Here is a 288358-nt window from a genome sequence, read left to right as displayed (position 1 = left end):
TCCACTAAATTGGTCAATTTTCATACAAAGCAAACCGGAAAAAATTCCGATAGCAATAAATCACACGCAGCCCCAGAAGTTTTCATTTGAAATCCGGCAATTGTTAACACGCACTAAACTACGAGCGTGCGATGAATAAGAAAAAGGCCATATTTCTCTGAGGATTATATTGCTGTGGAAATTATTTTTTCCACTTCGAGTAGTTTTGTCACTTTGCACACGGGTGATTTCCTCTGGGTCGACCGACAAGCCCAAGTGCAACATCAAAAAAAAAAAAAAATAAGACAAAATAAATAAATTTTCTTCCGCAAACGTACGATCCGGTTCATTCTAATTTCCGTTCGGTTTATTTGAACAGCGTCTAAACGTATGACGATGTCTTTGACATATTTTTTTCCATCTCATTACGATCTTGATGAGTGATACGATGAGGTGGTGTAGATTGACATGTCTGTTGGATATACATTCTTAGGTAGGTACATACATACATATGTATGTATGTATGCTAGTTGCCGTAACATCCCAGTCTCATTATAACTGCTTCGCTTGTTGACTTTCAAGATGTTTGCCGGATAATGACAGTTTCGATCTATTTTCGACGTGGTTAATTTTCCAATCTGCAAACATTTCCGACTCAAGGCCACAACGATTGAATTATTGCGAATTTCATAATTGTGTCAAACTTTTCAATGCTTACATTTTAGCACACTATTGAAAAAAATAGTTTCGGCTAGAAATATTGACCTAATATAATAATAAAATTGTGTCGACTAGCATGAGAATAGTATTTTAAATATTTCAAAAAAATATTTACCGACCCAAGTACATATAAAAATTCTATTAAATCGTATTACTTTTTTTTGTTTTGTAGGTACTATATATAATATAGTATGTATGTATATGGCTTTTTGATTTTTAAATGCTTTTTATTACTAAATTATGTTCACAATACATCTTATATATATATTTTAATAGCTACTGGTCTACTGATCATTTTCTATTTTACAATTTTAATTTAATTTTGTTAGTAATTGTAGTATTATATTCTTATAATGTGAATGTACAGCATACTACGAAAAAGAGCTCAAAAACCTATTTACAATTCTTAATCGTATTACTAGATGCAGTTGACGGGGGCTTTCATTATATTTTTTTTTAATAAAATAAATCGTAATTAAATAAAGTACTATGTATTGTAATAAAATAGGTCAATAACAATGTAAATATTTTCGTGTTAATTATTTTTGATAAGATCCGTCGTTTCCTTTTTCTCTTTGTCGGGGGAGGTTTATCCCCACTATTTTATTAAGGCTTACACTTACATATATTAAAACGACATCGATCCGTCCGTCCGTAATAAACATTATTTCTTGTATGTATTTATCTATTCAGTTCCTTTGAGAGTATTTTTTTAAGTAAAACAAACATCCCTGCTGGCAGCTAAATAATGTCCTGCTTAGTGAAAAAGTATTTAGTTAACAGTAATTCCATACAAAAATAGTTTTATTGAATGGGCAAACCAGGTCTTAAAATTCTACAAGTATTCATTGCAGTTATTCTTTTCAAAATATGTTTAGAATCATATCAGTTTTTTGGCTGGAATTCGTCCTTCATTAGTCGAAAAAAAAAGGTTCACGCCCAAAATATAAACTACACCAGAAAACAGCTCACTTGGCGAACACTAATGTATGTACGTAGTTAATTTATATATTTGGTTTATAACCATATACATATGTATATAGTTATTTTATAACCATAGCAGAATTTCTCGATGGAAATCCCTGGAGTATTTTAGATTGTGGCTTGGCATTTAGATTGTTAGAATTACATTTTAACAACAATGAAGAAGATGGAACTAATTAATATACTTCTTATTTTTATTTTATATTGTTGGAAAATATATTAGAGAGTCTAAACACTAGGGTTTTTATACCTTTTATTTTATATCTAGGGTTTTTATACCTGCTTTCTATTGGATTTCTAAATAATGTAGTTGGAAATGTTGGCGAAATTTTCAGCGTGGCGGGCTTTCTACAGAAACGACGTCAGCACTCAAAGGGTTAAGGGTTGACGGACATATGGCCGAATTGATCACTTCGCCGACGGAAGATAGGCCGACGGACTTTTAGCCGAATGGACATTTGGCGGAATCAAATTTTTATTACTTAAATTTATTTTTAATATGAAACAAAGGCTAAATATCCGTTCGACCAAACGTTCGTCGGCTTAATGTCCGTCAGTCAAGTGTCCAATCAGCCAAATGTCCGCGCACGTAGTTAAACTACATACATACTTTTTTTTTTTTGATTTTTAAATGCGTTTTTTTATTACTAAATTATGTACACAATACATCTTATATCTATTTTAATACATACATAGCTACTGATCTACTGATCATTTTCTATTTCAAAATTTTAATTTAATTTTGTTAGTTATCCTTATCATAGTATTATATTATTCTAATGTTAATGTACAGCATAATAGGAAAAACAGCTCAAAAACCTATTTACAATTCTCATAATACATCTAACTTGTTATCGTACGATGTTACTAATATAATTCCACTTGAAGCCATGCCTACCTTCTATTCGCCATTTGCGAAGTTCCCGTTGAAATATACATACATACATACATTTCGTATTTTTATTGGCTTTGCAACCGCCAGTAAACGGGTCGAGAAGTCTTTTGACAAAAAGCCGAAATATTTTATTTGTTAAGTTAAATTTGCTATATGTAATTTGCGCCCGCCGAGTCCATTGTCGAAAATCACATTAAGGATGCCCGAACTACTATTTTTCTGGTCGAAACGACCGTGTGTGTATTGTAGTTTCCATTGTCCACGTTTGATGGTGCATCGCGTTAAGGGGGGTTTCTACATGGCGTTCCCTTCTTATTTCCATGGGGTGACACACAATGGATTAGTAGTTTGCTTCTCTCGTTTCGACCCCCTCCCCTCACACTACGATTTTAGGGGTTGCTGGAACGTCAAATGCGGGACGCGAGGGTGTTGCACCTACCCTTCGGATGGATGGTGGAAGAATGACACTGACTTATATGCGTTATGTATTCTGTATCGATTCGGATTTTCTATTCACCGATGCGTTGTGCAAACACACGGCTTCCGGGGGAAATATCTTGATTTCAGTAAGTTTCGATTTATGCACTAGTCGGTGTCTAATGGGAAATGCTGATGCATATTGAAGACCTCTTGTAGATCGTGTGTGTGTGTCATCAGTAGTCACCGGAGCCTGAGGGGGCCGTGTATTGTTCAAAGGTTGTAAATGCATTGTTAAAGGTTTGCCGAACAATGAATAGCACTGTGACTATCCTACCTCTAGTCATCATCGTATTGAGAGTTGTACACATTGTGTATGATGTATATGTATGAGCCGTTATATTTGAAATCGGCGAAAGTCCACTTTCCTTCATTTCGAGAAATATCGCGAAAACATTGAATATAATTTTTTGCGTTTAATAATATTTAAAAATACCGATGACATGTAATACTTTTATGCTGCTTTTCCGAGATTCTGGAATTAAAAGAAGTGATAAAAATTTGTGAATTGAGTCAAGCTAAAATGGTCGTTTTGGAACTGAGATTGAACTTACGGATTAAAATTGCCACTTTCAGATATAACGGCTCATATGTGTAAATATGTATGTATGCTTTTCTATTGCAGTTTAGGAATTGATTTACTTACAATAGTTGTCTTTTATTATACAGATCTTACGATTTAATTTACCTTGTTTTTTATTCGATTCAAGCTCAAGGTATATCAATTTATAATATACATATGTACCTTATATCATATTTATTCTGGTGGCTATAGGACCGCCCAATCCCCCGAGTGAGAACATTTTTGTATTTCATACTTCAACAAATTTGAGTAAGAACTAAATATGAAGTGTGCAATTTTATAGCTTTTTGAAACAAATCTGATAATTTTGATTTGGTACTAATCTAAATTCAAAATCTAGTATTTAACGAGCAGCGTGGATTAGTGGTTTGCATATTATGCTTTCAAGCGGACTGGTCACGGTCGATTCCCACTAGTAGCTGTTGACCAGGCATTTGTTTGTGACTCCTGGTCGGTCGTTTCCTTGCAGAGTTTGCCAATTTTTCTGATTTTCATTGAAACACTTCCTGTAAATTGGAATTTTCTATCCTTGCAATTGCAATCTTGCAATTCTCAAGTTATTCAGCGTCTTGAGGTTCGCCAATTTCTATAATAAAATGCTGCAAATAGATGTCACTGTGAATGAAGTTCGTATGGATTCGCATTGTATAAAAATGCTTGTATTAATTGTATTATTCTATTGTATCTTTATTAGTACTATCGTCGCTTTTGATCGATATGTAAAGGCGAGTGTATTGAAATAAAATAAAAATAAAACACTGCACTCAAAGCGAGCATTGAAATCAATAGTCACATTTTTTCCCTATTGATTACGATTTTTAAACCAAATTTGTATTATTGTAAATTGGAAAACGTGCATAGATACTAAATCATATTTAAAAAAATTTCGATTTTATACAATCATTAATATAAAATGTGTATGGAGTGGACTTTTTCCATTTTTTGAACATATGTACATACAAATTTTTAATCATGAATTGAATGGGGAAACATCTAAAATATCGAATCTCACTATTGTATAGAATTTCAATAATAAAAAACTTGTAAAAAGAACAAAATCTAAAGAATCCAGCGTTAATTTGGGAATATGAACGTAATAAGAGGTAGATCAAAATGCAAAGTTATTAATTTTAGTATTTCTGTATTTCATCATTCTAAATACTGAGTATTTTGATACGCGCCCAATTGAGTAATTACCATTGAACTGCGCTTTGACTCATATACACACACACACAACGATGTACTTTGTATATACATTTTGATTCGGAAAAAAAACCATATATTATGTATCTGTATGTACATATGTAAAAAATATGTGCATTCATCACGAACTTGAACTCCTTTCCTATAATTAAATTCTTCAAATGGCTCAACCTTCCTAAACAATTTGTCGTATATCCTTTATGCGTCTACAGCACACATCTAATCCTTTTGTTTGTTAACCCTTCGCGTCCTTGCAAGCGTTTATTACTTGTCACACCCAGATTTTCGCATGCTCGTATTCAGTTCAGTTGCAATATTATTATTCAAACATGTCGTGCGCTATGACAACATACTTTGGAAATAACCCGAGTGCATTGTGAAGATTTGCCATTACGCGACCCACCCGAGTATGAACGGATGAGTTACTATCATCGCGGGTGCCTCGTTAAATATCATATTATACATACATGTTTGTGTATGGAATATATTTGTAAATGCTACAGTGGTCAGAAATTTGCGGTCTCGGTGCCACATGCATGTCAATGTTTATTTATTTTATTACAACTTTCTCCAGAGCGCTATTTTTTATTTATATTATTTAAATTGGCACACATACAGAATAAAATATAAAAAAAGAAAGCAGTACAGTGAGACAAAAAATATACAAATATAAATGAAAATATTATATTCCATGTACAGTGAGCACCACATGGTAATATAAAGCAAACAAAAAAGAAAAATTATAAAAACATATTAAAATTAATAAACAATGAATGACAATGTAGGTGAAGAAGCAAATCAACCCCAGATTTGCTTCTTCACCTTAGCCCTAAAAGTACTGAAAGAGTCGGCAAAAAGTCGGGACAATCATCCATACCATCGTAAAGATATATACATGTATGTATATTACCATGTGGTGCTCACTGTACATGGAATATAATATTTTCCTTTATATTTGTATATTTTTGTCTCATACGTGCGATTGTACTATTAAATGAAGTGTTGTTATGACAAATTGGTGGATAGAACAGATTTCTACATCTGGTGAATCGGGCATTAACGTTAAAATTAATTTCGTTCAAAACAGATGTGTCAAGGATACCATTAGCAATCTTGTATAAAAGTAACAAATCAGAAACCCAAATCAGAGACAAACTAGCGATCTTGAAAAAAGAGAGTCTGTCATTATAAGATGGCAGCAATCTTATAAGACCAGTCTTATGGGATAAATGGCGCAGAAAACGCTTCTGAATTGTCTATATGATCTTTATGAGTTTGGTAATAAGGAGACCATATGACTGAAGCATACTCCATATTACTACGAACCAAACTGCTATAGAGCAATATCAGAGTATGCGGATTCTTAAAGGGCTTCGCAACTCGGCAGATAAATGCCAATAGCTTATATGAATTAGTGACTATTTGGCTAAAATCACAGTTTGCGATCTATTGGAATACCCAAGTCTCTGGCACAGTTTTTCGTTATAAGGTCTTCGTTATTAATATTGTAAATGTATTATCAGAGTTCGACGCTTCAGTGCGTTAAATGGTTCACTGTTGTACATTTCTATTGTTTCTATTATTGTTTTTTTAACCTTTTTTTGCTCTCTTGCTCTCTAGAGTACTATGGCCCCCTTGCCCTTTGGCAGGTTTAACATACAGACGTATAATAAACGCCGTTTGTTATGAGTAAAGGGCGGATAGAGAGCGTGCTTTTTCCAGGAATCACGGCATTTTGGGTCTATTCACAAAGCCAGAGTGCAATAAAAAAAGGTTCGGCGAACCTTTAACAAAGGTTCATCATAAAAATGAACAATGCACAACGAACAATAAACAAAGAACGGCACGCTTCCGGTCCGACCTCTAGTTATGAGTGTTATGACTAGAGTTAGGACCGGAAGCGCACCGTCTATTGTTCCATTATTGTAAATGCTTTGTAAAAAAGGTTCGGCAAACCTTTAACAATGCATTTACAACATGTGAACAATGAACAGCGTGCTCTGGGTCCGCTCTTTAGTTATGACTAGTCACCGGACCCAGAAGATGCCGCGGATTGTTAAAAGGTTGTAAATGCATTGTTAAAGGTTTGACGAACCTTTTTTACAAAGGATTTACAACAATGAAACAATGGATAGCACTGTGACTATCCGGTGTCTAGTTATGACCTGCGTGCATCAATTAGAATCCCTTGCATCCTGATCCTACGTATACATACATTTCAATTTTATTTATTTAGTAGAAAAAATCATGGGTTTAAGTTGACTTTACCGTAGTATGCAATTTACCGAGCGTCTAAAGGCGCAGAAACACAGAATACGGCACGGCATGTTCAGGTAGACTTCAGCAGTAAATGGGCGTGTCTTATTGTCATTGTTAATTCATGCAATCATATTATGTCGACAAGTTTGTCCTACATTTCTACAAATATGGAAACAGTGCCAAACCTTTGTCAATACAACGATAAAATATCACCGAAAACACTCAGGGGGTGAGTTTTGACTTGGATCGCCATAGCATAGATCAGGTATGCGAGCGTTTTCTAAAAAAAAAACACGTGCCGCGTAGCAATCTGCACCTTTATCGCTCAATAAATGATCTCGTCTGTATTTTCCTATTATGTATATTTGAGATCTTTTATATTTTATGCGCCAAAATCAATTCAAATTATTGTACGGCAGATAAATTTTTAAAACGAATTGTGTTCCTAAAACTTCAATTTCGCGAATATTTCCCTGTTTGAAAAATATTCCCGACCAATGACACAATCTATCCTTGAACGTTGCAATAGCCGGGATGCAGGTTGCAGGTTGCATACTCCACGTGCATGATTTACGATTTCGCATGCATGTAGCATGAATGCGCCCGTAATAAATACACTGGTCGATGTCAACGGGAACATTTCGTAGCTAAATAAACCATAGTCTGGATAGCCTGGATAAATCTCTCGAATTTTTTCCATTCCATTGGCCTATTCCATCCGGCTTGAGGATATACATAAACGACGGATTGTTCTCTTCGTGTTAGTACGATCTGTGGCTTTGTATTACGGTACGAACCTGGTGCATTGAGCTTTCTCTTATGTACATACACACATCCATATATATGCATAACCTCTATTGTAGCCGTTCTAAAAGCAATGTACAAATTTAAGTGCGCTCTCGAGTATGAAATGGAATGGTAATATCTTGGCTTTATATCGTCCTGGGTTAGTCTGGTGCCTTTTTGGGATGCGCGCTACAACTTGAAGCGATTCAGACTGTTAGCAAATTTAATGGTTTATTTTCAGAATCTTCTTCAATATTTTTTTGATGTAGATTTTAATTTGCTGTAGAAAGTAGACTTTTAGAAGCCGTGTCGAAAAAGTTGATCAAACAAAAATAAAAGTGGAGGGAATCAAATAAAAACTCGAGAACATGAAATATTTAATCAATTCCAAAACTCTCATTGTAAGCTATTTTAAAAGTAGAATATCATATTTCATGTTATTGAATGGTTAATTGGGTTTTTGCTTATATACCTATATATACGTACTTGTTAATTGTTTTTTCATATAAAAATTCATTTTTCATTTTTAAATAATTTAATCGTATCATATTTAAAATAAGTGAAAGGTTTATTCTCATTAATAATGTTAAAAATGAGATTTTTGCAAGATGGGTTGCAGACTGCAGTTTGACTGTCATTTTGTTTATTGCCACTATAGTCGAACGGTCTCGGAAGAGTTCTCTAGAATCGCGGGTTGTAGGTTCAATCCCGCGATCTTAAATTAATTTCATTTTTCAAATATCATTAAAATATAAATTAATTTAAATTAAAAATATATATTTAATTGTTTAATATGAAAACAAAAAAAAAATGGTTCAAAACCTCGCTAAATAAAATTATTATAATTACGTATTTTTATACGGCGAGAACGAAAAATGATTAAAAAAAAAGACCATATTAAGAATTGATTTTTGGCTTCGTGGTTGAGACCGTTGAACTCAGGTATACCTATAAGAGGATATTTTGAGGTCACTGGTTCGATACCGCGGCAAAATCTCGACGAATGAATTTATAGAAAGTTTAGGCTTTTTATCGATTCATTCATTATGGTCGGCTTGCGTTAGGATACACACACACACACACATTAGCGTCTTTATATATATAAAATATTATATATATAAAGTATAGACGACTCTATCACCAGGGTTATCTATACCTGTGTATGCTTGATAAATGGTGACTTTTCGCACGTTGGAAATACCGGATATCCGGATAGCACCTGTCGTCGCCGCAGACCCATCCTTATTGGCCCACGCTCCTTTACGGCCTCTCCCGTTATCCGGTTTATCAATCATCCGGACTCCCCTTGTATCGTCGACGGATAAACCGGCCCATACACGTGTCCGTATTCATTACTCGACCATTAGATAATTGCTTGTCGGACCAACGACGCTACGTCGCCGTGACACGCATTCATATCGACCAATAAACCCACATTATATATGTATTCAACGGGTGGTTTCGGTACCTTGTAAAAAGGCAGTGGGAAATAAAAAGGGGTAATATTTATATTTCCTCACTTTTTTATATATTATGTATATATGTATGTATGTATATATTTCATTTATTGAAGTGACTCTCAACCTATTTTTTACGCGCGTACTCAAAAGCCACTCATATTAGAAAAATGTTTGTAATTTATTCAACTACTGATATTCTAAAACGGCGCCACAACAAATGATACAAATCGTTTGAACGTGGGTTTGAATAATTACTTAAATAATTGTATGGTGACAGCTTTATGCTTTTTTACAAGCTTTTTATTTAATCGCATTCATAATGCAACATTTCTGAAATCGGTGATTAATTTGTCACGCATTAAGTTGCGTTCTAATTACGACACTAGATGTGCACGGACATACAAGAACCGCAGAGAACACGGATTTTCAAAAAAAAAAATAATAAATAAAAAAAATGTGTATTCGGTCATATATTTGATTTTTTTTAAATATATTTAATTTAATATTTATATTTAATTGTTTAATATGAAAAAATAAGTAAAAACTCCCTACCTACATATAAACAGTATAAAACACCGATAGAAAAATGAATTAATTAATAAATATATATATATATATATATATATATATATATATATATATATATATATATATATATTTTTTATTATTTTTTTGTTTTTTTTTCAGTAGATGGCGCTAAATTCTCTGCCAAGCGGAAACATTATTTGCGATCAGTATATATATATATATATATATATATATATAGACGTTTTTTCATCTGTTATTGTATTCGCATATACGTTTTGTTGGAAATGTTTTAGCTGTGACGTACATATGTATGTCGAATCGAAATGACTATTATAGTACGGCGAGCGTTATCTCAGACAGACACACAGACAGATATACAGAATAGCGATATTATTTATATATGATGATCACTGGAATGGGATGGAATCACTGATTTAAAATGTTCGCACTTATTCATTGCGAGACGTTAAAAGTTATTAAATAAATTCTCAACTCGTTTGAATTTGTCGGTTTTGCCGATTTTGCAAATAGAGGGTTTTCGCTTAACTCAGGGGCGCCAAATAAAGAAGAAAATCGAAACACAAATAACGCGTGACGCAAGAATAGAAACCCTCGTTTTATTTATGAATGTGGCCGTGTGACTGAAAAAAAGGAATACAATTCATTTCGATCCGAGAATGAACAAATCCCTTCAATCCCACTACAAAAAGATCGAACCGGATTTTCCGCAATTGACGGCACAAAGTACCCGAATAAATGTGTTTTTTCCGAATTTCTTTTGTACGCATGGAAAATACGATTATGAGAGTTTCGGCTCATGCTGTTTTGACTTTTTCGACTGACACGCTTTATTTAATCGAGTGCAATTTTTTTTGTAACCGATATCTTATAATTAAAATGAGTGAAAATGTTTCGCTTGCGTGTTTATCACGTAAAAAACCGTACTATAGATATCAAAATCCTTCGAAACGTACGAAGAAAACACGCAATGGTGTTTTTCAACATGCCTATTAAAACTGGCAGCGGTGTGTAATTTTTTTTTGTTTTGCACCAAATTGCAATAAATTTACTCAAATTGTGCAGTTGATTTCCAAAATTTGCGTGTAAATTGTAAGTACAATTGTCATTATACATACATTAGCGAATGCCAATTTACAAAATTACCGGTTATTTGCCGAAAAATTCAATTTTCAAGCATGTTGGATGCGGTTTATTTTTATATACGAATACTATGTATGTATGTATATGTTTGTAAGTAGTATTTTTTACATATTTAAATATTTTATATCATATAACATATATTTGTATGTTCTCAACTGCAGTTAAACGTACCAACATAATGATTTCGTCACCTGTGGCTACAAGCATTTATCAAGTTTACACATATGTAGAATAAAAATAACCAAAAGGCAAAAGTAGAAAAATACGATAAAAAACAAAAGAAAAATAGTTTATAAATATGAACATAACGAAAATAAGAATTAAATAAAATTTATGATGTAATATATGACAAAACATCCCGTCGAGGCTCAAATGGAAGAGAGAAGATCAAAATTCCACTCATACATCACATTCAATTATAAAAATAATGATGAGAGCAGGATACCAGACAAATAGGTTAAAATAATTTAACCTATTTGTCTGACTAATAATAATTTGACAAAATAATTCGTCAAAAGATTTTCAGAAACTAAGTCTAGCAATTTAGTAAGCAACTTATAGCTTGATAAATGTTACTCACGAGGCTTCATGACTGATTTCTATTCCTCGGAAATTTTTACATCACCTACATAACTACGTTCTAACTACATATTTATTTATTTAAGTTTAAGTTTGAACCATTGTGGCATTACAAGAGTCCCTAATGCGCCACAATGGTCGAAAAAATACAGAGATGAGAATAATTAAAAATATATATAAAAATAAATTTATACATAATCATAAAAAATAGCATTATAATGATAGCTGATAAACTAAAAATATCAATTAATAAAATACAAAGTAGGGAATGTCTTGCACCTACAGCCAGCACCAATACATACATATGTAAGAACCAGTAGCAAATACAAAACATCCCTGCGAGGCTCAAATGGAAGAGAGAAGATCAAAATTCCACTCATACATCACGTTCAATTATGAAAATAATGATGAGCTCAGGCTACCAGACAAATATGGTTAAAATAATCTCCTATAACCTACGCTCACTGAGGTGGAAAATATCACATTCAGGCTCAGCAGCAACGATTTCATTGAGGAGTCGGATAACTATTTGAATATGAGCTATGTATTCGGTAAAGAACTGTGCGAGCAGGAGGTACAACTATCAAATGATGATGTCTACCACGCACATAATTATTAGGGACATAAAGTCCCAACTGTTCCAGTAACGACGGGCATGACGTATACCACATAGAAGCTGGAGAACAAAACGAATTAATGAGAAGATTCTCCGAAGTTCAAGGGAATTATACCCAAGCATGTCCAAAAGGAAAGGAGTATGGTAGATATATGGGTAATACCCATACTCTTTCCTATATAGGAAACGAAGGAATGCTTTTTGCACTTTCTCAATCATTATTGAGTAATTCGCTTCATGCGAATTCCACACAATCGCATTATATTCTATCTTGCTTCTCACAAGTGAGTTGTAAAAAATAAAAAAGGCCATATTTAGAAATAGGTCCTTATGTCTGTGTAAAAACTGTCTTAAACGTGTAAATATATTACTTCACACTACATATATTTTCCATATATGTATGTACATATATATATACGTTCGGGCATCAATCTTCATACAAATGAATAACTCCATATTAATACGTAATACTTGATGATTACTTTTCAGATTAAGATCCTACGAGCGATCAAATTATACAAGTTCAACCTTTATTCTGCATTGCGTACGTACGTATATAGAGTTTTATTTCCGTTCGGTTCGATAAGAACTTTTATGAGAGGCGAAGATTCCACTTTTATTATACCGATAAGCTTTTACGTTATTGTATTGTTCCCGTAACTGAGAACTTTAATCAATCTCAATTTCATCAGCGGAAATCGAATGCGCATTTGACTACCATTACCAGTTTTTATGACACATCTTTAATACTGAGGAATCACCTTCCACGGCTCAATTACGCGCGGATTGATGCGGCCCGAAATGCTCTTCGAGCTATTTATGAGCCATAATGATGGTGAAACTGAGATTTATTGTCCACATTTAATCGGCGAATGTAAGCGAAGACGCCATAAAAACGACCACGCATACGTGCGGTCGCTTAAATACTCGCCCAATTAATATGGACCCCACCCTCGGTGTTTTGTAAATGGATGGGATTAACGTCGCTCTTAACGGACCATTGACGTTTATTATGCAATGCTATTTCATGTATAATGCGTAATATATGTATGTTCATTTGATCTATCGCTTTTTTATTGTGATTCGCAGAACTGTGGTCGATTGTCGAACAAACAGTCGTCAGATCCTCTTTGTTGTGTGTGCGTGGAATTCAGACGTTAGTTTGTATACGTCTGTCTGTCTGGCCTTCGCTTGTGGAATCTGAAGAATCTCTGTGTCTCGATTCGATTTGTTTCATTCCAGCCATGCGGTTGTTTGTATGTATGTACATACATATGTACGTGCGTATATTGCGTGTATTTATTTGACAAGGAGTGTGGTTTTATTTAGTCTCCGGTTCATTTTGCCGCATGTGAATTGCTTTGCTCAATTTGCTTGCTAATTTGTGTTTTCAAAGAGTGAAACTCTAGCCATTAGTAAGTACGTACTATGGTTTTATGGAGTAAAGTGAAATTTTTATAAAATATAGAGTGAAAAAAGAAAAAGTTATAGACGTTTAAAAAATTTAAATCTGACATAGCGAGATCTGGTGGTGAAAAGAGAAAAAAACGATCGTAATAGTGTGGATAAATCCAGCAATGTGGACAATAGACGTCACCGAGAAAGATAATGGAGTGTTTTCAAACATGTCTATTACGATTATTTTTCACTATCGTAATAGCGGACTTGATTTCCACATATATTGATGACCAAACCGAGCAAAATGGTAAAGTTTGAAACGATCGGATAAGAACACAAATTTCGTCGGACGAAATCAGACGTAAAAATCGAAAGCGAAGTAAGAAGAGGCTAGTAAAATAATGATGCTAAAAAATTATTGATTTCGCAGACTTGAGTGAATATTGGTAGGTTTTTTACTTTATCTATGTACATACGTACGAAGTTTTGTGATCATGCGAAAATTTGAACTCGAGATTTTGACTGATTCGATCTCAGAATCGATTACTGATCTCGTTTTCATGATCTAGAAAAAAATGTGTGTATACATATGTGTGTATTTTGGGGATTTTTTGAACACCGTTAGTCCTATCGAACTGAAACTTATTATCGGTTACTGAAATTCTTATCGACAAGATTATCGTAAATTTTTTTCAAAATTTTTAAGTTGACTGGAAATGGTACCTAGGTGTCCTCTTTTTTTTTAGTTTTTGAATTCAAATATCTCCCAAACCGCTAACTGAATCGGACTGAATTTTTTTTACATGTAATAGAAATAATAATCTTTATAACCTCATGTTTGTTAAATATTTTTATCTGAACCGGAAGTAGTACTTTTACTCTAGAGAATCGAGGTTTTTTATGTTTTTCTCAGAAACCTTTTGGTTTACTTTAGTTTGCGTACACAAAATGAAATAGAAAGGACTCCAAACAAAACATTGGGTCTTTTGTCATAGTTTGGTAAACAATACATTAATATCTACATACGTATTATTGCATGTATAATCTTTAATGCTGCTGGTCAGACTTGAATATTTGTGACGATCGTTTCTTATCAGAGTTTGCCAATTTATTTGATTTCATTGCTGAATCGGTTCCTCCGTCAAATTGGCAAAACCGCTCTTCCCACACTATGTCACCACTATTTGAATATGATTTCAAAAAATTACTATCTATAACATAATGAAGACATTAATCTATGTTCAACTATGAATTGTAGAATTTATAGAGTGACGTTTCTTCTTTCGAATATGATTGGTTAAGATATTTAATTTCGTGAAGCAAATACATCCCTGATCGAAGCGAAGTTCGAAACCGTAAAAAACCGACCCTGACTGCACATTTTCCCACGATACGACTCTGATTTAAAAAAAATAATTCTTTCCAATTTATTTCCATTGGGCTAATAACTTTGTTTTAAATATGCTTTGATCAATAGTAAGCGCCCTAATATTCAACGATGATTAAAAATTCAATCCTCAGTAATGACGAATATCATACTAAAACCAGTCAATTAAGTTATCAAACATGCTTAGTTATTTGTCGTGTCTTAAATTAAAAATTTACAATTTTTATTATAAAGAAATGCGTAAAAAGTTTTCTTTCCATTGCCAGTAAGAATATATTATATAATATATATATAAGAAAGTACATGTTGTACTAATGTAGACACGTGTCTATAATTCTTTTTAAACAGTGTCCAGCAATATGAAATATGAGCATTTTTCTTTACTGTCTGTCACTTGAAGGTCACTGTACCCGTATCATTTATTGTCTAAGGTTCAATTTCTTCACTTCTACATATTCTCGCATTTTACACAACGTACGTACATATGCACGTATGTTACAATATACGCAGTGTAATTTGTGAATATTTTAAATGGAATTGAACATCTCAATGATGTATTTCAGTTTCATCCAAACGAGGGTGCGCTGAATGGACGCGTATATAAACCAATGAACTATTAATCATCGAATTCTCTGTATTTGTCGCTCCGAGTAGTACGTAGGTAGAATAGGTGAGCAAATTTCAACAGATGTAGGGAACATTTGGTGCATCGGTAATTCGCTAACGGGCACATTCCCTATTGAGTCTAATACAATACGTACATACATACATACAATAGGTACACGGGGAGCGAGAGAAAGCCGAAATTAACAGGATTATCTGCTCTCTCGAAATATCCTGCCGAATTGGCTACTAAATCAATTAATCCCACGAGTGTCTATGGCACGATAACCACAATATGGGTCAGCATGCTTTGTGAAATCAATTCTTGCGACCATTAACGTGCCGCTTCGATTCCTGTTATTTCTCTTTTGTAGTTTTTTTTTCCCAGTGAATAGCACCTGTAAGTTTATTAGCGTGTGCCATTGCAGCGAATCGTACGTGCGTTTAATGGGAAAAATCGGGTTTTCACGGTTAAATAAAATACCATTGGTATTTTACAAGCTCGGTTGTTCGAACAAGTTCATTTGCCGTAAAATGTACGTTCAGTTTATGTTGAAAATTCTGGAATTGTACAGCGGGGAAATACACGTGCCTGGCGTTGCTCGGTATTTTTCAATCTCAGGCCACAAACCTTCCAAAAATTATAAGATGGTGTACTAAATTTGCTGATTCTAAAATGAAAATTATATGTAGATGTATATTTGCATAACGGACGAACGAAGCAAATATTCATCTTTATACAGGCGTTGCTCGGCAAAATCAGTCATAACCAGCAGCGTGGACTAGTGGTTAGCATAATATGCTTTCGAGCTGAGTGGTCATGGTTTGATTCTTACTAGTAGCTGCTTGGTTTGTGACTCTATGTAGGTCGATTGTTTCCTATCAGAGTTTGTCTTTTTTTTTTTGATTTTCATTGAAATTATCCCTGTAAATTGGCATCCCCTTTCGAATCTCTCTTGCAAATCTCAAATTATTTAGTGTTTTAGTTTCGCCAATTTCTATAATAAAATGCTGCTAAAATGTCTCCATATATGTCACTGTGGATGATGTTTGTATTAATTCGCGTTGTTTGAAATGCTTGTATTAATTGTATTATTGTTATGAATTTTCTATTTTATTTCAATCTAACATGTAATCTCGCCTTTACAGATTGCTCCAAAGCGACGAGTGCACTTACATACATACATATATATATATATATATATATATATATATATATATATATATATATATATATATATATATATATAATACAATCAATCAATGCATTCAATATACATTAGCATTTTCTACCATGCGAATTGATACAAACATCCACAGTGACATATGTAGGTACATACATACATGGAGAAATTTTTGCAGCACTTTATTATCAAATCGGTAAACCTCAAGACGCTGAATAACTTGAGATTATTAAGAGAGATAGGAAAGGAGATGCCAATTTTTACATGAACCGTTTCAATGCAAATCAGAAAAATTGGCAAACTGATAAGAAACGATCGACCTGGAGTCACAAACCAAGGTTTGGCCAGCAGCGGGACTCCAGTTAGACTCGAACCCCCGACCACTCTGCTCGAAATCATAATATTCTAACCACTAGTCCACGCTGCTGGTTAATATATTCAAACAGTGAAATTACATAACCTGACAAACTTCGGACGTTTTTGTAAGGGAGCCCTTTCGAAACTCGCCTATGTTCCAAGATGGGATAGTTTGAGAGTATATATTTGGCGATCCTTATTTGATTTTATTTGCTTTTATTATATATGTATATGTTACACCGAATCCATGAAATTGTCTATTACATGCATTCGGCAAGAGAATTGCCGAATGCGTGAAAAATGCAAGCACGTTGCCCAGTTCACGGATTCCGTAAATTCTTTGCCGAATGCGTGAACTGGAGAGCGTGTTATATTATAAACAAGTGTCAAAGTGACAGCTGAATAAGGATGTTTAATTTAGTTTAATTTACATATTATTATGTATAATATGACTACATACATATGTTTCACTGTTAAAATATTGATCAAAATGTATAAAAATGGCTTTAATTTATGTATAAGTCATATGAAATGATCGAAACATATGTACGTAGTCATATTATACATAATAATATGTAAATTAAACTAAATTAAACATCCTCATTCAGCTGTCACTTTGACACTTGTCTACGCTGTCCAGTTCTAAAAAACAACATCGGAGCGCTGCTGTCTATTTGCCGACTCCATGCTTTGAGCAGACAAATTCTTGCCGAATACACGCATTCGCCAAAAAATTTGCCAAATCCGTGAACTGGGCAACATGCTTGCATTTTTCACGCATTCGGCAATTCTCTTGCCGAATGCGTGTAATAGACAATTTCACGGATTCGGTGTAACATATATACAAACATAGATTTAACGATATGTATGTAATTGAAGCGTGTAAAATGTGGGCATGATACAAAAACATCGATGCTTTTTGTTTGTCGAAATGTTTTCGTCAATTCTCTTCCTACTTCAAAAGAAATAAAACGTGCATTTAAAGATCGTTTTCCTCTCTTTAATTTGTTGGGTCTTTTGTATTGGATATGTTTTGTCCGGAATATCCCAGAAAACTACTGTAAATGTCGATCTCTTCGTAATCTGTGAGGTTTTTAGGTTCTTCGCTCTCTCTCTCTCTCGGTTGAATTTTCGTGGGATTTTACAACAGGTTAAAGACCGGGTTGGTGTACTCACTAATTTTGATCGTAATATCGTATGAAATTTCCTCCAAATGTATTTCCCAAGGCGCCGGGCACGTACAGTCGATGAAGTGAAAATCGCACGTGCTGCGACCTCGCCGGTGGAGTTTTCCCCCATTTTCCGGTTTTTCTTTGGAGGCGTCTCATTGTTCGGCGTCGCGGAACAACACGCGCTCATTCAATGGAAACAACTCGAATCCAGTGAGCTTAAAACGAGAAACTTTGTGTTGTGACTGAATGTTGTGCTTTGTTCGGCATTAAGTTTTTGTCATTATTGTTAGTATTATTTTATCTTATACATACACGTTTTGTGCTTTTGATTTTATCACCTTCTGTTTGATGAATAGTTTTTTTATGTTCTTACCTATGTAAACTTCCGTAACTTTTGTACACATTCCGCACGTTTCCATTAATTCATCTGCCCAACGCCAATTCGACCTTTCTTCCTTTCTACATCCTTTCGAGCACTTTATTTTTCCATTTCCCATTCATTCATCTAACCGCATGTCCCTCTGGCGTCCATCTTCATTGAGACTTATTATGCGGAAAATACATTCTAAACCACTATATAACTTCAGACTAACATTTCCATTAACTTACCTCGAAGACTCGATTTCAATTTAGATAATTAAGCATCAAAGAAATTGTAAGAATAAACTACAGTCAGATTTAAATGATAACAAAAGTTAAAAATAATGTAAAGTTTATTTCGTTTTAAGCTTTCGTTAGATTAAGACTAAAGGAAAAAGTTCGACTGCTTATTATTCAATGATTATTATTAATTTTTATATTTTTCTAAGAAATCAAGTCGCAAACACAATCTCAAAATCGGCGATTCTTTGTCAAAATGTTAATTCTGCCCTTAAGCTTTTCAGTTAAAATAAATTGGCCATTAATATGCTAGATACAATAGATACGTCAAATTTATGCTTTTTGAGAACTTTTTATAAGGATGACTCTTGTTTTACTATAAATATGTATATAAATTAATGGCGTCGAGCCATACTGCTGGCTTGGTGGTTGGCTTTTATATATATTATAATAGTGGTTTTACCCGGCTTCGCTCGGTATTTGTAATATAAACCGCTTAAACATGACTAATCTATTAGTAAACATTTTATTAAATTTATCTCAATAGTTTTATTTTATTATTGAATGTTTTATTTTTGTTGGTTTTTTTTTTATTATTATTATTTTGTATATATTTTATAGGAATGTCTTTTATGTATTTTCTGGCCAGTGTCATATTGGGGTGACCTGTGAAGACACTGTGGTATACTTGTCTATTAAAAATTAACAAATATAAATTTATTTGAATACTCATTTGTTTTTTTTATTAAATTGACTGTCACGAACAAACAAACATATATACTAAGTCTCTTTCAAAATTATATGTATTCCAGAATCCGGTGGCCCCCCCGCCCCCTTCGCCCCCGGGGCTTTCGAATCCTTTGAATCGAAAAAAATCGAATCGGTGCCTATGAATCGAAAATAAAATAAATCGAATGTGTTGTTTACGAACCAACCAACCAATGTTACATACATATATGCATATATACAAAGTCTTTTTCGAACTTATATATATATATTTTTTTTTGATTTTTAAGTGCTTTTTATTATTACGAAATTATGTTCACAATACATCTTATATCTATTTTAATAGCTACTGATCTACTGATCATTTTCTATTTTACAATTTAATTTAATTTGGTTAGTAATCATAGTATTATATTATTCTAATGTTAATCTACAGCATAATAGGAAAAAGAGCTCAAAAACCTACCAATCCTTATAAATGTTCATAATACATCTAATATGTACATAATATTAATTAAAGTCGATGACCTAAAGCAGACTGTGTTTAGGTAATCTGTCTTTATTCCTGAAGGGTATAGACATTTTGTTGTAATCACCGAGACTCTTCACAAGTGTGTTAGTATGGTTATTAGTGATTCTGTCATAGAATCTACTGGTTAGTTTGTTAGTAATGTCTATAACAAACGCAATATTATATATGGCATGCAGTTTTTTCAGGTTAGTATATATGGGTGTATTATAAATTATTTTTAGGGATTTATTTTGTATTACTTATATATTAGATTTCATATACTACACGTACATACATAGATAAATAAAAAAATGAATAAATGCCACTATTCGTGAAAGTATCACATGTTATTAAGTTTTACGTTTAAGTATTTTAGCAAAGCTTATCTTACGACGTTTTTAAGGTCGATTTATGATTTTTGCAGATACAGCGCCAGTATGTGACCTCGAGCTGGGAATTAATGACATCCGACGTCATACAATAGGGGCGACCCAGAGAGCTCCGTTATCTGTACGGTGGGGTCGTCTACTGCCACCCACCCACTTGAAACCGCCAACGGAGACTGTCCGCCAGGTAAATATTGGTCTACATCACACTTTCAGCGATAGTGAAAGACGACTTCTCTCTATTCCTCTCGAGGGCTTTTCCTCGAAGCCACCATCCTCACAATAGCGCATCAATCTACGGAACTTTTCACAAAAGATCAAGCTTCGACAACGACAACGACGAGTGGTCATCATAACGATGTATTGTATAATAAAATATGACGTAACATATACATACATAGGTACAATTTGAACTGTTGATAAATAATTGAAATATTCTTATTTGAAATTTTTGAGTCTTAAATATTTACATACATATGTAATATGAACTATTTGCCATGTTGTGAAGACATTATATTCGCAGTGTTTTCCTGTTGTCTTCCGGAATGGAAAAATCGGATTTTTGTGGTGTCAATTTTGTATGGAACTGTTACAACATTTACATATATAAAAAAATCCAACTAACAGGAGAGAAATGATCTGGTTTTTATAATCATCTAAATTTTGCTATACTATAAGTTATAAGTATACAAAATAATTACCTGAGTGGATACTAAATCGTTACTAAGTTTGACCACCTGAATTCCAATATGACAATGATTTTGAATGGTTTTCTCTCGTTCATTAAATATGAGCGTTTAAATAAATGTGAATTTTTACAGATAGCAATACTAGATTTTGAGTTAATTGAGTTTTTTTTGAAACGCTCATATCGCATAAACGAAAATATACCAACAAAAATCATATTGGAATTCGAATGAATTCAGTCGGTCAAACTTAGTAATGATTGATTAATCCCGGCTTTGGTAAGTAAAAAACCTGATTTTTTTTGTGTTTTAAACCTGTGTTTTTTAAGAGTACGAAATAATTTTTTCGGTTTTGAATCCTCAATTGGTAGTCAATTGGCATGGATTTTTTTATTTATTGTCTCAGTCTGTCTTTGAACAGTTTCAGATATATTCTAATATTTACGTTATTTTAATGTTAGTGTATACAGCATAATAGGAAAAAAGCTTAAAAACCGACATATGATTGGCATGGATGAATTTTTGTAGTTGAAACTATTTGGATGACATTTGATTCATGATTTTCCGTTAAGACTTTGCTCCGAACTCAAGTTAAAAAAATTGAACTGGTGTGTGAAAAGAACGTGTGCTTGTTTTATTCGCCATCTCTTGTGTTGAAGATTCCACAAAAGTTCAGCCTGTAAAATATTCATCAAATTTGAAATATTAACCAGGGTCGTTTTCTCCCAAATATACACATGTATGTATATATGAAGGTGCAAAATGTGAAGCTGTCAGTAATTTAGATTACTCATTTTGGCCACCCAAGGACCCATTTAAAACCTATATTGCGAACCTCTCATTGTTCAAAAGTAAAACGCCTCCGTTGAAATGATTTGAAATTTGTTTGTATGCTGTTGTCGTTTCCTTCCGCTCGTTGCTCATCGTTTATCACAACTTATCCAATTTTCATAATCTGGGCTTTAACTTGGAGTCGTTCAGCGAACGACTCTATTGCCCCGAACATAATAATATCCATTTCGTCGCGTGAACTTTGTTAAATATTGTTATTTCTTCCTGCTACGATTTCCTTTCGTCTGATGAAATGAGTAGGCGAATTGATATAAAAGTTAGTTTTACCATACGTCCTCTTTTCCGTTAATATGGCCTTAAATTTCATGGAGTTTTGAAGTATTTAGCAGTATCGGGGCTTTTATTCATTTTAATTTTGCTCCTTAGCACCTTTAATACGGGCATTTGTTGTATTGTTTTCATACACATAAAAAATTGTGTAAAAACAATAATTTTCATAAAATGTTAATACCTTTTTTTCAAACTTTTGTTTTGAACTTCTGACCCACATGTATGTACTAGTGAATAGCCCGATGAAACATCATCGCATGGGTATAAAATTATTATATACTCGTATAAAACTAAAAAAAAAAAACCGGAACCGGAACCGTTATTTTCGTAGACTCTCATAGATAGTTTTCAATTCTTTATTTGTAATAATTTTCAATTCTTAAAAATACGCAGACTCCCATAGAGAGTTTTCAATTATTTATTTAAAGACCTATTTTTTTCTATTATTATTAGCTATCGCCCCGAGCGATACTGCAAATCGAAATCGATTCACTCGATCCATGACACCCGACCACTCCCGACCTCTCCCGACTACTTCCGACAACTACCGAAGATATGACTCCGTTTTGATTGGTTGTCCATACGTTCTGTACGATTATTGAATATTAACGTTATTTAGAGCAGCCTTTATATCCGTATCATGGTGTACTGGTCAGTGTATATTGATCTGGGCGCGATGGGGGTAGGTTCGAGTCGGCGTCCTGGAATTGATTTTATTTTTTCAAATATCGCTAAAATATAAATTAATTTCAATTTCAATAATTTCAATTAAAAATATATATTTAATTGTTTTATATGAAAAGAAAAAAAAATGGTTCAAAACTTCGATAAATGAAATTATTAAAATTACGTATTTTTATATGGCGAGAAGGAATATTTCAATTAATGTTTAAAAAAAAAAGGCGAAATGAAAAATTGGATTTGGCACGATGTCCGAGACCATTAGCTCATTTAGACCCATATTCAGGCTATTTGGGGTGATCGGTTCGAGTCGCGACAAAGTCGTCTCGTCGAAAAATGAATTAATCGATTTTTATCGATTCGTTCATTATGTTCGGCGAGAGTTAGGACACACACACACACCCACACACCCACACACACACCCACACACACACCCACACACACACACAGATTACCGTCGTTATATATATGATGATATATGATGTGTATGAAAATTTCGTAAACAATTTATGGGAACATAAATGACCCTGAATGTGCACAAAAGTCACATTAAAATAAATGGGTACGGGTTCAATTGTCCGTTGAAATTTTTCTTGGGCAATAGAAAAACTAAAATTTAATCGATAAAAGCAACGGGTTCCTAAAATCAACGAAAAAATTTGAAGTAAAACTTCCATACGCATGATAAATTTAATTGGATTCGATTATTTAGCTGAACGTGGTACGAAACGTTGCACGTTGAAGTCCCAGACACAGAATCGTACGGCACGGTATGTGTAGATAGACTCCATCTGTGAATGGGCATGTCTTATATAATAATATATCATCGTTAATTCGTACGATTTTATTATTTCGAAAAGTTTCTCCTACATTTTTTCAAATATAGGTATCACCTTTGTCGAACACTGTCAAACCGAAGAAAATATATAACCGAAAAAACTCCAAGGGTGAATTTTAGCCCCGAGTGGTACGAGACGTCACGTCATTGGCTTCCCGCTGTAACCGTAAACAGTGGGTGTTCCCCAAACCGAATTCGGGTGTAGTTGCACGTGCAGAATTCATATGTTTGGGAGTATGTATGCTTATCTATATGCAACCGACAAGTTTCTCCCACAATTGTTAAAATATGGGATTAACCGTTATCGATCACTGTCAAGCAAGGATAAAATATCACCGAAAACACTCCAGGGGTTGATTTTTGGGACTGTGTACCATATATATGGGCTAAGAGTGCTGCATTTTTTTCGCATGTTTAAAAGTATCAAAAAAAAACACGTACCACGTACCACTCAGTGTATTTTCGCCCTTAGCCGCGCTAGCATTTTTTTTACCACTCCCTGTGTTTGAACCCTTATTCTTCTACACTTTTGAACTATTTCAGAACAGGTGTGAAATAAAACAGTGAGTCACAATGGTGACGCATATTTATTTTGGAAAAAAAAGTTAAATTCCGCTTGGTCTCTAACGTTTCGAGGTTATCCACTCGTAGCGGAGAGGGAATATCTCGAGTTAAAAACTAACCGTTCAGTTTCAACGGGCAAAACCATTGATGTATAATACACTAGATCAGCCCTCACGCTTTTTACTGGTCTCCCTTTTGGCGCATGCAAAATACATGGCGCATGCACAGTTTCTCTCAGTAGGTAGGTAGGTAACGCAACCTTTTTTTCCCCAACTTTCCCCGTTAGTTAAACCCCCCCGCACCCCTCAATTAGTGAAGACAAGATCTCCAACCAAAATCACACGTCAGGGACCATCTATGTGTATTATATTTCTATGGGCAAAACACTAATTTAAAATGGAAAATATTGAATTCAACCTTTGTTTTCATTTACAACTTAAAAATCAACACTTCTACATACTGTCGTACAAGACCTTCTATGTACATACTCGTTCTTTTCAAATAATCAGAATTCGGTAGCCCTAAAAAAGTTACATTTGAACTTAATTCCGATTTTGCGACTAAGCTGCAGTGCGATTTCCGAAAATTCGGTTGACCGCAGATTATGCGGTCCCTAATTTCGATTGATTTACTAAGGGCCAGTAATTAATCGCCGCCCTTAATGTGATCATCGTTCTTACATGCCCTGCCGCTGATCACTATCGATGAAATATTGTTTTTGGCGAACCGCTCACGAAACTCGTCGAAAATTCGCGATGAGTCACACGCGATTATATACATATATCTATATGTGGATTTGCGAGTCGACCATATAATCCCGTATTCCCGCTTCGTCGGCCCAGATGTCATCATCTTTTATTAGGGAAGAGGGATCAGTCGGGGCGAGTCCCTATGTCGGGGGCCGAGTGCAGTTGCACTTAATCGGAGGATCGTCTATCGAACTCGGCAAATTATTTATTGAATCCCTCGAGTGTTCCCTGTGCCGATGATTTTATGCGAATCCATCGGTTTTTGTGCACGATAACGACTCGAGGGGATTATTGGATTTCTGCAATCACGATTGAGAGGGGGGTATCGTTCGATTAAATACAACAGAAATTCTAAATTGCGCCATGTTGATTAATGCCTGTACATATCGCTTCCATTCATCGTTTTTCTTTTTAAAAATAAATAATAGGCAATATCGTAATATTCATATGATCGTCATGGGTAATTTCATTACCCTGTGTTTATCTGGTCTTCTTCAAAGTTAATGTTTGTTTTCATTCTTATACAAATCCACAGTTTTTTACACAAACATATCTGACTCGATCTAATTCTAGACGGGTATTATAAGGGTTCGCAGTGCCGGATCGAAGGGCTCTCATACAAAAACACCTAAGCGAATGTGTTTCTTTGCTATGCAATTCGATTATTTCCAATCTAAAACAGACTATTTTGAGTGTTAGAAGTGGTTGTTGGAGTTTCTAGGATTCAGATTTTTTACTTTGTTAACCCTTTGAATGCCGACCAACGGCGTTTTGCTGCTGATTATTTTAGATTGTGGCTTGGCATTTAGATTGTGAGCATTACATTTTAACAACAATAAAGAAGATGGAACTAGTTTTGGAAAAATACATTCATTAATAGACTACTTTTGTTTATTTTATATTGTTGCAAGATATATTATATTATATTAGAGTCTAAACACACCTTTACAAAACTCGATATACTCGATATGGTTTGTCTGGATTAGATACAATTTTTACATCTGCTTTGTATTGGATTTCTAAATATTGGATTTCTAGTTGGAAATGTTTTCAGCGTGACGGGCTTTCAACAGAAAAGACGCCAGCACTCAAAGGGTTTTTTCGAATTTAATTCGCCTAAAAAGCGCCGGTCAGAATAGACTAATGGTTAGCATATAATGCTTTGAACAAAGTTGTCACGGGTTCGAATTTATGGTAAAATTTGTAAATTTGCAGCGTTTTTTTTTAAACAATTCAGTAAATACTATCAATTAACTTCCGCAGAGATATTTATGGTCAAATTTGTAAATTTTACACAATTCAGTGAAATTTGAAATTGCTGAAAACCCAAGATGTACGAGAAAATGGTAAGGTTGCCAATTTGTTAGAAACCTCTGATATGAAACGATCTACCTGGAGTCACAACTCCAAGGTTAAAGATTAAAGATTATACTCAGAATAAATTATTTTCAATCACGGTCACCTCGGGGGATCGAACCCAGCAACCTCTCGGTGCTTAGTATCAACGCAACTACCGAGCCATGTTGCTGGTTGCGTTAAATATGTATAGTAGCTTAAGAGGCTTAGCGAAATCTGTCGAACTTTCCAAAACAAACGATCACTAGGCTAAAGCGTTTCACATCCGGTCTATACTTCCTTCTGTCACTAAAAATAGTTAAAACATGGGCCAGTTGAATTAGGCCGAGCTATCAATTTTTTGGATCGAATAAACTGTGTCAAAAACAATCGAGAGTTAAATTGACGCGGCTCTCTCTGTATCTGTGTATATAGTGTCGTTGAAACCGCGTTATACGAATCGCTGATTTCGATTTGAATTTGCATGACAATGAATCAATCATTCCGTAGTCTGCGCCCGTATAAAATATGTATCGTTGTAGAAAAACGAATGCGCAATAAATTATGCCCCGTCGAATTTGACCTATTCTGTTGTAATCGAATAATTAAATCGCATTCAAAATTAAAACGGGAGAGCATCGAACTCGTTCGAACGAATCTCGTCGAAAGGTCCCAATAGTGTGTTATATGTATGTAGTACTAGTTGTTCGCGTGAAAGCTTTTCGCTTTCCAAAGCTTTTCACAGGCTTTCGTGCAGCGTTCAAAATGAGTCTATTCAATTTGCCGCTCGATTCTATTTCGATTATGTGTACATTTTGAATTATTATTATTATTGTAGGTGTTTCGTGATAATTTCACCACTATAATTCTCAAATACGTATGTAGTTAAATTATATGTTCAATACATATCGCATATTTACACCACGATTTAGCTAAATTGAGTAATTGAATAAAGTTTTAATCCCGTTTTCATTTTCTTTCGGAGCATACTGGTTGTAACTTTTCAAAATAATCTAACGTCGTTTCTTAATATTTACAAAATCTTCAACTTTTTTCCAAAAACCTCCCTTTGAAATGTCAACGGGTAAAATATTAATCTATTATTTAATCCATTAGAACCAGCAGAATAGACTATTGGTTAGCATATAATGCTTTGAACAAAGTGGTCACAGGTTTAAATCCCACTGGTTTCTCCTGGCCAGACCTTGGATTTGTGACTCCAGGTCCATCTTTTCGTAATAAAACATCTTCTTCTTCATCTGCCATGTCCTCCCAGAACGTCGGCAACTAGATGTCCCATTCGTACTCTATCAATGGCTAATGGCTAATAAAACATCGAAGTCGAAAATAAAAAAAATATAAAACATCGAAGTCGATATTGAAGTCGAAATCGGAATCGGAAGAATTACATGAAAAATTCGTTATTTTACATCGCGATTTTTAATTTACAAAAACCAATACCCACAATTATGTATAAACAAACCCCGGTCATTAACCTCGCAACCTTGAATATTATAAATTACGTCAAATAAAATTTATTGCTTATTTAAGAATTGATTTAATTAAGCTTCAATCAGGTGACCTTGTACTTCTTATTAGATTACGTGGCTTGACCATTTTATTAAGACCACAATTTTCGTTGTATGAAAATCATCGCCTACAATGAATTCAATGGGTGCTTCATATTATTGATATGTACCAATAGCGTTGCCTTGAAAATTATGACCTTGAGGCCGTCGTTCGTACATACAAGCCCAATTGCATGGTACAGTAGTTTCAATTATCCGATGTTTGAATCCGAATCGGAGTGCAAGTGAACCGGAACGAAATCGTCGATGATGAAGTGGATGACGATGACGAGGGTGATCAAATTAAGAAGATGAGTCATGGTGAGTGAGCAGAGGCTCTCTACGCGACACTGATTTACTGCCATAGATGTCATCCGAGATTCGTTTCGTCCTTTCGTATATTTTTGTATTATCCGACACCCTATCGGCCCCCGTTTATTTCGGATAATAATCGATTTAGATTTACTATATGATTGCCGAGCTTTTTATGACCGAACCGGCCTGACGCTACTGCATATTGTGCAGACGTGCATATTGACTCGGCATTGCGCGACGAGACACGACACGAAACAATGCGAGCGATTGAAATCACTGATAATTCACATTTTCATAATCCACTTTATGTTCTTTAGGCTTTTGTTTTTTACTTCTTACTTAATTAACAATTAATTATTCAATTTTGTGATATGTTTTATTGTGCTTAAGAGGGCTGGACCCCAGCGCCTTGTCCATACAAACGTATTAGACTTCTCCCTTCCTCAATTATGGCACTAGAGAAATTATTTTTAAATATGCTATTTATATCCACCGTAGGCATGTTTTTTTTTTGATTAATTGATTTTTGATTTTTTGATTAAAATTTTTGGATATAAATAGCATATTAAAAAATTTAAATTAAATAATTTCTCTAGTGCCATAATTGAGGAAGAGATAAGTTTAATACGTTTGTATGGACAAGGCGCTGGGGTCCAGCCCTCATAATTCCAGACATAATTTTCTTAGTTTGAGACCATGTACTTAATTTTTACTTAATCTATGCTTTTCTTTGCATATGTATGTACAGTAGCATTTATTTATGCAGGAGAATCATACTAGTATGAGCGATGCGCTTGAGGCACAACCCTATTGGCTGTTAGGTTAATGATAAGTAGAGGTAGGATAGTCACAGTGCTATCCATTGTTCGGCAAACCTTTAACAATGCATTTACAACCTTTGAACAATACACGGCCCCCTCGGGCTCCGGTGACTAATGATAAGACTATTGGTCAGTGCAGTTGTAGACAGTATTCATACTACTACCACTTATACTATAGTTATTTATTTTTTACATGTTCATATACACTATCATTTACAGTCGCTCCAAAGCGACGAGTGTACTTATACAGATACAATATAATAAATATATGTACATAAGCATTTATACAAAAGCGAATTCATACAAACATCCACAGTGCCATATATTTTCTGACATTTTGTATGGAGAATTTTTCAATAGGAGCGCCAAGCAAAACGCACCAGACGAAAGAGATCGTTGTCGCACCAGGCTCGACGCAGACAATTGTATGTAATATTGTCCAATCATATTTTTATTTTATTTCATAGAACATGAACACTTGCCTTTACAGATCGCTCCAAAGCGACGAGTGTACAGATACAATACAATAATTATATGTACATAAGAATTTATACGAATGCGAATTCATACAAACATCCACAGTGTCATATGGAGAAATTTTTGCAACATTTTTATAATCAAATTGGCGAACCTCAAGATGCTGAATCACTTGAGATTAGCAAGAGAGATGGGAAAGGGGATGCCAATTTTACAGGAACTGGTTCAATGAAAATGAGAAAAATTGGCAAACTCTGATAAGAAACGATCGACCTGAAGTCACAAACCAAGGTCTGGCCAGCAGCGGGACTAGTGAGACTCGAACCTTTGACCAATCTTCTCGAAAGCATAATATGCTAATCATTAGTAAATGACAGGAATTACTCCAAGGCGACACATATAGTTAGATTAATGTTTGTACATAAGTACTTACAATGTTTCAAACAACAGGAAAGAGAAAACAAATCCAGACAACTATGGACAATTAACAAAATTTTGATACTCAGGAAATTTGCGAGAAAATACATTATGTAGGTAGCTTTCTATAAAATTCAACAAATTCGAGATGCATGAAACTGAGGGGGAGGATACCGATTGTTGGGTCCGTCACAAGAATTAAGCTAGAAAAATCGGAAAATTCTAACCGTTGATCTGGGTTTTTTTTAATTGCCACAAGACTTCGCCAGCAGCGTATTTGGCCAATATCTCTATATAAAGCTGCGTTCAGATTAGGCGTTCACAGACGAACACCAACACGTGCAGACGAACGCAGACACACAAGGCGTACTATCTAGTTCCACAGGTGATGTTCTTTTATAGTGTTTCGTCCAAATAAGAACACAACACGCTTTGAAAAACACAAGACGTTCACAGACGAACACGGTAACTCAAGGCACGCTCAAATGAGCATGAAAACGCGAGAAAGATACAGGTGCGTCAGTTTAGGCTAGGTTAATAAATCTTTAGGAAATCTGCTTGTGAGTTATCTTTTTTGCATATTCGTGTTCCTCTGTGAGTGCTTTGCGTGACTGTGTTCGTTTTTGAGTGCCTTTTTCATTAGCGAGTGTCTAACGTTTTCGTGTTCGTCCGTAAGGGCCCTGAATAAGCGTGTTATTCTATGAAAGCTTTGTGTCTTCGTGTTCGTCCGTGAGCACCTTGAGTGTCCGTGTTCGTGGATGAGCGTTGAGTCCAAATTCGGAGGAGCCATAATATACATCGTTTGAATTTTTATAGCAGGCTCCCCCTTATTTATTAAAATAATATGTATGAATGTATGTATATACCTACTGTTAATTCTTGAGTTTCTGTTTTCTGCAATATAATACACATAAAGCCGGGAATCGCGAGAGCAAACATCTACACATTGCTCTTAGAAGCGTCGGTTGTACAAATACGCGTGACCGCAATGCAAATACGTTGCGCACCACTGACACAGGTCGTAAAATGCGAAATAAGCTCACAGCTTATTAATTATACAAGGGAATGAGGGCCAGGGGGTGCTTGGGTCGCAAGGGCGCCAGGGGTGTACGTTCTTGTTAGCATCGAGGTTTCCTCTCTCCAGTAACATTTTTCGAGCGAAACGAGAGAGAGCAAATGAGTTGTGTATACAAAGAATCGTTCCTAGGGTGTTTGAGTTGTGCGCCGCACCACCAAAGAAGTGGTAAACAAAAGTAATTAGAAATCGTTTACACAATTTACCAAATAAGCCCTTCGGGGCGGTCTTGGGCGCGGAAACCTTCTACTTCCAGGGCAAATACGAGTGAAAATTAAGACGCGGTTACAAATTGAATCGTGAGTTGCTATTTGAATTGTTTCAATACGCTCTTCTTATTGTGTTGTACATGTAGGCTTTGCAGGGCTTGTCGCTTCTCTGTTGCGCACCCTGGGTGAGTTATTTGGATTAGGTTGGCCACTTCGATTAATTTGTCCCGGCGCCCCGTTGATAAGGCCACTCTCCCCCCCCCTACCCTCTTCTCTATTTTGTCCTAATGTTTCGCAATAAATATTCCTCGTCCCTTGGAAGGACGTCGGTGGCAGTCTACAGGACAGGGGCTTCCTTTTGGCCCCCCTTAAATTGAACCTAATGAACCGACCCCTCCCCTTCGCACTATGTATAGACGGTGGAACTTTCACATTGTAGTCGGATGAGCCGTTTTAGATGGAATTAGTCATCGCTGAATTCTCCCCTCAGTAAATATTTTAAACGCCTATTTGTATACATTCTTTAGTCTGAACGAATATAACTTTTTAGGTATATTTAAATTTAATATAAATAAAATTTCACTTTAAAAATAAACCGAAAATGTTATCTTGTGAAACTATTTTTCAATTGATATGTAATGAAAAAAATTCATTGTTAATAATTTAAAAATTTCTATATACATATATAAAATTGAATGTCTCTTTGTTTGTCTGTCTGTCTCGTATAGGCTCCTAGACCACTCAACCGATTACGATGGAACTTTTAGGATTTGTTGTATGTATGTATGTCCGGGAAGCTTACTGTCGAAAAAAAATGGGAAAAATCCTCTTAATAATAATATTTGTAATTACGATTTTACCGACGCGAAAGTTTGAAGCGCCATTGTGTAGTCAAGTAAATACATATGTTCGTCATATGCAATATGTTTTATTTTATTTAAATTATACCAGGTAAACATAACAGAAAAACGCAATGCTTCTTCCTGGTCAATTTACAAAAATATACTATAGTAAAAAGTTTTAAAATATATGTACATATGCATACATTACGTGCTATATATGTATAATATAGTATGCATATAATTTTTTATTTTTAAATGCTTTTTATTATTACGAAATTATGTTCACAATACATGTTATATCTATTTTAATAGCTACTGATCTACTGATCATTTTCAATTTTACAATTTTAATTTAATTTTGTTAGTAATCATAGTATTATATTATTCTAATGTTAATGTACAGCATAATAGAAAAAAGAGCTCAAAAACCTATTAACAATTCTTATAAATGCTCATAATAATGTATATAAAAGTATTTGGATAATATGGTTGTCCACTATGCGTAGCCCCAGTTTTGAATTTCGGTAAATCGAAATTTAGTATACTTCAAAGTATCCCGACTTAGATTCCAGATTGCTTTCGGAAGGGTTCGGAGCCCTACATTGAAGGACTCTCATACAAATGTGAGTATATCCGATTTGCAATATTCGTTGTATGTATGTATGTACATACAATAGTAAAATTATTTTGTGATAAATAATATGTTAAAGAAGAAGGGACGATAGATGGTCGAAAGAAGTGCTCGAATTGTACTCGATAGAATGTAAAAAGGTGCAAGGAGGGACGCAGGGGAGATGGCTGGATAAAATCAGAAAAATGTGTGGGATGAGATGGATGATAGTTGCCCGAAACAGAGACGAATTGCAAATGGTTGACGATGATGATGCGTCACGGTGGATTTTTATTTATCTATTTTAATATTTATTTATTTTAGATATTTATTAGGTACTTTTTAAAATTTTTAATATCAATTTCCCTTGAAAACCTTGTGACTACATCATGCATAAGTTCGCCATGCCTAAGCGCCCCAGGGTGCTGCAACACTCAATTTGAGAACATCTGGGTTAAGTTTTCAGTAAAGTAGTAAACCGTTCCAGACTACGTGTAGATTAACGCAAAGCGACAAGGGTACCTCAATAATGTCAAGCAACGAACTGTCATCGAAGTAGTATCATTAACGGACGACAATTCCTTGCTTCCTGTCATGACACTTCTATAGTATAGCGTCTTTGTAGAAATAACTTTACTCAATTAAAGTTAGCCGTATCGTATCATGTCGCGTCACTATGCACGCTCCGAAGTTGACGCAACCAACCGGAAGATATTGCACATTACAACTTACATAGTATCATGAATTGAAAATTAAACGTTTTTAAAATTCGCAATACTGTTTATGAATCCTATTGAATTCGTTTCGAAAATTGAGTTAATTACAACTGTACGGTTCAAACAACGTGATTGTTTATATAACGTTTGTATCTAACATTTGCTTAAGGAATGTATTGTCACTGTAATTACACTACGTTGTTCACTTTAACGTATTTTGATATCTTAATTGAGTTACGCCTGTGAAGTCAGTCATTGGTGCTACTTATATAATTAAGTTTGCGCATATAGGCGTAATGAAATTAATAACTTTTCATATTAATATTAGTGATTAGGAAGAAGATGATTTATTTTTAACATTGTATGTACACACGTAATTTACTTTTATTTAATTTTATTTTATTTATGTTATTTTAAAATTATTTTTTGCCACAGTGTCTTAACATTTGCCCAAAACGACACTGTGGCCAAACATTTAAACAACAAAAATTCACTTGAAAAAAAGCACGATAAAAAACAAGAAAGAACATAATAAACATTTTAGAATTGTAATGCAAAACTTGTTATGTTTGATCTTATAGCCAGTAAAAGAGTAGTAAAAAATTATCTTAATTAACTGACTCCTATTAATTATTTTCTTTATTTAATAGTATTACGGTATGTGTCAACTATAGTCTCCAATTTTATTGAAGTTAATCCAATAATAATTTGAAATTTAACTACATATTTATATATAAAAATCATGAATTTAAATTACATCTAATATTTTATTTTACATATTTTACATATATATACCAGGAAGGCCTTACAGGTAAATCCCAATGCGCCTTCCTGGCCATTTACAAATATAAATGCAGCATTTTTTTATTATAAGTCGTTGAATTGCGAGACACTGAAAAAACTCGCAAATTAACGAGACATCTATGAATTGTACATAAATTTTTATTGTACATCCATCAAATTTCAAATAGTGGTGACATAGTAGGTAGGAAGGATTTTTAGCCAATTTTTTTTTCCGGGAACCGTTTCAACAATGAAATCAGAGAAAATTGGCAAACTCTGATAGGAAACGATCAACCTGGAGTCACAAATCCAGGTCTGACCAACAGCATACTCTGAAAAATTCATTTTCATTCAGGGATAGAACCCGGCACCTTCTTGACGGTAAGCAGAAGCTTAACATCCGAGCTATGCTGCTGGCTAAATATGTATAATTTCGAAAAAGACTTATGTATTTTGTTTGTTTGGTTCGTAAAATCCGTGACGTTCGATTTAATAAAAAAACAAATGAATATTCAAATAAATTTAATTAAAATGATACTATTCAAATAAATTTAAATAAAATAATACTATTCAAATAAATTTAATCAAATGTTTACTATTAGATAAGCTATGTTGAAGCGGTTTATATCACAAATACCGAGCGAAGCCGGATAAAACCACAAGCTATAAATAAACTCATTGAATTGCACTTACTTTGATGTTTTCTGGCCAAAACGAATGTTTCCTCCATCTCGTAAAATTTTTTTATTACATTGATTTGTTTGTGTATGAATATTATATACATATGTTCACATTATTAATGTAGTAAATTTTTATTTCTGCCTATTTTATTACCAATAATCCAATAAATCAGTTTTTAGTGATTTTTTTCAATTCCTTTAATTTTTTATGTTTTGAAATTCGCTATTGTTTTTATTACTAACAATTTTATACGTTGGCAAGAAAAGTCTATCTCACTAAAATCATTCAATTTCGGAGTCGGAGTCCGAATTGAATCAGAAGATAAAGTCGGAATCGTAGTCGTTAAATTTTGCACCGACTCCACAGCCCTGCTTATACATAGTTGAATTTTGTTGCCTTTAAACTTTGACCTGAATCATGGCTTACGATATATTGATATATAGACAAGATTATCTCGTTTAATAGTCAAGGATATGTATATTGATTAATATTGTCCCGTGACCGAGATAACTCAAATATTTAACCTACACTTTAACATCAATTATCAATTCCAAATCCACCCGTCGATATATCAACATATCAAGGCATAACATAACACTAGTGATAAATAGTATCAGATTGTCATCGCGGAGAATTCAAATATCGTATATTATAAATGTATATTGTGCCGTGGTAGCGCGTTGCGCAAACGTAAACATCCCTCGGGATCAAGGCGAGAATAATAGCCAGGGGTAACTTATGGTCTTGCCCCTTGCACTTGAGTTAGTGGGTCCATCCGGTGAAGCGAGGATAAATTCAAAGCCTTATTTTATTTAAGACGTTCTTAAATTTTTGCAACATCGCCTGTGCTCTCAAGTGCCAGTGAAATCCAAAATGCGAAGGGTGCTTCGAGCCGAAAGATAGCATATGGGGGAATATTAATTATGTAGCGGATCGGTCCGCGAATTCTAATGGGGTTCGCCGAAGAGGGAAGGTTCGCTTAAATAGATGAAGATGATAGAACATTTTTTAAAAGTACCATTACTCCCGTGGCCTTATATATTGTATAATATATGTATAAAATATTGTATATGTGCATAAGGTTTTCTTACCCTCTTTTATGTCTGTACATCGAATAATCTCGAAGGGTGTGTATGTTTGTATGTGCACTCCCTTGTGTCGTCCAGTCTCATCAGAATGTTTTCCCCACATGAGGGGAGGATATGAATGGTTTGAAGTTGTTTAGATATAAAATATTTTCGGCCGATATATGTATGTAAATATTTAATACATAATTTTATTTTATTCAATCAATCCAATCTATGTACACTCGTCAGTACAGATCAAGAAACACCAATTTATATTAATACTAATTATTAAATAATTCAAAATTATACATGACATCTATTGTCAAACATAGCAACGTGCATTGCAAACATCGTATACAATACGATCAACAAACATTTTATACAACAATACGAATTTTTACAACAATCATCCACAGAGACATCTATAGAGAGAAACCCGGCGAACCTTGAGATATAACATAATAACTCAAGATTTTGCGAGAGAAATGGGAAGGGAAAGCCAATTTTGCAGGAATCGTTTCAATGAAAATCAGAAAAATTGGCAAACTCTGATAGGAAACGACCGATCTGGTCACAAACCAAGGTCTGGCTAGCAGCAACCAGTGTGACTCGAAATCATGACCACACTGACCATAGCAAGTAATGCTAACCACTAGTTTATGCTGCTGGTTGCAATAAAAATAATAAAAACAATTTTCCAACCTCTGCATTATATAGTGACATATTTTCAAATAATATCATTATAACTTATAATGATATTATTTGAAAATATGTCACGATATAATGCAGTGGTTTAAATAATATAAATATAATATTGTTTGAACGGTAATGTCATGCACGTGTATCGTTTCTGTTTTTGACAGCTTTTTTGTATGCGAATTATTTTCTCATTCATATATTGTATAACGTTGTTTATTATCACGTTTCAATCCCGATAAGGTACTCTATTATGAAACTCAATATGTTTACGTGTCTACTATTTAATGAAGTTTGTGATGTCATTCGTGAGTGCCCAGCACCCTTGTGATTAATAAATATGTTTATAAAATATAAATCGAAGTCGGTTCACGCTTGTCAAGCGCCAATTCACTTTGACACCCACTTTGCAAAAAAATTTCAAAGCACTGACGGGCAAGCTAGTTATTTACTAACAATGACGCTTTGACGTTTGTAAGTGATCGGCTTTTTTCAGTGCCACATAATTATTTGTGGCTATGCTGGTTACGTACGTTCACAACGCAGACTCTTACACAAATGAGTACGTATTTAAGATGACAAGTATGACAAGGGTAGTTGATATAATGGAGAATAAAGACATTGAAATGGCAATGGGCGGGTCTCGTAGCTAAAAGTACGGGTGAAAGAAGCGCTCGGATGTTACCCCAGAGAGTGTAAAAAGATGCAAGGGGGACCATAGGGGAGATGGGTGGATGAAATAAGTAAAATGTATGGGATAAGATGGATGAGAGTTGCCCAAAACAAAGACGAATGCAAGCGTGCTAGAGAGGCCTTTTACTGCATACGTAAGTACTCGACTGTTTATGGTGAAATTGGTCGACGAATTTGCTACCGCTGGGCAGACGGGAATTTGCAGGTTTCGCTTACATCGAGCCCTTAAAAGTAGTAGAATTTGAACCGCCCCCCCTTCCCCTCTAGAGTTTTACTCAATATAACTAAACCCAAGATGATATTACAGTGAAGGAAAGCATTCTTCAGTATGTATTGGTATATTATGACCACATTCTATACATTTTATAAAAACGAATTTTGTATTACCTATTTGCCCATTTTTTTGTTCGCTGTGTAAATCTACAGTTTTAAATTTAGAATCACCAAATATGGTATTGGTATTCTCACTCGCAGTAGTCCACATAGGATTACCGCACCTCTCCCTTGTAAATTACATCACAAACCTCACCCGTTTCTTACTTTCTGTTTTATTTCTTTAGTATTAAACACAGTCGATTTTTTTCTAACTTTTATTTATCGGAGTAACGACGGCCAAGTCTGCTATCTATTATACAGTGATTTTATAGCATTGAAAGTATACTTTCACTGGCGTTTTAGAGAATTCATATTCCGAATACTTTACTTGTGATATATATTAATGTGTCTTCTTCTTCTGCCATCAAAAAACGTTATTAAATTGATTCAGTGTATAAATTGAGAAGTCAAATTTCACGACGTTAGACGAACTTTGCAGTTTTTTTAGTACAAGGTTTTTTACAAGGTTTTTATTAGATTCAGTTCGGCCGTTAGTCTGACAAACTTCCTACACTCATCCGATTACTTTGAAACTTTGCTATTTTGCGAGGTTTGGCCACCGGTCGAGATTTCAAGTCGAAATATAATCGTAATAAACGCGTTTAACAATCAAAAAAATTTTAGAGACGGTGACAAGCTAACCCATTGCCAATAGCCAGTAGCCCTGTTTGTTTGACTTTCCGCCCCCCACTCGTTTTGTCAGATTTTAATTATTTAAACGCCTAATCATTTTTACACTAGATATCTTATATACATATATAAAAATCAATGTTTGTCTGTCACGTATGCGCTCTTATAACATTCAACCGATTGCGATGAAACCTACATGAATTATTGTGTGTATGCCCGCGATGGTTTCTGTAAAAAAGTTGCCCAAAAACGGGAACGGAAACGGGAAAAACGGGAATGAGTGGCATTGCAACGCAATAATTTCAAATGTGTTCGCTGCCTGCGTTTTCCGCTATTAAACGGATTAGTCAAAATTACCACGACTTTAACTCGGGAACGGGAATTGTATGCGTTATTGTGTCATTGTAACGCATGCCGGGAACGGCTCGTATCTTATAAAATTTGCATTACAGGCTCTCATTATCTCTCATATGTATTTTTACTTCACTGATAGAATATAAAATGAATGATAAATATAGTTTTCATAAAATTGCGGTGTTCGTTCTTTGGCCAAGGCGTTCTCGCCGCTTTTTTGACGTCTCTCTTTTCGATCTCATCTCTCTGATTTCGACTTTTTGGATTGATTTTGGACTGTAGTGTCTCTTCCGAACTGTTATATTTTACAAACCTTTTATCATTTCAAATATAGCTTCATATGGGGGACTGTTTGATTCCTGAATGAAATGCCCTGTTTTTTCATAAATTGGAACGTCCTCAATTCTTTCTTCCAGTTGGTGCTGTTATGATCTAGCATCCAAGTTGACAACATGTCTTCAATATCCTGACATGCGTGATATGCCTTCACCGACTGAGATGGAGAAAGTATACTTTTAACAGTGAAAATGTAAAATATATGCTTGTTTATATGCGAACGGACATCCAATGCGCATGCGCTGACGTACATATAATATTTTTATTTTATTTTGTTCTTTTGTTTTTGTAATTTTCTTCAACGCCGCCATATTGGGCAGTTCGTTGTACGAGTTCGCTTTAGCGTTTACGTCTCTTCAGAAATTAAATAATGAGAGACAGCAGCAATGATTGAGTTCGAGAATTAGCTCGGGGTGAGTGATATTTTCACTTGATGGATTTCAAAATTTACATTTCTACAGCAAGAACTTTCCTTTTGAAATACATATATACATATGTATATGTATGTATGTCGGAGAAATGTTATAATAATAGAAACGCCATTACGAATAAATAATTTGTTTCAATATTATGAATTATGATGTACGTCTCCATAACTACGCTAAAACGCACATAATAAAATCAGGGTCATCACATATTCACTACAGAAATTAAAATTTTATTTTGGAAAAGATTTATTTAAAATTTGAGTATATGGTGGTGTTGGGCGTCGGTGGCCAATCCGTTTTTTTCTCAGTTGGCGGATTATTTTTATCCACTTTTTTGTATTTGTCTGTCCTTGGGAACTCTTAAATTAACGTGCAATGTATAGTTTCAACAAAAATAAAATATGTATAATATAAAATTAACGATTTTTATATTAATTAATTAGTTATTAATATAATTGAGTATTCGGCGCCACCAAGAGAAATGTTTTTACATTTATTTAAAAATAATTTTTACATACCTCTGGTGCCGCCCCTGAAATGTTATTCAGAATACCGGCGATCACCATGACACTTTTTAAAACTGACAAACTACGATGTTAATTGAATAATATGTTACTTAAATGATCAATTTACTTATAAAAATGTATCCCATGTTGTTTATTGTGTGTTTTTGAATGCATTGTGCAATTTTTAACGATGCACTTGCCCATTGCCCTTGCCCAGAGAAGTTTTTATCAAATACATACGACTGATGCTAAAATTATTTAGGATTGTCTGTGGACAATCGTCACTTGACAACAATATAACGCCTAAATCCACTTATATTATTATAAAATTTCTCTGATGTATGTATTTACTTTTCATTGGCTGATGAAATATCAACGTTCGTCATCATATTTTCATAAAAATTAGATCAAACGTTCGCCCTTTTATATATGTAAACATATTATACATGGAATAGATTCCAAAAGCCCATGTATTACAGATAATATTTCGTGGGTGTAATGAAATATCTAGGCCTCCTTTCAAAACGTCAGTGTATATATGTACATACATATGTATGTATAGCTTGCATGTGACACGTAAGCGCTTTTTTTTTCATTCTCTCCTTTGGCCCATCCTTCGAGCTTATGTGCAAATTGATGACTTCGTTAAACCGTTTACGGTCTCGGTTCGATTGAAATAATTATCCGAGTAGAAAAGCGACCCCGTACATACACACACTCACCCTTTCTGCGTGTTTGCAAACCGACGATGGGGGGGTTAATTCGTTTAAATATTTCAAATTCCGCGTGCGATCTCGCCGAAGAAGAAGCAACGCACGACATTTTTCCAGAACGGCTAAGGGTCGATTTAGGGAAATTCATTCGCCGTAGGAGGCCCTGCGGGTTTCGCACAAAGTGGACCCCTTTCGCACGACCCTGACGAAGGGCCCCTAACCGTTTAGCCCTCGTAAGCGATTCTGCTGTTGAACTTTCAATACTTTCGCGCTGTACCTTGTTCGTTCCACTTCTTTTTAACATTGAAGTTTTTATTGTTAGGTGGCGCTTTGAGCTATTTTTATATTTCCATACGTCGATTGGTATTCAATACTACATTACACAATGGCTTTTTGCATATTATTTATGCATACAGCTACTATTGTGTATTTCGCCAGTTTTAAATGACAAAAGGTTAAAACATATTTTTAGAGAACTATAATAATATTCCAAATTTACATTCGTGTTGATTTAAAAATAAAATATTAAATATTAACTATTCCTATATCGTTTGACCAAAATTTCATTTTTTTTGTATGGGCATTCGACTTGTACTGAAGTTGTCTTGGGAATCATTTTTATCTTGAGTGGTTTTAGGTTTGCTTTCTGGAGCAGAAATAATTATTTTGATGGGTATGTATGTTAGATTATTGGTGTTGTTAATTTTGACAACAATAACACTCAAATTTTTCTCAGTTCTGAGAATAGTGAGCTCCGACTCCTTCCAAAAACCATCTACAATCTAAATTAAAGTACCGTTAGATAACACAAGTCCAATGAGATAGTATACCGAATTCAGTGGTTCAAAATCTGTAGATTTGCATAGCAGACATACATAAATATGTATGCACATACATTTTCTTACAATGTTTTTATTAGTTTCACTTCGCCAATTGGTCTGAAAAACTTCCTACATTCTTCCGGTCGCTTTGAAACTTTGTCATTTTGCGAGGTTTGGCCGCCGATAGAGATTTCAATTGGGAAATATAATTGTATTTAAGACGTTTATTGTATTTAATCCAAAAATTTTGAAGAAGGTGACAGCTCACCCACTACCAATAGCCTTGTTTTTTTAACTTTCCGACTCCACTCGTTTAATTGTTTAAAAGGCTTTATCTTTTTCACACTATATCTTATAAAATTTGCATTATAGGCTCTCAGTATCTTTCATATATATTTTTACTTCACTAATATTATAGGTTATTTAATGCATATTAAAATGTTTCTATTATTATAATAATGATTATTCGATAAGCGTGCTATGACCAAAACGCTTACGGTAACTTTTTCACGTATCTATGCTCGAACCAGTCGATATTTGTTTTCAACTGTCTGGATTTGGCTTTATGGCTTGACTTTGGAGTGAGAGCGTCTATTTGGAATTGCGATATATTATGAACTTTATACATATTATACTGTTTTTTATAAGCTATTTTTTAGTTACCGGAGCGGAGACTAATCAATCTTTACTAAGTTTCACCCACTGAATTTGAATATGACAATGATTTTTGACTTTTAATCTTTAACTTAAAATCTATCAATGCTGTGCCAAAAATTAATCAATAGTCAGATATTTTTTTTTATTATTGTGGTTTTTTATTCCTTTAAAATACTTGTAATGAATTATTTAGCGAATTTTAAAGGTCAAAAATACACTTTTATAATGCAGAGTTTATAATTTTTTTGTTGCTTAGTGTAATCATTGTAAGATAAAACCGATAAACTTGACAGAAAACAGTATACTATTTAATAATATAATACATTTTTTCGCTATAAAATGGAATTTTTCCACTCGTAACAATTCAACGATAATATTAAATACGGCTTCCAAGAATATGCAATGGTTAAAAGTACATTATTTTTATTTTAATATGCATATATGTATATATACCGCGTTTCTTTAAGTACTTCTATTCTTCGTGAACATTTTCTGCACTGAGCAAAACCAACCTTTTCTGAAACCGTTTCACACTTATTTTATTATGCTAATACTATTTTACATACTTTTACGCTTCAGCTCGCCATTATAACATTTTTCCGTGAGGTTTTTTTCATATTTAATGTTCTATTACATTATGCTTTATCCTATCGAGCACATTGCGTGGTATATTACAATACTTCAATCGTTATTATACGTATATTGTATACATTCATACATACATATGTAAATTCATCCGATAATTATTGCTTCATATTCTACATATCTGCGGATATTTGTGGTTAAGTTGGACACGTGTATACTAGTGAACCAAACGGAGGTTTAACACCGTAGCTATTACACTATTGTAGCCTTTCAAATTGATCAATGTGGGTAGAGAGTTCAGGTTGTGCACTCAACTAACCCATGTACATATGTATGTAGAATTTAGACGATACAGTAGTGTCATTGAATCCGTATATGATGTTGATCAAACCCCTGATAATTTGTTCGGTAAGGTGTATATAATTGGACCCACAAACGAAGCGATTTGTCTAACTTAGAGATCGCTGTATACGATATTTGTATTGTACAAATGTAGCTAGTGATTTCATTACGTCAAAAAGGTGTTGTTTTTTTTGTTTAATTCGTTTTGGGGAAATTAATTCATACTTAAAATTATTTTATGAAATTTAAAAACTACTGAAATTCTAGTTGGTAGGAAAATATAAAAAAAAAACTGTAGTAAAAAAAGTTTTTTAAAAACGGCTTTTATTTGTTTTGTAAATAAAAAATATTAAGACTATATAAAAAAAGTATATATAAAAGGACCAAGAAGTTGACGGTTGTGGCACGACCCATCAAACTGCATACATTGGTCTGGTCGCCTTCAACCAAGTCGCTTGAAAAACAATCATCGGTATGAGAAAGATATTTTTTATGTTTGTGTCTTCGTATTTCTTACTTACCTCCTTTACGTTTCACATGGCTTTCGTGTTAGTGGTCATTTTTATCTCTTATTTAAAAATCAACCGTTTAATTAGCACGCTGGACTCTTTTCGTGGGTGTAATAACGAGGCGATTTTATAGATGTTTGGTGGCTCCTAGTTCCTATAAAAATAACTAATCAAAAAAATAAAAAGATAAATGCTACTGTACATACATATGCAAAGAAAAAAATTAAGTGCATGGTCTCAAACTAAGAAAATTATTTCACGTTCTTAAGAGGGATGTACCCCAGCGCCTTGTCCATACAAACGTATTAGACTTCTCTCTTCCTCAATTATGGGACTAGAGAAATTATTTTTTTAATATGCTATTTATATCCACCATAGGCATGTTTCAATTTTTTTTATTTTTTTTATTAATCAAAAAATCAAAAATCAATTCATCAAAAAAAAGCATTCCTATGGTGGATATCCATAGCATATTAAAAAATATGTAGTTTCTCTAGTGCCATAATTGAGGAAGGGAGAAGTGTTATACTTTTGTATGGACAAGGCGCTGGTGTCCAGCCCTCTTAAGGCCTTCCTGATATAAAATGTAATAAAAAAAAATTATAAAACTGGAAATATTCCGTAGAAGTACACACTCATGGTTTTTATACAAACCTCCTAATGTTTCACTTAAGATTACAATTCAGAAAAAAATTTGCCTCTTATCCGATCGTTTTCATACAAGAATATTGCTCATTTTGGTCTCAATATAAGTAAATGGATCCTCAGCCGTTACGATGGTGCAAAAATATCGCGTTATACGCGTTTGAAACTTCTCCCACGAAAAGTGCCTGACGCTAATCGCCCAAAATGTTCAGTGGCATTGTTCGCCCACTGCGCTCGCCTCGGCGTTTTCTTGGTGAATATTCGTTTTCGCCGTCATCTAGCTTTAATTGCTTGAACGCCTATAACTATTTTTGTTTCCACTCTATATTTTATAAAATTTGCTCTGTAGGTTCTCATTATCTCTCTTATATATTTAGGTCACTCATATTGTTGTAAACGTTGATCGTGATATATGTACCACTAAGCCAGCAGTTTGGCTTAGTGGTAGCGTATATATTTAGCACCACTGAGGTCAAAGGTTCGAGTCCTCGCCATCTGCTGGTTAGATTTGGGGGTTTTGTGACTCCAAATCGATCGTTTCTCTATCAGAGTTTGTCAATTTTATCTGATCATTGCTGAAACGGTTCTTGAAAATTGGTATTAGATCTATTCCTGTTGTCGCAAAATCTGACTGTGTATAATTTGTAATAATTATACACAGTAATCTGAAATCTATAGGTATCTCTATAATTTCGTATTTATTATATGTATAAAAATTTTACACAAAAAAAAATCTAAAAATAATCCATAGATGTATCTATGATTATTATTTCTGATTAATTGTTATATGCTATATATTCTGATTGTATATGTATTACTGTATTTCTGATTGTTTATGTATTCTGTATTTCGTTAACGTACACCCGTCGCATTGGAGCAAATCTGTAATGACGAGTGTATATTGATTTGTAAAAAATAAAATAAAAATAATGTAAGGGAACGTAAGAAGATGTTGGTAGTTCTTTAGATTCTTAGGATCTACATATACGGCTTGGCCTAAAGGTCAATTTAGTTTGACGTTTCCATGCGGACTGTTGTGTTTGTGATTTTCGCCTTTAAATCTGAATCCGACCGTTCCGCAAGGACTTACTATTTTTAAACCGCTTTGCGATATTTTCCTAGAGTTGAAGCGTTCGAAACCGTGTATTTACATATTATGTATGTATGTACTATAGTAAAGTCCCAACAGTGTAATTTGGGTATTTTTGATTCACTTTCGCGAATTTTCAGTAGTGTAACGACATGATCTCGTTAAGGTTAACGGGCGTAATCGATTTTAAGCGCTTTCAGGACATCAATCGGACCCCTGGTAATTGTGGAGGCGAGCGTCAGGGGAAATGTAAAAAATGATAGTCTCTGATATAGCTGGCAGAAATTGTTCGTTCAGCCGCATAGGTACATAACCCAATTTGGCGTTTAATACGGTTAGTTTCCTCGCGGCGGGTTCTGAGAGCACTCTTAGCGTGTATTATACATATATACATATACACACATATACACGTTGCGCGTTGAAAATTCTTTTATTATTATGTGCTTACCTTTAAAACAATTCCCTTCGGCTATCTGCACACTCTTGACGTAATTCCGTTACTTTTGTCCTAGCATCCTCTTCTACACTTTCTTTCCCCACACTCTCTCTCTCCCACCCCCCCCCCCCTCCCCAGTGTTTTAGTCACGCTTCACTTCTTTGTGAATAAAAATTACGAACCTTATTTCCATGTTTCCTCGGTTGAACGGTTTTCATCTTACACATGTCTTGCTGGGACCTATCTATCCCTGCGAAGTGATTCGCTTCGTTCGTTTTTGTAATATTTCTATAATGTATTCGTTTTATTCGGCACTTGCTCGTTATTCTAACGCAGCTGTATTATTTCTACACTTTCGTGTCGGCTGTTTTTTTTTTTTGACACTTTATTTCTGAAGAAATTAATGGCGTTTCAGAAATTGTGGCGTTTTTGTATAAATCATGATTAAAATAGCTCACATTCCACTTGTGTGATTTATGCAGCATAATTTCACTTTCACTTTTTAATTTTGTAGGTTATTAACTGAGTGCGTGGAAATTCCGAAGTAAATAAAAATGATAACGGGGGGTGATTTTTTTTTTAATATTTTGAATAAATGTCTAGGCTAAATTTTATCTTTTAATATTTCATTGAAATACCTTTGGAAATAATAGGTTTTCAGTTTTTCTTTCTGTTTAATTGATAGTTTTTAATACTATGAAACGCTTAACGGTTCAAATTTTTTTCATTATCTTTTAAAAGGTAGTGAGAAACCAATGATTGAAAACACAATAAAACTTTACTTACTACATATAACAGAACTACAAAAGTAACAATAGCACATCAAAATATGTATTTATTTAAGCATTAAAAAATGTCTCAGGAATGTTTCAACATATCAAATAAGGTTTTCTATAGACATGAAAAATTCAACATTCTTGAGAATTTAAATTTTTTAGCGTACGTTTATGTCACACTTAAAGAAATTTGTCTGTCGTAGACAATTTTTTTAATCGTAACTTTTTGAACAATAAAAAGAAAATATTTTGTCAAAAATATGTATACAGGATCAAAAATAAAATAATACTATACTTAGTTTGTAGATTGAAACGACTTACACTTGATCTTCATAAATCGTCTAGTCCACTTGTTTAGTAACATTTCAAGTGTCATTACAATAAATTTCCCAACTTATTTCCCGATAAGTCGCTGGTTTTATGGACATAATAATTAAGTCTTCGAAATACTAAAAACTGTATTGTCAAATGCAATACCAAATTTGAATGTGAATTTGAACATCCTAAAGCAATGTGAACACGAATTTAACAATTAATTAATTAATCCATTGAGATATCTTTGTACATAAATATCTACAAATTGTACATACAATAAATACAAAAGATTTGTTACAGGTAGGACGATTTTTTTTGCCAATTTTGAGGAATTGTTTCAACAGTGATCAGATAAAATTGGAAAACTCTGATAAAAAACGTTGGACTTGGAGTCACAAATATCCAAGTCTAACCAGCAGTATTAAAGATTAGCCCGGGATCGAACCCAATAATCTCTTGGTGCTAAACATAAACGCAACCACCGAGCCATACACTATCATTTCTCTAATATGTACAAAGGCTAAATACATTTTATTTTATTGTTTTCATTTCATTTATTTATTCACTTCGGGTATCTTCATTGTTTAAAACTCCTATTTTTCTATTCCTATATTAAGATTGTTTTTTTATTACTGTTCGATTGTATTATGGTTTAATGGTCCTTGCGGCCGTATATATATAAATAAATAAATAAATACTGCTGACTGCATGTATGTTTGTATTTTAGTTTATTTTAAAAATATTGATGTATTTGGAAAATTCATTGCGCATATTCGTTGGAGACTCGTTATAACGAAATGTGATGACACCACCGTTCGTACTTAAATACATATAACCGATTTGAGATTTTAGGAATGATATTTTCAACACGTTGACATTACTCGTCTTTCGCAAAGAACACATTATAATGATTTATGTACGCGCTTTTCCGTATGACTATACGATGAGTAACCAATGACGAGTATGGCTATTCGCATTAGCGGATTTCCCGTGAGCCGCGCGCTCTACGGGTTTATTTTAAGCATGTTTATTTGACTGCGTCGATCAAAAGCTGGCACCGTAGACCATTAATCTGTTATATCCGTGCGAGCAGCGGATTAGTTCTATGCAAATAAGGGACCGGCCTTCCCTTCCGGTCTGATTGCACGCTTCCGGGAATTTTATTGGAGGCTGTAGTGCCGACCCCGCTCTTAGGTCCTTTGGCCCCTGGGCGCCGAAACCCGAGCGAGATTAATTAATTTTCGCCAAAATAAACCGCGAAATGTCAACCTCCGGCGCGTCTCACGCGTAATCGAAATTTATTATGTGCGACTTTTTGCCACTCGAAACACAACCTCGTTCCGCCGTAATGAATTCGCACTGTTCCGCGAAAATATGTATGTAAGCTCGTACAAGAAAAGCACATTTGCTCCGGTTAAATCTTTGCACCTACCGCCACTACGGTATGTATGTATGTTGTGCTTTTATGAAAGTTCTTGTAAATTATGTAGTCCAATCTGAAGACATTCCCATGCGCGTGATGTGTATTAATAATATATGTATATCTTTATGATGCAAAGTTGTTATTTACATTTATTTTGTATGAAAGGGTTTCTTTAGACTTGTTAATTATTATTAGCATACATACATACTCGTTCTTATTTAATGATTATACAGGATGGAGTGAAAACAATTACACGATCCGTAGTAAAAAACTAAACATTAAGATTGAAAAGTAAGTATGTATGTATTTATAAGTTAAAGCAGAATTGTGTCGATTCGCATTTTCGAGATTCAATTTTATTACATTTCAATTCGAAAAAATAAGTTGTTTGATGCTCAAAATGGATTATTTAAGCACATCATCTTTCTAATCGTTTTATGGTAACTAAATTTATGAATTAATCTGAAGATGACTTAGGATACGGCCTGTCTAAAATATAATAGCATTTAACTTGTAAATTTTTCAAAACTTATTCCAAGCCAAGATTCACATTAATAAGCTTTGGTGTTGTTATCAAATTAATGGATTTCTGTATTATCGTTATTTTACTAAGTCGCGAAATTAAGTTAATTGTCATTATTCCAGTTGGGAAGGCAAATTAGGCACACTTTATTTACCGACTCAATAAAAGCGAATTGTATACTCTCGGGTCGCCTTTTTGAAGTTGGGCTGTTTATTTAATGCAAATTCACAAAAAAAAAAAAACGATAATGCGTAAAATTAGGATGTGTTTCCCGCGTTTTATCGCGATGTTGTTATGTGTCCGTAGGAAGGTGGAAGGTAAGCCCAACCGGCCTTGTTTTGTTTAAACTCGGGTCGCGGCCAGTACAATACGGCCAAACCAGGCGAGATTTGGTAGTCCTGAGCGACATCATCTTTTCTTTCCAAACTTGAATGATCAGCACATTGAAAAGCATCCTTACTTTTTCTTAAAAATTATGGAACGCATCCCTACTTTTTCTACGCAGGCCTTCTTTTTTATGCGTTGTCCCATGGAACTAGGGCTCCCTTCCGGTATTCCGGGATTGTCCCGGTTTCACGTCTCTGATCCGGCGTCCCGAAAGGACCTTTCGGGACAGCCAAATGTCCCAGTTTTCGATAGCTGCATTGACCTTTCATTGTTAAGAAATACTGACCCTCGCAGTTATGAAACTGCAAAAAACTGCATGAATATCAATCTTACCGTAGATCCAGATCCAAGGTTAAAAAAGCAAGAAAAGCGAGATCGGGAAAATCAATTTATTTTTCAATCTTCTTTGGAAATATGTTATAAATTTCATTTAATATTAAAATAACTAAATAAACTATAAAAAAAGAAAGGAAATACTTGTTTATAAAAGTAAGGATCTGAAATGTAATTTGTTAAGTTTAGGCTTTTTACAATGTTTTTTTATCATTGTAATATCTATGCTTCGGGGGAGGGTAATACTATTAAAATGTCTCGGTTTGGATATCAATAAATCTGGCAGCCCTACATGCATCTATCACATAAAAAGAGACAACTCAATCTTCGAAGATGTTAAATACATACATATGTAGTTTGCTTTTATTTAGTGCTAATTTTCAAAACCATTCAGTAATGTTTTGAATCTTTTTTTTTGATTTCGGTTTTAAAAATAAAATTCGTAGTTATACAGCGAATCGCTTAAAGTTTGTCAGTTTCGACCTATGAGTAGCAAATACATTAATTGAATCCAAACATTAATAGAAAAGGCGATTTTAGACTCGCGTCCGCACACTAACTCGGGTTGCCAGTAACCAAATTAGCCAACTCTAGTTGAAACCGTCGAGAAAATCAAATAAATCTCTTACCTTAACGCGGTCGAACCTGAACCTTTTCAGTATGTAGCCTAGTGCTCCAACACTGTGGCTTGTGTGCACTTACATATGTAGTAGAAAAGCAACTGGGTTATTTGCATACAAACATACACACTTACTTATTTGCGGCTTTTGTTCCTCGCACTTTGAAATATTGTGTACTTAAAGTTTTTTAAAAGTTGTAGAAACTCATTGCAAGTACCGTTTCTCATAACGGATATTGTTATACTACATATATGCATTTATATGTGGAATGATTGTAACGATGTCGCATTGTGGAATATACTTATTTAAACTTCATCATTGTCATCGCGAAACATTGAGCGGGTCACATCACTCCGGAACTTTGATGAACTGTATCCGAGTGTTAATTAAATTTGTCCACTAGCCTATTATCCTTCGTCTCCCGATGACTTGTGGGTCTCCCTCGTCGACGGGTCCCGTCCTTATACTTAAGACTTGCGATGTCTAACCGTTGTGACATTCTCGCTGAAGTTTCCGCAATTTTATTGCAATCGCTCTATTGATTTAATCAGAGTGGACGGTGAGCACTGGAGGCTGTCGCTTAATTAGTGGAAGTCGAACTATGTATGTTGTTTCAAAACTACATTGTCTGTGGGATCATTGTTTATGCACTTAGCTCCCTCGAGGCAAATCGCATTTCCTACTATTTACTTCACTTATATGTACATAGCATATAGAGTATTTGTTACTTGCCAACCTCTCGGCTCCAACTTCACCTCAATTCATTATTAACTAGCATCGCCGGTTGTAGTTAAACATAAGAACGGAAATGAACCCATTTCATTGAAATCTTGCACGTTACTGTATATGTACGTATATTAAATTATTAAAGATATTATTAAACGTTAAAGACTGTTATTAAATCGTACGTCATTTTCGAACTTTCAATTATTATTTAAGTTGAAGATTTCATGTCATATCGAGTAGAATATCAACAACACTATCTATGCTGTATAAAGGTATAACTAATCTCCACAATGGTCGAAAAAATACAGAGAGATGAGAAAAATGAAAGTAGATACATATATATACATGTATTCGCAGACAAAAAATAAATTTATACATAATCATAATAAACAATAGCATTATAGTAATAGCAGATAAAGTAAAAATATCTAATAATAAAATAAAATGTAGGGAATGTCTTGCACCTACATATGTATGTATAAATAGGAACCAGCCGCACATTCAGAACATCCTTGCTTTTTTTGGCTGATATGCACTACTTGCTATACTTATGCGAGGCCCAAATGGAATTGAGAAGATCAAAATTCCACTCATACATCACGTTCAATTATGAAAATAATGATGAGCGCAGGCTACCAGACAAATATGGTTAAAATAATATCCGATAACCTACGCTCACTGAGGTGGAAAATATCACATTCAGACTCAGCAGCAACGATTTCATTTAGGAGTCGGATAGCTCTTGGAATATGAGCTATCCGATAAAGAACTATGCCAGCAGGAGGTACAGCCATCAAATGATGATGTCTACCACGCACATAACTATTAGGGACCTAAAGTTCCAACTGTTCCAGCAACGACGGACATGATGTATTACCATATAGAAGCTGGAGAACAAAACGAATTATATTAAAACGTATTCTTATTATCCAGCATTGAAAGTGAAATACTACTTGTATTCATACTATACAGCAGAGCACGAGAGATAAATTTTGGCCGAGTGCAAGGCAAAATCGGCTTACATATACATTACAGAACGTGACGTATCATCGAGTCAATATTGTCACAATATGTATGACACTTCCGAAAACATTCACATTCGCATGCGCACTGTTGTTAGTACGCGTGCACTCGCTACTATAACGTCACGTCGTGCGTGAATATTTCCACAGTGGCCAAACAAAACAAAAATAATTCACACGCTACGGTAATATGTATTACATAGATTTTGTCGGCTACTGATGTTATGTCATGCTACTATTCATGTCATGCTCTATTCATACTGTGCTCTTCCAGTATGAATAGAGCTTAAAGAGGAGAATTAAGAGAGGATGATTTTGTGACTTAAAAAGGACACCTGATCACGTTCAGAGAGGTTTGGACATGTCCGGACTTGTCTCTGCTTGTCCGGACGATACAATATGTTAATATTATATGTACATGAGTCTTGGTCATAACGTGGGTGTGACAAACATCCTGCATCCTCCTTGTACACATGCAAGTAAGACACATGTAGCTTGCACATCGTCTTATTTGCGTATGTTTGAGAAAGTTGCACAATGCAGAATCAGAATTACACAGGTCATGTCACCCTTAAATGCGATTTTCCAAGGTTGAGACGAATCTCATTAGAAATTTTAGATCATATACAGTGGAAATGTATAGCTTACGCAAAACTGCTACATATGTATATAAATATGTACATACAAGATTAGTATAAGTTGCTGATTTCAGAGAAATATTATAACATTTTTTTGGCTGATATGCACTACTTGCTATACTTATACAGTGCTCATTTTAATGATGATCAAACTATTATCGTTTGTGCTTATTCTGCTTCAGTGAATTGTTCGCATCCGTATACTTGCACTTCGCTTATTGCTAATTGGATGATTTAGTATAAACTTTGAACCTGATATGTGGCTTATAAACTTTGAAATAGCATCATGCTGGGAAACTATCGTGCCGTGTTTTTCATCAATATTGTACATATATACAGTCTGGCTCCAGTATTCAACTTCCGGCCAGATGTACACGTGACCAAGATAACAACACGATTACGAGTATTGAAGTTTACTTTCTGATATGTATGCATTTGTGGGGAAAATCTCCCATTTTATTGATGGGTATCATGGTACATACGTATATACATACATACAACTCTTGAATGCTCAATTCAAATCATGTAAACGCAAATAAAGACTATCCTTTCCGAGTGATTTAAATGGTGTAATCTCATTTAGTAGATTGAATCGTTGTCTAGAATTCACGTGCAAATTTAAATAATAGTTTTTATACAATAAATAATGTAGGTTTACAACTAGATAATTATTATTAATATAAGTTACACGAGTAAATTAGGCTAAGCACACTCTATTGTCTTCTTGTAAAGTAAACGGAGAATAAGTATACAATTTTTAAAATGTTGTAACGCATACGAATGCGAACAAATTAAAAAGTTGGGATTTTATGTACACAATAAGTTTGCCTGGTAGACATCATTTGATGATTGTACCTCCGACCCCCACAGTGCTTTATTGGATGGCTCCTATTCCAAGAGCTATTCAACTACTTGATGAAATCCTTCCTGCCGTTCCTGAATGTGATATTTTCCATCTCAGTGATCTTAGGCTATTTTATATTATTTTAACCTATTTGTCTGGTAGCCTGCGCTCATCATTATTTTCATAATTGGATGTGATGTATGAGAGGATTTTTGATCCTCTCTTCCATTTGGGCCTCGCGGGGATGTTTTGTAATTACGGCTGGTTTTTGTATATTGATGCTGGCTCTGGATGCAAGAAATTACCTACTACGTATTCTGCTATTTTTTATTGTGTATTTAATTTTTTCTTATATTCATTTTTATGTATTGTAGTGTTGTGTCCGTTGATATCAATGAGTGGTTTCGGAAAAGAATTGATACACGAATTTAAATAAAGTTATATGTTATATATATAGATATAATGTAAGGTAATTTATAGGCGCTCGCGCACGTATTAATGGGAAAAGTTAAGTGCGCGCATTACACGCTCACGCTCACGCGCATTACACGTTCACCTGTTCGAAATGATTAATGAACGCTCGTGTGTTTCTTCGTGTATATGTGTATGTGTGTACGCTCCCAGGCAGCGCATCTGTCTCTGACGTCACCCGTCGCTCGATCATGTCAAACGCCCCACACCCCCCACTTCCCTGCTTCCCTGCGTCTCAACACGACTGGTTCACGCGTCTTCCACATCCCCTTATACATACATACATCGTGCCCGTTTTTATATATAACTAGTGTTGTGCCCGTTGATTTCAACGGGTGACTTTGGAAAGGAATTAAAATAAATTTATATGTTATATATAAATATGGTGTAAGGTAATTTATAGGCGCGCGCGCGTATTAATGCGCCGTTCACCCGTTCGAAAATATGATTGAATGTGTATTCGTGGATGCATGTATGTGTCACTTGTCGCTCGGCCTGACGTGACATGATGCTCCACCCCCCTCCCACTTTCTTGCGTCTCCTCAACCACTTAACTCTGATTGGCTGTGTGTCCACGGTCCGGCATATTCCCACATACATACACACATCAAGTCTGCTTTTATATATGTATATTACATTTTACATCTTATCATATATTTCTGCTTTTTATTTTTTCCTTTTATTTTTATGTATTCTTTCTTGTTTTCTTGTGTAGACCATTTTGGCGCATTAGTTTATTTTATACTATAAATAATAAAAAAACTATTAAAATATAAATAATAAATAATAATATGTAAATAAACAAAGGAATTTCGTTCATACATACTTAACCTGGCATACTCGATGAGAAGTCTATTGTATACGCCTAAGCTCAGTGATTTAAAATAAGCTCAGTGATTTAAACATTTATCATTAATCCAAGTTGGACAAAAAAGGGCTTTACGAAGTAGTAATTCATAATTAATCTGATGGCCTATTACAGAACAGACAAAACATTAAGCCTAGAAATGTATAAATTAGTGTATATTTTGAAAATAAATTAATTGTTTTGTGCTTTAAAGAATGATCCTCGGTCTTATTGCTGAAGAATATTAGTACGTTTACGCTGCAAGGTTTTTAGGATTGAGAATTCCGACGACAGTTTTCCCTCGCAAAATTAACGCAATTGTGTCCATTTTTGTTTTGTTAAATTGTTTACTCAAATCGTTGTCCTGGCTTCTGTTAAAATGTTTGGGTCGGTTTTAAATTTAACACTTAACCCGCCGAGGCTGTCTTCGATACTTAACTTTTGCCGTGCGCGTGAAGGCTCCCTTCCATTCCCTGATTACATTCCGCCTGGCTGTAATGTCTTTGGCCCTTCCTCCCCCTCCCCCCCCAGGACTTCGCCTCTCACTAAGCATAGTCCCAAATTAAATTCGTTTACGTAAACGGCAATTTGGACCTTTTTAAACTTTCTAATTGAAGACAATAACCGAACGCCGCGGACGCGTAATGGCGTTTTAATGAAATTTAATAACATTTTTTATTTATGTTACGGTGAAGGGTGTCTGAGTGGTGGGATGGGGGGGGGGGCGAGTAGGGGTAGGCTTGGGAAATTTTGCAATGGAAAATTGCGTCGGAAAGAGGGCAAGTCGTCTCTCAGACGACCCCGATAAAGGATTTGGGATTTGCCTCGATTTTCCGATAGCACAATTAACGCAAATTGCGCGTGGAAAGTTCTCGTATAGACGACTTATATAATTTAATTTTTCAAACAATTATATTCCGTTAATAAATCACACAGTTAGTATAATCATACATTACTAATTTATGCACGCATTTATTTTATGTATTTCGAACTAGACATTTGCCATTTATCATCGCCTGAAGCATTTGAAATTTTACTCAATATATAATATGTATATTCGCTGTTATCTTCAGCCATGGCCTCAAGCTTCTATGTACATATGTAGTTTGTTTAATTGTATACAACTTTGAGTCGATAGATAATCGTTTATTGGAAACAGTTGGGAATAGTCTTCGGTGAAATCTATCCAGTAAGTTTAAACGCAATATAGCCGGCAGCAGTGTGAAGACGTCTTTTCGACCTATTCGAATAAACATGATTTCGTAAAGGCGCATTTACGGTATTGGTTCTTCTCTCAAGAGAAAGAAAACGTTCGACCCAGTCACGATCCATTGACAAAAATATCCGTTGACTGTTTTTGTGTCTTTTATTGTATTTAGAAGAGACTCTTTAGATGTTATTATTTGTGAGTTCTATTATTATACATAGATAGTGCAATCATCTCAAGTTGAAATGTGCGAGAAAAATATGTATATTTGGGTCAAAATATCATCATTGAAGTATTTCCATACAACTTGGGAAAATTTTCAGTCATCTCTTGACATATGTACTTCACGGGTCTACCTCACGGGCCGGAATGTGAAATTACCGAAAACGCAAATATCGGAAGGCAAAGATCGAAAATCGAAAGATCTTAAGTCGAAAGATCAAAAAAAAAAAGGCTGCATGGTAAACGGTACATACTCACTTAATTTTCGCGAGCAGGATATAACAGGAAAAAGAGGAACAGGCTTTTCCTCCCGTATTCTGCGCGCGCACATTAATCACATTTCTTCCACTATTAATAACGACCCCTTAACCATGTGTGTCCTTCACGATAAAATTCAAATATAATCCTTGTATCAATGTGATGAAGAAAAAAAAACTTGTGTATGTTTCCCTACATTTGTGCTCAATTTGTATCGAAAATGCTCTCATAGCCGGAATGTGTGAAAGTGTATGTATGTTTAATCATCGAATATTGTTTTTTATACTTCTTTTATTCGTAAAATACATAGATAAAGTCATAGATTGGTCACATTCGAATTATTTTTACACGTGGTCCTTATTAGAGTTTGATTGACTTTTACAGTCTTTCTATCTATTTACAACATGTTCTTGGGCATATAAAAGTCGCCATATTCGGTCTTGATTTATCTCCTTCTTTTAATGTCTAGCATGTTTTTTTGGACTTTCTCTTTATATTCGAGTCATTAAGTTGAGTGATATAAAAAACGCATTGACCCCACCCACGTATTCCGCAAATACATGTATAATAAAAAAATAAACTATTCGATACTTCGCCTAGTAAAAAATGCATTTAACAACTTCGATAAAAATTCGAACGCAGTTTTTATTAAGTTTCTACTTAATCTGTTTGATTTCGGTCTGCGGCACGTTCTAACAATAAATTTATTTATTGGACACGCATTCAAAATATGTGTATTATTATATCAGTCGTAAACGCAGAGCTTTTTAGCATTTACGACTCGAACGGTTTATGCATATATGTATGTATTGAATGAATTTGTAGTTCATATTTGAAATATGCTTAATTGCCTGCACGCTCAATTATGCTACCTCCCGTTCTATGTATGTAGACTCGAGGCCAAAATCGTAATTAAATTATTTCTGTGTCGGTAATCCAAGCGTGCGTTAGTAGGGGAGGAGGGGTAGTATTATAAGTTGGTCCATGAAAAAGTTCGGATGAGTTTCAACCACTCTGCCGGACTCTTAATCACTCGGCTAGGTGTCAATCCGCCGGTTTGAGAGAGGGTGTCTGGATCACAGGCGATTCAAGTTTTGCCAATCTATGTTGTATCACGTGCACGTGCACGCGTGATTGTGCATACTGATGTTATAATTTCGCGTTTGTCAACGGTTCTGTTAATTTTTGCAACGGTTGGTGTGTCGCTATAGCGTTTTGGGGTTTTCAGTCATGTGTCGTTTTGTATTGTCTGTTATATTATTTTTTTATTAAGATATAGTTGAAATCATGATAAAATTCATATTAATTTAATCTTTTTGAGATGTGTTGAGATACCTACACATGTATAGGCAGTGGTGTAATCGGGACAGGTCGCCGCCCTTGTACTTCTTTTTGAGCCAGTTCGCCGTTCTGGCACTTTAATTGACATGAAAATTGTTTTATGAGTAAAATTAAAAATATTTTGGCTAATATTAATAGCTAAAGCCTGGACCCTGAGGAGGCTATATATTGTTAAAATGTTGTAAATGCATTGATAAAGGTTTGCCGAACCTTTATTACAAAGGATTTACAACAATTGAACAATAAACGGCACGCTTCCGGTCTACCTCTATTAATAACACTTGAGACGAGAAGAATAAGAGGCGACTAAAGTCTTTAAAATAATAAATAATCATCATAATTGTATTATGTCCAAACTTATTACGTTCAATGAAAAAAAATCATCTTAGAGGTATCCAGAGGACTCCAAAAGAAAAATCGAATAAATTGATCAGAGATTCCTTCTTTTCAAACAGAGTGGTTAGAGTTTGGAATAATATTCCCAGCAATATTGTAAATTCTGAAAACCATAATATTTTTTAAAACAAGATAGTCTTTCTTAAGCTTTAAGATTTTCTTTTCCAACATCTTTTCTATATTTTTGTTTTATTTTCGTTATTATGTTACTTATTATTATGAAGTTTTTAGAATATCTAAAAAACATCATAATATCAACAAGAATATTTGTTAATTAGCATTTGATTTTTTTTATAAATATTCGAACTACCAATATTAGGATACATATTTTTTTAGTGATGAAAAAAGAGGGGGGGGGGTCATAAACATTAAAAACCGCCCTGGTTCTTTTTTATTTAGCACTACACCACTGTGTATAGGTATATATGTGATTGCGACGATTGTATGCATCGTAGATTACTATATAATTGGCCATTATATGACAGATTGAATCAAATTTACTATACGATTGCCATTTGGCAAAATGTCTGAATTTAGCAGTAGTAGATTTTTTGATTATAAATATTTACATTAAAGGTAATAACAAAATTAAGTTATAATTAATCAATAGTTAATAATATTTTCATTATAATTCAAAGAGAATCGATTTAACACCATCTCATTCTTTTGTATATGTATGTATGTATGTACCTATGATATATTGTGATCTGTGGAAACGCCTTTTTCTAGTTGTTCCAAACATCTACCATAAATCAGAAAATTGAACTTAAAATCACCGAAGAGGCATTGGATTCCATTGGAGGACTTCTTATGTTGTTAACACGACATTTTTCTCAATCGATAAATTATTTCACCAATAAATCGCCAGTCTAATTTCGAGCCATATAAATATAATCAAATAAATAACTTAAAAATTACCAATTTTATCGTCACTCCGGACGAAATTCAATGTTAACTCATCTTCCATTCAAAATTGCGTAAGCTTCGCCGTTTATATTTGCAGCGTCGAAATTAAAAGTGGGATTAAATAACCGAACCCTCCGCGTTAACCCTTCAGCATAATGGATTGCGTGTTTTATTGGTTCGGATTCGACGGGAGTATCGGTTAGTGTTTCTTGATGAGTTTTCATGACGTGCCAACCATAAAGTAATACGTTATCGATCTCGGGTTGAAAGCTTTCACTATTTCGCGATTTACTACGGTTCCGTTGATCCACTAAAATAAGCGAAACAATGTATTATTTATGAGATTCGACCAGCGGTGCTCAACACTAATCTGCTTCCGTTTGAAATTGCTCCGTTACGTTTTTCCGTTTTATCACATTTTGATCCGCTCGACGCGAAAATAATGAAAGGCGTAATTCTCGAATAACAAACACCCAGAGGCATATTTAGCATTTCTCGTCTTACCAAAAACTCCGTCGAAGAATTAAAGTTGCATTTGTATATTTACATAAATAAGTCGAATCAATCCCGAGGGTTAAATTATCATTATATCATATTCAATATACATATATGTACACCAACGAAAGTATATGTTTTCGTTTCAAATGTAATTTTGTCACTTCGTCGCCGTATTGCTTTGACGTTTCTATTCGGATACATTTTTACAAATGTAGTTTTAATGTTCGATTCTCGTGATCTGTTTCCAATTCGATTCTGGATCGTCAAATTGCTTTACGATTCTGACACTACTTCGTCCGATGTATAACACTATATTTCGGGGAAGCTTTCAATTTTTACGACGGCAAAAAAACAACCGTAAAAATACATAGGTCGTAAAATTGTACCCGCGAAAATCGACCGATTTTACAGGTGCGTTTTGATCCGGGAAAATGAAATGTAAGTTGGTTTCCACGTCATATTCAACAATTTGATTTTTAGCTGATATTTGTTTCGATGATATATGTACATACATACAGCAGCAGTCACATAAAACGGAACGCTTAAGCGAAACATGTTTTTGCGTGAAATTTCGGTAATCTTATATAAAACCAAAACTGAAAGTCATTTAAATGATAGGTTGTATCATAGTGCATTTGTGTAACACCAAACGTGAATATAAAAGGTGATAAAGATGAGTTGGGGAGAAATTTAATGGAGGGCAGATTTTACGACCGTGCGTTGACTTCACGGTTAAATGAAATTTGAAATGAAAATAGCACTATACATATACATTTTTAATTTTATTACAGTCACATATTATTATTTACAACTTATAAAAAAGAAATTAATATTTTGTAGCGGCTCCTTTCGATTTTATAACTTCTTTTATTCGGTTTGGCATAGAATCTACTAAAGTTTTTAAATTTTCGATTGGGAGGTCTTCGTACCATATCTTTTCTATTATTTCTTTCAACGATTTAAGAGTAGAAACATTGTTCTTCCTTATCCTGTACTTGATACACATCCATAAATTTTCGATTGGATTTAAATCGGGACTATTGCCAGGTCATGGTAGTGTCTTTACACCCATTTCTTGTAAATAGTCCCGAACTTAAAAAAAAGTAAAAAAAAAAATTCAGTTTTTTGATTGAAATTTTATAATTTATATTCAATGCTATCAAATAAAATGAATACTCACCAATTTAGCTCGATGACAAGGGGCAGAGTCATCTTGAAAAATTATATCATCGGAATATGAAAGGTGGTTTTCCATCGATGGGACAAAGCTTTCTTCTAAAATTTTTTTATATTTTTTTCCATCGATGGCACCTTGTAGAAACTCCAATTGTCCAATGTTATGGTACGAAAAGCATCCCCAGACCATTTGACTTGGAAGATCCTTAACAGTTTTAAGGGTACAATTTTCATTATACCTTTCGCCAACTTTCCTTCGGACATACGGAAAACCATCAGGACTATAGAGGTTAAACTTTGATTCGTCGGAAAGTATCACTCGTTGCCAATCTGATGGACTCCAATTTTCATGTGCTTTCGCCCATTCCAATCGATTGTTTTTCATTCTCTTGGTTAGTAATGGGTTTTTTGCAGCTTTCCGACCGCACAGTCCAGCTTCTCTGAAGTCGCCTTCTTACTGTTGAGTCGCTGATTTCCATGGAAAATTGTGAAGATGCATCTGTTCTTACTTCTACAGCAGTTTTGAATCGCTGCTGTAAAGATAATCTGGTTATTACACGGTCTTGCCTCTCCGATGTGCATCTTTTCAGTCCGGTCCCCTTCTTACGATCAAAACTTCCAGATTCTCTTTTTTTTCCCAGTAATCTCGAAACAGTCGATATAGAACATCCCATTTTCTTGGAAATTGACCGAAAGGAAAATCCTGAACTCGCCAATGTCGCGATTTTTACACTCTTCTGCAATGATAACTGAGCTCGTTTTTTCATGTTGACGTGTTAAAATTCGAATTTGATGCTTTCTCCTCGAAAACCCACACTAAACTGAACTCAAATCTTAGAAAACAATCATATTTAGAATATTTGGTCGTTAAAAACCCTACACATAAAGGGATAATCCTTTAATGGCCTCGAAGTCGTAAAATTCACAAGCGTTCCGTTTTATGTGACTGCCGGTGTATATACATATATTGTATATTAAAACTTACGTAATAATAAAGTGGGATGAAAACTATTTGACACTAGTGTTGTTCTCGTTGAATCAACGGGTGGTATCGGAAAAGAATTAATACACGAATTAAATAAAGTTATATGTTACTAGTGGTTTTACCCAGCGTCGCTCGGTATTTGCAATACAAACCGCTTAAACATGAGTAATCTAATAGTTAACATTTTATTAAAATTTATTTGAATAGTTTTATTTTATTTAAATTTATTTGAATATTCATTTGTTTTTATTAAATTTAACGTCACCGATTCTACGAATCAAACCTTACATACATACATACAAAGTCTCTTTCGAAATTATACATTAGATGTGACTAATGTTAAAAAGCATTTTTAAGTTATAAAATAATTCTTTATTTGTCCTTTGTTTTCTCCAAAGAAATATGGTAACTGTACATTGTATGTTTATACATGTCGAGTGGAGAGATACAAAAAAATGGCAAATTCCAGGTCACTTTGCTTAGAAGAAAGGACGAAAGAAGTGCTCGAATGGGGTTTGGTGCAAACGATCGAAAAGCGCCAGATTGAACCACAGATTAACTGGATGGCTGCTTTAAACGCAATTCTCGACTTCACGAATGAAAAATTGCACATCAGATGACGAGTAACCTTTCGATGTGCACAGATGCAATTATTAAAATGGTAATTATTAAAACTGAGTTGGATCTTTCTGGCGAGTTTTTAATAATTTTATAAGGAAAAATTCGGAACTAAAGTATCAGAAGCACAGAACGTATACAGGGTAGGTATATCGCGACTTCGGGTAGATTTCGCTTAGTGTAAGTGCGAGCAGTGCGCACGCATAAGGTACACGTGTTGTTAATCTGTGGTTCAGTCTGTCTGGCGCTTTTCGATCGTTTGCACCGCATCGGCTCGGGGTAATGGTATTCGAGAGAATCCGATTGCACGAAAGGAAGTCTGATGATTTACTTCTAAATTGAATGTGTACTTTAATAACTTCCACTCTGTATAATCCAAACGTTTAAAATGCATCATACGCAGTTATTATCGATTGATTGTTATACCCCCGTATCGTGTGCTGTAATGAAAGCCATTTATCAAACTTACTACATACAATATTTCGCGTTGTTTTCTCACAATAAATTCCCGTATTAGTGCTTATACGTTCGCATATATCAAAACCGCTCGACGCACACAATCTTTACACCACATTTAACATATTCGTTCGCCGGTGCCAGTTCCACTCGTTCCCGGAACGAACACACTTATATATTATTATATAAAGCAATATGTCAGAGACGCGTTTCGCAGGGATGATGTTGTGTGTGTTATTGTTCGAAATCGTCGATTGTTGCAGTATCGGGTTGCTAAACTTTCTGGGCGTTGACTGATAGTAGACGTTGAATGCTAAAACCCCATTGTATGGGGCGTGAATATCGCGCCTTGCCTTTCCACGCCATGGGGAATATTATAGACTTGGATGCTGTATGAACTGACGAAAACCGCAAATGATTTTCCTGGGGAAAGCTCTTTTCGTAAACCGAAATATCCATCGAAATATTTGTCATATTTGTGAAGTTTGGAAATGCCGGACGTCGCTTGAATAACACGAGGTTAGCTAGTTGCCATTATTGGCTGTTTTCTCTACAATAAAATGTTCGACCCTTACTGCCATACCTTATTCGAATATTTGGCAAACTTCTTTAGTGAGTGTTTTGTATGAAGAAATCAATAATCATATTGTGAGCAGAATATTATTTGATAAAGTTATATAATTTCATATCGGAAACGGTTTCATTTCTATTCAAAATATAAAAGACTCGATTTAAAATTAAATATTTTTGGTAATAAACCATCCCTCATTTTACGCGTCAATAAATTCGTTCCATAAGTTATTGTAGTTTATTTTTAATTTTTTGTGCGGCAAAAATTGTACATATTATCAGCCGAGTTCTATTCATCATACATATTTTTGCGTAGGGGTGGGTTCAGCATCCAAATATAATAAAAGGCCAAAGTCGCTTCACAGCATTTATTCAACAATTCGAGAGGTCCACACGGAACCACCGCTTATTCCAGAATAATTTGATCTACCGTGTGTACCTTCTTAGAAAGGACAAGTTGCACAGCACAGCGTTCCCGATCCATGAATATGTTTTGTCTAGGCACGTAAAGGTCAATTCCAGCGTATCCTTCGTTCAGGCACTTACTGAGTCCCGTTAGCCTAATCCGGGTTTCTATTGTTCTCCCACGAATGTACTTAGACAGTGAAAACGTAAACGGATTTTAAAAAATTGCCCATTTTGTAAAAACGCCTAAATCGAAGAATTTATGTATGCAATGCACTTAAATGTATGTATATTACAATAATTTCTATGAATAAAGAGATAAATTTAGTTCTAAAACTTTTCAACTTCATGTTTATATTATTTCATATTTTTGTTTTGATTATATTTTTGCATTCGTAAAAGGAAGATATTATGTATTAAACATTTTAAGATATATTTTAGTTCTTTAATTTTTTAAGTTTTTTTATTAGACCAATATTAAACAATAATACAACTCTTTAATTTACACAATCTGCTTTATTAATTTTTGTTTTACAAAACATATTTTATTGGGAAAGTCAATTATACAATAAACCCATTATAATTTTATTATATAATGAAAATTAAAAAGTAAAAAGGTAAACATATCACAGCGCGTACCCATTTGAATAGCTCGTAATTGAATTCTTCGAATGGATATACTATATAATGCTTATTGTATTAAACGAATTTCGTCAAGATAGTGCTTTTCCAAAAATAAAATTGGAATTAAACAATGCTTGAAGTTAAATTCTATATAATACTTTATAGTACGAATTAATTGTATTTACAACCATTTACCATGAACTTATAGATCCTAATAGTTGTACATATATAAAATCTTAATGCTGTTGAATCATAATCGCCTTGATGTATGCATTTAATATCACTCGAATCGGTACTTGCCAGCCAGCGATCGTAAACTTTATAATTAATCTCTTCAACGGCTTTAGTTCCAGTTGATAGAAATCATGGTTAACGAATTGCATCATTGGAATTTGAATTGTGAATCTTCACTTTACGACTATATTACGCCACCTCGACGTCAACGAAACTCTCTCGTTTAATGTAAGTTGTTTGGCCAAGGTGTTAAATAGGTGTTTGTTTTAAGGTGACACTTTTCAAATTTAAATTTTAAGTCGTCCGCCAACCGCTAAGTGGAATTTTGCATTTTAGCACATGTGACTCGTAATTTGAAAACTTTTTAATATGAGTTCAGCTATCGTTGTTTAAGAACGTTGAAATTTTATGATGCGTTCATAATGATGGCTTTATCCCTTCCATGATATATTACATACATACATATATTTAATTTTATCCTTACATCGTTATATACATAATACATTAGTTAGATAAAAATGGCAAATTTTAAAAGGGTCATTTAATAGTCACTCAGATCTTGCCAGCAGCCGTACTCATAACCATCGAGAAGATCGAATATATTTTTTGATTTCGACTGGGATTTGAACCCACGACTTCTACTTTGAACAATGTACATCTACATATCAATCTTATAATGAATAATTAAATATTATTATTTTTAACCATACATAAATACGGTCGCTTTTCAATTCAAAACGAAGCTCCCTCGAAGGACATGCCTTCAGAAATAAATGATGGATTGTTCTCCTAAAGAGAAATTGTCCCTTTCCTTGCTTGTCTACGAGAACGTTTGATACGATTGCAACCGAGCTTAATTATTTACGTCTTTGGCAGAGATGGATTTCTAAATCCGTCTTATGCTTTCAAAAAGAAAAAAGATTGAGTAACGTGCCAGAAGAATCAACCGATTTTTTTTTGTCTAATCGATTACATTTTCGCCCATCGATCATACTTATGATATTGAATGAAAAAATAAATTACAAAATACGTTTTCGTTTGATAGTCAAACATTTGCTTGTATCGAGTGAATCGAAGAGGAATACACACAATGACAAAGCTGACATGGCAATATCAATTTAAATGTGTCGGTGTCATCACATGTTCTCGTGTATTGTCGTATTCTTCATCTTGTTCTGTTACAAGCCACCCACCCCTTCCCTCTGATTCCACGAAAAATAATGGAAAAAATAAAATTCTTTCAACTGTCATATATGTATGTATGTATATGTAGATCGTTGTGATAACTATTTTTTCTGGAGATCGAATTAATTCGCAATGTATAAGCAGTGAATATTATATATTATTAGTATCTTAGAAATATAATGCTGTGTTGGCATTTTCTTCAGTTAATTAAATACTATCAAATTGTTCACATTCAAACATTCATAGTCAAAATTCGATTTTGTTGATCTCTGAAGTCTTGCCTTAAATTGTCTAGTCCGAACAAGATTTTTATTGGAAGTTTTTTCATTTACTATGGCTTACTCCAACTCTTTGGAAAAGGGGTGCAAAGGCAACGGTCAGTATGCAATCCTTGCTTGCGCATCTTTTACTTGCATTATAATATATTAGGGGTAGGCCTTCGTAAATGAATAGATCTCCAAACTACCACAATGTCAACATTAATACACAGGTGCTTATCAAGTTCATAGCATTGGTTTTTGATGATCCGCCGAGAGGTATCCTGGGCCTTGGGAAAAAAAATTCGTACCCTATGACAATCGAGAGAATAAAGAGATTGAAATGTCATTGAGTGGTTGTCATAGAAATACGCACGGACAATATATGTGCTCGAATGTTACCCGAGGGAATGCAAAATGGTGTAAAGAAGGCCACGGGGGAAATGGGCGGATGAAATTATAAAAATGTGTGTGATGAGATGTATGAGAGTTGCCCAAAACAGGAACGAATGGAAGCGTGTTAGAGAGACCTTCATACAACAGTGAATGGCGAATAGCTGTTATTCATATTAATGTAAAAATGGCTTATAAATAAAAATAGTATGATATAAAGTTCGTAAAATATCGCAGTTTCGAATAGACGGTCTCAGTCTAAAATCAAGCCAAAAAGTCAAACTCAGAAAGTTGAAAAGGTCGTCTGGCTCGAGCAGAGAGACGTCAAAAAGTTACCGTTAGCGTTTTGGCCATAGCACGCATATCAAATTATCAACATTATAATATAAACATTTTAACATTCATTATATAACCTATTAGTGAAGTAAAAATATATATGAGTGATAATGAAAGCCTATAATTCAAATTTTATAAGATACTAGCTTGGTGACAATACCAGAATAAGGCATACAATTCCCGTTCCCGTTGCGTTACCGTTCCCGTTTCAAGTGATGGTTGGAGCTCTACTAACGTCTCTTCAAAGCCGAAAGTCTCTTCAAACCAACTGGTATCCTGGTTACCAACAAACACCTTTCCTTGACTACACAATGGCGTTTCAAACTTTCGCGTCGGTAAAATCGTGATTACGAATATTATTATTAAGAAGTTTTTTCCCGTTTTTTTTTCACAGTAATCTTCCCGGACATGTGTACAACAAATCCTGAAAGTTCCATCGTAATCGTTTGAGTGGTTTAGGAGCATATACGAGACGTCTGACAAACAGACATTCAATTCTATTTATATAGATAGTGTGAAAATGATAAAGTTATAGGCGTTTAAACAATGATAATCTTACAAAATGGGGGGGGGGGGGGGGGGGGGGGGGGGGCGGAAAGTCAAACAAACAGTTTGACAGTGGGTGAGTTTTCGTCTTCTCCACAATTTTTGGATTCTTAACCCTTTGACTGCTACATATGTACAACAACGATAAATCGTTGTTTTGAAATCGGCGAAGATTGCTACGACGATCGTTGTTGTCGTCATTAATTGTCGTATTTCGATACTTTCTTTGAGCCGCCAGCGCATCAGTGGCACGAAACATTTTTTTTATATACGTATTTATATTTATTTTTCAATCAAGCTTTATAAATATTTATCATTTTTTTTAAATAAAAGCTCTTCCATTTCGGGTTCATCATCAAAGTAAATTTCGGGTTTGTTGTCAAAGTCATATAAGGAGTTATTACTTGGGAATTGATTATTGTCGATAAATTCATTTTCAGAATCAGTAGAGCTGCTGATTTGTCGAGTTCCTCGGCGAGGAGCTATTATTTCGCTTTCGTCACTTTCACTGTCCGATATCATTTTGCAGAGTTAAAATAAATGGCAAAAAACAATAGAAATCCGCTTTCAATTATATAGGTCACGAGACGTCACGAATTCGTGCAATCAATCAAATGCAACTGAAATGCATACAAAATGTTTATTTTATTTATTTTATTTTATTTTTATTTTACATATATACCAGGAAGGCCTTACAGGTAAATCCCAACGCGCCTTCCTGGCCAATTACAAATACAAATACAGCATTTTTATTATAAGTCGTTGAATTGCGAGACACTGAAAAAACTCGCAAATTAACGAGACATCTATGAATTGTACATAAATTTTTATTGTACATCAATCAAATTTTTCAAATAATGGTGACATAGTAGGTAGGAAGGATTTTTAGCCAATTTTTTTTCCGGGAACCGTTTCAACAATGAAATCAGAGAAAATTGGCAAACTCTGATAGGAAACGATCAACCTGGAGTCACAAATCCAGGTCTGACCAACAGCATACTCTGAAATGATACATGTTGAAACATTATTTGATTATTTGAAACTTCGCATCCTTGTGTGTCTCGCTCACACGCACACAATTGAAACCAAGAGAGAAAGACCGCTACCTATTTCGAATATATCGCATGTTGTAAGGATACATCGATGTCTAAAAATAGATTATTTAAAAAAATAAAGCGTCGGAAAACAATCGTCAAAACTTATTTAGTGTATATATGTAGGTATCTCTTTCAAGCAAGACAGAAAGAGAGAGCACGAGTCCACAACTGCTTCTTAAAAATGTATATAAAGTATTATAAAAATTACGCGCGTTCGGCGAAGTAAGTATGTAAAAAAAAAAATTATATATATATTTTTTTCAAAATAATTACAAATGTTAGCATTTTTCGCTTGGACATTGAAAAACCTCGTAGCAGCCAAAGGGTTAAACGTGTTTATTACGATTATATAATACTTCACCATCGACTTGGCGGACCCAATAGAAGTCTCTATCAGCGGCCAAACCTCGCAAAATGGCAAAGTTTCGCAGCGATCAGAAGACTGTATGAAGTTTGACGAACAATTTACGAATTGAAACTAAGTAAAACCTTGTAAAAATGTATGTGCATACATATTTATATACGTCTGCTATGCAAATCTACAGATTCGGTATACTATCTCATATGACTTGTGTTATCTGACGGTACTTTAATTTAGATTGTAGACGGTTTTCGGAAGGAGTCGGAAGCCGCTATTGTCAAAACTGAGAAAAGTTTACATCTAAGAATGCATTTACGTCAAGAAAATGTGCAACCAAATAACATCCTTATTCGTTCACTGTCAAGTCGCACCTTTTCCCACGATAGGAATAGCTTCGAATGAAAAATCCCAACAGCATTTTCGCTCCAGTGTTATTGTATACGATAAAGCCAACATCAGGTGCACCTACGCGTACACGATGCATCATATTTGACGGATGCTGCATCTGATGCATCCGACCGCACAATTTACCCGGCTGTCTGTCGACTGTCGTTGACAAAGTGCTTGTGGGCGACCGTAACATCCGCGGACAACGTGTTGACCATCATCATCGTCGTGACCGTGCAAATGATCGACTACTGTTTTGTACCTCGTCATTACCAGCCCACTTCAATGTTCGAGCAATCCAATAGTTACAAATATTTATATATGTATGTAAAATATATCGTGCTCGGCTTCCGTCATGAATTTGCTGTGACGTCATTTCGTGTGCCAAATAAGGCGATCAATTATCTATTATGAACACACATGCTCCACATCCCTTTCAAACTTTTACACAATGAAGTGTAACAGGACTTGAAAGCTTTTAAAACGTCTCAGTTTGGTGTGGTGGGCGTATATTGTGACTTCGATCTTCTCGTGTAAATATGGTTTGCATTTTGAGTGTGTTGATATAAAATATGATAACGTGAATTTATTAGTTTTATTGTTTTTTCGTGTGTTATTGCCGGATATTAAATATGTATATGGGTACGTTTTTACTAAATGTAAACATTTATTCGGGCAAATCCTCGACTTTGATTTAGGGGTATAAAAATATTTTTTCTGTTTTTTTTTTCACTGGGTTTATTTTTGGGGGAAAAGGTCTGGTTTGTCGTATATATTTTTCGCAGGCTAAGGTGAAAAACAAAGTGAAAAATGACCGTGTCAACAAACCGCAGTAAATTTGCCATTTCCCATTTCCACGGCTTTCCACGCGTGGCACGATTACGACGTTAGTCCATTTTTGTTCCGGTTATAATAATTTGCGCGGCACGATTGGTTACGTTTAATTTTTATAATAATCTTATGTATGTACATATGTATACATTCTCGATCAAAATTTTTAGTACACTTATTACCCAAGTAAAATTTTTTTGTAAACAAATTATACTTTGATATTGTTTTATCATTCGTCACCTATCGATTATTACTTTATCTTTGTACGTAGTAACAATGGATGAAGTTTTGTGATCGTGCGAAAATTCGAACTCGAGATTTTGAATGATTCGAACTCAGAATCGATTACTGATCACGTTTTAATGATCTAGAAAAAAATGTGTGTGTGTCTGTGTATTTTGGGGATTTTTTAAACACCGTTAATCCTATCCAACTGAAACTTAGTATCGGTTACTGAAATTCTTATCGATAAGACGTAAATTTTTAACTTAACCGGAAACTGTACCTCCACTTATATAATAGCTGTCCTCTTTTTTTAAGTTTTTTTAATTAAATTGTCTCCCAAACCGCTAACCGAATTAAACAAAAATTTGTTGACATGTTTACAATCGCTTAACCAGTGAGCTTCATGTGTGTCCGTGTCTCTGTGCGCACCTTGTATTCAAAAATGTTTTTAGACAATTGTTAGCTAATGTTGCGATATATACAGACAATACGTATACATATCAGCCAGCAGCATAGCTCGGTCATTAAGCTTCTGCCTAACAGCGAGAGGCGCCGGGTTCGATCCCATGAGCTGATCTCGATTGAATAGAAAACGGTATATCTGTAGTGCTGCTGGTCGGACCTGGATATTTGTGACTCCATGTCGATCGTTTCCTATACGACTTTGCCAATTTCTCTGATTTCCTTGTTTATTTATTTATTTATTTAATTTACACCAAGAAGGCCTAACAGGTAAACCCAATGCACCTTCCTGGCCAAAGACAATTATATAAACATATATATACACCATCCATATATACACAAATTCTTACACGTATACACAAATACACATACATACATTCATAAATATAAAAATACACATATACATATACATACATACACACCTACACACATATATATATATATATATATATATATATATATATATATATATATATATATATATATATTCACTTATACATACATACACATATACATATACACATACACATACATTACATACATCCATAAACATACAAACATTATACATGTATATACACATAAACACATAAATACACATAAATAAAGATAAATTACTCATATATATATATATATATATATATATATATATATATATATATATATATATATATATATATATATATATATAAATAAAAAATAGCATACATATATAAATAAAGATAAAACCAACATACATACACATTATGCAAAATAATAAAATTACAAAATGAAAACAACATGTGTAAATATGTATGTAGCTAGAAGTCATTTAAAATATGCTGCCTGACAGAACTGTATGATGAAGTAAAAACATCAAGGCTCCCAGAAAGCAGGTTAGATAGTCGAATGGCTCTTGAAAGAGTTCTTGTTGAAACGGTTCCCGATTAAATTGGCTAATAACCTTCCTTAGTGTGTCACCACTATTTGAGTATGAGTACAAGTTAACATTCATGTTCAATGCAGCATTAAAAAATGCTGCATTGTTTATATGTACAGCAGCATGGTTCGGTGGTTAGGCTTCTGCCTAACACCGAGAAGCGCCGGGTTCGATCCCATGAGCGCTGACCTAGATTGAAAATAATTTATTCTGAATATATTATCTGTAATGCTGCTGGTCAGACTTGGATATTTGTGACTCCAGGTCGATCGTTTCCTATCAGAGTTTGCCAATTTTTCTGATTTCATTGTTGAAACGGTTCCTCGATTAAATTGGCCAAATACCTTCCTACCTACTATGCAACCGTTATTTGGGTATGATTATAAAATTCATAGATGTCTCGTTAATTTGCGAGTTTTCAATATTCAGTGACTTGTGTAATAAAATGCTGCATTGTTTGTGATTGGCCAGGAAGGCGCATTGGGGTTCACCTGTAAGGCCTTTCTGGTATAAAATGTAATAAATATCCAATTTCTAAACTTTTTCACCCGTAAGATCCGACCCCTGAGTGTTCCTAAAATTTGCAATCAATCTTAGGCAAACTTCCTAGTTTCCAAGAAATACTGTTAGTGTATCTTGTCCAGTATACAGCTTACAGTCCGTATATCTATCTGCACGCTTATAATTTGGATTGTTGGGGGTGATGTTTGTACGGGGAGGGTCGGTCCAGAAGCCGCTGGTTGGCCGCAACTGTCTTATATAAACGGTCCGTTTCAGTCGAACGCGCGAGTAAATCTTGCGAATGTGGCATAAAACACAGTGCTAATCCGATTTCAGATACGCCATAAATTGTTGTACACATAATCCCGCGACTGAGAAGATCGCCTGAAATATCGTCGTCGAGAACGAACGACCCCCTCCCCCCCTTCCCCCGACCGAACTCTCCCTTGATGGGTTTTAGAACGCCAGGATTTAAGGTTGTTAAATATGTGCGGTTAAGCTAGGGTAGCCCTGAAATTTTCCACTAATTCGTTTAACCAAAACCACACCACGGTAATTTGCACGGTTGATTATGTGTTCGAATGCGTTATATGTAATATGCATGCAAATGCAGCTCCGTTCGATATTTCTCAACTCCGGACGATGCTGTCGCAATTAGCGAATTTTCCGTTTCACAGATATTGCTTTCACGTGTGTGGTTTCGCATATTAATTTCGAAACTGAGGCAAAGCTTCGCTCGGACGCTTTGATTGGAAATAGGTTTTCATTTGTTGATAATATTTTCATATATGATAATATTATTCATTGGATATTTACGGCGATTGCAACTATTTGTTATTTTTAATTACAAACAATTTAATTACTTCAGTGTAAATGATATTCCAGTGTATTAAAATGAATTTATCATTGTGCACTTTTACTTGTGAGATTTCCTCGTTTGATCGTATTTCACTTCTGAAGTGCATATTATAAAATACAAGTGGTTTTACCCGGCTTTGCTTGGTATTTGTAATATAAACCGCTTAAACATGGCCAATCTAACAATAAACATTTTATTGAATTTATTTGAATAGTTTTATTTTGTTTTGTTTTTCTACTAAATTTAACGTCATGGATTCTACCACCTAAACCTTACATGCATAAATACAAAGTCTCTTTCGAAATTATATATTAGATGTATCATACTCCATCGACTTCCTTTATATAAGTCGTTATATTTGAATGTACCATAAGTCCACTTATATTCATTTCGAGAAATATTTCACAAAAAATTAAATGTAATGTTTCCCGTTTAACAATATTTAAAAATAATGGTGGGCCTGTAATACGTTTATTCTGCTTTTGCAACATTCTGGACACATTGAATCAAAAGAAGTGATAACAATTTTTTGAATTAAGTCGAAAATAAAGTTTTTTTTTTTTTTTAAACGGATAATTGGGCTTTGAAATTTCAAACATCAAATATAACGCCACTTTCAACCATTCAATTGTAAAGACATCCTCTTCTATTAAGGATCTTGGTGTAATTATTAATAATAAATTCGATTACTTTGAAAATATTTCCTTTATTATTAATAAAGCATATACATACATACATCTCTTGGATTCCTACTCCGCTCAACTAAACCCTTTAATGATCCTCATGTACTTAAATCACTTTATTTTTCTCCTGTAAGGTGTCACCTTGAATTTGCCGCAATTATCTGGCTACCTGTTTATATATCCCATTTTAATTGTGTTGAAAAAGTCCAACTAAAATTTATCATATCCTTACGCTACCGTTTTCCTATATACGCCCATACTGTTCCCGATAATTTAAAACTCCTATACTTTAACAATCTTTCTGTCAGGTGACGACTTACTGATGATACATACATATACATTTCTTTTTAAGCTCCTAAATGGTGTCGTTGATTGTCCCGATTTACTGAGTAAGGTTGGTTTCAGGATCCCAGTTAGGTAATCTAGACACGTTTCTATTTTCACTTAATCATTTCAAAACCGATTCCATAAAATATTCCTATCTACAACATGTTTATCGTATGTTTAACGGGGAGCTAAATGACGTGGATCTATTCGGTATTTACATAAATTCAGGACTGCCATCAGGAAAGTTTTGATTGATTGATCCATTTTCTATTTCTATTATATAATAATCTTTATCCAATATCCAATATTATATCACTTCATGTTTAGTTATGTACTGTTCCATTTAGTCATGTTTTAGTTTTTATTCTTTTCTTTCTCATTTGTTTGTCTCTATGTACCATTTTATGTAATTTGTAAAAAATTATAATTGGGCTCAGATGTTATTTTATTTTGTTACATGTATTCTTTATTTTTATGCATTTCTACATCTGTTGTCTGTTGATTTTTCTATAAATAAATTACGGCTCATATACATATACATGCATATGTATGTATATATAAATAAAAAATTCATTCATTCGGATATCGGATATCTGACGATTATGAGTAGTATTGCTTATCGATACAAATTTCAAATTGCCTAAAAAATTCATGGTTGCTGGCGCCACGATTCTTATCTGTTTCCTTTTCTTATGGTTTCGACAATTCCGCGAATTATATGACGTTTTTAATCTAATCTATAATATTCGTTGATATGATTGCCAGTGTTCAATCAGCTCTGTCTGTAGACGCTTGTCTGTGTATCACAGTCAGTGTGGCTCATTCATAATTGTTGTTTTTTTTTATCATATGTTGCACATTCTTGTTTGTACACGAGTCTGCATACGATTTGTTGTTTTGTTTGAATCAGACAGTGGAGGCAAACTGTTTGGTTTAAGGTTGTCTTCGCTCGTATTACTATGTTTTGGTGACTCATTGTGTATGAATGTGTCGTGCCTTGTACTTATTTTTCTTTTTTCTTTGTTTCAGATCCTATGAGTTGAGAAGGCGGGAAAGCCTGGGAATGTTTCCGGGCGTCTTGTTATCATGTCTCCTGTTGCTATTCACGGGGGCCTTTGGCCAAAACCATGGGAGCCTTCGATTCGCCCACTCCGTATACAATGCCACCATCCCAGAGAACAGTGTGGGCAAAAGCTATGCGGCCCAACCACCTGGGGAGGACACCATGGGCCTCCGTTTGCCTCCAGATAGTGATCTTGAAATTCGCTACAAGATCACCAGCGGCGATCGTGACAAGTTCTTCAAAGCCGAAGAACGACTAGTGGGCGACTTCTGTTTCCTATTCATAAGAACGAGAACCGGCAACTCTGGGGTATTAAACCGCGAGCGAAAGGATAAGTACGTGCTAGAAGTGCACGCCACGGCATCCAAACGCGACGGAAAGAACGAAATAAAAGTGGAAACGTACACCACGGTGATTGTTAAAATCTCGGATACAAACGATCTGAGTCCTCTTTTCTACCCCACCGACTACTACGTCGAAGTGCCGGAGGACACACCCTTACATAAAAGCATCATCAAAGTGACCGCTGAAGATGCCGACTTGGGCTTGAACGGTGAAATATACTATAGTTTTTTAAAAGAAACAGACCAGTTCGCTGTGAATCCCAGCAGTGGCGTTGTGACAATAACGAGACCTTTAATATTTAGTGAACGTTCTCGACACGAAATTATAGTGTTAGGTGAAGATCGCGGAGCGCTCGTTCGTTCTTCCGGTTCCGCGTCCGCTTCCAAGGCTAAACTGATCGTCAAAGTTAAACAAGTCAACTTATTCGCCCCAGAAATTAACGTCCAACATCTTCCGGACATAGTCGAAAACTCTAACGCCGAGATATACGCCATCGTTAGGGTGATCGACAAGGATGAAGGCATCCACGGACAGATCAGATCTTTGGAAATCGTCGACGGTGATCCGGACGGGCACTTCAGAATCCAATCGAGTGAACAATACGGCGAATTCAATATCGTCGTTCATGCCCTTCTGGATCGCGAAAAAACACCTCAAGGCTACAATCTCACTTTGAAAGCTACCGATTACGGTATACCGCCGCGACAGAGCTATAAATCCATACCGGTGCACTTGGCCGATGCTAACGACAATGCGCCTATATTTCACCGGGAAATATATGAAGTGAACGTTCCGGAAACGGCTCCGATCAATACTCCCGTGATCAGATTGAAAGTCATAGACAAAGATATCGGCAAAAATGCCGAAGTGTTTCTGGAGATCGTCGGCGGTAATGAGGGTGGAGAGTTTTACGTCAATCCCGACACGGGAATGTTATATACGGCAGTCGCCCTAGATGCCGAGTCGAAAGCTTTCTACACGCTCACCGTATCGGCCATCGACCAAGGCAATACGGGGACGAGAAAGCAATCATCGGCAAAAGTTAAAATTAACGTCATGGACACCAACGATAACGATCCGCTATTCGACAAATCCGAAATGTTCGTCAGCTTGTTCGAAAATCAACCGGCTGGCACGACAGTTACGAAAGTATCCGCTCGCGACAGGGACTCGGGCGAAAACGCTTACATCTCGTACAGCATCGCCAATTTGAATCCGGTGCCGTTCGAAATCGATCACTTCTCGGGCGTCATAAAGACGACTCAAGTGATCGATTACGAAAGTATGAAAAGGCATTACGTATTAAGGATAAGGGCGAGCGATTGGGGTCTCCCTTACAGACGTCAGACCGAAATGCAATTGACCATAAACGTAACTGATATAAACGACAATAGGCCCCAATTCGAGAAGATCGACTGCACGGGTCATGTGCCTCGATACGTTCCCATCGGGTCTGAAATCATCACGTTATCCGCCATTGATTTCGATGCGGGCAATCCAATCAGCTACAGGATCGTTTCCGGTAACGAAGACAAGTGCTTCAACTTGGAAGCCACCTCTGGAACTTTGAGCGTCAGCTGTGATCTGCAGGATATTCGCGTAGACGAGAGAGAAATCAACGTGACTGCCATGGACGAGAAACACTATTCGGATATAGTGAAAGTGCACTTTTATCTAGTCAATGCGAAGAAAACCTTGTCATCCACGGGTAGGTTGCTCAGTAATGAAATTGGAACCTTTGAATGCAAAGACACCGGCGTTGCCAGGAGACTAACTGAAGTGCTCGCGGCGGCTGAGCGTAATAATATGCCAGGACGTGACGCCAGCCAAGAGGAGTTTGCCATGATGCCTAGCAGGTACGGCGAAAATGTGCACACTCCAGAATTTCTCGATTTTCCTTTAGAAGTTAAAGTGAACGAATCCGTCGCCCTCGGCACGACATTGACAAGGATCAAAGCTCGAGATCGAGACTTGGGCTACAACGGCAAATTAATTTTCGGCATATCAGGCGGCGATCCAGACTCAGTATTCAGGATAGACCCAGAGACGGGCGATTTAAAAATCATAGGCTATCTAGATCGGGAGCGGGAGAGTGAATATAATCTGAACGTGAGCGTATACGATTTGGGTAGGCCTCAAAAGAGTATATCTAAATTTTTGCCTATAACTGTTTTGGATGTGAACGACAACGCTCCCAAGTTTGAGAAAACGCTGGCAAGCTTCAGAGTGACAGAGAATGCGATTAACGGCACTGCCATATTCAGAGTAAATGCTACGGACGCCGATTCTGGCGAATTTTCCAAGATTAAATACATTTTGGCGACGGATACCAGAGATTTTTACGTTGATCCTGTTAGCGGTGTTTTGAGCGTTTCCGCTCCGCTGGACCGCGAGAGGCAAAGTCTGTACGAATTGAAGATTCGCGCTAAGGATAATGGCGGTTTATATTCCGACGCTCTGGTAAGAGTTACGATCGACGATGTGAACGACAACGCTCCTCGCTTTAGCTTACCCACGTTCAACGTTAAAGTGAGAGAAGACATACCCAAAGGTACAGTGGTGGCCATAGTGAATGCTGTCGATCCTGATTTGGGATCAGGTGGAGTGATTCAGTATTCGACTATAGACGAAGGCTATTTGGACGACATGTTTACCATTGATTCCCTCTCGGGCACCATTAGGACTTCCAAACTGTTGAACTTCGAAGACAGGCAGATGCATAGTCTGACCATACGCGGCACAGACAAGGGCCGACCCCCTCTCTCTTCAGAGACGACTGTGATCATAGAAATAGTTGACGTTAACGAAAATCTATACCCTCCAGTGTTCAGTGATTTTGTGCTAGAAGGTTCAGTGCGCGAAAATCAACCAGTTGGTACTGAAGTGCTCGCCGTGAAGGCTACGGATGCTGATCCTCCAGGACTGGACTCCAAGATCAGCTATTCCATCCGAGGCGGAGACGGGCTAGGATACTTTGCGATCGACAGCGAAGGTAAGGCTTACTTTCTGTTCTGCATTCCAAATTTAATTTACGGCCATGTTCAGTACTCAAAATTGGGTCAACCCCTTATCTTCCTACTGCGGATAGTGCGAGGTGTTGTACATACATACCAAACCCTCTACAGACTTGTTAAACTGGTAACTAATAACAACGCTCAGGGCTGATACACGTATTTATGGTCCACACAATTCATTCGGTACGAGCGTGGTAATTGTAAATAGTAATAATGGTAGTTTCGTGACTCTATTGCCAATATATTGTATTATTATATCGAGCATTGCATTGGTGAGGTATGTTGAATACCGAAAAAATATCTTCATCGCTTTTATAATTCTATGTCGACTAAAATTCATTTCATTGTGTAATTTTTATAATCATACTATTAAAATCAAATTTATCATGAGAAATGTTTAATATATAAAAATAAATAAGGTTTGTTATCTTATCCGCGCTTTTTATCATGATAGACATTCGATCCAAGGTTCAGATAACTTCTCGAATCCACAAAATTAATGCACTTTGAAATAGTATGTATGTATGTATGTCCGTACTATCTTGTTCTTCTGTGAACTACATTTATATTATATACTAGTTTTTTTATCCAGCTTCGCTCGGTATTTGTAATATATGTAAACCGCTTGCTTAATCATGGCCAATCTAATAGTACGCAATTAAGTAAACACACAGTAGAATTAAGTAAACACACACAAAATTGCATAATAATACATTAAAAATCGGTGCAAATAGCGTATTGAGAATTATTTTGAATTTGTTTATTTTCAGTATTAAATGTAGCTATTTCAAATTGATAAATTTACCAGCAACATAGACCAACCAAATCGTAATAAATGTGATCAGACGGTTGTTTCAATGATCGAAACTTTCAAATGGTTTAAACTTTAAATGAATATAATTTGTTAAAAATAATAATTATATTTATTTTTTATTACGAATTCAATTTAATGCATTTATATGACATTATTCACCTGAGATTTATTTTTAATTATTTATGATTCAATCTAGGTTAAAGTTTTTAGGAAGATACATACACATTCAGTTATCTAATACACAAAAAAACTTTTTCATTTAACGGTATATACCGGTATACCGGTAATAGGAAAAATCATTTACCGTTTACCGGTTTATTGTAAACGGTTGATGGTAAATTGCAATTCCTAATTCGTACATGTTACTGAGTGTCGATTTTCTTTCGGGTACCATTCTCTAATAGTATCCTTCTCTTCTATAATATTTTATTTTATGTATAACTTCGATATTAATATCTTCTCTCATTATATAGTAGGTACTATATACTCTCCTCCCCGTCCAATCTTAATTTTTCTTCTGCGTATATGTACATATTACCTATTATACTTCATTATAAATATAATCGAATAGCATTCGAGTATCTCGAGATGTCGTTCATTTGCAACACAACTGTCATTTGAATCTATTAATTCCATTTATTATATGTAGTTCTCCAGTTTGTTCCAAATTCTGATAAATTTTAACTACATATTTCATTAAAACTTTCAACCAACGCATTCATATGTATGTATGTATGCACGTATTCAAAGAACTTTTGATACAGGCAGAAATCACACGTTAAACAAATTTCTCAGAATTTGACAAACTAATCTAAATACATAGCTTTTATATCTGCCACCCTATCCTTTGACTTATACGTTTGCTTTTGGCCTGTTATAATGTACTAACAAGCACAACGTGATAACTATTTAATTGGTTGGATGCTCTATATATAGACATATAAACTTTCTAAGCTGCATATATCTAGCATATTAGGATTAATCCTTTAAACTTTTATTAAAATTTATAATTGAAATATGTTATCTTTTAAGCGCAATGACGACAATTCAATCACAGTTTGGTTTTATTGGAAGAGATGAGATGATAGGACACATGTCGCCACTGTCCTACTTGTTTTCGTGCAGCGTTTAGGTTTAGGTATATTAATATTAACACAGCACGTAATGACAACGGTAAGTAACTAGCATTATGAAAAGTATTCTGTGATAAATTTTATATAGACACATTAAAATCACAAGTATCAATAATAAAACCATTTTCTTTGGCCACTGTGGACATGTGACGTCATATTAGCGAGTACACGCATACTATCGAAAGTACGTATGCGCATATGAATATTTCCGAAAACGTCACATTGTGTCAATATTGACTCAAGTATAAACATATGTAAGTAAGTCGATTTTGCCGCACTCAACTGTTAACCGGCGGCGGATGCTTATCGAAAACGTCACACGAACACGTTATTACGTCAACGTGATAACGTCTATTTCTTTTATCGTGTCGAGCAAAGAAAAAAAAACCAACAAAAATAGTTTTTAATTGCACATAAATCAACCGCTTATGGTTATGTCACGTCCGAGGAATTAATTTGACTGTTACATTATCGTTATCGGCGTTTCGCGTTAAAACCTTAACTGATCTACTCATGTTGCATGCGCCCTTCCCCTAACCGCTTCCACTGGCAATATGAAGGGCTATTATTCCCCGTCGAGGCACGAGCAGGAATGCCGTTTTATCGGGAACATCTCGTAATAACGTGGTTTTCAGCAGCCCGCTGGCTTTATCCGCGGTTTTTGAGCCGCCGGGTTTTATTGCCGTCGTTGAGGTTTCATCTCGTCACATATATCTCGTACCCGTCCGACGTACGTATGCTTCTCGACGAAACTCGGCTCTTCACTGCCTCATATATACATATCACGGAATGCTGTCTCCTCTCGATGTTCCTGGAAAAGGGATTCGTGAGTTTTCCTAGTAGTCGTTTTTCACCGCCGCGCCAAGTGAATTTTTCCTCGCTCGAATTATTCTGTTAAAGCGGTTTTATGGGCGAATTGCGTCAATTCGTAAGTTCGCTATATATTCATTGCTAATGTTGTATTCGATTAACATTATAATACGTATTTGTTTCATTTTATAAGCCGGCATCGAACCGGCATTTTATAAGCCGCCAACCACCGAACCGGTGGTTGGGATTTTGCCTAGCATCGAGAAGTCGCCGGGTTCGATCCCGTGACTTGACCTCGATTGAAATTAGTATATTAAATAGGATGTGGCTATTTGTACATACAGTATCGACGAATTATTGACTATTTGTACATACAGTATCGACGAATTATTGGCTATTTGTACATACAGTATCGACGAATAATTGGATATTTATAGATACAGTACATAGTACATAAGAAGGTTATAAGAATTAAAATTAAAGATTAATAAATTATAACCGTTAAATTATAATCCGTTGCACATAACCTAAAAGTGCAACATTTGACAGCGAAAGTGACGTTTGGTATAATGGTTCAACACTTTCGACTAGTTAGTTAATACTGATTATTCACCGATTTAGATCCAACGCTATCCAATCTGTACTCAATTATAAATGTCCTTCGATCCACCGTTGAATAATTATTCCATTGACTTTGTTAATCGAACTGTAAATATTTTACTTTCGTATATATTATATATACATATGTACATATATACAACCAACACGCTCTTTTACGTAAAATGTAATTTTTTATGCAAAACCAATCATTCTGATTGCAAAATCTACAGTATCGACAGCATGTTACTACATAATACCAACTCACGTGAATAATATGTACGTTACAATATGTAATTTCGTGGGATCGATACTTTTTAATTGCCGCTTTGCCGACGCACACTTCATCTCCTCGACCACGCAATCTTCCAATACAAATGGCGATATTACGAGCACAAAAAGCCATCAACCCGTATATTATTTTTACAGAAAGCATTCCGAAAATGTATATTATTATTTTTTTACTCTACACACTACAAAAGTAATACTTACATGCAGCCACACACACCATGTAAGAAACAGTTTAGGTTTGTGAGGTAATTCTCAAGGAAGCAGATGTGACTTTATCAACATTATACTTATGGTCAATGGTACAAGAGAAGGGGTGCAACGTTTCGTAACACATTTAATCACATACAATCTATGTACATCCAACTCACTCTACCGTGTGTTAATTTTAATTTTTCAGTTAGCAAATTGAATGTGTTTTAGTTTTCCACATTTTTTTCACAATTTACCAATTTTCTAAACCCTACCAGTATAAATCAGTGCTTTTTGATTCTAGCTATATAAAATGTTTTACTTTATATATGCAAGGATCAAGGGCGACTTGTCCTAAGAAGCGCTGATGAAAAATTAACAAATTAATATCAAATTAAATAGCCGTAAAATCAAATAAAATCACAAAAAATGAGTGGATATTTTCAATAAATTGTGTGTATTATACACTTGGACTGGTGGTTAGCATATTATGTTTTCGAACAGAGAGGTCACAGGTTCGAGTCCCAATAGAGTCTCGCTGTTGGCCAGACCTTGGTTTGTGACTCCAGGCTGATCGTTTCTTATCAGAGTTTGCCAATTGTTCTGATTTTCATTGAAACGGTTCCTGTAAAATTGTCATATCCTTTCCTATTTCTCTTGTTAATCTCAAGTTATTCAGCGTCTTGAGTTTCGCCGATTTGATTATTAAATGCTGCAAAAATTTCTCCATACATGTCACTGTGAATGCTTGTATGAATTCGCACTGTATAAAATGCTCATGTATATTCATTGATTATATAGTGCACTCGTCGCTTTGGAGCGATATGTAAACGAGAGTGTTCATGTTCTATGAAATAAAATAAAATGAAAATAAAAATATGGTTGGACAGTATTACATACAATTGAAGCATGAATTGAAATTTCCATTAAAATAAGCTAATATGGATCAACGCTCCAAAGTTATGATATCTTGCGATTGATTCCGAAGATCTCTGATCGTCTCTTATTAACTTATCGCCATATGCGTTGTTTTTTTTTCGACTTGATTTTTGAAACTAGTTAACTCCCAAAAACCAGCCGCCACTGGTAATGATTTCTGCACCAAACTTTGCCATAGAAATTGGCAGTTTCTACTTAATCCTTAATCTCAACAGTAGTTTTATTTGAGGCATTGTATCTGAAAACGTCTACATATATATGTCTATGTAATAACATGAAGTTTTTCCAACTCAATTTAACTTGAGAGTTTAATATTAGCGCGCACTTCAAACTTGACCGAACCCACTATCGCAGATCCAAAGATAAATTCAAACTGACACGTCTCAAAAAGTTGACCCTCGCAACATTTAATTGTACCATGTTTCTTTTTTGAACTTTTTGATAAACGTACGTGCTTTTCCGTAGGTCCTATTTCAACATTAAGCTTATGGATTTAAAAGCTACATATCTGTTGTAGTTGGACGAATCGTTTCCGAAATCTATCGATTCTGCTGGATTAACTGCTGGCTATAAATACGGTTGTGATTAAAAGATATTTCTATTAATAAAAATGTAATAATTGACTTCGATATCGGACAGAAATCTCACCCTATAGGTTTCGGGTTGCATGCGTCGCCTATAAATTATAATGCGAAACACGCACACCTTCCCCTCTCCCTCTTTCTCTGTTCTTCTATGGTTCGCTTTTGTACGCTTATTTATTAGTATGAAAATTCGATTTGAAATTGTGGGGACCCGGGGCCCAAGTTTCGCTAACCGGAACGTATAAATTGTACAATTTTACGCCGCAATAAGAAATCGAAATTGCCATTTTCCGACGCAGATATTAATGCTCAATATTACATTCACCTGCAGGATTCTGAAAAAGTACCTCGTATATATGTTTTGAAAGGGCTTTGTTTTTTATTATCACTTTTCCCCCTCGCGATTGGCCGGGTATTCATAAACTGCGTACATGTAAATTTTAATCGTATAGTGAAAAATTATTGCGTAACTTCAATGCGAAAAATCGTACTGAATGTGGTGTTCTATATGCCAAAATAATTGTTGATTGCCACGTGAAACCTAACTACAAATTTATTGCATAGTATACGTGCGCATTAATTATATAATTAATATATTGCCCGTTGACTTTCAACAAGTTTAAGAGAAAAATTTAATAAACGATAATAAGCACGTCACTTTGTTTTCCGATAGTATTGTACATATATGTACTAGTGTTGTACCTGATGACATATCATCGCCTGGGTGTTGGTATATTAAGTTATTAAATAAAAAAAAATAAAAGAAATGTGTCGGTTCGATCCGCACGCTGTCGAATTTTTTTTAAAATACCTTTTAAATATGTTTATTTAATTTATTATTTATATTTAATTGTTTAATATGAAAAAAGGTAAAAACTACGTGTAAACAATATAAAACGCAAATAGAAAAATTAATTAATTAAATGAATTTAAAATAAATGGCGGTAAATTTTCTGCCAAGAGGAAACATTGGTAGCAAATAGTATATATAGAAGATTTTTCTTTTGTTATTGTATTCGTATAGACGTTTTGGCAGTGGTTTAGCTGTGACGTACATATGTATGTCGAATCGAAACGACTACTATTTGTAGTACGGCGAACGTTTTCTCAGACTGACAGACAGACAGACACACAGACAAGTAGAATAGCGATATTATATATATATATATATATATATATATATATATATATATATATATATATATATATATATATATATGATTTTCACTATATATGTATATGTACATAGGTAGTATTGTATATTAAACAAGTGATTGATATGTTATACACCGGTGTTTTCTCGAATTTATAATACGTACTTGAATTAATAAAATTTACGTTGTAATTCGAATTACAACATACGTAAACAGTTTCACTGTAACATATACATACATACCTAATATTAAACTTCCAAGAAACTATGGTAATTGCTTCCATTTATTTAATATGTACATACATATATCTTAAGAGTGTTTTTAGTGACGATAAATAAAACATCGCTAATGCATTGCCTCTTTTCGAAAAATTTTAATTGAGTCCTAAAATTAGCAAAGCACTTTTGAATATGCTTTTTTATTCGTCATAAAGTTTAATGTTTTTATTTAATTCACTTTCCTGTCGGAAATTATGTTTCATACGGAATAATATTGTAATCATAAATTCATTCAAACTTTTGAATAGACCGTAATTCGTCATTTAATTGATGTACATGATTTGTTTCATATTTATTTTAATCTCTAGTTAATAAACATATCACGTGTTATTTGTACGTTGACTTTAAATCTATCTTCATAAAAAAATCTCTTAAGTGTTACATAAAACACGCAACGGAAAATACACTGCTTGTAAATAAAAATATTGCTTTTCCTTATTTGAGTACGTCCAATTTTTATTTTTTACGTTTCTTCATTGCATCTCTGATATTCGCATGCCCTGCCTTTCTCATTTGTGGATAAAATGGAAGCTGTGTATCTTTGCTGAGGACCACTCCAACCGGCGAACTTATTCATACCGGAGCTGTACAGAGCTATATAACCAGTTGTGCTTTATACGGTTACATATGTATCTATCTAGATATATAAGGTACATATGTGTGTATATATGTACACCATTAGGTGGTACACCACAGTGTGTCGGTTGGATAAAATTGGTGCATTATCCTCGTATATGTGCGGGCTTTTGTTCTCCAGCAGCAAAGCCTTTGAATTCAATTTACAGCTGCTGCTTTCCGTTCTGTATATTCTTGGAGACAATGCGTTCCTTAAAAAATTTAACGGAAATCCGATATGAATCCGAATGCACTATTGTGAGAATTCTGCATACCCACTGTGAACTAATCCGGATAAGACTTGAGCCTCTTTTTTGGACCGTGGAATGCTTTCGAAATTGGAATATATTCCGACGGTAAAAATATCCTCTCTTTTCTTCTTATACTAGCATTTCTAGCGTAGCCGTTCTCGATTGCGAGCTTAGATTGTTGCTTTATCATTGTGATCTTTTTTCGGTTTACTGTGTAACGAAGTGTCTCGACTGTTTATTTGGTGTTTTTTTGGGATGAAAAATGAATTTAAATAAATTAATGTTAAGTTATCTCCATTTAGCATGTAGGTGTCTGCAGATTTCCATTTAGCATGCATTTTATTATATAAATATATAAATTTTCCAAGCAGGATTTTTTTTATAAACACCTACTACGTACATACTTACCAACACATTTTCGATTTGGGAATGTCATAAAGTGACGTTTCATTTATTATTGTTTTTTTAATATCTAGATTAGGAATAAGGGCTAGAGAAGAATGTGAGCTATTACAGCTAATCCTTCAAGAAAGAGTAAATGGCAAGATAGGGAGTGGGATTAAGCTTTCTTAGCTGTGGTAAATGAATATACAGGGCTAGAATGGTTGGTCTGAATGATATTTAGTTAAGCGAAGGAGAATTCGAAAAAGAAAATTACTTAAAATGTATATATGTATGTGCATATGTAATATAAGCAGAAAAATACGCTTCTAAAATAAGTTTTCATAGCAACAAAACATTTGAAATAAATCATGAAATGCTTAAAGGTTTAGGAGCGTAAAAAATGCCATTTTTTAATAGCAACTGATTACAGATTATTTTAGGTCTAAATTTAACTAGATTTCATTAAATATGTTTTTTGAAAAAATCGTTGAAACAAAGGTGACTTAAAAAATTAAACATTTGTATATTTCTATTTTATTAAAATAGCATTGTTTGCTGGTTCGAATTCAGCAATATTTTTCTTTCATATATTTATTTACAGAACTGCTTGCCTTAAAATTTTTCCAATATAAATTTTCTTTTCGTCAAAAAAGAAAACGAAACAATCGAAAAGAAAACAATCATCCGCTATAAATACAACAGAGCTCTTCAATATTTCAAACATATTAATATGAAATGGAATTTTGCTATTTTTACCAATCTTCTAGAATAATATCACTGAGCAGCAAAAAAAAAATACCAGAGCGGAGATTAACCAATCTTTACTAAGTTTGACCTACTGAATGAAAAAACATGTGACTATTGATTCCAATACTCACTTTGAGCACAACAATACTAGATTTTGAGTTAAAGACCGCAAAAGCCAAAAAACTGTAAACATCGCGCAGTTTTTTAAACGCCCATATCTTGTAAACAATCACTAACCAACAAAAATCATTATCATATTCGAATCCAGTGGGTCAAACTTAGTAAAGATTGGTTAGTCTCCGTTCTGGTAACTCAAAAACGTGATTTTTTGTTGCTCAGTGTAATTTCACTTCAACATTGACTTTCAAAAAATATTTAGTCTGAGCTACTCGGTCTGGGTTACTCGTATCGTGTCGACCCGGTAACACTTGCTAGCGACTAGCGCAATGGATGTACTACTTCTTTTACGTTCATCGAGTAACCCATCAATTGTTTAAAGATTGATTCATTCTTTACCAGTGACCCTTTGAACCATATCCACACACTCGCAATTGGCCCACATTCCAATCTCACCTACATATCATACGAAGCGTGCACAAGAACTGCGACACGGTTTAATTCGATCGCCATTAACAGTTCAAACGCCCGCAAAGAGTGTGACCGCGTCAAATTAGAGCCGAAGCAAACATTTAGTCTCGCATAACTTAAACAATTTATCATCTCCACGATACGGGAATCGAGATAATACCCACATGCAAAATGATAGGCACGAACTCACTATGCAAGTTCAGAATAGAGGGGGCGTATGTAGCATTTGAGCAAATCGTCAGAACTAATACACTCGTTAGTGCGCGCTTTCAACCCTCCCAGAGACGTTGCTTTGTTGTTGTTGTGTGTACCTGTGGGGTAGATTGACCGAGCGATAGCCCCGTTGCGTTTTGTTTACTCGAGCTTTGCTCTCGCTTATCTACCTGTCTCGATCTCGGCCGTAACGACCGCAAAAACGCAACGTTCTGAATGTTGGCGAGGCTAGAGGTACATAGTTATCCATGTATAAACTAGTCGGCAGAAAAGTATTTAGCAATTTGTCTGTCGAAGCGGTTTCTCATAAAGCAGCTACTTCTTAAGATATGACTAGGGCGGATAGTCATTATTTTATTTTATTTTTTTAGATACATACATATGTATATACTAGGAAGGCTTGACAGGAAGAGCCCAATGCGCCAATTAATTACAAACAATGCAGCATTTTTACAAACCTCCTTTTAGCTTCACTTACGATTACAATTTGCCTCTTATCCGATCGTTTTCATACTTTGCCATATTGCTCATTTTGTCAATTGCCAATATAAGTAAATGGATCGTCAGCCGTTTCGATGGTGCAAAAATATCGCGTTATACGCGTTTGAAACTTCTCCCACGAAAAGTGCCTGACGTTAATCGCCCAAAATGTTCAGTGGCATTGTTCGCCTACTGCGCTCGCCTCGGCGTTTTCTTGGTGAATATCCGTTTTCGCCGTCATATAGCTTTAATTGCTTAAACGCCTATAACTATTTATTTTTTTCACTATATTTTATTATTACAAAAATCATTGTATTTTGAGAAGCTGTAGAACATGAAACTAACAATTAATTAATTAATCCTTTGAAACAACTATGGATTTAGACTTGTACTTGTATAATTTTTTTTTCAAATTGTACGTACATTAAATACAGAACATTTGTGACCAGTTAGGATGATTTTTTGTTGCCAATTGGTAAAATTGGTAAACTCTGATAAGAAACGATCGATTTGGAGTCACAAATATCTAAACCTAACGAGCAGTATTAAAGATTAGCCCGGGATCGAACCCAATAATCTCTTGGTGCTAAACATAAACGCAACATAAACGCTGAATTGTATAAAATGCTGTAAATTTACAAATCTGACCATTAATGCATCTGTGAATGTTAATTTGATATGTATTTACCGAATTTCCCTGAATTGTTTAAAAATGCTGCAAATTTACAAATTTGATCGTAGATGTCTCTGTGGGTGTTAATTATTTACTGTATTTAATTTATTTACTTTGTATAATACTTGTATCAAATGTACAATATTTCTGACCACCAAGGCGCTTTGGGGTTACTTGTTAGGCCTTCCAGGTATAGATTAAAAATAAATAAATAAATACTGTCTAATCGTTAGGGCAATCCCAAATAACTATATAATTCCAACAGTGTTGAAAGAAAAAGAGCAAAAAAAAAGTTTTCTACGAAGTCAACGATAGCTATGTATAACTCTATGAATGTCTATTTTTGTCCTAATGAATATCCGTCCCTTATATATGACTAGAAATTGCAATTTACCGTCAAATTTCATAAACCCGTAAACGGTACATGATTTTTTCTACTATCGGTATACAGGTATTTACCGGTAAATGGAAAAATAATCTTTTTCGCAGATTAGATAACTGTATGTTGTTACTTTTCCTAAAAACGTTAAACTAGATTGAACCCAGTAACCTCTCGGTGTTTAGCATTAGTGTTAAAGCAAGCTATGCTGCTGATTTAATTGTTGAAACGGTTCTTCACAAATTGACTACACTTACCCTCGTTAAGTGTAAATCCAGTAATGATGAGTTGACATTTAAAACTTGAAGATATACAAATACTAATAGCAAGACACGCTAACCAATGAGCTATTGAGCTGCTGGCTGTTTTTATTGTTAGTCAAAATCATCTCAATATTTGATTTGACACTGACATTTTTAGTTTTTAGGGTATTTCGTAGCCAGAGACTGACTGAATACAAATCTGCGTGGATAACCACTTCTAGCCCATTCAGTCTCCAGGTCGTAAAGTGCGTGGGTTGAATGTTGTGTCTGTCGGCGACAATTCAAATTCCGACAATTCAAATTTGTGTCGGATCTGTCGGACGTCCGCATCTGTTCGCATAATTGAAGTAGTCCCGATTCCCGCATTTGCGTAGTTTAGATTGTCGTGCAAGATGGAAAAGTTCCTGGGGGCGTACTGGTACGTATCTTATAGGTATATAAAGCTCTTCTGTGTATATCCTCAAATACATAAATACATATATCGTATAATATACCTTACTTACAGTATTGAGGATTTTATTCTCAAATACATAGCGATGATTTTCAAAGGTTGTCAGTATTTTTTTTATACATATACGTATATCGGGAAGGACTAACAGGTAAATCCCAATGCACCTTCCTGGTCAATTACAAACAATGCAGCATTTTAGGTCGCTGAATTACGAGATACTGAACTCGAAATGAACAAGACATCTATTTTTTTTTGATTTTTAAATGCTTTTTATTATTACGAAATTATGTTCACAATACATCTTATATCTATTTTAATAGCTACTGATCTACTGATCATTTTCTATTTTACAATTTAATTTAATTTGGTTAGTAATCATACTATTATATTATTCTAATGTTAATCTACAGCATAATAGGAAAAAGAGCTCAAAAACATATATGAATTTTAACTTGTACATACATTTTATTGTACATTAATCATACTCAAATAGTGGTGACATAGTGGCTTGGAAGGTTGTTAGCCTATTTAATCGCGGAACCGTTATAACAATGAAATCAGAAAAATTGGCAAACTCTAATCTCATCCCCCTATTAAAAACAAATAATTCTGTAAGATAAAAACAAACAAAATGACGACGATCAAAAATAATTCCTTTTACGCCACAGAAAAAGACTGGATTTGATACGAAAAAGCAAATTAAACTTTTGTATATCCAATAAAATTGGTGCCACAGAAATCATTTTCTCTTCCTACTTTCTATTATGTCTTTTACAAAAGGCATCGAGAGACCACTTATTGAATTCCACTCCTTACAAGGTATTGATTGAAAATGTTCGAAATTATGAAATACATACATATGTAGTTCAAAAAAGATCAAATAAAATGACGCAATGAATTCATTCTAATAAATTTGTGTACCGAAATTGAAAGTTCAAAAATTCACGCACATCTCCTACTGTATTATTGTATAATATTTGTCCACGAAACCCGATATCATTGTGCAATAATTATCAATTATTTCCTAAACAGATTATTGTGCTGTTCCCAGCACCGACATATGAACATAATTACTATATACACAACAATGCAAGCAGAAGCTTAAATTGGACTCGTTTCGTGCTCTGCACTTTTAATGTACCATATTCAACGATTGGCGGGATTAAAATCAACGTATTCTGATTCCCAATGTTGTTAGTGAAACAGTCATCGCGTATTCTGGATCTCTGTTAATTGTGGAATATATATAATTCGATTCAAAATTACTTCTTGATATTTATCTCGAGCGTTGTGACTTGTGAGCGTTGTAAAATATTTCATTATCCAAACCATTTCTTCACCCAATTTAATATTTATAATTTTATTATCAAATTATTATAATAATATTCTATTACTTTTTTTAATATTTACATTTCATTAATAATAAAATTAGAAAGAGCTTCCAGAGAATTATTTTGCTCTTTAATTTAAAATGAAAATGCATATTACAATATTAGAATGGGTTAGTGTTTCGTTTATTTCCTACACTATTCGTATCCAATAGTAGTTATTGTATCCAATTGGTATTGATATTCGTATCGAATAGTGGTTTATTTCCAAAACTATTCGTATCCAATAGCTAAATAGTGGTTAGCATATTATGCTTTCGAGTAGAGTGGTCACGTGTTCGAGTCCCACTGGAGACCCACTGCTAGCCAGACCTTGGTTTGTGACTCCAGGTCGATCGTTTCTTAACAGAGTTAACCAATTTTTCCGATTTTCATTGTAACGGTTTAAAATTGGCATCCTCTTTCCTATATCTCTTTATTATCTCAAGTTATTCAGCGTCTTGATGTTGGCCAATTTGATTATAAAAATGCTGCAAAAATTTCGCCATAGATGTCACTATGTATGTTTGCATGAATTCGCTTTTGAATAAATGCTTATGTACTATATTGATTGTGTTGTATCTGTATAAATACACTTGTCGTTTTGAAGTGATCTATAAATGGCGAGTATTCATGTTCGATAAAATAAATAAATAATATAAAAATGGGCTTACCTGTAAATAAATAAAAAAATAAAAGTAAAGAATGTAATGACGTCAATAGCATTAAATCTAATATGTAGTGACTTTTAATTGTAACAATCTAAATACTTGAACTTTGAGTGAAGGAATATTATTTACAAATATAAAAAATATGGAATGTTATTCTTTTAAAAAAGCTTCCGTTATTTGGGCGAAGCCGAAAAAGAAAATGTTATTTGGGCGGAGCCGCTTTAAGCCCGGTATATACATTTTAATTGAATATTCAAATATTAGTTTTAATTTTCGTGTTTCGAGAGTTTTAATACCTGCGAGTAAATCTGACGTTTTTAATAATCGGTTACGTTTATTAATAGAACGCGTAAACAATTACGTCTAATTGCATTAATTAAACGTGTTTTACATCCATTATTACAGCTAATGATAGGGTTCTTAAATTCTTCTCACGTCTGCAATCAAGATACATACATACATATAGAGATAAACAGAACAGACAAAACAGACTATATAATGCTTTGAACAAAGTGGTCACGGGTTCAAATCCCACTGGTTTCTGCTGGCCAGATCTTGGATTTGTGACTCCAGGTCGATCGTTTCCATTGAAACGGTTCCAACAAATTGGCAACCTTTCTTATTTTCTCTAGTTTTCAGCAATCTTGAATTTCGCTGAATTGTATAAAATGCTGCAAATTCACAAATTGACCATTTATATACATATATAGTTTTGTCTCTGTGGGTGTTAATTGATATGTATTTACTTATTGTAATACTTATAATACTTGTATCAAATGTACAATGTTTCTGACCAGGAAGGCGCATTTGGGGCTACCTGTTAGGCCTTGCTGGAATAAGTAAAAATAAAATAAAATATTAAAAAGAAACAAAAAATCTTTAAAGAGCTATTTTGAAGCGTTCAAAAGTGCAATTCAATTCGTTTCGTTTCGAATTTCACTCAACGCTGGCCGTCTGGTAAAAAAACGACATTTTTAGCATTGCCGTATTTTAGGTTTTGTTTTTGTTTGTCCTCGCTTTCATAAACTGTCATAAAAGTATTTTAACGCGGTCGTAACTTCGCGTATGAATTTCGTTACATTTCGCATTCGTGCGAACGTACACTCATACGTGACACTTGCACGTAGCGGCGACAGTGCAACAGTAAAATAAATACGTCATAAAAAAAAGAAAAACCGTATGTTTCTCGTAAAGGGGGAAAAAATACGTTGATTTTCCAAGTGACGCTTTTCCACGCCCGATACTGAGACGAAAAGCGTGGGAGTTACGGCCGAAAGTCACGCTATCGAATTTCCAAAGGAAATCTTTCATAATGCTGGAAAATGCGCACCTACATACATACGTTGAACATCTCAGAAGTGAACAATTATTTTTTTAAAGGTATCGTTTTATTCGACTGAATATGGTATGGAACCCGAGAGTTATAATCCCTCAAAGGGAACGAGCAAGTTTTATGTACTTCATACATATTAATAATGTACATATAATACATATTTATGTAGATAGATTTTCGCCCGATTATTTCTTATCAATAAAATTGATATTTCTTATACAAATGTTGTTTACTATCGAAAGGTATTATAATAATCCTAATTGCGTATCTTTTTTATAACAAAATTCTTGGAATCCAAACCTAACTTACAGGTAAATCGATTCCATTGATGTTTTTGTCTATTATGCCAATATAATTTTTACTTTTTCCTTTTACTTTACCTTTTATCAATGTGATGAAAATAAAAAAAATCATTAAATTTAATAAACCGGATTTTTTCCTCTTGTCAAAAAAGTCAAAAATGTTGTGACCACACGATTTTTTCCACACCTCTGTAGGTATCAAGCTGAAAATGTATATTTGTATTCTTTATGTACTAACTTAGAGTTGATAAGTTTTTGGTCAGAATTCGTAAACCGGAAGTAGTAATTTTTTTTTAAACAATATTTCATTATTTTATATTGACCTTTTAAATTATATTTATCTTCTTGATATTTAATTTGTATAATATATATATATATATATATATATATATATATATATATATATATATATATATATATATATATATATTTCACGACTTGTATTTCTCAAATACAAGTCGTGGGTTGGTCACATCCGAATGTTTTTGTATGGTTTTGTAACCAAAGCTATGGATTTTCAGTTATTCTTATATAGACCGTCGACCCAAATGTGAAAACGTTCAAGTCGTAAGTCAACCGACTCGCTTCATTTAATAATAGAATAAAAACAACTTTTTTCATCTTTCGATTCTACATATGTATATACATGCATACATACATTTTACGAAGTGGGTAGCATATACATATGTATATATGTATGTATGTATATTAACAAATTGGAAATGCTATATAATCGGCAAAATTTGATAGGAAACGACCGACTTGGAGTCATACAACCAAGGTATGGCAAGCATCACCGGGTCAGAGAATGAACGCATGACCCATGCTCTGATAGTATATGAAAATTAAATTAATAACTTAATGGACTCAAATTTGGAATTATCACCTTTGCGTTCTGAACACGCGATACGTATGTAAGTACGTACATCTTGTAACATACATACATACATAGTTGAAGATCTTATACTAAAAATGCATGGAAAAATCCAACTCGACTTTCCCCTTCGCCTTTGAGATTAAACTGCAAAGAAACCTAGTCAGTTATCTTGTTTGGCCATCGGACAGACAGGACTTGGGGAACTTTCCCGACATTTTTTGCAGGATCATCCGATTTAATGCGAATTCTGAGGGGATGATGCATCTCGTCAGTGGGTGGGTTTCGACCGGTTTGGAGCGTTTTTCCGCTTTCAAATAGAAAATGTGCACTGGCGAACATCCTGTGGTGCACACAAAGTAAAGCCCCGTGGGCTTCGGTCGTCGCACAAATTTTCCATTACAGTTTTATGGCCGCTTTTATTCAGCATTTTCCGCGATTGCATACATTGCATACGAACACATGCATTCACATCGCATACACATACATATTTTTTCGTATACGTATAATGCATTCTACCCCGCTTAATTCCTTTTTTTTAGTTTCGTTACACCTTCCGCATGCGCCAGGTATGAACGTACTTCAACCGCTCGCTTGAAAACAATAACCGTTTCGTTCATTGACCGCATTCCCTTTTCTAGCATTGATTTTCATTGTACATTTTAAAATGCTTTTGCAATGATTGCATCTATATTCTATATTTTAAGGTGGGGTTAATCACTTGGTGAATTCTTTTTTCATCATTGCTTCGAGTGATACAATGTTTTTAATAATTATATAAGTTAAAGAATATATTCTAATTGTTATATATTTTGACTTGTTGGAATATATTCCATCTAACCTGGTACCAACTACCGCAATAGTTGAAGTGTATCTTCTAGTTGTAATATATTTTAACTTGTTGCAATATATTCCATCTAACCCGGTACCAACTACCGTAATAGTTGAAGTGTATTTTCGGTTGTAATATATTTTGACTAATTGGAATATATTCCGTCTTACCCACGTGAGTTGATTCATATGAAGAATTACATTCCAACTGGTCAAAATATATTACAACTGAAAATACATTTCAATTATGAGTTGGTACCAGATTAGATGGAGTAGTTAGGTTTTCGTGAAAACGTCACTTGAAATATGCTTTCACTGTAATATATACCAGCAGCGTGGTTTAGTGGTTAATCAGCAGCGTGGTCTAATCGTAGTATTGAATTCTTTCGTGCTTGATGTCACGGGTTCGATTCCCACTAGAGTCTCGTTATCTGCCAGACCTTAGTTTGTCATTGAATTTGCCAATTTTTCTGATTTTCATCGAAACGGCTCCTGTAAAATTGGCTTTTCCTTTCGATTTTTCTGTTATTGAGTTATTGTTATATCTCAGGTTTCGCCAGATTTCTCACCATAGATGTCTCTGTGGTTGTTTATCGAATGTAAAAATTCGTATTGTTACATGAAATACGTTATAAATCGTATTTATACGATGTTTGTAATATCTGACCATGGATGTCAGGTATTTTTTCGATTTACATATGTATGTATGCAATAATTATGTATGTAGATGTTTGGTTAATCATGAGTTTTCAATGTCTTGTAATAAATTACCCATAGTGACGACCTGGAGCTAATCTGTAATGTCACTATGGCGAAATTGTAATCAATAAATAAATATACATATGTACTATGTAACAAATAACATGATAAATCGGGAAAAATTTCAACATTGCGGAATTGCTTCGTTCGATGTCGAGTATATTTGTATGTATAGGTGCAATGAAAAATTTAAAATTGACATTTCATACGATACATCCGAATGTTTTATCAAAATTCACTATCGAACCATAACAGGGCGTTATACGATATTTCGACGTGCGTTAAATTTTCCACTGTAAATCGCCATCGAAAAACTAATCGACGAGTCTTCCGCCAGGATTCAAAGAGATATATCTCCCGTACACTTCTTATTCCTTTTGCCTTCGGAGCGAAACTTTGGTGTTAAATCGGGTCAATTGATTAATTTCGGAACCGACGCAATTACCGAAGCGAATTTTCGCTGAGTAATTCTGTTCCGGTTTTTGCGGGCGCTCGCCGAAAGTTTCGCTCGATTGCTTCCGGCCCTTTTAAAAGTGTGACCCCCCCCCCCCCCCCGCGCTGCACTTTTTCTCCCGCTTTTTATTCCCGCACTGGCTCGACTAGTGCAGAAACTCCCATGTAATTTTCAACGGAGTATTAATCTGGATCGATGGAAAACGTGACCTGCAACTTCAGCGGTCTCAAAGTTAGTGCCTCTACCTGACACCGTCTCACTTTGTATGTATGTATGTATACTAGGGTTGCCATACTTCCTGCTTTTCACGGACATGTCTTGTTTTTGAGACCCTTAAATTTCCACTTGTTTATTCATATTTTGCTTCTAATCACCATTTCCTAACCAAAAGGCTCGTATTTGCATAAAATGACAACACATGACACATAAAATGAACTTATGACCCACCTAATTTTGTACTATTTTTGGGAATATACATAATTCAAATGTGAATGAAAGTACCACTAAAAGGGGTGCGTACGGTTTAAAGGATATCTTAACCCCTTGAATGCTGACCAACGCTGATCGGCGTTTTGCCAACAAGTCCATGAGCTTGAAATACGCTGATTGGCGTTGTATTTTGATCATGTACAAAGTAAACAAGAAAGCTAAGCCTTTCCAGGTAGAATTGGGAAAAAAATGCATTTAACATGGGTCGTGTAATCCGTGTTTTGACGATAATATAAATTAATTATCATCAAAACATTTTTTTCTTAAGACTTTTTGGAATCCTGTTCCTTGCGTAGTTCCTTGTATTTATTTTGTCATTTATTTATGTTTCGACCATTGTGTCATCATAGTAATCCCTAATGCGCCACAACGGTCGAAAATATAATAGGGAAGAGAAAAAAAATTATACAGACAAAATTCATTAATAAATAATCATTAAAAACAATAGCATTAATATTTCATTAAACATTAAATATCAAATAAACAGAATACATATTATATTATATGTAGAACGTCTTGCATTTAAAGCCAGCACCAATATACCTTCATATATAAAAACCAGCTATAAATATAAAACATACCTGCAATGAAAATACTAGTCAGATTTCCCTGTTATATTGTGAAATAATTTTCCAAATTTGATGATTTTGTAATTGAATAGCGCAAGCATTCATAATCATCATTAACCGGGCGTTTTGTATGGGAGTTCTTCGATCCCGGTCTACGGTCCGAGTTACCATAAGATAGTATTACAAAGTTGGTTATTAATTGTGAGTTTGTATAGTAGACAAACAACTGTTTAACTAAATATATTACTTACTGGCATTTCTCGACCATTTCTGAACTTCATCCGGTGTTTCTCAGGTGAACTATAGTTCCAAAATCCGTCTACGGTTTTATTCTTGCCTAAACACTGGTATGAACCATATTGGTTGTCCTCTTTTCGAATTATCAATACATGTATGGTAACCCTAGTGATACTACATTACTTTCGCTATCTTATAAACCCGATTATCGTAAAAAAAAACTTGCGAGTTTCTTGAAAAATTTATGAACGCTCCAAAAAGCAACGCCATCAAATCGTATTTCATACGAAAACTCCACTAGCCAATATTTCATTCATCCAAATATAGAGCAGTACGCCGTTTTCAAATAACGATAAAAATTTCTGCAGTCAAATTTCACACACATTTTTCCCGTGACGAATTTATCCGAGAGACAACGGGAAAATATTTGAACATGGATTCCGAGTATTCCGACCCATACAAGTGCAGTGAAAGGAACATTACACATCCGACGCACAGGTCCATTGATGGGTCTTGTAACTATTCATGTGCATGTTTCTCGATTTTTCCATCCGTGTCCGAAAAAATCTGCATTTTCCCCGTTGAAATATTACGTTCGCCGAAAAAGCGGCTTACTGTTCGGAAAATCCCGGCGGTTGCATTCCGGCTCCATCATTCTGCGGCTGTGTGGTGCTATAGGTATGTATATCTTTTGCGACGTTGTTTTATATTATATTTTATTATCAGTAGCGCCATAACGCGTCCAATATGATTCTTTTATATTTTCATATACCGCAATGTATACGATAGCGTTTGAAAATTTCCCGGAAAATGTAAATAAACAAAAAAACTTCGGATCTGATTAAAAAGTTATTCTGGTTTAAGGTCTGACCGCACTGTGCGTCTGCGACATGAACTGCAGCGTGCGTCCAACTATTGTTTGTATGAAATATAACGCACTACGCGTCACGCGACAGAGTTGCCTTTTGTATCAACTTTGCCGTGTCGTGTCGTGCTGCAGCAGTCGACGGCCATATAGTGCGGTCAGACCTTTAGGAATTCTGACCAAAATCTTATCATCTCAAGTGAATAAAAATAAAAATACAAATGATTAAATCCATAAAGAATACAAATTAAACTTTTCAGCTTGATGCGCTCAGGGGTGTGAAAAAAATCGTGTGGTCGCAACATTTTTCACTTTTCTAAGAGGAAAAATACCACTTCCGGTTTATTAAATTTATTGATTTTTTTTAACACATTAATACACGGTTTTAAGTACTTTTTAAAAAAAATTCTCGTGAAGAGCCCACATGTTTAAGGGGTCGAAAAAATTGGTGTAAAAAAATCGAATTAGAGTAAGCCGCCACTTCCGGGTGACAGATTCTCACCAAATTTTATATATAACTAGCTATTAAGCTTAAACTTCTATATACCAAACTTCAATTCAGTAATTCAAAAGTTTTCTGAGAGAAACGTGAAAAACCTCGATCGTACAGAGTAAAAGTACTACTTCCGGTTGAGGTAATGATACGCCGTATTGATAAGAATTTCAGTAACCGATACTAACTTTCAGTTCGATACGACTAATGGTGTTCAAAAAAACCCCAATATTCACACACTTTTCTAGATCATGAAAACGTGATCAATGATTGATTCTGTGTTCGAATCAGTCAAAATATCGAGTTCGAATTTTCGCATGATCATAACACTTCGTCTATTGTTACTACATACATATACATAGACGAAGTAAATATCATAGGTATTCCATATGACATCGATACGTCTATCTGCATTTTTGGCTTCCGCTGCATTCCTCCAAATCTTTACGAGATATTTTACGACTGCTGACTGTAAAATGATTGATGTACATATGTCTGTGATACATTTGTCTCATATTTGCATGCACACGTGCAATCTGATCGACTTAGATATTGTCTTTATAAACATATCCGATAGCCCGAACACATGTTCGCAAATGTAAGGCTAATTTCACACTGACATAACACTAATCGTAAGTACCTTGCAGCAGTTTTGCAATAAAAAAGAGTGTGAAGGAGTTTTCGCTCTCATAAATTAATTATCACTTTCCAGGAAACGTATAATGTTCGTTCCAGAACTTTTTTGAACGCCTTACGTACCGCTTATCTTGTTATATTATATGAAGACACGGCTTTAGTATTCAAGTAAATAGATTTTCTACGTAACGTTGTATTAAAAAATGAGCGACGGGGTGCTTTCGTCGTTTTTATTTTAATCGTGCGATTTATTTGTCTTTAACAGACTTCTTTCTGTGATTTCTTCTCTGCTTTTTATCGCTGGATATTATCTTTTGGTTGTAGCTTTTGAGGTGTGAACTTTTGCGGAATTTTTTTTCCTTTTCTCCCCCTCGTCTCGTTCCGTTGATGATAAAAAATAATAACAATAAAGGGAGAAATACTTTTGTTTCATTTTGAAGCTTCGACTTCGAAAAAACACTTTTCATTGTTTTTTTTCTCCTTTGGGTGATATCTCTCACTTTAATATAATTTTTCCGCGAGTTTTCCCTCCGTCCGTTGTTGGATAATTATCCCCAGGCCTCTCTCGCTATGTCAGCGGAAAAACCGAACGAATTTCGTTTTGCAGATTTTCATCTTATTCATTCACTCGCCTTTTAGCCGTAAATAAAGTTTTTATTTCATCTTTCATTGTATCGCTTCGAATACCTTCAAGCACTCTCTACATACCTACCTACCGCCGAGGAAAAAAGCGAATTAAAAGCCGTAAATCTTTATTAGAACTGGTATTTTGTGGCAAGAATGCGCAAACCGAGACACTATATAAAACAAATTAATGAAACCCTTAAACAATAAAATTGAATTATGTTAATGTCCTTTGTTTGCGCTAAAAGGGCGTTAAAAACAAAAATTTAGAGCTTCATTACAGAACGGGCTTCCTCACACATCATGATAATACGACACAGTTTTTACCGCAAATTTTGTTTACAACAATAACAACGAAAATTTGCGAGCTTTACGCTTTTTTATGAGAGTTTCTGCTGAATTCTTATAGCACAACAATATGTAAATTTGCGTAATAGCGCATTCCCTCTTAACAATAACGCAGAATTTTGGCCCAGATTTCGTAATTCGATATGGTCTCCAAGCGGCATTGGCATTCGTTGTTATCTTTGGCACCTGATTTCTCAGTTTCCTGGCTGCGAAATACTCTTTCGTTACTTCTTTATGCCTTGCGTTTTCCCTCAGGGTTCGTATCTGTCTCGACTTTCTTCAAAACTGTACTCAGTTACCCGAAAACGCGAAACTTAGCACTCGAACTTTAAAAATTTAATCATCCGCAGTCGGACTAACACCACTTCAATATTATTTAACACAAAGTCCACATTAATATAATATAAGACAACCGTACGCATCTCCATCAGTAAGTCACTCACATATTCTTTAAAATCCATAAAGAAGATTCACTAATCTTATTTATGTAGTACTTGGTTCCATTAAACATCACCACATTAAGCTACATGAAACGTACGTAGTGCTACATACATATTTTATTTTTATTTCACAGAACATGTACACTCGCCTTTACAGATCGCCCCAAAGCGACGAGTGCACTTTAAACAGATGAATACAGTTAATCAATCAATACAATATATAAGCTACATTTATACACTGTGAATTATTTTTATACAATGCGAGAAATTTTTGCAGCATTTAATAAACAAATTGGCGAACCTTATGACGCTGAATAACTTGAAATTAGCAAGAGAGATAGGAAAGGAGATGCCAATTTTACACGAGTGGTTTCAATGAAAATCCGAAAAATTGGCAAACTAAAGAAACGATCGACCTCAAGTCACAAGGTCTGGCCAGCAGCGGGACTCTAATGGGAATCGAACCCTTGACGCGTTGCTCGAAAGCATAATATGCTAACCACTAGTCCAAGCTGCTGGTTATTTATTTATTTTTAATCTATACCAGGAAGGTCTAACAGGTAACCTCAATGCGCCCTCCTGGCAAGAAACATTGTACATTTGATACAAGTATTATACAAAGTAAATATATGTACATATATCAATTAACACCCACAGTGACATTTATGGTCAAATTTGTAGATTTGCAGCATTTTCAAGCAATTCAGTAAATACATATCAATTAACATTCACAGATACATTAATTCTCGACCTCGAAGAAAACTCGAGATTTGTGAGAAAATGGGTAAGGTTGCCAATTTGTTGGAACCGTTTCAATGAAAACGATCGACCTGGAGTCACAAATCCAATGTCTGGCCAGCAGAAACCAGTGGGATTTGAACCCGTGACCACTTTGTTCAAAGCATTGCATGCTAACCACTAGTCTATTCTGCTGGTTATGCATATTGAAGTATTTTAACTAAATTAAAATACGCTAATAAAATAAAAAGAAGTAAAAATTGTCAGAATTTGAAGTGTCCATCGGTGATGATGCATCAAAACTTCTGAAAAAAATGCTCGAGATTAAAAAAGACCATCTAAAAGCGGCCCAGATTTCAGCAACGTCTTTCAGTATTTTCGGATCACTTATGTTCATTGCAGCATTCACACAGATGATGAAGACGGGTACAGTGTTCAACAATTTAGCGACCACTTTGGCCAATGGTAATTGGGATACGGACATTCCTACACTTTTTGACAATAAATCAAAACGAAACTCTCAAAATTGAGTTATAAAAAAAACTAATTCATTAATATGATGTGCTTCTGCTTAGCGTCGAGAGGCCTCGATTGAAAATAATTGAGTATATCTGTAGTGCTGCTGTTCAGACCTGGATATTTGTGACTCCAGCTCGATCGTTTCCTATCAGAGTTTGCCAATTTTCTTTGATTTCATTGATGAAACGGTTCCCGGTAAAATTGGCTAAATATTCTTCCTACCTACAATGTCACCAATTTTTGAGATTGATTAATGCACAATAACATTTATGTACAATTCATAGATGTCTCGTTAATTTAAGAGATTTTTCAGTGTCTCGTAATTCAGCGACTTGAATAAAAAATATGCTGCAATGTTTGTAATTGGCCAGGAAGGCACATTGGGGTTACCTGTAAGGCCTTCCTGGTATATCTATAACATATGTAAAAAAATAAATAAATGTTTCCGTAAAGATATTGCTAGAATTCCTACTGTGAAATTAGCCATAACCTGGCGGAGACTTGAAACGTTACCTTATACATAAGTATAGACGATTTTAACTGGACGTCAGATGCATTCGACTATTTCTTTATTTTAGAAAACAAAGGACTTTACCGTCGTATATTATATATGAAGTCACAATAATAACAATATCACCAGCAGTGTCGTTAGTGGTAGTGTTTCATCGTTTCAATTGTAAAATTCTGCATTGCAGAGTGGCAATTAGTCACCGAGTCGCCTGTCCTCCAGCTATATAACATTTTATTTTATTTTTTCCATTTTTCATTTTGTGCGACTTTTTCTCCCTCAAAAGTAAGTCCGAGTTATATGCACTATACGTACATAAATACGCTATGTGAAATTTGCACAAACGTGCATGCTCGTCGAAGGAAAATTTAGTGGAAAGAAACTTTTCGAATATTTCCAATTCGCTCGAAGTGGCAAGATGCCATTTAATATTTGCAATCGTGTTTGAAAGATTTTAAATCGCACATAGCAATGTTTGTCTACGAATTTTTCAAGCTAAACCTATCGAGTATTTCGACAAATACCATCTGTTGGTATCTCTTTCGAAATTCAATCGGCAATTCTTTGGTCGATTTATTTATAAAAATTTTATCTAATCTCAACCGGAACCGAAATTTACATATATTTGAGATTCGCTCAATTTTCTCCACGATTGTAGACATTTATGTGCATTTTCATTTTTATCGAATAATCAAATCTGCTATTTTATATATTAAACATCTGACGCTTTTATATGTACATAGATAAGTTTTAACTAAAATTTTCTATATACGTACATATGTACGCAATTTAATTTGATTAACTTTTACAACGATTGAACTTTTTTTCTCTTCATTATGAACTGTGAATGCTTCGTTTGTGAATTTTTACATTTCTCATTTAAAACATGCTTAAAATTTATAACGCTTTAGCTCTTTATGATTGCATAATCCATTTTCACTTCGTTTTTATAATTCATAACCTGCGTCGTTTTTCTTTTCCACTTTGAAATATTTCAATTTCCGACCCCTTTTTTTCGCGTTGTGAGTTCTGAAATATTAATTATTCAGATAATACGGCTTTAAAACGTTTTGATCCGACTGTGACGATGATTTGAAACCTTGTTGGCTGGTATTTTTGTATAATTATAATTTTTTTATATTACTTTAGCAGAATAGCCTATTATTGTTAATACATTTAAAATACTCCATTTATTCGCACAATTAGAATTTCAAACCAAATAAATTCCAAATTGTATTTTATATTGCATTAAAAATATATATAAAAATAAATATTATTTTTAATAAGACGTTTGTTGTTACACGTCGCGATAAATCGATAAATATAACGGAAAACTCACGCCTAAAACATTTCCCTTTTCTGAGCTTTTCGTTAGCCAATATTATTGTTTGCCTTGATATGCAAATATTGGTATTGTGTCTTCAGAGTCTACTTCGGAGTAACTTTCTTTAAATATTTATTTTTTAGTTTCTACCGCTTTGACGTGTTTATTCGTCGTTAGATGTGTGTAAATGTTCACTTAAAAATTATTTCAATACCAGAATTGTTAAGGCTATCTATCTTGTAAATATTATATTGCACTTGTAATACATTTGCGCAAATTGCGTAAATTTGTCTGAACGCGAAACAATACTGTGTGTAATTCAATAATGGGAATTGTAGTATTATTTGTTTGAAGTGCGATTGTGATTTCCAAATGTGCATCAATTTTTCGGAATGTACTAATTGTAAAATTTTAATGAAATTACGCCGACGCTTTCGTATTTTAATTTGTTTCGAATGTGAAATTTGCCTGACGCATTTTTTTATACATTTTATATATAAATATTAGTTGCCGAATACTTGCCAAGAACACTAAGTTTTCTCACGCTATTACAGCATCTTTGACGGTCAAGGTCGGTCAAGAATCAGATGATTTCGCTAGCTGCCAAAAACCGAAATTAGCACACCTACGTCTTATCAAAGACATGTCAACGAACCCATTTCAGTTTAGATACTATTTAATAAGCTATTATTGTGTAATTTTTTTTATATACTTTTCAATTTCATCTCAAAAACTGGCCCAACGATTTTTATGATTTTTTTTATTTTGATTGTCAGGCCTTAAAATACATTTAATTTAGGAAAAAATTATTTCTTCATCATCAACTACAAGCACTCACCATCCACTGCTGGATGATGGCCTCTCTAACACGCTTCCACTCATCCCTGTTTTTAGCAACTCTTACCCATCTCACCTCACATTTTACTAATTTCATCTTCCCTGCGGTCTTCTTTTTACCCTTTTGCATTCTCTCGGGTACTTTTCTAGCACTTCTTGTGTCCACCTTTCGTCCATTCATTATTCTAGCCACGTGGCCCGGCCATTTCCATTTCAATTTCTTTACTCTATCCACTATGTCCACTACCCTTGTCATAATTCTCACCCACATATTCCGCTTCCTGTCTTTCCTCATTATGCCGAACATACAGCTTCCCATACATCTTTGAGTGAATTGGATCTTGTGTAGCATCTTGGCGTTCAATGTCCAAATTTCACATCCATACATTATTGATTAAAGATATTTTTCTTCAGTCAGAGTGGCATTTTTAGCTATTAACACACCTTTAAAATATTTAAAAATATGTTTTAAAATCAATTATTAACCATATATTTTTTAATAGTTAATTTTTATCTCGTAAAATAAGTGTTTCGCTATGTAAAATATTTTCGTATATGTATTTTGTATATGTATATATGTACAAACTTGACGACGAAATACACCGAAATACATAGTTGGCAAAATGAGTCTTGAGATTATTGAGAAGTTAGTCGAACGAGGTAGACCCACATCTTCAATGCTCGTTTCTTATTCATATGAAATTTGCCTAATATAATTTTTGAATTTGAAATATATATTACAAGTCACTGAAAAAAATAATAAATAAAACTTAAAAATAAACAAAGCATTATATAATGAACATATGTATGTAATATATGTATATTTCGAGTTCGCAAATTATATTAGGCAGATTTCATAAAAACAAGACAAACATTTGAAGATGTATCTTATATAATATATGTATATTTATCAGGATCCGACCTGTTCTATGGCTGAAAAAAATAAAAATTTATTTTTTTAAAAAATCAAAACATTACATTATTTACATATATTCAATATTTGTTTCTTTTTCATATGAAATCTGCCTATATAATATGTACATAATATATATTTTTTGATTTTTTAAGATTTTTGTTTATTATTTTTTTCAGTCATATAGAACATGGAAAGCATTGCCTTATTAAATATTTATTTAAATATGTGTTTTTCATAGGTACGCACATACATATATACATGCACGTATATAATAATGGGTATACGAAATTTTCCGCGCTTGAAAAAAGATTTTTCGCGTACGAGTTTTCCCACTTCGTCCCTCTTTATTATTTATGCCGCGTGTCACCGGCTCTCGAGCTTATTTTCAACGGACCGTACGAACTTCGGAAAGCTTTTCTGCATGCTTTAATTTCTTCCCTTTTTTTGTATTATTTTCGCCTATTTTTATTTTATTTTCGCGTGCAACCTTCGACCTCCCCGGGTGGCCATATTTCAGCTGAAGAGGAGGGCAACGCGAGCCGTGTCATTTGTTACGCGTCCTAATAATCACTCACTCTTTGCGCTTTTCCTTTTATCCGGGTCGTTGTTATCCGGCAAAAGCACATAATTTTCAAGCCGTGTTGAATGGCGCAACGGCGCCAAAATAGCGCCTCGTAATTCGGCGCCGATATTTCAAAATCTCCGAACGTTTTTCGCCCAATGGTGATATTCGTCCGTTGACAAGTTTTCAGAATATGTAAGTAATTGCTGCAGTTTGATTTACAGCCTCCTTTGTAAAGGATATATTCTCAAGAACACGAGAATTAATTTCGAAAATTCGACGCCTTGCACGCTATAAATGCCGATTGTAAGCTCGGATTAATTTACGGCATCATAAAATTGGCCTGTTTACTTCCTTTCCCGTTATCGAATTACTTTCAAAGCTGTACGTGATTATACGCTCGACTTTTTAAAGTTCAACTTCTATATGTAATTTTTTTGATAATTCACTTGAACATATAACGAAAATTAGCAACGATTAAACTACATATCGATGACTTGGTGCACAGATTTTGTATGTCCAATTTTGAATTTGTATCAAATTTTAAGATTGTGGACGCTGGAATAATCCAGGTTTTTCCTTTTAAGCTAATTTTTGTGGTATACAAGTCCCCACCATCAGTCTCACAGTGTAGTGCTAAACAGGGTCGCCTCAAAGTCGCCGCAATTTGTTTAATTATAAAATTGAAAAAAAAATGGTTTTCTTTGAATTTATGAAACATTTTATATTCAACTTAATTTTACTACTCGAAATAACAATACTGACTATAAAATATTATAATTTACGAGGAAAGTAGGAGGTCGACTGTCAAATATTAACGACTCGCAAATAAAACTTGTCAAATAATTAACTGTCATTGGTTATCATTAACTGTACAAATGGTTACTTGGAATTGTATTTTACTAAAATACTACTGAAAAGTGACGTTAACCGAAATATGATATATATGTATATGTATACATATCAGGGATGGATATGATTCACGATATTAAATATCTTAGCCAATCATATTCGAATAAAGAAATGTCAGTCTATAGAATTCTTCAATTAATTTTTATTAAAATTATAGGTATTTGTAATATAAACCGCTTAAACATGGCCAATCTAATAGTAAACATTTTATTAAATTTATTTGAATAGTTTTATTTTATTTAAATTTATTTGAACAGTTTTATTTTATTTAAATTTATTTGAATATTCATTTGTTTTTTATTAAATTGAACTTTACGGATTCTACGAACCAACAAATATACATACATACAAGGTCTCTTTCGAAATTATATATGTGATTGAATATGAACCTGCCTTTTTTGAATAAAAATTTGGATATTTAATTTTATGTTTTTTTTCTTAATATATTGTTCTTGAACATGTACCTTTTATAAAACTCATTGTTCAAAAAAATAAAATTAAGGGAAGTCGCTGAAAACCAATCTGCCTAAGAACGCCGTACACCATCAAGCCGGGCCTGGTGCCTGGTTCTATATATGACATTCCATATATGATAATAATAAAACAAACTATTCTAATGATGCTTAAAAAGCAAATATATAGATAATGTTAACATAAATAAGTAAGAATTTTCAATCCCGCAATATAACATATGTATGTCTGAACACAGTTCTACTTCTAAATATTCAATTCGCCCTCGGTAATTTTTTAATTAAAGACGAATTTTCTGAGGCGGTCGCTTTAAAAAATAAAGATGATTAATGTCCCTCGTCAGTGCAAACCTTATTATAATATTTTGCGAGATCTCTCACTTTTTGTCCCAGCGAAATATTTCATTAAAACCGAATCAAAAGTTAACTCCCGCCGGGACGTTTCTTAAATTCATACCGACTGCTTGGAAATTACGACGGTTTTCTAGGGTTTTGCTGTTTAATTTACTTTTAAATCTCTTCGGGTCGGTGCAAGAGGCTGCAGCGACCCGCTGCGTTTGATCCGTTATCCGTTGGATCACCCACACATATATTTATTTATTGAAAAATCAACAAGCCTCGTGTAGAAATTCATAAAAATAAAGAATAAATACATACATATAACAAAATAACATCTGAGCCCAATCATAGATTTTTACAAATGAAAAAGAAGAAAAAAACTAAAATATGACTAAACAAGACAATGCATAATTAAACATAAAGTGATAAAATATGATTGGATATACATAAAGTGATATAATATAATTGGATAAATAATATATAATAGAAATGAATCAATCAATCAAGACTGTCCTGATGGCAGTCCTGAATTGTTATAAGGAAATACCGAATAGATCAATCTCATTCAGCTCCCCGTTAAGCATACGATAGACAGGCTGTAGATAGGAATATTTTAGGGAATTGGTTTTGAAAGGATTAAGTGAAAAGAGTGCAGTGTCTAGAATACCTAACTGGGATCCTGAAACCAACCTTACTCAGTAAATCGGAACAATCAAGGAAACCATTTAGGAGCTGAAAAAATAATGTAGCATCAGTGAGTCGTCGCCTGACAGAAAGATTTTTAAAAGATAGGATTTTTAAAATATCGGGAATAGTAGTATGGGCGTATGAAGTAAAACGGTAGCGAAAGGATTTGATAAATTTTAGTTGGACTTTTTCAATACAATTAAAATGGGATATATAAACAGGTGGCCAGATAATTGAGGCAAATTCAAGGTGAGACGTTCCAAGGGAAAAATAAAGTAATTTATGTACATAAGGATCATTAAAGGGTTTTGTTGAGCGGAGTAGGAATTCAAGAGATTTATATGCTTTATTAGTAATGAAGGAAATATGTTCAAAGAAATCGGGTTTATTATTAAGTATTACACCAAGATCCTAATATAATAGTAGATTAATATAATTAATTATTATTATAAATTAATTAATTAATTTTATTTATTTATTAATTAATATTTTTATTAATTAATTAATAGTTCATATTACATAATAAAAATTATTATTATTAATTACTCATTAATATAATAGTAGATTGTGTTGATATTTACTAGTGAGAGCAAAAATGACACTTTAAACTTTCTCCCGACTACTATGTATGTAGGTTTTTCATTAAAACTTAGCCACTTAAAACGGAAAACTTATGTATGCAACCAGCCTACTTAGTAACCAGCTGTAGGATCGCAGTTTCAAGTCCTAACCGAAATCAAAATGTGCATACCATTTTATTTTCTTTTATTTTGAAAACTTATTTATTGTTCGGTAAACGGTTTGGTTCGGTTCTGATTATTGCGCAAGTTTCAGTCTGATTCGGTTAGCGGTTTGGGAGATAATTGAATTCAATAACCTGGAAACCATAATTAAAGGTAACATTTCTGGTCAACTTAAAAATGTTCTTCGTAGCAATAAGAATTTCAGTAACCGATACTAAAGTTCAGAAAAATCCCCAAAATACACTGACACACATTTTTTCCAGATCACGAAAACGTGATCAGTGACCGAATCAGGCAAAATCTCTAGTTCGGATTTTCGCATGATCACAAAACTTCATCTATTGTTACTACGTACATACATACATAGATAAAGTAAAAATATCACAAACCTATTAACATACAATTTTTATAAATGTTCATAATATATAATATAGTATACATGGAATATACTATTTTAAACTAAAGACTTCTTAAAATTGAAATAATATAATAAATAAATAGCAAACACCAGATTCGCTTGGCAATACATCAATTTTCTCGGAATTTATTGGATATGAAATATTCATGAATTATACGTTGTTATCCAAACTTAAACTAGTGTAATCGAGTCATTAGTGCCACGCCAAATAAGTACTAATAGCGTACCATTGTTGAGAACTTTATTACTCTATATTCGCTCTATGTTTATATACGTAGGTATTTCAATTGTAATTTTAATGTTGGCGGAAACTAATTTTTCTCTTTCATTGTAATCGCAAGTGAAATCTTACCCTACATTAAATATTTCATTAGTATACATAGTTTCGCCAACTCGTGATGAAATGAGAATTTCAACGAAGTAGTTATTTTAAATCTTTTTCCATTTTATTACATGTACATATATTATAATTACATATACTTGCTCGACTTGAAATAAATTTCGCTCGAAAGCTATTTACTTAACATTTACTCGACGGAGAAAAGTTCTCTCGTATCTAATTTTTAATTGGTTGCACTGTGTATTTTTAGCGCGAGAACCTTCGCTTGATAAATGGTTCTTAGTGTGAGTCGTAGACCTGCGACGTTTGCGAATTGTTTCTTTTCATTTATGTATAATACATATGTCTATTTTTTAAATAAATAGATATATGATGAATGTATACATCGAATGTCTGGTTATCTGTTTGGTATCGGAAGGTTCTCAGTATTTTATTTAATTAAAACTTTGTTTGCAAACTTGACAAAGAATATTATTTACGCGTCGGGATTTGTACGGGAGTTTTTGATTATACTTTTTATATTGTTCGCATGTATGAACACCGGAAAAAAGTTTAATAGTCGTTTTAATACAGATGTGAAATTTTAATTTTAGCATCGTTAAATAATTCGCTACTTTGCGTATATTTTATTGAAGTTTGGTCGTTATCAATTTAAGTATTCAGCCAATCATTAGGATATTCGTTAAAAAATTAACTGACAAAATGTTCGCTTTTCGTCCGGTTTTTTCTCTCCTTCGCAGATGAGCGTTTCCCGCGGAAGGCTATTAGGCTTTTTTTCCCCCGTCGGCGTAATAAATTAATTAAAACGCCGTTAAAAAATAATTGCGCGAACCGTCACTGGGCTTGGAAAACGAGACTCCAGTGGCTCGGCTCAGTCTGAAGTATAATACGATATATATAATTTTATAGCTATATTTGTATTGATGAAAATAAAATACCACAATGTCGAGAAATTGGCCGTGTCATTTATCACACTCATTGATTAATTTGGAAATCAACGTGGCTTACTTTATTCGCCGGCGAGTCGTATTGCAATTTTTTTTTGCGGAAAATTCGCTACCTAAAAAAATACATTCGTACCGTAAAAAGCTTAGGCAGAGGACCCTTTTTTTGCAACAACGGTCAGGCGTCACCGCAGATTAATCCTTTCCTTTTTCTTATCACAACTTCACTATAAATTTTCCGGAGCGACCTTTCGGACGAATTCTGCCCCTTTTTGTACGACTGTATTTATTTATGCAAATATATTTTTAATATAATATACATATAGATTACGTTCACGCTTTTTTCATAAGCCATGTGCTTTAACGCGAGACGCAATCATGTGAGATTATTTTTTTTCTCGTTTTGAGCTTTTTTCATCCCCTTACATTTTGTTTCTGATCTTTATTTATTTTTATGGTTTCGAATTGACTTTTTTTAGCTATTATCTTTCAACGATCAATGGAATTGTATTATATTTACATACATTTATTTTTATTTTTAAGTGCGTTTTATTGTTCACGTTACATTTATTTATTTATTTTATTTAAGCATTAGTTTGGACCAATGTGGCATTACATGAAGAACCTAATGCGCCACAATGGCTTACATAAGAAAACAAGAGAGAAACTAAAATTAATTCATAAAATAAAAAAAAATGCAAGGTTAAGGCGAAAAATACGATAAAAAACAAAAGAAAAATAATACATAAAAATGAGCATTAGGGATAAAAGAATAAAATAAACTTTATAATAAGATATTGGTTTTACCCGTTTGCCGATACATACATACATAATTCACTAATTTAATTGTATTCGAATTTGAATGACCTAAAACGCCAATTGGAATATATTACAACTGAAAATACTATAACATATATGTACATATTTCATTATAGAAATATGTACATATTACCATTCTTATTATTGTGCATTGATATACTTAGCTTTCATTGCCCTGGTCAATTCCGAAATCAGCCTGGTGTTACTCAAGCAACAAAAAACACCTTCAAAAGGATCCAACCCCTTCTAAAACTGTTTTTATATGTACAATATAGAAAACTGTAGAAAATAATTCACTTGCCCGGCGTTTCCAGGTGTTCAAAATAGAAATTTATATAAAAAAAAGCTCTATGTCTCATTGAATATGAGCCGTTATATTTGAAAGTGACGGAAATCCAATTTTCAGTTCCAAAAAGACTTTCTATTTAAATTACTAATTCACAAATTGTTATATCTTCTTTTAATTCGATATGTCCAGAATCTCGGAAAATCGGAATAAACCTATTACAGGCCACCATTTTTAAATATTTTTAAACGCAAACTTTTGTGATGAAATGATTTGCGAGATATTTCTCGAAATTAAGAAAAGTGGACTTTTGCCACGTTCAAATACAAATAGTATACCAAACCAAAATAGTGTTCCTAAGTTGCAAACTGTGGATTTAGTATTTCACTAGAAAATATAATTAAATTTATTATAGACATGCGCCGTATGAAATATATTACATAGCATTACAGAAATAAAGGCAAATATTATACAACAATATTTTTATTTTATTTACCTGACAACAAAGTGCTATTTTAAAAATTTTTCAAACAGTTCTGTTGTTAATTGATTTTTGTTGTATACCTGATGATTTATTATTCACACATTAATAATCCTCATATTTACAATGCGTACTTTGAAGTGTTATAAAATTTGAGTGAAAGGCAAACATCATAGAAAATATGCCTGTACATGAAAAGTCTAAATTTATTAGCTACAATACATATAGCTATTCCGTTTTACAGATACGAACTATGTACATATACATATGTATAATACAATAATACTTCATTGAAAATTCCGACCGTGTACATATGTAGATATATTATATTACTTTGTTCGTTTATGGAAAGATATAAGGCTTCTGCGAAATTTTCAATGTATAGTATATGTACAATGTACACAGTATATCTTCTGCCAGATTTTAATATTAATAATACATGTATGTATTATGAATAGTAAAATATTATATCAAGATATTGTATGCGTATGTGAGAATATAAATTCATGCATAGTCCACTCATACATTTTATAATAGTTGGTATTTTATGGTATTTGCGCTTAAGATTTTATTATTAACAGAAATATACCTACATACATATGTATATAGTAAATTCAATTGTAAATAAAGAAATTACAATTGAATTATCTTGATGTTATCCTACTATGTATAATTATATATTGTATAATATGTATATAGCCAGCAGTATGGCTTAATGGTAGCGTGTATGTTTAGCACCAAGTGATCAGTGGGTTCGATCCGCCATACTGCTGGTTACATTTGGGGGTATTTGTGACTCAAAATTGATCGTTTCTTATCATAGTTTGCCGATTTTATCTGATCATTGTTGAAACGCTACCTCAAAATTGGCAAAAAATCATCTTTTCTGTTGTCACAAATCTTCTGTATTATTGTGTGTATAATTTTTAAAAATTATGTACAAAATCTAAATCCATAGATGTCTTAATGGATTAATTCTGTAATTATTAATTAATCAATTGCTATTTCCTGTTCTTCAGCTTCTGGAAATACAGTGATTTCTGTAATAATAAAATGCTGCATTGTTTGTGATTAATTGTCCAGGAAGACGCATTGGGGTCTTCCTGTCAAGCCTTCCTGGTATAAATCTATTTAAAAATAAAATATAATGTCTTGCATTTAAAATCGGTCAAAATATGAAATTATTTCCCAAATATCACTAATATTATGTCATTCAAATAAATTCGAATTCAATTCAATTGTTTATTATAATTGAACTTCAGTCGACGAATAACGGGTGAGTAATCAATACAAAGATATCGTTCGCGAATGAAGCTGAAAGATTAATCGCAATAAAAGTGTCGAATATAGTTTTACATACATATATCATCTGCGAATCCGTAATTCCTACGTTCGTGTTTTTTTTTTCCATAGAAAACTATTATTTTGTCGGAATTTTTCTTCGCGTGTGAAAAATAAATTCATTTGTTTTTGTATGATATGAATTTAAATTTTAAAACCATTTAATATAATTACTTACGTTACGTAGAATAAATATCAGTGTTTGTTAAGTTTTGTGCAATTTTTTAAAATGAATATTAGAAAATATGATTGGCAAAGGCGCTTAACTATCGCTATGGATACTTCAGTAACTGGTGATTTGTTTTATTTTTCTGTTCGTGCTTTAAATAACACCTGTGTATTTTTAATAATGTATTTACCTGCCTGGTGTATGTTTGTGATGGGGGAATTTAAATTTGGGCCATTGTGACTTTGTATTTACATTTTATCTACATGCATATATGTGTACAAATTATCAATGGATAGATTACAATTTTTAAAATTATGAAAGTGGTACGTCCCCTTATGCATATGTACATATGTAGTAGGTCTCTTCTTTTTTTTTTACTTTTTTTTCTTTCTATTTTCGTATCTTCTAAACTGCCCAATGGAATGGATTGAAACCTATGTTTTGATTAAATTTCTAAATATTATGATTTATTTTAAATTAAATTGACTCTTACAATTTTAATTTTATTATAAATTATTTTTTTTTATAATTTCAATAATTATTTTTTTTTATTTTTTGTTTTACATAATATGATGATCTTACAGAATGGTATTTCCAAAACTTTTCTTCCCAACCGGAAGTAGTACAGTTTCTTTTGAGAAGTTTTTCTCCGAAACAATATTTTTCCTCAGCCGGAAGTAGTACTTTTACTCTAGAAAATCGAAGATTTTTATGTTTTTCTCCGAAAACTTTGTGTGTATATTAATTATACTGAAATTTCATGTTTTCAAGTTTTAGCTAAAATTTAAGTAACATTATTATTTCGGTAAAGAATCCATCAAATGGCAATTTATTCTTGTCCATTTTCTTATAAATCAAATATTTTTTATTTATTAAAAATATATGCTTTTCGCGAGAAAATTACAGCAGAATAAATATATCAATATTATGTTATCATTAGGCTTATAAAAAAAAATAAAAAATTATAAGCCTATGGTGGAGCTTTTTCTTTTACTTTTTTTAAAACAAAATTTCATTATTTTATTTAAACTTTGTATGTTTCATATCTTCTTGATATTTCATTTTTACAATTTTTTAATGATATTACCTTTGTATCGAGAACGATCTCATAGCCGGTATACATATTTATGTATGCCTATGCATCATTTTGTTTTTGATAATTCTCATACGCCTCAAATATATTTTTGCGTTTATCTTTAGCGCCGAGAGGTTACCGGGTTCGATCCCGTGCTAATCTTTAATACTGTTGGTCAGACTTGGATATTTGTGGCTCCAAGTCGATCGTTTCCTATCAGAACTTGACGTCTATGGTCCGAATTGATCGTACAGACTGTTCGTCCAGTTTGTTCGTTTTAGCCTCTTCTTACTTCGTATCCCTTTTCACCGCCATCTCGCTATGTCAGATTTTAATTGTTTAAGGGGGTATTCTAGTCTAGAGGCATGACTTGTAGGTATTTTTTCAGGTGCAATAAAAAATAAACAAAAAATATTTTTAAAAGCCATTATTTTACCAAATATTTATTAATGTTTGAAGAGTGCATAAAAAAAAATCAAAGGAAAAAATTCAAAATTCAAAAAGTTACGAGATGATGAAGTGAGGGGTCTCAAAAAAATGACGCGCCCTCGTTGACACGTTTGCAACCCTTCTAGTAATCTGATATAAAAAAAAAACAAATTAATTCTCAATCCAAACAAATGCTGCCATCTCCCGAACTACGGAAAAGTCAAAATAATTTCTGAAAAAAAAAAAAAACATTTTTTACCATTTTTTTTGACCTCTGAATTTTTTGTAAAAATAGTTAAAATTGAATTTTGTTATTGTTTTAGTTCGTGCGATAGAGTAATGTATAGAGAAGGCTCACACCAAATTTCAAGTAAATTGGTTCAGTAGAACTTGAGATATCATGTCAACCGTCTCGAAAAAAGTACTTTCGAGAAAAACGCGTTTAAATAGTTGAGCAACGTTTCAGGCAGTCAAAGTCATATAAACGGGCGCTGTACTTTCATTTCCTTTACATTGGGTCTTCTTCTTCAAAATAATCATTTTCCGCAGTTTTTTTTGATAGACGATCAGTTCTAGCTTCCTTAGAAGCATCAGAAGTTCGTACTTCTGAGCGACGTATCCGAGTTTCGTCCCGTCTGTTACGCGCCGGTTAGATGCCACGTCACTAAAACAGCTACATATTTATTTTTATTTATTTATTTTTACATATATACCAGGAAGGCCTTACAGGTAAACCCCAAATATCTCCGAAAATAATTTTGAAAAATCCTCTTATGGAGATATTCTTTGAAAATATTAAGATTTTTTTCAAATTTCTAGACTAGAATACCCCCTTAAACGTCTATAACTTTTTTTTTCACTCTATTTTATAAAATTTGCTTTATTTTAATAAAATATATTTATATTTAGAATATTCGTAGATATGCATGTGCATATATACGTAGTTTATTTTGATAAACAATGTACAGTGAAGATTAGTGTCGCAAAGGCTCAAGGGTAGGACAGATTAGAGTAGTAGTCGCCAACACTGCCCCGGGCCGAAGAACACCGGGATTATTAATAACTTTGACAAGCCCTGGCCGCGTCTGCAAGAAGCCAAGCAAGCGGTGGATCCGACCGTAATTAACAACTTCTCCATTGTGGCCGAACAAAGTTTACCCTCGTGTCGTCGTCGTCGCACTTTACAAAATGCCCCGGCTTCGTTGCACCCCCGGACAAACAAAAACCGAAAACCGGTTTTTGCACACACTCGCGCGCGCACGTGTTAACACCCCCCCCCCCCATCTGACATGCAAAAAATTGTGAATTTTATTAGAAGAAATCCACCGCTGAAACACATCCGGCCGGATTTTCTCGGATATTCGTCGTTATGGCACGTTCGCTCCATTTTTACTCCCCCGGCTTTTTTTTTTCTCGATCCTCTCTCTCCTCTCTTCCTTTCGCGCGTCTTGTCCGAATGAGTCATTCTCTTCTACGCGCATTATCAAGAAGATATGGGTAAGAGAAAAAAGCTATTTACTCTCTCCTTAAAGGCTAGACGAGTCGTACCATCCAGAATACTCGAGGAAACCCCTACGTGCTAACGCCGAGCGATAGTACTATGAATATAAATGGACTTTTATACGTTTTTGGACGTATTTTTATGACTTTTCGTATTTAAATTGCAAGCTTCCTATATATTACGCTTGCAACTATAATGTATTATGCGATTTTTTTTTTAAATATATCTATGTGTATTTTCAACATCAAAGTTTATTTTTATCGAACTCGACGTCCGACGAGAGAGATTTTCTACTTTTACTTTGACTTTGTCTAGTCGTAGAGCGCATTAGGTTCAGAAGTCCTTTGCAAACGACGTCGTCTTAGTTAATCGATTTTCTTTAAAGTAAATAGTTTTCTTTGTAGTGCAGCTTAAGCGTTTTTTTTTATAAGTTTCCATATTTACGCCAATTCAGTACATATGAGCCGTTATAATCCAAATTGTTATATGTTCATTTTTCTTCATTTCGAGAAACATCTCGCAAAACATTGAATTGTTTAGTGAAATTAAGTTGAAATTGAAATATAATTCCAAAAGTGGTCAGTAAAAATAATATTACTGATCATCTTATAATAATCATCGACCGTTTAATTTTATTATTAGATCATTTTGGTTTCATAACTGACTGTTTAGTTTAATTAACTGATCATTTATTTTAATAACCGATCATTTATTTTAATAACTGATCATTTAGTTAAATAATTGAGTATATGGCGACTGATCACAATGTACTAATCATTTAGAATACTCACTGATAATTTAGTTATTTTTAATTATCAAAAGCTGAATATATTAACTGATCAATTAAATACACGCCTAATGAAAATAAGTATGCTACTTGTGTATGTATGTATATTTGTTGTATTAAGATTCGCATAGCAGTGGATTCAATTCTTTTGATTGAACTTTTCGTACACATGCAGTATTATTGTTATCAATGTTCAATCAGCATTGTGTAATGTAACGTATGCGATCAGTAAAAGGGCTCGGAGAGAAAGTCGCACAATGGGCAGATCGTTTTTTTTTTTTTTTTAATACAAATATTCGAATTGCGTAACAATAAATCATAAAATCGTGTGTCAGTCGACTTCCGGCGACGCGCATTACGAAAATTATACTTCCGTTCGGACGCTTTCATTAAGCTCGACTCACACGACCGATAGTGATTTATTGTCGCTGAATGTGTTTGCTCGCAACGATACGAAGTACAAGCCTGCATTTTGGTTTTTGGTTTATTTTTCTTTTTCTGAACGATTACTCCATTAGCGTCGGCAAAACACCTGAGGGTCCTCATTTAAAAAAAATATCATTGACAAATGTTTTTTTTCCCCCAGCGGAAGGTAGAGTAACACCCGCTTTTGTGTGGGGGGGCAGGGGTCTCTTCGCAGTTCATTTGCATATTTATGAATCGGCTCAGTTTAAAAAAAAAGCTAATTTATCCAATGAAATTTGTTATTCCTTGCTGTGGCGAGTCGTTTCACACCTAAATGCGATTTTATCGCCCCTGAAGTCTTTGCCGTATTAAATGTGTTTGCTGAAGTATGATATGGGTTGAACTGTGCTCTACCGATCGCTCAAGAGTACCAAATAAAATGCAATCAAACGGGTATCCGTTTTTTTATTAAATTTGATGTGGAGGCAATATACGAAATTTTATTGTGCGAAAAACAATATCGTGTCGTCTAGTCGCGTTTGAGGACTTCATATCGAAGAAAGATATTTTTTTATTACGTAAAAGAAGAGAATGTTACGAGCATATTACTGATAAGTCATTCTGTTGAAAAGATGTGTTAAAATGTGCCGTTTATTTATTATTTAAAGTGTATTCCAAACTTTTTACTCGTTAAGATAATTTTCGATATCATTATATTTGTTTGATTTTTAATAGAAGGTTATATTATGTATGTATTTTTTTGTTACAAGTAACTTTGTAGAATAAGTTATAGAGCCGGCGATTTATCTGTAGCATGAAAGAGACCAAATGTAAGCGAAGTTTTTTGGTCTTCTTTGACTTAAAACTTTTTAATATTTTTTAATATAATAAAACCAGCAAGCAGTATGGCTCGGTGGTTGCGTTTATGTTTGTCTGATTTCATTGTTGAAACGGTTACTCAAATTGGCAAAATTCATCCTACCTGCTATCATAAATATCGGAATTCGATTTATATACAAGTCTAAATCCATAGATGTCTCAGTGGATTAATGAATTAATTATTAATTTCGTGTTCTTCTCTCAAAATACAAAAATTAATTGTCTAGGAAGGTGCATTGGGGTCTACCTGTCAGGCTCTCCTGGTATGAAATAGTCCGAGAAACCGAGTATTTTATTTAGCATCTGCTCGTGAGTGTGTTCAAAAATAATTTATATGATTTATTCCACTTTCATACTGCTAGCATAAATATTCAGGATTTAATTAATTTACGATGTATAAAACGTACATATATGTCACACAATCTGAAAATTACCTGTATTTCATAAGTCAAATTAACATTTAGAATTTCATATTTAGCCCAATATATATATTTTGTATATTGTTTGCAATTAAATTTTCAAATTTGTCAAGTTGTTGAATATAGTTTATAACTTTCTGAGAAAATGAACTTTCCTTTCGAAATTATGTAATTATATAATGTATGTATCTTATATTATTTACAGTGCGGTTTGAATTTCCAGTTAATCTTATCCTGCTTCTTCGCTTTTCTTATTTATTTTATTTTTTTGCTCACGATGTTGAAATTGGCTCGAGGGCGTAAATATAGCGAAGGTGAAGAAGGCTTTCATCATGCTAGTGTGCTGCAACGGCACGATAACACAGATTCTTGAAAAGTGTTATTTCCTCGAACGCTTCCCAACTTGTACAACTAAAATTAATTTCACGATCCAGATCAGCGATTAAATATTAAAAGTAGATTTCTACGTATTAAATCTCAATAATTTTATTTCGGATTTTTTATTATGATATTTTCATTATCAATATACATATGTATATCTTGTTAAATTTCGTTATTCAATTCGCATTGATACGTTCAACGTTCGAGTTTTGCCCAGGTAGCGAAAATTTTGCAAAGTTTGCAAAGATCATTTTTCTGTTTGATTTTATTGAAACGCCTCTCGATTTCATTTTATTTTTTCGATTTTTTTTTTGCTCTTATTTCTTCCATTTAAAAGAGAACAATTTATATTTCTCAAAAATATATTTTAGTTTTTGTAAATTGCTTTTCCGGCATGTCGAACTGTAATTACATATGTACATATGTATGTACATACATACATAGATAGGTTGTTGTGTGGGACGTATTTATTTAATTTCTGCACCTGAAAAACGCGGGAAATTGGTGTGTATAAATAGTCCCAAAGGGATATGTTTATATACACGAAGGACAATTTGTCAGTTGACTGTCATTCCCACAGTAAAACGTCTTATTTTTCTTTCGCAAACAAATGCAAAGAAATACAATCTTCTGTGGTTGTTTTTTTTCTTCGTCTTCTCTAGCGCTCTAAAGTCTAAAGAACACTCTTTGTTTAGAGTGTACTCATAAAAAGTTATTCTCGTCAAGGGAAAGCTTCGTCTCTGGAAATCATATTTATTGTATATTTTTTTTAATTCGAAATTACTTTTCATTGTGAATGTATTCGTCTGATTTTACACTCTACTCAATCGATCTTCCCTTCAAACAAAGTAACTAGAGATTTAGTACGTGTCTTATGTACGAATACGAATACGAACGAATTTAATTGTTCAGTTGTTCACTATATTCTTTATTTGTATTGATCAAAACTTTTATTATGTACAAAAAATAGAAAATCATTTACGTATTCACGGTTTCAAAAAATCATTTCATATCATATTACATATGTACATACGTCAAATTACTAAATTAATCATATCACAATAAACTGACCTTTTATTTTACACAACTACTGATAGTTATATAGATATAAAATACTCAATCACAATCTGATGACCCATTTGGGCCGAAATTTTAGTTTATTTACTGAACATATATAATTTAATATAATTACTTACCTACTTCTTCATCATACTATATATGTACATATATGTCCTTAAGCGTTGGCAATCATTGTGGTAATTACTGATTGTCAATTACAATTACTGACTATTTATTAAATAATATTAACTGACCAAAATCGCTTAAAGCCACTGGTTAATTGAATGCAGATCATTGTAATTTATATGAATTTGAAGGAGTTACTGAAATATTAATGACCTAGTTTTAAAGCGTTACATATATAATATGTATAAAAACGGACGCGATGTATGTATGTGGCGGACGCGTCGACCAGTATGGAGATTGCAATAACACAAATTTTAGAATACCTTGTGTATGTCGTGCCTTGAGATATTTAATAAAATAAATTCATGCAAACGAGACGAACAACCAATCAGTGTGAAGTGTTCCACGTGGATTAAAACGTTTGATCCATTAGAGCAACGTCGATACACTCTGACCAATGGGTGCATTTTATGCATCCGCTATAGGGATGTTTTGTGGCGACCTATCGTGTCTAGTAAACGCGGGGTAGCGCGACTGACATCTTCCTGATGTTGAGTACCTGATTTAGGACGGGTGACGCCAGCGTCAGATGCACTGCGCGGGAACGTACACACATACACACGTTCACGAAGACACACACACACACACATTCATTCATCATTTCGAACGGGTTGGATCGGTTGGGGTCACTCAACATTTTACTATTAATACGTGCGCGTGCCTATAAATCACCTTATCTCATTTTTTTTATATAACATATAACTTTATTTTAATTCGTGTATCGAAACCATCCGTTGAAATAAACGGGCACAACACTAGTTTATATGTTTTATATTAACTGACCGTTTATCATAGTTTCGGGCCTCCGAATAGTATTGTTTGAAATCTGAAGTCAATGCTCTGTAGATATATGTAATGTGTAGACGAGTTTTTTTTCGTTTAATATAAAAAGTAAAATAATACGAAAAAGGGGATCGTTCAACGGTGTCAACATCAGCCGTCCTTTCTTGAGAGACAATGCATGCTTGGATGATAGAGTATTTCCAAATCTGTTTTTACTACCTCTATCCGAAGACCCTTTTTGACTATCTCGCTTTCGAGCTTCCGGAATCGAAAAACCTTTTGTATATACAATATTAAAAAATTTGTTTCCCCAAAAAAAAGAAGATAGAGCCGAGATACCCATTTTGCGTAGACCTCGTGCGGCGTGCTTTGTGTTTACTTTTAATTATTAATCGAAAGCGTGCTTCAACCGAAGGTTCCCACGTGTTATATGTACGTATACATATGCGTATGAATTTCTGCAAGAATTTTACTGAAAATAGGCTCAGTTATAGCAGATATATGTATGTATATATAAAAAAGATATATTTACAATCATTTCATAACCGGAAAAAAGCTCGCTTTGCTTTTCATGCACACCGCCAAACTAGCAACAATAGATCGTCGCGAGCACTTAGCCGCTCGCAGCAAAACAACGATATATCATCGCATGTGGCACTAAAAGGGTTAGGACTCCATTGTTATCTAGTGAATTTCGCCTATGCCGTTGATGAAGTGAACGAATCTGGTTTAAAATGTGTCCTTTCTCTCTCTCTCGAGTAAATGTATGTCCCCGTAAATCAGCGATTTCGGCGCGCCGATCGCATTTGTTCATTAATTCGTTTTAAGTGATTTATTGATGTGTATTTAAATTTATGTTTTTCTTTGTTTTCCGCAGGTACGTAACTGGAGCTGTGTGCTCTTTTGCTATTCGGAAAATTGGATACGTCGGCGATAAGCAAACCGCCGGTGAGTGAAATTTATGTCGTTATTATTTTCGCAACAACCGAACGCAACTTTGACTTTTCAATTTCGGGTAGGTGGTTTGTGTAGTGGTGTGTTCCGTATTTATTATATTTATATGTATGTATGTGTATATGTAAACGTGTCGATTGTATATTTTCGAATTGTCCTGAGAATGCACACTGCTATGAATAAATCCCTAGCAAACTTCGGTCGAGCTTCGAAAAACCGTGTCGTAAATGCAAGGGTTTTCCGGGGCGGTAGTTTTTCCATTTACCGAAACCGTTTCCTATTAAATTATTTATTACGAATTTCGTCGTGTCGTTTTACACCTAAAGTTTTAATGAATATTTCAAATTATGTACATTTATTTTGTTTTGATTTCTTAAGAATTCATTAATTTTCTGGATTATAAAAATACTGTCCAATTTTCTTTATGCGTTGTAATTTTTTTATCATTTCATCCCTTCAAAGGGTTTTTTTATCCTTTAATATCAACAAAACTCTTGAGACGATTACGTTTTGTTTTACATTTCTCCAAATATCTTAAAAAATAAAAATAAAACTTTTCTCATTACAAATATTACGGTTTGTATTTCAAGTATTTCCTTTCGTCGCTTCTTCGATTCGAACGAAGAGATGTACATTATATTATATTACAACTCGGGCTTAAGTTTTCTTTTGAAATTACTTACCTCGAATCCCAAGTGTATTTAATTGAATTGGATACAAACAGTAAACACTTTCGATGCTTATTAGATTTCAATGGGAGTTGCTTAACGTTAAATAAGACGTAGTAAATGGCCAAATTTAGGAGTACATAATTACATTTGAAACTTGTCACTTGCAAACATTTTGGGATGGTGCACGTTTTCGCGATTAAGTTCTTGTTATTCAGCCGATTGCACTTCGACTCAATGCTATTGTTTGCAGCCTACAATCCTGTATATTTTACATTTCAAGTTTAAGTGGAAAGCAATCATTCCTGAGTGGATGGAAGCTTTCATCTCGCTAGCTCCACAGAGTAGATTTTCGAATTGTATACGACTTAAATGCCGTACAGTGTGTACTTATTTATGTAGTTTTTAGAAACTATTTCATTAAATATTTTAAGTTTGTCTATATATGCACATACATATTTGTAATTTTTGGAAGACAAATGTCACCAGTCGACGCCGACCAAGTCCACTGCGTTTCTTTTGAGGGATGATAGTAATAGATTAGTCCCATTATATATCTGCATATGCACTATTTGTACCGGTTGACCTCCTATGGTATGATTTGATTTTGATTTTTAAATGCTTTTTATTATTATGAAATTATGTTCACAATACATCTTATATCTATTTTAATAGCTACTGATCTAATGATCATTTTCTATTTTACAATTTTAATTTAATTTTGCTAGTAATCATAGTATTATATTATTATAATGTTAATGTACAGCATAATAGGAAAAAGAGCTCAAAAACCTATTTACAATTCTTATAAATCCTCATAATACATCTATTATAATACATAATATTAATTCAAGACTCTCTAAAGTCGATGACCTAAAGCAGATTGTGTTTAGGTAATCTGTGTTTATACCTGAAGGGTATAGACATTTGTAATCACCGAGACGCTTCACAAGTGCGTTAGTATGGTTATTAGTGATTCTGTCATAAAATCTACCCGTGAGTTTATTAGTAATGTCTCCTACGGTATGAAAATCCACACTTAGAGCTGGAATTCCTTCTCTATTTGTTTGTCCCTTTAGCCAAGAACTTTTGAGTTGAACTCCAATAGAGATCATTTTTTTATTTATTTTACCACATATATAAGATCAAATCAGCAGCTTAAATAAATCAAAAAGAAAACTGCTTGCAAATCCATGGTTCATCTTTCGTCTCATCATAATTAAAATAGCTTTTAAAATTAAAAATATTGAGATAAACAAAACACTTCTCCTAAACATTTGGATGTTAGAAACGATCTTTTTACTTATCTTTTAGTGTTGATTTGTTAAAAAATTTCATTCAATAGTCTCCTATCAAATTTTATTCGACTCAATGGCACCCCGACAAAGCCGCGCACGACAATTCTGAGCCGATAAAACCGCGCGCGACAGTGACGCGGGACAAAAATTGAATTCCCATGTATTATATTTAATTTCGAAAAAAAACTAAAACGTACTCATAGTTATTAGACATTGGAGTCGCGTGGGTGTTAACATGAAAAAAAAATAGGTTTTCGTAGGGGCCTAATTGAGCTTCACATTTTTTATAAAGTAATAAAATAATTTGATAGATTGAAGAAAAAATAAAATTTCAGGATTTAATATCATTATATTTATTTCGGGATTTAATATAATTTATTAATTTATTTCTATCTATACTTTCGTAATCTTTCAATCATCACTTTACGGTTCTATTTTTTATCATTTTGTATTTTCTTTTTTTTATATTATTTAATTTAAATATATGTATGTATAAGTCAAGCCCCTGGGTATATCGACTTTGTCGCCCTCCCAAGTATGTTAAATAAATTAAATAATTAAAACAAATTGATTGCTCTAAAACTTAATAAATACATACAATACGATATTAATACAATACAATAAAATATTTCAACTATTCTAAATATTCAATGACAACTTCGGTCGAACTTTTTTTAATTTTGTAGCGCTCTCTATTTTACATTCAACAGAAAATTTATAATCGATTTTGGTGCCGATTATTTCGCTGGAGGAAATAATGTAGGTATACATACATATACTATGGCTTTGTTTTAATTGAATCGGGTGGGCCCCTCTTTCACCTCAACGTCTATCGCCACTTCACTTCATAAATCTATAGCTGACAATGGCTGCCACTTCAATGCGTGGTCGATTTCTATTTACCCCTGCGCGATCGTTCATCATTCGACATATGTACATACATATGTATGTACGTATGTATTCTAGGTGATATATGTAAGTATGATATGGGTATAGAGATCGTGTCGAATGTTATGATATTCTGCCATAATAATAATAATTCGTGTGTTTCGACGATCGATGTTATTTATGTGATACATTGCGACGCGTCGGTCAATTGATTTTATCGGGTCAAATGTGCATTCGAATGAGAAGACGTGTCGCGCAATGCAAAGCAACGGGGCCCCATTATGTCACTCTTCTGTATTCGCAAGGTTTTTTTTTATTGTTATTGGTCAGGGGTTCGTTGTTTTATTTTTATTTTATTTGATTTATTTGTTATTTTACATACATAGATATATACGTGGGAGTCCTAACCGGTATACCCCAATGCACCTTCCTAGACAATTAATTAGAAAGATTGCAGCATTTTTTATGAAGAACACTAAATGAGCAATTAATTAATTAAATAATTAATCTATAGAGACATCTATGGAATTAGACTTGTACATATTTTTTTCATATTGTATTTGTGACATATTGGGTTTACGAAGGTTTATGCCAATTTGATGAAGGAACCGCTTCAACAATCAAATCGGATAAATTGGAAAAACCTGATAGGAAACGATCGACTTCTCAAATATCCAAGTCTGATCGATCGAGTCACAAATATCCAAGTCTGACTGACAGTATTAAAGATTATACTCCGAATAAATTATTTTCAATAGAGGTCAGCTCATGGGATTGAACCCGGCGACCTCTCGGTGCTTTATATCAACGCAACCCCCGAGCGACGCTGCTGGCTCATTAATATGAAATTTGTATTCTGTTAGTTTTCAAAAAAGATGTAGTAAAATGACCTTACAATTTAACGCATACCTTTGCATTTAATTTACTATTTCAATATTTCTCACATTTTTAGTCAATTATATTGAACGTAAATATTTTATTTATTAAATATTGCTATTTTAATAAATAAAATCATACTACACTCCATTTATGTAGTTGCTTAATCGTCGATGAAAATTATTTTTGCTTAAGCTCTAAACACACCTTATCACTATTTATCTAGAGTTTGTTTGGATTAGCTACAATTTTTATATCTGCTTTCTATTGGATTTCTAAATAATTCTATTTGGAAATATTGGCGAAATATCCAGCATGGCGAGCGAACAGAAAATACGTCAGCACTCAAATGGTAAACTGAAAAACGATTGTTTTTTTTATTTTTTTTATTAATAGATATTGTATTACATATGTATATATATATATGTAGGTATAAAAATTTCTTCACGTGCCCTAGTTTGCGCATCCCTGATCTGTATACATAGACAGATACGCTAATTTCGAAAATTGGCCTTTGCACTTTGCTTTTGACGATTCTGTCATTGCTCTTAACGACGTGGTGTACGACGATGATTCGGTCTGAAAAATCAGCGATATCTTGTCCTTTCGTCGGACGCGGGTCAGCGACGGGTCTACGAAGCGTGGCGTTCGGCCTAATCTACCGTAACATGATTCATCGGCTTTTGTTCCCGGGAATCGGCGAAAGGGGTTTCGGGATTTCGGGTTTCGCGGATTTATGGCCCGCAGTCCGGTTGACGGAGCGTCGGTGTTATTGCCGACCCACGATTGTTATCGATCTTCTTCCCGGCCGAAAAGACAATTTGTCAAGACTGAGGCCTCGACGCCTTGCACCCACTCTACTATGCGGTACACTCTGAAAGTTTTGACGTGTTTACTCCCAAGTATAAAAGACTACAATAAATAACAAATGGACATGCGGTAGGTAGCTACATACATACATACATACATAGTTCGCTTTCGGACTGAATGAATAGTAAACTCGCTTCGGAAAGTAACAATAGCCTCACTGGCCTACCTCCCCTACACCCTCCTCTGGGTCTTTTAATAAATCAAAGGAAAAGTTGCGTTTAAAGTTGATTGGACGCACTAAATTAATTTAAGAGCTCTCAGTTTTGCGATTTCGGGATAAAAGTGCCTTTCGCCCAAAGCGATAAGTGCCTTTCAGACGCTAAGCCTACTTTCTGAAACGTATGTATGTACATATGTACATATTTACGTGTGTGAGATGTGAGTGAAGTTCAATTTATTTGTTAAGTAAATGTTCGAAATCTATATATGTATGTATAGGCATATTTGCGTTTATATAAAAGTGAATTTTTGTTTAAAAGAACTAATCCATATGATTTTTTCTTTTGAAAATTAATCGGTTTTTATATAATTGCAAAATTAAAAATTATATAACCAGCATATTATGCTTTCGAGTGGTGGTCACGGTTCGATGCCCACTAGTAGCTGTTGGGTGTGGCCCTGTTTGTGACTCCAAGTCGATCATTTCCTTTCAGCCAATTTTTATGATTTTTCATTGTATCAGTTCCTGTAAATTGGCATTTCCTTTCCAATCTCTCTTGCAAATCGCAAGTTATTCCACGTCTTGAGGTTCGCAAAACTTCTATAATAATTATAAGTACACTCGTCGCTTTGTAGCGATTTGTAAAGGCGAGTCTAAAATCACAGACATTACCTCTTTTTTATTTGGAGTTTTTGTGCATATGTATGTAAATACATACATACATACGGAAGTAAAATGTTGGGTGTACCATCTCATTGTGTTCTAACTAAGCCCGTACATTACAAAGTTGTTTTTCTCTTTAAATTTTACCCATCCGAGCAACGTCTATCAATTCGGCTTGTCTATTCTATTATAATATGTATACATGAATGTATCAAAATTGATGAATTGGCTTGTTTCGGCTTCTGAAAGGCCCATTTATCAGTTCCAATATATCTGAAACAATTCGGTAATAATAAATCGATCAAATCTTTTATTATTCTCCTGCCCTTTCATTCTTTATAAAAGCAAACATTTTCAAGTATTTTTTTTTAATCATAAATTATGAGCTATTTTTGTAAAAATAAAAGTTTAAATTTTCCATGTCTCCTTTATAATGTTATTCGATTGGGGAAAATCTTTGTAAAGTCAACGTAAAACTTTTCTGAAATATACAAATTCATAAATTGAAAATCTTTTATGCATATTGATGACTCACATAAGATACGACGACTAAAGGTTAACGTTGGCTCGTAGACCACATATACGTATTGTCATTGATCTTGCCAATCCGCACTTGAATAGGGTTTGTTCTCAAGTTGTGCCCGTATTATCCAGGTAAAAAGTATATGTACATATATACATATATATGTAGGTATAGTTTGGAACTATTTTTGGACTTTCATGGGGTTCCATCATAGATTATTTTGATACGTAAGTTGCGAAAGGCTCTTCCCATATCGGAATATTGAAATTTCCGTTCGTTGAATATTTATTTGAAAGACGTACATATGTACTCGTATATATTTATATATACATATATGTATATATATATGCAAAATGCCTTCTCGAAAATACATTTGATTCAAAAAAATCACGAACGTTTCATTTGCAATGTAAATTTGTTCTCGTCGTTACTTGATTCAATATTCGCTCTTTTTATGTCAGCGCAAATCGTATCAGCACTGCCGTATATATAATATGTATAATCAAAAGGCGTGTATGTATGTATTTTTATTCTTTCACAATTAACATATAAAACGTTTGTTTCGATCTTCGATTCGTTTTCGAATCAAGTGCTCCCATTTGAAATTTTTCAATAAAATCTTATTTACGACGCGGCTCGAAAATCACGTTCGCGAATAATTCGATACATTTTAATTCAAATTCGTTTCTCGTTTTTTTTATTTTTTTATATTGTTGGGGCCGCGGTTACGCTTTTTGTACGTTTGATCTGAAAGACTTTTTTCAATTACGCGAATTAAACTAGAAATTCAGTTAACGTCCGTCCGAAAGATCTTACGAAAGGAAATAAGCAAATTCGAAACGAGTTTGAGGAATTTCAATATAAATCAAATTTTTTCACCTCCCTCGCCATTTTCTCCCCCGTCGCATCCGATATTTTCGCATCGATTTATTGTCAATTGTAAGAATTACACCCGTTTTGCTTTTTTTAATTGCTTTTTTTATGCGGTTTTATTTAGAATGACTTTTTGCTTGTATGGGTCGAGTATTTCCATCAATTTTTAAGCCATTGCGACCGAGCCGATTTACAGCCATTCCCCATCCACTGCTGGATAAAGGCCCCTCCAACACGCTTCCATTCGTCTCTATTTTGGGCAACTCTGAACCTTCTCATCCCACAAACTTTTCTCATTCCATCCACTCATCTCCCGTGTGGCCTTCTTTCCACCTTTTTATACTCATCTTTTTTACAGCTCAGGTACTATTCGAGCACTTATTTCGTCCATCTATTGTCCGATCTTCTAATAACGTGACCCACCCATTGACTTTTTAAACTCTGTACTCTCTTAAATATATCAACTACCCTTATCACCGTGAGCGAACATTTGGCAGAATGGACACTTGACGTTAGGCTGATCGGACATTATACCGAATGAAAATTTTAATTGGTTAAATTTATTTTTCGTATTGAAAGAGGGGTAAATAAAATAAATAGAACATATCGTTGAAATCCCTTCCCGTCAAACTTATCATCAATGATTTCCGTTTTTCATCCCTCCTCTTTATGCCGAGCATACAATGTTCCGTTCTTCTTTGAATGCATCGGATTCAAAGAAGATCATCAAATAATATCAAAGAAGACGCATCAATGCCAAAGTTTCGTATCAATACGTCTTATTGTACTAAGTCTTTGAACCATCAATAGGATCTAACAAGTCATATTGGATGTACTCGTACATACATACATACATACATATGTACATATGAACATATGCAGTTCTATCATCCAGTCGGCTTCCAAAAATGTCCGGAAACTTGCTATGCACAATTTTAATCATTGGAAATATAACGTAATTGAAAGCATCCCCTTGAAATTTAATATATGTACATACATATTCCAGTTTATTTTATTTAATGTATGTATAATGTATGTATTTAGAAAATTTATTTTAGATATTGTTCATTCTTTTTATCCATTCAATCCTCTTAAATATGTTTGGAATCTCTGAAAGAATCTGATACTATAAGAAGAAAGTTTAAACTTTTATATCTGTCAGGATAATGTACATACATATATATGTACATACATATGTACATATGCAGTGCTATCATCTAGTGGGCTTCCAAAAATATCAGGAAACTTGCTATGCACAATTCAAAATTTTCACAATGCTATTATTTTTAATCATTGGAATTATAACGTAATTGAAAAAGAGGTAAAAGATTACTTGAAACGCTTTTTTAGACGGTTTATTATTATTATTACTGCAATGCAGTCTATGTACATATGTACATATGCGTGCAAAAATCTTATATAATAAATTTATATGTATATTGGTGAATGTATTATAATATTATAAGTATGTATGTATATGCGGCATGACCCGAAAAATATGGCAGTAAATCGCTCGACAACCTGAAAAGACTGGCATAATGACCGTTTTTTACTTGAACGACCATTCACAATATGATGGGCCCTTTCACCACGCAAACCGTGTCATTAATTTGAATCTCAACTTTGATGACTTCACTTATAAAAGTGTATTTTGCCGTGATGCCCCTCATATAAAGTGACAAAGAAAAATGTCGTTTTTTTTCATTTTTTAATTAAATTTAATTTGATACGTCGCATCGTCCGGATCGAAATGGATCTACATTTTTAGCGTGTTTGAAAGTTTACGTCTAATTATGCCTTGTCGCCGGCTCGTTCCAATATCCGCTTTTATCCGAAACGGTTGGACGCTAATGACGTGCTCATTGTCCGAAAGCCGACAATGGTCTCTCGCGTATTGCGCAGTCAAAAACCCTCGAAAAGCTGGTCTGATTGAAGAGAATGTACCTGTCGCCGTGACAAATGTGTTAATAATTGCCCCCTGGCGAGAATAAATACCTTTTCGGTTCGGCGTACGACGTATAATGATGACTAGAACAGGTGCAATGGATCGTGCATCGTTGCACTCGTATATATTTATGTATGTATGTATGTTATATTTTCGACAATTACTCATACGTGACCGATTTATTATCACGAAAAAGGTGAATAGTCCACTGTGTGGATGATATGGCTTGTTGCGTTCGATTTCAATGGACAATGGAATTTTCACGTAGAATTGCGTGTTTTTGTGAGGGTTAGTATGAATCGATATGAATCCAAGTCTATCTCTCGCATAGCAATGGTCTTTGAATTGAATTGGAATGACGCTTTGTATGATTAATAATTATTTATATTACTAACTGAACCCGGCGTGCGTTTCAATGCCTAAATAACGCATGCAATACCCGTTCCCGTTTCTCGATGTGTTTCGATAAGTGAATGTTTCAGTTTCAAAGTAATACTTAATTTCAAAACGCAGGCGGCGTTTGAAAGTATTCAATTATTTGTTTATTTTACCCTAACAACGCAGGTGGTGACGCGAAAATATTTGAAATTATTGCTTTGCAATGCCACTCATTCCTGTTCCCGTTTTTGGGCGATTTTTTTTTACAGAAACCATCGCGGACATGCACACAATAACTCATATAAGTTTCATCGCAATCGGTTGAATGGTATAGGAACGCATACGTGATAGACAGACAAACAGACAAACATTGATTTGTATATATATATATATGTATATACATAGATTATATTGAAATCCATTTCAACTGCATATATAGAAAAAAGGTTTCTGAGGAAAACATAAAAAACCTTGATTCTATAGAATAAAAGTACTACTTTCGGTTTAGAATAAAATATTCGGGTATAAAATTTATAATTTCTATTACATGTTAAAATGTTCAGTCCGATTCATTTCGCGGTTTGGGAGATAATTGAATTCAAAAACTTAAAAATCGTTTGCAAGCTAAGAAGAGGTATGTAACAATCGATAATAATTAAAAAAAAAGTTTTTTAAAAACATACCTCTCCTATAATTTGTATATAAAATTATTATTTTGAATAAAAATACCAATTATTTTATTTTACTACCGCCATCTATGTTTAAAACTAAAAACTGGATAAACGTCAGGCACTTTTCAGAAATTCAAATTTCAAACGCGTCTAAAACGATTTTTTTTCTCTATCGTAATGGCGGAGAATACATTTACTTATATTGATGACCAAAATGAGCAACATGACAAAGTATGAAAACGATCGGATACGAGGCAATTTTTTTTTAAATTGTAATCGTAAGTGAAGCTAATAGGAGGTATGTAAAAATATAGGCCAATAGGATAATACTAGGAAAATGAACTACGCCCAAAAAATCGGATTACGCGAGATCGCAATAATCCGTTTACCCTCCGGCATATGTATTTTGGTAAATATGCCGTGCGGAATTTTAATATAACATTATTTATTTTGGTAGATTTAAAAATTTTTTTAACGTACAAAATACATTATGCGAATATTAAAGAATGGAGCTTTTATACCGTTCGATAAAACTCACAACCGAACGAACGATCCACGAAAATATTTTCATAACCATGTAACATCTCTCGGAATTTTCCCAGCGTGAATTTTAGACGGATTGCATTTTCGCCGAGCTTTTTAGTGCCGATCGTTTCGCCATCTGACGTGTTCCCTTCATTTTCTCTGCAACTTTTCCTTCGGTAAATTGGTCTCGATCTGACCGTCTGCGTCCACTCGATCTGATTTTTCACGACCGTGGAATTTTTTCACACCCCTCCACCCCCCGGACCTTTTTGCAATTTCGTGAACTTGTTTGCAGTGTGTATCTTTATTTTGGAGTCGGCCGATGTCTACATTCGCGATCGGAGAAATTGATCGCCTTTTTTATTCGCGCCGAGAAAATGTTGATAGTCAAACAAAAAGGATAAAAAGGGAAAGAAATAAAAAAAAATCCCCAGAAGTACCATCTGATACTGCGATCTTAGAAATTTCCCTTTCCGTGTCGCGGTTTCCATAAATTTCCTTTGCATATTCCAATGGAATATTTTATAAAATGTATACCCGCGTAGGCGAAACAAGAGGTATCTATGTATATTTAACACATTTTTATCTCCACGTCTACTAACACCCTATCATATGGGTATATCAAAGCTTTAAATAACTGACGCATATTAAATTAATATATTTCGGCGGCGTGTTTCGTTTCGTTGTATTTTATTTAAATTTTAAGCGACCCTTGCAAAGGTCGGGGTGAAAGTTACATTCCGATTTGAACTTTCTGTAATTTTCAGATATAATTTGAAAGCATCCTCTTGAGATTTAATATACATATTCCAGTTTGTTTTATTTAACGTATGTATAATGTTTGTATTTAGGAAATTTATTTTAGATATTGTTCATTCGTTTTATCCTTTTAATCCTCTTAAATATGTTTGGAATCTCTGAAAGAATCTGATACTATGAGCCGAAAGTTTAAACTTTTATATCTGTCATGATGATTTTAATGGCGAGTCCGTGGATTTAAATCACGACTGACGATGAAATTGATTTATTACAACAAATGACTGGATTTGTATAGATGATAGATTTTTCTTAAAATACTACATATAAAATCTACAATGCCTAGTTGCAAATTAAGTTAAAATTCGAATTATATTAATAAAAATGATATTCAATACTTCGAAAGTATGTAAATCAAAGCGATTTTTTTCTCCTCAAATTGGGGCGTTTTTTATATCAACTATTTTTCGTGACAATTAGGAAAAAATATGAATAGTTGACTGTTAGAAGCTTTTTACAATTCAAATGTATATGTACAATGGCTCATCAATACACATGTTGCTTTTGTTCACTATACCTACATATGTATGTATGTATGTGTGTATGAGGCGTTTTAATTAAAAGTGGCAAAAGTCCACTTTTCTGCATTTCGAAAAATATTTCGCAAATCATTAAATATAATGTTTTGCGTTTTACTATATTTAAAAATACTTGTGGCCGGTAATACGTTTATTCTTCTTTTCCTAGATTCTGGGTATATCGATTCAAAATTCCCTAAGACATTCCCTACTTTGTATTTTATTACTTGAATGTATATATATATATATATATATATATATATTTTTTTTTTTTCTCATTTATCTGTATTTTTTTGACCATTGTGGTATATTGAGGATTTCTGTAATATCAAAATTATCCAAACTTAATACCTTAATAAATATTGGATGTGATGAATTTTTTGATTTTGATATTCTTCGATTTGGGCCTCACGGGGATGTTTTGTGTTGATGGTTGGTTTTTGTACATATCTAAATATGTACATGTGTACATATGTATGTACATATATTGGTGCTGACTGTTGATACTAGACGTTCCTAATTTTTCTCCTTATATTTAAATATTATTATGTAAATGTTATGTAAATAATTCTATTATTGCTTGAACTTTTGATTTTTATTAATTGTATGCATAAATATGTATTTAATTTCTGTATACTTAATTTAGTGTGTTTCTTTTCTGTTATATTTTCGATCATTGTTGCGCATTAGGAATTCCTGTAATGCCACAATGGTCGAAACTTAAAATAAATAAATAAAATAAGTGATAGCAATTTGTGAATTAAGTCGAGCACATATAGTGTTCTTGGAAGTGATAATTGGACTTCCACCACTTTCAAATATAAAAGTTTATTTTACATATATCATATATTCCGGAATCGTTTCAATATTCAGAAAACTTTGTATCAGTTCTGTAAAAGGATTTTATATACCCCCGATAGAGGCCTTCATCAACTTTCGGGCGTAACATTAAAAGTTACGCGGCGTAACAACACGGACTCATTGTCTGGCGGGTGGATCGACGCGTGTCAGTACTAATTTAATCACAGACTATCTCTCACTCTCCCTGTATTATTTCGGCTTACGCTCGTTAACCCTTTGCCTGCTCAATAATTACTGTGGCCCCGTTACGGTTGTGTTACACTCCCTGCCGATTATCCACATACGCGTAACAAGTACCGATGAATTCGCACGTTCGAGACCGAATTCCGCAACGTCACGCACGCACGCTGTACGTGTATTGTTTTCGATCGATTTTACATTACTGTTTGCTCTCGATTGTCCGGGATAATTACGGAGATGGCGGGCACGGATGGTTTTAAAATACGTTTTCATACTTTTAATGAAGATCATGTACAGTACAGTGCAAGGGCATGTACACCTTCACCACCTACTATTATTTATTTAAAAACTAGCTGAATCCGGCATACGTTGCAATGCCACAATATCAGCTTGCAATTCCCGTTCCCTATTTGTGGGAAAAATGCAGACAGCGAACACATTTAAAATTGTTTGTTTATTTTACCCTAACAACGCAGGTCACGACGCGAAAACATTTGAAATTATTGCGTTGCAATGACACTCATTCCCGTTTTTCCTGTTTCCGTTCCCGTGTTTGGGTGATTTTTTGTCACAGTAATCTTCCTGGACATGCATACAACAAATCCTGAAAGTTCCATCGTAATCGGTTTTAGTGGTTTAGGAGCCTATACGAGACAGACAGACAAACAGACACACAGACATTCAATTGTATACATATAGATTATATTATTTATTTGGTTTTTATTTGTTTCCAAGATTTAAATAATTATTTATATTTAGGTCAAATAATTGATGTCCGGTAGTAAAGTCGAGGTATGAAGTTAGGATGGAGTGTATTTGGACGAATGAATGCTGTTTTTAAATCAAAAATACTACTTTGACGTAGTGTGTAGGATGGTTTTTCCAATTGTTTGATTTGATGGAGGAACCGCTTCAACAATGAAATCAGATAAATTGGCAAACTATGATAGGAAACGATCAACTTGGAGTCACAAATATCCAATTCTGACCAGCAACATTTAAGATAATACCCGGAATAAATTCTTTTCAATCGCGGTCAGCTCTCGGTGCTTAGTATCAACGCAACCATCGAGTCATATTGCTAGTTGTAAAATTATATCTAACATAAGACAGTCGCTAGTTTTCGATATATTTTTATTTTATTATAAAAGTACTGGTTTCGTGCACGTATAATCGAGAGTGTGCTGTAATTTGCAAAGTGTGTAGCTTCGTCTTGGGAAACTTTTCTTTCACGCTTATTGAACGCCGAAAATCCGTTTTGGTCGCGAAAGTTTTAACGCTGCGTCACACCGTCGTCGGAAGTATCTCATTTTAAATCGGCTTTTTAGTATGATCGTCAGGCTAGGTAGGACTTACGTGCATATATACCGTCTGCTCGAGCTCGAGGACAAAGGGTGGTGGTATATCTGCAAAGGCTCTGTCGTAGCTCGCCATTTTGCATAATAATCTGGGAGCTCTTCGGGCACCGAAACGCTTGATTTTCGCTCTTGTTACCTGGCCCCGGTCAGATCAAAGGTGGGTTGGAGCTTTCGCTTGCATTCATTTGCATCTGGCACCCCTCGACGTCTGCGAAAACTAAAGTCGTTTTCACGCTCGGTGCTTTCCTTCTTCCGAGAACCTCTCTCCCTCTTTAAGGAAAATCGTTTTGTTCGAGATTTTCTGGTATATTTTATTTGGCAGTAACAAAATTGACAATGTCCCTTTATAAGGCACTCTCGTTTTATTTCAAGCATTGCTACTTTACTATAATACGTACATATTTATTGAAGTGATGCGTTTGCTAGGACACGCTCGTCATAATATATCTACATTTTACGTTTTCGAATGTATGTATACATATATAATATATATATAACAAATTATAGTTAAGTTTAATAAAATGCTATGTTTGGAATTATATTATATTATTTTAGGGTTACTAATTAAAGTTGTTAGTCTAAGTGTAGTTAATTGTGAAATAATTCAACAGAAATTTGCTATTTAATAATAAATAAATAAAATTATGATCAAAGTTATATACCAATCATTTGATATACAACTTTGAATGTAAGCCTATTCATTTGCATTCTTCACTATATGTTCGATGGATGAGCTACTCCACCGACCGCCTTAAATGGACATTGAATTGATTGATTGTTCTTATTATTATTATTATTTTTCAATAATGTTATTATCTATATATGATTTATATGGGCGTTATGAGTCCCTAATGCGCCACAATGGTCGAAAAAATACAGAGAGATGAGAAAAATAAAAATATACACACAGACAAAACATACTTTTATACATAATCATACCATTATAATAATAGCAGGTAAAGTATATATAAACAATAGCATTATAATAATAGCAGATAAAGTATATATATGTATATTAAATAATAAAATACAAAGTAGGGAATATCTTGCACCTACACGCAAATACAAAACATCCCAAAATGGAAAAGATAAAATCAAAATTCCACCAATATATCAGATTAAATTTTGAAAATGATGATGAGCGCAGGCTACCAGACAAATAGGTTAAAATAATCTCCGATAACTTAAGCTCACTGCAGTGGAAAATATCACATTCAGGCTCAGTAGCATCGATTTCATTGAGAAGTTAGATAGCTCTTGGAATTGGAGTCATTCGACAAAAACCCGTGCGAGCAGGAGAGTTGGTACAACCATCAAATGATGATGTCTACCACGCACATAATTATAAGACGGGCATGACGTATTAACACGTAGAAGCTGGAGAACAAAACGAATTAATAATAAGTTTCTCTGAAGTTCTTGGAAATTATACGCAAGCATGCCCAAAAGGAAAGGAGTAGGGTAAAGATGTGGGTAATATCCACACTCTTTCCGATATAGGCAACGAAGACATGCTTATATTTAAACGTATAAATGCTTGTATATGTGAATGTATATAATCGTATTGCGAGTAAGTTTGGCACGTTGTTTGTATTATATGTAGATACGTACATATGTATAATAGTTTAAGATACAATTTCAATCAAAACTGAAACGCTTTCGCTTACGCCTGTAATTGAAACTTGATCCTTTGATTCATGTCTGAATACTCGAATCGACCAGATTGCGGTTGAAACGGCCTAATTAAAAACGGCGCATTTTCTTGATAATTTATACGATGCTTATAAACCCCTTTGCGAAAGTGATCCGAATATTTATCTTAAGCAAAAAACTAATATCGGGTAAGTCGGAAAGGTTAACCACTTAACCGCATTTGGCTCTTAAACTCTCTCAGGTTCTCGTATAAATCATGGAAATGTTTTTCCTTATCCCCGTCGCGTTGTTTCAGCAGAAAAAAAAACCAAGTCGGTCGAATTTTCCGACTCGAGTTTTATTCACGAGCGGAAAGTTCTATTTCACCGCACACTCTCAAAAAAAGAGCTACAATATACAGAGACAAGCGTTTATAATAAATATTTAACGCTGATACGTACGTAAATACGGTGTAATGCAGAGTTTGAAATTGGAGCGTGAAAAATGGGCCGGGATCTCGAACGGTCTGCATTTTATGCGGAGATTCCGCTTAATGAAACTTTTAAAGGCTATTAAAATGCAATGATACCGCCATTTATTTAGTCGGTCCCCGCAAAATCTGGACCCGGGCACGGCTGGGCGGTGGGTGGGGAAGACGCCGACCCGAAAATAATGAAGCGATACATCAAACTGTGCTAACGAGACTGTGTTAACTTGTTATTTGTTGAAAACTCCCGAGACCTCCCTGAAAAGGACCCAACTTGGATACTGCAATCACGACATCTCAATTTGTGTGCCTGGATGTATAGATTATATACGTATATAGGTTTTTCTCCGTTTTGTGTTGTATTTTAAACTATGCTGATGGTCGAGTTTAAAGCTTAATTAATTTCAGTTACGTTGTTGACCTTTGTTTATTGGGTTTACGTTGGCTCCAACTCATACCTGTTGGTTATAAAATAGCGTAAACTTTTAAAAATGAAAATTTCATAGGTTTTTTAAGCTTATCGATTTTTAAAATACAGTGATATTATATATACATATGTACATATATACATACATGTCCGGTAGTAATGAAGAATAATTAAAGAGACATATGAAATTAGAATGGAGTGCATTTAAACGAATGAATGCTGTTTTTAAATCAAAAATATTACTTCGCCTGAAAAAACAGATCTTCGATCAATGTGTTTTGCCAGTGATGAAGTATGGATGTGAAACTTGAACATTGAACGCCAAGTTGCTACACAAAATCCAATGCACTCAGAGAAGTATTGAACGTTGTGTGCTTGGCAGAAGGAGGAAAGACCGGAAACTGAATACGTGGGTGAGAAGTATGACAAGGGTAGTGGATAGAGTGAATAGAGTGAAGAGATTGAGATCTACAGTGCGCCTGGGCTACTTATTATTTTATTTTTTATTTATTTATTTTATTAATTGAAAAATCAACAGACAGGATGTACATAGATATGTATAAAAAAACAAATAGTAAATAAATAATATGTAACATCCGAGTCCAATAATAGATTTTTACATAAATGAAAAAGATAAGTACAAGGAAAACAAATTAAAAAGTAAATAATAAAGGCATGACAAAATATGTAGAACAATGCATAATTAAACTATAGTATTAAAATATTTGGAAAAGGTTATAAAATAGAATATAAGAAGAAATTGAAATTTACAAATATAAAACAAATGAAAAAGGTAAATACAAAATAAACAAATGAAAAGGAAAATAATGAAAGCTATAATATGATTAAATAGCACATTACATAACTAAACTAAAATAAAAAAATATTGGAAATATTGGAAAAATAGAATAGGAGAAGAAATGAATCAATCGGTCAAGATTCTCTTGATGTTAGACCTGAATTGATGTAGGGAAATACCAAATAGATCAACCTCATTCAGCTCTCCGTTAAGCATACGATAAACGCGCTGCAGATAAAAATATTTTTGGGAATTAGTATTGAAAGGATCAAGTGAAAAGAGTGCAACGCGTCTAGAGTACCGAATTGGGATTCTGAAATCAACCTTATTCAGTAAATCAGAACAATCAAGGAAACCATTTATGAGCTTAAAGAAGAATATAGCATCAGTATGTCGTCGCCTGACAGAAAGATTGTTAAAAGAAAGGATTTTTAAAATGTCGGAAACAGTAGAATGGGTATAGGTAGGAAAAAGGTAGCGTAAGGATTTAATAAATTTAAGTTGAACTTTCTCAATACAATTAATATGGGATAAATAAAAAGGTGACCAGATAATTGAGGCAAATTCAAGGTGAGACCTTACAAAGGAAAAATAAAGTAATTTTAGTACATAAGGATCATTAAAGGGTTTTGTTGAGCGGAGTAGGAATTCAAGAGATTTAAATGCTTTGTTGGTAATAAAAGAAATATTTTAACAGTATATTTAAATATCTCGAGTCCAAAGCAGTCTAAAAAATATGGAACGCTGTATACTAGGCATTAAGCAATATAGGAAGCGGAATATGTGGGTGAGAAGTACGACAAGTAATATGGTGGATAGAGTTAAGAGATTGAAATGGTAATGGGCCGGCCACGTGGATAGCAGAATAGACGAAAGGTGGACAAAAGAAGTGCTAAATTGGTACCCGAGAGAATTCAAAAGAGTAAAAGGAAGACCGCGGGGAAGATGGCAGTGTAGACGAAATTAGGAAAATGTGTGGGATTGAAGATGGATGAGAGTTGCGCTAAACAGAGACGAGTGGAAGCGTGTTGGAGAGGTCTTTTTCCGGAACGGATGTAATAATATATAATATCTAATATAATATCATAATATAATAATACTTGCCATTTTTTATTACATGTTAAGCCCTTGAAAGATAATCATCAATACAAATAGACTAAAACTGATTCTTTTCGATGCAAATTATTTGTAAAACTTACTTATTCGTATATCAATTAATTTAATCTCAAATTCAAAATCAATAAAATATACATCGCAAAGCATTTCATACCATTTTTATAATAAATATGTATGTATATGTATATGGAAAATTGCGGCCTAAATTTAATCTTAAAAAGCAGTAGCACATTTAGTAAAGTTTTTAGGCTGCGCTTTTGAAGGTTTGCCAATTTTATTTTTCCTCGATTTGGCTAAAGTTCTCGCTAAAAAGATTAAATTATGCAAGGTTTGACATTAATTCGAAAGTGAAATAAATTTCATTAATTGCCATATGAATATTGTTGTAATAAATACAACGTATTTAAAATATCGAATTAACATTAAAAATAAAAAGTCACTGGAAATTTCCAAACGAGTCTTATTCGTTTTATATTTCTAATACATACGTACATATAAATTTAGTTTCACTATTTATTTAAGGAGTTATCTATTAAATTGACTAATATTACATTTCCACGCTAGTAAATCAAGCTCGGAATTTTAACCTATAAACATTTTAAATAACTTTTAGCGTGCTTCAACTATTGACAAGTTTCGATTATTTAGCATGAAACAGTTGACACGTACATATGTACATGTGCTTTCCTGTGACTAATGCGTGACAATTTATAATTAAACTTTTGTACTTTACGAATGTTCTATTCCGAAGCCTATCATTCATACAAATCGCTTAGAAAATTTATTGTTTTTTTAACTTTTAATTGTGCATAATTAGTATCTGCGTTTAATAGTCGCGTTTGTATTCAAATACTGACGAACCTAATTGTGTACCCTAAACCTCGGTTTCGTATTCAACTGAACTTAACCGCTACCAATCTGCATAAATTTCTCAAAGATTCGCCTAATGAACTGACTAATGAATTGCCTGCGATATTCGAGGGGTGTGTCCGCACCCCGTGTCAAACACGGAACGAATACTTTGAAAATTTATTTATATTTATACATACATGTATTTATTACAATGAGAAAGAATTGAACTGTCGTTATTTATTCCGAGCTTTTTTTTTTTGGACTTTCATATAATCGTGTATATTCGAGCCGAGTAAATAACGACGTATTTATGTAAATTGCGTTTTTACATTAATTTGACCGAACGAACGACCTTTCGCGAAAATTGCTCGAAGAATAAATAAATCACACATGCAAAAGTGACTCGCGACTCGCTTTGGCAATGTGCGAATTTCGACCTAACAATCTTTCACCGAGTCGTTCGTTATAATGTGTTGTACGTATGTACCGTCCTTATCCTTTATTACACCTAATTTGTAATAATTCTCACTTTTAATTGTATAATTATGTGTGTATATATGTATATAATATATTTGAATTAATAAAGTTTCATATTACATAGTTTGTGAAATCCACGCATGTACTTACATATGTACATCAAATTAAAGAGCTGTTTGCATGTTTGTCAAATTAATTTTATAACGTCCATTTTCCTAGAAGGGCATTGAATATTATTTGATATTTTAGCATACATAGTTGTTTATTATTGGGTTATAACTACGTGATGTTATTACTAATATAAGTACATATTTTATTAATCGAGAATATTACAAATGTACATATTTTTATACAACATCTATTCTATTTTTTTTATTTCAATCGAACATGTACCACTCGCCTTTACAGATCGCTCCAAAGCGACGACTGTACTAATAAAGATACGATACGATTAATACAATCATTTACACAATGCGAATTTATACAAACATCAACCACAGTGACGTACAATATGGAGACATTTTTTGCAGCTTTTTATTATATAAATTGGCGAACTTCAAGACGCTGAATAACTTTAGATTTGCAATTGGTTGAGATTGGAAACGAGACGCCTATTTTACAGGAATTGTTTCAATGAAAATAAGAAAATTTTGCAAACTCTGACAGGAAACGATCGACCTGGAGTCACAAACCAAGGTCTAGCCAGCAGTTAGTACTGTCAATCGAACCGTGACCACTCTGCTCGAAAGCATAATATACTAACCAATAGTTAGCATATTATAAAGTTTACATATACATTTGTTACATCACTCTAAACTGTACCAGAGTAAAAAAAATCATTGCAATTTTATTATACGTATACAATAGGTGACAATTTAAGTGGTCAAAGTTTTTCAATAAATGGTCAGTAACTTTAACAAAAATGTTGTGATATTATTGCATTATAAGTTTATTCACACATATACATATGTATGTATGTAGATAAAAATGAACGGTCAGTATAACATTGTTCTATATATTTTTTGACTAATAGTCTGTGACCGATAATATAACTATCCGAACATCCATTTATTGACCAGATAAATACAGGCCATTATTATATTTAATTTAATATTATAATAATCATAAAAGTATATATGATTTATCATACATATGTACATGTAATAAATCTAGATAGATAGTTATGTAATTTAAGTACCGTTTGTTTTATGAATAGACGTTTACTTTAGCAACCGACAATTATAATAATTTATAGTTATTATGAATCATTGTGATATATCATGTTTGTTTTACAATAATTTAGATTTCAAAATATAAATATTGGTGTTTGCTTCTTTTCATTTCTGTTTGCAAGAGTGATATTTCAAATATCCGATTTTTATTGTTCAGTGTATTCGTGTAGTGTTTTATATACATATTGTATATGTAAATAGAATTTTTAGCCCGATTGCAATATTTTCGTCTGTGTGTATTTGAATGCGATGAATAACGAGTTTCGTCTGTATTGCAGTTGCCTGAAAGGTTTGTTAAAAAAAAAACTTTCTATATAAATGATCCGTCGATTGATGTTTTTTCCAATGGCGAAAAAATCGCTATATTATTTTCGACTTGTGGAAATTTTAATAACTCTCCTTCTTTCCGAACCCCTTCCAGGCGAGGCATTTACGCAAATAGTTTAAAGCTTTCGCGTCATAATTTTAATATTCCTTTGAATTTGCGAGTTGAATTTTTTATAGCCTCGAGCCACTCAAGTTTTATTGCCAGTCGGCGTGTTGGCGAAATTGCGTTTTTTCTTCCCCCCCCCCCTTCTTATCCGAAACTCTCACTTTACTTCTTAAGTGCTAAACTAAAAATTACATTTATCAATCATTTTGCGTTTCATCAATTACTCGGCATGTTCTTTTTTCCGTTCGCATTTGCGTATAATTTCGTAGAGGTGCACGATTCGTATTTCAATTTCCAGTGCCCGAACCAGGTCCATTTGATATTTTTTATATTAGCTTGACTTGTGCAGTCCCCTAAGAGACGCCAGCTTTCCACCTTTTTCCTTCCCCCGAGTGCTATTTTCATATTTTTCCCTCTCGCCTCTTTTTATGGCGAATGAATAATATACCTGTTTATAAATGTGATTGATCTGTTTTTTCGACACGGGACAGCAGTATCGAATTTCATAACGTAATTCTTTTTTCGGCCTCTTTTCGTCTTATTTATTTTTCTCGCCACTGACGGTTTATTTCCTCTCCCTCCGCAAGTACGTAATTTCTAATTTATATTTTTCACATTTTGACCCAATTTTCTCGGAGTGTTCGACAGCACCCCCTAAGTGACGATTTATCGCAATCTCTATACGAATGCAGATTTTGATTGCGTTTCGAACTAGGCGACAAGGCGACTGTCAAAACATTGACATACAGAAGCGAGAAATGTGATTGTGACTTTTCATATACATATGTAAGTACCTATAATATTGCGTATTTAGACTCCAAATGTGATACTTTCTTAAGTTATTGATATCGTTTTGTTCATGTTTTCATATCAAACGACACAGGTAGCATTTGATTGGTTTTTACTATTTATAAATTATGTCCATTCAATGACCAATTTTTACATATTATTTGTCTTGTTAGTTTTTATAGTATTTTTTAAGGGGAAATTTCCGATTTTGAGGGAAAAAACGCTTATGGGGAATGCTGAGGCTGTTCGAACTACTGTATATCCGAAAACTACTACACATGGTTAACCCTTTGAGTGCTGACGTCTTTTCTGTTGAAAGCCCGCCACGCTGAAAATTTCGGTGCTTCCAACTAGAATTATTTATAAATCCAATAGAAAGTAGGTTTCAAGATTGTTAGATTGAAAGCAGGTATCAAAATCAGGTACCAAACAAATTCCTAGATCATTACTAGTCACCGGAGCCTGAGGGGGCCGTGTATTGTTCAAAGGTTGTAAATGCATTGTTAAAGGTTTGCCGAACAATGGATAGCACTGTGACTATCCTACCTCTAATCATTACCCTAGATAACTACCGCTTAGGATTTTGAGTTTTTTAAAGGTGTATTTTAGACTCTCTTATATAAATATCTTGCAACAATATAAAATAAACAAAATAATGTATTTTTCCAAAACTAGTTCCATCTTCTTTATTGTTGTTAAAATGACATGCTCACAATCTAAATGCCAAGGCACAATCTAAAATACTCATTATACATTCAGAAATTCTGGTGTCAACCAGTCTTTATAAACATTGACCTACCTGGAAAGGCTTAGCGGGTAGTATTGTTGTTTATTTTTTACATACTCAACAAACAACGCCGATTGGTGTATTTCAGGCCGATGGACTTGTTGGAAAAACGCGGATTGGCGTTGTCCAGCATTCAAAGGGTTAACTAGACACTTTCGAATGAGCGGCAGTTCCGCGAAGACCTCTTGAGCTGTAGAATAAGCGCTATGAACCGACTTTGCCCTATCATTTGGATCTCTGAACCCACCCCTACGCAATGCTGGTGTCAGAAGTGAGATCAAACCGTAAAATTTGATCTTGACTGTATTAAATAATTCAATTTCGTTAATTTGTATTTTCCACCTTACAGTGTCATCATATTTTATTGTTAGTGTATACACCATTATAAGAAAAAAAGCATGCTTCGTGTTTTTTTTTTTAATATCGCATCCATCTTGTTTGTGCATTTGCCCCAGAACCGAAAAGTATGCCCTCAAGTACATACATATATGTATAATAGTGTTTCGTTAAATATTTCGTTTTTGCGGAACGTAAGCGTTGAAAGTGGAACGTTGCACCGGATTTTCCGACACCCCTAAAACAAGATTAATCGGTTTTGGTGAAACAATCGCCGAGAGTCCGAGCATTGAATTCGCTCGCAGGAGCCGAGATGAGAAAAGCTCCCTCGAAACCGGACATCCGACGAAAGTGTTTTCGGTGAAAATGTCGCTTTTCGCTCCGTTGTTTCGCGTGGCCGCTTTCAAACCTGAGCAGTCGTATAATGGACCTCCTGCTTCCCAGTTTTGCGATACTAGACTTAGGGTCAATACCGTAACAGAAATGCTAAACTTTTCGACGAGCTTTTCGAGAAGTTTCAGTCGAAGTTAAAGTTCACCGTGCGGCCGAGCGCTATGCATATGTCAGCCGGAAAAACTCGGAAAACTCTGCTCGAGAATATTTATGTTTGTTCTTCACATTTCAATATTACGTCCGTGAAATTTTCAACCTCCAGAGATTTACTTATGTAGGTATTGAAATATACGAGATTTCCACTTTCAAGCTATTGGCGAATACGTATGTATGTACTATATGTTTGCACATGCATTGCTATATCAGAATTTTACTTTTTTTTTCTTTATCTACAAAAATATCCACATATATGTGGGTAGAGTATCAATAGGTTTTGTGTTGGTAAGAAAATTTTATTTTAAGACTTTTACTATATGTACCTATACATATTTTTATAATTTATTTATTCAATCGAACATTTACACTCGTCTATACAAATCGCTCCAAAGTGTCAAGTGTACTAATACAGATCAAGAAACACTAAATTACATATAATTATTATTATTATACATATTATCATTATACATATTACATACATACATACTATTATTATATATAATTATTATTATGTCAAACATTGCAAAGTAGCATTGCTAGCAATTTTACAATACAAGCATTTATACAATGCGAATTCATACAAACATCATCCACAGAGACATCTATGGATAATAAGTTTTTGCAGCTTTTTATTATTCAAATCGACGAACCTCAAGACGATGAATAACTTGAGATTTGCTAGAGAGATAGGAAAAGAGATGTCAATTTTGCGGGCAAAATCTGATAGGAAACGATTGACTTGAAGTCACAAACTAAGGTCTGGCCAGCAGCCACTAGTGAGTCTCGAACCCGTGACCACTCTGCTCGAAAGTATAATATGCTGACCACGCTGCTGGTTATATGTATGTATATCATGTTGAATCTCTGCTAGTTCATTCGCTATTTAAATCTCTGATTTTCAATTAAGAACTATCGAATTTAGTATGTATACTTATCTCATTGTAATTTTTTTTTCTATCAACTATGTTTATCTAGTCGGGAATTTACTGTAAGTGCCAAATTCTTCATGTTAATTTATAGTAAGATTCTCCCAGACAGGGATGGAGATTCGTTAATCGGGTTTTTCAGCGTTACAAACGATTATTATCTATTTTTTCATCCCAAATTGATCATACGCTACCTCTATTTAAATAATCGTTTTTTTCCCTGGCCTCAATTGTAGATGATTTCGAATCGATATTGATAATATTTAGTGCTCGTATTTATGATTTAATTTACGAATGCGATATTGTGGAAGGAAGTGCTATTGAACGGTGAGATATTTCATCATTAAATCCCTGCCGCGTGTCCTATGCGATTAGATTGTATGTACATAGAGTGCAGTTTCTAATTCTAAGACTTTCATATCGACTTTTCATTTTGTCATAAATAAAGGAAACAAAGAAGAAACTAATGAAATTGAAATGAAAGAAACTAATGAAATTTATCTTAGAATTTAGTGCGCTTTAGATTTATTGTGACTAAAAATATATTTATATAAACATACTGCGTTCAAACATGTGATTTAAATAAAAATAAATTAATTACGTTATGTATAAACCTACATTTTTTGCTAGCCCAATTATAATATTACTATATCGTGCCGTAAAAACCATTTATTAATTGAATATTAGCCCTTTGCATATACACACACACACGCACTCAGTGTGTACTAAATTGGATTTTCGTGTGAAAAAAACTTGAAATTTCCTTATATATATTACGCCATAAAAATATTTATAGCGTCATAAAACGTGAAATTTTTCGAATTTAGAGTCGCTACACCGATGAGAGGTCTACAGGAAAGGCCTATAATAATACACTAGACGTGCATACACACTCTCAATATAGCAGAATGAACCGTTTTTTAGATGTTGATAAATCGGTTATAAAAATATATACGACTGTCCATTTACGCTTGATTAAATTGTAATAATATCCCGAAAAAGTAATCGCACCAGATTGTGCAATCAATTTCGTTTATTTGTTGTACATATACGCGCGTGCATTGTTCCAATGTCGACGTTCGATTTGCATGCGAATACGTCGGAAAACGGCTTTCAATTTAATTTTCGTAATTTATGTTCTTTCGCGAATTTCACACCCGGAAAAATATATCGCATTTAACGCGTCGATTTCATTTATAAGCGGTTTATAAACGCAACGGTCATATTTCCGAGCTCGCGTTTCGCGCAATGGGAGAGCCTTTTATTTTTTCACTTATTTCGTTTTATTGATACAGTTCGCTGTGCCCCAATCAAATTATACTTTTGGCTTTTTACGAAACGAGCGGTTTTTTTTTAATTAAAAAAAGCGCCGCAAATTTTCGCCCGTTTTTTGCTTGAATTCCGCACGTTTCAATTTGGCTAAAATTATTTGCCTTTGCGCGTTGTTGCCCGTCGTTATTTTCGAATCGAAACATTTTTTCGATCTGTTGAGTGTGCGAGTTTGTAATTAATGTTTCCATTATATACATATGTATGTGTATGCGTGTTTTGTACGCATAGGGGATGTAACTATTGTGTGTCCTTATTTTGTTTGCGATTTCGATTTTCGGTAAGGGTTCGCCAGTGATAGTGTCGACGTTTAACCCCTATTGTTAATTGCTTTTACGTTATTATCGTTGTGCTCTGTAAATATCAATACTCGATCGAATGCTGGCCGGATTGTTAATCATTACAATTATAATGTCGACGTATCGAATCGGTTTTGATGCAAAATGTCATGATTTACGTCAAAACAGGTCATTTTGGCCTCCTTACTTTGAATGAAATTCTTCATGTTTTGTGTTTAGACCAAATGTATATACTCAAGAAAGCTCTCGACTACTTTTTGATTTCAAAATAATCACGGGAACATGAAAAAAATGACGATTTTTTGAAAATAACGCTTCCCCATACAAACACTCTTTTCGAGCGCAGCGCGCTTTGTATGGGGACTTCCGGCCGATTCGGCGACTTTGAATTCTCGTTAAACATTCAAAACGTATCATAATCGACGCAAATAAACTTCAATAGATGAATATTGAGTGTTTATTTTTTTAAGTAGTAAAAATCTATTCAAAGAGGTATATGAAAAAACCTCCTTTTTTTTACTTTTTGTGAAGACAAATCGATTGATACGATGAAAGGTACAACATTCCCTTGATACGATGAAAGGTACAACATTCCCTTGATACGATGAAAGTTTCCCACTAGTTCAGTCGACGAAAGTTCACGAATTTCGCTCGTATGGCTCTGTGATTGCGTTTATGCTTAGTACCGATAGGTTACCGGGTTCGATTCCGTGCTAATCTATAACTTGGTTATTTGTGACTCCAAGTCGATCGTTTCCTTTCAGAGTTTACCAATTGATCTGATTTCATTGTTAAAATGGTTCCTTTATTAAAACCATCCTACCCGCTATTTCACAAATATCCATAGATATGGATTATTTAATTAATTGTTAATTTCGTAGGAAGGCGCATTGGAGTTAGGCCTTCCTGGTATATATCTACGTAAAAATTAAATTAAATATGTACATACATTTATGTTGTGCGAGCTCACTTGATCATGATTTTCCAGTCACAAATACATATTCTTCATTAGTTATCATCGAATCGAATTCAATATTTTTTATATGTGTAGATTGTATTATTCATATTATGAAGCCTGCAAAGTTGCATTCAATTTCAAAAGCAATTTACATTTTCTAAATTGCAATAAATGTAGTAAATTTTCAAGCCATATTGTAAATTTTCTCTATATTATACTCTACAGAAACCTCATAACGGAACAACAAATGTAAAAGGATCCGACATTTTTACAACTAGATTGTAAAACTCAAAGCAAGTACACGCAACTAGGAAGGCAATATACGAACTTGTATGACAAAATGCATACTATATATACGAGTATAAATATACAAAGAAAACAATTCTGACGTTGTATATTAGTTTTACACGTAAATTGTATTTGCTTTTGTATATCGTATGAGATTTTTATCAGTCAGTTTTCAACATGCATATGTAGGTATGTACCTACATATGTATAGTATATAAAAATCGTACATATAATTTGCTCCACCAATCATTACAATCTGTATACTTTAGTCGCAATACAAAGATGAATTGATAAAATGTTAAACATTCGAGCTTTTATACGCAATTCAATCACATTTACCCACGCAAACAGTATCTGCGTATTTTTTTTTCAGCTTAAATCCTTCCCGAAGATTTCCCTACATTATTGTTATACACATACTAGCCGAAATTTATACACGTGTGTATTTACGTGCTTGTAATATTATGTAGGACACGTTCGCACGTGTAAATAATGAAGTGTACAGTGTGATAGACTCCATTTCTTCCTCTAGACTAGTGTATTATATATGATTCGATGTGTATATTTTTCCCATCCACCTTTAACTCTTCTGTCCAATAACCCAAATGGACCGTGCTCGCCGTCTGTAATTAAGATAATGGCACACTGAATGAAGATCTACTATACCTACATATGTAGGTATGTATGTCGTTTCTTTAAAAATATGAGAAAGTATCATACAATATTCATCATTTTTGCTCGTCTTTATTTAAAACGTTTTGAGTATTGAGTTTTGACGAATTTATAAACGTAGCACTTTTTTTATATAATTTCATGAGAATGTCTTGCAATTTTGATCACCATCAAGTGATAATGTATTTGTCCGAATCCCCTAAGCAGTTATGGAATCCTTCTAGTATATATATTATATGTATGTATGTACTAATACTAACCACCGAGAGGTTGCTGGCTTCGATCCCGTGGATTGACCTCACAACTTCTATAGTGATCGCTTTGATACTTAACCAACATATGTACATGGGTCTTCAAAATGACGCTATAGGATTTTAATCATTTAAAAAAATTACATCAGAATCATCTGTCAGATCGGTGTGGATGACAGCTTGATTTTAAGACGTCATCTTCGCCATCCCAAAATTTTTTTCACACATTTTTCAAAATACTTTGAAACTGAGTGTTTTGTCGTGGTGCAGGAATCATTACCGATTTACTAATATTTTGCACTTTTTTCTCTAACTTCACTGACTTGATCTGGACCCTTATTTGTATATGTATATCTTGAAGTATTACAACATATTCCTCAACAAAAAGCACTTATTGTTTGCTATCACAAAAGTGAAACGATGATAGCACATATAGACATAAAGTTAAAGGGTTTCAGAACTGCTTTAAGGGCTGGATAAAAACATTAGGGCAAGGGTATTACATCTAATGGAGAGTCCTTTGAGGGTGATTACATAATGAAAGTGTTTTATTGAACACATATTTTTTAAATCCAAAATTCTCCCTACTTTTATTTACCCACCCCTTCTCACGCACCCGGGTCTGAAATTTGGGATGATTCAACGTTATATTACATTATATATGTATGTACAAACTTCAATATGATTTTGCTCGTGTTCTCTTTCTGCGTACGTGTTAATACCTTCTTCCCTTCAAATATTATGATGAGTTTGAAATTGAGTTAATTGGGTCAAGTTTGCTCATAATTATCATACGTTTACTTTGGATGCTCATGCGTTCGGACAGATTTTGCCAAACGTAAAATTAATGAGTCCGTATATTCGACTTACAAAGGATCTCCTTCATTAATTTATTTTTGGGTTGGATTTACAATGTTTCTGTCGTGAAATATTCGTTTTATATTTGTGGATATTTATGCACATATATAGTAGCTCTTATATAATATTTGAAAGTACCTCATTAGTCGTGCAAAAGTAGATAAAATTGCCCCTTGGGCCGGTTGATTGGTCTCAGATTTATAATCACGGTAGCCCCCGATAATTGATCGAGCCTCCGGAACAGATTAAATTTCGAGATACTCGAGAGCTCTCGGCAATTTTGTCCCTATTGCTGCCACGGACGGGGGCATGTTTAGTGTTTGATGAAATTTATTGTCAGCAATGGGAAGCTTTCATCGGATAAATGTTTTCAATAGGTGTGTTCCACCGTCGGATCAGGAAAAGCGTTGAGTGATTAAGGTTTGAAAGTGGTCCCGGATCTAAGGATATGTACTTTTCATCTCTGAAAGAGAATCAGGTCTCTCGGTTTGATCCCGAAAATACCGCTATTGTGTGCTCTTACCGCCGTATTTGTGCGCTTCGTACATACATACATATTCTGTATACATGTGCGAATTTTGTCCTCGGCGATAAGTGGATCGCCTGCGTACATACCGGGTCCTTAGAAAATCTTAGGATACGCCGCATTGTATGGCAATTTAATAATTCAAAGGAAGAGGTTGAGGTCATTTAACATTGTGAGAAGGAGAACTCCTTAACATATATCTCGTCGAATAATGGAGGAGCACGCGAGTTATAACCATGTATACAAAAAAGTAGCGGATTCACAAGTTGTAATTAATAATTAATTTTTCCTATTGATATTTCAAAGCCATTTAAGCAACAGCGTGGTCTAGTGGTGAGTATGAAATTCTTTCGTGCTTGATGTGAACGGGTTCGATTCCCACTAAGAGTCTCGTTGTTGGTCAGACCTTGGTTTGTCGAGGTCGATCGTTTCTTATCAGAATTTGCCAATTGTTATGATTTTATTTGAAACGGTTCCTGTAAAATTTTCTGTTGCAAACCTTGAGTTATTGTTATATCTCAGGTTTCGTCAGATTTCTCACCATGGATGTCTCTGTGGTTGTTTATCGAATGTAAAAATTCGTATTGTTACATGAAAAATGTTATTGAATGTGTTTATACGAAGTTTTTAATATCTGGCCATAGATGTTAGGTATTGTTTCGATTTACATGTGTATGTATGTATGTAATAATTATGTATTTAGATGTCTCGTTAATGATGAGTTTTCGATGACTTTAGCCATAGTGACGACCTGGAGCTAATCTGTAAAGTCACTATGGTGAAATTGTAAAAATAAATAATACAATCGGTCACTGATTAGGCATTTTTTATCAATTAAAAAGTCGTGGGTTTAAATACTATCCGAAATCAAAAAATAGATTATATTTTGAGATCTGAGACAGATGAGATCTGAATGATTATAAAATCTAAGTCAACCAGCTCCTATTAGAATTTGCTCGTTTCATCTTACAATATGTACAATTGTTAAAATGATTCCATTTAAAATTGGCACCACCAAATATCTTTTCAACGTAATCCTAAAGTATATAACTTTATATACTTTTGATCAGATATTAGCTAGCAGTATGACTCGGTGGTTGTGCTTATGTTTAGCACCGAGAGGTTACCGGTTTAGATCCCGGGCTAATCTTTGATACTGCTGGTCAGACTTGGATATTTATGACTCCAAGTCGATCGTTTCCTATCAGAGTTTGCCAATTTATCTAATTTCTTTGTTGAAACGGTTCCTCCATCAAATTAGCAAAAAAACCATCCTATACGCTATGTCACAAATATCTGAATTTCATTTATGTACAATATGTAAAAATTTATGTACAAGTCTAAATCCATAGATTTTCTATGGATTAATTAATTGTTAATTTCGTGTTATACAGCCTCTCGAAATACGGCGATTTATGTAATAAAAAATGCGGCAATATTTGTAGCTAATTGTCTAGGAAGGTGCATTAGGGTTTTCCTGTTAGGCCTTCCTGGTATATATCTTTGTAAATATAATTTTTTTAATAAATTAGTGTTGTGCCCGTTGATATTTTCGCGGGAACCGAAGTCACAACCGAAGTCGCAACCAAAGTCTTATCGATGCATACCCTAATACAAACTTACCCACATATGTATATACAAACACACCCACATACATCCCTTCCGTTTTTATATACCTACATATAATATATATTATGGTCAATAAATAAAATAAATCCGGATTAATATATTATACAAACGGTTGGTAATTAATTACCTTTAAAATAATTTAACTAGTGTTTTGCCTGTCGAAAATAATATATCGACGGTTTGCTTGGGAACGGAATTAATTCAAAATCAACGTTGATTATTCTGATTATTATTAAATGCTAGTATCTAAAATTTGACTACGTTCAAAATCAAACAATGCATGACGTCACCGCAAACAGATATACATATTTTATTTATGTAAATACATATGTATATTATGGTCAATTAGTCAGTGCTTTATATGATACCGCCAATATTTAATGAAATGATCGTTTTATTTTGATTTTTGGTTCGTAAATTGTGCTATCACTTATAATGAAATGATTTTTTGAAGTCCAAAACCCAATAACGGTTTTCTAATATTAAAGAATGCTTGTTTTTGTGAATCCAATAAATGTATTTACTGACCAAATTGATAATTTAATTTACCTTATTCTCATACATATGTATATGTACTTAAAACGTGTATTTGTTCGTTCGGTAATTTCGTTTGATTTGGTCAGAAAATAGATGATCAGTTAGTTATGTATATTGTCGGCCACTTACTGCTTGAAAATTTTCTGTTTGTCAAAAAATACGTAAGTGGTTCATTAAAAATAATTAATTTTAATAAATCAAAAATACTTAATTAAAAATTCTTAAACATATATTACACTGTATTATTACCTATATTTTAATGTCCAATTGTAATCGAAAATGTATTTTCTACAATTTATTATTTCTGCTCTTGAAGGCAAACTCAAACCACTGGAGATAACAAAAATACTAATACAATTTCAACAGATTGCAAATATTATATATGTAGTATAAATATTTAGCATACTTAATCTGCTACGTTTGGAATTGAATACGAATTAAAAAAAATTGAATCATTCCCATAATAAATCATCTTGAATATACATACCTGTTTTGTAAGATATACATATGTACATATAAACAATGGTCGTATTTCGACACTCACCCTTAGTCTTTTCATGATTTAATAAATATTCATCAAAAGCCTTCGACTCTAATAATTTATTTTGATTAATGAGACTGTGCATCGCTCGTAAAATAATTGAAATAATTCATGGCGATTTAATTGGAATAATTTAAAATCGAAAATATACATAGGTCTTTTATTTGGATGGGGGAGGAGAGGGTATTCAATGGGATCGATTCGATCTGAATTTCATGGGCTATTTTGATGCTTCAGGTGGTCGAGCGTCTTTTCTCGTCTTATCGGTCTTCCTACCGCGCCCCGAAGATTGAGGAGCATCGATAATGGGTGTTTGATATGTTAATTTAGTTCGACAAACACTGGCCGATCTGCGCGAACCGACGCTGAATGTACACGCCTTTTAACTTCCCAGGGCTTTAGGTCCGTACGTCCTTTTTCGTCAATTTACAATTCAAATACGAAATTTTGTTTATTTCTCCACGCCCGGAATAAGATGAATTCGCTTGTCGATAAGTGCTCCGAGGGAATTTTCCTCGTGAGGGAAGCCGGAAAAGTTTCCCGTCCGAACTATGTACGTGTGCGTTTGTGTGTGTGTGTGCGAATTAGTATCGATTGCAAAGTTTAGCACTAGTCAATTAGAGGCAGTTCACAATATGAATATATCCATTTGCTAAATGAGATATTCAGATGCTATTATACGAATGAAAACTCATCTACCTCATTGTTAATTCATACCTTAAGGCTGATTAAGTATGTCTTGTACATACTACCTTATTCTATGAGCGATTGTGTGAGTGAAAATTTCACCATCATAACATTTATGAATCTTTTCACATCATCGTATATGGTACATGCATACATACATACATATATATGAATGTACTATATACATACCTAATTTGTGAAATTTTCCATTCCATAAAATTGTCAAAAAAATTGGATGTATTATATAAAAACATATGTATTTAAAGCAGATATACTATAATAATTTTATATTTATATATGTATGTACTTTTTGATTATTGTACGAAGTCTTTTTCATTAAGCTTGGATTATTATCAACTTTTATTAAATCTTGGAAATAATTTTGTGACAATGAAAATTCCTTGTCATACGAATACTTACGAGAATAATCTCGACTGTTTTGCGCTTAAAGCTCTCGTTTAATACAATATAATCCTGCTTTTTCTCTTACAAGTACATATAATCACAATATAATACGTAGCTTTATGTAATGCGTAAATCTGGAAGTACGAATTAATTCCGTAATAACTCCCATATTAATTTGATACTTTTCGTATGAAACTACCGGAAAATAATTCAATTTCATTAGTTTTGAACCCTTAACGATTCGATTAGTTTCACTTTTAAATCATGAAATCCTAATTAATTGCGAAAACGAATTATTTTCATTTCAATCATCTACCCTTACTTAAAATGAATATAATTTTTCAATACTTTTAGTTTGATGTGGATTTTTATGAAAATTTCATATTCAATATTCAGTTGAGATTATTCAAATGAAAATAAACATATCAATCAAATTTCCAAATTACTAGTACATTAAAGGGTGGGTCTTTTTCACATAATTTGAACTCACTTGTTCAACAAAAAATCTTTGCGTGTAGTTTTATAATGCGTCTATATTTTTCATTTTTTAATACTTTAAAGATTTATATAGTATGTTCACAATACATCTTATATCTATTGTAATAGTATCATTTTAATGATAATTTTCTATTTTCAAATTTAATTTATTTATTAATTTGTATTCATAGTAATACCTTATTTTAATGTGTACAACAAAATAGTAAAAAAGTTTAAAATCCTATTTACATATCTTATAGATGTTCATGTTAGGCTGCAGCGTGGCTCGGTGGTTGCATTATACTAAGCACCAAGAGGTTGTCGGATTCGATTCCGTGAGCTGACATAGATTGAAAAGAATTTATTCTGAGTATAATCGTTAATGCTGCCGGTCAGACTTGGATATTTGTGACTCCAAATCGGTCGTTTCCTATCAGAATTTGCCAATTTAACTGATTCATTGTTAGAAACGGGTTCTTCCATCAAATTGGCTAACATCCTACCCACTTTCACCACTATTTTAAAATGATTTATGTACAATAAAATTTATGTACAATTTTAAATCCATTTATGTCCCATTAATTTCGCATTTTTCAGTATCTCGAAATTCAGCAATGTATCTAATAAAAAAAATACTGCAAAGATTTTAATTGGCCAAGAAGGCGCATTAGGGTTTACCTGTTAGGCCTTCCTGGTATATGTACAGTAACATGCAGAGAGATCGCGTCACTTTCAATTGTTCAATGTTTTCGATTTTTTTTAATAACATGAAGCTATACACAAGTTTTTTTGGTTTTTTTATTTGATTTCAACTATTTAACATGTTTTACGATTAAAAAAGATTATTTATATTTTTAAATTAAGGCGAGATACGAATTTTAAAAAAAACATGCAAAATGGGGCATTTTTCTTATATGCATTTCAAATGTCACTAGCTAAAATAATATTACAGTATATATTTTTCTATGAATTAAAATACATAGGCAATGGACATATGACAACAATATGTACATAGTAATATAATAATTACTAGATAATCGTCTTGCTTCTATGATGGGATGGTACCTGCCGGCAGGGACAATACGACTTTTTTTTAGTTTATTTTAGTATGTCGTCCGAAATTTCTGCAAACCATACATTTTCAACAGTTTTTTTAACTCATAATTTGCCCCAGGGTGTTGTTTTTATTCCCTTTGCTTTATAATAGCCCATAAATATTCGATAGGTTGTAAGTCGGGGCTATTGTCTGGTCATTTTAGTGACCCTAAACCCTTTTTGACGGCAGTTTTATGGAAAAAGATGGTTTTACTGCGAAAAATTCCACAAAATTTGGACTTAAGATGATTGGGAGAATGTAATCTTGTAACATGTCTGCAGCAGTTTTGCCGCGTGCCGTCCGATTACATGCATGTGTAATAGACATTTGGTTTTATTGTATTATATAAACTAATGTGTTTTTTAATGTTGCGAGTGTACACTGGGGATCTTTGTCGTATGTAATAAATAGGTCTCGTTCAATTGTAGGTACACCGATTAGGAAACACTGCTCTAACCGTGCGCATCTAACGACACAGACTTAGCGCCATCTTCGTCATAGATCTTACAAACGTTGCGGGGAAAATTTATCTCTCGCCATATTTCATAGCGACTTAAATGCGTAAACGTACGACGAAATTCGCACTATGCCATTCGTCACGCGAAATATCAATCTTTACCACAATTGTCATAGAATGGATGTTTATTCCATCCGCAAGTTTCGCGTTAAAAATAGCCGAAGCGTTTCGCCCTCGAGAGAACCGGCTGTTAATCAACCTTGACGGTGATTAATCAAACTGAGAGCGTTATCTTTCAGCGACCAGTCACCCTTGGCTTTAATCCGCGTTCACCCTTTCGCGTTTCGATTTATACGACAGATCTCGTTTCGGAGGCTGTTTATCCGTTTTGCTTGGAGTCTGCCTGCCTGTGCGTGTGAAAATTCACTTTTACAAGCAGGATTCTGGAAACTTTCGAGCGCTCTTCGCTAAGACGAATCCGGTTGATGCCTGACATGTGCTGGATGTCTCGATTAATTAATCGCTAGCAGCTTTCGCTAATCCGTTCAAATGCTCTACATAGACGGCTCGAGACTGTGCATATTTCATTTGTGTACTTGTTTGACTTATACGAGTACTATTTTTTATTGGATTTAAGGATCAACGAAACGTATTATGTAATTTTTTTATTTAAATTTAAGTTTGGACCATTGTGGCATTACAGGAGTCCCTAATGCGCCACAGCGGTCGAAAAAATACAGAGAGATGAGAAAAATTAAAATAAATACATATGTACATATATACACAGACAAAAAATACATAATCATAACCAATATTAAAATAATAATTTCATTGGCATATATGCAGTTAACGGTTACTTCTATATGTATGTATAAATTTTGTTGATCAAAATAAGTTCCTCTATTGAGCTATACAATTACTTTATTGGTACATAAAGATATTTTTATAATTCTACGTATGGATCGTATTATATAATTTGAGAATACCATTTAGACAATCAAATGTTAAGTTCATAACAACATATGTAAGTATTTATTTATGATTTAATTTGGACTATTGTGACATTACAGGAGCCCCTAATGCGCCACAATGATGAGAAAAATAAAAATATACACACATAAAATACTTTTATACATAATCATAAAAAACAATAGCATTATAATAATAGCAGATAAAGTAAAAATATCAAATAATAAAATACAAAGTAGGGAATTTCTTGCATCTACAGCCAGCTCCAATATACATATAAGAACCAGTCGCAAATACAAATCATCCTTGCGAGGCCCAAATGGAAGAGACAAGATCAAAATTCACTCATACATCACATCCAATTATGAAAATAATGATGAGCGCAGGCTACCAGACAAATAGGTACAATAATCTCCGATAACCTACGCTTACTGAGGTGGAAAATGTCTCATTCAGGATCAGCAGCAACTATTTCATTGAATCGAATAGCTTCTTGGAATAGGAGCCATTCGACAAAGAACTGTACGGGCAGAAGGTACAATCATCAAATGATGATGTCTACCACGCATATATTTATTAGGGACATAAAATCTCAACTATTCCAGCAACCGTGTTCCAGTAATGAGTCATTGTTTTCAAACATATGTACGTAGCATTTATGTAATTGAACATTGTTTTCGGATGTGTATACACTATGCATAAATAATCCTAAGGCTAGCTAGCCACTATAGTTTCTGATTTCCCGCACTATATAAATTCCTAGGACACGAAAGCTTGGGATCGTTCCCGAGATCCCGGGACACGTTTAAAAAATATTCATTTTTTTTAAGATGAATATCTAGTTATATACATATTTACAAAATATTAAAAAAAATGTTTACAATATATCTATTAGTTGGCAAAAATGTAATTATAAAAGTAAATTTATTTGAAATGGCTTCTTACGAATATTAAAATATTTAAATGAGAATCCGAAAGTTTATTTCTAGTATTGGTACACATTTTTCCAACAACATTTGAAGCTATTTTTTACGTTATTTTTTATATTTGTTTTTTATAATACCTCATGTATCATCAATAACACAATTGAAATCACAAAAACACAAATCTTCATCAGAATCTAAAAAACTTTCTTCCACTGTGTCAAACTGTCAATACAAGATACACTCGCTTCAATAGTTTTATCGTAGTATGTATCTCCATTCGCCTTTTTTATTACATATAAAGAAGGTTTTGATTGAAATATTTTTCCTGGAATTAGATATCAAAAATTCAGACCATGCATAATTCCGTGAATTCCCGGGAGTTTCTGTCCCAGGTTGACCCGGGTAAAATCCTACTAGCTACGTATTGTAATGTGAATTGAACGTGTTTTATTTGTGGTGATGGCATTTATTAACTTTTTCTGGTGGGAGGGATTGCTTTTAATATATTCATCAATATGAATTTAGCATTGATCTGTCAGAAGCTCACTCGTTTCAACGTTTGCTTATAATTTCAATCCTGGGAAATGTTCGATACCTTATTCATGTTTTAATACAAAGATGATTTAAATGGCTTCTTATGTACCCCATATAATTTACCTTGGCTGTAGGCAAACTCTAGATCTCGATTCCTATTGGTTGATGGACTTTTTTATGCGGAGGCTGACTTTCAATTAAATTGCGAAACCCAGATTTTCAATTGAAAATTTTGTTGTAAGCACTCATTTCTATGTACTCAATGGGTGATTGGTTGTTTTGAAAGTCTATTATCAATTTAATATGAATTCTTACAACTTCTGAACTTTTATATTACGTTTTATTATTATGTACAGTTTATATGCATTGTATTAATATTTTTTTGTATCTATTGTTGCAGGTGAGTTTACGATTATGATACCTGTCCCAACTATAAAGTTAAAATCAACGGTAAATATATGTATAAAATACCTTTTTATTTTTATTTATTTATCTTTAATTTCATTTTATTATGAAGGTACATATGTAGGACTATTTTATTATGTACATAAGTCTATGTACATATATATATAGGACTATGTATGTATGTATGTACATTGGTTCAGATTTTTACTAATTATATAGATTGATCCGGTTTACATATATTCTATTGAGACAGTTATTTATACATATATATTTAGACATATATATTGACTAAATTGGACAAAAGTTCTCGTCATTGCTTCCTTTATGGTCTTATTTCTTATAAATTTAAGACTCGTCGAAGAAATACCTACATTGATTGATTCAACATTACCCAAAATAAAACAAGTTTATACAAAAATTGCCACTAGTAGTTGTTAACCTCGCTTTCTTTCTAGTTTTATGCCTTATATTTTAGATTTAAGACTCATTTTGAAGTAGGTACATACATATGTACATAAATTACCCAAAATTATTCATATACATACATATTGTATACTTTAATTGGCACAATCTCTTATCATTGCTTTTTTTCAATTTTTATCCTTCATGTGTATACATATGTATACATTACCTAAAAGTATACATGGATTTTTAAATTGGCAAAAGTTTTTGTCACTCCTTCATACCTTATACTTATTTACATGAGAGATTCATTGAAGAAGCTCGAATATATCTTACCCAAAATATTATGACGAAACCGCAATACCCTAAATTAACTACGATTATCGATTTTTTCCCTGGGTAGATGACGATCAAATATTAGACAGCCTTAGTAGAGAACAATAATCATCGGTATTTTTAATAAGTCATGTCGGAGTCGAGCACGTGTTTATCGTCAGTTCTATGTCGTGTCGGATTCTCCTCACGTTTCGTGTCTTTCGCTCGGTAACGATCCAATCAAGTAAGAAGTCTGTCACCGAATGGTCTTCTAAAAGCCCATTCAGATCTCCGTTGCACCGACGTCGAACGAAAATAAACAAATGCACTAGCCGGAGATAAACCGGGAGCAGGGAGCGTAAATCTCGTGTCCGGAAACTGCCAAGGGGGAGCGTGTATGAAACAAAGATCCACATGTTTCTTGGCAGCTCGTTCTTTTTTAGACACTAGCACGTACACACGCTTTGACGCTTAAACCGACCGGTTAACAACAACACCGGAACGTGTCGATAGTTTCGTGAAAACGTTATAAAACGGTAACCGGACTTTTCCTTGGCGGATTTATGATCGAAGAATACTTGGCGAAGGATTCTTGCCGGAGTTTTACAGCAGGATTACGTCTATTCATAAGTTGCGTCACGACAATATCCATATATATATTTATTTATTTCCCATAACGGGTTGACCCAAACGTATTTAGGTAAATTCGAGATTATATTCGATCAGACGGTGCTGACAAATAGAGGGTAGGTAACCAATTTGTGGGGAGCCATTTCAAAAATTAAATCAAATCGGCAAACTCTAATAGAAAATGATCGACTTGGAGTCACAAATATCCAAGTCTACAGTACCGCAGAAATACTTCGAATCATCTAACGTATGTATGATTATTTTCAATACAAGACTTACTCCTGGTACCTCAATGGCACATTGTTAATTATTTTTTAAAAATAATAGTTATTCGGCTTTATTGCGCATAAGTTATTTTTATTTTATTTTGTTACAGGTAAATTAATCTGTTTGTACATTAGTACTAACAATTCAAAACATTTTACAAATACATACAATATTTGACAAATTCGATATGCAGCAAATTTTTGCGAGAAATATGTAAATACATTTTTACAGAGTAGAGTGGGTAGTATGTTTATAATAATCAACAAATTCGAGATGCTAGATTCTCAAATTTAGAAGAAACGGGAAATTTTCGTATATCCACCGTCTGGCCAGCAACACTGGGCCAGAAATTGACACGCTGACTACTCAGCTACGTAGCTGGTTAAATGTATGAAGATTTGTAATAAATGAAATTATTGTTGAATTTAATGATGTTCTCAATATAAGATTGTTGTAAACCGGCAACTCTAATGTTTTTATTTATGTAAGAAATGAAGACGCTCTATAAATGTACAATATAAAATAATATAATCTTGCTCAAATAAAAACGGCGGATTGACAATGATTTACATAACTTATATAAATATTGCATTATTTTTCAATATGAAAACTTATTTATGCACGGTAGAGTCAATCGGATTTATGCGACTGAGCGTGTTACGAAACGTTGCTTTTCTATTATTCTGCGTCTTTGAGCTAGAGTGGAACGCTAAAAAGGATAATCACGTCACTAGCCTGAGCTGCTTCTTATCTGGGGTATAAAAATGTACATATGTTTGTTTGCTTAAAAATTTTACATTAGGGATTTTAACCTGTGTAGTGTGTAGTATAAAATGTATGTATGTATGTATGTAGCATTGATTTTTTTGCAGCCTGTTGTGTCGCCTCTTGTCGCTCTACAATAGTGCGCCTCCGCTACTTATTATACATATTTTTAACTGTATATTTTGATAGCTTAAGTCCAGTGCAGTCAAAAAAGCATGTAACGCTGTATGCTAGGCATTACGAAGAAAGATAGGAAATGGAATATGTGGATGAGAAGTTCGACAAGGAATATGGTAGATAGATTGCAGTGGCAATGGGCGGGCCATGTGGATAGAATAATGGACAAAATAAGTGCTAAAATGGTACCCGAGAGAATGCAAAAGGGAAAAAGAAAACCGCATGGAAGATGGATAGACGAAATTTTAAAAATGTATGGGGTGAGATGGATGAGAGTTTCGCAAAACAGAGACGAGTAGATGTGTGTTGGAGAGGCCTTCATCTATTAGTAAATAGTGAGTGACTGTAGATGATGATGATGATGATAATAATGAAATGAGAATGCCTTCCGCGTATACGTATTTTATTGTATTATATCGTACGATTAACATATGTACGTATATTACGCAAAATAGAGATGCAATTCGCGTACATTTTATTGGGTTATAAAATACTAACGTCTGCATTAAAGAATTCTTGCCGTTTGAAGAATTTCACTTGTCGTATTCGTGGAAAATGGAATCGTGTGCATTTTCGGTCCTAGTGCTCGCTCTGTTTTATGATTATGTATAAAAGTATTTTTTGTCTGTGTGTATATTTTTATTTTTCTCATCCCTCTGTATTTGTTCGACCATTGTGGCGCATTAGGGGCTCCTGTAATCTCAAAATAGTAAAAACTTAATCTAAAATAAATTCTTATGTAAATATGAACTGAATATTTGCATTTCTAAATGGTATTCTTAAATTTTATAATACGATCCATATGTAGGATCATAAAAATATCTTTATGTACCAATAAAGTAATTTTATAGCTCAATAGTGGAACCTATTTTGATCAACAAAATTATATATGTATATATATATATATATATATATATATATATATATATATATATATATATATATATATATATATATATATATATATATATATATATATATATATATATATATATATATGTATATACATACATATATGTATATAGAAGCAATCTTTAACTGCAGAAATGCCGATGAAAATTTCATCGGCAAAAGCTTGTAAAACACATCGAAACCGTATCTGAAACGGTTAAATTTGCATCCATTTGTATATTTTCGCCATCGCATCGAAGAAAATCCATCGAACGGTGTGTATTTGGGTTTTCGTTCGGTTTATTAGGTATGTAAATACAGACGTATTTTTTCTTTTTCAAAGCTTATTGTATTAAATAAACCGACTTCAACGAATTGCGCTTCAAACGGAATCGCTTGTGTACAACGTGCCTGTTAAAAAAATAAATATTATTCTGTGTATATTTTCGCAGAAGCTTTTTGTTGTCGTATCAGACATACAAATGTTCATATTTCAAATTTCATATGCACGTTCGGCTCTGTGATTTTATTTCGGAGACACGCCGAATTTACAACGACGTGAGAGTTTTGATCCCCTCTTTAAATTTGTCGTTATTATTAGTCGCAACTTTTGACAAAATGAAGCGAAAGCTCCATGAAAAACGACAAGCTTAAAAATTAATTCGACAGGTTTTCCCGGCGGATTCGATCGCAACAAACACAAAAAAAAAAGGAAAATTTCGGAAGATTTATTCCTTAGTGATGTGTGTTTTATTTCGTACTTCATTTTCGGATGCCGCAAAACAAGACAAATACGAATTCGCGGATGATTTGGCAATTTTATCTACCCTTCAATCCATTTTGCTAGGCAGTAAGTCATGCGATTATCTACCATTTCTTAAAAAGATACCTGGAATGTACATAATAATCACATTTTAAGTAAAATAATAACTGAGCACGTTCTTCAATATGCAACACGTGCAGAATGCATACGCGTTGCATAGTGTATACCTAAATTACATACATAACTATCGTCATTTCATCATCATCATCATCATTTACAGCCATTCGCCATCCACTGCTGGATGAAGGCCTCTCCAACACGCTTCCACTCGTCTCTGTTTTGCGCAACACTCATCCATCTCATTCCGCACATTTTCCTAATTTCGTTCACCCATCTTCCTTGCGGTCTTCCTTTTACTCTTTTGCCTTCTCTCGGGTACCATTCAAGCACTTCTTTTGTCCACCTTTCGTCCATCCTCCTAGCTACGTGACCCGCCCATTGCCATTTCAATCTCTTCACTCTATCCACTATGTCCACTACCCTTGTCATATTTCTCACCCACGTGTTCCGCTTTCTGTCTTTCCTCGTTATGCCAAGCATACAGCGTTCCATACTTCTTTGAGTGCATTGGATTTTATTTAGCATCTTGGCGTTCAGTGTCCAAGTTTCACATCCATACGTCATCACTGGCAAAACGCATTGATCAAAGATCCTTTTCTTCAGGCAGAGTGGCATTTTTGATTTAAAAACAGCATTCATCCGTCCAAATGCACTCCATCCTAATTTCATACGTCTCTTTATCTCTTCATTTTTACTACCAGACATGTCAATTATTTGACCTAAATATAAATAATTATTTACTACTTCTACAGGTTTATCATCTAAGGGGATGCTATCAGGCATGCAATAACTATTGAACATTAGTTTAGTCTTATCTACGTTAATTTTTAATCCTACTTTTCTACTCTCCCTGTCCAGCTGTGTTAGTCTGATAAGTAGGTCAGCTGAATCACGAGCTACTAAAACTATATCGTCTGCGAACCGAAGGTGACTCAAAAAGCGACCATTGATGCTTACTCCGGCTGTATCCCAATCCAAGTTCCTGAAAACTCCCTCAAGCACCGCATTGAATAACTTGGGCGAGATTGTATCTCCTTGTCTTACTCCTTCTCCTATGCTAAATCTATCTGTACCTGAGAAAATTTTAACCGAAGCTGTGGCATTCTTATATATTGCAGCTAACAGTCCCACATAGGGTTCCGGCACTCCCTGTGTTTGTAGAGCGTTAAGTACTGCATTATGACTAACTGTATCGAAGGCTTTCTCATAATCGACGAAACCTAGGCACAATGGCCGTTGATATTCGTTGGCGCGCTCGATTAGTTCGCCAACTACTTGGAGGTGGTCCATTGTGCTGAAATTTGCCCTAAACCCTGCCTGCTCTATAGGTTGGTTCTCGTTGAGGATATTCTTCAGCCTTTCTGTAATAACCTTCGTGAAGAGCTTGTAGACCGCTGAAAGTAAACTAATGGGTCGGTAGTTCTTGATATCGCCTTTGTCGCCTTTTTTGTGTATTAAAATGATAGTTGCGTTATTCCATCTTTCTGGTATAGCTTGGTTCTGGATGCATTTGCTGAAAAGCCTAGCTAAGATATTAATTAGGGGGGGGCCGCCACATTTTAGTAAGTCAATGGGAATATTATCTTCCCCTGGGGTTTTACCGTTTTTTGCAGTTTTTAGCGCGGCCTCTACTTCGCTAGGCAATACTGCAGGAACCCTTTGGCCGTGTGTCGATTCCGGAGCGGGAAATTGACCGTTGTTGTTCTCGTAAAGTTTTGCATAGAACGTATAAAATCTGTCTATGATCTCTTCTCTATTCCTAATTATTACTCCGCTCTCTGATCTGATTGCGATCATTTGGTTTTTGCCTAAGAAAAGATCTTGTTTGCACTTTTTCAGGCTACGGTTATTCTTAATGGTATTTTCTATTAGCTTGCTGTTAAAATCCCTGACATCCCTGACTATTCTCTTCTTAATTTCCTTATTTACTAGATTGTATTCTTGCTTATTATTATCCCTATCTAACTTCCTTTTATTCTTAATTAAATTTTTGGTTTCCTCTGAAATTTTACTTAGCTTAATCTGTTTCCTGAGTCCAAATAATTTCTTACCTGTTGAGGCTAGAACCGAACTAATTACAGTGTTCAATTCCTCGATGTCTGCTTCTGGGTTTAATTTCCCGTATCGATTTCCAAGTTCGAGTTCGAATTCCTTTTTCCTAGACCTTAGTTGAGCGAAATCTGGAGAGTTACTGCATCCTTTTATTAATTTCCTACGTTCGCAATTTATATTAATGGCCATCCTGGCACGGACTAATCTGTGATCGCTACCTATATCTACTTTACTTAAAACACTAACGTCTTTAACGGAGTGCAGGGCATTTGTTAGGATGAAATCGATTTCGTTTCTGTCTCCTTTAGGACTCTCCCAAGTCCACTTATTGTTGGTGTTTTTCCTGAAAAATGAATTAGTGATAAAGAGCCTGTTGTGTTCTGCGAATTCTATGAGGCGATCGCCTCTGTCGTTTCTTTGGCCGGTACCAAAATTGCCTACTGCTCTTTCTGTGTTTGCCTTTTGTCCTATTTTTGCGTTAAAGTCGCCCATGATTATTTTAAAGTGGTGGCGGCTATTATCGTATGCGCCCTGTAGTTTTTCGTAGAAGTCTTCTATTTCCTCGTCTGGGTGGCTAGATGTGGGGGCGTACACTTGGAAGATTTGACAAGTGTACCTGCTCGAGATTCTTAATATTACATAGCATATACGTTCCGATATGTCGTTTATTTCTATAATATTTCTTTCTATTCTCTTATTGATAAGAAACCCTACTCCTCCTATTCTACCATTTGGTAGCCCTCTCCAGTAGAGACAGTTACCACTTTTTAGGATTATTTGGTTTTCCTGTTTTCGTCTTACTTCGCTTAGTCCTACTAAATCCCATTTGATACTTTCTAATTCATTCTCTAATGCAAGCACACTTCCTTCACTCGATAACGTTCTTACATTGTACGTGGCTAAATACAGGTTTCTATTAGCTAAGCTATCATCCATCGTCACTCTTACCTTGTTGGAGGTTTGGATATTATTTTTCTCGCATTTATCCAAGATGTGTTGAGAAAAAGGCGGTACTTGAGAGAGATTTCCATTCAAGGAGTGAGTTCTTACCGCCATAGACTCTTCTCTGTGGTCAGCTTTGACAGATAGTCATCCTAGGTATCACTTGGATCACTTATGGGTTATTACATGCCATTTAACAGGGTTACTTTGTAAGTGAAAGTAGTTAGTTATGATAATAATACATTAGCAATTGTTATACTACTTTTTTACAGATCTTTATCGTGAGACGCCTCTTTGGAGACAACGGATTTATATATGTGTGATTGCGGTTTGCAATTTAATATTTGTTAAGCACTGTTTCTGCTTGTTATTAAATAAAGTTCGTTAAAAATTTTGCTGGAAGCAATTATGTGGAAGATTTATTGCTTCTGTGGGACAAACTATTGACTGACGGGAAAGGACCTTATTTTTTTTTTTTGTATTCAGGTAGGGAGATATTGACTTTGCACAGATTTTAGACACAAAAAAAAAAAATTAATATGACAAAATTTTACGAATTCACTGATATAAATACGCTTTACGACTGATCTGCTGATTATTTTTACACTTAAATTATACTAGGATGCAATTAGTAAAATAAGTGAGTGGATGGTTAAGTTTTTAGATTTAATTTCGTGCAATAGCCGGGTTTAAGCGAGTAGTAGTAGGGAGAACGCAGAAGCACGTCTTCCCCGCATGACACGATAGACCGAACTCCTATCGTCATTTACTGCTGTTTAAATGTATATTCATATGCACGTTACCAGCAAGTACGGAAATTATTCTTTAATATGTTCTAAATGGACACATTCTTATAATATATTCCGTTTGCCGCATGCGCATTCATATGCGTCCATATAAAATGTTCCAAAAAAATATTTCCGTACTTACTAGTTACGTGCAATTGTCGGTCTGTGCTGTGCTTGCCACAAAAGTCGCAAATTCGACATATTTGGCATTCATTTCGTTAGTATGATAGTTCGCGCTATGACTCATGATGGATGGAATTTTCGGGTGCCAGATGTTCCGTGATCGAGATTTTAGTGACGTTTGCGAGAACACCGCCAATGCCGCGCAGAGAATTCAGCGCAAAATATACGACAAAATATAAAATCGATATGACGTAAACTTTTTTCAAATTTTTAATTTAAAACGGGTACCTTCCCTTGTATGTAGGTTCCCGTTTTAAATTAAGTTTTTTAATTAAATTATCTCCCAAACCGCTCAACAGATCATACTGAATTTTTTTACATGTAATAGAAATCATAAATTTCATACTTTTATGTTTTTAAATATTTTTACCTCAACTGGAAGTAGTATTTTTACTCTAGAGAATCGAGTTTTTTTATGTTTTTCTCAGAAACCTTTCGGTTTATTGAACTGAAATTTCATATATAGAAGTTTAAGCTTAATGCCATATTTTATATAAGTTACACTTATATAAAATATGGTGAGCATCCGTCAACCGGAAGTGGTAGTTTACTCTTGTTTGATTATTCTTCAACTATTTTTTTGACATTGTACCTACATACATATACATATGTACAACGCCACTTTCAGTACGATTTTTCGCATCGAAGCCACACAATTAGTGTATGAAACATTAATATTTTTTAAATATTTTTACCTCAACCGGAAGTACTGCGTTTACTCTAGTTTGTGGTTGTGATTAACTTTTGTCCTTTGCGGCTTTGTCGGCGCGGCACTGTCGTGCTCAGTTTTATCCGGGTGCCGTTTACATTATTTATTTTCCTTTTTTTGCAAAACGTTCATTTTTAAGGACTTGCATTATTAGACAATTATATGTAGGTTATTCGGGTTGTGTGCAAAGTTCAAAACAAAGTCATCGACCGATAGGAATCTAAAGCCACATTTCGCCTACTGTATAATAAAATATAATTATATATGTGTTTGTATTACGTACGTACATTTACGTATTTACCGTGAGTTAGGTCACATACGAGTTCATTTGGCTTCCCGTTTCACTTATTTTTACAACCATAAATTTACACCAAACCACGAACGACTTGAACACGGATTTATAATATACATATTAGATGCATCTCATTCAAGTATTTACATCAGTTGAAACGTCAACCGGCAAAACAATATTATAGTGCAATATTAATTTCCCTGTCGGATTAGATGTAAATCTAATTTAAATTTAATCATTATATACATTCACACAGTGCTGTTTCATCGTTGTGTTGCTCTCTTATGCAAATGTGTCCCTTGTCCGAGTCTTCGACACGACGCTGCAGTTTGCTCGGTGCGCTCTCTCTCTCTCTCTCTCTCTCTCTCCTGACGAGGACTGCAATTATACGCGCCACTACCACCGCCACCTGAGCAATTACACGGCTCGTTGTCGGGTTATCTCAGACACTTTACGGCTGAGATAGGATGGTGGAAAGCGTGAGTTGCCCACTAAGCGGAAACGCCAAAAAATCCGGAAAAACTCGGACGTCGATAAGGCGCCCGCAAGCCAGCCGGAGAAAAAAGCGTAAAAATGGCACGTTTCCACAATCTCTCGGATTCGAACGCTACTAAGACTGTGGAACCAGTGGTGTAGTGCTAAATATAAAAAGTACCATGTCGGTGTTTATAAAAAATCAAATGCTAACTGACTTGAAAAGTCAATTTAATTGGTTTGAATAAGGTTTATTATTTTTTTGCAATATAATATGATATGCAGTTCTGAAAATTTTGTTAGATGATTCGATTTTGGCAGCATTCAAAGTGTAATTGTTTCAAAGGGTTCTTGTTGGGCTGTTTTTAAAATATTTTCTGCACTCAAATGAGCATTTGAGTGAGGATACGGTTGTAGTCACCGAATATTAAAACGAGAGTCTGCTCACAATATTTGGTATACGAAATATAAGCAAAAATATTTTTTAATTGTACTCAAAAAACAATTTTAATATCAAAGTACCGGGGCGGCGACCCGGCTCTACCTGGCCCGACTACACCACTATGTGGAACTAAGCTGATGTCGTAATTTTAGGAATAATTTTTGCAAATGTTTAATACTTGTTTTTTTTTTGTATTTATTTTACATACATATATACTAGGAAGGCGTAACAGGTAAACCCCAATGCGCCTTCCTGGCCAATTACAAACAATGCAGCATTTTTATTACATAATTCGCTGATTTACGAGACACTGAAAAACTCCAAAATAACAAGACATCTCTGAATTTTGTACGTAAATTTTATTGTACAAAAATCATACTCAAATAGTGGTGACATAGGTAGGATGGGTTTTTAGTCAATGTTAATGGAGGAACCCAGTGGTGTAGTCGGGCCAGGTTGCCGCCCTGGTACTTTGATATAAAAATTGTTTTTCGAGTACAATTAAAAATATTTTTGCTTAAAGTTCATATAAAATTTTATATACCAAATATTGTGAGCAGACTCTCGTTTGGTGACTACAACCGTATCCGAACCGAAAGTAATCTGAGCATATTTAAAACTTAAAGTTGTAAATATATTGCATATATTATTACAAATATTACAAATTATGAAAGTTCTATTATATATCACAGTCGAGGGTTTTATAAAATGTAAAAGAAAAACTTCATAATTTCAACAAGTAAGAATATTTGTTAATTATCATTTGATTTTTTTTTTACTAAATATTAGGTTACATATTTTTTATGCAACGAAAAAACTGAAAGGGGGAGGGGGTCGTAAAAATTAAACACCGCCCTGGTACTTTTTTATTTAGCACTACACCACCGGAGAAACCGTTCCACAGTGAAATCAGAAAAATTGACAAACTAATAGGAAACGATCGACTTGGAGTCACTAATATCAAAGTCTGATTACAGATTTCATTACAGATCACGGGATCGAACCAGGCGACCTCTCGGCGCTAGGCAAAAGCCCAACCACCGAGCCATGCTCTGGCATATTATGATTACAATCCACCTTCAGTCTTATTGAATAAAGTCACTGATCCAGTGATCATTGTCTATTTTTCTTGTAATTATTTATAATAATTATGCTAATAATTTAAGTTTGGACCATTTTGGCATTACAAGATTCCCTAATGTGCTACAATGGTCGAAAAAATAGAGAAATGTGAAAAATAAAAATGTATAAATATATATACACAGACAAGAAATCCATAATCATAAAAAACAATAGAATTATAATAATGGCAGATAAAGTAAAAATATCTAATAATAAAATACAAAGTAGGAATGTCTTGCACCTACATATGTATGTATGTATAGACAGCACCAATATATAAAAACCAGCCACTACTATGCCAGTGGTTGGTTTTTATTTATGAAATTCAGAAATTTATAATATACAAAATAAAATAAAAAATATTGTTTATACTCAAAGCATAATAGGTAAAAAAAACTTACATACCTATTTACAATTCGTGAATAAAGTCAAACAGAAATAGTGTTTTTAAACTGAAAATTGAATTTTTGCCGTTTTCAAATATAACGCCTCATATCTTTTTTGGATTATTTGGAGTTTTGTGTGGTTTTATTATTGAAGGCATTATTCCATACATGTGCTGCCAAATTTGCAATTTGATCTCGAATTTAGTACAGGGTTGGTTGTTTGTGTCGTTGTTGTGAGTACATACTTGTTATGTTTAGGTCATTTTCGGTACGTTGGTCTCGTTTTAATCATGTGTATCGACGTGTTGTTCATCCCTGCTATTAAATACTGCTGTTAAATTTAATGCGTTATTTATTTTTGTCGACGTTTTGTTTTGTCTGACCTCGATTGTCATTTTGCATAGTATTTTATATGTACGGTTTATTTGCTGTTATTTTTAGATTATATTTATTTTATTCCAATTTCATATTTGCATATTGAAGTTTATTTTATTTTAGATGTAGATTTAGTTAGCCAGCAGTATAGTTCGGTGGTTGCGTTAATGGTAACCACCGTGAGGTTCCCGGGTTCAAGCCTTGACCTTGATTGAAAAATATATATTCGGAGTATTTCTGCAGTGCTGCTGGTTATACTTGGATAATTGTGACTCCAAGTCGATCGTTTTCTATCAGAGTTTGCCAATTTATCTGATTTCATTGTTAAAACTCTATTCCTCCATCACATTGGCAAAATCATCCTACCTATTATTTGAATATGAGTTCAGATACATATGTATATATGTATGTAAGATAAGAAGCATCGTTTTATTGAGTTGAAAAAGTATTCCCTATCATAATTTGCACATTTATCTGATTTCGTAATTGAGTTTTTGATTATTTATGATACCCTATTTAACTGGGATATAATTTTGATAATATAATAGTTTGGATAAGTATTAAATATTTTGAATAGATTTAAATTTATATCAACATCGTTACATATGTACACAAGTTCATCCTCCTCCTCCTGAATAAAAGGGTCAATTTCGTATCATGGAAATTAATTGCATAAGCTTTAACGCCCTAATTAATTATATGATGTTAATCTTTTGCTAACGACTGCACAAACAAACATAAACGTATCATAAATACGATATTTTATGTGTATACATATGTATTGAAATAGATTTCATTTGAATTCAAACTATTATATATCTAAATACTTTGTCGAATGCGTCGAAATTAGTCATTGATGCTTCAACTGACCGATAAGACGCCGAAGCCTATTTATAATTATTGCCATTATACCAAAACGCTTATCCGAACCATCAATAACGGTTTTGATTCGGAGACTCCTGAAGCGTATATAAATTTATATTTTAGATACATCTCCGCTTGAACGGATCCATTTGTTCAGACTATCGAAGCACGAACCCCTTTCCTTCGATTGTGTACATTCGTACCTAAAAATATAATATAATGTGTATTATTAATGCTTCGTTTGTCCCGTGAAAACATTATTATAGTCGTGTATGATGATAAGTTTGCTGTGCACCTATTTATTTTTAATATCATAGATGAGAATACTCAAAGAAATATATAATAAAGAGACGCATGAAATTAGGATGGGTTGCATTTGGACGAATTAATGCGGTTTTTGAATCTAAAATACTACTTTGCCTGAATATAAAGATCTTCGATCAATGCGTTTTGCCAGTGATGACGTATGGATGTGAAACTTGGATATTGAACGCCAAGTTGCTACACAAAGTCCAATGCACTCAAAGAAATATGAAACGTTGTATGCTCGGCATAACCAGAAAATACAGGTAATGGAATACGTGGGTGAGAATTATGACAGGGGTAGTGGACATAGTGGATAGAGTTAAGAGATTGAAATGGCATTGGGCGGGCCACGTGGCTAGAAGAATTGACGAAAGGTGGACAAAAGAAGTGCTAGAATGGTACCCGAGAGAACGCAAAAGGGTAAATGGAGACCGCAGGGAGGATAGATAGACGAAATTAGGAAAATGTGTGGGGTGAGATAGATGAGAGTTGCGCAAAACAGAGACGAGTGGAAGCGTATTGAAGAGGCCTTCATCCATCAGTGAATAGTGAGTGGCTGTAGATGATGATGATAATGATGGAATGAGAATGCCTGCCGCGTATACGTATTTTATTGTATTATACCGTACGATTAACATACATTTGTCCGTATATTACGCAAAATAAAAATGATATTCGCGTACATTTTTTTGGGTTATAAAATACTAACGTCTGCATTAAAGAATTCTTGCTGTTTGAAGAATTTCACTTGTCGTATTCGTGGAAAATGGAATCGTGTGCATTTTCATTACGCGTCGTTTAACACAGTTCGGTCCTAGTGCTCGCTCTCAACTTTTTTTGCACATTCGTGCAAGATGTAACATTGTGCTATTTTTCCATATATTTCCCATACATACATATTTCGAATAGAATTGTCTTTCATAGGATTCGTGGTGACTTATATTTATTGCATAATATTATATGAAATACATAATTTAATAATTTGTTGTGCTAAATCCTTGCTCCCTTTTATTATATATGTAGGTAATATGTAAATTTGTATGTGCGTCAAATAATTAAAGCTCATGCTTTTCACCTGCGTATAGCCTTCGGTGATTAATTTTCCAGCTGTTGTGCAATTTAAATTATCGGTAGTTCGAAATTCAAGCTACCCCAAATATACATACATACATGAATGATTATTGTAATAGTACATACTAATTGAACTGAATTAATACTAATCATCATTGTATTATATATTAATATTCGATGGTGTTTCTATGTAAGTACATAAATATATAAAAATATTGAATATTAATGTTCTAATTTTCGCAATGATTTGAATTTTGTAATAGTCGTCGAATTTTGTTATTAGCATAATTCTGCAAATGAATCAAGATTTGGATAAAATTCCGGAACACAAAACTTTTGTTTTGAACTTGTGAACCACCAAGAAATTGGCACCGCCAATTCTGCCTATTTACCAAAATCATAATCCATTTAATTATTTTCGCTACAAACAGCAAGGAGAAACCATTACAGATCATTAATTACCTTCCCCATGTTACCTTCATTACATAGAAAATAGTACAAATATTTGACATTGACAAGTCTGCTAAAAACAAAACTTTTAGTTTTTGAACTATTATGCTGTACATTAACATTAAAATAATATAATAGTGCATATAATTACTAACAAAAATAAAAAATAAAATTGTAATATAGAAAATGATCAATAGATTCGTAGCTGTAATAAAAGGCATTTAAAAATAAAAAATTGTACAAAATTGTCTCTTATGGATAGTATTTATAATATTTATCTTATTTTAACGTTGCTATTTAAGGCATAATAGGAATGACAGCTCAAAAAACCTTTTTTAAATCTTCATCAAACGTTCGTAATGTTATATTTACATTTTATATGTTATTCATAGACTCTTTAGAGAGTTTAAAATATAAAGAAAATTCGCTTTGATAGTCCGTATTTATATTTATGTACTTGAAAAGAATATACATCTTGTTGTATTATAATATACATTAAATATTTGTATAATAAATACATCTACGTATAAACGTATAATATTTCCTTAAAGTGGTTAGAAACCACACGAGTTATAATTTGTTTAAAAAACATTGAAATGTATTCAATTAAATATTATGTATCGCACTTACGCTTGCTTCAATTGTATAAATTATTTTATATATGTTTTATTTGAGTTATGCTAATGTTGAGTCACTCTCTACCGAACATTTTGAAGTCGTTCGAATTTCCATTTAATTTATGCGCACAGCTGGTGTAGCCGATCTCAGAAGTCGACTTCCATTTACAAAATCGGAATTCACCCTCTTAATTTGCAGCGAGTGAAAACTTTTCAGATTGATGTGCACGCAAAGTGGCGGAAAAGTTTGAAATGCATAACCGGGGATGACGCTGCACTTTGAAATTTTGAATGGTTGGGGTGGAGATTATTCGCGTTAAAGGTAGTAACGACTTTGAAGTCGGGGGGGTGGGTGAGTGGGTGGTTGTAACTATTTTATGCATCGTAAAGTTTACGGTACAATTTCACTTAAAACATTCTCGAAGAGATTATACGACTGTGCCGTAGATCCTATTGCTTGATTTATTATAAATATATTTCGAGTGCTTATCCAATTTGTTGTTTGCAAATGTCTGTCTTATTGGAAGACGGAATTTTGATGCTGCGACGGATTTCCGAGAATAATCTTTAAATTAAATTTTATTAAAATAGTTTTACAATCCAGTATAGAAGGCGTGGAGGGAAATTTTCGGAATATTTCAGTTGTTTTCGTTTTTGACATTTACGCCTTTCAAACTGTGAGGTTCGAAACAATTCAACGTTTATTTGATATCTTTTACGTTTAACTGTACTTTTCTTGACTTATCATTTCATAATCGTTCATATTTCATGATTGATTCGTTCAATGCGTTTTCTTGTAAATATAAATACACCTTAATATATATTAATTTATAACTTTATTAAATTCGATTGCTTTTGCAAAACCTTTACAAAACCTTATTTTAATTAATAATATTTTTACTTTATCTATGTACGTAGTAACAATAGATTAAGTTTTGTGATCATGCGAAAATTCGAACTCGAGATTTTGACTGATTCGAACTCAGAATCGATTACTGATCACGTTTTCATTTTTATTTACCATTGCGAATTGGAATCCAAATCAAAAGGAACAAAAACTGCTAATTACTAATTTATATAAAATATCATAATTCCATAATTCTTTAAATGTTTTATTTTTAGAAATTCCAATAAATATGTAATTATTGAAATTTCGAGAATAAAACAATGATTTTCAATTTGGGTTTGTATTTAAGTTAAAATGGGTTTTCATGGTAGTAGAAGAAATATAAAATTTTATCATTACATTTAAATTTACACCTGAAATGACCGAGATACTTTTTCACTGAAACTATTTTTATTTGTTTAAATTAGTTTTCTAATTATAACTCCCGAATTTGTCTTATGAGCAACTGTTTTAATGGTCAATAACTAATACGAAAATTTTTGCGATAATGGTACATATACTTAATCGAGTGATCGGATAAATACACTCAAGAAAGCCGCACTTTCGAGATATGCAAACTTTCAAAGATCCGCAAGAAGAACTAACGCAGTAGAATTCTACAAAAAAGTGTATTTGTATGTTATTCGAGGGTGCTAACCATTTTTTGTGGAATTCTATTGCGTAAGTTCTTCTTGAACGCCTTTGGAAATTAGGATTTCTCGAAACTGCGCCAATATTGAGTGCAATTCAGTGCATTCTTCTGGGAACCATTTTCTAAATATAAAACTAGCAGCGTGGACTAGTGGTTAACATATTATATTTTCGAGCAGAGGGGCCACGGGTCCGAGTCCCACTAGAATCCCGCTGCTGGCCAGACCTTGGTTTGTGACTCCAGATTTTGCCAATTTTTTTGATTTTCGTTGAAACGGTTCCTATAAAATCTCAAAATGGCATCTCCTTTCCTATCTCTCTTGCTTATTTCAAATTATTCAACGTCTTGACGTTCGCCAATTTGATTATAAAATGTGAATGTTTCTATGAATTCGCATTGTGTATTATATGTTGATCGTAATAATTAATGCTTATGTATTATATATTGATCGTATTGACTGATTGTATTGTATCTGTACAAATGCGCTCGTCGCTTTGGATCTGTAAAGGCGATTGTTCATGTTCTATGAAATAAAATAAAATAAATGAACGGTCAGTAAATCAGACTTAATATTTACTGACCGGTCATGACTTTAATTGAACGGTCAGTAAATAACTAAGTATTTTTGACAAAAGTTAGTGATAAATATAAAATGTAACTTACAGATCACATATTACTGACCAAAGCAAACGATGCTACTTACAAAACAAGTACATGCCTATCTTATGGTAATCTAACTTATTATGTATATTTTTTATATAAGGTACTTTTTATTTCTAACTGTCACTAGCTTGAGTGATGCCGGGCAATTCGGCGATTATGTAAATACCTGATAAACCGGTCTCCGTGACGAGACAGAATGTTAAATTACAGAAAACGCAAATATCGGAAGGCAAAGATCGAAAATCGAAAGATCTTAAGTCGAAAGATTAAAAAAAATGGTGCATGGTAAACGGTACATACTCACTTAATTTGCGCGAGCAGGATACAACAGGAACAAGAGGAACAGGCTTTTCCTCCCGTATTAATGTGCGCGCGCAGAATATTTAATTAATCTTTCGAATTAAGATCTTTCGATTTTCGATCTTTGCCTTCCGATATTTGTGTTTTATGTAATTTAACATTCTGTCTCGTCACGTAGACCCCTGATAAACATATGTATTTGAATTTAACTTGAAAAATTATTCTGTTTGCAAAATGTGGGGCAAACGTATAGTTTGAAAAACGCTGTCATTCATAGATATTTCGTTTGAAGCGATTAATATTATCCGTCCCAATTCGTAACTCCGATTCTGAACGTTGTAACTGTCACGTTGATGAAACTTTTACATTCTTAGAATCGATATCTATTCATACATTCACGATCTGATGGCTCGGAAAAATTCAACGCAACTACATACGATCCTTTGTCAAAGCTTCACCTACAAATGCGACAATAGCTTAATTATGTAGTACGTCCGACCATTTGACTAAACGTGTGCACATATTTTTTATTATTATCTTCATAATTAAGCTTCGTTAATGCGGCCATGTTATATTGTTTAATTGTTTGAAGCGAGCTTGGCGCAGTACGTGACTCGTTTATCCGGATTGCGGTTATTCGAAAACGTGATACACGCGTACTGGCGACGCGTGACTTATGTACTTTGGAAGCTTTTATCTTATGACGTCACGAATCATTCTGGAATTTCAAGATGATTTTGTGCGAAACCTTTAGTGACCTTGTTCTTTGCTTTACAAATTTTGGGTTTCAAACTACTTTTTAACTAATTTTTACCCTCTTCTTACTTCGCTTTCGACGAAATTTGGTTTCTTATTCGATCGTTTTCAAATTTTGCCATTTTGCTCGGTTTGGTCATCAATATATGTGGAAATCAAGTCCGCCATTACGATGGTGAAAAATAATCGTAATAGACACGTTTGAAAATACTCCATTATCTTTCTCAGTGACGTCTATTGTCCACATTGCCGGATTTATTCACACTATTCTGATCGTTTTTTCCCTTTTCGCCACCCTCTCGCTATGTCAGATTTTAATTGTTTGAACGCCTATAACTTTTTCTTTTTCACTCTATATTTTTATTAATGTTTTCAGACAAATAATTAATTTGACCCTATGTAAAGCGAAACCACACTGAATCGTACGCCATGCACGTTCTCGTAGCTGGGAAGGGCGTTTCTTCAGGTCAATGTTAATCCGTACAATCTTATTGTATCGTAAGTTTCTCTTACATTTATTCAAATGTGGGAAGTTTTCGATCACTGTTCATATTTACATATGTCAATAAATGGAAAATATATTTTGGCGTGGCAACGATCAAGCGTGCTAGCGTTTTTTTTTATATAAAAAATTATCTAAAAAAAATAACACGTGCCGCTTATGATCCGGGCAAACAAAAAAAAAATTCTTCGATCTATATATTTCATACTTGAGAAAATAAACTGTTGTCTGGGATACCAAATAATCGAGCCAGTCCTAATCAAACTTCATATATAAAAAATCTTTCGCCGAAATGTTTTCGAAATTTCCCAGAATTTCTTATTACAAAAGCCGGCATGCTACCAGGCTTTGTGCAAATATTATTAATGTGAAGGTTAAAAGAATATTTATTTTCAAGAATAACCCTGAGATCTGTTATTTTGAAGTTGCAAAATTACGTATTGAAGATCGTTTTATATTTTCAATAATAACAGTTGGTGATGTTGAGAGTCGCAAATTAAATCATGTAAAGAGCAGATTCCGGCTCCGAAGTTGTCGGTTTCCGATCTCTAGTGTAGGGTATGAATAAATACTGAATAACTTTGGTGAAATTAAATATGAAATAATTAGTAAAGCCCGGACCCTGAGGGGGCCGTTTATTGTTCAAATGTTGTAAGTGCATTGTTAAAGGTTTGCCGAACCTTTTTTACAAAGCATTTACAATAATTGAACAATAAACGGCACGCTTCCGGTCCTACCTCTAATAATTAGACTGTGAGTTGAGGTGATGTATGTATGTATGTAGTTAGATTATTTTTATTTTGTGCATTCGAGAAACCTGGGCATATTGCACGGTGCATGTTTCAGACTGCACGCCGCTTAGTAGTCGTAAATTAGGAAAATTGCGCATTTTTTACCATAAAGTTCGCCAGAGTTGCCTTCTTGTTATTAAATTTCGTTTTCGTTACTCGCCATAAATTTGCGTACGTTTTGTGTATCGCCATAATCGTCGGCCTATTATCATACCAGACCCATAACACTGACCTATTATTCTATCGTCGCACGAAATGTATTCCAAACTATGCAAACCGTAAAAATATGTATACTTTTATTAAGAAAATATACATACATACATACATCCTTCCTTTTCAACTTTGGTACGTGATTTTTTCACGCTTTCATCGCGTTGAAGTGCTGTATATTTTCATCGTGTTTATTTTTTATATTACGTAATACATTTTGCATTAATCATTAGTTTCCTTTAACTGGAAAAATGAAGCGCTTCGTCTTGTTCATGTTTAATAAACTCTTCTTTAGTCGGATAGTAGTTGTTGTTTTTTTTCCTTTTACGCCTCAGATGCATCGCTATATTTCATTCAAGCATTTTCTTTGTTTTTGAGACTTACATCTTTGCTCACTTTACTGTTCACTTCTTTATTAAAGCATTTGTTGTGAAATTTTCCATAAGAATTTCTACTAGATGAAATTTTATTTATTCAGAGTTGCTTTTTTCAATTTTAACTTAAGTAAAATGTAATAGTTCAAGTGCAATAAATGGCGCTTAATTCCGCATTCATTTTCAATTATTTTCTTAATCTTTCATCGATTTCAATCGGGTTTCCTTTTGAATTCAGACATTTTAGGTACACACATTGACCATGTCGATGACCGAAAGAAATTAATTATTTTAACCATCCCCGCTTCAATTATGGATTCCTTTCCAAAACCACCCGTTGTGATATCAACGGGTAAACATTAATAAATAATTGATTTTAAATATTATATAACCAGCAGCGTGGACTAGCTGGGTGGTCACGGGTTCGAGTCCCACTGGTTGTTGCTGGCCAGACCTTGTTTTGTTTGCTTTTAAATGCTTTTTATTATTACGAAATTATGTTCACAATTCATCTCATATCTATTTTAATAGCTACTGATCTACTGATCATTTTCTATTTTACAATTTAATTTAATTTGGTTAGTAATTATAGTATTCTATTATTCTAATGTTAATCTACAGCATAATAGGTTTTGTGACTCCAGGTCGATCTATTGAAAATTTATTTAATTAATTTTTCTATTTGTGTTTTATATTGTTTATACATACACATATAGGTCGGTAGGTAGTTTTTACCATTTCTATATATTCTATATATACTAATCGATGCCAATTTTTCCGCTTGGCTGAGAATTTATTTAATTTATTCATTTTTATATTGTTTACCTATATACATATATATGTAGGTAGGTATGTAGTTTTTACCTTTTTTTTGTCATATCAAACAATTAAATGTAAATATTAAATTAAATATATTTATAAGGTATTTGAAAAAAATTCGACCGCGTGCGGATCAAAAACAGGGCCGATACATTACTTTTATTTATATTTTTTAATAAATTAATATTGATATTTTATCGGGTACAACACTAGTATATAATAATAATAATAATAATATATATGTATACGTATGACATTAATGATGTCAACGTACCCACTTACAGACATACATACATATGCTTCTACAATACTTATCTACACAACAACAAACCGTTTGAGAGAGCCGTATTCGAGTGAACAATAAACGAAATCATTCGAAGACTCTACACGTTCACCTACTCCGTTGTTGGGGCTTAGTTGAAACCGCAAAACCGAGTACTCACGGTGTTTTATTGGGGATACAAACACCTTAAGTTGATACGATCGAATAGGCAAACTTGGGTAAACGTTGTCGTCGAAGGCAGTTTCCGCGTGTGCGAATGGAACTTAATGCCCCTCACCCACTCCCATTTGCGTATGTTCGCATATCTTTATTTTACCGGATTCCCCACCCACCCAAACAATACGACTGACTCTACACATGTGTGCACGTTGGACAAGTTTGACAAGCGCTGAAACACCCCCTCGCCCCTTTTATTGTTCGCTGGATCGCGCGCGCCCCACAAGTTGGCAAGTGTAAGTGGCGTGCGGCGATCAAGCGGATATAACCGTTCGTTTAATTGCCACGAAAACGCGAACGCTCCGTGGAGGAGGAAAACTCTTGCTTAGCGGGAAAGCAAACTTTGCCCATGCTTTTCCTCGAGACAAAATGAATACCGAGAAACAATCGTAAGAGAGGTCGTTAATCACACTTATCCGGACGAGTGTTGCTTTCGATTGACATTTATTAACATTTCAATGTGCTCGTGATGGGATTTAGATGTCTTTTGTTATTACTCCTTTGTTTACTTGATTCAACAAATTGACTCGTTTATTTTGTTATCAACTATTATACTTATATTATATTTTGTAATCGACTATGTATATATTTATAAAATTGAATGTCTGTGTGTGTGTGTGTGTCTCGGATAGGCTCCTAAACCACTGAACCGATTACAATGGAACTTTCAGGATTTGTTGTATGCATGTCCGGGAAGATTTCTGTGAAAATAAAACGGGTAAAAAACCTCTTTATAATAATATTTATAATTACGATTTTACTGACATTTTTACTGATTTACTTCAACGCATCACGCCACGTCTACCTCGCACTCGAATGTACTGACCATTCAGGGCTGTACCACAAACACACAGCGGATGGCCCACGTAAACAAATATATCTATACCTATGTATATATAAAATTGAATATCTGTGGAATGGGAACGATAACGGGAACGGGAATTGCACGCGTTATTGTGGTATTGCAACGCATGCCAGGTTCAGCTAGTATGTATATATATATATATATATATATATATATATATATATATATATATATATATATATATATGTATATATACACAAAAAATTTACTTGTTTATTTTGTAATCAACTATTATTTCAATGATTTTTCAAAGTACTTATAAATTCGCACAATGAGATTTTTTTGTTTAGTTTTCTTAATATTCGTATTAAATTTACTTATGATCATTATAACTAGTGTTGTACCTGATGACATATCATCGCATGGGTGTTGGCATATTAAATAAATAAAAAATTTCAACCTGTTAAATATATTTAATTTATATTTAATTGTTTAATATGAAAATATGGTAAAAACTACCTACATGCCTACATATAAACAATATAAAACACCGATAGAAACATTAAGTAATTAAATAAATTTTCAATAAATGAAGGTAAATTCTCTGCCAAACGGAAACATTAGTAGGAAAGAGTAGAGACTAGAAAGATATAGAAGTTTTTTTTCTTTTGTTATTGTATTCGTTTATACGTTTTAGCAGAGGTTTAGCTGTGACGTATGTACATACATACATACATATGTATGTCGAATCGAAACGACTATTATAGTATGGCGACAGAAAAGCGATATTATATGTATATGTATATGATATATTTTAATTATGTTTAATGTATGTACATAATTTATGAAAAGCGTATTCATATTTGTACGTACGTACATACATACATACATAAGTTTATACGAAGTAATATTCAAACGTTCATACAATATTTGATAAGACAATTACTATTTTTTTAAATCGCTATTTTTATGTAAATATAATATACATAAGTTATTCATAACATTTTAATACAATATATTGAATAGAATTTAATGAATAATTTTTACTCTCTTGTAAACATTATGTTCTTCTCATTTATTTTTTTTTAATTAAAAATACATGAAGGCGAAAGCATTAATATTATATTATACAACAATATATGTGTGTACATATATATTTCTAATACACTTTTTCTCGATGAAATTGTTTGTCTTCTCTTTTAGTTATACAGGTTTCTTTACCAGCTGTCTCTCGGAATCTTCTTCATTAAAGCCACGTCGGAAAACTTTTTCTATTGAACTTATCGATTTTTCAATACAGCCTTAATTTCACGTTTTTTCACATAAGTATAACAAAGATACATACATTTTATCACATTATATATTATGAATAAATTCGCATGTATTCTTGGGCTATTTTTCGAAAAAAAATAAAATGACCCTATTACATTTTCAATATTGATTCTTGCCCCACTTATTTATAGGGGTTTTATTGCATTCATGTGTTACTACTAGCATGAGAACTGTGTCGTTAATCTTGTCCCAAGTGACACTAATAAATATCTCCCCTCTACAATATTGAAAATTCAACAATTCTTCCGAAGCATACACGTATACAAATTCTCTTAGGATATACTCTATTTCTATTTTTTTTATTATTTGACTTTATTAAGCATTATTAAAACATCCATGCTTGATATACATAGTTACTCAAAAGTATAGCTCGGTTGTCTAGCTAATGCCGAATGCACCTTCCTGCCAGAAACATTGTATATTTGATACAAATATTATAAGTATTATACAAAGTACATAAATACATATCAATTAATATCCACAGAGACATCTGTGATCAAATTGGTAAATTTGCAGCATTTTAAACAATTCAGCGAAATTCGGTAAATGCATATAAATTAACATCCACATAGACATTTATGGTCAAATTTGTAAGTTTGCAGCATTTTATACAATTCAGCAAAATTCGAGATTGCCGAAAACTCGAAATTTTGGATAAGGTTGCCAATTTTCTGGAACCGTTTCAATGAAAATCAGATAAATTGGCAACGATTGCTATGAAACCATCGACCTGGAGTCACAAATTCAAGATCTGGCCAGCAGAAACCAGTGGAATTTGAACCCGTGACCTCTCTGTTCAAAGCATTATATGCTAACCACTAGTATATTTTATGCTGGTTAAAAAAAATTAGCCCGGAAGTATTCATGTAGTACTGCTAGTTAGACTTTGATATTTGTGACTCCAAGGAGTTATTTGTCATTACTATTTAAATATGATTTACTGATGATACTGTATATGTAAGATAAGAAACATCGTTTTATTGAGTTGAAAAAGCAAGTATACCCTCATTATATTCGCGTTACGGATTTTAGGCACGTCTAGGAAGTCTCCACTTTGCATCGTATGAAGTGTTTCCGTAGACAAATTTCTTACGCGCTTAAGACCCCCCCTCATCGCACTATCGCTTCAGTTTGGGAAGCTGTGGGTCGCCGTCCGCATATAAGTAACGCTAATATTTTATGTATATTGACGGTTCGCTCTCGTATGCCGAAGGGATGTAAAGGTAATATAGCACCTCTTATACCCCTTCATCCATTCGGTATTGGGTGGCTCTAAAAAAAAAAAAAAACTCCTTGTCCCTTACCTGAGATGCCACCTGATGCCACGAGTTTCACCTGAGACGTGCAAATGGGAGTCCTATTTCACGCCGGACAATCCGGAAGCAATATTATCTCCGGAACATTCCTCGAAAGAAAACTGAAGTGTTTGCGATGCGCTGAAAACCATTTTATTTATCGGACACCCGGTTAGTTTGGATAGAAATGTATTTTGGAATGGTTTCACATATTTTGCGTGTATTTTGTTGGGCTCTGAAAGATTTACAATTTGTTTATCGCTACGGCGTGTCAAAGGACCGTGCACGCTACTAGACCCCTGGGTTTGAAACCCCTGCTACGCCGAATTTATAAGAGTTAGATAACGTACCTATCACGTGAAGGGTTTCTGGTTAGCTTGGCCGGTGGTTAAAAGGCATATTTTCTCGTTGAAAATAAAATCCAGGAGGGTGACATTTCTCCGCAGCCATTCTGGATAAATAAACAAGCGTTTACATAAATAAATAAAAAATATATAAATTACAGTAATCGGATGTTTAAACTGGAAAACCGTTGTAAATTTGCCAAATTTTATATAAATATATAATATATTCGGGGCTTAAAATCAAAACACTTATAATGTATTATATAATACAATACATAAACATTCATAATTTAATACTTAGTGGTCGCTGTCCTAGTGCGTTCTCAATGGGCATCGAGTATGTTATTCGAGTATATATTCACAACATCGAGTATGTTTCTATAAACGGCAGAATTTCAAATTATTGATCAATCTAGTTGTATTATTGCCAGCCAACTTATGCATATTTTATCCAACAGTTTGTTCTCTCCTCCTGTAGCATGTACCAACGTAATGAACTCGTCACCAGGGTTTTTTTAAAATAATGTATATGTTACACCGAATCCTTGAAATTGTCTATTACAAGCATTCGGCAAGAGAATTGCCGAATGCATGAAAAATGCAAGCACGTTGCCCAGTTCACGGATTCCGTAAATTCTTTGCCGAATGCGTGAACTGGATAGCGTGTTATATTATAACCGAGTGTCAAAGTGACAGCTGAATAAGAATGTTTAATTTAGTTTAATTTACATATTATTATGTATAATATGACTACATACATATGTTTCACTGTTAAAATATTGATCAAAATGTATAAAAATGACATTAATTTATGTATACATCATATGAGATGATCGAAACATATGTATGTAGTCATATTATACATAATAATATGTAAATTAAACATCCTCATTCAGCTGTCACTTTGACACTTGTCCACGCTGTCCAGTTCTAAAAAACAACACCGGAGAGCTGCTGTCTATTTGCCGACTCCATGCTTTGAGCAGACAAATTCTTGGCGAATACACGCATTCGCCAAAGAATTTACGGAATCCGTGAACTGGGCAACATGTTTGCATTTTTCACGCATTCGGCAATTCTCTTGCCGAATGCGTGTAAAAGACAATTTCACGGATTCGGTGTAACATATACACATATGTACATAAGTACTGTCGCTTTCCAATGAAAGATTAAATAATTTTCTTTTTTTTTTAAACTACTTGGTCAACTAACCAAGATTACTTTATTATTATTAAAACGTTACATTTATCTTATTGGTAGAATTTAATTATGGAACGGAGAATTTAAATGATATACGTAGAACTGTTTCACTTTTACTTTGCTTCACTATTTGTTCTGCTGCTGATGTGTTGACTGCTACTCTCGGAGTCTCGATGTTGATGACTACCACTCTCGGAGTCTCGATGGTGATGACTACCACTCTCGGGGTCTTGATGGTGATGACTAACTTAAATTCCAACAGTAATGAGTTTATACACTCTTCTTTAAAACAATGAAGTGTTGAAGACATGTGTCGTACAATTTTGGTTAGTCAGTATTTAAGGTGTGCTATAAATCAATGGTGTTACTTATTAAATTAATTGTGCCACAAATCAATGGTGCTACTTCTTAAATTAGGTGTGCCACAAATCAATGGCGTGTCTTATCCCTACTGGTTAGTCGACTACATTGATAAGCGAGGTACATAACAGTACACACAATATTAATTTATCTAATATATAATTTCGAATGAGACTTTTTATGTATGTAAATATCGTTGATTTATAGAATTCGTGACGTTGAATTTCATAAAAAAAAACAAATGAATATTCAAATTAGTTTAAATAAAATAAAACTATTCAAATAAATTTAAATAAAATAAAACAATTCAAATAAATTTAATAAAATCTTTACTATTAGATTAGCCTTGTTTAAGCGGTTTATATTACAAATGCCGAGCGAAGCCGGGTAAAACCACTAGTCTAATATATAATTTCGAAAGAGTATGTTATGTATGTAGGGTTTGTTGGGAACATCGAAAACAAATCAAAGTTTCTATGACGACGATATCGATATCGTTGAATATTATTTTTTTTTTATTCAAATAAATTTAATAAAAAATACTAATTAATGTTTACTATTAGATTGTTTTGCCATGTTTAAGCTGTCTATATTGCAAATACCGAGCGAAGTCGAGTAAAACCACAAGTAGATTAAAAATATATAATCATATTCAAATAATAGGTATGATGGTATTGCCATTTTAATGAGGAACCGTTTCAACAATTAAATCAGATAAATTGGGCAAATTCTGTAGTTGAAGCATTATTAAATTCTAGAAAGCCATTTAATTTAAATATTCTGATTTTAATAATTTAAATATTCTCTATTTAAATATTCTGATTTTAAATAAAATGATAAGTTTAATTGGCACTTTCATACTTATTGTAAAGTCGAGTCAAAGCTTTCCATTTAATTATTTGTAAATATGATTGAAGTTGTTCCTTCGTTATATATGTTTTATATAAATACATACAATTGTAATAAAAAAATACATATAAATATGTCTAAAAAATAAATTTGTATTTGATGCATTTCGTTCACAACTGTCGTATTTTTATTACCCAAGGGCTAATTTGAACAAAATCCGTCTTATACTCATAGAAATTCACAACGACATTGTATACATATATATTTATTCCTTATTCTTATGAATTTCTACATCTGACGCCTGTTGATTTTTCAATAAACACGTACATATATGAGCTATATAGAGTGGATCGTGGATCGCCTTGAAAAATTCTATATATTCTCATAATAATCATTTTATTAAAAATTGTACACGTGTTTTGGCATATTTTCGTATATTTGTTTTGTAATACACATATTTAAGGCTCTTTTATTGAATTATAGATGTTCGGTTATAAAATTATATTATAATGTTCGTCGATTGCGTAACATTATGTCTAAATTTTCAATGATATACAGTTTCTTTAGTGTTATGGAAAGGTTCATAAATATCTCACTTCTGTGTATTTCGAACGTGGGATGTACCCTTTGAAATATTAATTATTTGAAATGTGAAATAAATTACCTCATACACGATTCAATGCTGTAATATAAATATACAATAGAGGGTTTTCATTTTGTTAAATTTAATACTGTTAAAGGGGTAAAATCTCGGCCTGTTAGTAAATATTAGATATTACATCAATACCTTGTCATTTTATATAATAAATGATTATATACAATATGCAAGGTAATGTTTTCGGTATTCGTTAAGTTAAGACTTATTTCGCCGGAGAATATCATGTATTCTTTATCCAGAAAATAATTAAAGCCATCTGTTTATAAAATACAATACCAATATTTATTTCATAGAACATGAACACTCGCCTTTAGAGATCGCTTTACATAGCGACGAGTGAACTTAAACAAATACAATACAATCAATCAATACTATGAATTTACATAGCATTTTATACAATGCGAATTCGTACGAACATCAACAGCGACATCTATGGAGTAATTTTTGCAATGTTTTATAATCAAATTGGCGAATCTCAACACACTGAATAACTTGAGATTAGCCAGAGAGATAGGAAAGGAAATGCCAATTTTACAGGAACCGTTTCATAAGAAACAATCGACCTGGAGTCACAAACCAAGGTCTGGCCAGCAGCGGGACTCTATTTGGGACTTGAACCTGTGACCACACTACGAAAGCATAATATGCTAAAGATAAGTCCACGCCGCTGGTTAAAATAGTTAATGATAAAATCTCATATTATATAATTTTTGTATTGCTTTTCGTCGGTGAAATTTTAACCTTAAAATTAAAAAAAAAATTGTCTGCGACCAGGTCCACTGATGCAAACTTACATATGTTTCTATAGAGATGGTGTTTGTAATTTATTTTTTCTTTTTTTGTTACAGGTATGTATGGTTTGCCATTGAACATCTAAAGCGATGGATAAAAATCGTCGAAAGAGGCACGAATTGGAGTCGTCGAAATTTTTGATTGATGTCTTTCGAAGTAGCATCAATGGTGAATCTAACCTCTTTCTATATATTTTGGCAGGGATAAAGAGTAAGTTTTATCGCCAACAAGGCACTTCCCATAATATAATAACCTGAGAAGGATTTCATTCGATAAAAGCGTATATATGTATGTATGCATGTTCATATTGTATATGTATACCCATGTAATATTTAGACAACGTCTCGCTTCGTCAGCATCAATCCATCTTCTCCCGCGAGATACGAGACGGCAGCGACATCTTGTCGACTCTTTTAAAGCGCTTGCTTTTTTTTACTCACATACATGGGGGAAATTTCACGAGCGGTGTGAGAAGGGTGTGTGTGTACGTGAATTTTCAGGCTGTGTATATTTATCATTTAGTGTCCGCTGTGTTTGCCAAAGCTGGCGTCGCGCGAAAGCTTCCAAATAGCGCTTTTGTATTAAAGAAAAATCCGGATTTTACGCGTCCCATGAGATTCGACGCCGGTAACGATAAAGGAGAATGCGCTTGGCGTTCCGGAAATTTTATACTGAAAATTTCGCGTTTTTTTGATACTTATTGAAGGTGTAATGGCGGCCTCGTTGATTTACGTCGAGGCCACGATCGCCGGTCAGCTATGAAGAAACGGTCCCAAGAGCGCAGTTGCCGACCATTGCCTCTCTGCTGGGAGTTACTTCCTACCAATTTACCTATTCCCGTTGGATAGAGATTCTATTTTTTTTATTTTTTATATTGTCTCCCGTTGGGAAAATGTATTTTATAAAATATCACTATGTACGTAGTTTTCGCTTTAATGTTCATTGTCGTTTTTATCTACATAGCTTTTAGCTCTTGCTTCATATGTATCCCAAGGGGTTTGATATGACGAAATAATATTTGAGTATCATTTATTTATTTAATTATTTATAATTTATTCGTTTCGTTCTCCTGCTCTTACGTGGTAATACGTCATGCCCGTTGTTGCTGGAGCAGTTGGGACTTTATGTCTCTAATCACTATGTGCGTGGTAGACATCATCATTTGCTGGCTGTACCTCCTGCCCGCACAGTTCTTTTTCGAATGGCTCCTATTCCAAGAGCTATTCGACTCCTTAATGAAATCGTTGCTGCCGAGACTGAATGTGATATTTTCCACCTTAGTGAGCGTAAATTGTCGGAAATTACTCTAACCCATTTATCTGGTAGTTTGCGCTCATCATTGTTTTCATGATTGATTGTGATTTATAAGTGAAATTTTGATTAACTCTCTTCCATTTGGGCCTTACAGGGATGTTTTGTATTTGTATTTGTTTCTTACATATTTATTGAAACTGGATGTAGTTGCAAGGCATTCCTTATGCTATATTTTTTTTTATTTGATATTTTTACTTTATCTGTTATTATTAAATGCTATTTTTTATGTTTATGTATGGATGTATTCATGTTTATGTTCAAATGTATTTTTTTTATGTATAATTGATGAGTATATTATTTTCGTTATGTATTAATTTATGTTTAATTGTTATTTTGTTTTTTTGTGTTATATTTTTTGACCATTGTGGCGCTTTAGGAATTCCTGTTTGTCCCAATGGTCTGTTTAGAATAAAATAAATAAATAATAATAATAACAATAAAATGAAAAAGAAAATGTTATAAGCGTTTAACCCTTTGAGTGCTGACCTGTTTTCTATTGAAAGCCCGCCACCCTGAAAATTTCGCCAATATTTAGAAATCCAATAGAAAGCAGATATAAAAATTGTGGCTAATCCAAACAAATCCTAGATCACTACTCTAGATAACTACCGCCGAGGATTTTGAGTTTTGTTAAGGTGTGTTTAGACTCTCTAATATATCTTGCAACAATATAAAAGAAACAAAAGTAGTCATTAATTAATGTATTTTTCCAAAACTGGTTCCATCTTCTTCATTGCTGTTAAAATGTAATGCTCGCAAGTTTAAAAGTCGCTTTTGTGTCTGGTCCATTGATGTGTAATACACATAGATGGGCCCTGACGTGTGATTTTGGTCGGAGATCTTGTCTTCACTAACTTAGGGGTGCGGGGGGTTTAACTAGCGGGGAAGTTGGGTTTTTTTTCCCTACGACGCAGCGGTACCTACCTATCTACTAAGAGAAACTGTGCATGCGCCATGTATTTTGCATGCGCCAAAAGGGAGACCAGTATAACACGTGAGGGCGGATCTAGTGTATTATACATCAATGGTCTGGTCTATTTTTCAACAATATTTTTAAATCATTCAATGAAAGACCAAGTATTTAATAGCTATTACTTACTATGTCACGTTGATCATGTAGAAATTTTACCAATTGATTTTTCAATTGTAACAGAACATAATAGATCTATGGATTATCAACAAATTGTGCATTTTGTAGGTAGTATTTATGGGATTCAACAATTTCTAGATGCTAATAGCTCGAATTTGCGAGAAACTCAGAAGAAAGATACCGATTTATTAAATCAGTCACAACAATTAAGCTAGAAAAATCGAAAAACTCTAACAGGAAACGATCGATCTGTGTTTTTTAAGTATTTGGCCGGGACTTGAACCTACGACCTATCTATTGGTATGTAATAAATAGCTCTACCAGTGCACTACGCTGTGGCTATTACATTAGGTTTAGTACATAAATCGTGAAACCTTAAAAATATCATTTTAATTTCATTAAATAATAATCGTATTAGATAATATTTCGCTCTATTCCGCCATTGCGTTTCTTACATTTGACGTTTCAAATTCTATTATTGTGTTCAATCTGTTTTGAATTCAAACACAGAATGTTTTTAAACGATGGCTTTTTTACAATACGAACAGTATTAATTTATTAAAGCCGACGTCAAATGAAATATTCATTGATGGCGTGTGGCATGCGATTCGTCCACGCGAATAGTGCTAATTGAAACGTGCGAATTCCATTATTATATGTCGCTTTCAATCGCAACAACTATTACGCAACCTTACGCTCGTTTAGTCAGTCGATATCACGTTTCATCTTTCATTAATTTATATTCCGATTATAGACGATGTTTACATATGTTTTGACGTCGAATTGTGTGCATACGTTTTCCATTCTTGATGCGGTTAATATTATCGGTGAAATCGATATAAAATATAATAAAACGATATATAATATAATAAAAAAGTTTGTAATTGGCCAGAAAGGTGTATTGGGGTTTACTTGTTAGACCTTCCTGGTATATGTATATGTATGTGTATATAATAAAATAAAATAAAATATGATTGTATCTCTTACAAAGCAATAATACTATGTATGTACGTTTAAATACAATTCGAGCCTTGTGAATTTTTTTTAATTAAGAACGTTGTGAAGGCTTGTTTTTGGTGTGTGTGCGTGCATAAGAGAAACTTCATCAAAACAAAACAAGTTTCCCGGAGCAGAAGGACCTCTCCCGTCCTTCCTTAAGAGGGCTTTCGGGACTAATCGGACATGTTGGTCTGGTCGGCCCAGTTCGAAACTAGTTTCTGAAGAAGTCTTCGATAAGCACCATTAATTTTTTCCTTCCCTTCCAAAAACAGCATGGACCCTTCCTATAATTTATGTCGAACGTATGAAGCGGTTTTTTTCCGAATCCCCATTTATAGAATTTTCCATTTCCTTTTTTACATACACAAACATACATAGAACGACAACTCGATAAACATGAGATATTGCTAAATGTGCATTCCGTTCGCAATAAAGTTGCAAATCGCATCGGACATATGATTACTATCTTACCGGTGTTTACCATTAGTTTTAAATTGAATCTTCGGTCAGTCCGCAAAACGTGCCACGAATTGAAAGAAAAGCCCTTTTCCTCTTTGAATATTTTAACTCGGATTCGCACGGGCTTAACTTGATACCGCGAAAACCACTTTGCAATTTATTTCAGGAAGTGTGCGTGTATTATATTGTTATAAAACGGAGCTTTTCTTCGCTTCCTTTGTGGAATTAAATGCCTTTCTCGTGAAATTTAATAATGTTATACATTCATATGTGTTAGCGATTATGTTCTGCCGCTCGGCTTGCTCTTTTAGATTTCTTATTGTTTCAGACGGCTTGTTGCGAAATTAATTTCAACTTGTAATTTAGACACCGTTCGATTTACTGCTAAACATCATTTTGGCATTCGATTTTATAATCGTTACTCCCGTTCGGTTTTTCTTTTGTGTACACTATTGTATGTCGCGTTAATGGAGTGTCAATCACTGTGAAAGTATCGAGCTATAAAATAAATATCGCTTTTGAAGTTTATTATTCTTGCATACAAAGAAAAACCATTATTTTCTCGCGTTAATTATTATTGATTGGTGTTAACGTCGCGTGCCATAATTTATTAGACCTTCGAATTATCATATATTTTGTTTGTATTTTGGTTGGAACGATCCAAGCTTAAATAATCAATAATGGAAATAGAAGCTGTTGAAATTGAAAGTACATATACATATGTATTTTTTCGAACTAGTGGATTCTACGTTATTATTGTACTGCTGATATGTTTTCAGGTGGATCAAAAATTGGCATATACGAGTATTTTATTTTGTTGTTGGAAGTAATTACTTTCTTCTCCCTATTCTTAAGGCTTTGGATTTCTTTTCGTGGGAAATTGTCACTCATTTCGAAAGTGAAGCTTTGTATCTCATTTTCTTACGTCATCTCTGTATACTCCCGTGTGTGCATATACATACATATATGTATATAATATATATATAGATGATTTCTTGTTCTCATCATATTTTATATTCATTTGAAATGTTTGTAAAGAAAATTTCTTTCTGAGACTTTCTGTTGATTTTAAAACGGTCCAATATCTTAAAATAATTTTTGTTGTTTCGTTTTTTAGTTCAAATAAATTTTTCATTCATTTGGAAAAGAAAAAATAACTCTAAATAACTGCAGAATCAAAATGATTTAAATATTTTCGTTATTCTTTTTATAAATGTCCTTAGTATTAGTATTTTTTTTGGATTCAATGCATTCCATATATGTATGTATGTATAAGAAGACTGAAATTGAGTCAACATAACGTATATTTGCCATCAATTGTAATTCTTAATTTCCCACATCTATTGGAAAAATCATTGCTTTATTTTTGATCGCTTTGAACATTAGTTTCATTCATATTTATAGGTCACTATTTGTTTTACCCGGCTTAGCTCAGTATTTGTAATATAAAGAGCTTAAAACATGGCAAATATAATAGTAAATATTCAATATTTTTTTATTTTAATTTATTTGAATCGAAAAAAATATGGTATTTAACCAATTGAATTGTGGTCATAGAAACTTTCTTTTGTTTTCGAAGTTCCCAACCAAAGACACAAACAAATTATATGTTAGATGACAAGAAACTACAAATTTTATGAAGCTCATTAAATTAAGTAAAACTTTTGTTAAATTGATCCAATATTACTTATTTTAAAAGGCATTCCTTATTGATGTTATTAAATGTTGTTCATTAAAAATGTTCTTATATTATTTTAATAGCTCTCAAACCTATCAAAACATATCCTTTGCTCAACCACCTTACTTAATTCTGAATCAACAAGTCTTTGTGATGTGTTCCAACTTCTTCCAATAGAATTAAATGTTTCTTATATGAAACGCTGTACGTTTTATTTATTTTTTATATTAGAAGTATTATTATTTAAAAAAATCACAATATTGATTTTTTTAAATAATACAATACAATCGACCGATTGGGAACCCTTGCTTTAAGATGTTCTGAATAATGGTTGAAGTCTTCAAATGGGTCTATAAATCACAATAACAATTCACTTCAAAATCGTTCGGTTTTAATAGAAATAATATACATATAAATTAAAAGTAAAAACACAATTACATAAATCGGGGTAATTGTGTTTTTACTTTTATTAAAAAACACGGTAACAAGGTTACGCTTTAATCGAATTGATTTGAAACTTTATATGTGGACATATACATATATACACTTTAGGTGTAGTGGTCACTAAAAATATTTCTTAATGAATGAATTTTAACTATACGTTGCATTCTATCTTATCATTTTTCTGATTACTTATTTATTTATTTAAGTTTGGACCACTGCGACATTACAGGAATCCCTAACGCACTGCAATGGATGAAATAAAAATACAGAAAAATGAGAAAAATAAAAAAATATATATATATGTACATCATATATTATATTTTAAAGCATTATAATAATAGCAGATAACATAAAAATATAAAATTTTGAATTTTTAATATTAAAAAAAATGTATTTTACCATACAGAAATAAAACAGCGACTACAAATAAAGATAATTATTTATTTATTAAAAAGAATTAGATCACTTTTCCTATAAATAACTAAGTCGGTTTTCCCTTATATTCGCATATATGTATGTACATATATGTATATACATACACATGTATACAGATTGTCTATCAAGTATCTATCCAACTTTAGTCCGATCTCTTTTTTATTCGACTTTCATCAGTTTGTCTCCCCATACTTATCCAATCTTTCATCTTTATTTGCCAACCCTTACATCCTCATATTCATTCCTTACATTTTAGTACTCAAACCTTTTTACCCTCATCCTATTGCTTTGAAAGTGGACGTTCATTCATTTCCATACTTTAGGTACACGTGTACTTCAAGTACGCAGCTTGAAATTGCAAATGTCATACTTTCAAAAGATTAACTTCGCAAATCATCGCAATTTTCACTCGACCGGACAAATCATCTGCGAGCACAAAGAGCACCACCCCACCCACACAATTACCGAGTTAATCGATTTCCCATCTCGTGACCAGATTGAAATCATTGCTAATTCAAATCGTTTGAATCCGTTAGCGGTCAGTTGCCACCCCACTTTGCCCGGGAAAAGGGGTCGGTGAAAATCGAACTGGGGGGATGGATGAGTTAGGTTAGGTTCGGATCGACCCGGAACTTCCGTTCGACGATTTATTACAGGTTAATTAGGCCGCACCTGCATCGCGAGTGCACAACTAATTGCATAATGCACGTCAGCGTCGAATTTGCCATTGCTATTTTGCACGTTCGAGAATTTCGACGAGTTTCCTGCCGATGGAAACCAATTTGTTCATAATTAAAATCATCACGTATGATTACTTGAACGTTCAACCTGCGATCGTTCAAGAAGTAAGAATAAACTGAAATAAGCTTAATTTATTTTGCATTGTATTAATTGTACCAAAAGCATGTATATTGAAGTATCATGTATATGTAAATTTAAATAACATTTTTAATTAGCAATTAATTAATAAGAGTATCGCGCATTCACTTCATGTCTTATTAAGAGGAATTGTTACTTATTTCGTATTCATATGTGTGAAGAAACATTCATAGATTCAAAGCTATCTTTACATACATATATATATATCGATATTTGTAATTGGCCTTGAATAATACGTATGATGTATACGTTTAATTATAATGTAACGATCATACATGTAATTTTAATAAAATAAAAAGGATATAAATAAAATAATAAAAAAATAGATGAAATTTTGTGATCATTCGAAAATTTGACCTCAAGATTTCGACATTTTCTATAATTCGTTTGATGACTGTTTGTATTAGAGTTAAAAATATATGCGATACTTACTACGTAGTTAGTTCATATCTGATAAATAAGCATTGCTATTTTAAAGTTCGCTTATGTTAGAGGGTTTATAATAACGAGGCTTCGATCAATATGAATCGAAATTTAGAAAAAAAATATTGGAATGAAATAAAAGTTTTGTTTGGATTTCGAATCTTTAAATTTTGTTTCCACACCCATCTATCTTCAATGTGATTTTGCATGTTATCTCGTCCTCATCTCAAGTCCCTTTCTTTTAACTTTTCTTCGCCATGTTCGGGTGACATACAGTTATTCTTCAAATCTTTCCGGAAAATTCCCAATGCGCTAAAGAAAACAGCTTTGATCCAGCTATTTTCGATATGAGGAACTTCTTGTTTTTATGTATTACATCAATCCTATCTCAATTACACCCACACACATATGTATTTCCACAGTCATAGAATCAGTCTTGTGTGTATGTATGTAGATCCGTAGCTACAGAACGAATTCCAGAATTGTGTTTCGAATTACTTTGGGGAGGGTTTCTTTTTATTTTATTTTTTTTTACATTTTGTATCGCACTGACTTCGTTCACGTTTCGGCCATATTTCCTTATTAGTGAGCTTACACGTGCGCAAAGTCTTCTAACTCCCGCGGGTTGATTTCCCCATTCTTCAGACACTTAACTAAATTATAGGCGAGGAATGGTTAATGGAATAGGCTGTAGGCGATTCAGGAAAAGCGCTAGTCGTCCCTAACCCGGGCGACATTCAAAATGTACACACTTACGTACATGTACACGTGCGTATACATTTGTAGTGGATATATCCCGAAAAGCGAAGGTTTTAACCACGTTCAACCCGTCGAATCCCTCATTATCTTTTGTACTCGTAAAATCAATAGCACGGCAAAATCCCTGCTCTTTGGCTTCGCTTGGATTTATTTACCTCTCTTGTGTTTGTTATTTCGTTCAATTTCTCTCGTCGTTTATTTTAATTCGATCGCGAGCACTCGATGAAGCTTATTGACTTTCGGGAATATTATCGAAACGTGGAAACTGCGTACCCTTTTTGCTTATCTGATACGACTTTTAATATTTTCCGTATTCACCAGATCAGATTTTCTCAACTTTTTTTTTGTTTAGTTTTTATAATAGCCAATTTTTTGATTGTCATTCCATTCTGTAGATGGCTTCTCCTGCGGGTGATTCAATTTTATTTCATTTTTAGAAAATACACAGTTATACATATATGTACATATGTATGTATAGGTACATATATACATATATAAAAGTTTTATTCACAATTAAACTCATTTGGGTTCAAAGCTCTTTTTAAATATGTATGTACATATATGGTAAACTGATTTCGTATGCCTTTAAACGTACACAAATCTAATGGACTTAATTTCTTAATGAAAACCTTCAAACGAAAAATCATTTAAAATATTGAATACATAAAATGCTTTTATAAAATATAACCGTTGACAATTTTCGCTTCTGTGATACTTCTCATCGTCCCCTCAATAATAATAATATATATAAAAACGGACGCGATGTATGTTTGTGGGTATGTGGTGGATGCGTCGACTACTATGGAGATTTCAAAAAAACAAATTTTAGAATGCCAGGAGCATACTTTATGCATAGGGGTGTGGCGTGACGCTCGATTGTGTCGATGGTACGCGGAGTAGTGGGGAAGTGGCGACCTGAGCGTCTGACTTGTGCTCCTGATATTAAGCGAGTTAGAACGGATGAGGTGAGGTGAATAGAAACTGTCGTTTACGTGAGCTGCTGTGCTGCGCAGTAGCCGTGAACTGCTGGATAATATGAATAGATCTTAACTAGTGTATACGTATCACACTTGAGGCTATTGTCAATTCGGTTTCAGCATGCACGGTTTCCCTTGCAGTAAATTCGCATCACTCCACCCCCACGCTAATTCCTCATTCCATCCCTGAACGCTCACCCGGCCGTCCACGTACAAATTGAGCATGTGTGTGTCTTTTTAATTTTAATAAAATAATGAAACGAACCCTTTATAAATTTGAACATAGTGTTAAAATGAAAATAAAAGTGATGGATGGCGGTCAGATAATAATCCTATATACATGTGGACTCTGATCGACTCGGATATTTATTTATTTTTATAACATTTTATACCAGGAAGGCCTTACAGGTAAACCCCAATGCGCCTTCCTGGCCAATTACAAACAATACAGCATTTTTATTATACGAGTCGTTGAAGTACGAGGCACTGAAAAATCGAAAATTAACGAGACATCTATGAATTGTACATACATTTTATTGTACATTAATCATACTCAAATAGTGGTGACATAGTAGGTAGGAAGGTTTTTAGCCAATTTTTAATCTGGAACCGTTTCAAAAATGAAATCAGAGAAAATTGGCAAACTCTGATAGGAAACGATCGACCAGGAGTCACTAATATCCAGGTCTGACCAGCACTCAGAAAAATTATTTTTCAATCGAAGTCAGCTCATGGGATCGAACCCGGCGCCTCTCGGTGTTAGGCAGAAGCTATGCTGCTGGCTAATATGTGCACACCCGATCGATCCCCTACGGCGGAAAACTCGGTTGAAGTTCTCCACAGCTTTGTTAACAGGTAGGCCTCAAGTTGAGAACCACTGAGAACACTTTCCACGTATCGTTCAATCGCACCGACCTTATTGTGTCCGCTATGTAGAAATGATTTTTCGATATGGTAACGTTAGTGCGATCGTTACCGACGATATAACCGGCAACTCTGCACCCAATTTTCCGAATTTACTCGCGCATTTCCGCGCCCGCTGCCTCTGAAAGGATCAAATATCCGAATGTGGGTCGTACACGCGTCTAGGTCGTTCTCCTCGGGTCAAGATTGGAAAAAGATGAGGTCTCTCCCGCTCGAGAGGGACTTTAACCACCCCCCCATCCTCCTTTCCGTGGCCGATTCGCATTTCAAAGGGATTTAGATCGAGACTTATACATTACATATAATACACACTAATGTGGATGAGTACGTTCTATGAATATTCACTTTTACGCGTTTTATGTATAATATAATTGTAATTTTTGTATTTTAATTAATATTATACTAAATTGCACGGACGAAGTGGTCACAGGCTTGAGTCTCACTGGTTGCTGCTGGCCAGAGCTTGGTTTGTGACTCCAGGTCGATCGTTTCCCGTCAGAATTTGCCAATTTATCTGATTTTCAATTCATTCAAAATTATCCTGCAAAATTGCCATTCCTGTTCATGTCTCTCGCAAACATTTGAGTTTTTCAGCATCTCGATTTTTCGCTGGTTTGTATAAATGCTGCAAATTTCTCCATATATGTCTTTGTGGATGTTTATCTTATTTGCCTAGTATAATGCTTACAATTCTTCTGTACAATGTTTGACCGTAGATGTCGTGTTTAATGTAAAAATATATAATAATTGTTTTTATATATAATTGATATTTCTTGATACACTTAAATAATAAATGATAATTAAATAAAAATAAAATATATGTTTTAATTATAAAATGACATATAGTAAAGTCGGTCATATTTTTTCTTTGAATACTTGAATGAATGTGGTTATATTCAGGCATTGACATTTCTACGCATAAAATACAAATTTATAACAAAAGATATTTCGGTTCAAATTTTTACATTTGCCCTTTTATTATAACTCAACCGTAGAATTGAACTTTGATTTACAATAGATACATATTGTATTTTATTCATATAATCGACTAGACCAGTGATTCGCAATATTTTATGATTAACTTCCAATGACATTCCAGTTTTATTATTAACCTGGTTGAAGTATTTTATATTTATTATTATTTAAATTTTGGACCATTGTGGCAATACAAGAGTGTACTAATACAGATACAATACAAAAATACAATTAATAAAAGCACTTTTAATACAATGCGAATTCATACAAAAATCATCCACAGTAACATGTATGGAGAAATTTTTCGCAACATTTTATTATAGAATTGCCGAACTGCAAGACGCTGAATTGCTTCATTTTGCTTAAGAGATTGAAAAGGAAATTCCAATTTACAGGAACCGTTTCAATGAAAATCAGAAAAATTGGCAAACTCTGAATGGAAACGACTGACCTTGAGTCACAAATCAAGGTCTGGCTAACAGCTACTAGATGGAATCGAACTGTGACCACTCCGCTCGAAAGCACAATACGCTAACCACTAGTCCGCGCTGCTGGTTATATGAATGCGATATTTTCCACCTTGGTGAGCGTAGATTATCGGATATTATTCTAACCGATTTGTCTGGTAGCTTGCGCTCATCATTATTTTACTAATTTAATGTGATATATGAGTGGAATTTTGATAATCTCTCTTCCATTTAGGCCTCGTAGGGATGTTTTGTCATATATTATATTATTGTTTTCCTTATGATCTTTTTTATGTACTATTTTTTTTGCTTTTGTCTTATTTCTTTTTATTCTTTGTATTATTATTTTTGCTTCTCTCCTGTTTTCTTATGTAGGCTATTGTGGTGTATTGGGTTCTATAAATAAATGAATAGATCGTGTCGGTTACTGCTGTTCTGGATACGCCACGTAAAAATTACGAAAGATATAGAATGTACTAAATAATATCTTTTGTACTAGTAGTTTACGCGCAGTTGCCGGCTTGAGCTGTATTGGTATAAACGAACCTTAATGTCTATTTAGGGTAACCTAAATGGTTGTAAATGATGAATTTACTTAAAATTTGTCTTGTGTGACTAACTTATGAAGTACTGACGCATATCGTCTTTCAATCTTCATTTAGTTGAAAATCAGTTTCATAAAGTTACACTTACTATAACTTTTACTATAGTTATATACGTACAATATTTCCTCGAATATGCATAGAAAAGTAAAACAAAAAAAAACAAAACATGTGTAAGTTATTCCAATCCATCACCATTATACACTAACTAACTTGGACAGTTTGCGAAAAGAACTTTCAATAGTTAGCCATATCTCATACCATCCATAACGTCCTCAAACACTATCATAACAATATACAAGTGTGGCACACGTCCACATTTGAGTCTCTAGAAACGACTGCAACAAGACTCGACATAATATTCCGAGAGTGATTTATCGTTTAAGATTCAATAAGGGAAATTCGACCGCCATAACGTTATATTACACGGCTCTCTCGCGTGATAACAATAAATGTGAGTAGGGTGCACATGAATTAATTTATCGCACCTGGTGCCCCACGGTTTTATGGTCACCAATCATCCGAGCCGCGGAGGCTGCGCTCGGGGGGTTTTTTTTCCACCCCCTCACGGGAATAATTATTCTCTTAAAGCTCTCGATGTCGACGATGTGCGACCGCCTTTAGGTAATGTATTACCGGAAGGCGGATATCGCGCGCCGTACGATTTCATTAAAAACGTCCAATCTGTATAAATTGAATAATTGATTTTTGAACTGAGTCTGGAACTGTGTGTCGCCCTTCGTGTACAACTGGTGCCATTTAATCTATGGGGTGGTTTTTCTCCTCGTTTTTTTTTTCGTTCGAAAGCCTCGACGTTCGACGATTCGGATTTCGTTCGGTGCAGATTTTTAAATGGATTTCAAGGTAGGAAAAACGTCGACATTCATTACTTTGTTGGATCACATTCTTCTACCTAGAGTTTTGTCCAGTGCAAAATGAGGTTTAAAAATTGCTCGAGTCTCGTAGGTATCATGTATCGGAATGTACGTGCTTTATTTTATAAAAGTACGTATATAAAATAAGGCCACTTTCTTGTTTGATCATTTTTTTGTGCTAATATATATATGTATGTATTTAGTATACTAGTGTTGTGCCCGATGAAATATCATCGCATGGCTTATGACATATTAATTTAATACTTATATTCAATTGTATAACATGAAAAATAAATAGCCCAAATCTGCGCCAAATCAAATTACCGTTATGTATTTTTTTTATATGGCGTGTATATACATACATATGAGCTGTTATATTTGAATGTGGCATAAATCCACTTTTCTTCATTTCTGTAATACATTAATTCTCCTTTTTGATGATCTGGATATATCGAATTAAAAGAAGTGATAACAATTTTTGAATTAGATTTGAAACTGAAAATTGGACTTGTGCCCCTTTCAAATATAACGGTTCATATATTGATTGTTGCCAATTGAAAAGCTCATATTATAGAATGTTTTAATAATTGTTTGAAATTTTTTTAAATCATGTAAATTTTTTGATTTTGACTTATAATGACAATTATTATCATACTATTGATGCGTATTCAATTGTATGTATGTATTTATTATAATGTACATACAATGAATGATGATAAAATTGTTGAAATGGTTTTGTTTCTTTTCTTTCTGCATTTTATATTTTAAAATTCCTGCCTCAAGAATGTCACTTTAAAGATTTCAAGCTTTATATTTATATAATAAAATTTAAATTCATTTTAAATTATCGAAAATCGTCTCGTGTAATAACATTAAAATTTAGTCTTCTCAGAATATTTAAAATCTTGTTTTGAATTTAATATACATACATAAATACATATGCACATATGTATTGCCGAAATTATAATCATTATTGTATTCAACTTTTTTATTTTTTTTAATATGAGCCGTATAAATTTCAATGTATTTATTATGAAGGACTGTTTTCTTACATACGTATATGTATACAAATCTATACTGTAATGTGTAGACTAAACATTTCTGACCATTGAATTTTTATTTCATTTTTGTTTATTGAAGAGATTTCTATTTTTTTATTAAAAATCTATGTAATATATATTTACAATAAAAACCCTATAATTTCGTAAGAGACTTTGTATATATGTTTGTTTGGTTCGTAGAATCCGTGAAGTTCAATTTAATAAAAAAACAAATGAATATTCAAATAAAATAAAACTATTAATAATATAAATGTAATGTATTAGTGATGTTAATCTTATAAAAGAGCCTTGGCTTTCGGTGAGTTTTCAAAAATCAAGCTATTTCAAAAATGTAATTTTTGTCTCCAAACCTAATTCAAAAGACAATATTTCAGTAGTAAAAATAATTTTAATGGTGAAATTTCGGGCTTAGAGTTCTATTTTGTTGGTTTTTTTTTTATAAAGGTAACTATTTTATAATATACTAGTGATTTTACCCGGCTTTGCTCGGTATTTGTAATATAAACCGCTTAGAAATGGCCAATCTAATAGTAAACATTTTATTGAATTTATCTTAACGTGTTTTTTGTATATATTACTAGCTGAACCCGGTATGCGTTGCAATGCCACAATAACGCGTGCAATTCCCATTCCCGTTCCACATACATTCAATTTTATATATAGATATAGATATATTTGTTGACGTGGGCCATCCGCTGTGTGTTTGTGGTACAGCCCTGAATGGTCAGTACATTCGGGTGTGAGGTAGGCGTGGCGCGATTATTGTCACAATCGCGGCGTGATGCGTTGAAGGCGGGATTGCTTTACTTTCGCGTCAGTAAAATCGTAATTACATATATTATTATTGAGAGGTTTTTTTTTCACAGTAATCTTCCCGGACATGCATACAACAAATCCTGAAAGTTCCATCGTAATCGGTTTATTGGTTTAGGAGACTATTCGACACACACACACAGACATTCAATTTTATATATAAATCTTTTCTAGATCTTAATCAAATTGATTTGAATCGCGTTCCTAGAAATATTAACAAAGCCTGAATTAAGATGAAGTGCCCCATTTGTAAAACAATGTTATATTGTATTGCGTGAAATCAATTGATGTGAATTTCGCAATAATGGTGAAATTTATTTTCCTCATTTCGAAACTCGTAAGTCTCTTTTCCGGAAACCTTATAAATCGAATTAAGATGGCGAACTTGAGGCAATATTCCGACCTTAAATAGAGAGATTACCGAGATTTCTCTCGTTCGAACGAACGAAAATACGGAGTCGGCAGATACAGCCGCTCTTTTTATTGCCGGCATTCCTGCGATTCGTTTTCGACTTCCTTTTCCGTGCGGAAAGCTCTCGTCGAGGAAAAATTGTTTTACAGCCTTATGGGTGCCGTCTTGCGCGACGCTGGAAGAATCCCGAAATTGCCCACCCATATTTTGATATTCGAACGATTCCTTTGTAAGTTTCCCGGCAGCAGAAATTCACGAGCCCACCTGCCCACCCCGCACATCCGGTTTTTCCGGGTTCGACTCTCTTATTCATTTTCCCCCTCACCTCACCAAACCCTCCCCCCCCGGTTGTAACGTCGCTGCGTATTATGCGATAGTCGGACGTACGTTTACACGCTTTTTTGCGTAACCGCGAATACCATGCCAGAATTTTCCGGTTCGTGTAGTTGCGTCTTCCTTTCACGTCGACACAGTGAGGTTTCTCAAGCCAAATATTTGAAATCGTGTCAATAGACGTTTTCATATTTTTTTTCCGCCTCGACGGTGGAATATTTTCATACAAATTTCCTTTGATAACTTTCAATAAAGCTTGCGATATGATCGAATATCGATATTCAAGGTATTTTATACCTCTTGAAGTAACCGAATAATAATAATATTACTACGCAAATATATACACACAAATGTTGCTGTAATTAACCACTTCATCGCCATAGGCACCGGTGCGAGCTCCTTCGTATTTAAGGCTATGGCTTGGAATTCATTTTGGTTTCTTCAAAGCGACATCTAAAAATATCCTGTGATACTAATGAAATTGAAAAAAGTAAATATTTTTCGTTTAGTTTGCGATACATATATTTAAGAGGTAGTGTCAAGGGTAAAAAATAATCGATTTTCTTCGAAAAAAATTATCAATTTATTTATAAATGATAATGAATTATGTTACTAATTATTTTTCGTGTGACGCAGATTCTTTACGAGATGTGTCATTGTGGACAAAACACGCGTGTTTCATTTATTGCTAACACGTGTTAGCGATAATCGGTTGATATGTTGTGATTATAACTAGTTTGTCTCGAGCTTTCTTCTAGACTAATTGTATACATTTTTTATTGATCTATTGTGTGGTAGCCCTAGTGAAAACAAAATGTTTTTTTTTCTGTGAAATTATTGTTGAATCGATTGCGGCCCACCAAGTCTGTCAGTTAAAAATATTAAAATAATTAAATTATTAATAAAAGTACTTTTTTTAATTGAAAATACGTGGTGTTGGTACAAATGCGTGGCGGTTAAAGTGGTTAACTGTATGAGTTCCGTAAAAAGGCATATTATTTTACATATTTATTGAATGGAATTGAAATTCATTGCTTTTTCTATTTCATTATATCGCGGCCTTCAAATTTTTCACCACTGGCTTCGAAAAGATTTTTAATTAAATTTCGATTGATTATTTGTTTTGCAATGAATAGAATAGAGATTCAATTTCGCCAAGTGAATGACGTTTGTGTGATTAATGAATTCGTTCATATTGAATTCATTCATATTGAATATTTTAATTATTGGAATTTTCTATCGGCTTTCCGATGCAACGAGACAATATCCTATTAGAGCCGCGTTTTCATTAAATGGAATTTTCCGTACATTTCTAGAATGCAATAAATGCAATGCTCGTAATTTTTGCTTCGCTTCTCATGATAACCGAATAATGTCTGGTATTATTACATTTGACTGTGTATTATTGCATTTCTCTCATATCTACAACATAGTAAAACAACCGGACATACATAACTGTCATGACATTCTTTTGTAACGTATAACATTATTTTTTTTTTACTTTCGCAATAAAATTTTCCTTTTACAGACTTGTATAAAACACACTGAAACTTTTCTACTTCGTCGTAGTTTAAAGTTTCACATTTCGGTCCAAATCCATAAATTCTACTAATAGTACCACAAGTAAAAATGCCAGAGCTATCGATAGACAAGTAGCGCATTATGTTTGAATATATTAGATATTATCTAACGTCTTACTACTACTGCCTCAGTATCTCGTATATGTCTTGCTTTTAGTGTCATCCTTGGCTTCTTGCCCGAAGTCTTCTCTGAGATACCAGTTGAACACATACTTACTAGTCGTTATTCCCTCCAAGGATTATTAGTCAAGTCCTTTATATTATACCCTATATATTAGCTCGAATTGCCTTTCCGCGTTCAGGCAATATGTTTTCGTATTAGCTTTTCGAAATGACCCTATCGGAGTCCTCTTAAAATAACAGCAATAATACATTTCACTTATAATAAATACACACATTTTTGCTTTAATAAATTTGCTCTTAATGTCGAACTTTGGGGAATACATGTATTTAAAAATGTTTATCAATCTTTCAATTTTAAACTGTATCAAAAAGATCGTTTATTTTTTTAACTTAAAACAAAAAATATCATAAAAAAACGATATCATAACTATGATAAGTTTTTTTTGGACTGTCAGAAATTTATCAATTTATCAAACGAATTTCTACTTAATTTCAGTTTTTTGTCCTCAATCTCTTCTTTGTACAAAATACTTCGATTTCTATTTAATTTTAAGCTTTTTAAAATCTTTTTTTTCTATTTCCTTTTATCAGAACTATGTACATATATTAAAAACAACTACATATGTTCGATATATTTTGTTATCATATTTATTATTATCTAACTATAACTGTTTGTATGTATATGTACATATGTACCTGCAATACATACCTACATACATATGTATATACTTTTATACGTTTCTCTCTCTAATGTTGATTTTTCTCGTATTTAAACTATCGGAATTTAGTCACTAAATAACTCATATTTCATAATACGTTTGTACATATCGATTGCTTGGTTCACAGATATTGTGTGTCCAATTTTGGAAATTTTAAGTTTGTAAATAAACCTGAATTATTCCACTATCTACAAACTTTAAGTTCAATACAAACTTAAAATTCGATACAAATCCAAAAATGGACATACAATATCTATGCACCAAGCTATCCATATGTATGTACATATAAGTACATACATAAATAATAATAATTTAATGCTTGAGAATGGCGGCATAGCCGATGGACCCAATTTTTTTTATATTTTCCAATGATGCCATTATGGGGTTGCCCCTGAGCGACATCTACATACATATGTATGGTATTATGAACATACATATGTATATAAATAATAGATTCAAATAGTGGAATGAGCAAACGTTTCTACAATGAAATCAGATAATTTGGTTAACTCTCATAAGAATTGATCGACTTGGAGTCACAAACATCCAAGTCTTACCAGCAGCACTACATAAATATTCGAAATGAATCATTTTCAATCGAGGTCAACCCACGAGATTGTACCCGCCAACCTCTCGGTGGTTAGCTTTAACGCAACCACCAAGCTATGCTGGTGGCTAAATAATTTAAGTATTTAATAATAATAAGTCATATGAAATTGGATAAGTTTTCATAAGTTGACAAATTGTTTTCATTTAGCACATACTTATTTAGTATAATCTGAATGTTTACTGCGACAATACGAAACGTGGAGATTTTTCTATAAAGTCTACTAAAACCTATCCAACGGATGTTATTCTAGGGGTGCGAGAGGAGGAAATTCAAACAAATCGAATTATCACAACTTTGCTATACAAACCACTTAAACCCCTAAATTCATTCATAACTTTCGAGAGAATAATACGATTATGCGCTGTGTTTAATAGAATATAATAATTTCCTAAAGCGAATTTATAAATGTATTCACTGAAATGTGAGTAATATAATATATCTACATACATTTGTACAAGTTCGTAACATAATTTTATTTTCAAACGCTTTCAACTGCGTATACAACTTTCAAGTGAACCATGATAGAATCGTACATTTCGCTTTTTAAAGTCCCATAACTAATTTTCATCCTTAGATTGCAAATAGCCCCCTTTTCAGATTTCAGTTTATCGCTTATATTCGGTCTTTAGCCGTTGATACACAATGGCCGAATCGTCTCGCTTAATGGCCGCTTTCAAACTGTAGTGGGCCATCACTGTTCGTTCTCTAGTAGCCTTTCTAAAACAACGCTGGTAAACTTATGGCACGCGTGCCAAACGTGGCTCGTAAATAATTTAAAAATAAATGCGTTTTTGCATAAAAAAATTACCTGCTAGAAATGACTTGGAAAATATCGAGTATGATTGATTGATAGGGCGCCGTCACAAAATCGCCTGGACGAAACTTCGCAGCGCATATATTATACATATAAACAAACATAAACAAGAAAATAAATATAAAAGCAAGTAATATGTATAAGTACAGTATACTCTCGATTATCCGGGCTAATGCTGGGGAGGAAGGGTACGGATAATTGAAAAACTCATTATTAAGAAAAACTCATAGTTCAGCAGATAGTAGTTAGTACTAGTGTTGTACCCAGTGGTGTAGTGCTAAATAAAAAATAACCAGGGTGGTGTTTAATTTCGGTGTCCGTGATTTGACAGAATGTTAAATTACAGAAAACGCAAATATCAGAATGCAAAGATCGAAAATCGAAAGATCTTAAGTCGAAAGATCAAAAAAAAAATGGTGCATGGTAAACGGTACATACTCACGTGCGTAATGTGCGCGCGCAGAACACGGGAGGAAAAGCATGTTCCTCTTGTTCCTGTTGTATCCTGCTCGCGCAAATTAAGTGAGTATGTACCGTTTACCATGCACCATTTTTTTTTTATCTTTCGACTTAAGATCTTTCGATTTTCGATCTTTGCCTTCCGATATTTGCGTTTTCTGTAATTTAACATTCTGTCAAATCACGTAGACCCGTTTAATTTGTATGACCCCCCCCCCTCTCTTTTTTCATCACTTCTATCCTAATATTGGTAGTTCAAATATTTATCAAAAAAATCAAATGCTAACAAATATTCTTGTTGAAATCATGATGTTTTTTTTTTATATTTTCTAAAAACTTCATAATAACTAAAAGAAAACAAAAACATTGAAAAGATATTGGAAAAGAAGAATTACAAAAATCTTCAAGTTTAAGAAAGACTTCTAGCTTGTTTTTAAAAATATCTTGGTTTTCAGAATTTATTACATTGTTGGGAAGATTATTTCAAACTTTAACCACTCTGTTTGAAAAAAATTAATCTCTAATTAATCTATTCAATTTTTTATTTGGAGTCTGAGAGTGTGACCTCTAAGATGAGTGTTCATTGAATGTGATGAGTTTGGACTTAAAACGATTATTTATTATTTTAAAGACTTCGATTAAGTCGCCTCTTATTCTTCTCGTCTCATGTGTTATTAATATAAGCCAAAATATATTTTTATTTTACTCATAAAACAATTTACATATCAATCAAAGTGCCAGGGAGGCGACCTGGCTCAAAAAGAAGTACCAGGGCGGCGACCTGCCCCGACTACACCACTGGTTGTACCGTTTTATGACTAATGTAACCACTGATATCTTCTCCACTTGTAGTGTCACTCTCATTTTCTCCCTCTAGAGAAACAAAAGAAACGATAACTGCATCATTCATGCGTTTAAAACCTGTTAAGACGAATCCACCTACACACACACTGAGGTGAGATATCAAAAACGATATTTATAATGCCGCCCTTGGAAAATTCTCACATTTATATTCTTAATATCTTGCTAATAAAGATTTGGATTGTTGAGTTCGTGAGCCCGAAAAGGGTTCTTCGCAGCTGTTCTAGAACGTCCTCGTTTCGAATTGCGAATTTCGTAGATCGGCCGATACGGATCGATCTCGCGAGATGTGTAGGCGTTTCGCAACGGTCCGTGTCTGCCTCGAGGCCCAGGTACTACCCAGCACCTGGTTTACGTCACGCTCGAGCTAATTAGACTGGGTCGTTTCCCCGGGGTGTGTTACCGTATGGCGGATGTGCTCTGTTATGCGACCCCCAACAATTACGCACGCTCAACCCCTGACGCCTTATCAATTTATATCATCACCTCGGGTCTTCTAGAACCTCCCCTATGCTACAGCCAGCAACCTCTGTGTTCCATCATATATCTTCCCCCCCCATGGGTGTTCGCACAGTGTCTGTGCTTTATGGTTTTTCAGGCTTAATTTTACAAGTTTGGTTATTGTTGGGTATTAATCGAAAATATTTTATGTTTTAGATATTCACTAGGCTAATAGGTTAATTTAGATTTTTTTCGTTGTTTTTTTTAAAGCAGAAGTATGTACATATGTATATTTGTGAGGGCTAGTTTTATCTATATTTACAATTCGAAAATGTGTTGCTTTTAAAATCGAAATACAAACGAAGATTTCCCTAGTGGGTCAACCTGGTGTACAGAGAAGGACACTTATCCGTGTCGGTTAGAAAAAAATTGGAACTAGAACTTACTTTGACGTTTTCTTCCAAAGTAAAGTTGTTTCACCAACGCTTTCTTTACTATACGGTTTCATATATGTATATCAAGTTATACAAATTAAAAATATATATAAATGCTTTATATATATACACATATGTATGTATATACCATATGGCAGCAAGATTTTATTTTATTTTGAATAGATATATACCAGGAAGGCCTAACAATGCGCCTTCCTAGACAATTAATTACAAAGAGTGCAGCATTTTTATTACATAAATCGCTGTATTTAGAGAGGCTAAAGAACACGAAACCACACCGTCATTTTATTCCATTCATACATGGAACAATTTCATTAATTGGATTGAATACAATTAAAAAATTAGCATATAATGCTTTCAATTTTGTGGTCACGGGTTCTATCCCGTATGCTGCTGACTAGACCTTGGATAAGTGACTCCAAGGTCGATCGGTTCCTATCAGAGTTTTCCAATTTATCTGATTTCATTGAAACGGACCCAAAAAATTGACAACCCTGAAAATGCTGCAAAATTTGTCGATAGATGTCACTATAGCTGTTAATCATTAGAAAATCCTGCGAAAATGTGTCCATAGCTATTAATCGTTTGAACAGATATGTCGTGTTTAATAAATGAGTTATATCGGTTTAAATATTAATTAATTAATAATTCTTAATCTTTATAGCACACACGTCAAATTGGAGCAATCTGTTAGACGAGTGTGCATTATTAATTAAATACATAAATATTATATTCAATTTTTTTTTACAAAGATACCAAGAAGGCCTAACAGGTAGACCTCAATCAATAGACTATCAATGCGCCTTCATATACAATTAATTACAAACATTGCAGCATTTTTTATAACATACATCGCTGTATTTCGAGAGGCTGAAGAACACGTAGTGAACAATTAATGAATTATTCCATTGAGACATTTATGGATTTAGACTTGTACATATTTTTTTACATATTGTACATAAATCAAATTTAGATATTTGTGACATAGTGGGTAAGATGGTTTTTGCAAATTTGATGAGAGGAACCATTTCAAAAATGAAATCAGATTGACAAACTTTTGACAAAACAAATTGACAAACTCTGATATAAACGATCGACTCATAGTTGCAAATATCTAAGTCCGACCAGCAGCATTAAAGATTAGCACGGGATCAAACCCGGTAACCTCTCGGTTCTAAACACAATCGCAATGAGCCATACTGATGGCTAATAGATAGATCAGTTAAAACCAGACTTAGACAGCCAGGATGCTTTAACCCACAAAAATGGTTAATTCTTTGATTCATAGTCAGTAATTCTTTCCAATTCTAGTTTCACTAATAATATTGTCCTTTATACTGGGTTGACACGATGTAAGTATCCTGGAAGTTACTCGAAGCGTAGCAACAGGTGATTTAACTGTTTTAGACGTCCACCTTACTTGATCCAAGCTAAACCCGGTATTAATAATCGAAAAAAAATCCACGCCTCTCCATTTTTTACTTATTATCAAATATTATCAAATATAGCCAGCAGCATAGCTCAGGACGTTAAGCTTCTGCTCACCGTCAAGAAGGTGCCGGGTTCTATCCCTGAATGAAAATGAATTTTTCAGAGTATGCTGTTGGTCAGACCTGGATTTGTGACTCCAGGTTGATCGTTTCCTATCGGAGTTTGCCAATTTTCTCTGATTTCATTGTTGAAACGGTTCCCGGAAAAAAAAAATTGGCTAAAAATCCTTCCTACCTACTATATCACCACTATTTGAAAAATTTGATTGATGTACAATAAAAATTTATGTACAATTCATAGATGTCTCGTTAATTTGCGAGTTTTTTCAGTGTCTCGCAATTCAACGACTTATAATAAAAATGCTGTATTTGTATTTGTAATTGGCCAGGAAGGCGCATTGGGATTTACCTGTAAGGCCTTCCTGGTATATATGTAAAATAAAAATAAAATAAATAAAAATAAAATAAAAATAAATTTAATATTCCATATATGTATGTAGTACATAGTTCAATGCTTTAACTTTGTATGCCCCAAAAGAAAATGGTTATATGCAGTGTCTTTAGTATACATAGATCATTCTCTCCTCACACGTCAAGTCATCATCTGTTTAGCCTTTCTATAGCACATCCTCTTGAAATTGTACTGTAACTATACACAAGTGCATAAATATATGTATTTAATTCAAAACTTGAGACTTGCAGACTTTGCCGAGATAGACAGACAGACGTTGCCTTTGTGTGTGTATCTACATATTTACATACATAGACCTTTTATTTATATAATAAAATAGCATATTTAATTGGAAATAAACAAGTTTTTAATCATAATTGATGCTTAAACTTTATAAACTTCCGTACAAGTACCATTCAAAAACAAGAATTTCTTAATTTATGAAACCTTATATTTAACATTCTTCACTCGACTTATACATATTATATTACAAATTATTTATTACGGCCTGTTGTGTTCTCGTTCGAGTGTATTCCTGAAATAACTAGGTAACGTGAAAAGTACACAACGGCAACGAAGAGTGTGCTTCGAGTAATCATATTTCCCCATAATAAATAAATGGTTTTTGCCCGAACTCGGAGTTAATTTCGCGCTCGTTCTTAATCCAATAACCGAGACAAAGGCATTGACGATAATTTCGTTACGATTGAAAGTCCCAGACACAAGTCAGCATTCAATTCGTATTTAAATAATAATTCGCATTCTTCAAACGGACCCTGTGTACATATGTACATACATACGTATTGTACTTCAATTAAACAAGGCAAGCTTTACACACTGTTGAAAGAAACGTCGTTCGAACTGTAAATATTTAATTTTGCAGGCAGAATGTTTGCGAACTTAATTTACCAAGTTCTGAGAACACTATCCGTCTCGCCATCATCACCTACGCAACTTAAATTATCTAACCTTAATGTGTCAATATGTATCGTGCAAACTTTCAGCTCTTAAACTTAAAGCTCGCGGTAATTAACAACAGATAAACTTGGTCCCAAATTCGTTTCAACTCTTTCCCACACCCACATAGCTCCTACATAGTTTAAGTTTATAAATTTTCGGTTTAATTAAGGTTTTTATAGACTCGTGCGAACTTTGGCCCTACATACAGCAGTGATGGATTCCTGCCGTTGTCTTAATTAAAACTTATACCATCGATTTTCTGGAGGATAGAATATTATCATCGATATTTACGAATCCATTTGTAACGTGGACGTGTGATGTTTCCAAGATGGATGATGCAGCGAGTAATATAGCTTTATTGTTGTAGATCCGTCGACCAGCCAGCTCCGATTGAATCTGCCGAATATTTATACTCCCCGCACAGAGATTATTGATCGATGGTCTCGAGACCTTATTGACTATATGTACATATGTCATAGTGAAACTGTTACTGTTATTTCGCATAGTGTATAACGTTGCCTATACAACTTCACTACAATACCAAGTAATGCGGAATTTAGAATTGAATATGCATTCAAAATAATAATGATTTTTATGTGGCCGTTAACACTTGTGTTTGAATGGGAAAGTGCTTTTTTTGCGCATTCGGTCGAAGCGCTAACCTCATTGTAAAACTTTGGGGATTATGGTGAGGGGATGTTGCAGTTCGTCGGTTTTGCCGTCTGATGCTTTTACTTCTGACCATCTTTTGCCACTTGGCAGCTTTCGCTGACGGGGAAAAACTTTTCGGCGAGATTGCCTTGTTAGTCAAGCCTGTGTACGAGACACCGGGAAATACCGATTCCGTCGGAAAAATCTCGATTTTCCCGGCCGAAACGTCTTTCTACAATCGAGGCTCTTCGACCCACTCCACTCTCAACGTCCCACCCCTTCTCTCTCTCCAGCATCTCTCTGTTTCTGCTTAGAATCCGATCGGTGTCTGAACTTTTTCATTCGATGAAACACACCCGGTACGAATAAGTCTCATCGCAACAATCTCCAATATACATATACACACATCGATACTGAAAAAAAAAGTTTTTCCGTCTAAGTAGAATTTCTTTGTTACAACTTAATGTATTTTTGTATAATCTTATTTTTGTTTTGTTCTCGTTGTTAAAAAGGGAAAGCAATGTATACGCATGAAGAATTCCGAAATTGCTTACTTCCAACTGCTGGGCTATTTTTTCGATTTCCTATTCAATTAAACCGTTGTATCATTTTCATTGACCGAATAATTAGCGTATGTATATACATATATACATATATGAGCATGTTTCATCTACATTTGTAAGTTTTCATGATTTATTTTCACATTATTTTACCTTTGATCTGACTAAGGGCGAAATCACACAGCGGTGAATGTGACACTTTTTTTTTTTTAAATAGTTTTAAACATATACAAAAAAATGTGACGTTCATGGCACGCATGCATGGCACACGATAGAACAAGTTCATTCAAAACAACACTTTTGAAATTGCATAGTAGTATGTATCCTTGCTTGACAGTGATCTATAAAAAACGACCCTTTGAACCATTTTCGGTAAAATTGTATCCTTGCTTAACTTGACAGTGATCGATAACGGTGTATCCCATATTCGTTATCGATCTATTCTAAAATTCTATAGACGTGTTATATCAAAAACCTGTATCAGTTATACTCAAGCAAGAAGGAAATAATAAATAAGAAGATGCAGATTCTATCATTGAAAGCATTTTTATATGTTTCTTAATTCACATACATTATTATAAAACAATTATCAAACGTTGTTAATAATGTTGATTGCATATAATGATTTATTTATACATTTGAATTTTAAAACCATTTAATTGTTCATACATTCAGTGACACACTTTTGTCGTTTATAATTTCTCGCTTCTTTTTAATGTTTATATTGTACTAGTGTTTTTACCCGGCTTCGATCGGTATTTGTAATATAAACCGCTTAAACATGACTAATTTAATAGTTAACATTTTATTAAATATATTTGAATAGTTTTATTTTATATAGATAAATTTACTTGAATACTCATTTGTTTTTTTATTATATTGACCGTCACGAACAAACAAACATATACTGTCTCTTTAAAAATTATATGTATACCAGAATCCGACGCCTGCGCCCCCGGAGCCTTTGCCCCCGGCGGTGCCGGGACTTCGAATCCTTTGAATGGAAAAAAATCGAATCGGCGCCTATGAAGCGAAAAAATAAATAAATCGATGACGTCACGGATTTTAGAACCAACAATACATACATATATAAAAAGTCTCTTTCGAAAGTATATATTAGATATGTATTAGATAGAGTAGATGTAAGACACAAAAGCCCAAAAACCCATTCATGGATATATTATATGAGGCAGACAGATCGTTTTGCGAAACTTTATATGCAACTCAAATCGAACACCGGATGCTTGCATTGAAACTGTATGTATATGTGTTTGTATACGTCAATACTTATATTATTTGCCACGAAGAGCGCAATGAGTGGTCTGGGTGCAAATTTGTACGTCGTTCACGCTCGCCTGGCAGTGGTTTCAGTTACCCACTTTACAAGAGTAAACCCTTCGGCAAATTGGATTCCAAAGACGTCATACCAGTGCTTAGTTGGCATTCACTTCTTCGAGGAGTTTCTTGAATCAGGTTCGCATTCATCCAGAGCGGCAGGCGTACAACCTCCCCCCCGGTAATTTATTACTTCTTGCGGATTGGGAGATTTGTGAAGCGGGCCAAACTTTGATTGCTCTGTACTTGCCGGATGAGTATCCGAAATTACTTTGCGACTGATCGATATCTGAAAATTTCGCCGATTTATCCCGCCCACATGATGATTTGGCATACGTGGTGTTTGACAAGTGAAAGTACGAACGGGGGAAAAAGTTTTGTGTTTGTTTGTTACGGAAGAATCTTCGTGAATTCGAGTTCGTCTTATGTGCCTATACATACCTACATATCTGCGTTGTAGATGTAGAGAATCCTTCTAAATTTAGTTTACCTTTTCAAATTGCCAACAACAGGTTGTAATGGATTCATATTTTTCACCACCCTGGTATCTTAACTGAACAAATACGGGTATTCTGAATACACTTTATACAAAACTTTCTTTCAATCTATGTATTATTTAAATGGTTTTTATTCTAAATCAATTTTCAAATAGCAAATAATATTTGCTAGCTGACTATCCAGCAGCATGGATCAGTGGTTGCGTTGATACTAAGCACCGAGAGGTCGCCGGGTTCGATCCCGTGAGCTGACCTGGATTAAAAAGAATTTATTCCGAGTATAATCTTTAATGCTGCTGGTCAGACTTGGGTATGTGTGACTCCAAGTCGATTGTTTCCTATCAAAGTTTGCCAATTTATCTGATTTCATTGTTGAAGCGGTTCCTCCATCAAATTGGCAAAAACCATCTTACCCGCTATGTCACCACTATTTTAATATTATTTCAAAAATTTATTATCTATAGCATATTTAGATGTCTCGCTATTTTTCTTATATTTAGTATTTGTATTGCTTATATACATATATATGTATGTCTGGTCACAGTGACGCGTTAGGGCCGGGCCGCACCGCTCAACTCGCGAACAACTTGGTTGAGGGCGACCAGACCAATGCATGCAGGTAGATGGGACATGCCACACCCGTCAACTTGTTTCTCGCACACATTTCCATACATTTTTTCGTGTCGTGCGACTAGTCGACCGACAAAGTTGCACGGTGCGACCCGGCCCTTAGAGTATTCTGTAATGTCACTGTGGCTAGCTAATCTATATATTCAAAAATCAATGTTTGTCTGTAAGTTTATATTTAAATAAATAAATAATAAAAGTTATAACTTAGCTCATCGATAGATGCTATTCTCAAGGAAAAAAACAACTAAAATTAACACATCCATAGCATTGAAAATTTCCCGATGTGAAGTCACCATATTTGCCAATTTATCTAATTTCATTGTTGAAGCGGTTCCTCCATCAAATTGGCAAAAATCATCGTACCCACTATGTCACCACTATTTGAATATGATTTATGTACAAGTTTGAAATTCATCGATGTCTCGTTAATTTCGAGTTTTTCAGTGTATTGTAATTCAGCGACATATGTAATTAAAATGCTGCGTTGTTTTTTATTGGCCAGGAAGGCGCATTGGTGTTTTCCTGTTAGGCCTTCCTAGTATATATGTTTATATGTATGTATGTAAATAAATAAAAGATTAAAAATTTGATTTGGAATGACGAACTATTCAAGTTATGCATTGTCCATACGAATATTTTACATAATTATACACTGAGATACAAGTCGCCCATGGAGACATAAAGGTTCGATATATCCTGGCACACGGAGACACATCCACTTACACGTTAGAAACTTAAAAGATTGAGTAGACATTAAAAAAATTTATTAAAGCTCCGTCAAGTAGATCTATTTACATATATTCAGTTGCTTCTGGAACCTGCTTCAAATGAATCCTTATCCTGCTTAAATCTCATTAACATATTTCTTTCAACTGGGTCACCATACTGCTTTATCTAAAATTACCATCCTACCCATTAAATCATTCCTTCAACACTTTTTTTATCTCACGGGTGGATACCAAAGAAAACTATTCTTTAGAAAACTTGACTACATTCAAATTTGAAATATGAATAGTACAAGTTTTTTTTTTTATATATTATAAACACTTACGGATTTATGCTCGGCGTTTTTATGCTCACCCTGTATAAAATTACCCCTCAAAGAAAAATACACGTGCTAAAATGCGACACTGAAACGCGTTGACAACATCAGACTTTTACACGAATGGGGTGGGCTTGAATTTTTCATTCGCCCTAAGGATGCTCTTGGGTGGAGAAGCTTAGAAAAGTTGCCTTTAATAAATAATGATATTGAACTTAGCGCGCTTTACGCACATTTTCATAATAACTCATATTAAAATTTTACGTTCGAGATCGCGGTACGACTTTACTGCACTATGGCGTCTAACGACAGCACTAAAAAACTTTCAAGAATCTGAAAAATTATCACCTTCCCGACAAGTTTTAATAAAATATGCACTTTTATTACAACCGGTGAGTCTGAAAAATCCTAGTTTCGTCTTTGAGTCACTAACCAACTTATTCGTTTTGATTGCAACGCCGTGCTCTGAAGTGGGGGAAAAGTCGTAGCGAATGAGCACTACAAACTTTTTTGAGACTTGTGAGAACCCCCAGGGGCATGAAAACCTTGTTCCGGAAATTCGGAACTTTCCCCCTCCACTCCCCCTTTATATTATTCATCTTTTAAGAAGTTAAATAATTCCTGTGTCACGGGGAAGGTTGCGCATACATACTTCTTTATTTCTTCTCGTACAATTGTGCTAACTTTTTCCCCGTGTAAATCTGCATGCTAACAAAGATTTAGCGGAGAGTGCTTTCTGCTTTTCAATCCAAGCTCCATCCAATCTTGAACAAGCCTTTTTGAATATGTAGCGAGTAAAATTGACCCATCTTAGTTCGTATGGGTAGGGCTACCATACGGCCTGATTTTTTAAATATGCAAAAAAAGTCTTGGATTTTATTTTGATTTTTCTTCTTGAATTCTCGTATGCAGGCGATTTCCGCATTCTGCTGATAGGACATGTGTAATGTGAACAACTAGTCATTTCGCCTAAAAAACACACATTTATATGTATATATAAAACGCCAAAATACAAAAATTTTGCTTTGAACTTATGACCCACCAGTTCTAAATACTTACATAAACAATATGAGATCATCAATTACCATAACGTTGTCTTAACTTTATCCAAAAAGAAGACTCTTCCTTTCCGAGTCAATAATAGACTCCATCTTTCTTAGAAATGCCTCCCCTTTGTTGTCTATTTGAAAATATTTAAATCAAATGCCGCCAATTTTAACTTTTTATCAAATTTAATTTTCAATTCAATTTGATTTTGTTTAACTAGAAACATACCTCAGTAGTTAGCGTGTAATGCTTTCAACTAAGGGGTCATGGGTGCAATCGCTGACCCGGTGCTGCTGGACAGACCTTATCCATGTATCTATCTGACTCCAGTTCGATCGTTTCGTACCTTAGTTTGCCAATTTATCTGATTTCATTGTTGAAATGATTCCACCCAAATTGACAACCTATCTATTCTAGGATCTTGGATTTGTTGATTATTATAATTATGCTACCCATCTATGTACATACTCTAATGCTTTTAACTAAAAAATCAGTGGGCCTGTATAATAAAAATCAGTGGGCATAATATTTTTTTGTATATACCTCGCAAGTTTAATTACAAAATATGTGCATTAATTTCCTATTTACAAGGTTTTTATATGTTTTTCACTATTTCAACAACGAAGTTTTGATAGATCTAGTCTTCGACATGTGGAATTATAAAAACAAAATGGTACGACTTATATGATAAAAGGTTATGATGAAATCGGACCGAGCTGTCAGAATGACGCGTTTAAAATTTGGCCATAATACGTACGTATGTATGATACATACATATATCAGTACGTACGTATGTACATACATGTTATAAGAATTGGTGGATTATAAATATTTCCACGGAGAACAAGGAACATGTGTCAATGAACAAGGAACAATAGAACATAAATGGAATAATACCGATACAGCTCTATAAATACATATAATACATACGTATAACATTTAGTGAATTTTACTTATTGAATACTTAAATAAAATTAGCTCAAACATACACATGTAGGTTACATCACACCTATTGCTGAAAAGTAAGAATATCTTATATTAAAGGTCTGGCCGCACTATGCGTCAACCGAACGATCCGACACTTCACAACAGTATGCGACAATATTAGGTAAACCGCACTTGAACGACAGCAATGCGACACTACGCAGTAAATTATGTCAATCATTCGTTCGGTACCTCGGAGCAAGATGGACGAAACGGACGCTATTATACGTAGTATTTGATTTTGAGTGTCCTCCTTTCTAATGAACATTCCATGGTAACCCTAGCATACCGATACCGTATTGCAAGCTTTTCAGTTGATCGAATCCGTGTCGTCGACTGGCACTGAGATTATTTCCTGTTCACACAGCTTGTGACCCACCCTCCACCCCCTTGCATCTTGACTCGTTTCACGCGTGCGGCACAAAGAGACTGCGAGCTCTTGCTAAAACTTGTCGCGAACTTCCCTGTCCACAACCCCTTTCGCAGAGTCGTTTATCTGCCGGAAATGGAGAAATTGAAAACGAATGCGTTGCCTCTGATCTGAGCTCGTTGCCTTTTTTCTTTTATTTGATTTTCACGTCGCCCACGGGAGATTGCCCCAGAGTAAAACTATTATGGTAGTTAACGTTTCGTTCATCGTTCTGCACTTTTGTCGTCGTTTCCTCTTCGCTTTTATCCCCGATACATGTATGTATAATACAATAGTACTGTCACGCTGCTACTACACTTATAGAAATTTGACCCATTTTAACGCTTGTTAGCTGTACGTGCTTCTCCTGTAATTTATAGCTCGACTAATCTAATCAATTTCTTTGATATATTTGATCTGGACTGAAAATAGCTTATTTAAGCCGTGTACGGCTGTTTGCAGAAGGAAGAAAATACGCGATACCTAGGAAGAAAATTTGCAGAAGGAAGAAAATACGCGATAGTGAGATGTTTTGATCAATACGAATCGCATATTTCGATATTAGTGTTGGATATTTGCTACAAAGTTTTTCGACAGATTGGAATTGAGTTTGCCTAGTGCACAAAATTGAAGTTGTATTCATCATTCTTATTATACGTACATAAATACGCGCGTCAAGTAACCATTTTTCGACTTTATTTTACAAAATAATGATTTCTTTCAAAAATGTATTTCAATTCAATGTGAATAGTGCTTTATTTTTCTGATATTTCGTATCGTAAGTACATACATAGATAAAGTAAATATTATTATTGTATTATATCAAAATTTGTTTTCCCTATAAAATTTTATTTATGCAAGTGTAAATATTAAATTAAATATATTTAAAAGGTATTTGAAAACAATTCGACTGCGTGCAAATCAAACTCAGGACCGACACATTTATTTTCATTTTTTTTTATTTAAGAGGGCTGTACACCCGAAACCTTAATTTTGTTGCCGTTCCTTTCTTCGATATATATATTTAGTGAATGCGACAATATGTATAAATATATATATTGAGTGAATGCGACAGTTGCGCTTCGACCAGATAATACCTATTTTAAATCGACAAAATCGAGGTTTCGTATTCTCCAATTTTCTCCTCCGAAACTGGACCTATTTAAAAAAAAAATCACCATCGTTATGAGAAAGATAATTTCTATGCAACTGTGCGAGTAAAATCGACCGTTAAATAAGCACGCTGGACTCTTTTCGTGGGTGTAAAAAAGAGGCGATTTTATAGATGTTTGGCGGCTCCTAGCTCCAATAAAAAATAACTAATCAAAAAAATAAAAGCACAGATGCATGCCAATGGTGGATATCCATAGCATATTAAAAATAATTTCTCCAGTGCCATAATTGAGAAGTGTAATACGTTTGCCCTCTTAATACAAAAACCATGCGATGATATTTCATCAGGTACAACACTAGTATATAAATAAAAATGGTAATAAAAAATAAGGTAATAGTACAAAAATGTAAAACGTAAAGTATTCTTAGAAGAACTTTTTTATATGACCAAATACATATAATATAAAAGCTTGGGGTGTAGGTACATATTATATTACCTTTAAAGCATGTCCTTAAAAATGGATTCCGGCCGGGATTTGAACCCAAAACCTCTCTACTGGTAAACAATCTACTCTACTCTACCATTCATAAGCGATTTGCGCCTGAATTAAATAAAAGTATGTAGTTACCAAGACGTGCCATTTGTTTTATCGAATGCGCGTGTCCCACTTCGCGCCATTTAATTAAGCGCCTTCCAGCTGAAAGCTATTCAATTAACGCCACAATAAAAATGGCATAAAACAACCCTAAGTCGTTGTTATACAACATCAAGTGCTAATTTTTAACGCGTATCGATCCTGAAAATCTGAATTATAATTAAATTGCCTAGCGGAACACAGCCATCTCAGGACCAAATCGCTCGTAACGACTTCAATCACCGCCAACGGCCACTCCAATTTTGGAATTCCTTACACAAATTGTTCCTTTTTCTTAGCGCAGGCGGAGAGTGGGGTCTCTTTTACATCGTTCGACCCGTCGATTTCATCAATATCCCCAACCCTGGGGCTCTTATTCAATTCACGGCCTCGCCAAACACACCGTTCGCTCGATTTGATTCTACGTGGGCGTCCGTATGCCAATGGACCCCTTGTCTAGGACCTCTGGTCCGGTTGCTGGAAGGTCTAAGGTTCTATTAGCATTTGTGAAAAGGACCGCAGTTTTTCCGGACGTCCGTCTTTCGACCTTGTAGCATAAAACTTTATCGCCCAGCGAATTCAATGCTTTAATGATACGCGCTCAGAAAAGACCATTCGTCCTTTAACCCTTTCCCTGTCCATAGTGTTTATGTAGCGGCGGTGCATTGATACCGGAAGATACAAGGGTGTTCAAATTAATTAGATCACGCAGATCACTTTCAAGAGCCTTGCCCTTTATACCAGTGCTTTCATTAAAGTTTCAATATTATATATAATACAATATATGTATCATATGTATATCCGTACGGATAGATCTTGAGTAAATTATCTGTCCTAGGTTCTGGGTTGAATGTTTCAATTTATGACCAGCATGTCCTACTAGCAATTGAGAGGTCTCAGGCTCAAGCCCTGGATAGACTTCGATTGAAAATAATCGTACGATGTATCATTGTAAGTATTTTTGTGGCGCTCTTGGGGAAATTATTATTATTTTTTTAAATATATATACCAGGAAGGCCTTACAGGTAACCCTAATGCGCCTTCCTGGCCAATTACAAACATTGCAGCATTTTTTTTTCATTATACAACTCGCTGAATTACGAGACACTGAAAAACTCGCAGATTAACGAGACATCTATGAATTGTACATAAATTTTATTATACATTGATCAATCTCAAATAGTGGTGACAGAGTAGGTAGGAAGGATATTTAGCCAATTTTACCGGGAACCGTTTCAACAATGACATCAAAGAAAATTGGCAAACTCTGATAGGAAACGATCGACCGACACACGTATCCATGTCTGACCAGCAGCACTACAGATATACTCAGAAAAATTCTTTTCAATCGAGGTCAACTCATGGGATCGAACCCGGCGCCTCTCGACGCTAAGCAGAAGCTTGACGACCGAGCTATGCTGCTTAATATATTTATGACTCCAAGTCGATCGTTTCCTATCAGAGTTTGTCACCACTGTCTGATTGAATATACAAAATTTCAAATTTACATATGAAGTATCAGCTAGTAGCAACTTGTTATAAAGCTTTGGTAAAAATTGAACTACAGTGGAATCTAATTGCCTTCAAACTATTAACTCTCGTTCTTGATTAATGTAAAAACCTTTGGCAAGTTAGAAGCGATTGCTTGTATGTCGCTTTTTGTTTTGTACATCCTTATGTGAGATTGCAGGAAATGTTCAGATCAAATTATCTCCTTTGATGGCATAATGAATTTCGAAGAAGGAGAAGTAGACGCAATTTCATCCAATTTATCCGAAGTGACACGTTATTTGAGTAATTTTAGATTTGCATATAACATAGTTATAATGGTATGTGAGTCGAATTGATTTTATTCAACTTGTGAAGGCCTACCCCCACTCCACAGAAAAGATGCGTGCGCTAAGATTGTGTATTTACAATTATTTTCTCCGAGGAGTAGGGGTTGGCCTTCATAAATCGAACGATCTATGTTCTAATTTTGAGCACAATACATATTTGTTTGTCTTGTATGCACTTCCTTTACTTTACTTTCACATAACATTTCCCGAACTTTCACGTGCTTAAGGAACGCCTAGCAATTCTGCTAATTTATACACATTTAAATGCCAGCAAGAGTCTTGTCACGTCTTGCTGGCTTATAAATGTATGTCTATATATTATATAATGTAGTGTCTTTGGTACCTATCCATTACATATTTCTGCCTCTCATGTTTCAAATCTGCCACTCAATGTATGCAAATCTGAAACATGAGATTCAGAAATACATATGTATGCTTAGGTACCAAAGATACTACATTAATTATTTTCTTTAAGGGCATGAAAAGTTTAAACAAAACTTTATGGAAGGCTTCTCTACAAGTTTAAGCACAATGTTATTAGTGACAGACAGGGCTGTGGATTCAGAGTCAAAGTCGTGACATTTTGGTTGGAGTCGAAGTCGTTAAAAATTCGAGCGACTCCAACATGATTTCTCGTTTAAATCGTATTCATATTTCAATATTTTATAATTTATATGAATATTGAATTACCGACTATGAATGCCTCACCAACCAATACCCAATGTATGCAGATCTGAGATATAATGTTTATATATTTGTCTTTTTCTCGTGTTTAGGTCAAATTGAGGAGAAGCCTAATATTTGACAAATCCGTTACTTCTATTTCTTACATTTTATTAGTTTCATGTATGTATATACTCGCTATTAGGAAATAAGATTAGATTAGGAAAGAAAGCGGTTGATTAATTTGTGCATCAGCGCGCAACAAATGGCGTTTGGCCATAAGACATCGACACACGCGCCGTGCATTTAAACATTTTAACTTCATTTAATTATTTATATAATCTATTTGTGAATTAATAATGTATATGAAAAAGTGTGAGAGCTTGAATTCTAATATTTATATGAGATGTGAAAAAGTAACTCTTATACTTATAACTGTCCAACTATGTAACCTGTGAAGTTGAAAACCAGTAGCGTGGACTAGTGGGTAGTATATTATGTTTTCGAGCAAAGTTGTCAAGGGTCGATTCCCACTAGTAGCCAGACCTTGGTTTGTGACTCCAGGTCGATAGTTTCCTATCAGAGTTTGCCAATTTTTCTGATATTCACTTGAACGGTTCCTGTAAATTAGTATCTCCTTTCCAATCCCTTGAGTCTTGAGGTTCGTCAATTTCAATAATAAATTGCTGCAAAAATTTCTAATATTTCTAAATATGCTAACCATTCATCCACGCCGCTGGTTATATTTAAAGTCGTCAAAGTCGTCTAGTTCTGGAAGCGTCTTCTCCTTATCCTTATCCCGGTTGAGCCCCCAAAATATGGGGGATTCTTTGTAAGGATGTTTGATAGGGAACAAGTAAAACGCAGCTTATACAAGAAAAAGTAGTTTATTCTTTATAAGACAAATTATGTCTTATTGCCAGCGTCTCTTGCGCATGCATGCCAACCCTCCATCACATACCACTCATACTAATCCTACATCACATACCAATCATACCAATCCTACATTTTTTTCTTTTTTCGTTTAGGCATAAAGACGACTTGGAACTACTCTGTAATGTCACTATGGCAAAATTGTAACAAGTAAATAAATATGCGAAAGCCTTTGTTAGTACTCCGTATATATTCGAAAACTTACCCAATTGGAGAAAAACTAAATTTTACATTTTTAAAAAGGAGTCGGATTGTGGGAAAATTCCGGAGTCAGAGTCGTGTTATTTTAGCGACTCCACAGCCCTGCCAAAACACACACATCACACCGAATTAGGTACAGGGGTCCAACTTATACGCTCGACGAACCTTCACTGCTGACCCGTAGGCTGGGGTGACGTTAAATTCTAGCAACGTTGACGGTACACATGGTCGAATTAAATCACGCGAACACGGTCGTTTTCCATAACCAGAGAGTCCCACAGGAACCGCACAAATTAGCACGCGTTTGCCAGTCAAATAATCATATGCTTATTGAATATTTCATGCTTGACGCCGTCGAACCACAACACTGCCAACTAGTCGCCAGTTATTACCATACGTATTATACAATATATTATAATATATCCCAGAATAAATACATACGTATGCGTATTCCAAATATCCTACTTACAGCTCGGAATTATTATGGATGTGTGTAATATTGTGTTATAAGCGCGTGCGATATAATCGGTAGTTGCGAATTTCTCGTTTGTATGTTTGCATGCATGAATGTTGGTTAGGTTCTGTTGTGTTGATCGTTTGTATGTAGTTTGTATGTTGAATATGTAATGTGCTTTGAGCTTGCAAATTGTGGCTTTCTTGTCAATTTGCTGCTTGTGTTTCCTGTATGTTAATCAGAAATGTATTCGTAATGTATGTATGTATATTTGCATTAAAAATTTTCATTTGTTCAAAATTTAAAAATATATTTTTAATAGAATAATAATATAAATTGAATATTCAAATTTGTGACTCCAAGTCGATTTTATTGTTGAAACGGTTCCTCCAATATGTAAAAACTTATGTACAAGTCTAAATCCATAGATGTTTCTACGGATTAATTCATTAATTAATTAGTAGCTTATTTCATGTTTATCAGTATCTCGAAATTTAGCCATTTTTGTAATAAAAAAAAAAGCTGCAATGTTTGTAATTGGCTAGGAAGACGCATTGGGGCTTACCTGTTAAGCCTTCTTGGTATATATTTACGTAAAAATAAAAAAAATAATTAAAAGGTTATATTGTACCACATAAAAATACGAGATTTTTCAATCACATATTTCACACTGAAATGAAATATTTTCGCATAGAATCTATTTGATATTTTTAGCGCAAATCCCAAAGCAATTAAAAGACAAAGAAACATCCCCAACAAATTAAGATCTTATTGCCTCCAAAAAATTGCTTAACAACTCTCATCGTAAAGCTTTCTCTAAATATAATATATTGTATATAATATTATTTCATTTCAGTAATTGAACCAATTTACAAAATCGAAAATAATTGCATCGATCCTCTTAAGACGAGAAACAGATCACTTTTAACGAGATCTCCCTATCCCTCGATTTAATTCAGAGATACACTCGAGCTTCATTTTGAAATTTACCAATACAAACTTACAAAATACACTGAAGAATATCAACTATTTTGTTTTTTAAATCTGAAAATGTTACGCAAACATTTGAAGATATGTAATATATTATATGATTTTTATATAGAAAATTGTAAGTAATTTATTTAGATTGTTTTTGTTGAAAACCGTATCCCCGTCACTTGGCACTAGTCACCGGGTGACTTTGTTGCGCTACCAGATCAAATGTATGCAGTTGTATGGAGTATGCCACACCGAGCAACTCACTAGTTGCCCGAGCAATAAAGTCACCCGACCGGCGCTCTATCTGGTCTTGGTGATTCTATCGCTTGAGTAACCAGCACGATTCCTCAAAATGTATAGCTTTGTGTAGAGGGGTGAATTTCAATGCTGAAAGACTTAGCGGGTAGTATTCTTGTTAACTTGTACATACTCAAAATACAACGCCTATCGGCGTTTTTCAGGCTCATGAAATTGTTGGCATAACGCCGATCGGCGTTGGTCAGCATTCAAAGGGTTAATGAATGTATTTTTCCAAAGCTAGTTCCATCTTCTTCATTTTTGTTAAAATATAATGCTCTTAAAATTAATAAAAATCGATCGTGTGACATGTATTTGGGAAAATACCGGTATATTAAATAAGTGATGCTTCTTCCAATAATCACCTATTCGGTTCAATCTGACCGTTCCCATTTGCAACAAGAGACCAAGCCACAATCTTAAATACTCAGCAGTTAGGGATTTCCATCGGGTAATTCTGCTATGGTTATAAATTCAGAAATTTCGTTGTAAACCAGTCATTATTAACATTGACACGAATTACACGACCCATGTTCAATGCTATCTGGAAAGCCTAAGCCGGTATTAATCTTGTTTATTTTATTTTAGCCAGCAGCATAGCTCGGTCGTTAAGCTTCTGCCTTACACCGAGAGGCGCCAGGTTCAATCCCATGAGCTGACCTCGATTGAAAATAATTTTTCTGAGTACATCTGTACTGCTGCTGGTTAGACCTGGATATTTGTGACTCCAGGTCGATCGTTTCCTATCAGAGTTTGCCAATTTTCTCTGATTTCATTGTTGAAACGGTTCCCGATTAAAATTTGGCTAAAATCCTTCCTACCTTCTATGTCACCACTATTTGAGTATGATTAATGTACAATAAAATTTATGTTCAATTCATAAATGTCTCGTTAATTTGCGAGTTTCCTGTGTTTCGTAATTCAGCTACTTGTATAATAAAAATGTTGTATGGTTTGTAATTGGCTAGGAAGGCGCATTGGGGTTTACCTGTAAGGCCTTCCTGATATAAAATGTAATGTAATTTTATACATGCTCAATGTACAACGCACATCGGTTATCTTCAGGCCCATGGACTTGTCGGCAAAACGCCAATCGGCGTTGTTCAGCATTGAAAGGGTCAACTGGCATACCTCATACATACATATATACCTCAATATATATATGTATATAGAATTCCAGCATTGAATTCTTCCTTTTTTTACTTTTTCGTCGATCTTTTCTTCCGAAAGTCCGACGACCGATACTCGGGTAGCTTTCGAATGTAAATAGCCAGTCGCCTTTAGAAAGCTTTTAGTCGTGCGAAACAACTGTTGATCATTGCAAGAGAGACCTGAGCTTCCTTCCTTCCTGTTGTCGTTTTTCTCCTCGGTGGGTTTTCTTCGTACACGGTTTGAGGTTTCGGCCTGTTCGCTTTTCCTTCCTCTCTCTCTCTCTCTCTTCCTCTACTGCCGTGAAAAGCGCACTTCGGCCAGTTTCCACATCTCGACTGATTTATTGCCGACGAACGGGTACCCCCGTCTAGGGAGAGGACTCTCGCGCACTTTTCCGCCGGCGAAGTTACCTCATAAATATTTAACACCGTCCTGGTTTATATATTTTACTCGCTCATCGTGCTCGTAAAACAGTTTTAGTGAAAGTTGCCGAGCTGCGGCGCGAAAAGGTTAATATGCTCGTTCTAGCGGGCGACGAAACTTTATTGCCGGTGTACATATGCGTAATTAAGTCAATATTACCTAGCAGTTATTATCTGCGAATTGAGTATCAACTTAAAAGTTTCCATCGTCAAAAATCTAAAAGAGCAACGTCCCGAAACCTTAGATACCTACTTCGACCCAAAACAAGTGTTCTAAACTTTTTTACTGTCCTTAACTTTGTTTACAATACTAAATTATGTTTACAATACATCTTATATATATTTTAATAGCTACTGATCTAGTGATCATTTTCTATTTTAAAATTATGTATTATATTAGTCTAATGTACAGCATAATAGGAAAAAGAGCTCAAAAACCTGTTTACAATTCTTATAAATGCTCATTATACATCTAATACATATTATTAATTAAATACTCTCTAAAGTCGACGATCTAAAGCAGATTGGGTTTAGGTAATCTGTGTTTATACATACCTGAAGGGTATAGACATTTTGTTGTAATCACCGAGACTCTTCACAAGTGTGTTAGTAGTATGGTTATTAAAGATTCTGTCATAGAATCTACTGGTTGGTTTGTTAGTAATGTCTGTAACTAACGGAATATTATTTATGGCATGCAGTTTTTTCAAGTTAGTATACATATATGGGTGTGTTATAAATTATTTTTACTGTCCTTAATGAAAATGTATCAATATGAGTATTTATGTACTCATTGACATATTACAAACAAATCGCTGGCTTAATATGCCTTGTATACATCTAATACATATTATTAATTAAATACTCTCTAAAGTCGACGATCTAAAGCAGATTATATAGTATAGTATAGACATTTTGTATATATAGTATAGACATTTTGTTGTAATCACCGAGACTCTTCACAAGTGTGTGTGTCTATAAAAAATTGTGTATCAGTGAATGTTACTATAAATTTATAAATAAAGTAAGAGTAATCAAAGCTTTAAACTCCATCAAACAGGTTATTAACAAAAGCCATCAAATTCACACTTCTATACAATAATAAAGTTTTATTTATTGTTAAAATAAGTTTTAATGAGTTTTCAGTTCCTATCGAAATTTACTGTTTTGAATATTTTACATACTTATCATCTTAGGGTTTGTTTACCTATTGTTATAGTCACGTACTAGATATGCAGTCCCACGGTTTCGGCACGCAGTCCCACTCTTTCGCGCTATCAGTTCTGAGAACTGACGGCGCGAGAACGGCTGGGTGCCTTTACCGACCACTAAGTCCATTCGGGGGTCTCCATTGTTAGCCGACAGTACTTAAGCCGGGAGATAATCCTCGAAAACCGATTATAACGTTGGCTCCTTTTAGCATATGCTACAATATGTATTTACTTTGTATACTACTTGTATCAAATGTGCAATTTTTCTGGCCAGGAAAGCGCATTGGGATTTCCTGTTATGCCTTCCTCGTATAGATTAAAAATAAATAAATAAATAAGCTGCTTGAAGAATCCAATTTTTACATACCTCCTTTACGTTGCACTTACGATTACAATTCAGGAAAAAGTTTCCTTCTTATCCAATCGTTTTCATACTTTGCCATATTGCTAATTTTGAGATAAAATATCGTTTAAGAAGCGTTTCAAGATCGAAAATTTTTAATCTCGGTGACGTCTTGTAGTCATCAATTTTATATATAGATGGCGGTAGTTAAATAAAATTATTGGTATTTTTATTCAAAAAAATAATTTGATATACAAAATATTATTATTGTCTAAAACATATTGATTTTGTTGATGATATGTCGCTACCAGTTTTGAATGGCGACTTTATATGCTAAGAACCTCTGGTATAAGCGAATGTTGTAAACTCATTTATATCTTTTTGTACGTTTTTTTTACACGACAGTATTTTAATGTACTCCTTTTATGTTACAGGTCAACTGCGAACGTTGGCCGTGCTGGACACCGAAACAAAGGATCATTACTGGTTAACCGTTTGTGCCCAGGACCAGGGTGTGGCACCTCTGCATTCCTGCGTTAAGGTAAATAAACACACCACATCTGCCAGACTTGGGGTCATCGAAGTTCTATTTATAAGTACGTACGCACAGGCATTTCCCTGGAAATAACTCGCAAAGTATACACCGCTAATAAAGTTCTACACGGCACTTCATAATTAATCGCTCTCCTCCTCCTCGAACACCTACCCAGCAGACCTGATGTCTCCTGCTGGATGAAATATTCAGTTTGGTATGAAATTTTGACAGTGGCTGATGCAGGACCATTAAACCTTCGAAAGATGCCCCTTCTCCCTCTCCAACCCCCATCAACACGACCACTGCTCTTACTTTTGTTAAAAATAACCCTCTGAATAAAGCAAAGTAATGACTTTTTCTTATTTATGTGGCCATAACGTGGACTAGGGGCGATTTTCGAGGACCACTAGTGTGTGCGAGCGGGTTTTTTGGGGGGGTGGGTCGCTAATGCCGTTGTATTTTTTAGAGCGCATAATTAAGATTAAAAGCTCCCCTTTTCGGTTTGTTTTTCAAGTCGTCGCTTTTTATCAATGGTGTGTTTTATTGCCGGATATTCGGCTGCAGGGCCCGTAAAGTTTTCAACAATTCTCCAGAAATAAGGCGAAACTTTGATAATTTATTCATTGGGGGTAAATTTTGTAGCTATCCTCGTATTGATTGAGTTGTACGTGTCCCAAGAATAAAATGAACTTTTTATGCCATTTCATTTTACTTCCATTATCTGGTGCTTTGTAGATTTAAGTGCTTGATGAAAGTGTTTAAATATGTATTTCTGAAGTTTTGAGATTTTTCCACATAGAGGAAACGAATTTTAAAATGGTAGAAAATTTGCCATAGCGAGAGGTAGGCGAAAAGGGAAAAAAACGATCAGAACAGTGTGGACAAATAGGACAGTGTGGACGATAGACGTCACCGTGAAGGAAGATGCAGTATTTTCAAATGTATCAAAATATTACGATTATTTTTCACTATGGTAATGGTGGACGTCATTTACACTTATATTGATGACCAAACCGAGCAAAATGGAAAAGTTTGAAAACGATCGGATAAGAACCTAAACTTCGTCAGACGACAAAATTGATTCTGTACTAAAAATAGATTAGTAATAAAACCGAAGATAAGGTGAAAAAAATCAAATAAAAGAATAAATAAAATCCTCAAATTCTTTTCTTAATTTCACATTGAATATAAAGTGAGTATAATATTTATTTAAACATTAGTTTGGACCATTGTGGCATTACAGGAAGAAGCAAATGCGTCACAATGGCCTCCATAAGAAAATAAGAGAGAAAAAGCCAGCAGCATAGCTTGATCGTTAAGCTTCTGCTTAACACCGAGAGGCGCCGGGTTCGATCCCATGAGCTGACCTCGATTAGAAAAGAATTTTTCTGAGTACATCTGTAGTGCCGCTGGTCAGACTTATTTCATTGTTGAAACGGTTCCCGTTTAAAAAAATTGACTATAAATCCTCCCTACCTACTATGTCACCACTATTTGAAGTATGATTAATGTACAATAAAATTTATGTACAATTCATAGATGTCTCGTTAATTTGCGAGTTTTTCAGTGTCTCGTAATTCAACGACTTGTAATAAAAATGCTGCATTGTATTTGTAATTGGCCACGAAGGCGCATTGGGGTTTTCCTGTAAGGCCTTCCTGGTATATATGTAAAAAAAATCATTATAGTAATAATAATAAATGGGTGTATACCTGTGCCTCGAGTATATGTAGATTACTTATGAATGAAAAAGTTACAGACTGCATCTGTCGACACGTGATACTATCTAATTTCAACACAAAAATGACGAAAATAAGCTTCGTAAGCGGAAAAAAGCAAGCTAGAAAAAAAGAACTTCTAACAGAACGCGACAAGCCTAAAGAATAAAGCGAACGAAGAAGTTTATAATGACTTACTATAAAGAACGTCACCCGCAACTTCAAGTAAAAAAAAAAAAACAATAATGAAAAAAGGGAAGTCGAATCGGAAAACCCTGAAGAAATTTGAACATCCGGAAGGGAGGAAAAAAGAAAAGCGGTAATTTATCCGCGACAAACGATTCGACCCCGAGACTAATGATTACAAACGGCGCGCGATTCGTTCACATGACGGACGAATAATCTCGTTGCGACGACTTTCGCGCGGTAAAGCTCGTCCCCAAATAAATTATCCGCTCATAATCAGAAATATTTGTCAAAGTCTACGCTTTTGAGCCGCCGCAAAATTTATGTATACGCGCTTACATACACGTCTATATACTTATTGACTGTGCGATCAAACTTGCGAAGAAACCCCGCGAAAGTTTCAGAAAAGCTGACGTATTTGCGGCGAACGCTTTCTGCGGAATTCCGCATCGGTGGCACTTCGGCTTTTGCGGTTTCTGATCTGAACCAAAGCCTCAAATTTATATTAAACACAATATTGCCTCTATACATTGCATATTGTATGGAATATTTCAATTTTCTCCTACATATACATACATATATGTATACCATTTGGTAGTCATATATGCCAGCAGTAACGGTAGCGTATTTGTTTAGCACCAAGTGATCAGTGGGTTCGATCCGCCATACTGCTGGTTAGATTTGGGGGTATTTGGGACTACAAATCGATCGTTTCTTATCAGAGTTTACCAATTTTATCTGATCATTGTTGAAACGGTTGCTCAAAATTGGAAAAAAATCATCTTTTCTGCTGTCACAAATCTTCTGTATTTATTGTGTGTATAATTTGTAAAATTTATGTACGAAATCTAAATCCATAGATGTTTAAATGGTATTAATTAATTAATTAATTGTTATTTCGTGTTCTTCAACTTCTGGAAATACAGTGATTTATGTATTAATAAAATGCTGCATTGTTTGTAATTAATTGTCCAGGAAGGTGCATTGGGGTCTTACTGTTGAGCCTTCCTGGTATATATTTGTATAAAATAAAATAAAATATAGCCAGCAGTATGGCTCGGTGCTTACGTTTATGTTTAGCACCGAGGGGTTACCGGGTTCGAGCCCGTGCTAATATTTAATACTGCTGGTCAGACCTGAATATTTGTGACTCCAAGTCGATCGTTTCTTACCGGAGTTTGCCAATTTATCTGATTTCATTGTTGAAACGGTTCCTCCATCAAATTGGCAAATAACATCCTACCCGCTGTCACAAATATCTGAATTTTATTTATGTACAATATGTAAAAATGTATGTACAAGTCTAAATCCATAAGTATATGTATCTATGGATTAATTAATTAATTAATTAATTGTTCACTGCGTGTTCTTCAGCCTCTCGAAATACAGCAATGTATGAAATAAAAAAATGCTACAATGTTTGTAATTAATTGTCTAGGAAGGCTCATTGGAGTCTACCTGTAAGGCCCTCTTGGTATCTATGTAAAATAAGACAATTTCTTTTTTACGTATAATATTTATTTACTTCATATGTATTCAATCAATCATGCACACTCGTCTAACAGATTGCTATAATGTGACGAGTATCCTATAAAGATTAAGAATTATTATTAATTAATTAATATTTAAACATATATAACTCATTTATTAAACACGACATCTCTGCTCAAACGATTAATAGCTATAGGGACATCTATGGACAAATTTTCGCGGCATTTTCTAACGATTTACAGCTATAGAGACATCTACGGATAAATTTTCGCAGTATTTTCTAACCGCCAAAAATCGAAATGCTGAATAACTCGAATTTTTGTGAGTAGTGGGACGGGGTTGTCAATTTGTCGGGACCGTTTCAATGAAATTCTGATAGGAAACGATCGACCTTGGAGTCACTTATCCAAGGTCTAGTCAGCAGCATACGGGACCAGCATAGAACCCGTGACCACAAAATTGAAAGCATTATATGCTAATTTTTTAATTGTATTCAATCCAATTAATGAAATTGTTCCATGTATGAATGGAATAAAATGACGGTGTGGTTTAATGCACTGTATGTACAAGTCTACATATATCCATAGCTGCTTAATATGACGGCCTTGAAGGAAGTAAAGTGGTAGCCACCAACATGGTCGAATGGGTCCCAACTCACAAGATGGCGACCCAAACTCGACCATGTCGCAGACCCCTTACTACATATTTATATATGAATTATTCATATCCACTAAATCATTCCATTTTCCTGACTGTCATTCACAAAAGGCATTCAAATGCTACGGTAAAATATTCACCATAGTAATTGCTATGCGATCCGAAATTGGATTTTAAAATTCCACATATTCTTACAAACTCATTCATAGTTTGAGGAGTATTATCGTTGTTATTACGTTATAACGGACAGGATCTATGTACAAGAGAGTCTTATCGCCTCTGACAAAAAAGGGTTCGTCCTTGCGGAAAAGATAAACGATCCCGTTTTCCATTCAAACGTCGGAAAATCGCTCCTTGTCGATTTTCGCGCGAGGAAAACTCGGCGATTGAATTTTTGCTCGCTTCGCCTCGCAGCTGACCGATCTGCTCAGATCGCCAATTCCCAGAAGGGCGGGCAGAATCTTTCGTCCTCATTTCGTCTACTTTCTTTCCTCCGTGGTGTTTCGTTGCGGTTTTCTCGCTGCTCGACGGTGAAAAGTTTCGGGAAAATGAAGTAAAACCGACTCCGAAGCTTGCACAAACTCTCATTGTTGTGGGGGAGGAAAACTCTCGCGGAAAACCTACCACGTCTCCAGGCTTACAATATACGTATATGTGTGTACGTTAGTTTCAACGACTTTTCTTATCCTCTGCCGTTCTCAGGTACAGTCGTTTACTAAGCTACTGGTGTGCGACAAAGAGACAAGTGCTTATTTATTTTGACTTTTATAGTATCACTGTTACGGCCAGACTCTTACTAGGTACGTACTTATGTACGTTTAACCTATTTTGTCAATATTACGAAAGAAAGTAAGCTCTTTATTTCTGGTAAAGCTTCGGACATGTACAACTAAATTCTGCCAACCATGAATCATTTTTTAAGTAAATTACTTATGTTCAAAGATTTTCACAAAAAAGCAATTTGTTGTTTGTAAAATAAAATATCAAACGATTATTTTTATGTATTGTTATATTCAGTCGAACTCGGTTACTACGAGACTCGAGGGACCGACAAAATTCCATTGTAATTTCCATTGCTCATAATGTGAACAATCAATTAAGTATACCTTCATTATTTTTTAATAATTTATTTATTTATTCTAAACAGACCATTGTGGCATAACAGGAATTCCTAAAGCGCCACAATGGTCAAAAAATATAACACAAAAAAAAACAAAATAACAATTAAACATAAATACATCCATACATAAACATAAAAAATAGCATTTAATGATAACAGATAAAGTAAAAATATCAAATAAAATATAGCATAAGGAATGCCTTGCACCTACAGCCAGTTTCAATAAATATGTAAGAAACAACTACAAATACAAAACATCCCTGTAAGGCCCAAATGGAAGAGAGTTAATCAAAATTTCACTCATAAATCACAATCAATCATGAAAACAATGATGAGCGCAGACTACCAGATAAATGGGTTAGAGTAATTTCCGACAATTTACGCTCACTAAGGTGGAAAATATCACATTCAGTCTCGGCAGCAACGATTTCATTAATAAGTCGAATAGCTCTTGGAATAGGAGCCATTCGAAAAAGGACTGTGCGGGCAGGAGGTACAGCCAGCAAATGATGATGTCTACCACGCACATAGTGATTAGGGACATAAAGTCCCAACTGCTCCAGCAAAAACGGGCATGACGTATTACCACGTAAGAGCAGGAGAACGAAACGAATTAAAGAGAAGTTTCTCCGAAGTTCAAGGGAATTATACCCAAGCATGCCCAAAAGGAAAGGAGTGGGGTAGAGATATGGGTAATACCCATATTCTTTCCTATATAGGAAACGAAGAAATGCTTTTTGCACTTTCTCAATCATCAGAGAGTAATTTGCTTCATGCGGATTCCACACAATCGCATTATACTCTAGCTTACTTCTCACAAGCGAATTGAAAAGCAAGCGAGAAGACAAAGGATTGGAGAATAATCTTGCATATCTCAAAACAAATCCAAGTCGACGAAAGGAAACGTCAGCAACTTTCTTGATATGGTTGTGAAAGGTGAGCTGAGGATCAAAAGTGATACCCAAATCAACAATAAATTCCACACGCTTCAACAAGACGGATCTAATGGAATATCCGTGACAATAGAGCGAATGTGCACGTCCATAGCTCATAATTGCACATTTGTTTAAATTAGTTCAAGGCCTAATATTTAAATACTCACATTTTATTATTATTGATATCTTCTATATACAATATATAAAAACCAACAACGTGGTTGGCGTATAATACTGTTGCGTAGGGGTGGGTGGAGTATCCAAGTAAAAGGCCAAAGTCGTGTCACAGCATTTATTGGTGATTAAGGAGATACATGCACTGGCAGTGCTCCGTCCAGAATGTCTTGATATCGCCTAAGTACCTCCTTATAACGGACAGGTCGCTCAGGGCATCTTCGACGTCCGGTTACTTCCCCATTGTTTAGTCACGTACTCGGATATGCAGTCCCACGCTTTGGCGTTGGCAGTTCTAAGAACTCCACGGGAATGCGACCGAGTGCCGCTATCGCCGCTAAGTGCATTTGGGGGTTTATCATTGTTTAGCCAACTTGCACTTAAGCCTGTAGATAATCCTCCAAATCAATTATAACGGCGGCTCCTTTTAGCATACGCTACAATACTAACAACTGAGGAGTCACCGGTGCGATACCTCAACCAGTGTGACTCCAGGTCGATTATTTACTATCAGAGTTTGCCAATTTTTCTGATTTAACTGCTGAAACGGTTCCTCCATCAAATTGGCAAAAATGCTACGTGCTATGTCACAAATATCTGAATTTGATTTATGTACAATATGTATAAATTTGCAAAACTCTGATCGACTTAGAGTCACAAATATCCAAGTCTGACCTGCAGTATTATAGATTAGCACGGGATCGAACCCGGTAACCTCTCGGTGCTATACATAAACCCAACCACCGAGCCATACAGCTGGCTAATGTTAGTACATACATATATGCTAATGTATGTATGTACATACATAACCAGCAGCATGGGCTAATGGTTAGCATATCTTACTATGGTCAGTGTGGTTATGAGTTCGAGTCACACTGCTTGCTGCTGGCCAGACCTTGGTTTATAACCAGGGTCGGTCGTTTCTTATCAGAGTTTTCCAACCTCTAATAACTAACTAACCTCTTCTTAGTTCAGAATCGATTTTGTCGTATGACAAAGTTTGTGTTCTTATCCGATCGTTTTCAAACTTTGCCATTTTGCTCGGTTTGGTCATCAATATAAGTGGAAATGACGTCCGCCATTACCATGGTGAAAAATAATCGTAATAGACACGTTTGAAAATGCTGCATCTTCCTTCAAGGTAACGTCTATCATTGACGGTGACGTTTATCGTCCACACTGTCCCATTTGTCCACACTGTTCTGATCGTTTTTTCCCTTTTCACCCCCCTCTCGCTATGGCAGATTGAGCACTTTGCCATACTCATGATCAAACTTTACGGAGAGAATCGGTGATTTCTTAATTAGGTTTTTTTTATATGTTGTCTTAATTTTATAAACAAAATATAGAAGAGGTTAGTTTAAAAAAAACAAAAAATTATATATATATATATATATATATATATATATATATATATATATATATATATATATATATATATATATTATGATTTTCATTGAAACGATTCCTGCAAAATTGGCTTTCCCTACCCATTTACCTCGCGAAATCTTGAGTTATTGTGTTATATCTCAGGATTCACCGATTTTCTCTCCATTGATGTATCTGTGGATGTGTATTGAATAAATTCGTATTGCTGTATAAAAATGTTTATTGATCGTATTGTATACGATGTCTGACCATAGATGTCACGTATGGTTTCGAATTATGTATTAAAAAAATATATATATATATAATTTATTGATGTCTATAGTACACTCGTTGCATTGGAACGATCTGTAATGACGAATGTACATTGATTGATTGAATAAAAAACATACGATAAAAAAATCATTCAATGGTCGTTCAATTTTCAATTTTACAAAAAACACAATAATAGATCATTTAGTGAACTGTCATAGTATGTCGATAGTTAAATGTATAAATATGTAGCTAAAAATCCCTATACGATAGTTTGAAAATGATGGATTATATACAATTATAATTATCAATACATCAATGTCAACTACTCGCATATTTCAACCTAAAGCAGTATTCCAGGCATTCATGTATGTATATATTCTTTGCTCAAATAGACTTCGGTGGAAGTAAATTCAAAAGAACATTTAAGTACGAATTCACGTTCCCCGTTCGTGCTAATAAAACATCAAGTTGGCCAATTACTATCCTGCTAATTGCCCTCCAAGTATGTACGGACGCTCGAAGTGCTATTAAGATAGTTTAAAACCTTCGTTTCTTAATCGCGTCGATCTCTTTTGCCATAAAATTGTTCGTGAGCCATATTTTAACGTTCGCCAAACGTTTCAGGTGTACATTGTCGTGGAAGACGAGAATGACTGTGTGCCGCTTACCATCGATAGTTCCTATACCGGATATGTGTCCGAGAATTCGCACGCCGGAATCACCATTTTGCAAGTCAAAGCCGAGGACTACGACAAGACTCCCAGCACTCTGTTCTACAAGATCCTCTCTGGTGACCCTGGAGGCTTGTTCCAAATCAATTCCAGCACTGGTAAGTCGCTTTATAGGTTTCATCCCGTTTTCGATATTTATTATTTACATTTAATAATAAGGAAGAGAAGAATGAATGCTATTTTTATTACATCAAAAATGCTACTTTGTGTGTAGAAACAAGTGCTTGACCAATATACATATGTATCTTGCTAACAATGACGTGTGGATAAGAGAAGCCTGAGAATTGAGTGCAAAAAGGTGGCATCATATCATTATATACATATATAAAGACGCTATTCCGTCTGTCTGTCTGAGATAACGCTCGCCGTACTATAATAGTCGTTTCGATTCGACATACATATGTATGTACGTCAATGCCAACAACACGTACGAATACAATGGCAAAAGAAAAAAACTTCTATATATACTGTTTGCTACCAATGTTAGGCTAATAGACAGCGCTAAATCTCTGAGCATTTACTGCCATCTATTGAAAATTTATTTTATTAGTTCATTAATTTTTATATTGTTTTTATGTAGGTAGGTAGGTAGGTAGTTTTTACCTTTTTTTCATATTAAAAATTTAAACTTAAATATTGAATTAATTATGATGAATGCTGATCGAATACAGAACCGACACATTTATTTTAATTTTTTTTTATTTAATCACTTAATATGCCAACACCTATGCGATGATATTTCATCGGGTACAACATTAAAAATATGCTTAATATCGCTATTCTGTGACAAGATTCAAGCTCAAATGGTACCCAAGAGAGTGTAATAGGATGCAAGTTAGGTCACATGAGATGTATGAATTTTTGTAGTAAGATGCATGAAAGTGTATTGGAGATGGACATTTTTACAGTATTTTTATTATGTTTTAGGAACGATTACAACTACTGGTAGGAGATTAGACAGAGAGAGTCAAGCCCAACATTGGTTGGAAGTGCAAGTATCTGACGGAGGTGAACCTCCGTTGTCTTCGACCACTCGTGTATTGGTACAAGTCACCGACGTCAACGATCATCCTCCCGTCTTTTTGGAGCAGTACTATTCAGTTAAAGTCCCTGCTGGAAAGCGATACAACCCACATTTTCAGGTATTAAGCGTTTTCATCTTTTGCATTTTAGGGTTTTGTTGGATACAGTGCTTCGGAAAATTGAAAAGTCTACTTAAAAAGATGATGATCAAATATTTCAAAGTGTCAATTATTAAACGTTGACACGGTTCGTAGTGTTGATTTAATTCCATACATCTAAATTACTAACAGTTTGGTTTGTTTTTGAAGTAATACATATTTGAATGCATCGATTGCTCGCAAAGAGACAGTCATCATACACCGATTAAAATTTAACATGTTCGTGCATAAGCCCGTCGAATTGATTTACATATTTCATTTGTGATGATCGCCTATGCTGCATCTGTTTTTATTTGGTTTTGTTTTTGAAATGTGTCGCACATATCAGAATAACCCCGCCGATGAGCAAACGCCAGAGTTTGAAGGATCGGGAGATAACGCCAACGAGGACACAGAGCCTTGGGAGACGTACAGCGGAGAACCGAAGGGGGTCTCCTTGTTTAGGGTAAGGATGTCAAAACCGATCGGTTCTGCACGTCTGCATGAAAACAAATCTCGAAACTTGACAATAACCAAGGATATCACACACACACACACATCTCATCTTACATAACCGTGGAGTATGGAACTGTCCGGGCATGAACCTATTCGACTTCCTTCATTTTGCATGAAAATCATCATCCATCGCTGACCTCGAACGTCGCACATCATCCGCATGCGATGAACACATTTTAACTTGTACTCACATATTCATCTTTTAAAACGTTTCAAAATGGAGGTGTTAATTTTAAGTCAAACATACTATGTAGGTAAAAGGAAACTTAGGCAATAAGCGTACATTTAATAATATAGCGTAGATATGTTAACATCATTTTTAAATATTATATTTTAACCATATTTACAACTTTAATTTGCAATCGATTTAAAATAATCATTATTTTTGCCATAAATTAGCTTCCATTGCCAGTTTTTTTAGTCATTTATAATTGTATAAAATTAGAAGGAAAAAAAGATTTTTATTTTTTTCATATCATTAAATTTTCTACTTATATTATTACATTATAGAATACGATGCATGTTTTCTCATTTATTTAATTAATTAATTATATATTTAAACTTTAAATGTATAGGTTTGGTCGTTTTCTTTAATATGTTTTTATCTATTCCTATTCTGCTTTACATATATACAAATTTTAACGACATATTGATCCTAAAATATTATTTCAATTCAAATATAGGTTCTTGCATTCGACGAAGATGAAGGAGAAAATGGTAATATCACATACAGTATCAAATCAGGGAAAGGAAAAGCCAAATTTCATATCAACCCGAAAACCGGTGTCGTCGTATCCAACAACGATTTGGATCCCGGGAGTTTGTATGAGCTTAATGTGAGTGGACGAACTTGGACGACTTTATGTTGTTGTAATTTTGTTAATTTATATAGAATACAATGTGGAAATATCTTAACATTTTAGATTCGTGCGATAGATAACGGTGTAACTCCTAAAGCTCACACCATTCGTGTCAGCGTGGATGTTGTTAGTGTTCCTGAAGAATCGCCGCATCCACCGAAAGTGAAAACGAGCTCTCAAACTATCAAAGTAACAGAATCTGATAAAGTTGGTTTTTTGATTTCTCTTATTGAAGCCACCGATGAAGACAATGACACTTTGTGGTACGACATTATAGGTAAATTTAATTGTTTTTTTTTTTATATTATTATTGATTGATTAACCCTTTGAATGCTGACCAACGCCGATCGACGTTTTTCCAACAAGTCCGTGAACCTGAAATACGCCGATGGTTGTTGTATTTTGAGCATGTACAAAGTAAATAAGAATACTACCCGCCAAGCCTTTCCAGGTAGCATTGAAAAAAAAATCATTGAACATGGGTCATGTAATGCGTTTCATTCCTTTGTCAACGATTATTAAGACCGGTTTACACCGGAATTTCTGAATTACATTTTAACAACAATGAAGAAGATGGAACTAGTTTTGAAAAAATATATTAATTAATAGACTACTTTTGTTTATTTTATATTGTTGCAAGATATATTAGAGAGTCTAAACACACCTTTACAAAACTCAAAATCCTCGGCGGTAGTTATCTAAGATTTGTTGGGATTAGCTACAATTTTTGTACCTGCTTTCTATTGGATTTCTAAATAATTCTAGTTGGAAATGTTGGCGAAATTTTCAGCGTGGCTGGATTTCTACAAAAAAGACGTCAGCACTCAAAGGGTTAAAATGTTTTATAAATTTGTTAAATTTATACTGTCGTTTATTTCAGATGGTAATGAGAATAATGATTTTTTCATCGGGAGTGAAAATGGTAATGTTCATTTGGCCAAGAAATTGTTATGGGAGAAAAAGAGTAGTTACATTCTTAATATAAGTGTAACAGATGGTGTTCATTATGTTTATACTCAAGTGAGATTAATTAAATTATTCATCAATGAATAAATCCTTACATACATATTTTACATTTATAAACCTGTTTTATTGTTTATAGTTCAATATTTTGGTAATCAACGACGTCAACGAAGAAGGTCCAATGTTCAGCCAAAACCTTTATCTTGTTAATGTATCAGAAAATTTCTCTAGTAAAGAACCAATTTTACGATTGAGGGCAACCGGTCGCGACAATTTATTATACAGTATTCTTAACGCAAGGAGTATGACTTCTCTGACCCTTTTCAAAGTCGACTCCTTGTCGGGTGATTTGACAATAAAGGAGCCATTAGATAGGTATGTTGTTTTTAATTTCATCTGTACGTATTGTTTATGAATGTAAAACTAAATCAATTGTACGACTATAGGGAATCAATTGAAGAGCATTATCTAACTGTGATGGTGCGAGATCAAGCTTTGAAATCGAAACGAAGCTACGCCAGAGTTTTGGTGCGAGTTTTCGATCACAACGATCATCCACCAGAATTTAGCGACAAATTCGTACAAGGAAAAGTGTTCGAAACTTCAGCAGCCGGCACATCCGTGGTGAAAGCTCTAGCCAGCGATAAAGACAAAGGAGAAAATGCTGTCATACACTATTCAATCACCAGTGGTGAGTTGTAATAATAATATCAATCCACTCACAAACCCCTCGAACGCATTTTATTCCTTTCATCCCATCCGTTTTTATGTATTGCTCTCTGGGAATTGAAGATCTCCATTGCCTAACTCAAATGGTCAAATACATATATGTACGTTGCATCATATTCATTTTACGTTTCAGGCAACATCGGTAACATGTTTTCTATTGATTCAATCGTTGGCGATATTATATTACTGCGTGAATTCGACCTGAATAGTCCATCGGAATATATGCTCCAGTTGAAAGCGTTGAATCCTGGACCGCATCCTTTGTCCTCGACGATTCCGGCACACATTATGGTTACAATGGCGGACAACGCCAGTCCAAGGTTTTTATTTTTCCATAATTAGAAGCATTGGTTTTACTATACATATGTATATTATTAATTCATTACTATTGCATTTCAGATTTGTCAAACAAGAGTGCATTACAGAAGTGTATGAAAATGAACCATCCGGTACTTACGTCGAACATTTAGAAGCTAGAAGTACTTCGTCATTGCTTTTTGAAATCGTTGATGGAAATCTTCATGACATGTTTGCTATAAATCCATCTACAGGTGTAATCACCACCAAATTTCCACTTGATTTTGAAAAAATTCAAATATACAATTTGACGGTTTCGGCTACAAACATGGTATGTCTATTTAGTGTAAATGTTATAGTCAACCTCTGACTTTGTAAACATTTTCAGTATAAAGTGTATATGTTACAGTTGAAGTGTATCTTCTAGTTGTAATATATTTTGACTAGTTGGAATATATTTCCATTGACTAGTTGGAATATATTTCTATTGACTAGTTGGAATATATAGTACCAACTAGCGTTATAGTTGAAGTGTATTTTCAGTTGTAATATACATATTATGATTAGTTGGAATATATTCTGTATGAAATAACGCACATAAGTTGATTCATATGGCGAATTACATTCCAACTGGTCAAAATATATTACAACTGAAAATACAGTACAACTATAAGTTGGTACCAGGTGAGATGAAGAGGTTAGATTTTCGTGAAAACGTCACTCGACTAGTAATTTGATTTGGAAAGTCACATTTTTGTGTTGAATACATTCTTAGAATTATCGTAATACGGTACTCATTACCTTTATTCGTAATATCTAGCAAATATTAACGCATTATTGGATTTTAAAGCATTCTTAATAACATCACAGCTGTCAAAACTCAACTGTTATATTACAACTGGCGCACATTGTTGGCAGTGTGTATGCGCTTGTAGAGATAAAATTTACTATTTGAATTGTATTCGAATATGAATGACCTAAAACGCCAGTTGGAATATATTACAACTGAAAATACACTTCGACTGTAACATAAAGAAGTATTAAAACTTTCTATATTATGTATAATAATATTTTCTCTATTTTAGGCGGCTGCAAGCTCGCAGTGTACTGTTATCGTCCATGTTCTAGATAGAAACGATAATGCACCTCGATTTTTACAAAAGGTATACTACGGAAGCTTGCCCGAATCGGCTCCTGCATTTTCACACGTCGTTTCAAATAATAGTTCCCTGTTGGTAATATCGACGGAAGACTTGGATTCTGAAATTAATGCACTGAGAAGTTTCGAAATAGTAGAACCTTTGGCGAAAGAGTATTTCAGTATTGAATCTACTACTGGAGCAGTGAAAATTATCAAAGAACTGGATCACGAAACAATTCCATTCTTCATATTCCACGTGATGGTATGTTTCACGTCAAATCATTCAATTTCATTATGTATAAGTTTAATAATTAATGGTTGTTTATTTTTTAGGTCACCGATATGGGAAAACCACGTCTGTCTTCCGACACCGTTGCCAAAGTAAAAATCAGTGTTCTTGACGTGAATGATTGTCCGCCCAGATTTGAGCATTCCGATTACAATGTCACACTATTATTACCGACGTATAAAAACGTCGGTTTGATCACAGTGAAAGCAATCGATCCCGATACAATGCAAAACGACACACTCAAGTATACAATAATCGACGGAGACGCGGAGAAAATATTTTCAATCGATCCACTCAGTGGTACTATTATAATCTTGCATCCAGAACGACTGAAATCTTTTCATAAAATACATATCAGAGTATCAGACGGGAAGTTTTCAAGCGTTGCCAGAGTACATATCAAAGTAGATAAGTCGGAAATGTCCGGTTTAATATTTCAAAAACCACAATATGAAGGCAGTGTCGTGGAGAACTCTACAAAGATTTTCACAGTGACAGTTGTCAATGTAATCGGAAATTCCCTGAATGAGCACGTAGAGTTTCGCATACTCAATCCCACTGATCTGTTTACAATCGGTCTCACGTCGGGAGCTATTCAAACTACTGGAGTTAAATTCGACAGGGAATTGATAGACTCTTATCTACTGATAGTCGAAGCTAAGAGTTCCGGCCAATCTTATGATAGAGAACAAGACAGTCCTAGAATAGCTCACGTGAAAGTTAACGTTACCATTCTAGACATCAACGACTTCTGTCCTATGTTTGTAAATTTACCATATTATGCTGTCGTATCTGTCGACGATCAGAAAGGACAGGTTATTACCAAAGTTCACGCTATCGACATGGATAGTATGGAAAACGGAGAAGTACGGTACGAAATGAAACGAGGACATGGAGAGTTGTTCAAAGTGTGTCGCAAGACTGGAGAGATCTCTTTGAAACAAAATCTCGAAGGTCACAATAAAGAATATCAACTTGTTATCGGAGCTTATGATGGAGGTTTGTAGCAGCTGTACAGCAAAAGAAGTCACATTTGTTTGATTTTTGATTTCAATTTTATTCTTATTTTGTAGGTGCTACTCCGTGCTACAGCGAAGCAATAGTCAACGTAAAAGTGGTCGATAGATCGATGCCTGTATTTGATAAGCAATTTTATTCAATGAGCGTTCCCGAGAATGTTGAACTTCAAAGTCCTTTAGGTATTCCGATGCAAGCCTCGTCTCCTCTGGGAAGGAAGCTCATTTACACGATCGTCGAGGGCAATGAATTCGAAGAATTTGCACTCGACTTCAATACTGGTATATTAAAAAACAATTTATCTATTCATATTTGTAAAATGCTATTTGTGCCGTACACACATTACGCTTTCAAATGTGTTTTTTTTTCAAACGTTTATTGAAATAACTTATTCGATAAGGTAATACAAATTAACTTTTTCACCTTTGTCCTCTTTATACTCTCGTCCAAGTTGACAACTTCTATCAATTTTGTATTATTACACCTTCAGTCATTTATATTTTACTATATTATATAATGTAAGTTTAACGAATTTGCTTTATTTTATATGTATTTATATAATATTTCGCAAACGAAACGAAACCCATGAATATATTGAAAATAAATAGCCTTTTGTGTCGTTGTTGATGTGTTGAGGGGTTTGTAATTTGTTTGGTTTTGATATATTCCACATATTTCATATATGGATAAAATTTTTATGGGGAGCTTATTTTGTATTATTTGTGTATTTTCAAACGTGTGTGTATTGTTAAAGTTTCATTGTGTGTTTTGCTATACAAAATAATTATTTTGGTGTTAGGGGATATTATGAATGCTATAATATCATATATCATAAATATAATATCGCTATTCCGTCTGTCTGTCTGAGATAACGCTCGCCGTACTATAATAGTCGTTTCGATTCGACATACATATGTATGACACTGCTAAAACGTATACGAAGATATAATAACAAATGAAAAAAACTTCTACATATACTAATCGATGCCAAGTTTTCCGCTTGGCTGAGAATTTGCCGCCATCTATTGAAAATTGATTTAATTAATTAATTTATCTATCAGTGTTTTATATTGTTTACCTATATATGTAGGTAGCTAGGTAGTTTTTGCCGGTTTTTTTTCATATAAAACTATTAAATTAAATATATTCAAAAGGTATATGAAAAAAAGTCGACCGCGTGGGGATCGAACACATGACCGAAGACACATTTCTTTTAATTTTTTTTCATTTAATAATTTAATATGCCAACACCCATGCGATGATATATCATCGGGTACAACACTAGTCGTATATAATAATCGTCTAATGCGTGTCCACGTGCGTGTGAATGTTCGTTTACATGCTCCGTCTCTCTTTCCCTTGGCATTGTATATCGTAGAAAGAGACGAAGCATGGTGAGTGTGCACAAAGTACTCAATCACCATACTCCGTCTCTCTTTCTCCCCTTGGAATCGTATATCGTGGAAAGAGATGCGGCATATCACTTCATTCACATAATCAGCCGACAAAAACAAAAGTTTTCTTTTCAAAATAATTAATTTAATTTAAAATGATTAATTCCGTTGATCACAGTTGATTCCATATGTACACACAGGCCTCTAGTACATATGTATATATAAAACGTCATTATGGATATACCACTCGTCTGTGATTTGAACTATTTATTTCATGTATACATTTTATAATAGAACATGCGGTTTCGGGATATTATAGGTTTTGGCTTCTTTGAAAATTAAATTTGTTTTATTGCAAAATTTAATATACATAATACGTAGTTGATAAATTTTTTAACATTGCATGACTTTGTGCTGTCGCTTTTGGATTTGTTTTGTTGTTTATTTTAATATATCTTCAAGTACTCGAAAAGATTTTTAACCCATTGTCTGTGTATCGACGATTTGTACATAAACTCAAATAACGAATAAAAAAAGATTGCACATAAAGCTGTGGTTATTTATTTTCGACTATCGACAAGAAGGATGCGTTTTTATTCTCATATACTGCGATAATGTAGATTATTAACATAGATAATAGTAGTTAATCTGGTGGGTTGTATTTCTTTTTGATAACTACATATGCACATTTGCTATATTTTTAATATAACGCTTAAAATAATAGTTAAATCCAAGGGCGGGAGCAAGAATAGGTAATATTATACTTTCCATAGGCATACTTTTTCTCTTTTTTTTCTTGTTGTTGTTAAATATTCATTCATCACGACAATAGTAAAAGAGTTAACTTGATTAAACATTTGTATCTCCCTTTTTCCACAGCACCCGACAGTTACAATGGTCCTTGTGAGTATCTTACTTCTTGTAAATGTATTTTAATTTTCATTTTTGTGTGATGTGCCCTAGCATCTCATAGCAATCAATGCCACTCGCAGATATTCACTTACCGATCATTTATCACGTAGTATGCTTTCCTTTTTGCAATTTTTATTTTTGTTTTATTGTGCCTTTGACCACAGCTTAATTTGTGCCTGTTCATGTTTTGTGGAGAATATATGTCTATATAAGTATGGTGCACTATTATTATATATATTATTTACATATGTAACAGCTATTTATCGTTAAACATATCATGGTTCATTTTCACACATCGTACATTAATTTCATTAACAATCACACAACTCACCCACACGTTTATATATTCAATATATATAAACTTCATTTAATACTCATTGTCAATCAATTATATTGTAATATGCCTTCTTATAAGTACAATATTTACTTAACAGATATGTTTTCATTGCTTTTTTTCTATTTTGATAACAACCGTGTACTTGTATTGCATGATGAATATATTTATATCATTATTATTGGAAATATACATACAAGGAAAAAGACTAACTATTGATGCATTGTTGTTTGCATGATATAAATAATCAAATCGATTTTCCTTATAGGGACTTTTTTTAATGTATGTTTGTAATACTTCATATACAGCATTTGAAGTGATTTTATTATAGTGTGTTCATATATTTATTTGCCAGCAGCATAGCATGGTGGTTGCTTTAATGCTAACCACCGAGAGGTTGCTGGGTTCGATCCCGTGGCTTGACCTCAATTGAAACAAATTTATTCCAAGTATTATCTGTAGTGCTGCTGGTCAGACTTGGATATTTGTGTATCCAAGTCGATCGCTTTCCATCAAAGTTTCCCAATTTACCTCGGTTCCTGATTAAATGGCAAAAACCATCCTACCCAGTGTGTCACCACTATTTTAATATGATTTCAAAAATGTATAGTCTATAAATTTATATACCAATTTATTAGCCAGTAGCGTGGCTCGGTGTTTTTCCTAGTAGCAAGAGGTGCCGGGTTCGATCACCTGAGTTGACCTCGATTTAAAAGAATTTATTCTGATTATATCTCTAATGCTGCTGGTCAGATTTGGATAGTCGATCGTTTCCTATCAGAGTTTGCCAATTTTTCTGATTTCATTGTTGAAACAGTTCCTTGATTGGCTAAAAACCTTCCTACCTACTATGTCACCACTATTTGAATATGATTAATGTACAATAAAATCTATGTACAAGTTAAAATTCATAGATGTCTCGCTAATTTCGAGTGTTCAGTGTCTTGTGTAATTCAGCGTTTTGTGTTATAAAAATGCTGCATTGCTTGTAATTGGCCAGGAAGGCGCATTAGGGTTAACCTGTTAGGCCGTCCTGGTATATGTGTTTATAATAAAATACCATAGATATCGCTCAGGGGCAACCCGATAATGGCATCATGGGAATATATAAAAATTGGATCCATCGGCTAAGCCGCCATTCCCAAAGTATAAAAATTAAATATATACATATTATATATTTGATTAAAATTATTTTGAAAATATAATGTTGAATACAACAAAATCGACTAATTTCTGATTATGATAATATGTACTGTTCACTTACAAATTCCAAACATCAAATCCTTAGGTATGCTATTCGCCGCGGAAGAATTAGATTACGAACAGCAGAAATCTCACCAACTGACGATTCGCGCTACCGATAGTGTAACCGGTGTTTATGCTGAAGTGGCAGTCTCCATAGCCGTCGATGATGTTAATGATTGTCCACCTGAGTTCTCATTAGATAGCTACCCTGTATCCGTATCGGAAGCTGCTCCACCGAGTACACTTTTGATGAAACTAGACGCTCACGATAATGACACAGGTATATATATCTTCAATTAAATTTCTAAATAACACCACAACTAGACATGCATTCAATCAACATACCAATTTTCAGGAATCAATCAAGAGATACTGTACTCAATTTCGCCAAACTCTCACAACGCAAGTTTATATTTCCACGTCGATTCAGCAGACGGTAGTATATATTTGAAACAATCACTCGATAGAGAATCCATAAACACACATCACTTCACGGTGATAGCAACGGATAAAGGAGTGCCGGCACTTTCGAGCACGGCTCACGTTTGGGTAACAGGTATGTAGCTTTTATCAATTGATTTTATACTTTTTATATATAATACATATGGATTTAAACCCATAATGGGAAAAATTTAAACGTATGCATTAAAAAAAGTTTACGTGCATTTATAAATGACGGATATAGATTGCAATAGAAAGTTTGCTTTGATCATTGAAAAAAACATTTGCTACTTAAAAAGTGGATGAAATGTGCATTAAAATGACAGATGAACGGCAACTTCGCGAATACCAAAATACGAACCAACGTTTGGTTAGGTTTTATTTAGTTAGGTTTAGCCAGCAGTGTGGCTTAATGGTAGCGTGTATGTTTAGCACCAAGTGATCAGTGGGTTCGATCCGCCATACTGCTGGTTAGATTTGTGGTATTTGTGACAAATCGATCGTTTCTTATCAGAGTTTGCCAATTTTATCTGATCATTGTTGAAACGGTTGCTCAAAATTGGCAAAAAATCATCTTTCCAAAAATCATCTGTCACAAATCTTCTGTATTTATTGTGTGTATAATTTGTAAAAATTATGTACAAAATCTAAATCCATAGATGTCTCAATGGATTAATTCTGTAATTAATTAATTAATTAATTGTTATTTCGTGATCTTGAGCTTCTGGACATACAGTGATTTATGTAATAATAAAATGCTGCATTGTTTTTAATTAATTGTCCAGGAAGGTGCATTGGGGTCTTCCTGTCAAGCCTTCCTGGTATATATCTATGTAAAAATAAAATTTATTTATGGTTAGGTTAAGTTAGGGTTGGTTTTATTTATTTAAGATAACATTTCACTAGTGAGATTATAATTTCACTAGTGAGTTTATAATTTCACAGTGAGAAACAAAAGTAAACACTTTTTTCAGTTGACGATAGTGGAAGACTGCAACGTTGCCACATTTTGTATCTTTTCTAATGCTAAAATCTATTTTTTCGAATGATCGTTTCATATTTTCTAATGGTCACTATATAATAACGAAATATTTTATTCGGTGCACATTACGAGATTGTTTAATGTACCGAAAATAATGCAAATTTTTAATGCGCAAACATTTTTTTTTTAAGATACAAAGTATTTTTCTCAATGTAAAGTTAAATCCTATACTTTATAATAACTTTAATATTTTAGTATTGGACATGAATGATAATCCTCCACGCATCGAACAACCTGTATACAGTTGTGTCATATCTGAACATGCCGTTAGAGGACAATTTGTTACTCGTATAGCAGCCAGCGATCCCGATGTTACAGACCAGGGACATCTCTCATACTCCATCATCAGCGGAAACGATCAACAGACGTTTTCCATCAATAACACAAACGGTGTTTATAATTTCTATGTATTGAAATATTTCAATGTGATTTTTAATTAATGTTACACTTTTTTATTTATGTATAGGTATAATTTCTTTGATGAACATTCAAAAGTTTGGATCTTCGCCTTTGACCGTTTTGAATGTTTCTGTGTCTGATGGTGTTTATACGACGTTTAGTCTTGCTAAAGTCACGTTGAGTCCGGCAAATAAACATGCACCTAGATTCACTCATGTTATGCAAGAGGCAACCGTTATGGAAAATCAGCCGCCTGGACTTTTAGTAACTGTGGTATGTAAAATTTTCTTCTTAATGTTAAATAACTTTATTTTATTACACACATATGTATATAAAAAGGTTATTTTGTGTATGTGTGTGTGAAAAAAGCCTATACTTTGTATAATTTCGATTCCGATTTCGACTTTATTAAAGAATTTTGTAGACTCATTTAATAGAGAAATTTGTATGTGTATTAGTTTATTGTTTTTTTGTCGCTTTGAATATTTTTTTTAATAAGTTTTAACTTAAAAAAATGCTTTATAAGTTAATAAAATATTAGCATACAACATTTTGAATTTAAAACAATTATATTTATCACACATTATTGAAATTTAAAAGACGTTTACGAATCAAATACGCACGTTTAGATTTATAAAAAATATTGAGATAGAAAACCAATTTTTATAAACGTGGTTAAGTTAAAAATTTGCGAAATACATAAGTTCATTACATCACAGAAAAAAAATAGTGAAAAAAAGTAAATTTTTGACTTTTAATTATAAGTATGTATTTTAAAACATTGAAAAGTCACAATCAATAGGAAAAACATCTGACTATTGATTACAACACTCGCTTTTGGCATAGCAGTACTAGATTTTAAGTTTAAGATTGTGAATTCCAAAAGACTAAAAATTGCTCATTTTCTTAAAAGCTCATATGTATCTCATAAATATAAACAAAAAGAAATCTATAAAAATCATTATCTTATTCGAATTTAGTGGATCAAATTTAGTAAAGATTTATTCATCTCTGCTCTGGTAATTTGTTTTTGTTCAGTGTAATCAATAAACGTTTGATAAAATTTATGAAATGCAATTTCGGCGTTAGTATTTTAGCGATAGTCGATATTACAAAAAATGACAAAAGGGCTATTTAAGAATATAAATAGATATGAAGGACAGAGCGGTGAAATCCAGTCCTCTTAAATAATGAACGTATGATCAGCTTAGCCATAACCCATGCATTGATATTTCATCGGGCTTATCACTAATATATATGTAATATAAAATTCATTAATATGTTTGGTTTGTTTAGGTAAATGCTACCGATGAAGATTTCGGTGATTACGGAACTGTATCGTACTCCATACCATCAAATTTACTAAGGAAAACGTTTTCAATAAACAGTATAACTGGTGAATTGACAACTCTAATCAAGTTAGATCGTGAATTGATCAAAGAATACGAAGTTCCTATAATGGCATCCGACGGTGGCGGAAGACCTGCTTTTACCACTGTTCGTGTAAAAGTTGCTGATGAAAACGACAATGCTCCTCTCTTTTTACTGAAGGAATACAAAGCAGCTATATATTCAAATTACAGCACATCAATATCATTTTTGAAGGTAACTACTATTATTTTACGATTCCATTAATACTTCATATCATGTATGTATGAATCTAAAATGTGTTTTTAATTTTCCAAAGGTAAAAGCTGTCGATTATGATGACGGTCAAAATGCCAAGGTTCAATATTCCATTTATGAAACCAAAAAATCAGGCGTTAGTGAAATCTTCCGTGCGAATATTAACACCGGTGCAATATCCCTAGTCGCCGATATAGAAACATTAGGTATCTATTTTTCATCAATTTTCAACAGTATAGTGAAAACTTTTATTTTAATCATGTATTAATTGAATTTCAGAATCTCAAGTATTCCAATTCTGGGTCAGAGCGTCTGATCTCGGCAGACCAGCGTTGCATTCTGATGTCTCCGTTGAAGTGTATGTAATGGCGTCCGAAGATCGTGCACCAATATTCGAAAGAAATAACGAGAGATTTTTCTTGAATGAAAATTCTCCTGCTGGTATGTATCAATTGCATTAACAATGATATTTATAATGTTTAATACTCGATTTTAACTATTTACAAATGAAAAATGTTTCAGATACTGAAATAACCAGAATCAAAATGGTATCAGATGTACCTGCAACGTACAGAATAGTCTCTGGCTTGTACGATTCGTCTTTATTCAAAATTGATTCACTTGGCCGTTTGACTGTCTCCGGTAATTTAGACAGAGAAACCAAAGATTCCCATTTGATTGGCATCTTGGCTGAAACTCAAGGCAGCCCACCACTCTCATCTCTGGCTGAGGTTACTCTTAACATTTTGGACGAAAATGACAATGCGCCTATCTTCCATTCTTCACCATATGTCGTGACTCTGGCGGAAAATGTTGAACAAGGAACATCTATTTTAAAAGGTTTAAATTCGATATTGTTTATGACTTTTATACATCATTGATTGTATTACTTTTCTAATGTTGGTTCATGCTCATTGTTTAGTGACTGCTATGGACAAGGATTCCGGGTCAAACGGTGAAGTAAGATATTCTCTCGGAAATGATATGGAAGAAATGGGCAACGTCTTTGCTATAGATCAATTTACTGGGTGGATTACAACTCTAGTCGAGCTGGATAGAGAGACTCAATCAGAATATAAATTCCAAGTACTTGCAATGGATAACGGAAGCCATAAACATGTTACAAAGACGACCGTCATTGTGAGGTTGAAAGATTACAATGATTGTCCTCCTGTCTTTACGAAAGATCATTATCATGCTACGATTAACGAAGATGCACTTCCTGGTACTTACTTACATTGATTTTATCTGCAAATTTTTCATTTTGCATTCGAAATGTGACTCATTTTATGTGTGTTTAAAAATTACAGGTACCGTTGTAATACAATTGGCAATTACCGACAATGATTCCGACGAGACTCCAGTGGAATACTACATAACATCTGGCGATCCATTGTGTCAATTCCAAATAAGACCAACAGGAGATGTGTATATCACCAAACTTTTGGATCGTGAATCTATTCCTCGTTACGATTTGGATATAATTACAACTGACGGAAGACACTCTACAACTACTAAGCTAACAGTTGATATTTTGGATGCAAATGGTATGTGTTTTAAATGAAAAAGTCTTGTGTATATGTTTAAATATGTACATATGTTTTTTCATAATTAATTTTCGTTTTAGATAATCCACCGTATTGCTCACGTCACCGATACAGAAAAACTGTATCAGAAGGTGTCCCAGTTGGTACATATGTTCTAAGTATATTAGCTAGCGATAAAGATCTGGAACAAAACGCAAAATTGAGATACTATTTATCTGGAGAAAATGCAGAGAATTTCATTGTCGATAAACAGTCCGGCGAAATCAAGACTGCCATCACTCTCGACAGGGAAAAGTATTGGAAGTATCAATTGACAGCTCACGTCCAAGACAAAGAGAAAACCCACTGGGAATGTTCTTCCGAAGTAGAAATACTAATATCAGACATCAACGACAATGCACCACAATTCTTGATGGGTCAATACAGCGTTACGTTACCGGAAGACGTCGAAGTCGGCACACTCGTTACCAAAGTTCACGCCTACGACAAGGATTTGGGAATCAATCGCAAAGTTAGATACTCCCTTGTAGACAACTTGCACAACCAATTCATAATCACAGCGGACAGCGGTATCGTCACTATTGCCGCACCATTAGACAGAGAAACCAGAAGCTCCTACACACTCGAAGTACGTGCAACTGATCTCGGAAGTAACTCTAAATGGAGCCAAGCTACGATTAAGCTCACAGTATCCGATATTAACGATAATCCACCAGAGTTTGCTACAAAGTACTATTCAGCAGCCGTTCCAGAGATAGATTCTGTCGGAACTGAAGTCGTCAAAGTTTTAGCTACATCTAAAGACACTGGAATCAATGCCGACATAACATATTCTATAATTGGTGGTAATGAACATAAGAAGTTTTCAATTAATTCGAAATCAGGTTTTATTACAATATCTGAACCGCTTGATTACGAAAGAGCTAAGGAATACTTCTTGACAGTTCAAGCCACGGACGGAGGTCTTCCACCTTTGAGTAATCTTGCTATAGTCAATATAACCGTGATCGACAGTAATGACAATGCGCCTATATTTACTCAAACATCGTATAATACTCTTATAAATGAAAACGCCCAAATAAATCACAAATTCTTCCAAGTGACTGCTAACGATATCGACAGCGGAACTAATGGAAGAGTTACATACTCCATCGAAAGAGGAAACTCAGGTCAGTTTGAAATAGACCCAGAGACTGGTTATATATCGGTGGCTTCTAAATTAGATAGAGAAACACAATCTAGTTATGTTTTGGAAATACATGCTAGAGATAATGGAATACCTGTACTGTCTAGTTTCGTTATGGTTAATATTGAAATATCCGATGCCAACGATAACCCACCACTTTTCGCACAGTCGAATTATACAGCTATGGTCCAAGAAGACAAACCTTTGGGTCATATGATTCTCAAATTCGTCGTACACGATGCTGATGCCCATCCCAATGCAGCTCCGTATACATTTGATTTCCGAGGCGGGAACGAAGCAAATGCCTTCCGCTTGGAACAAGACGGATTCCTCAGAACCGCCACTCGATTCAACCACAAATTCAAAGATCATTACGTGCTCCAAGTGCGAGTTTTCGATAATGGCAACCCGCCGCTGTATTCCGATACTTGGGTCGTCATAAAAATAATCGAGGAATCACATTACGAACCAGTGCTGACTCCGTTAGAAATCAACATCAATTCATTCATGGATGAATATGTAGGCGGCGAGATAGGAAAAGTTTTTGCAACTGATCAAGATCCATACGACACGTTGACGTATTCAATTTCACCAATGGCTGCTGTGAGGTATCCGACTCCGGATTTGTTCCGAATCAACGGAACCGACGGCACATTGTTTGCCTTGCCTCGTTTGGACATTGGCGATTATCAGATCAATGTAACAGTATCAGACGGAAAGTTCTCATCGTATACGATAGTCCGAGTCAACGTGGAGTTGGTTTCCGAAGAAATGTTGAAGAGTTCCGTCGTCATACGGTTCAGAGAGATCGGACCTAAGAACTTCGTTTTGAGCCATCGTAAAGGATTCGTCAGGGCCGTGCACAATATCATGAATTGCAGATTAAAAGACGTCGTCATCATCAGCGTGCAACCGTCGTCAGACGATGTAAACCTAGTCAGTCACAAAGATCGACGTTCCATATACAATAACTTGACTTTGTGGAATCCTCGTTCACTTAGAAAGCGTCAAATCATAGCACACGACTTAGACGTATTGTTTTCTGTCAAGAAACCTCCATCTCAACACGCCGTTGACTACTATTCATCAGAAACAATTAGAAAATCGCTTAATTCGAACTTATTAGAATTGGAAGAATCCACAAAGCTGGTCGTAGAAGAGATCGTTCGTAGTAAATGTGGTCCGCATTATTGTGCCTATGGTGAATGTCAAGATCGATATATTCTCGATGTTAATAAATTAATACCAATCGCTACGGATATCACTAGCTTAGTATGTCCAATGCATTATCATAAGATCGAGTGCAAATGTCAAGACGGCTATGGAGGTGATCGGTGTGAAACAATAATCAACGAATGTGCTAGAAATCCATGCCCGGATAATAAGAAGTGCTTCCCTGATCTCACTTCTCAAGGTTACAATTGTCAATGTGTCGAAGGCTTCTCCGATATGAAGTGTGATATGGAGTCGCCTATTTGCCACGGGGAGAGTTGTTACATTCCGAGCAATCCAGTGTACTTTGGAGGTAAAAGCTATGCTCAGTATAAAATAAGGAAGGAGACTAGCAACGGTAAAAGACTCTTGGAAGATCAATTGACGATATCGATGAAATTTAGGACGTTAAATCCTTCTGGAAATTTGATGTACGCGTCTGGAAAAATTGACTATAATATTTTAGAGGTAATTATTTACATTCAATATTCTAGAAGCACATATTATTTTTTACTTTATCTATGTACGTAGTAACAATATATGAAGTTTTTTAATCATGCGAAAATTCGAACTCAGAATCGATCACTGATCACGTTTTCATGATCTTGAAAAAATGTGTGTGTGTCTGTGTATTTTTTGAACACCGTTCGTCCTATCGACCTGAAACTTAGTATCGGTTGCTGAAATTCTTATCGATACGGCGTAAATTTTTTTCAAATTTTTAAGTTGACCAGAAATGGTACCTCCTCTTATAGGTGTCCTCTATTTTTTAAGTTTTTGAATTCAATAATCTCCCAAGCCGCTAATAGAATCGGACTGAAAATTTTTGACATGTAATAAAAATTATAAATTTTGTACCTTAATATTTTTACTTGAACCGGAAGTAGAACTTTTGTCTTGTGTAAGTTTCTTTACATTTGCGCTCAATTTGCATCGAAAATGCTATCATAACCGGTATGTGTGAACGTGTATGTATGTTTGATTATCGAATTTTGTTTTGTGACCTTCTTATATTCCTCAAATATATAGATAAAGTCATGGGTTAGTCACATCCGAATTATTTTTTTATTTCAGATTGTTGACGGAAAGGTACGGTATAGATTTGAGCTCGGTTCGGGTGAAGGAATAGTAAGCGTACCGACGACCAGAGTATCAGACGGCCGTTGGCATGAAGTTAGACTAGAAAGAGACGGCAGTACTGCCCATTTAACAGTTGATGGAAAGCACGTCGCTCACGGATCAGCTCCTGGTACTAATGGCATATTAAATCTGTACTCCGATGACCTATTCCTCGGTGCCGAAGTTCGACAACATCCAGCCATATTAGGTAATAACCCTAATTCAAACGCTTTTTATATTCATTTTGTTATTGTTTGCTTATTTGTGTTTTTATTTTTTGTTCAGGTTTGGAAGCAGTGCATCAAGGTTTTGTTGGATGTGTCGGCGATATCAGAATTTCACACGAAATAGTGCCGATGCACAGCGGTGGTTCTTCCGGAGCCGTATCAGTCAAACGTTTGGCAAATGTTGATATTAAATGTCCCAGTATGTTGAATCCTCCTGGACCTTGCGGAAGTCTTCCTTGTCAAAATGGTCAATACATCTTTTTTTTTATAATATCTAATAGAAAATCATTGATTTTATATTAATCTGAATGAACTTTTGGCATATTCAGGTGGAACTTGCAAAGATCTTATGAACACACTCGAAGAAGGTGAAGGTATCGACTATGAGTGTCAATGTCATGAAAGGTTTACTGGTCCGAATTGTGATATAGATACAGATCCGTGTGCTTCGCAACCGTGTCTCTACGGTGGAGCTTGTAAACCATTGCCTGAAGGTATTTTATATTTTTATTGAATATTAATTCAGTTATAATAGTGATTGTGTTGATTGATTTTGATGGGAATTTTTGAATTTTAGGCGATTTCGAATGTTTATGCATTCCACCGCTGAGGGGAAGACGATGTGAAGTCGGCAGATGGTGCGGCTCGTCAGTTTGTCTTCACTTAGGACTTTGCGAGGAAGGCGACGGTGGACCAGCTTGTCGCTGCCATGGTTATTATGGACCATTATGCGAGGTATAAAAATTTACATATATGTAGTGTTGAAATTGAACGAAAGGCTGATGTATGGGCTATGGCTGAGAAAGGGTATTTTACGACCGATTGTAGGGAAGGGATGGAAAGTGGCAGAGGGCGCGAAAGCGACCGCTATTTTACAGTTAGTAGAAGTTAACCTTCCACTGGGGGCGGTTGGTCGCTAAACCACCGCGTGGTGTCGTTTTAATAAACAACATGACTGAAAACGCACGTGTTTGAACTTCAATCCCACCGCCACATCCCATCGTGGTCCTGAACAGCATCAACTGTTTAGGAATTCCACCCACATATATATAACGAGGAGAAATAGGAAACAGAATACGTGGGTGAGAAGTATGACAAGGGTAAGAAGGTGGAGAGAGTGAAATTATTGAAATGGCAAAGAACAAAAGGTGAACAAAATACATAAGTGCTGGAATGATACCCAAAATATTGTAAAAGGATGAAAGTAAGGCAGCAAAGAGGATGAAATTAGAAATATATGTTGGGTGAGATGGATAAGAATTGCGCAAAATTTTATTTACATAGATATTTATGTAGGGTTGGAATTGAACGAAAGGCTGATGTATGGGATATGGCTGAGAAAGAGTATGTTACGACCGATTGTGAGAAGGGGATGAAAAGGGGCAGAGATGTAACGGTTAGTCGCAGTTGGACCTGTGCTCCGCGCGGTTGGTCGCAAAACCTCCGCACGTATCGTCTTAATAAACAACATGACTGAAAACGCACGTGTTTGATCTTCACCTAAACCGCCACATCCCAACCGTGGTCCCGAACAGCGTCACCTGTCAGGATTATCTACTACATTTATATACTAGAAAAGCCTAACAGGTAAACCCCAATGCGCCTTCTTAGCCTATTATAAATCGCTGTATTTCGTGAGGCTGAAGAACACGAAATTAACAATTAAATAATTAATGAATTAATCCGTAGAGACATCTATGGATTTGTACATGAATTTTTACATATTGTACATAAGTCAAATTCAGATATTTGTAACATAGCGGGTAGGATGATTTTTGCCAATTTGATGAAGGAACTGTTTCAACAATGAAATCAGATAAATTGGCAAACTCTGATAAGAAACCACCGACTTCACAAATATCCAAGTTTGACCAGCAGCATTAAAGATAAGCACGGGTTCGAACCCGTTAACCTCTCGGTGCTTAACACAAACGCAACCACCGAGCCATACTTCTGGCTAATAATATAGACGAATGAATGCGTGTTGGAGAGGCTTTCATCCAGCAGTGGATGTAAATGATGATGATGATGAAATATTAAAAAATGTAGTATTATGAAAGTAAAATAAGTCATATATCAGTTAGAATATTTTAATCAATGGAAGAACACTGTAAGAAGTGATGAAAAATTTCCTAAAATAAACATTTTTGGTTTTCATTTTAATAAGCAATATTAATATATTCAATCTTGAATTGTTTTTAAATATATTTTATATCATTTTCAAAAAAAAAAAATGTAAATAATGTATTTACTATTATTCTAGCTTGATATCGATGAATGTAAAGGTGATCCATGTCTAAACGGAGCAACGTGTATAAACGAACCTGGCAGCTTCCGTTGTGTCTGCCCACCTGATAAAACAGGTAATTCTCGTATTTGTATCATTAAATCAAATGAAAATCATTAATGTTATATTATCTTTACACTAAAATTTAACCGTCAATTTTCAGGTATGAACTGTGGAAATCCGCTTCATTCGAACGCCATCACATCGGTCGTCGGAATTTTTGGCGGCAATCACAACTGGCTGTTCATCAGCTCTCTAATCATCGGCGCAGTGATGTTTGTCGGCATATCAATGCTATGCATCTTGATCCTCGCTCGCAAATGTCAGAACAGACCTCCTCCAGACAACGGCAAATCGAGCGTACTCAATTCAAACGCTCAACACGAAATGCAACTTTTAAAAGTCCGTTCAGTTTGTGCACTCTTTACCATTCTTTTATACACTTCATTTTGATTCATTGCATTCGTTTATTGCAGCGTGAATCAAAATTGTCCAATTTGGAAGCTCAACGAGGAGTCGGACTGATGAATTCCACCGGAATGGAAAGACCTGCTTCATACGCACCGATGACAACGGCACACAACGATCCTTTACATTCCACTCCTATGAATCTTATCAATAATTTAGACACACTAAGAAGTTATGGATCTGCAGGTAATGTTTAGTAATATATTAGACTAAAATTGCACATATAATACATGATAGTTATACGTTACTTTCAATGTTTCTACATATATAGGTGACGATCTTGAAAATATTCCACCAGATTATTTGCGAAATTTAAATATTGACCCGTCGCAGAATAATGCCGTATCTAGTTCGGCGTGTGATTCAGATATGCTTCACAAGCCGTCGTGGTCGGAGCAGATGCATCTTCAATCATTCCAGGATAATCGAATCAAAAATGGTGATGATCGTTTTTTATAGTATAATACATATAAAAGTTTATTTTTGTTTTATTTGTTTTGTTTTATTTTAGATCTTAAAGGAAATATATCTGTGAATAAAAGTGACGGTATGATGAATCAACAGAGAGGTGTTCTTCAAGGTAAATTAGTTCAAGATCCTCGGATGGTTGGTGGTTAGTAGTTCTTCACATTTTCATCAATAATCGTAATTTTTAAATTAAATCTCGACAAAATCTGCTTTTAACTTCATTTACACTATTTGTCTGCGTAATTAACTCACTATGGGTTCAGTGCTCATTTTGACATTGCTTTACATATATCAAGGTTTAGGCATACAACGAAAATCCACTAACTGCATGAATCATTTTTTATTCGTAATTATTTTTAAAAATTTCTACAATTTGACAAAAACTGCTTGTCGTTCCGTATATACAATTTAGAACCTCTTTTTCTGTTAGTATTATATTAAGAATTATTTTCTGTATTAATATATTACATAAAATGCAATCATTTTTTTCAGTTACTTTTTTTAATAATTTATAATTTTTTACTTAAAAAATATTGGTATTAGCATATGACGGACTAAAAACCAGACTGGTACAAGTGACATTTAAAAAAAAGCTGATTTAAGTGCCAAAATAATAGCGTATATGAAATGCTATTATTTTAGCATTTAAACCAGCTTTTTTTTTTAATTTCACTTGTACCAGTCCGGTTTTCAGCCCGTCATATATAAATCTTATAAAATTAATTAAGTTCTTATTTTTGCGATTAAATTATAATTTTGTCATAGTTTTCGATGTATGTTTGTAGTAGGTTCATAAAATTTACTATGAAAAAATTTACAAATATGTCGCTTAGTGTATTTTCGTTGTATGTTGACGAATTAATGATATTAAAAACATTATTTCACGTCCCTTGTTAGAGTAACTTCTCAATAATTGTTTAATAAAATAAAATAAATAAATAAATTAGTGTATAATAATAAGAATGTTATAACTAGACGTCGGTTAGTAATAAAACAAAAAAAAAATTACCGAAGCGGAGACTAATTAGTATTTACTAAGTTTGACCGACTGTATTCGAATATGACATTGATTTTTGTTGGTTTGCTCTCGTTGATGAGATATAAGATGATAAATATTGAGATAAAAACCAGTGCTTGTTAACGTAGCGAAAAATAAAACTGGCCCAATCAATCAATGCATAATAGCGTGGTAAAAAGGGTATAAAAAATGGTTATGGCTATTTGCAGGTAATATATCTGCGACAGGTGCAAAGCCTTCTGCGCATGCGCGTGAACTTATAATCCGATTATAATTTCTTACATTTAATGTATACTAGACTTGTTTTATCAATCGTTCATTTTACATGAGGCAAATAAATTTCGCACGTTATTACAATAGATTTATATCATTTAGCTAGTTCGCGGCTTGTACTTTTATGTAGGTATTATACGTTGAATATGATAATAATTTTCTAACAATTAATAATATTAACTAATTTGGATTATATTTTTTACTCTACGTCACTTTACGAGTTCGAACTAAATTTTAAGAGGTTTAAAACAAAATTTTAACAGTTAACACGCTGACAGTGACAGTTCACACGCATGCGCAGAAGGCTTTGCGCCTGTCGCAGATATAGTACCTGCAAATAGCCACAACCATAAAAAATATATATTTTTGACGTTTTTTTGTTATATTTCTGCTAGCCTTTAGATCAATGGTTCTTAACCTGGGTTCGATCGAACCCCAGGCGTTCGGCGGAAGTCAAGACACACCCGAATCATATAATTTGGGTGCCAATTAAGAAGGGTTCGGTGAATGCGCATATAAAACTGGTGGGGTTCAGTACCTTTAATAAGGTTAAGAACCACTGCTTAAGATGTTATTAAATTTATAAAATGTGTTACCAACACGGCTCATTGGCAAGTTGCCTCGCCCACAAAATACATTACCACGTTCAAAAGCCTACCTCTAGTTATAACATTGCTTTAAAAACCACAAATAAAATTACATTAGTCAAGTTGTGCACTTGTAACAGCGTTGTATTCGTAAATAAGTATATTTTTAATGTGAAGGTTATCACTGGGACTGTTCCGATTGGTGCAACGGAGGCGGTACCGTTTTGTCGAATATCACCGAGGTGCCCGGAAGTGAAGTCCCCGACTCGTCCAGTTTTCATAGTAACGAGAGTAACGAATCGCGTCCCGACCGAGTAATGTTACCTCCACCCCCGTTAGGCTCCGGCCAAAGCGGGCCGCCGAACGAAATGACACCCCTCAACGAAGAAGAGTCGTCTTATGCGGCCGACGAAGACGAGGGAGACATTACGGACTCGGTCTATAATTTCAATGCAGGTTAGAGACCGCTTCAAAACAAACCATTTGTCACGACACTCTATGAAATGAATCATTTGATTCAATATATGTATGTATATGATACAGTCAAAGTATTATTTTCAGTTGTAATATACTCCAACTGGCGTTTTAGGTCATTCACATTCGAATACGATACAATTAGTAAATGATATGTCTACAAGTGCACATACACTTTCAATAATGTGCGCCAGTTGTAATATAACAGTTGAGTTTTGACAGCTCTGATGTTTTAACGAATGCTTTAAAATCCAATAATGCGTTAATATTTGCTAGATATTACAAATAAAGGTAATGAATACCGCATTGCGATAACTCGAAGAATGTGTTCAAAACAAAAATGTGACTTTCCAAATCAAATTACTAGTCGAGTGACGTTTTCACGAAAACCTAACCTCTCCATCTTACCTGGTACCAACTGGTACCACTGAGCCATACTGCTAGCTAATGTATGAACATATTTTTATGATAAAAAAATCATTAAAAGGTCGTTCAATTTTACAAAAAACAATAATAGATCATTTATGTGGGTTAGACGGATTATCTTCCGACTAGTCAAAATATATTACAACTGAAAATACACTTCAACTATAACGCTAGTCGGTACCAGGTTAGCTGGACTACATATATTCCATGTAGTCAAAATATATTACAACTGAAAATACACTTCAACTATAACGCTAGTTGGTACTAGGTTAGATGGAATATATTCCAACTAGTCAAAATATATTACAATTGGAAGATACACTTCAACTGTAACATATACAAATCAACCGATTTAAGACGATATTTTATTTCAGTACGTTTGTTGCTGTATATATATATTATATATATACATATATATATTTATTTAAATTTATTTTGCGTTCATACATATTTTGTGTACGTATCATTTGCTTTGGATCATTGGATATCATTCGGGTGATTATGAATTTAATTGAAAATTGCACAAAATTTTTATAAAACTCACCACCTTCTAAATATACAGACATGTATAGAAGTTCTATATTAAGAAAATATTTCATTTTATAAATTTTTTGTATAGATTATGATATGACAGTTCAACCCAATTCATCCTTTAGTCATGGTGATGGTTATATTCTGTAAGTATGACGGTAGTGAAACATACGCGTGGACCTCTTGTACTTTTAATGCTTGAAAATCTATTTTTCACACCTTCAAATGTTGCGAAACAATGCAATTGTCTCTATCGTCGTTTTGCTTTCTTTGATTTTGTTTTTTTTACTCTACAACATGTTCATCATTTTGTTTTGCTAATTAATTCGTATCATAACATTACATTTTCAGTTTTGCTTATGGCATGGTTTTGATTTGGATATTTGTGTTTTATGAAATCCTAAAAATAATACACATTATAGAATAATAAACACTTTTGACCCTTATCATCTTTCACAGGTCGTCTGTTTTTAATTTTACCAATATTTCTTGGAAATATTTACATGTAGGTGCATGGTCATGATCATATTACTCAATCTATACTGGTACTAAATGTAAACGAATACATAAAATTAACTGCATGTGTGAATTCAGTATGTTTATAATGTTTTTACAATTTTAACTAACTATAGGTAAATACATATATATATAAAGAGTTTTGTTTGAACATACTGAATGCATATGCACAAAGTGTATACTCATCCTGTTTCTATACACAGTATATTGTAATATCGATGTTTGATTTATATATATATTTTTTTTATTGTCATATTACATGTGGATTTTCGTTTTAAAACAGCGGATGCTTATCTACTTCATCCGAACACTTACCTGCCGCAGTACATTCACAGCTCAACGGAGGGAGAAACGGGAGCGGAGCAAGATCTAGACGGAGATGGGGACATCCAAGTGCCGCAATATGGCTTCCCATTTTCTCGAAGGAGACAGAATTGTAAAGACAATGATGTCAATTCAACTTTGGCAATGTTAGGTAATTAAAAAAAAATCAACTCCCCCTATGTATTTCCAGAATGAGGATGATTGGTATCTTGAAAATTAACACTTTGACCCATTAAATGCTGATCAACGCTGATCGGCGTTTTGCTGACAAGTTCATGGGCCTCCAATATTCCAATAGGCGTTGTATATTGAGCATACAAAGTAAACAAGAATACTAAGCCTTTAAAGGTAGCATTAAAAAAATACATTGAACATGGGTCGTGTAATCCGTGTCATTCATTTGTTAACGTTTATAAAGACTCGTTTAGACCAGAATTTCTGAATTTATAACCATAGCAAGATTACTCGATGGAAATCCCTAACTGCTGAGTATTTAAAATTGTGGCTTAGCATTTAGATCGTGAGCATTACATTTCAACAGCAATGAAGAATATGGAACTAGTTTTGGAAAAATATATTCATTAATAGACTTCTTTTGTTTATTTTATATTGTTGCAAGATATATTAGAGAGTCTAAACACACGTTTACAAAAATCGAAATCCTCGACGGTAGTTATCTAGAGTTTGTTCGGATTAGCTACAATTTCTACACCTGCTTTCTATTGAATTTCTAAATAATTCTAGTTATCTCTCGGTGCTTAATATCAACGCAATGTGAGATTTATGTGAGCTGGCATTCTTCTGTCGCAAATAACCCCAATTCAATTTGCGCTACTTCATCTTCATCCATTGTTTATTCAGCTATTGATCAAGGTATTTGAATCTTAGCACCTCATCCAGATAGGCGTCTTGTAGACTGATAGTGCCTTGGTTATTTTTGCACCACCAAAACATCTGTGCATTACATTAGTTTTTTCAAAATATCTAAAAACTAACAATGTTGAGCCTTGCTTGATTTCCAATAGATATCATTTGAGTTAAATTTTCTTCAAAATATGACTCAGTGTCGTAACACTATAAGAAGTTTATCTAACCCTTTGAGTGCTGACGTATTTTCTGTTGAAAACCCGCACGCTGAAAATTTCGCCAACATTTTCAACTTTTTTTAGAAATCCAATAGAAAGCAGGTATAAAAATTGTAGCTAATCCAAACAAACCCTAGATTACTACCGTCGAGGATTTCGAGTTTTGTAAAGGTGTGTTTAGACTCTCTAATATATCTTGCAACAATATAAAATAAAGAAAATAAGTCAATTAATTAATGTATTTTTGCATAGGGGTGGTTGGAGGATCCAAGTTAAAGGCCAAAGTCGTTTCACAGCATTTGTTGGTGATTAAGGAGATACCCGCACTGGCAGTGCTCCGTCCAGAATGTCTTGATATGGTCTAAGTACCTCCTTATAAAGGACAGGTCGCTCAGGGTATCTTCGACGTCCGGTTACTTCCCCATTGTTTAGTCACGTACTCGGATATGCAGTCCCACGCTATCGCATTGTCAGTTCTAAGAACTCCTTGAGAATGCGACCGAGTGCCGTTACCGCCGCTAAGTGCATTCGGGGGTCTCTCATTATTAGCCGACCTGCACTTAAGCCTGGAGATAATCCTCGAAACCAATTACAACGGCGGCTCCTTTTAGCATACGCTACAGTATTTTTCCAAAACTAATTCCATCTTCTTCATGGTTGTTAAAATGTAATGCTCACAATCTAAAGAACAAGCCACAATCTAAAATAATCAGCAGTTAGAGATTTCCATCGGGTAATTCTGCTATGGTTATAAATTCAGAAATTCCTGTGTAAGCGAGTCTTTATAAACGTTGACAAATGAATGACACGGATTACACAACCCATGTTCAATGCATTTGTTTTCAATGCTACCTTTAAATGCTTAGCAGGTAGTGGTCTTATTTACTTTGTACATGCAAAATTTACTATGGACTTGTCAGCAAAACGTCGATCGGCGTTGGTCAACATTAAAAGGGTTAACTGGTGAATATTTAGTTTTCAATTACAGTTCGTTCGTATACTAATAGTTTGATGTATCTGTCCTGTTATGTATTTAAAGTATTATAAATTTCACATTGGATTGTTTACATGTCATTTAATTCGTATTTTTATTACAGAGGAAAGAAACTCCTTACTAAGTCAAGGTTCTCAAAGTGATATATCTTCAATGAACTTGTGCGAGATTGAAGATTCTGATTGTGACATGGACACCAGCCGATCGAAAAACAAATGGACGAGCAACAACGGAGTGCAACACACTTCGGTGTGACGAAGAGGTCCTGCCTCTTCCTCGGTAGAGGCTAAACACAATAGCGTCTTCGTAATCAGAATCGAGAGATTCGGGTCGTGCCTCTTGAAATCAATTGTATAACGTGTTAACATGCTGCTGACAATTACCCCAGCATCACTTGCCTTACATATAAATATTATTTTACTATATAAAAGTGGAAAAAATAAATAATGGCTGTATTAGACAACAGAATATTCCTCTCGATATTAAATGTGTATATGTATGTACGATATTAAATAAATAAATAAATATCTGAAAGACTTCTATTTGAATAATATATATGTATGTATATATATATATTTTTTTTCGTAATTCATCGGCCAGGTGTATCCTGACTCCCGGACCAATCAAGTAGTAAATAATGATGAAACTACTGTCCCTAGAGGTTATTATTTTTAATATATAGAATTTTAAGATTCGACAGAATATTTGAATACAGCAATGTTCGATATAATGGTGCTCTTGAATTATAGTGTCATATCAAAGACTTTGTAGTAAATGTAATTAATTATACATACATATTTATATTTTTAAAGTGTTTTAATTTTAAGTTATTTAATTTCTCTGGATTTTTGTATTGTTTCGATTGACTATATGTATGTATGTTAATTTTACGCATGCCAATTATAGTTTGAAGACAGTGTCATGTGTCTTTCTTTCCTTTGTATCTGACTGTGCTATTTTTTTATTATATTTTTTTTTATATGCATTTTTGTATTAAAACTTTTTATACAAAACTTCTTGACTGTAAATTGTAACTTAACTAAAAATAAAGAGTATAAGTTATATTTGTATTTAAATTTACCCATACACACATACTTTAATACAAATAAACACACATACACATATGTAGGGTTGGAATTGAACGAAAGGTTCATGTATGGGCTATGGCTGAGAAAGAGTATGTTACGACTGATTGTGGGAAGTCGCAGTTGGACCTGTGCTCCGCGCGGTTAGTCGCTAAACCTCCGCACGTATCGTCTTAATAAACAACATGACTGAAAACGCACGTGTTTGTGCACATTGCACGTGCACGTGTTTGCTAAACCGCCACATCCCAACCGTGATCCTGAACAGCGTCATCTGTCAGGATTATCTACCACATACATTTCTATAAAATGATATCACTATTCTGTGTGTCTGCGATAACGCTCGCCGTACTATAATATTCGTTTCGATTAGACATACACATCTACTTCACAGTTAAAACACTGCCAATAAAATGTACGAATATAATAACAAAAGAAAAAAGGTGCTAGCTTAGTATGCGGTCTACCTTAGCATGCGATCCACCTTTGAATCGCAGTCGACTATTTTTTTTATTTGTATCGTAGCAACAAAAACATATCTTAGCAGCCAACACCTACATATTTATTTAAGGGTCAGGATAGGTTAGGTTAAGTTAAGGTGTCACACGCGAGAACTGAGACAGTGAGACCGCATATTAAAATAAAAACGTGAAGGTAGATCGCATACTTAAGTAGATATGTGCAGGTAGACCGCATACTAAACCAGCACCAGAAAAAACTTCTATATATAATGTTTGCTACCAATGTTTCCTCTAGGGAAATAAGTCTTTGAGCATTTAGCGCCACCTATTGAAAATTTATTTAATTAATTAATTTTACTATTCGTGTTTTATATTGTTTATATGTACCATAGGTTCTTACCATTAGTTTTTTTACCATTTCTTTTTTCATATTAAACTATTAAATATATTTAATAATAATAATAATAACTTTTTTTATTCCAGACGAAATGGAGAATAGTGCAATCGCCATCGTCCATATAAATAATATATAGATAATAAACACAATAGTATACATACATATATGTAGAAATAATAAATAAAAATAAAGTAAAAAAAAAAGAAACCTAATATGTTTATAATTTCGAAAGAGACTTTGTATGTTTGTATCTTTGGTTGGGAACTTCGAAAACAAAACAAAGTTACTATGACGGCAATTCAATTGGTTGAATATTATATTTTTTTCCATTCAAATAAATGTAATAAAAAAACAAATGAATATTTACTATTCGATTCGCCATATTTAAGCTGTTTACATTACAAATACTGAGCGAAGCCGGGTAAAACAACTAGTAAATATATAAATAATAAAAATAATAATTTATTTAAAGTTTGGACCATTGTAGCATTACAGGAATACCCAATGTGCCACAATGGTCAAACATAATAATAATGATAATAAATAATAATAATGATAATAAATATTGTATAATAATAATAAATATTAAATAATAATAATGATAATAAATAACAATAATGATAATAAAAAATTATTATTATTATGAAATAATTAATTAATTAAGCAATTTAGTGTGCCTGTGTAAGATACGCTCACTGTACTATAATAGTCATAGTCATACCACTGCCAAAACCTATATACGAATACAATAACAAAAGAACAAACTTTTATATATATACTGATCGCTACTAATGTTTCCGCTTGGCAGAGAATTTACCGCCATCTATTGAAAATTTATTTAATTAATTTTTCTATTGGTGTTTTATATTGTTTAGAGGTAGTTTTTACCTTTGTTTTCATATTAAATAATTCAATTAAATATATTTAAAAGGTATTTGAAAAAAAATTGACCGCGGGCGGATTGAATACAGGGCCGACACATTTCTTTTAATTTATTTTTATTTTTATTTAATTACTTAATATGCCAAAAATCATGCGATGATATTTCGTCGGGCGCAACACTGGCATTTCTATAATATAACGCTAACATTTTCGAATTTCAAAAGGTATTCGATACCTTAAATATTTAGTGATTTCATTGAGCAGGAAAACACATTTGATGTTCAATGTTTGCTCATTCATTAGATATGTAACTTGTGGGAATTACACTCGATTGAAGCGATTTCTCTATTGCATTCGTAAAGTTGCCTTATACGCTTCGTACATTATTAAAATTAATGTTTTCAATTTTCCGAAATCATCCACTTGGGCTGAACTTTTTTTATAGATAAGATATCTTTTAACAGACTATAAACATTTATATCTCACCAAAATGCTCGAGTTCAGAAAATTACGTGCTTCAAATTCATCAAATAATCACAAATGCAAATCCTTTTAAACCACTAATATAACTAAAAAAAATTTTATTGGAATAAAGATAAATTTAATTGGAATATTCATAGGGTGGTGTAGCATGCGCTAAAAGGAGCCGCCGTTATAATTGGTTTTCGAGGATTATCTCCAGGCTTAAGTGTTGTCGGCTAACAATGGAGACCCCTTAATGGACTTAGTCGTCGGTAACGGCACCCAGCCACTTCCCACTAGAGTTCTCAGAACTAACAGCGCGAAAGCGTGGGACTGCGTGCCGAGACCGTGGGACTGCATATCTAGTACGTGACTATAGCTATAGGTAAACAAACGCGTCGAGGAAGATGCAGTGAGCGACCTGCCCTTTATAAGCAGGTACTTAGGCTATATCAAGGCATTGTGTACGGAGCACTGACTGTTCGTGCATCTCCTTAATCACCCAAAAATGCTGTGAAGCGACTTTGGCTTTTTATTTGGATCCTCCACCCATCCCTACTTAACAATAGCATGTATTGTACATTTTAAACAGTGTTTTTTTTTCTCATTGTGGCGTATTTTATGCCCTAGTATGTGAGCATATTTTCTCCATTCGAAAAGTTTCCATGAATGTACCTAACTAGTGTTGTACCCGATGAAATACCCATAGCATGTGTTGGTATATTATTAAATAAAAAAAAATTAAAAGAAATGTGTCGGTCCTGTGTTTGATCCGCACGCGGTCGAATATTTTTGAAAACGTATATACAATAAAATAACAAAATAAAAAGCTTCTATATATACTGATAGCTACTAATGTGTCCGCTTGGCAGAGAATTTACCGCCATCTATTGAAAATGTATTTAATTAATTAATTAATTTTTCTATCCGTTTTTATATTGTTTATGTGTAGATAGGTAGGTAGTGTTTACCATTTTAAACAATTAAATATAAATATTAAATTTAATATATGTAACCCTCCCTCACCAAAGTGCACCAATTTTTACGTTTTTCATAATAACTATGTGGTTTTCAAAGCTATACACCCTATATTTCTTGTATTCCTAGAATTAACTACAAGAAATTTATTTTAATAGATTTTGTATTATTTATGAAAGGGGTACATCGTAAAAAATACATTTATACATTTCTACGTTCCGAAGTGTGATTTAAAGTCGGAAGCGATAAGTCATGTTTTTGACCGTTCGCTTGCATATTCTTGTTGATCGATGAATCAATGCGAGAGAAAGAGACAGCTGTATTTTCGTAAGCTATTGTTTTCGTCGCTTTTGGCGCGTGGCTATTGAGTCATGCAGTCGCCTGTTGGCCTTACCTATGTGCGTTTGCATGTCGATACTTTTTTATTTCGTTATTTTTTAATACAAAAATAGTCAAAAACATGCTATAGGACTAAAACTTTTTTATGTTGATGTATAAAATGATTAATAAGATATATATTGAACCCATTTGTATTGAGAAAAACTGTATTTTGATTAAAAGTAACAATAGTCATATACATATATTCTTGTATAAGAACATTACGTATATTGTTAATGAAAATGATTTTTCCACCACAATCTTATGGAAGAATTGTATAAACGTGTATGGGGATTTTCACCGTTTATAAGGGCGCAAGCGCGTTTCCTACCCCTTCCTTTATATCTCTCACTGCCTTCTCCTTCTCGCCAACACGCGCCAGACCCTCTCTTAACACGTCAGTGGAGTGTTGTGTCGCAAATTCTCTAACAATTCGCCAAAATGTCAAAATATTCCCGAACGAAGGATATGTATTCGTAACACTTTCAAATACAAGTTAATACCTTTTAAATGGCAACATTTAAATGTACGTACATTTAATTCGTGCACATATTTTATTTATTAAACAACATAATACAAACACAACAATACAACTCATACATAAAGATGTTTTTTTTGTTTTAATATATATTCTTACAAATTTGAACACAAAAAACAAATGACTAATTATTATTTATTTCCGCTTGAAAATATTTATATGATATATAACTTTCAGTTTCATGATGTCGTACACAAAATCGTTTTCAATTTTTAGATGGAAGCCCAGACGGAATCTTCAGAAGATTGTGAATGCAATGTTCATCCCTCGATATTTTTCCTGTTGGGTACATTACTTTTGACTAGGTATGAAAACTATCAATTCAATTTATGCATACTTTTCTTATATACATACATACCTTATATAAAAGCAGGGCGATAAACCCATACGACATATCAGATAGCATTGTGCTTTTTGGACTTTCGCCAAGCGATTATTTTTATTTACGTCTGCGTCTGCTTTGAATTTCGAAAATTCCAAATTTGCACAAATATTACATTTTATGCAAATTTGCTTGCAACTTATCATTTATATAAAACCACCATTTATTATCATATTTTAAGAATACAAAGATCATTATCAATGTACTAGTGTTGTTGTAGACGAAATATCATCGCATGGGTGTTGGCATATTAAGTTATTAAATTAAATTAAATTAAAGGAAATGTGTCGGTCCTGTGTTCGATCCGCACGCGTTCGAACTTTTTTCAAATATATTTAATTTAACATTTATATTAAATTGTTTAATATGAAAAAAAGGTAAAAACTACCTACCTATGTACTTACATATGAACAATATAAAACACCAATAGAAAAATTAATTTAACAAAATTTCAATAGATATACGCGGTAAATGCTTAGAGGCTTATTTCCCTATAAGAAACATTGGTAGCAAACAGTATATATAGAAGTTTTATTATTTTGTTATTATATTTGTATGTTTTGTTGACGTATATATGTATGTATGTCGAATTGAAACGACTATTATAGTACGGCGAGCGTTATCTTACACAGACACATTAAAGCCATATTATATATCATCATCATCATCATCATTTACAGCCATTCGCCATCCACTGCTGGATGAAGGCCTCTCCAACACGCTTCCACTCGTCTCTGTTTTGCGCAACACTCATCCATCTCATTCCGCATATTTTTCTAATTTCGTTCACCCATCTTCCTTGCGGTCTTCCTTTTACTCTTTTGCATTCTCTCGGGTACCATTCAAGCACTTCTTTTGTCCACCTTTCGTCCATCCTCCTAGCTACGTGACCCGCCCATTGCCATTTCAATCTCTTCACTCTATCCACTATGTCCACTACCCTTGTCATACTTCTCACCCACGTGTTCCGCTTTCTATCTTTCCTCGTTATGCCAAGCATACAGCGTTCCATACTTCTTTGAGTGCATTAGATTTTATGTAGCATCTTGGCGTTCAGTGTCCAAGTTTCACATCCATACGTCATCACTGGCAAAACGCATTGATCAAAGATCTTTTTCTTCAATATATATATATATATATATATATATATATATATATATATATATATATATATATATATATATATATATATATATATATATATATATATATATATATATATATATATATATATATATATATATATATATATATATATATATATATATATGATTATAATAAATCAATGTTATATAATTTGAACTCTTAACAAACAAAAACTGATGTTTTCCATATAAAATATGTGTATAAAACACCGATTTGAATATTCTGTACACACTTCGCAATCTACACCTTGCATTCTAATAACATTATTACAGAGTTGGAACAAATATAAAAACGAAAACTTGTTGCTTTTTGTTTCGTTTTATATTATTATACTTGAGGCAATAAAACGAAATTGCGTGAATACTTATCTAATTCGATCTGAAAAAGAAAATTCGCGCTCTCTTTTTTCCACTATATTTTCAATTAACTCGAACGGTGTTCTTTCGCTTTTGGCTTTCATGTTAAAGATGAAAATGTGCCAGCTAGAAAAAGGGTTTAACGGCCTATCTCGGTCCTATTCTACCGCAATCTTATTCAGTATTTATTGGTCTCTTGAAACGAACCTTAATGCCATAAGAACACTTTGGTTTGCAGGGCCGTGCCAACAATATGTGCAAATTTGTGCATCGCACACAGGTGGTCGAAAGAAACGAGAGTCAAAATTATATTATAATCCTTAAAAGATAAAAAACAAGACATCGTACTTTATAAAATGCATTTAGGTTGCCTTGTTGTATATTTGTGGATTGCTGTTGCAAGTTACAACTTGTAACACACCCGAACTATTATATAATTCGGGAAATAACGGGATAGCAGGTATAGCTTCGGTCTGCATAGAGCTTAGTATTTTATGTTCTATTATCTATGCAACTGCCAAATATATTTCTTCAAGGATCTTGATTATTGTTTGGTTATCGAAAGAATAATGTCCTAATGTGGGATTGGGGGTAAAAACACTATATTTTCACGAATGAACTTGAAAAAGTTCAGTCTGTCTTGTCGTCTGGTCCTGTTCAGAACCAAACGTTTTGGGCCTGTTTTTCTGGTTAATTTTTATTGTGATTAAAATTTTCAACACTATATTTCTCACACAATATTTATCACAAGGTAAGGTTTTTGCAATACTCGTATGTACTTCATTTTTATATTAATATAATTTGTACAAAAGGTGATAAAATTAAAGAGTGGCCAATTTAAGTTTGAACACAGGCGGCCAAACTCCTAGGCGCAGCCCTGTGTATATGTAAGCCAATTTTGCCTAGCACTCGTCCAAACCAAGTATGAACGTGCCGGAAACATGCAGTGCTGTATAGTATGAATAGAAGTGGTCTTTTTCGTGCAGTGCTTGGTAATATAAATATACCTTAATCCGTGCGTTTTTCTCGAGTGGGTATATTGTTTCCATTAATATGATCAAACCGTACATTTTCTTATTAATATAATTTATACAAATGCTGATAAAATTAATAAGCGGCCGATGTAAAATTTGCAAACAGGCGTCCGAGCTCCTAAGCGCGGCCCTGTGTATATGTAAGCCAATTTTACCTAGCACTCGTGCAAAACAAGTATGAACGTGCCGGAAACAGGCGGTGCCTTATAGTATGAATAGAAGTGGTATTTTTCGTGCAGTGCTTGATAATATAAATAGACCTTAATCTGTGCGTTTTTCTCGAGTGGGTACATTGTTTCTATTAATATGATTAATCAGTACATTTTCTTATTAATATGATTTATACAAATGCTGATAAAATTAAAGAGCGTCCGATTTAAATTTACCAACAGGCGGCCGAATTCCTAGGCACGGCCCTGTATATATGTAAGCCAATCTTGCCTAGCACTCGTCCAAAACAAGTATGAACGTGCCGGAAACAGGCGGTGCCGTATAATATGAATAGAAGTGGTATTTTTTGTGCAGTGCTTGGTAATATAAATAGACCTTAATCCGTGCGTTTTTCTCGAGTGGGTATATTTTTTCCATTAATATGATCAATCCGTACATTTTCTTATTAATATAATTTATACAAATGCTGATAAAATTAAAGAGCGGCCGATGTAAAATTTGCACACAGGCGGCCAAACTCCTAGACACGGCCCTGTTTGTACGATTCCTTTTGTTAATAATTTGAATATGTTTCACATTGACCTGAAGCAAAATTCAACTTAATCACTCGAAAGTATTCAAATTCATTCACTGTGAAAATGTGCACTGTATTGCAGTTCGCGTGATATAAATTTTAGTTATAAATGGATGCAAGCGGTGGTTCTCATTGCTACCGCAATTAACCCATATTTTATACCACAATAGCGTTTGTATCATAAACCTATATTCTCCCGGGCTTCACAGCTCGTGTTTCGATCGATAAATACTTTAAAAATTTGATATCATATAGCATAAATTCGCGTATTTGTATGATAAGGTTTTTATAAAGCTTTCCTTAAAAGCTTCGTTGGTGGTTTTGTACTGTTTATTTGTGAAATTTTCAAATGTGTTTGTTCTAATTGGCGTTTTCGTACGTAGTCGTGGCTGTTACTATGAAATTCCATACAAACAAATTACTTAATTGCTATTCGGCAATCTGTTTGCAATTGCAAACGTAATATACGTTTATCGGCTAACACATTTTCAGTTTGAACACGCATCCAGTTTGGCCCACTTTAATTCTAGTTAAGCCATAATAAAGTTTAGCACCAAAGTGCTAAATCTCATATGTACATATGTACCTATTATATATAGGTATACTATTTAGTATGTATCTCTATTTAGTATGAATTCATGTTTCTTATCACATTTTTGTATATTATAAATGGCAGTAGTAAATAAGATCATATTAATTTTATAAGAAATGTTATACAATTATTAAATTTCACTATCATATTGGGTCATAGCGACATAACGTAACACGAAATTAAAATATTCATGAATAATAAATAAATTGGCTCTATGCACGTGCCTACCTTCTAGGAGCACTAGGTTATATTTGATTTTATTTTACATAGATATATTTATGTATATACCAGGAAAGCCTAACAGGTAAACCCCAATGCGCCTTCCTAGACAATTAATTACAAACATTACAGCATGTTTATTACATAAATCTCTGTATTTCGAGAGGCTGAAGAGCACAAAATTAACAATTAATTAATCCATAGAGACATCTATGGATTTAGGCCTGTACATAAATTTTTACATATTGTACATAAATCAAATTCAGACATTTGTGGCATAGCGGGTAGAATTGTTTTTGCCAATTAGATGGAGGAACCTTTTAAACAATGAAATCAAATAAAGAGGCAAACTCTGATAAGAAACGATTGACTTGATATTGAGTCACAAATATCCTAGTCTGACCAGCAGTATTAAAGATAGCACGGGATCGAACCCGCTAACCTCTCGGTGGAAAACATAAACGCAACCACCGAGCCATACTGCTGGCTCCATATATATTTTACAGTCGAAATGTATTTTCAGTTGTAATATATTCCAACTGACGTTTTCGGTCATACATATTCGAATACAATTCGACTTGTAATTTATTTCGCAACAAGCGCAAATAAACTTTCAACAATGTACGCCAGTAGAAATATGTATAACAGTCGAGTTTTGACAGCTCTGATGTTTTTACGAATGCTTTAAAATTCAATAATGTGTTGTTATTTGCTAGATATTACGAATAAAGGTAATAAGTACCGTTTAACGATAACTAATACCGTATGAGTTCAAAACAAAAAAATGTGACTTTCCAACTCAATCTACTAGTCGAGTAGCGTTTTCAGTCGATCGTTTCTTATCAGAGTTTGCCAAATTAATTGATTCCATTCCTCCATCAAATTGGCAAAAATCATCCTACCCGCTATGTCACAAATATCTGAATTTGATTTATGTACAATATATAAAAATTTTTGTACAAGTCTAAATCCATAGATGTCTCTATGGATTAATTCAAAAATTAATTAATTGTAATTTTCGTGCTCTTCAGCCTTTCGGAATACAGAGATTTATGTCATAAGAATGCTGTAATGTGTGTAATTAATTGTCTAGGAAGGCGCATTGGGGTATACCTGTTAAACTTTCCTGGTATACATATCTATATATATATAAATCAATGTTTGTCTGTCTGTCTGTCTCGAATAGGCTCCTAAGCCACTGAACCGATTACGATGGAACTTTCCGGATTTGTTGTACGCATGTCCAGGAAGATTACTGTGAAAAAAAACGGGAAAAAACCTCTTAATAATAATATTTGTAATTAGAATTTTATCGATGCGAAAGTGTGAAGCCCCCGTGTGTAGTTAAGGAAATGCTTACGTTGGTAACCAACTTGCGCGCATGAATACCAACCCTTACATTACGTACCACTCATACCAACGTTACATTACGTACCACTCATAACAATCCTACATATGTATATACATTGTACATATAAAAATCGATGTTTGTCACGTATGCGTTCCTATACTTTACTATAATTTAATTTGATTATTAAGTATTAATTTAGAACTGAAACATTCATCGAGAAACGGGAACGGGAACGGGAATTGCATACGTTATTGTACGATGGAACAATTGAACTTTCAGTATTTACATATTGTATGCATGTCCGGGAAGCTTACTGTGAAAAAACATCGGCCAAAAACGGGAACGGAAACGGGAAAAAAACGGGAATGAGTGGAATCGCAACGCAATTATTTCAAATGTTTTCGCGTCGCGACATGCGTTATTTGAATAATTTCAAATGTTTTCGATGCCTGCGTTATTTCGACAAATTTAAACGGGAACGGAAATTGCATGCGCTATTGTGGCATTTATCTACATAAAATATAATGCACTTCAATGCTTGATTTGGTCTCTAATAATAAAATTTCATTATATTGTTCATAAATCGGATTAAGCTGTTTAGATTGAGTACATACATTTATTTTACTATGAAGGACATAATTTTGACGCGACGATATTATAAGCCCATGTATTATTTTGAAGCGTTCGCATTAGTTATTTCCGGGGTAAGTTTTGCCCACACGGGCAAAATATTTTACCCACACATTGTATTTTTCATATTCTATTCATTACTTAGCTTTGCTTTTGTTATTTAGTTGTTCAACGGCGATGCTGTGCGCCGCCATAATGACGGATCATTGGGAGCACGTGACCTGGAGCAGAAGTGTCCTGGACGCGTTGACAAACCAATCCTCCATTTCGTTACAATGGTACTTGGACGGAACCGTAGCCTGGGTAAGCTCGTCGATTAATTTCACTTAGAAAAATAAGACATACATATATACATATAGATTTAAGACAGACGCCATGCAGTCGCCAATACGCATAGTATTTTCAAATTTAAAACTTTACGCCTTAAAGTTAACGACGACCATTTTACCGATCTGTTTGGATGCAAGTTTTGCAACTTTGGCGTGTCGGTGACAAACAACTTTATGTTTTCACTGCAGCGTTTCCCTGTTGTGACCCAGATCTTTTCGGTCGGAAAATTCACGCAGAGTCTGCGTGGAATTTCAGCAACCGACTTCAGATCGCGTATCTGAAAGTGCTGAAGTTTCGACGAAGAAGTGCGATAGCGCCTCGCTTCGTTCTGAAAAAACGAGTGTAAAATTCACGATTTTCGCGTTTCGTGGAAAAACTGTATATGCATGCTCGACTCGACCCTTTGCCGGGGCAGATTTTAATCTCTCAACTCGTATATGAACGTTTATATATTTAAAATTTCAGTCATCCATTCTGCAAGTTCAAAATCGATTGGCTTCATTGCTCTAGTGACTGTTCACTTCGTCTAAACTTATTATTACACATATGTATATATATATATATATATATATATATATTGTTTTGATTTTTGAATGCTCTTTATTATTACTAAATTATGTTCACAATACATCTTATGTATTGTGAACATAATTTAATATAATTAATAGCTACTGATCTACTGATCATTTTCTATTTTACAATTTTAATTTAATTTTGTTAGTAATCATGGTACTATATTATTCTAATGTTAATGTACAGCATAATAGGAAAAAGAGAACAAAAATCTATTTACAATTCTTATAAATGCTCATTATCTAAAACAGATTGTGTTTAGGTAATCTGTGTATGTATGTATATGAATATGTTACAGTGAAAGCATATTTTAAGTGAAAATATATACATATTCACCAATTCAAGCGGTGAAAATGTATCAAACATTGAATTTACAATGTTTAACTCTATAAATTTAACCCTAACAACCCAATCTTAAATGAATAGGGACAACCCTTACTTTACCTAACCTATCTCATCCTTAAATAATACCCACCCTTACAATCTAATCTTAAATGAATAAAACCAACCCAACATTATTTCACTGAAACGTCAGTGAAAATATATTTTCACTTGAAATATTTCACTATATAAAATTGAACTTACATATGTATGTATATGTTTCGTATAACAAGTGATATAATCGATCGTATGAATTCATCTTGTTTTGACAGAGGTTCTTCCCACGTTTATGTGTCGACCTTGTTAGAAAAACATATTTCATCCCCCACATATGTGCATACACAGGGGATGAAATACGTATCTGCATGGGTATAGTACTATATTTTCTTATTTATTATATCTATACATTAGGCCGGAGTGAAAATGTGAATTTTGGTCAAGGGAACTTTAAATAAAAAAAAAACATTGATTTTAAAAAATGTCCTGTACCTCCAAGCAATCGATTTTGTTTTTTTTTTATATTACTCTTTTTTGAGAATAGTTTCGAATTCCAAAGTAATTAAAAAAGTAAAAGTCAATCTATTTCAGTTGAAATGGGTCTTATATGATTAGTATATGTTGATTATCAAGAATTCAAAGTCACCGTTTCGCTCAAAATCACCGTTTCGTATTTGTATTGTATGGGAGAATTGTTCTTTTCAGAAAGTCGTCACTATTTTCATGTTCCCGAGATTATTTTGAAAATAAAAGTCGTTGAGAGCTTCCTTGGGTTTACTTGAAGCTTTACTTTGAACACACAAAATACACCAAAAAATTACGAATTTTATGAAATATAAGGAGGCCAAAATTTTCACCGAAACAAAAACGATTGTTTGGAGGTTCGGGACATTTTTCAAAATCAATGAAATTTGTTAACTAACGTTCCCTTGATTTTTCTTCTAAATCCATCGATGAAAGTTCAAAATTTGTATTTTTCACGCCAGCATAGCAGAATTTACCACTCTTTATTTTTATCGCAATTACATATACATATGTATATCCTTAGACTAAGATTTGGTACTTTGGTACTAATGTTGATATGGTACTTCTTTTATTTATCATATTTTACATATCACTGATTTAATTTACCACCAGCTTTATGCCTGAAGTCATTTAACAAATTATAAATCACTTTTACATATATTGTTGAATTATTTTTTTTGCTATGAATTTTTACAAAATAGTTGCATATTCTATGTATGAAGATCTATTAAAAAATAGTAATGGTTGAATTTCACTGTTATATATGTATGTATGTGAGTACCCAGGGCCGCCTAATAATTCCATACCCTATGACTAGTCACCGGAGCCTGAGGGGGGCGTGTATTGTTCAAAGGTTGTAAATGCATTGTTAAAGGTTTGCCGAACAATGGATAGCACTGTGACTATCCTACCTCTACCTATAACAAACCAAAAATAAATAAAATATTATAGATATATTTTTAATATGCGAAAAATCTGTCAGAACGATTGGAAAAATACCTATATGTTAAATGCTATTTTTTTAAATAATCGAATAAGAAGGTATGATATAACAGATACGATTTCACATGAAAAATAATAGGAATGAAAGAGATATGTATGTGTTTTTTTATGTAGAATAACATAAAATATCAATATCGATCAGTCGAACGTCCCAACACGGGGCCCCTCAAGTAGTCCGGGCCCTGGATCTTTAACCCCAGCTTCCTCCCCTCTCGGCGGCCTTATATGTACGTATAGGTACGTATTATGAAACCTCGGATGCTTTTACTTGAAAAGATTTATAGAACTAAGGTAAACCTGTAATAAAACACCAAAAAAAAAAATAATAAAGGATCGTTTCACGGCGAGGCATTCGATTTATATGGATTTATGACCACTTTTACGAGTCCAAGTTGGAATTATCATTTTCCGCTTTGGTAGCTTAATTTGCCTTATCTGAAATGTAGTGAAATTGGCAATTTAATCTCAATGTATTTATAACTGAATTAAAAAGTCGAAAACTTATGTAAATAGGTTACATATGTATATACATATGTACATTAACATTTTGATTCACTTGTTGATGATGCATGTTGAAAGTGAAGTCAACCTAAAAATACACGAACGTTTATTCATTTCGCATGCAATATTAATGTCAGTCAAGTCAAGCCTGTGGATTCGCGTTCTGTTTGCTTGACGTAAGTCGCAACACCCACCGCTGAAGGACGATAATTTTTTAATTCTAGTACATTAATAATCATAACAATTGTCCTCGTTATGTTCAATGACAACAATCATCTTAGAGGTCACTCTCTCAGATTCTTAAAATAAAAATCGAACGAATTCATTAAAGATTGCTTCTTTTCAAACAGAGTGGTAAAAGTTTGGAATTATCTACCCAATGCATTAATTTCTGAAAAACCTTAAATTTTACAAAAACAAGCTAGATGTTTTTTTTTAATTCAAGGGTTTTTTTATAATTCTTCTTTTCCTATATCTTCATTTCTTTCTATATTTTCTTTTTTTTTTTGGTCATCATTTTACTGTTCTATTTTCATTTATTTTGTTATTTCCATTTCTTGTTTACTTTTTCCTTTCTTATTCTTATTTTTATTATTATTTTATTATTATCTTGAATCGACTTTGTATACCCAAGTTGGTTTAATAAATAAATTTGACTTGAATCAAATTTTGTTCTCTATTGATTTATAAGTGTTAGTAAGAAGAGGCTAGTAAAAAAAATGG

General features: G+C 34.0%; 1 protein-coding gene across 1 annotated transcript; it reads left to right on the top strand.

Moving 5' to 3' along the window:
• The first annotated feature begins 75323 nt into the window (after positions 1 to 75323).
• On the top strand, positions 75324 to 273199 carry LOC143921345 (fat-like cadherin-related tumor suppressor homolog). The gene is made up of 38 exons (XM_077444593.1): positions 75324 to 78513; positions 234830 to 234936; positions 243477 to 243681; positions 244511 to 244725; positions 245943 to 246095; positions 246183 to 246396; positions 247000 to 247139; positions 247222 to 247457; positions 247529 to 247773; positions 247945 to 248131; positions 248211 to 248439; positions 249194 to 249511; positions 249583 to 250537; positions 250612 to 250836; positions 252829 to 252852; positions 254484 to 254720; positions 254796 to 254996; positions 256119 to 256313; positions 256390 to 256595; positions 257619 to 257927; positions 258010 to 258154; positions 258228 to 258389; positions 258471 to 258788; positions 258871 to 259173; positions 259259 to 259495; positions 259576 to 262361; positions 262968 to 263220; positions 263298 to 263486; positions 263569 to 263733; positions 263817 to 263974; positions 265503 to 265602; positions 265690 to 265928; positions 266003 to 266180; positions 266266 to 266433; positions 266506 to 266574; positions 268518 to 268796; positions 270571 to 270762; positions 272794 to 273199. The coding sequence occupies exons 1-38, from the start codon at positions 75339 to 75341 to the stop codon at positions 272943 to 272945; spliced, it is 13869 nt and encodes a 4622-aa protein (XP_077300719.1). The 5' UTR covers positions 75324 to 75338; the 3' UTR covers positions 272946 to 273199.
• The last annotated feature ends 15159 nt before the right edge of the window (positions 273200 to 288358 follow it).

This window comes from Arctopsyche grandis, chromosome 13 (assembly GCF_051622035.1).
Source record: "Arctopsyche grandis isolate Sample6627 chromosome 13, ASM5162203v2, whole genome shotgun sequence".
NCBI classification, from domain to species: Eukaryota; Metazoa; Arthropoda; class Insecta; order Trichoptera; family Hydropsychidae; genus Arctopsyche; species Arctopsyche grandis.
This window is presented reverse-complemented; position numbering and strand designations above follow the sequence as displayed.

Excerpts from the sequence above, each read along its gene's own strand:
- LOC143921345 (XM_077444593.1), top strand. The coding sequence starts at position 75,339 with ATGGGCCTCCGTTTGCCTCCAGATAGTGATCTTGAAATTCGCTACAAG. Across the intron at positions 252,853-254,483 it reads CGACAGTTACAATGGTCCTT|GTATGCTATTCGCCGCGGAA; the intron begins GTGAGTATCTTA and ends TCAAATCCTTAG. Across the intron at positions 258,155-258,227 it reads CGCCGATATAGAAACATTAG|AATCTCAAGTATTCCAATTC; the intron begins GTATCTATTTTT and ends ATTGAATTTCAG.